At 32.6% G+C, this 274,142-nt stretch overlaps 7 protein-coding genes and 1 long non-coding RNA gene across 15 annotated transcripts; 4 read left to right on the top strand and 4 right to left on the bottom strand.

Moving 5' to 3' along the window:
* Nucleotides 1-13,021: 13,021 nt before the first annotated feature.
* Nucleotides 13,022-46,639, top strand: LOC134725307 (ADP-ribosylarginine hydrolase Tri1-like). 2 transcript variants are annotated; one of them, XM_063589020.1, is made up of 8 exons: nucleotides 13,022-13,162; nucleotides 18,274-18,390; nucleotides 21,528-21,677; nucleotides 22,195-22,338; nucleotides 35,368-35,522; nucleotides 37,484-37,790; nucleotides 38,367-38,497; nucleotides 46,059-46,639. In XM_063589020.1, exons 1-8 carry the CDS (start codon nucleotides 13,130-13,132, stop codon nucleotides 46,108-46,110), a joined length of 1,089 nt encoding a protein of 362 aa, XP_063445090.1. In that variant the 5' UTR covers nucleotides 13,022-13,129; the 3' UTR covers nucleotides 46,111-46,639. The 2 variants fall into 2 exon arrangements, with proteins under 2 accessions (XP_063445090.1, XP_063445098.1); XM_063589028.1 differs by lacking the exon at nucleotides 18,274-18,390 and having other exon boundaries at nucleotides 13,030-13,162.
* A 20,575-nt stretch (nucleotides 46,640-67,214) lies between these two features.
* LOC134725295 (laminin subunit beta-1-like) lies at nucleotides 67,215-127,860 on the top strand. Of its 2 annotated transcripts, none has more exons than XM_063588998.1 (31): nucleotides 67,215-67,479; nucleotides 72,333-72,562; nucleotides 82,755-83,290; nucleotides 89,831-89,948; nucleotides 91,249-91,403; nucleotides 91,811-91,931; nucleotides 92,910-93,098; nucleotides 94,201-94,380; nucleotides 94,880-94,989; nucleotides 95,450-95,665; nucleotides 96,100-96,255; nucleotides 98,226-98,346; nucleotides 98,842-98,969; nucleotides 99,426-99,615; nucleotides 100,081-100,224; nucleotides 100,822-101,053; nucleotides 102,009-102,172; nucleotides 103,155-103,379; nucleotides 104,014-104,213; nucleotides 107,122-107,218; nucleotides 107,404-107,595; nucleotides 112,778-112,958; nucleotides 113,875-114,059; nucleotides 114,369-114,604; nucleotides 114,995-115,177; nucleotides 115,802-115,978; nucleotides 116,695-116,870; nucleotides 118,398-118,539; nucleotides 122,668-122,844; nucleotides 123,696-123,852; nucleotides 124,715-127,860. In XM_063588998.1, the coding sequence occupies exons 2-31, from the start codon at nucleotides 72,505-72,507 to the stop codon at nucleotides 124,852-124,854; spliced, it is 5,286 nt and encodes a 1,761-aa protein (XP_063445068.1). In that variant the 5' UTR covers nucleotides 67,215-67,479; nucleotides 72,333-72,504; the 3' UTR covers nucleotides 124,855-127,860. The 2 variants fall into 2 exon arrangements, with proteins under 2 accessions (XP_063445068.1, XP_063445075.1); XM_063589005.1 differs by lacking the exon at nucleotides 67,215-67,479 and adding an exon at nucleotides 67,497-67,515.
* A 5,007-nt stretch (nucleotides 127,861-132,867) lies between these two features.
* LOC134725269 (stathmin-like) lies at nucleotides 132,868-162,555 on the bottom strand. 5 transcript variants are annotated; one of them, XM_063588957.1, is made up of 8 exons: nucleotides 162,445-162,555; nucleotides 147,444-147,486; nucleotides 145,131-145,253; nucleotides 142,384-142,541; nucleotides 141,182-141,373; nucleotides 135,272-135,418; nucleotides 134,812-134,952; nucleotides 132,868-133,703 (listed from the first exon to the last, which is right to left on the bottom strand). In XM_063588957.1, the coding sequence occupies exons 2-8, from the start codon at nucleotides 147,451-147,453 to the stop codon at nucleotides 133,641-133,643; spliced, it is 834 nt and encodes a 277-aa protein (XP_063445027.1). In that variant the 5' UTR covers nucleotides 147,454-147,486; nucleotides 162,445-162,555; the 3' UTR covers nucleotides 132,868-133,640. The 5 variants fall into 5 exon arrangements, with proteins under 5 accessions (XP_063445027.1, XP_063445019.1, XP_063445045.1 ...); XM_063588949.1 differs by lacking the exon at nucleotides 162,445-162,555 and adding an exon at nucleotides 150,941-151,059; XM_063588975.1 differs by lacking the exon at nucleotides 145,131-145,253.
* Nucleotides 162,556-168,466: 5,911 nt separating this feature from the next.
* On the top strand, nucleotides 168,467-189,729 carry LOC134725236 (microtubule-associated protein RP/EB family member 1-like). 2 transcript variants are annotated; one of them, XM_063588890.1, is made up of 8 exons: nucleotides 168,467-168,631; nucleotides 175,130-175,263; nucleotides 178,291-178,329; nucleotides 178,943-179,049; nucleotides 179,497-179,704; nucleotides 186,313-186,434; nucleotides 188,288-188,440; nucleotides 189,207-189,729. In XM_063588890.1, exons 2-8 carry the CDS (start codon nucleotides 175,143-175,145, stop codon nucleotides 189,267-189,269), a joined length of 813 nt encoding a protein of 270 aa, XP_063444960.1. In that variant the 5' UTR covers nucleotides 168,467-168,631; nucleotides 175,130-175,142; the 3' UTR covers nucleotides 189,270-189,729. The 2 variants fall into 2 exon arrangements, with proteins under 2 accessions (XP_063444960.1, XP_063444970.1); XM_063588900.1 differs by lacking the exon at nucleotides 168,467-168,631 and adding an exon at nucleotides 168,677-168,695.
* Nucleotides 189,730-193,014: 3,285 nt separating this feature from the next.
* On the top strand, nucleotides 193,015-193,990 carry LOC134725229 (uncharacterized). Its single transcript, XR_010108534.1, has 2 exons — nucleotides 193,015-193,114; nucleotides 193,173-193,990. It is a non-coding gene; the product is annotated as an uncharacterized LOC134725229 (long non-coding RNA).
* An 11,867-nt stretch (nucleotides 193,991-205,857) lies between these two features.
* LOC134725221 (ADP-ribosylation factor 4) lies at nucleotides 205,858-214,825 on the bottom strand. The gene is made up of 6 exons (XM_063588870.1): nucleotides 214,558-214,825; nucleotides 212,444-212,524; nucleotides 211,514-211,623; nucleotides 208,143-208,214; nucleotides 206,746-206,871; nucleotides 205,858-206,134 (listed from the first exon to the last, which is right to left on the bottom strand). Exons 1-6 carry the CDS (start codon nucleotides 214,622-214,624, stop codon nucleotides 206,048-206,050), a joined length of 543 nt encoding a protein of 180 aa, XP_063444940.1. The 5' UTR covers nucleotides 214,625-214,825; the 3' UTR covers nucleotides 205,858-206,047.
* Nucleotides 214,826-217,802: 2,977 nt separating this feature from the next.
* On the bottom strand, nucleotides 217,803-224,185 carry LOC134725212 (uncharacterized). Its single transcript, XM_063588858.1, has 5 exons — nucleotides 223,906-224,185; nucleotides 221,584-221,662; nucleotides 220,479-220,524; nucleotides 219,729-219,863; nucleotides 217,803-218,086 (listed from the first exon to the last, which is right to left on the bottom strand). Exons 1-5 carry the CDS (start codon nucleotides 223,935-223,937, stop codon nucleotides 218,022-218,024), a joined length of 357 nt encoding a protein of 118 aa, XP_063444928.1. The 5' UTR covers nucleotides 223,938-224,185; the 3' UTR covers nucleotides 217,803-218,021.
* A 35,377-nt stretch (nucleotides 224,186-259,562) lies between these two features.
* On the bottom strand, nucleotides 259,563-267,253 carry LOC134725203 (ubiquitin-conjugating enzyme E2 N-like). The gene is made up of 5 exons (XM_063588846.1): nucleotides 267,111-267,253; nucleotides 264,769-264,870; nucleotides 263,001-263,145; nucleotides 261,965-262,105; nucleotides 259,563-260,467 (listed from the first exon to the last, which is right to left on the bottom strand). Exons 1-5 carry the CDS (start codon nucleotides 267,150-267,152, stop codon nucleotides 260,424-260,426), a joined length of 474 nt encoding a protein of 157 aa, XP_063444916.1. The 5' UTR covers nucleotides 267,153-267,253; the 3' UTR covers nucleotides 259,563-260,423.
* Nucleotides 267,254-274,142: the final 6,889 nt, after the last annotated feature.

Below are 274,142 nucleotides of genomic sequence, written 5' to 3'. Positions count from 1 at the left end.
ATTGACCTCATACAAAGGCTATATTTGTTATATTATTAATTTCCGACCATAATTGTATCAAAATCGTCATTTAGGTTTGTTGGAATTTTATAGATATTACATTGTTTCCTTGACAATAACAACATATTAGTTGTTATTTCATTTACTTTTTTTTTTTTACATCTTATGTATTTGAAGATTTTTGTTCGTCAAATAATCAATCACAGATATCATGTGTTTCAAAACGTTAAACAATATCCTGAAATTCGATCATTTCATGACGTCACAAAGTATATCGGTTTTTAGATATTCTAAATATAACCGTGCGATATGCTTTTTGCCGGTCAATATGCTTTTTGCTATCCGCCGTTTCTCTCTACCTTCGAAAATATAGTTTAACATGTGACTATCCCTTAACGAATCAAATTTGTTAAAATATACGAATTAATAATATTCTTAAATACAGAAAAATGATCAGCAAGACAAGAATTACAATTAAGACGATATGTAGAAAACTGTTCAACAATTCCTTATTTGAGTTATTGTTCTTTAATGGCAATTTTTATACGACCGCAAAAATTGAAAATTTTTGGTATGTATATTGGTATGACGTTGGCGTTGTCGTCTGTGTCGTCTTCTGAAGACATTTGGTTTTCGCACTCTAAATTTAGTAAAAGTAAATAGAAATCTATGAAATTTGAACACAAGGTTTATGACCACAAAAGGAAGGTTGGGATTGATTTTGGATGTTTTGGTCGCAACAGTTTAGAAATTAGGGGCCAAAAAGGGCCCAAATAAGCATTTTTCTTGGTTTTCGCACAATAACTTAAGTATAAGTAAACAGAAATCTATGAAATTTTAACATAAGGTGTATGACCACAAAAGAAAGGTTGGGATTGATTTTGGGAGTTTAAGTCCCAACAGTTTAGGAATTAAGGGCCAAAAACAGGTCCCAAAATAAGCAATTTTCTTGGTTTTTGCACAATAACTATCTATGAAATTTTAACACAAGGTTTATGACCACAAAAAGGAAGGTTTGGATTGATTTTGGGAGTTTTAGTCCCAACGAATTAGGGGCCAAAAGGGGCCAAAATTAAAATTTGTTTGATTTCATCAAAAATTGAACTATTGGGGCTCTTTGATATACCAAATCTATTAAACCATGTATTTAGATTCTTAATTTTTGGTCCCGTTTTCAAATTGGTCTACATTAAGGTCCAAAGGGTCCAAAATTAAACTTAGTTTGATTTTAACAAAAATTGAATTCTTGGGGTTTTTGATATGCTGAATCTAAACATGTACTTAGTTTTTTTATTATGGGCCCAGTTTTCAAGTTGGTCTAAATCGTGGTCCAAAATTAAACTTTGTTTGATTTCAACAAAAATTCAATATATGGGATCTTCAATATGCTGATTAATTTTAACCATGACTGTATGACATTTTATATTTTATGATGTATTTAAATGAGTAGTTATTGTTGCAAACTCAATTAGAAATTTGAATTGAGATCATTTTTGGAATAAGGGAAAGGGGGAAGTGAACAAAAAAATTGGGGTGGGGGTCAATTTTTTTTTCTCTTCAGATTTCAGAATTTAAAAAGAAATTTCTTCAAATATTTTTTCTTTGAGAGGATTAATATTAGTAAATTGCACAAAAGCAAAAAAATAATTTTAAGTTCATTAGACCACATTCATTCTGTGTCAGAAACCTATGCTGTGTCAACTATTTAATCACAATCCAAATTTAAGGGGCTGTATCCAGTTTGAATGTTGTGTCCATACTAGTCCCAACCTTTCAGGGTTCGACCTCTGATGTCGTATAAAGCTGCGCCCTGTGGAGTATCTGGTTTTCATTTGCTTTGCATTTAGCCTTACATGATAAAAATTCGAAAAGATATCGGTGAATAGACACTTTAAATCACAGAAATCATCAGCAAATGAAGATCTACTAACAAGTCAACTTTTGCCGATGTAGTTGGAAGACTTTCAATCTTAATTGGAACAATTGCCTTAAATGAGGATTTTTTATCCCCTTCTCAAATATGCCCCCGCAACTGAAAGTTAGGGGGAATATTGTTTTACCCCTGTTTGTCTGGCTGTCCTTCCGTCGTCCCAATATGGGTACATTGTTATTCAGCTCAACTCCTCCAACAGTTTGAATTCTAGGAAGTTTTCAATTTGCTAGCCGTTTGTACATATATTGAAGGTGTGCATGTGGTCAGGGTTTTGATTTTTGTTAATACTTGCCTTTTTGTGAGATAGTTGAGCTTTGTTATTTTTTGGAGTTTTTATTTGCATATATAACAGGAGCTTTTCTAGAAAACTCTTAGTTACAGTTTGAAAGCTAGGAAGTTTCACTTTGCCTGCGGTTTGTACATATACTGAAGTTATGCATTTGGTCAGTGTTTTAAATTTTTATACGACCGCAAAAAATAAAAAAAATTTGGTCGTATATTGGTATCACGTCGTCAGCGTCATCAGAAGACAGATGGTTTCCGAATAATAACTTTAGTATAAGTTAATAGAAATCAATTAAATTTTAACTAAAGGAAGGTTGGGATTTTTTGGGGGTAATGGTCCCAAAGGTGTAGGGATTAGGGGCCCAAAGGGGTCCAATACAAGCATTCATCTAGTTTCAGGACAATAAGTTGTGTATAAGTATTTCAATTGCTCTGAAATTGTACCACAATGTTTAATATCATAAGTAGAAGGTTGGGATTTATTTTAAGGGTTATGGGGCAAACCGTCTAGGATTAAAGGACCAAAAAAATGCAAAAAAAAGCATTTTTCTAGTTTACAGACAATAACTTGTGTTTAAGTGATGGATCTCTCTGAAATTATACTACAAAGTTTCTTACTACAAGTTTTGGGTTCTTGCTCCATGTGGGGTTTCAATAAGTTTGGGGGTGGGGCCAAAAAGGGGCCCAGATTAGCATTTTTATAGTTTCCTGTCAATAACTTGTGGTTAAGCGTATAAATCTCTCTGAAATTTTACCACAAGTTTCCATACTACAAAGGGATGGTTATTGCGGGGTGGGGTGGGGGTTGGTTTGGCTCAATAATAGTTTTTTATTCCGAAAGCAATACAGCTTATAGGATACATTTACACAATTTTACACCAATATAAGAATTTCACAAAATATATATAATATATATAAATATAAGGTGTGCATGAAAGAACATATAATACATAATACAAAATACGAGCGGAGAATGATATAATACTCAAATAAAGTGAGAACAAAAACTTTATTTACTGCAATTAAATTCTAAGTTTTTCTGCAGATTTTAGAAATATACCTAAGTTATTCAATTCTTAAATATTTCTGACAGATAACAACTGGATAAGTTTGAATGTAGAAGGATTTCTCCAATAATACTTTTTTATATACTTTTCTCGAATTTGACTATATTTTTTACATTCAAGTATAAAATGGTATTCATCTTCAATAGTGCTTGTATTACAATTTGTACATAGTCTTTTATTTTTATCAACATTATAATATCTACCTGTTTCTATACTTAATATATGAGCTGATATACGATATTTACAAATGTATGGTTTGTATATATATAATTTACAGGTCTATCTAAATAAAATTGCAATGTGTGTGTACTATACATGTATCTATACAAATGACATTTATTTGAATTCTCAAAAAACATAGTTACTTCACTAATGAATGCACCAAGCATTCTTTCTTTTAATTGCGATAGAAAAATATCTTTACAAACTACACTTTGGTTTAACTAAACATAATTAAATCCATATCTAAACGATATATCCTTAAATTTACAACAACAGTTGTGTTTATCATTTAACAAATAGGGGCAAAAAAGGGTGAAAACAAGGGTTTTTCTGGTTAAATGCAATTTAGACATTGTAAGGGAGGTAATCCAATTCCATTTAAAGAATACTGTTATATATATGTGTGATTACCTCCCTTATACTGCTTGCAAATTTTGTATTAAGAAACTGTATGTCATTTTATATTTAAATATTTTATGATGTATTTAAATGAGTAGTTATTGTTGCAAACTCAATTATAAATTTGAATTGAGATTTGTTTTGCAATAAGGGAAAGGGGGATGTGAACAAAACCTCTTCGGTCGTATAAAGCTTGGCCATGCGGAGCATCTGGTTATAAATATGTGCTCTTATGGGCGATAGTTGAACTTTGTCATTTTTTGGAGTATTAACTTGCATAAGAGGGGTGTTCCAGATAACTCCTCCTACAGTTTAAATGCTAGGAAAATTTTACTTTGCTGGGTGTTTGTACATATATTGAAAATGTGCATGTGGTGAGGGTTTTGATTTTTATGCCCCACCTACAATAGTAAAGGGGCATTATGTTTTCTAGTTTAGGGTCCATTCGTCTATCTGTCCCGCTTCAGGTTAATGATTTTGGTCAAGATTTCCGATGAAGTTGAAGTCCATTTAGCTTGAAACTTAGTACACATGTTCCCTATGATATGAACTTTCTAATTTTAATGCCAAGTTAAAGTTCTGACCCCAATTTCACGGTTCACTGAACATAGAAAATGCATCTGTGTACTTTGGACACATTCTTGTTATTAATATTTGCTCCTTTGTGAGATAGTTGAACTTTGTCGTTTTTTGGGGTATAAGTGGTTAAATGTTTTAGTTATCCACGTTAGTATTTATCTCCCAGACACAATAATATCTCAAAGAAAGTCCTTCATTGACTTTGTTATAATACAGTAACTTCAAAGTGGAATTTTGGGCATCATTTTGTCTAGTTAAAAGCATTACTTCAGTTAAAATTTTATGATTGTTTAATAGAGGCATGAGTAGAAATTACATAACTTGTTTTCCCTCTTTTGTGTTTTGACGATAACTAAAAAAGATAAAGAGAAAGTGAACATCGATAAAAGATCAACAAAACAGAGTTTTAGTCATGAATTCTATTCTCGTCCTAAATGTTGGAGAGTGGCCTCCATAAGTGGGGTGGGGTGGGGGGTGGGGGGTTTGGCTCAATAATAGTTTTTTATTCCGAAAGCAATACAGCTTATAGGATACATTTACACAATTTTACACCAATATAAGAATTTCACAAGATATATATAATATATATAAATATAAGGTGTGCATGAAAGAACATATAATACATAATACAAAATACGAGCGGAGAATGATATAATACTCAAATAAAGTGAGAACAAAAACTTTATTTACTGCAATTAAATTCTAAGTTTTTCTGCAGATTTTAGAAATATACCTAAGTTATTCAATTCTTAAATATTTCTGACAGATAACAACTGGATAAGTTTGAATGTAGAAGGATTTCTCCAATAATACTTTTTTATATACTTTTCTCGAATTTGACTATATTTTTTACATTCAAGTTTAAATGGTATTCATCTTCAATAGTGCTTGTATTACAATTTGTACATAGTCTTTTATTTTTATCAACATTATAATATCTACCTGTTTCTATACTTAATATATGAGCTGATATACGATATTTACAAATGTATGGTTTGTATATATATAATTTACAGGTCTATCTAAATAAAATTGCAGTGTGTGTGTACTATAAATGTATCTATACAAATGACATTTATTTGAATTCTCAAAAAACATAGTTACTTCACTAATGAATGCACCAAGCATTTTTTCTTTTAATTGCGATAGAAAAAATATCTTTACAAACTACACTTTGGTTTAACTAAACATAATTAAATCCATATCTAAACGATATATCCTTAAATTTACAACAACAGTTGTGTTTATCATTTAACAAATAGAGGCAAAAAAGGGTGAAAACAAGGGTTTTTCTGGTTAAATGCAATTTAGACATTGTAAGGGAGGTAATCCAATTCCATTTAAAGAATACTGTTATATATATGTTTGATTACCTCCCTTATACTGCTTGAAAATTTTGTATTAAGAAACTGTATGTCATTTTATATTTAAATATTTTATGATGTATTTAAATGAGTAGTTATTGTTGCAAACTCAATTATAAATTTGAATTGAGATTTGTTTTGCAATAAGGGAAAGGGGGATGTGAACAAAACCTCTTCGGTCGTATAAAGCTTGGCCATGCGGAGCATCTGGTTATAAATATGTGCTCTTATGGGCGATAGTTGAACTTTGTCATTTTTTGGAGTATTAACTTGCATAAGAGGGGTGTTCCAGATAACTCCTCCTACAGTTTAAATGCTAGGAAAATTTTACTTTGCTGGGTGTTTGTACATATATTGAAAATGTGCATGTGGTGAGGGTTTTGATTTTTATGCCCCACCTACGATAGTAAAGGGGCATTATGTTTTCTAGTTTAGGGTCCGTTCGTCTATCTGTCCCGCTTCAGGTTAATGATTTTGGTCAAGATTTCCGATGAAGTTGAAGTCCATTTAGCTTGAAACTTAGTACACGTGTTCCCTATGATATGAACTTTCTAATTTTAATGCCAAGTTAAAGTTCTGACCCCAATTTCACGGTTCACTGAACATAGAAAATGCATCTGTGTACTTTGGACACATTCTTGTTATTAATATTTGCTCCTTTGTGAGATAGTTGAACTTTGTCGTTTTTTGGGGTATAAGTGGTTAAATGTTTTAGTTATCCACGTTAGTATTTATCTCCCAGACACAATAATATCTCAAAGAAAGTCCTTCATTGACTTTGTTATAATACAGTAACTTCAAAGTGGAATTTGGGGCATCATTTTGTCTAGTTAAAAGCATTACTTCAGTTAAAATTTTATGATTGTTTAATAGAGGCATGAGTAGAAATTACATAACTTGTTTTCCCTCTTTTGTGTTTTGACGATAACTAAAAAAGATAAAGAGAAAGTGAACATCGATAAAAGATCAACAAAACAGAGATTTTAGTCATGAATTCTATTCTCGTCCTAAATGTTGGAGAGTGGCCTCTGTTGAATATTCACATGGATCAAGTGAGCTATCGACACATGCTCTTTAGAGCCTTTATAGTTGATTTATGTATCATTGTCATTTTGCCTAGTTTTTTCTGTTACCTATTTTACTGTGCTGCTTTTTTTGCCTGTCCTAGGTCAAGAGCTGCTTGCCTTTGTAAGTCTTGCATAGGTTTTATACAACCGCAAATAAATATTGCGGTCGTTTATTGATATCACGTCGTCTTCGTCGTCGTCAGCTTCATTGTCCGAAGCCACTTAGTTTCCAGACAATAACTTCAGTTTAAGTCAATGGATCTCTATTAAATTTAAACACAAGATTTGAAACCACAAAGAAAGGTTGGATTGATTTTTGGGGTTATGGTCACAGCAGTTTAAAAATTAAGGGCCTAAAAAGTGGTCTAAATAAGCATTTTCCTAGTTGGAAGTGTATGGATCTTTCTGAAATTGTACCTCAAGGTGCCATACCAAAAAAGAAAGGTTGGGATTGGTTTTGGGGGTTATGGCCCCAACTGTTCATGAATTAGGGGCCAAAAACAATACTTTTCTTATAGTTTGTTTTTGAGGGTTATGGCTCTAACTGTTCAGGAATTAGGGACCAAAAACAATACTTTTCTAATACTTTGTATAAATTGCTTATTTCTTGACCAATTCAACGGTGTTTTATTCTTGAATTCTTGTGGTTCTTTAATATGCTGAATCTAACTGTGTATTATGTTTAGTTTCGATTTTGGGACCCCATTTTTAAATTGGTCTAAAGGGTACAAAATTTAAATTAGTTTGATTTGATCAAAAATTGAGTTATTGGGGTTCTTTGATATGCCGAAGCTAACCATGTATTAAGACTTTTAATTTTTGGTACCGTTTTCAAATTGGTCTACATTAAGGTCCAAAATTAAACTTTGTTTGATTTCAATTAAAAAATTAATAAATGGGGTTCTTTGATATTTTGAATCTTACCATGTATTTAGATTTTTTTTGATTTTAGGGTCCCTTTATCAAATTGGTCCACATTGAGGTCAAAGGGGTTTAAAAGTAAAGTTGTTGGGGTTCTTTGATATGTTGGAAACATGTATTTAGATTTTGGACATTAGGCATGTACCATAACAGGTAAATGTCCAATTTAAATTTTTAGTTCTTATACCACATTCCTTCTTTTTCAGAAACCTATGCTGTGTCAAATATTTAATCACAATCAAAATTCAGAGCTGTATATCAAGCTTGAATGATGTGTCCATACTTGCCAAAAACTGTGCAGGGTTCGACTTCTGCGGTCATATCAAGCTGTGACCTGCGGAGCATTTTATTTTATAATTTTAAGTGCATTTATAATGTTAGTTCATTTATAATGTTAGTTCATTTATAATTTTAGTTCATTTATAATGTTAGTTCATTTATAATGTTAGTTCATTTATAATTTTAGTTCATTTATAATGTTAGTTCATTCATAATGTTAGTTCATTTATAATTTTAGTTCATTTATATGTTTTAGAGTTTAGTGTGATGTACATTATAACTGAACTAGTACACATTTGTGTTTAGATGTTAGCTGAAGTCGCCTCTGGTTGCTGGATTTTCTCGTTGTGTTGAAGTGCATTTGTGGTCTTGGGCAATTTTTTGCTCTTTGGTCGGGTGGTTGTCTCTTCGAAACATTCCCCATATCCATTCTTGATTTTATTATACAGTTTCTATTTAATTTTTAAGTTGGTATGTAGAATCTTGTTTGCACAAAGCGTTTGTATGTCTCTGTACATCTCTCTTCCTACGGAACTGTTCATTTTTATAGCTTCTATCTTCTTTGATTTATGTGACCAACCTACAATGTGGGGACGTAGGGTTTTCTGTACACATTTAGGGAAAACAGGCTTCTTGACAATGTCAGCCCTCGTGTTCCATTCACTGCCCTTGTCCAAATTGACGTGCTGTTGTGGCTTTGTTGCATGACCAGTATCTCCCTCTAACGAATCTGATCTACTTTGCCTCTGTTGTTGGTGGTATCTTCTTCTTTCTCTCAACATCAATTGCAAGGATCTCTGCCAGATTTTTTAGGACCTTGTCATGTCGCCATTGATATTGCCATAGAGTCATTTTGGACCTCATTTTATATTTTTCTGAAAATTTTGTTTTCAGCACAAAGGAATAAGTTTAAGACGTTTTATTTATTTGAAGTCCCAAGCTGGAATATTGATTAAACGTATTTTTGTTTTATATCGGTTCATTATAGTTGAAGAAAATCATTTTTATATTCTCGATATGTTTAAGATAAGAATTTCAAGATTAATCAACCCAATTTTTAAGGTAAAAAGCAGGGTTAGAATTTGCGAGTTTAAAATACCTCAGACTTTGTCGTTTTGAAGGCGTCGTGAGGTTATCCTCAGCCTTAGCAATGTGTAAATATTAATTTGAATTTCAAAATGACTGAGTGATGGTTTTTTTCGAGGTACTGGTCAACTCCACGGTAGCGAATCACGGGATTTGGACATACTCAATAAGATATTACACGTAAATACAAGCAGTTAATAAAAAATCGTATTACTTTTCTCTCAACAAAGACAAAAACAAAAACAAAACAAAAACAAGATTTACTAGTATCTCAATTGTTTGTAAAATTGTAAAACAATTGAAAGGTCTTTCCTGTAAAATTGATGTTCTTGTAATGTACTCTGTACGACCTTTCGTTTGATATACGACAAGCATATCTTTTGAATCTTTTTTACAACTTAAGACCTCATGCACTTAAATTTTTTGAGATTCAAAGTATGATATTTGTTATGTAGACTTGATTACCGTTTATTATACCCCCGCTTTAAAAAAAGGGGGTAAACTGTTTTACCTCTGTCTGTCCTTCCGTCCTTCCGTCAGTCCGTCAGTCCGTCAGTCCGTCCGTCCCATGAATATTTTTCGTCGCATTTTTCTCAGAAACTACAATACAAGGATTTCTGAAATTTAGTTTCAGGGTTTATCTAAGTCAGCTATACCCTGTGATGCGTTTTAAGATTGATCACTTGACAACTTCCTGTTTACCGAACACTTGTATGATTTTACACATGATAGCCAAGTTAAAAATTTTCGTCACATTTTTCTCAGGAACTACAATACAAGGATTTCTGAAATTTGGTTTCAGGATTTATATAAGTCAGCTACAGTATACCGTGTGATGCGTTTTCAGATTCATCACTCGACAACTTCCTGTTTACCGAACACTTGCATATTTTTACACTATTTATATTATCCACTTGCGGCGGGGGTATCATCAGTGAGCAGTAGCTCGCAGTTTCACTTGTTTAGTATGGGACAACGCCATATTCTAAAAATTAAATTTTTGTACTTAATAACCCCATCCAACTAAGGGGACGACCATTTGATTTTCTGGGGGATGGGCGGCAGGAGGATTTGTTTTTGATCGGTTATTTATGTTTGTACTCTAAGGGGACAGATTATTCATTTTCTGCGATATTGAAGCAAGATTTTTCATTTTCATTAAAGCAAGGGACTGACTATTCATTTTCACGACTATATTTATGACATTCGAAAACAAACAATTTTTAAATGATTTGTTTATCATAAATAATACATGTATAGTCATTATGTACCATTTAATCAGAATTAATCATCATCCTCTTCCTAAACAAATCGTTTATATTCCCAACTGCATATACATGTATTGCATACATACACAGTATTAAAGTTTGGTTGTAACTACTAGTAGGCTATTTTAAAAGTATTGACAAATGTATTTCGCCGAGCGGAGCGAGTCATTCTTTTAAGGGTTTTGGAGCCACTGAAGGCTCAAGAAGCTATAGAACAAATGATGCAAAATCATGCTTTCTGGGTGTTCCGAAGACTCTTTCATAATCTGCAAATGCAAATTTGTTTTAATAATTTTTTGAAACTATATTTTGGTCTCAAAGCAAAATGTATAAATTTAGTGTAAGACTTAAGTTTCTAGAGACAACATCAAAATACCAATGAGCATGATAAAGCAAAAATGGAATTCACAAAGTTAAGTCTGTGGCTGCAGGTTTTTTTTTAAAACTCATGATCAAGTTCATAACAAGATTACTAGATTACAAAAGAAATGCAACACCAACAGAATACAGAAGGGCAATCAATGAACAAAAGACAAATAAATAAGAAACATTGATCCAAAAAAATCAGGGCTACGTCTGAGGGAAAACAGAACTTATTTCTTGCAAGGCACTCGCTGTGAACACAATTTGATATGGAGACAATCGTTGGGTTTTGAAATTTCCTAGAAGAGGCATTTGCCTCAATGTAGTGCATCCCTGTTAAAATAAAAGTGAGGTAAGGTTTCCTGAGACAATATACCTCAAGTTAAATGAAACCAATTTTCAGACATTTCAAGTTTATCTAAATGATATTTATACTTTTATTATTAAAAAAATTGGGAAGTATTTCCCGATTTTTTTGGGGAAAAAAGATGAATTTATGAAGAATCTGGTGCCACCTCATACTTTCGATTAGACCTGCTGAGTTATTTATTTTCAATACATTGCAAGTCAAGTAATTTATTTTCAAACTACCACAGAACACACCATTTATGTTTGTGATTATCAAGGCTGAGTTATTTATTTTCAAAATCATCCTGCCCTCCCCCTCTTGCAGGACAAAAATTTGATATCAAATGTACTCGTTAAGACATTTCATTTGTGCCAAAAATGATGCAATATCAATTGTATAAATAGAACTTATGAAACTTACAAAGTAAATTGATTTTTTGGGTGTTTTTTTTTTCATTGAATGTTTTTGGTATTTGGTCAAACATATAATCATGTTTAACTCATCAATTCAGTCATAAAATTTCAAGTGAAAACCTGTTTTTGGTTCAAATATACATGCCTCCGCTTGCAAAACTTCAAACTAAATTATCTCTGAAACTACATCAGATATCTCAAATCTGCTAAGTGATAAAAGGACAACATTGTAGAAAAAAATTTGGGATAATTCCAAAGTTCAACAAGGTCACAATGGATCTTCAAATATATGATGCAATACCAAATTTGAGAACCGTAAGTCGTAGAGACATGGGAATACCACCATTCAACTCAGAACCACTTTACCTTTCAAATATCACAAGGTCAAGGTCATAGTATACTGTGAAAGTCAAGGTGAAATTTCATCATGACCTGTCTTTGACCTCAAATTGAAGGTCATCTTTGCAGTTTATAGTAGGTTGATATCTGTTACCTTCAAAAAGATATACACACAATACTATACTTTTAAGAATCATCCCGTTGTAACTTTTGAACAGGCAGTCGGACATTTTTGGGCTCATAATATAAAATGTAGGGCTCGTCGAGAGGAACATTTTATACGCTGTATGTATGCAGCAAAGTGTTATCGTTTTCTTAATATGCAGGCTTGAAATTGCAGCGTAATTTATTTTTGCACTCGGTGACCTTTGACCTTGGGTGCAAATTGAAGGTCACATGAACTTAAGATTATTGGTGTAGGTCCCAAGTCTCTACGACTTCCCGTTTTCGTATATTTTTTCAAGGGAAAACAATCCTTATAAGGGTTAACAACAAAATAAGTGTAAATGTTTATTAACATTAACATGTTGCCGTTTTCAAATCGATTTTATCTCTAATACTCAAGTTTTGAGAAAGATGAAAGGAAAACAATGTCTTCAAGGGGATATAACTCTCATAAGGGACGATGAAATCCTATGCAGCCTTATATGGTAATATGATGAGATCTACCTGTTGTTCAAATAAAGGCATGATATCTTAAAATACAACGAGGGGGGGGGGGGGGGGGCATGTTGAAAAAAAACAAATAAAAGGGAGATAACTTCTAAAGGGAATGATGAAATCCTACAAAATTTCACCTGGTAAAACTTCATGATGAGGTCTATCGATGGTTTAAATTTGGTATTAATAACACCAATAGAAGCGAAAGGAGATCATAGCCCTGAGGGCGTGCCAAAAAAAATGCTGGAAGAAAAAAAAACACCAAATACTGGAAGAAAAAAAAACAAATGCTGGAAGAAAAAAAAACAGAAGAAAAACAATAAGGTCTTCACGTAGAAAGACCTTAAAAACAAAAAGAAAAGGAACAATTACGAATGAATTTTTGATATGTGGACTACCCATCAAGTCCCCCATTTCCGAATATGAATATAAATAGAACGCGTCAGATTCTATTTAAAGATATTGCTTATTCCCTATATAAATGAAATGATGTAAACACGTCACTTTTAATCAAAATTCGTTGTACGATCTGACAATGGCGAGTAGTGGAGATGGAGAAGCAGCTTCTGTAAGTATTACGAATTAACAGTATGGTAAAAATGGGTTTTTTGATTGTAAACACATGTTCACAAATAATTTTACTGTAAATACTGAACATAATCGATGACTTCCGGAATTTTGTGATATATACATGTTATTATTACACATGTTACATTTAAGCTTTCTTGTGGAAACATTTGTATACTGATACATTTGCATGCAGTCGAACATTTTTATGTTCCCAATCAAACTGAAATATATGAGTAGAAAATTGCTATAGACATCGATACTGCCTACTCGTCATAACGTCAAAAATGTGTGAGGTTCTAAGAGGATATCTTTCAGATAATAATACTTTAGTAAAATAATAATGCATGTTTTCCCGGACTTCATATAAATAAAGTAAACTGCATTTAATAATATGTAGTGAATTCTAAAAATCATAATAATAAGTAGTCATGCACAGTGGCGGATCCAGAATTTTTTCATAAGTGGGGGCCCACTGACTGCCCTAAGAGGGGGCCCGCTCCAGTCACGCTTCAGTGATTCCCTATATAAGCAACCAATTTTTTTCCCAAAAAGGGGGGGGGCCGGGCCCCCTGCCCCCCCCCCCCCCTAAATCCGCCTCTGAATTGCAATCATGTGTTGATCCATCTATGCGTAAACAAATGTTACACAATTATGTAGATCTCGATCGAGGGTCTACCTCACAGCCCGCTACTCTCCTTCTATCCTATCTTAGATGAGGGTACGGAATCGGCCAAGTTGAGATGAATGCCTGTGGTCTATCTCGACGATGTTTTACCTACGTAGGCATCCAATTGTTATGAAATACACATGCATGAAAAATATACAGGATCAGGTTGAATATGAATGAATACAAAAATCAGTGAATATTTCGGATAACAATTATTTTCTTCTGCAATATCATTCGTGAAATAGCGACTACATTATACTAATCATTTGTTGAAATATCGAACTTCATATATGAAAAAACATTGTTGGGCGGAAACACTTTTCTGTATAAATGAGAGTCCTGAAATTTAACTTCAGCAACAAGTCAGTGGAGCAATATTTTAACTTTAAAATGGAAACAACCAATATCACACAATAGTTGCAATAATTCGAAGTTCCCTTTTCGATATCTGAAATTGAAATCCAACTAAGGGTCTCTAATCGACGTCCTTAAACATTTTTTTAATAGACCATTGTAGACATCATATCGCTTCGTGTACCGTACCAGGGGCGGATTCAGCCATTTTAAAAAAGGTGGGCCGGGGTGGGGTTGTCCTAACCCAGGACAAAGGGGAGGGGTTCCAACTACATGTTCCCATTCAAATGCAATGGTCGTCATAAAGGGGGTTCTAACCCCGGACCCCCCCCCCCCCCCCCCTTTGGATCCGCCACTGCGTACCAGCTCAAGCGAGAAAATCAATCTCGTTATCTCCTAGGGTGACCAACGATAATCTATTAAGTATCGCCTAAATATAAGAGTTTTGGGGAGAACAGGCGGACGAAAATAACCGAGTCAAGAAAAAAATGACAATGCAATGGTGAATTAAAAGAAACAGAAGACGACGAAAAGATGAAGAAGTCCACAGAACCAGATACAGAAAATTAAAGATTGAACTTGACAACACGAATCCATAAAAAACGAGGATTTTAATGAAGGCTCCCAAGTCCTACCTATTTAGTACGTCATACACACATACATAAATATGCACACATATCTATGGAACGCCGTAACTGCCTTATGGTATTTCATTCTTTATCATGATGAGGTTTTTCTCTATTATGATGAGCTTTTTCTCTATTATGATGAGCTTTTTCTTTATTATGATGAGCTTTTTCTTTATTATGATGAGCTTTTTCTTTATTATGATGAGCTTTTTCTCTATTATGATGAGCTTTTTCTCTATTATGATGAGCTTTTTCTTTATTATGATGAGCTTTTTCTTTATTATGATGAGCTTTTTCTTTATTATGATGAGCTTTTTCTCTATTATGATGAGCCTTTTCTCTATTATGATGAGCTTTTTCTTTATTTTGATGAGCTTTTTCTCTATTATGATGAGCTTTTTCTCTATTATGATGAGGTTTTTCTTTATGATAGTTTTTCTCTATTATGATGAGCTGTTAAAAGGGAATCATGGGAAATTAAGAGAATCGTGGGAAATTTAGAGATTTAAGATCAAACTCAAATAAAAATGACGGAATCAGAAAAGTTGAAAGTTCTTCGGAATGTTGGCTTGCTCCATGTGCGTGAAATGTTTGATAAAGAAAAAAATAACACCAAATATTGTCAGCACGCTTTCAAACATGAACTGGAATATATGATGACACTGCTTCTCACTTCTGCCATCAGCTATGCTTCTAAGACTATGCATAAGTTAGGGATTTCGTTACCACAAATACTTAAAACCTTTACTGAATTCTTCCATATATAGATATAAAGATTAGGTTTTAAAGTTGGATTGTTACAGTACCTTTAAACTTATTTCAAATGGAATACATGTAGCACATACTTTTTTTTTTAAAGAAATGTTGTTTATCGCACGGAAATTTTCAAACGATCCTGGTAAACTTATTAATCATTTAGATAAACTCATTCTAAAAGGTTACCAATTCAGAACTGTAATTAGATCTTTGAATATTGTTTCATTGATATTGATATTCATTTTGTTATCAGTCAAATTTAGAGCAAACTTAATACTAGCTTTATGAGGGTGGTAAAGGGTTATTTTCTTTTATATACATATACACATTCATCGATCTACAATATGTCGAATCTTGTATCTTAGCAAAGCACAAGGTCAGGTTTTTCTCCGACTTTTTATTGACGTCTTTGCACTAAATCCATTGGATGTTTGATGTGTACTGATTGATAATTTAGTCTTAAATGCATGACTTTATTTATTCGGTTTTTTTTGTCTTTTTTTGTTGTTAGGATGTACAAGTATCCGACCATGTCCGCTTGTATCTTTGTACTATTTGTATTTTTATCCATCTGATGAGTTCAGCCTTTTCAACTGCTTTCGTTATAGTTCGTTATTATGTAGTACCCGTGAGTGTTCCAGGTTAGGGGAGGGTTGGGATCCCGCTAACATGTTTAACAGCGCCACATTCTGCATTTATGTGTCTGTCCCAAATCAGGAGCGCGTAATTCAGTGGTTGTCGTTTGTTTATGTGTTACATATTTGTTTTTTTTTCTTTTCATTTTTTTGTACATAAATTAGGCCGTTAGTTTTCTCGTCTGAATTGTTTTACATTGTCATTTTGGGGCCTTTTATAGCGGAGTATGCGGTATTGGATTTGCTTATTGTTGAAGACCGTAAGGTGGCCTATACTTGTTAATTTTATGTATCATTTGGTCTCTTGTGGAGAGTTGTCCAATTGGCAATCATACAACATTATCTTATTATATAGGTGTGCCAGATGAGTTCTATGATGAATATAACAAAGACAAGACTAAAACTGGGGGAAGGGGGAGAGGCCAAGAAATAAATAATGATCATTTATAACATTGTTATTGTACGCCAAAAAATACTGAAATAGGGCTTGTGCAGAAAGGGTTTTGACAAAATTCACAAAGTCATCAATGCCAAAGTTGGTACCTCTCCTATTGAAATATGCTTTCATTATTCGTTGGTCATTAATTGCAATGTTCATGGGCTCAACAATTGGCATTTCTTAGTCATTAAGATGAGCCGCATCAATGTTTCCCTGTAATCCATAATAAACTAAATCTTGTTCACTGAGTTGTGTACCAAGAGGATTCTGTATTTGACCGGCGATCCAAATATTGACAGGAGATGCTTTTGTAGTTCTCAGTCTATGGCTTGCCCAGGCTTGAGTTCAAATATCAAGTATTCTGTTAATTTCGTCCCTGTAAATGTAGTGCAGGGCTATCAGATGCAGTTCATTTAGTGGAACAGGGATTCCCTGGTCTCCTTAAGGATAGAATAAGTTGTAGTTATAGCACAAAACACCCTCGTTAACGTCCCTCTACAATCTCTCTGTTCTCTGACTGTGCGTGCTTGGGCCTGTAATCATACTGCCGTCACCATGTTTTTTCAATATGAAATCCGGTAAAGAGACATGTTTTAGTCCCTTATCTGACAAGAGACGAATTTAGAGGGGGACCCGCCCCCCTTTTTCTTAGAAACATTTGGTTGATTATATAGGTAATCACTGAAGCATTACCGGAGCTTGCCTCTCTTAGGCAGTCAGTGGGACACACTTAAATGGTGACTTTGAAATTTCTGGACTCACCACTGCTGACAGAACCTATACAAAAACTCTATTGTTTTACAGTTTCTCATAATTCTTAATAGAATGGTACTTGTATGGTATATTTGTGTATTGTCTGTTTTATAATGTGTATATACTCTGTTGTACTGTATATTTATGTAGTGCAAGTAGTGAGACTTTAATAAAATATTGAAAATCTGAATCTGAATCCTCTCCAGAGAGGAAGCTACCCAGTACGCTTACTGACCGAAAGAGGGGGGGGGGGGGGGGGGGGCTCTCCAGGCATGACAAAATTTGATGTTATTTTTCTTAATCAAACATTTCCCGCACACAGAGCAAGCCAACATTCCGAAGAACTTTCAACATTTTAGATTCTGCCATTTTTCTTTGAGTTTGATCTTAAATCTCTAAATTTCCCATGACTTCTCTGAATTTTCCATAATTCCCTTTTAACAGCTCACCATAATAGAGAAAAACTATCATAAAGAAAAACCTCATCAAAATAGAAAAAAAGCTCATCATAGTAAAGAAAAAGCTCATCATAATAAAGAAAAAGCTCATCATAATAGAGAAAAAGCTGATCATAATAGAGAAAAAGCTCATCATAATAAAGAAAAAGCTCATCACAAAGAGAAAAAGCTCATCATAATAAAGAAAAAGCTCATCATAATAGAGAAAAAGCTCATCATAATAAAGAAAAAGCTCATCATAATAGAGAAAAAGCTCATCATAATAAAGAAAAAGCTCATCATAATAGAGAAAAACCTCATCATAATAGAGAAAAACCTCATCATGATAAAGAATGAAATACCATAAGGCAGTTACGGCGTTCCATACATATCCACGATGACAACATTTATAAAAATGTTATCGCTGTTGTTTTTTAAGCATAACCAACCATCACCAGAAACGATCGACAGAATCATAGCTACTATATACGGACAATGTATTGGGGATGCAATTGGACTACTTACGGAATTCTTGTCAAAGAGAGAAGCAAAACTGGTGAATATTTTTGTTTGGCTTTTTATTTATTTTAATATATAAGTCACGCTAAAAAGAAATCAATTATTACAATTTAAATATAGAACATGTTCGCATCGATAGATCAGTACATTCTCTCAGAATTTTTAAGTTTTATCTTGCCCGCCTGTACGTCCGTACATCTCAAAATTGGTTTCCGTTCTCTTACTTAAAATTGGCTCAAGTAAATGTTATGAATCTTACACAAGGCTAATTACCACAAACCATGGATCAAGTTTGAATTTTGGTGGCGTCACTTTTCCCGTTTTGGGGTAATTAACTCTGCTCATTTACAAATGGAATTTTCATTTTGGTTCTTTTACTTAAGTTTGTCTCAACCAGATGTTATGGGAATTATACACAATGCTTATTATCACAAAACTCAGATGAAGTACGAATTCATGTAACGTCACTTTTAAATGTTCTTGAGGTTTAGCCCTTTATAACGTTATATGCAAACGAGGGCATTATCTGTTTACCATAAACGCATTTCCCATTTGTTTAATTTGGATTGTATGAAATCTTTGACAAAGGACACATTTTTATATGACCGCGTATATTGGTATCACGTCGTCGTCAGCGTCGTCCGAAGACGGATGGTTTCCGGATAATAACTTTAGTATAAGTTAATAGGAATCAATAAAATATTTTAACACAATGTTTATAACCACAAACGGAAGCTTTTGATTGATTTTGGGGGTTATGGCCCCTAAAGTTTAGGAATTAGGGACCCAAAGGGCCCAAAAAAAGCATTTATCTAGTGTCTAAGTTGTGTATAAGTATTTCAATTATTCTGAAATTGTACCACAATGTTTAATACCATAAGTAGAAGGTTGAAATATATTTAAAGTGTTATGGGGCAAACAGTCTAGGAATTAAGGGCTAAACACAAGCACTTTTGTTGTTTCAAGTCAATAAATTGGAGTTATCTTTCTTTGTCCAGAATGGTTGTTGAATCACCTAAAACCAATGCTTTATATAATCTTCTTTGAAAATTGGAGTTATCTTTCTTTGTCCAGAATATAAGTTGAATCAACTTAAATCAATGCTATATACAAAATTCCATGCAATATTCACTTTACTAGCAATCTTTTACCATTCAGAGATTACAAGCTCTTTGATTACCATTCTAGGGTTATACCCCTTTACAAGTGGAAAACTTGAAAAATGTTTTAGTTTCTGTTCTCTTAATAAACCTAAGTTTGTCTCAACTAAATCTAAAGAAATGTGTATATAGTGCTTATTACCTCTAAACAGCTTCACTTTTTACAGTTCTTGAGTTATGTCCCTTTATAACGTTATATGCTAGCAGGGGCATCATCTATGTCATTTTGGACACATTCCTCATTTATTTTTTTTGAAGTTCCTATTAATAAATATTAATTTTAACCATGACTTTATGACATTTTATATTTTAAAATTTTATGATGTATTTAAATGAGTAGTTATTGTTGCAAACTCAATTAGAAATTTGAATTGAGATCATTTTTGGAATAAGGGAAAGGGGGAAGTGAACAAAAAATTGGGGTGGGGGTCAATTTTTTTTTCTCATTTCAGATTTCAGAATTTAAAAAGAAATTTCTTCAAATATTTTTTCTTTGAGAGGATTAATATAAGTAAATTGCTCAAAAGCAAAAAAAATAATTTTAAGTTCATTAGACCACATTCATTCTGTGTCAGAAACCTATGCTGTGTCAACTATTTAATCACAATTCAAATTCCGAGCTGTATCCAGCTTGAATGTTGTGTCTGTACTTGCCCTAACCGTTCAGGGTTCGACCTATGCGGTCGTATAAAGCTGTGCCCTGCGGAGCATCTGGTTCTACTGTTATATACAATAGTTCTAAATATTATAGTCATTGATAAATTTAATAAAATAACTTATCAGTAAATTTAAACTAATTTATCAGTAAATTCATTTTTTATGAGTAATGCCATCAATACCAGCCAACCATTTCTGGAAAAGTCTACTTAACGTTCTAATATAAACATGTTCATTCAGCTTGTTTCTGACAACATTTTCTAAATTGTCATTGATGTAGATATAATCTTTTTGGAGGAAGTCCTAAAAAATAAATGGATTTTGATGCGATAGAGTATGCGTTATACTTATGCATACCTTCTGTAACTTAAAGTCTCCCTTTCGACAGTAACTCTAACTTAAAACTATTTTAACGTACTTTCGCTTTAGATATATGTCTTTAAACACACGAGCCTTCTTTTTAAAAAAAATGCTACAACGTGGTTAACATAAACACGATAGTAATTCGCTACACCAGATGTGCATATTTGCTAAACAGGATTCAGAAGTGCTGCTCGAATCAGTAAGAAGACCAAATAAAAATAAACGTGGTTACGAGCAACATTTAAAACAAATTTGAACAATTATTAATATTGTATAAATTTATAGAAAAGAACTGCATCCAATCAGTATCCTCTTTACTCGGCTGGTGATACCATCGACTCGAGATGTAATTATCGTATAACAACTCACAATTCTCATAGAGAGGCAATATGTTTACGAAAAGGGACATCCAAACTCGAAAGTCGAAAATAAAAAGCAAAACACGAACAGAAAAACCATAGTACATAAAACACAACTTAAAAAACTAAAGAATGAGCAACTCGAATCCCACCGAGAACTGGAAGCGCCCCAGCAGTAAAAGCAGACCATGCAGCGCTCCACAAGTTGCACCCGTCACGTTGATTATGTATTCCCCATGAACAGGGACGTACTAAGGTCAAGAATCAGTCAATGAACAGTTATATCGGTGCTGAAATGATGATGATTGCATTGTTAGGAATGATGGCATAAAGAGCAGTGTTTTTTATTTCAAATTATAACTTAGAAGTCAACGCCAAATATTCCGTGCGATATTTTATATATCATCTTATTAGAGAATCCGAAATATGAATAAAACGTTAACGTGAAACCGCAACATTAGCTAATAAAAACACAACTATTGGTTGATACAATAATGTCTTCAACAAACGACTGCAATTTGATCTGAGGCAATAAGAACGTATCTTTGTTGCGAAGAATACAGGAACTTGAAAGTGGTAAATTAATTTGTTTACTTAATTTCCTTATTTAGTTATTACTAATTCTTTTTCTTCAGTATTATGGGAAAGTGGCCAAAGAATTAGAATATTTACATAAGCAGATCGTTTGTGATGGACACAGGTCAAGGTGGAAAGAAGGCGACTGGACAGATGACAGTGACCAAATGATACTAATCATGAGATCTTTAGTTGACTGTGGCGGTAAGGTATGTTTCAGACGGTTTAGTTTTGAAAATTTGGGTTTTTTAAAAGTTTTTTGATTTTCAAATATTTTGGTCTCATAATGAATAGAGAGCCATTTATTGTTAAAACGTGCATTTGATTCAGAAAAGACGATATCGTTCGTATTAATATTTTGTAGTGCTTAATGCGGCAGGCTTTCCCATGTACATTAAAATGAAATCCAACTTAGCCAAAACGAACTCTAGAGTTTACACACATCACTTGATTCCTGATCAGCAGACGTCTGAATATATCACCTTGATATCAGAGCGTCACGGATAAAGGGCTTTACAGAATAGAGAATAAGGTACAAAAAGTGCAGAGTAAGGAGTCCAAAACATAAAAATAGAGAAACATATGGTTAAAAAAGAACAGAGAATAATGAGGTGCTAAATTAAAGAATAGAGAATAACAGGCAAAATTTATAGACATATGTTTTAACAGAAATGTAGGACACCATATATACAGAGCCTCATTATGAAAAAAGTTATCTATTTTCAGGTAGATCCTGTTGACTTTGCTAAAAAATTAAGAACCTGGATACGGAGGGGTTTTAGTGAGTTGGGTGATTTTGCTGGATTGGGTTTAGGTGCTACAACTAGCAAAGTGACGTCCCATCCTGATTACTTGAAGGACCCACACGAAGTAAGACTCATATCACGTGGTATTTAATCCTGGCTAAATACCAAACCAATTAAGAGTAAAAGGGAACTCATACATTTTCTGCTCTTTTTTTTTGTTTTTATACGACCGCAAAAATTAAAAAAAATATGGTCGTCTATTGTTATCACGTCGTCGTCGTCATCAGCGTCGTCCGAAGACGGATGATTTCCGGATAATAACCTTAGTATAAGTAAATAGAAATCAACATGGTTTATAAGATTTTATAACTTGGGATTGATGTGTGGGGTTATGGCCCAAACTGTTTAGGAATTAGGGGCCAAAAAGGGGCCAATAACAATACTTTTCTAATACTTTCTACAAATTGCTTATTTTATACCAATTTCAATGGGGTTTTATTTTTGAATTCTTGGGGTTCTTAAATGAGCTGATATGTGTTGTATTAAACTTTTATACGACCGCAAAAATTAAAATAGTTTTGGTCGTATATTGGTATCACGTCGTCGTCGTCGTCAGCGTCGTCCGATGACGGATTGTTTTCGGATAATGACTTTTGAATAGGTATAAAGAAATCAATAATATTTTAACACAATTTTTATGCCACAAAAAGAAGCTTGGGATTGATTTTGGGGGTTATGGTCTGAAAGGTTTAGGAATTAGGGGCCCAAAGGGGCAAAAAACAGCATGTATTTAGTTTCAGGACAAAAAGTTGTGTATTAGTATTTCAATTGTTCTGAAATTGTACCACAATGTTCAATACCATAAGTAGAAGGTTGGGATTTTTTTAAGGGGTTATTTGGACAAACAGTCTAGGAATTAAGGGCCAAAAAGGGGCCATAAACAAGCATTTGTCTATTTTCAAGACAATAACTTGTTTGTAACTGTGTGGATCTCTCTTACATTGTACCACAAGTTTCCATATAACACAGGGAAGGCTGGGATTCAGATTGGGGTTAATTTTTCCTGAATATGAAGGAATAAAAGGCCAAAAAGAAGCATTTTTCTTGTTAACAAACAATAACTTGTGTTTAAGTGTATGGATCTATAGTCCATATAGTTTAGGAATAAGGGGCCAAAAAGGGGGCCAAAAATGATAATTTTTGTAGCTTTCATACAATTACTTTTAAGTTTAAGTGTATGAATCTCTCTGAAATTTAACCTCAAGTTTCCATACCATGAAGGGATGGTCAGTATTGAGTTTGGGGGTGATGGCCCAAAATGATTAGTAATTAGGGTCAAAAAAGGGGAAAAACTAGGTATTTCTGGACAATGGACAATTAAGACAATTTAAAAGCAGTGTAAGGGAGGTAATCCCAAAACATTTAACATTCAATGTTAGGTATGTTTGGATTAAACTCTCCCAAACTACTTGTATATTATGTATAAAGAAATGTCAGGTTTTGGACTAATTGTCAAAAAGGGTGGTGGTAGTTGTTCTCATTTTTTTCTTCAAATTTCTCAAATTCCAAATTTTTGAAAAGTTAAAAGAAGAAATCTTTAATTGCACAATATTGCGCAATAGATTTGTAAGATCTGTTTTGTGTCAGAAACTCATATTATGTCAAAAATTTGATTGCAATCCAAATTCAGAGCTGTACCAAGCTTGAATGTTGTGTCCATACTTGCCCCAACTGTTCAGGGTTTCGACTAACGGACTTCTGCGGTCGTAAAAAGCTGCGCCCTGCGGAGCACCTGGTTGGAATTTGGTCACCGTTTTCAAATTGGTCCACATGAGGCCCAAAGGGTTCAAAATTAAACTTTGTTTGATTCCATAAAGAATTGAATTATTAAGATCTTGTGATAAGTTGAATTTTACTGTGTATTAAGATTTTTATACGACCGCAAAATTTGAAAAAATTTTCGTCGTATTTTGCTATCACGTTGGCGTCGTCGTCTGCATCGTCGTCATCGTCTGCGTCGTCGTCTTTGTCTGCGTCGTCGTCGTCGTCGTCGTCGTCCGAATACTTTTAGTTTTCGCACTCTTACTTAAGTTAAAGTGAATAGAAATCTATGAAATTTTAACACAAGGTTTATGACCACAAAAGACAGGTTGGTATTGATTTTGGAAGTTTTGGTCCCAACATTTTAGGAATTAAGGGCCAAAAAAGGCCCAAATAAGCATTTTCTTGGTTTTCGCACTATAACTTTATATAGAAATCTATGAAATTTTGACACAAGGTTTATGACCTCAAAAGAAAGGTTGGGATTGATTTTGGGAGTTTTGGTTTCAACAGTTTAGGAATTAGGGGCCAAAAAGGGCCCAAATAAGCATTATTCTTGGTTTTCGCAAAATAACTTTAGTTTAAGTAAATAGAAATCAATGAAATTTAAACACAATGTTTATGACCACAAAAGGAAGGTTGGTATTGATTTTGGGAGTTTAGGTCCCAACAGTTTAGGAATTAGGGGCCAAAAAGAGACCCAAGTAAGCATTTTTCTTGGTTTTCGCACCATAACGTTAGTATAAGTAAAAAGAAATCTATGAAATTTAAACACAAGGTTTATGACCATAAAAGAAAGGTTGGTATTGATTTTGGGAGTTTTAGTCCCAACAGTTTAGGAATAGGGGGCCCAAAGGGTCCAAAATTAAACTTTGTTTGATTTCATCAAAATTGAAAAATTGGGGTTCTTTGATATGCCGCATCTAACTGTGTATGTAGATTCTTAACTTTTGGTCCCGTTTTCAAATTGGTCTACATTAAGGTCCAAAGGGTCCAAAGTTAAACTTCGTTTGATTTTGACAAAAAATGAATCGGTTGGGTTCTTTGTTATGCTGAATCTAAAAATGTACTGAGATTCTTGATTATTGGCCCAGTTTTCAAGTTGGTCCAAATCGGGGTCCAAAATTAAACTTTGTTTGATTTCATCAAAAATTGAATAAATGGGGTACTTTGATATGCCAAATCTAACTGTGTATGTAGATTCTTCATTTTTGGTCCTGTTATTATATTGGTCTACATTAAAGTCCAAAGGGTCCAAAATTAAAGTTAGTTTGATTTTAACAAAAATTAAAATCTTGGGGTTCTTTGATATGCTGAATTCAAACATGTACTTAGATTTTTGATTATGGGCCCAGTTTTCAAGTTGGTCCAAATCAGGATCTAAAATTATTATATTAAGTATTGTGCAATAGCAAGTCTTTTCAATTGCACAGTATTGCGCAATGGCAAGAAATAACTAATTGCACAATATTGTGAAATAGCAAATTTTTTTTTAATTAGAGTTATCTTTCTTTGTCCAGAATAGTAAGCAAGAAATATCTAATTGCACAATATTGTGCAATAGCAAGATTTGTTTTTAATTGGAGTTATCTTTCTTTGTCCAGAATCAACTTAAATCTTTGTTATATATAATATACAATGTATATTCACTTTTTACTACCAACTGATAAATTAAAATAATCTTTACCATTCAGTGATAACAAGCAGTTTTTTTACATCTTAATATTTTATGATGTATTTTAATGAGTAGTTATTGTTGCAAACTCCATTAGAAATTTTAATTGAGATTAGTTTTGGAATAAGGGAAAGGGGGATGTGATTAAAAAAATTGGGTTAAATTTTTCTCATTTGAAATTTCATAGATAAAAAGAAAATTTCTGCAAACATTTTTTTGAGAGGATTAATATTCAACAGCATAGTGAATTGCTCTAAGAGAAAATAAAAAAATTAAGTTCATTAGAACACATTCATTTCTGTGTCAGAAACCTATGCTGTGTCAACTATTTAATCACAATCCAAATTTAGAGCTGAATCCAGCTTGAATGTTGTGTCCATACTTGCCCAAACTATTCAGGGTTCAACCTCTGCGGTCGTATAAAGCTACGCCCTGCGGAGCATCTGGTTAATTTTTGGTCCCGTTTTTAAATTGGTCCCGTGAGGTTCGAAGGGTCCAAAATTAAACTTTTATTGATTTCTTCAAAAATTGAATTATTGAGGTTCTTTGATATACCCAATCTAACCGTGTATTTAGATGTTTAAATTTGGGTACCGTTTTCAAATTGGTCTACATTATGGTCCAAAATAAAACTTAGTTTGATTTTGATAAAGTTGAATTCTTGGGGTTCATTGATATGCTGAATCTAAACATGTATTTGGATTTTTGATTATGGGCCCAGTTTTTAAACTGTTCCAAATGTAGGTCCAAAATCAAACTTTGTTTGATTTCAACAAAAAAATAAATATATGAGGTTCTTAGATATGCTTAATCTGACTGTGTATTTAGATCTTTAATTTTGGGTCCCGTTTTTATATTGGTCCACATGAGGTCCAAAGGGTCCAAAATTAAACTTTGTTTGATTTCAATAAAAATCGAATTTTTGGTGTTCTTTGATATTCCAGATCTAACTGTGTTTTTAGATTTTAAGTTTTTATTCCTGTTTTCAAATTGGTCTACATTAAGGTCGTAAGGGTCCAAAACTTTATGTTGTTTGATTTAAAGAACAAATGAATTCTTAGGGTTCTTTGATATGATGAATCTAAGCAAATATTTAGATTTTTGATTATGGGCCCAGTTTTCAAGTAGGTCCAAACTGGGGTCCAAAATTTAACTTTGTTTGATTTCAACAAAAAATGAATGTATGGGGTTCTTTGATTTGCTTAATCTAACCATGTATTGAGATTTTTGATTTTTGGGCCTTGTTATCAAATTGGTCTACATGAGGTCCAAAGTGTCCAAAATTAAACTTTGTTTGATTTCATCAACAATTAAATTCTTGGGATTTTTTTATATGTTGAATAAATCCATGGCCATGTATATAGATTTTAGATATTGGACCATAATAGGTAAATTAAATTTTTGTAAGTTCAATAGGCCACATTCAGTCTGTATCAGAAACATATGCTGTGCCAATTATTAAATTTAATATTTGCCCCAACTGTTCAGGGTTCGACCTCTGTGGTCGTATAAATCTGCGCCTCTGCGGAGCATCTGGTTCCAAATTACTCATATCATATTTTCGTACCTTAAACATAAGAAGCAAATACTTAAGTGGCCTTTAGAACAGTTAAATATACCATGAAAGAGTTCAAAACAGTTGAAAACATGCATATTTTTTGTACTGTCATATATAAGTAGCCAACATAATAAACTAATATAGATAAAAACGGTAAACACTAGCACAATACAAAGATTTTTTAACTTCCAATTTCCAACTTTTAAAATGCTGCTACTTTCCTAAGACTGCATATAAATTAAAAAAAGAGGTATCTATAGATAGATAAAAGATTAATCTTTTAAATGAATGCAATATTTTTATAATGCAGTCATTATGTAATCAATTATTATGCAATTAATGGCAACATCTTGGTCAGTTCACTTGAATGAATTTAGCTCTATCATCTCTTTAACTATACATGACATTTTAACGAAATCTTAATCAACACAGCAGGAGCTACAAAAATGTATCTCAAACTAGTATCTCAATTGTTTGTAAAACAATTGAAAGGTCTTTCCTATAAAAGTGATGTTTTCGTAATGTACTTTGTACGACCTTTCCTTTGATATACGTCAAGCATACCTTCTGAAATTTTTCGCTTTTAACACTTAATGAATTCATCCGCCTACATTTTTGAGATCGAAAGTATGATAAATGTAACATAGAGCAGATGAGATTTCATTTGATATCCGACAACGCCATGTTCTAGAAAGTTTGACGTTTGTACTTAATAACCCTATCCAACTAATTTTCATACGACCGCAAATTTTGAAAAAAATTTCGTCGTATATTGCCATCATGTTGGCGTCGTCGTCTGCGTCGTCGTCGTCGTCGTCGTCGTTGTCGTCGTCGTCGTCGTCCGAATACTTTTAGTTTTCGCACTCTAACTTTAGTAAAAGTGAATAGAAATCTATGAAATTTTAACACAAGGTTTATGACCATAAAAGGAAGGTTGGTATTGATTTTGGGAGTTTTGGTCCCAACATTGTAGGAATTAGGGGCCAAAAAGGGCCCAAATAAGGATTTTCTTGGTTTTCGCACTATAACTTTAGTTTAAGTTAATAGAAATCTATGAAATTTTGACACAAGGTTTATGACCACAAAAGAAAGGTTGGGATTAATTGTGGGAGTTTTGGTTTCAACAGTTTAGGAAATAGGGGCCAAAAAAGGGCCCAAATAAGCATTATTCTTGGTTTTCGCACAATAACTTTAGTTTAAGTTAATAGAAATCAATGAAATTTAAACACAATGTTTATGACCACAAAAGGAAGATTGGTATTGATTTTGGGAGTTTAGGTCCCAACAGTTTAGGAATAAGGGGCCAAAAAGGGACCCAAATAAGCATTTTTCTTGGTTTTCGCACCATAATGTTAGTATAGGTAAATAGAAATCTATGAAATTTAAACACAAGGTTTATGACCATAAAAGGAAGGTTGGTAGTGATTTTGGGAGTTTTGGTCCCAACATTGTAGGAATTAGGGGCCAAAAAGGGCCCAAATAAGCATTTTCTTGGTTTTCGCACTATAACTTTAGTTTAAGTTAATAGAAATCTATGAAATTTTGACACAAGGTTTATGACCACAAAAGAAAGGTTGGGATTAATTGTGGGAGTTTTGGTTTCAACAGTTTAGGAATTAGGGGCCAAAAAAGGGCCCAAATAAGCATTATTCTTGGTTTTCGCACAATAACTTTAGTTTAAGTTAATAGAAATCAATGAAATTTAAACACAATGTTTATGACCACAAAAGAAAGATTGGTATTGATTTTGGGAGTTTAGGTCCCAACAGTTTAGGAATAAGGGGCCAAAAAGGGACCCAAATAAGCATTTTTCTTGGTTTTCGCACCATAATGTTAGTATAGGTAAATAGAAATCTATGAAATTTAAACACAAGGTTTATGACCATAAAAGGAAGGTTGGTAGTGATTTTGGGAGTTTTGGTCCCAACAGTTTAGGAAAAAGGGGCCCAAAGGGTCCAAAATTAAACTTTGTTTGATTTCATCAAAATTGAATAATTGGGGTTCTTTGATATGCCGAATCTCACTGTGTATGTAGATTATTAACTTTTAGTCCCTTTTTCAAATTAGTCTACATTAAGGTCCAAAGGGTCCAAAATTAAACTTAGTTTGATTTTGACAAAAAATGAATCGGTTGGGTTCTTTGATATGTTGAATCTAAAAATGTACTTAGATTCTTGATTATTGGTCCAGTTTTCAAGTTGGTTTAAATCTGGGTCCAAAATTAACCTTTAATTGATTTCATCAAAAATTGAATAAATGGGGTTCTTTGATATGCCAAATCTAACTGTGCATGTCGATTCTTCCATTTGTGGTCCCGTTTTCAAATTGGTCTACATTAAGGTCCAAAGGGTCCAAAATTAAACTAAGTTTGATTTTAACAAAAATTAAATTCTTGTGCCTCTTTAATATGCTGAATCTGAACATGTACTTAGTTTTTTGTTGATGGGCCCAGTTTTCAAGTTGGTCCAAATCAGGATCTAAAATTATTATATTAAGTATTGTGCAATAGCAAGTCTTTTCAATTGCACAGTATTGTGCAATGGCAAGAAATATCTAATTTCACAATATTGTGAAATAGCAATTTTTTTTTTAATTAGAGTTATCTTTCTTTGTTCAGAATAGTAAGCAAGAAATATCTTATTGCAAGAATTTTTTAATTGGAGTTATCTTTCTTTGTCCAGAATCAACTTAAATCTTTGTTATATACAATGCAATATACAATGTATATTTACTTTTTACTACCAACTGATAAATTTAAATAATCTTTTCCATTCAGTGATAACAAGCAGTTTTTTACATCTTAATATTTTATGATGTATTTAAATGAGTAGTTATTGTTGCAAACTCCATTAGAATATTTTAATTGAGATTAGTTTTGGAATAAGGGAAAGGGGGATGTGATTAAAAAATTAGGTTAAATTTTTCTCATTTGAAATTTCATAAATAAAAAGAAAATTTCTTCAAACACTTTTTTGAGAGGATTAATATTCAACAGCATAGTGAATTGCTCTTAGAGAAAACAAAAATTTTAAGTTCATTAGAACACATTCATTCTGTGTCAGAAACCTATGCTGTGTCAACTATTTAATCACAATCCAAATTTAGAGCTGAATCCAGCTTGAATGTTGTGTCCATACTTGCCCCAACCGTTCAGGGTTCAACCTCTGCGGTCGTATAAAGCTACGCCCTGCGGATCATCTGGTTTGAGGTTGGGAATTTGATGTTTCAAATGTACACATCATGACCTTTCATTTGATATACAACAACCCTAACTTTAAAAGTAGATTTTTTTTTTTGCACTCAATAACCCCATCCAACCCATTTTTATACGACCGCAAATTTTGAAAAAATTTTCGTCGTATATTGCTATCACGTTGGCGTCGTCGTCGTCGTCGTCGTCGTCCGAATACTTTTAGTTTTCGCACTCTAACTTTAGTAAAAGTGAATAGAAATCTATGAAATTTTAACACAAGGTTTATGACCATAATAGGAAGGCTGGTATTGATTTTGGGAGTTTTGGTCCCAACATTTTAGGAATTAGGGGCCAAAAAGGGCCCAAATAAGCATTTTCTTGGTTTTCGCACTATAACTTTAGTTTAAGTTAATAGAAATCTATGAAATTTTGACACAAGGTTTATGACCACAAAAGAAAGGTTGGGATTGATTTTGGGAGTTTTGGTTTCAACAGTTTAGGAATTAGGGGCCAAAAAAGGGCCCAAATAAGCATTATTCTTGGTTTTCGCACAATAACTTTAGTTAAAGGAAATAGAAATCAATGAAATTTAAACACAATGTTTATGACCACAAAAGGAAGGTTGGTATTGATTTTGGGAGTTTCGGTCCCAACAGTTTAGGAATTAGGGGCCAAAAAGGGACCCAAATAAGCATTTTTCTTGGTTTTCGCACCATAGCGTTAGTATAAGTAAATAGAAATCTATGAAATTTAAACACAAGGTTTATGACTATAAAAGGAAGGTTGGTATTGATTTTGGGAGTTTTGGTCCCAACAGTTAAGGAAAAAGGGGCCCAAAGGGTCCAAAATTAAACTTTGTTTGATTTCATCAAAATTGAATAATTGGGGTTCTTTAATATGCCGAATCTAACTGTGTATGTAGATTCTTAATTTTTGGTCCCGTTTTCAAATTGGTCTACATTAAGGTCCAAAGGGTCCAAAATTAAACTTAGTTTGATTTTAACAAAAATTGAAACCTTGGGGTTCTTTGATATGCTGAATCTAAAAATGTACTTAGATTTTTGATTATGGGCCCAGTTTTCAAGTTGGTCCAAATCAGGATCTAAAATTATTATATTAAGTATTGTGCAATAGCAAGTCTTTTCAATTGCACAGTATTGTGCAATGGCAAGAAATATCTAATTTCACAATATTGTGAAATAGCAAATTTTTTTTTAATTAAGAGTTATCTTTCTTTGTCCAGTATAGTAAGCAAGAAATATCTAATTTCACAATATTGTGCAATAGCAAGAATTTTTTAATTGGAGTTATCTTTCTTTGTCCAGAATCAACTTAAATCTTTGTTATATACAATATACAATGTATATTCACTTTTTCTACCAACTGATAAATTTAAATAATCTTTACCATTCAGTGATAACAAGCAGTTTTTTACATCTTAATATTTTATGATGTATTTAAATGAGTAGTAATTGTTGCAAACTTCATTAGAATATTTTAATTGAAATTAGTTTTGGAATAAGGGGGGATGTGAATAAAAAATTGGGTCCAATTTTTCTCATTTGAAATTTCATAAATAAAAAGAAAATTTCTTCAAACATTTTTTTGAGAGGATTAATATTCAACAGCATAGTGAATTGCTCTAAGAGAAAACAAAAATTTTAAGTTCATTAGAATACATTCATTCTGTGTCAGAAACCTATGCTGTGTCAACTATTTAATCACAATCCAAATTTTAGAGCGGAATCCAGCTTGAATGTTGTGTCCATACTTGCCCCAACCGTTCAGGGTTCAACCTCTGCGGTCGTATAAAGCTACGCCCTGCGGAGCATCTGGTTGAGATTTGAAATTTGAAATTTAAAATGTATGCTTTATGTTCTTTCATTTGATATGCGACAACCTTACCATCTGATAAATTTGAATGTTTGCACTAAATGACCCCACCCTGCCCACTGGAATGAAAAGGGGGTTTAAAATTTTCATTTTTAAGTAGAGTTTATTGAGACCTTCAATTTGATATATCAGATGACCCAATTGACAAAGTGCAAAAAATGATGCAATATCAATTATATAAATAGAAGTTATGAAACTTACAAAGTCAATGCAAAACTTGAAAATTTCAAATTGAATTTTTGGCGTTTTTTTTCATGGAATGTTTTTGGTATTTGGTCAAACATATAACTATGTTAACCTCTTCAATTTCTAAAACATTTTAAGAGGTAAGCTCTTGTTGATTCAGAAATACATGCCTCCGCTCGAAAAACTTCAAACTGCATTATCTCTACAACGACAATAGATATCTCAAATCTGTTAAATGATAAATGATCTACAATTGAAGGACAACATTATAGAAAAAGAATTAAGACAATTTCAAAGTTCACCAAGGTCACAATTTATCATCAAATATATGATGCAATACCAAACTTGAAAACCGGATGTCGTGGAGACATGGGACTACCACCATTCAACTCAGGACCACGTGGCCTTTCAAATATCACAAGGTCAAGGTCATAGTATTCTGTGAAGGTCAAGGTGAAATTTCATCATGACCTGACATTGACCTCAAATTGAAGGTCTTGAATTACTGATCATTTTTGCAGTTTATAGTAAGTTGATATCTGTTACCTTTAAAAAGATAAACACACAATACAATTCTTTTAAGAATCATTCCGTTGTAACTTTTGAACAGACGGTCGGATATTTTTGGGCTTATTGTATGAAATGTAGAGCTCGTCGAGAGGAACATTTTATACGTATTTCATATGTATGCAGCAAAGTCTTATCGTTTTCTTAATATGAAAGTTTGAAATTGCAGCGTAATTTTTTTTTGCACTCGGTGACCTTTGACATTGGATGCAAATTATAGGGTACATACATTAAAGATTATTGTTGAAGGTCCCAAGTCTCTAGGACTACCGGTTCTCAAAATAAAAAAATTAAAAAAATTGTGTATAATCTTTCAAGAGAAACAACTCCTAATAAGGGTTAATAACAAAATAATTGTTTATGTTCATTAACATTGTTATCTGTTCTCGTACATGTTGCCGTTTTCAATTCGATTCTAACTCTAATACTTTTTAAGAAAAATGCAAATACAAGAAATAGCTTCAAGGGGATATAACTCTCAAAGGGGATGATGAAATCCTTAGCAGCCTCATATGGTTATACACCATGCTGAGATGTACCTGTTGTCCATATAAGGTCATGATATCTTTTAAAACATTTAGGGGGGGGGGGTCATGTTGAAAAAAATCAATAAAAGAGAGATAGCTTCTAAAGGCGATGATGAAATCCTACAAAAGTTCATCTGGTGAAAGATCATGATGAGGTCTATAGATGGTTTAAATTTGGTATTGATAACTCCAATAGAAGCGGTAGGAGGGCGTTCCAAAAAATGCTGGAAGGAAAGAAAAAAAGAAAAAAAAACCATTAGAAAAACAATAAAGTCTTTCCTCGCCTAGAGGAAAGACCTTTAAAACATTAGAAAAACAATAAGATCTTTCCTCGCGTAGAAGAAAGACCTTAATTATCGCTATCGTATTCCATTCACTCATGAATCGGTAATTAGTGTAAACCTCCTTACCACATAAACGTATTTGTAAAACTTGATCTATGTATTCTATCCGAAATCTGAGACACAATTTTGTAGATAATGGCTCTAGGAACAACATATAATAAATTCAACCCTCGTGGGGTATCCATAAGGAATCTAATTTCCTTAAAAGGTGGAAATTTCTTGTAAAATTTGGTGGACACAATTAACATTATGATTGATTACATAATTGTTGTATAATACTAACATTGCTTTAATCTGAAAGAGTATCTGTTAGCTATCCATGAATACCACTTTTATAAATTTTCAAGCATTATAAAGAAAGTTGCAGCATTTTCAAACTAGATCTTTGTATTGTGCTACCTTAATATAATTTATTTGTTCTTCAACTGCCTTACTTTAATCATGGAAGTATTGTATGTCAATATAATACTTCCATGATTTAGCAGATTAAAAACAAATTGGAAGATAAAGTAATTTCTAGTCTATATCTACTATCAGAACTTATTTTTATTTATAAATAATCTTAAAATAAAGACGAATTTTACTTCAACCTTAATAGTTATCAAAAGTACCAGGATAATAATTTAGTACCCCAGACGCGCGTTTCGTCTACATAAGACTCATCAGTGACACTCATATAAAAATATTTATAAAGCCAAAGAAGTTCAAAATTGAAGAGCATTGTGGATCCAAGATTCCAAAAAGTTGTGCCAAATACGACTAAGGTAATCTATGCCTGGGGGTAAGAAAATCCTTAGTTTTTAGAAAAATTCAAAGTTTTGTAAACAGGTAATTATAAAAATGACCACGTTATTGATATTCATGTCAACACCGAGGTGTTGACTACTGGACTGGTGATACCCTCGGGGACGAACCGTCCACCAGCAGTGGCATCGACTCAGTGGTGTAAATAGTTATCAAAAGTACAAGGATTATAATTTAGTACGCCAGACGCGCGTTTCGTATACATAAGACTCATCAGTGACGCTCATATAAGAATACATGTATTTATAAAGCCAAAGACGTTCAAAATTGAAGAGCATTGGGGATCCAAAATTCCAAAAAGTTGTGCGAAATACGGCTAAGGTAATCTATGCCTGGGGTAAGAAAATCCTTAGTTTTTCGAAAAATTCCTTAAAGCTTTGCAAATTTGTTCACGATTCAAATACTTTTAAACTTAATGCTTAATTCAATGCCCTTTTATTTCGTACTTCATTTCAATGCACTACATCTTCATACTTGATTATAGTCCTTGAATGCTTACTACCTGTAAAAACAACACTGTAAGGTATGAAATACTTGGTTCTGAGTCTATCAAACCACAGGTATAACACTTAACTTGCATTTTAGGTAGCTCGGTATGTTTGGGATGAAAATAACCGAAATATTGCTCCCAATGGTGCTGTAATGAGGACCTCCATTGTTGGTATTCACATGTACTGGAGTTTAGACGATGTAACAAAAAATGCAAGGGACTTTGCAAAAACAACACATCACGATCCAAGGTACTAAGTAAATGTGTTTATGATAAGTATGCAGAATGATTTATTGCCGACGAAACTCAATATATGTACATATCTATCAAGAGCCTTTAATTATATTTTAAAACTTCTAACTATAGTTGTTTATTAGACATTGCAGGCTTTGGTTGGGAGTTTTCAACTAATTTTTATACGACTTGTATGACGTTGGCGTCGTCGTCGTCCGAAGAAGGGCCCAAATAAGCATTATTCTTTGTTTTCGCACTATAACTTTAGTTTAAATAAATAGAAATCTATGAAAATTTAACACAAGGTTTATGGCCACAAAAGGAAGGTTGGGATTGATTTTGGGAGTTTTGGTGTCAACAATTTAGGAATTAAGGGCCAATAAGGGGCCCAAATAAGCTTTTTTCTTGGTTTTCGCACCATTACTTTAGTATAAGTAAAAAGAAATCTATGAAATTTAAACACAAGGTTTATTTATGACCCTAAAAAGAAGGTTGGGATTGATTTTGGGTGTTTTTGTCCAAACAGTTTAGGAATTAGGGGCCCAAAGGGTCCAAAATTAAACTTTGTTTGATATCATTTCATAAAAAAATGAATATTTGGGGTTCTTTGATATGCTGAATCTAACTGTGTGTACATTAAAGGTTCAAAGGGTCCAAAATTAAACTTAGTTAACAAAAAATGAATTCTTATGGTTCCTTGATATGCTGAATCTAAACATGTACTTAGATTTTTGATTATGGGCCCAGTTTTCAAGTTAGTCCAATTCGGGGTTCAAAATTAAACTTGTTTGATTTCAACAAAAATTGAATTCTTGGGGTTTTTTGATTTGTTGAATCTAAACATGTACTTAGATTTTTGATTATGAGCCCAGTTTTCGAGTTGGTCCAAATCGGGGTCCAAAATTAAACTTTGTTTGATTTCAACAAAAATTGAATCCTTGGGATTCTTTGATATGCAGAATCTTAACATGTATTTCGATTTTTGATTATAGGCCCAGTTTTCAAGTTGGTTCAAATCACGGTCCAAAATAAAGCTTTGTTTGATTTCAATAAAAAAAAAAGGAATATATGGGTTCTTTGATATATGCTCTAACCATGTATTTAGATTTTTGATATTTGGGCCCGGTTATCAAATTGGTCCACATTGAGGTCTAAAGGGTCCAAAATTGAACTTTATTTGATTTCATCAAAAATTGAATTATTGGGGTTCTTTGCTGAATCTAACCATGTATTTATATTTTGAATATTGGACTATAATAGGTTAATATCCAATTTAAAAATTTTAAGTTTAAGTTTAAGTTCTTAGACCACATTCATGAGGGAGGGTAGGAGGGGTCCTGATCCCGAATTCCCGGGCTTAAAAACACGAAATCACGAGGTCCTGAAATTCAAAAACAAGAATTCTGGGATCCCGAAAGGGTCAATCCCGAAATCCCGAGCTTAAAAAACACCCGATCCCAGAGTCCCGATAAAGGTCCTATCCCCCCTCATTCATTCTGTGTCAAAAAACTATGTTGTGTCAACTATTTTTAAAATCACAATCCAAATTCAGTCCTGTATCAAGCTTGAATGTTGTGTCCATACTTGCCCCAACTGTTCAGGGTTCGAACTCTGCGATCGTATAAAGCTGCACCATGCGGAGCATCTGGTTACTATATATCATTCTAGCTTCATTATGCTGGAACCAATCTGAACCGATATTTGTTCAGTAATAGTTTCACAAAGATGTATATCGAATCAAACAAATAAATTCTCATCGTGTTGTGATGCTGAAGCAAAATAAAGATATAAAAGTAACTATTTTAACAAAAGTTTGGATGAAACCACAAAAACAAACTATTATTTAATAGTAATTTTCAATATAACTTTCATGAACTTTTAAGATGTTTTGTGATATATAATTTGAAACAATTGAAGACTATGGAAAAGAAGTGTGGTCATAACTGGTTTATACCCATTTTGTTTTTCGTCTTCTAGATGTCAGGCTTCAACAGTAGCAGTGTCTGTTGTCATAGCGACCATGTTACAAGGAAAGCACAAGGACAAAAAAGGCAAATTCAGAGTGAAAGATATGATACAAGATGCTTACGAATATGCATCAACGTGTTTAGAAACGGATAAAGAAAAGAAAGACCTAATGTTTTATTTGAAATGTGATAATATAAAAGATTTGAAATTAGATGAAGCCGATAAAATTGGCTACACATATAAATCCATGGGTACAGGCTTTTGGGCATTGAAGCAAGATGATTTCCGGAAGACAATCACCAAGATTATGATGCAGGTACAAGTTCAGATATATTTGCGTTTACTAACACAGTTGAAATTATACAATATTAAGGCCCACTGAGGAGATGACCTTGAAATTAATTTTGTAAGTCGTAACTTACCTGTCTTAAAATTAGAAGACATTAAAAAGAATGGTATATTGATACGCTAATGGTAAATGTCCCATTTAGGTCTAACAAAAATAAAGATATGGAGCAAATTCAAACACAAACTAGTTTTTTATATGTAAACCTGTAAAATCTGTTAAAATCCTTCACTGTCTTTGTGTATTCTTACTAAGAAATTGAAAGATTGCAGTATATTGTAGGGGTTTTAGCATCTAAGATAACCCATGGCATAGTGATTTTTAAGTATCTAAGTCCTTGGCTGTTTCGATTTTGCTATAGCTGTGGATTTTCACAATTGAAGACCTTCATAATGCTCTTTAGGCTCATCTTTGATTTTCTATAGTATTAAAATGATAGTTTGTTTTTGCTCTTTTTATTGGTTGTCTTTTTATCCCGTGTTTTCAAATAAGGTAATATATGCACAATTCTGGTTTATGTGTCTACTTTTTTATTCTTCTAATTAGGGAGGAGATGCCGATTCGAATGCCTGTGTCGGAGGTGCTTTACTGGGATGTAAACTTGGTATGTCTGCTTTACCAGAACCATGGTTGACGAAGCTTTTACACAAGGACTGGTTGGATAATGAGATTAAAAAGTAAATACACCGTGTCATCAATTTATATACATTTTATAAATCTTATTTGAAAATTGTCAATCAAATTTGTAATACTAAACCTGTTTAAAATGTTTGTAATGTTACAAGTATTTTTGTAAAATCCGTTGGTTGAAATGAACAAAAAGTTATAGTCCATTTTTTTATACGACCCCAAAAAAGATTTTGGATCGTATAATGGTATGATGTCGTCTTCGTCGTCGTCCGAAGACACATTACTTTCCAGATAATAACTTAAGTTTAAGGGAATAGATCTTTATGAATTTTTTTTCAGAAATACCACAGAAGGAAGGTTGGGATCAATTTTGGAGATGATGGTCCCAACCGTTCAGGAATTTGGGGCCGAAAAGGGGCCCAAAACAAGCATTTTTCTAGTTTCAGAATAATAACATGTGTACAAGTATTTCAATTGCTCTAAAGTTATACCGCAATGTTTAAAATCACAAGTAGAAGGTTTTGATTCATTTTCGGGGTTATAGGGTCAAAGTTTAGGAATTAAGGGTCAAAAAAGGGGCCAAAACAAGCATTTTCTGGTTTCCACACAATAACTAGTGTGTAATTGTATGGATCTCTCTGAAATTGTACCACAACGTACCATATAACAAAGGGGAGGCTGGGATTAAGTTTTGGGTTGATTGTCCAAATATGAAGGAATAAGGGGCCGAAAAAGGGCCAAAAAGAAGCATGTTTCTAGTTTCCAAACAATAATGACAATAACTTGTGTTTAAGTGTATGTATATCTCTGAAATTGTACTACAAGGTTCAATACTACAATAGGAAAGCATGGGATTGAGTTTAAGGGTTATTGCTACAAGGGGGGTTTCAAAAAGATGGTTGGGGGATTTTTTGTTTACCATATTTCTAAGGGTTCCTTTTTTTCAAAATTTTCGTCGTATATTGCTATCACGTTTGCGTCGTCGTCTGCGTCGTCGTCGTCGTCCGAATACTTTTAGTTTTCGCACTCTAACTTAAGTAAAAGTGAATAGAAATCTATGAAATTTTAACACAAGGTTTATGACCACAAAAGGAAGGTTGGGATTGATTTTAGGAGTTTTGATCCCTATATTATAGGAATCGGGGGCCAAACATGTACTTAGATTTTTGACTATGGGCCCAGTTTTCAAGTTGGTCCAAATCAGGATCTAAAAGTATTATAGTATATTGTGCAATAGCAATAGCAAGAAATTTTCCATTGCACAGTATTGCGCAATAGCAAGAAATCTTCAATTGCACAGTATTGTGCAATAGCAAGTCTTTTCAATTGCACAGTATTGCACAATAGCAAGAAATATCTAATTGCACAATATTGTGCAATAGCAAGACATTTTTTAATTGGAGTTATCTTTCTTTGTCCAGAATAGAAGTTGAATCAACTTAAATCTTTGTTATATACAATATACAATGTATATTCACTTTTTACTACAAACTGATAAATTAAAACAATCTTTATCATTCAGTGATAACAAGAAGTTTTTTACATTTCAATATTTTATGATGTATTTAAATGAGCAGTTATTGTTGCAAAATCCATTAGAAATTTGAATTGAGATCAGTTTTGGTATAAGGGAAAGCGGGATGTGAAAAAAAAATTGTGTGTGTGTGTGTGGGGGGGGGGGGGGGGGGGGGGGGTCATTAGAACACATTCATTCTATGTCAGCATGGTCAGAAACCTATGCTGTATCAACTATTTAATCACAATCCTAATTTAGAGCTGGATTCAGCTTGAATGTTGTGTCCATACTTGCCCCAACTGTTCAGGGTTTGACCTCTGCGGTCGTATAAAGCTGCGCCCTGCGGAGCATCTGGTTCAAACTTCAAATATCGAAAAGTTTCAAAAAGAAATCGTCAATTGCACAGTATTGGTCAATAGATTTGTTAGATCTTTGATCACATTAATTTTGTGACAAAAACATATATTATTTAAAAAATTTGATCACAATCCAAATTCAGACAGTATCTAGCTTGAATATTGTTACCAAATTTGCCCCAACTGTTCAAGGTTCGACCACTGGGGTCGTATAAAGCTGCGCTCTGTGGAGCACCTGGTTTTAGTAATATTTTTTTCACCATTTTAACAGCATACCTTCTGCATAATAAGCATCAGTGGTGTTTGAATCCAACTATTGCCGCTAAATCGATTACAAAGTGTTAACACAAAAATTTAATCTGAAATCCTAAAGTAAGTGCAAAATAAAGACCAGGCTATATAGGATAGGGATAGACAAATTTTAGTATTTCAAATGAATTTACATTTAATTACATGGTAATATTTTAGGAACAAAATTTACAGAAAAAAAGACCATAACAATGAAATTTCCGATAAGCATTTGTACGCGGACTATAAGGTTGGTGACTCACTATGAGACGATGTGTCAACAGCACTAAATTAGCAGTGATATCGATCTAGCTAATCAAGATACCAAGCTTTAAAGTTCGAACCGTCCACGAGCAGCGATTTCGTCGCAGTGGTTGTAAAACTCGCCAATTATACCAAGCATACGCCATTCTTGCGTTTTGTCTTCATACGACTATTTAGTGGCGCTTGTATACCTAAGATGAAGCAAAATCGGAGGAGTTGAAGAGATTGAAAACGAAAACTTTCCAAAAATTTTATCAAATCTTGCTGAGGACCATCAACATAAATGTTTGTTTATTGGTACAGAATTTTTAAAATATCGAAATGACTTTAACAATTTATGAGCAGTAAATTTACGAAATCGTTCGTCTTAATGATCTTTAATGTCTATATAAGGGAAATCGGTAATGGGTTGGTGGGACCATCATGAACGATATATCTCGATCAGCGATTTGTTAAACCTTGTGGTTTTGAAAACTTCTTTCAGTTGCATCAATCTAGTGAATGTAAAATTGTTAAAACTTATGATATCGAGCTTTAATTGGTATACGTCATACGCATATTTCGTCTTATAAGACCCGTATTAATACATTTTAGTTCAAATTGTTCCCCATTAGTCGCATTGTCGAAGTGGTTACTTACTCCATTCGCGTGTTTGGTCTTCTGAGAAAAATTAAGTTGGAATTGAATATATAAAATATCTAAAATAAAGCGAAATCGAAGGAGTTGGATAGCATTGAAAACAAAAACCTCCCCAAAAGATTATGAACAGTAACTTTACAGACACTGATTGCATAAAAGATCTTTACTGATTATAAAGGGCAAAGTTGATGAGTTTACGAGCTTCGTGCTTGCTTGGAAGTATTCATTTTTATACGACCGCAAATTTGAACAAATTTTCGTCGTATATTGCTATCACGTTGGCGTGGTCGTCTGCGTCGTCGTCCGAATACTTTTAGTTTTCGCACTCTAACTTTAGTAAAAGTGAATATAAATCTATAAAATTTTATCACAAGGTTTATGACCACAAAAGGAAGGTTGGTATTGATTTTGGGAGTTTTGGTCCCAACATTTTAGGAATTAGGGGCCAAAAAGGGCCCAAATAAGCATTTTCTTGGTTTTCGCACTATAACTTTAGTTTAAGTTAATAGAAATCTATGAAATTTTGACACAAGGTTTATGACCACAAAAGAAAGGTTGGATTGATTTTGGGAGTTTTGGTTTCAACAGTGTAGGAATTAGGGGCCAAAAAAGGGCCCAAATAAGCATTATTCTTGGTTTTCGCACAATATCTTTAGTTTAAGTAAATAGAAAATAATGATATTTAAACACAATGTTTATGACCACAAAAGGAAGGTTGGTATTGATTTTGGGAGTTTAGGTCCCAACAGTTTAGGAATTAGGGGCCAAAAAGGGACCCAAATAAACATTTTCTTGGTTTTCGCACCATAACTTTAGTATAAGTAAATAGAAATCTATGAAATTTAAACACAAGGTTTATGACCATAAAAGGAAGGTTGGTAATGATTTTGGGAGTTTTGGTCCCAACAGTTTAGGAATAAGGGGCCCAAAAGGTCCAAAATTAAACTTTGTTTGATTTCATCAAAATTGAATAATTGGGGTTCTTTGATATGCCGAATCTAACTGTGTATGTAGATTTTTATACGACCGCAAATTTTGAAAAAATTTTCGTCGTATATTGCTATCACGTTAGCGTCGTCGTCGTCGTCGTCGTCGTCGTCGTCGTCGTCGTCGTCGTCGTCGTCTTCGTCCGAATACTTTTAGTTTTCGCACTCTAACTTTAGTAAAAGTGAATAGAAATCTATGAAATTTTAACACAAGGTTTATGACCATAAAAGGAAGGCTGGTATTGATTTTGGGAGTTTTGGTCCCAACATTTTAGGAATTAGGGGCCAAAAAGGGCCCAAATAAGCATTTTCTTGGTTTTCGATTTATAACTTTAGTTTAAGTTAATAGAAATCTATGAAATTTTGACACAAGGTTTATGACCACAAAAGAAAGGTTGGGATTGATTTTGGGAGTTTTGGTTTCAACAGTTTAGGAATTAGGGGCCAAAAAAGGGCCTAAATAAGCATTATTCTTGGTTTTCGCACAATAACTTTAGTTAAAATAAATAGAAATCAAAGAAATTTAAACACAATGTTTATGACCACAAAAGGAAGGTTGGTATTGATTTTGGGAGTTTCGATCCCAACAGTTTAGGAATTAGGGGCCAAAAAGGGACCCAAATAAGCATTTTTCTTGGTTTTCGCACCATAGCGTTAGTATAAGTAAATAGAAATCTATGTAATATAAACACAAGGTTTATGACTATAAAAGGAAGGTTGGTATTGATTTTGGGAGTTTTGGTCCCAACAGTTAAGGAAAAAGGGGCCCAAAGGGTCCAAAATTAAACTTTGTTTGATTTCATCAAAATTGAATAATTGGGGTTCTTTAATATGCCGAATCTAACTGAGTATGTAGATTCTTAATTTTTGGTCCCGTTTTCAAATTGGTCTACATTAAGGTCCAAAGGGTCCAAAATTAAACTTAGTTTGATTTTAACAAAAATTGAAACCTTGGGTTTCTTTGATATGCTGAATCTAAAAATGTACTTAGATTTTTTATTATTGGCCCAGTTTTTAAGTTGGCCCAAATCGAGGGTCCAAAATTAAACATTGTTTGATTTCATCAAAAATTGAATAATTGGGGTTCTTTGATATGCCAAATCTAACTGTGTATGTAGATTCTTAATTTTTGGTCCAGTTTTAAAATTGGTCTAAATTAAAGTGCAAAGGGTCCAAAATTAAACTAAGTTTGATTTTAACAAAAATTAAATTATTGGGCCTCTTTGATATGCTGAATCTAAACATGTACTTAGATTTTTTATTATGGGCCCAGTTTTCAAGTTGGTCCAAATCAGGATCTAAAATTATTATATTAAGTATTGTGCAATAGCAAGTCTTTTCAATTGCATAGTATTGTGCAATGGCAAGAAATATCTAATTTCACAATATTGTGAAATAGCAATTTTTTTTTTAATTAAGAGTTATCTTTCTTTGTCCAGTATAGTAAGCAAGAAATATCTGCAAGATTTTTTTTTAATTGGAGTTATCTTTCTTGGTCCAGAATCAACTTAAATCTTTGTTATATACAATATACAATGTATATTCACTTTTTACTACCAACTGATAAATTTAAATAATCTTTACCATTCAGTGATAACAAGCAGTTTTTTTACATCTTAATATTTTATGATGTATTTAAATGAGTAGTAATTGTAGCAAACTCCATTAGAATATTTTAATTGAAATTAGTTTTGGAATAAGGGAAAGGGGGATTTTATTTAAAAATTGGGTTCAATTTTTCTCATTTGAAATTTCATAAATAAAAAGAAAATTTCTTCAAACATATTTTTGAGAGGATTAATATTCAACAGCATAGTGAATTGCTCTAAGAGAAAACAAAAATTTTCAGTTCATTTGAATACATTCATTCTGTGTCAGAAACCTATGCTGTGTCAACTATTTAATCACAATCCAAATTTAGAGCGGAATCCAGCTTGAATGTTGTGTCCATACTTGCCCCAACCGTTCAGGGTTCAACCTCTGCGGTCGTATAAAGCTACGCCCTGCGGAGCATCTGGTTGATTATGGGCCCAGTTTTCAAGTTGGTCCAAATCAGGATCTAAAATTATTATATTAAGTTTTGTGCAATAGCAAGTCTTTTCAATTGCACAGTATTGCGCAATGGCATGAAATATCTTATTGCAAAATATTGTGAAATAGCAATTTTGTTTTTAATTAGAGTTATCTTTCTTTGTCCAGAATAGTAAGCAAGAAATATCTAATTGTAAGAATTTTTTTTTATTTGGAGTTATCTTTCTTTGTCCAGAATCAACTTAAATCTTTGTTATATATACAATATACAATGTATATTCACTTTTTACTACCAACTGATAAATTAAAATAATCTTTACCATTCAGTGATAACAAGCAGTTTTTTTACATTTTAATATTTTATGATGTATTTAAATGAGTAGTAATTGTTGCAAATTCCATTAGAAATTTTAATTGAGATTAGTTTTGGAATAAGGGAAAGGGGGATGTGATTAAAAAAAATGGGTTCAATTTTCTCATTTGAAATTTCATAAATAAAAAGAAAATTTCTTCAAACATTTTTTTGAGAGGAATAATATTCAACAGCATAGTGAATTGCTCTAAGAGAAAACAAAAATTTTAATTTCATTAGAACACATTCATTCTGTGTCAGAAACCTATGCTGTGTCAACTATTTAATCACAATCCAAATTTAGAGCTGAATCCAGCTTGAATGTTATGTCCATACTTGCCCCAACCGTTCAGGGTTCTACCTCTGCGGTCGTATAAAGCTACGCCCTGCGGAGCATCTGGTTATTTACATTGTTGATGCGTGATTGGTTGCTGAAACTTGAACATTCCATTATGTATTTATGAACCTAGACTGTAAGTGTAAGACTTTGTTCTTTATGTACACGTAATTGTACTATAACTGTAATTTTATGCACCCATACTAGAGCCATGTAGTTCATCCTGATTTTGCATTTGACTTTACGAACTACTTTACTTACCCTGCATACTTTGTATTAAGATAAGTTTTAGTTTAGTTTTGAGTGTGTACCGAACCTTCCTCTGGTTTTATTATACATAACATGATTTCAAATATATCTATACTTTAGACGAATGCATTTCTACCGTACAACATTGGTGTTTATAATGAGTTTATTTACAACCGCTGTGTTGATGCGACTGCTTTGGATGTTTCCTCCCCAATGGTTTCACGAGGCCATTACTCTGCACTTCGGTTTGACAATACTTATCATTGATGTGATCATAGTTATAAATCAACTTTGAACTTTTCGACAAATTCCAGGAATAATTCATCTGAACTGTTTTTGGCATATTTTCTGAATTTCGGTTAAATGCTCTTCAATTCGGCTCTTTATTTGGCCTTTATAATTGTTTTGATTTAAGCGGCGCTGATGAGTCTTCTTAAGGCATAACGCTGGTCTGACGTTCTAAATTTCCATCCTGGGTATCTATGATGTGTTATGTATAATCTAAATACAATTATTAAAATGTAACCTTGAACTTCAAATATTTTTTACACCAGACTGGTTCTTTATGATTTTTTTTTGTTTTATTTCAGATATTTTGAAATGATGAAATGGGAACAGAATGAAAAATCAGACGAAAAATGAAAAATAATCTACAAGAGAAAAGAAGATGAATTGTGTTGATATGATTCCAATCTAGCATTTTAAAAAAGGACTTCTCTTGTTGTAAAGGAGATACTTAAAAGTATCACACATGTGCAAGCCTGGACTTATTATTCTTATTAAGTCTTCAGAACATTAGATTAAAGCGTACCGGAAAGGACAATGTCATTTGAAGCAAATTAATCGTTTCTTCTTCACGATGTTTGTTTGAGACACAAAACGTATACAAATTATCTACATCGAGGTATTTTAAATATTTTTACATAATCAAAGGTTGCAGAGCATTGCCATTTCTTTGTATGTTGATATGGGTAATATATGATATTTTCCTTATGATATCTTTTTTGTACAATATTTGACTGTCAAACGGGTATTAAAAAATGAAATTGATGGTATTATGATAGTAAAAGAAAGCAACAAAAACCAAAAGACATCTGAGGTTGATACATCATCAAAGACTTGGTCCAATGTTTATAAACGTTTTGTGTGGTAATAAAGTATTCTTGGTTCAGCCTTTTTTTTTATAGCTAAACAGCGAATACCTGTATTGTTATAGATATATTTGTGCAATATCTGAATAATTTCAATTGTATGGAATTTAAAATAATATTATATGTGCAGTATATTGGTACATTGGCCATATTTATTGTTATGCCCCAGCTACGATATAGGGGGGGGGGGGGGGGCATTATGTTTTCGATCTATGTGTTTGTTCGTTCCTTCGTCTGTCCCGCTTCAGGTTTAATGTTTATGTCAATGTAGTTTTTATACGACCTCAAAATTTGAAAAAAATTTCATCGTATATTGCTATTCACATCACGTTGGCGTCGTCGTCTGCGTTGTCGTCGTGGTCTGCGTTGTCGTCGTCGTCGTCGTCGTCCGAATACTTTTAGTTTTCGCACTCTAACTTTACTAAAAGTGAATAGAAATCTATGAAATTTTAACACAAGGTTTATGACCACAAAAGGAAGGTTGGGACTGATTTTAGGAATAAGGGGCCAAAAAGGGCCCAAATAAGCATTTTCGTGGTTTTCGCACAGTAACTTTAGTTTTTAAGTAAATAGAAATCTATGAAATTTTGACACAAGGTTTATGACCACAAAAGGAAGGTTGGGATTGATTTTGGAAGTTTTGGTTTCAACACTTTAGGAATTAGGGGCCAAAAAAGGGCCAAAATAAGCATTAGTCTTGGTTTTTGCACAATAACTTCAGTTTAAGTAAATAGAAATCTATGAAATTAAAACACCAGGTTTATGACCACAAAAGGAAGGTTGGTATTGATTTGGGGAGTTGAGATCCCAACAGTTTAGGAATTTGGGGCCAAAAAGGGGCCCAAATAAATATTTCTCTTGGTCTTCACATTATAACTTTAGTATAAGTGAATAGAAATCTAAGAAATTTAAACACAAGGTTTATGACCATAAAAGGAAGGTTGGTATTGATTTTGGGAGTTTTGGTCACAACAGTTTAGGAATTTGGGGCCCAAAGGGTCCAAAATTAAACTTTGTTTGATTTCATCAAAAATTGAATAATTTGATATGCCGAATCTAACTGTGTATGTAGATTCTTAATTTTTGGTCCCGTTTTCAAATTGGTTTACATTAAGGTCCAAAGGGCCCAAACTTAAACTTTGTTTGATTTTGACAAAAATTGAATCCTTGGGGTTCTTTGATATGCTGGTTCTCAAAATGTACTTAGATTTTTAATTATTGACCCAGTTTTCAAGTTGGTCCAAATCGGGGTCCAAAATTAAACTTTGTTTGATTTCATCAAAAATTGAATAAATGGAGTTCTTTGATATTCCAAATCTAACTGTGTATGTAGATTCTAAATTTTTGGTCCAGTTTTCAAATTGGTCTACATTAAGGTCCAAAGGGTCCAAATCATAATGTGACATAAACCTATGTTGTGTCAACTATTTAATCACAATCCACATTTCAAGCTGTATCAAAATTAAAAGTTGTGTCCATACTTGTCCCATCGGCATCTGTTCATGGTTCTACATCTGCGGTCGTATAATGCTGCGCCCTGCGAAGCAACTGGTTGATGAAGTTGAAGTCAAATCAACTTGAAACTTAGTACACATGTTCCCTATGATATGATCTTTCCAGTATTAATGCCAAATTTGATTCCAATTTCACGTTCCACATAACAAGGAAAATAATAGTGCGAGTGGCACATCTGTGTACTATGGACACATTCTTATGCATGGCTATACATTTTTCTGTAAAAGAGGGACGAAAGATACCAAAGGGACAGTCAAACTCATAAATCTAAAATTAACTGACAACGCCATGGCTAAAAATGAAAAAGACAAACGGACAAACAATAGTAATAGTAAATTGTCAGTACATTCAGAGCATTTGAATTTTTTTTTATATATTTTCCCTTTCCGTAGCAACGGCAGCCATTTTAGAATTTGAAAGTCAAAAGTCTTGTTTTGACTTGCCTGTGAAAAATAATAACTAGTTTCTTTAAGTTCAAAGTATTTTGAAATTTTTTGACATTTTTGCAGTTTCCATCGCAACGGTGGCCATTTTTGAAATTCCAAAGTCAAAAGTCTCATCCAGACTTGGCAGTTATCAATCATATTAAGTTATATCAATTTTGTAGCATTTTGATTTTTTTGAAATTTTTGATGCTTGTGATGTTTCCTATGGTAACAGAAACGGTTTCAAAAATGAAATGGCAGGTACCACATTGGTACAAGGGAGGGAACATACAATCAAAGTTTTGATCTATTTGCCCTACCATTTTTAGATAGTAAATGCTACTTTTAGGCTTTTGGAGAATTTGACCTGTTTTGTATCGTTTCCATGGTAACGGCTGCCAATTTGGAAATTACTACGCAGAGTGCAACATCTACAAAATTGGATCTTTAGTCACCTTTATATGTACCGATTATTAGGTCATCTGCATGTTGATATTGTAAAATATCAGCAGCGAGTTACAATATGAAACATTTGTCGGTTGAGAATAAAGTCAGCCGAACTCTGTCATAAATACTTGTTACCTTACAATTATTCCAGGCATTAAACTATGATGCAGTTGACCTATTGCATATCGTAAAAAAATAGGTCAATGTCAGATGAAACCTGTCAGACAGATATATACAAATTTCAGTATTAAAAACTTTTTTTTAATTTACCTGTATAGAGATGAAATCAAGTTGTCCTCTTTGTCATTTATTGTATCGAACACAATTGTTTACAAAAGGTCGCATTAAAAAATTGAAAAAAGTTACACGAAATTCAATAAATAAAATGATAGAGAACGAGCTATTGGGATGTTCAAGTGGCAGCAGGAATGACTCACGTGCAGGTTGCAAATCATGTTAATGTCTCTAGAATGACTATTGCAAGGCTGAAGACTTGTCTCAGAGATACCGGTAGTACTTCATTTGCCACAGCGGCTTAGCCCGGCTTAGCCCGGTTGACGCTTCCGGTATAGGCACAGTCGTTTCATTTGCTGTAAAATCAGCCTCCGGCGCAAATAGGCATACGCCGCTCTCGCCGGTGTACAATAACCGGCAAGCAATCAGCCGGTCATAAAAGTATGGCGGAAAGTGCAATTTTAGATAAATTATCGGAATTTAAAAGGTGAATATTGATTTTTGTCAATCAGACTAGTATGATACATGATACTAAATTAGTCCACTACGACGATATTAAATTGCCATGCTATATTTTATTTTCAAATTCATAAAATTATCTCGGAGAAACGTTTTTATGATGAATAAGGCCTCAGTAAAAAAAGTCTGCATCTTAAAAATATATATTTATTGTTAATATGTTCATCTTTTATATTCCCTAGCTTAGAAAGCAAAAAAGTATAAATTTGAACATCTGTCGCCATCTTTAAATCAGCCGGTTCCACTCGTTTTATTTTCAGCCATATTTAACCCGGTCACGTGATAGGGCGAACCGGGCATAGCCCGACCTAGAACAAATGAAGCAGCCCCACCGGCACAACAAATAATCGCCCCCGTATTGACAGGCCACGTTAAATGACGTTACACCAAGACAGGCAAATCCCCATCATTCCTTTCCGGAATCGATTTGTAAACGCGTCATAAACTGCACAACAAACCCACAGAATATATGATCAAACAGTTCGTAACCGATTCATGGTATAGGGACGGAATTCTGGCTCTACTTGAATTCTGTTCTCGTCCTGTTTGTTTCTCCGAAGATTTAACCACGTTTTTCAGCAGGAGTTTTTTCAGCAGGACAACGCCTGTTGTCACGTGACACACATTTCGATGACCTTTTTTGAGAATAACCATATTCGTGTGTTGCCTTGGCCAGCAATGTGTCGAGATTTATCGCCAATTGAACATCTTTGGGACGAACTTAGACGAGGTATCAGAAATAGCCAAAATCCCCCGCAAACGCTCGCCCAGCTCCGAAGAGCACTTTTTATACGACCGCAAAAATGGATGGTTTCCGGATAATAACTTTAGTATGAGTAAATAGAAATCAATAAAAATTTAAGGCAGCCACCATTTCTGGGGGTGGGGGGGGGGGGGGGGGGGGGAGGCTATGGTTTTTTTTTCTGGACCAACTTTTTGTTTCGCCTTTAGCGAAAGGCATTTTTGTTTTTTGCGACAAGTCGAAAACAATTTTTTTCTTTCAATTTTAGCGTTACAGGTAGTGGCAGCTGAGGGTGAGGTAGCACTCCACAGTTAGAAAATAAAATTAAAAATGAGCCACAAAATGTTTTATCATCTCCTATTCCTGGATTTCTAATACATTAACCTAACTGTTTGTGTTGTACATGTGCATATGTATGTAATCAGTATCTTTCATAGATTTGATTTTCAAAAGTGAAAAGGGTGAAAATTAATTCCTTTTATGTGTATCCATGGCAACATTCTGCATTTATTTCCCATAAAATATTGCAAAAAGGGGGGTGAACATGTCACATTTCACCCAAAAATTTGGACCAAACTAGAATTTCAATGCCTTTGAGTGATACCTTTTCAGAAACTGTTTCCCTAAATCTTCCTAATGATCAAATAAAAAATGGGTGTCTTTCGCTTCATTTTTTCGTAAAATCCAATCACAAAGTTCGTGCGATAAAAAGTTGGAAAAAAACATTGCAATAATTGCCGGACCAGTGTATGGTAGGGACATGCAAATACGGACTGTCATACAGAAAACAGCCTATATTACATACATTACATAACCTTGATGTTCATATAAACCCAATACAAAGGTTATTTTAATACTCAGCTATCCTAAAACGAATTTTATTGCACACTAGCTCTCATATTTGAAAAATTCACAGGGGCCAAAATGCGAAACTACACATCTAACTGTGGAGTGCTACCTGAAACAAACACTTTTTTTTTCTCAGGATCAAAAACAAATTATTTTTTTCTCCAAAAACTGGAAACAAACTTTTTTTTTCCAAAACAATCCGTTACCCCCCCCCCCCCCCCCCCCCCCCCCCCAGAAAATCAAATGGTTGCTGCCTAACACAATATTTATAATCACAAAAAAAAGAAGTTTGGAATTGATTTTTGGGGTTATGGTCCCTAAGGTTTAGGAAAAAAGGGGCACAAAACAACCATTTATCTAGTGTCAGGACAATAAGATGTGTATCAGCAAAGTAAGATCTACAAATAATTCAACTTGACCAAAATGGTCAGTTGACCCCTTCAGTGTTATTGCCCTTTATCATGTTTATAGTCAATTTTTAACAATTTTCATTAATTTGGTAAATTTTGGTAAAATATTTTCCTCTCAGACTGTTACTTAAAGGCCAGGTATACTACTATAGATAGAGAAAATTGTAAGTAGAAAGAATGTTCAGTAAAGTAAGATCTACAAACACATCACCATCATCAAAACACAATTTTGTCATGAATCCATCTGTGTCCTTTGTTTAGTACATGTATGCACATAGACCAAGGTGAACCACTTAAGGAGTTATATCCCTTTATAGTCAATTTTTAATAATTTTGTAAATTTTAACAAAATATTTTCTTCTGTAACTAATTGGCCAAGTTCATTATAAATTGAGATAATTGTAAGAAGCAAGAATGTTCAGTAAAGTAAGATCTACAAACACATCACCATCACAAAAACACAATTTTTTCATGAATCATCTGTGTCCTTTGTTTGATATGCACATAGACCAAGGTGAGCGACACAGGCTCTTAAGAGCCTCTAGTTTAGCTCACCTGGTCCGAATGGCCAAGTGAGCTGTTCTCATCACTTGGCGTCCGACGTCCGTCGTTAGCTTTTACAAAAATCCTGGGCCAAATTAAACCACAATCATCATAGGGATATCTAGTTTATAAAAATGTGTGGCGTGACGCTGCTAACCAACCAAGATGGCCGACATGGCTAAAAATAGAACACTGACTCAGACGTACTTATAAATATAATTATTTTCTGTGACTGTATCTTACATTAATTTGTAGGATCCTTTACTATGGATAATTTAGCTGATATGTAACAATAACATCTCCATGCCTTATATATCATGTACTGTAGTACGACGCTAGATTAAAACTGACGAGGAAAGGTAACACACGGCCACCGAAAGCTTTCTTATTGTAGAGCCCAGGTGGTCGTGTGGTCTAGCGGGACGGCTGCAGTGTAGGCGATTTGGTGTCACGATATCACAGTAGCATGGGTTCGAATCCCGGCGAGGGAATAACAAAAATTTGCAAAAGCAAATTTACAGATCTAACATTGTTGGGTGGATGTTTAGACGAGTTATACATATATATCTATAATACTAAAATTACGAGGTCCAATTTGTCAGCCGTCATCACGTAATAACGACGAATCAAAGAATTCAACTTTATATATAACTAATATAGTACAAAGGTGTAGATTAAAAATTACACCACTCCAGGCCCTTTTGTTTTCCACGTAATTAATATTGCCAATAATTAAGAAGTTCCGGGTCGAGTCCTATACCGATACCAATAGTATATTCATCTGTTACCTATTACCTTATCTGTACGTTCCGCATTTGACAGGCGCACCACCAAACGTTGTATTCGGGATATGCTATATACACAGGTCATACACAGGGTTGGCACTACTAAATTGTCAAATTGTTACCTATTGTAGTATTTTAAACAGTAAGACTTTATAAGATAACAATACGAATACTAAAAAAAGGCGTATAGGTTCAGTTTTCAATTTGTAAGCGGGCATGACGTAAAACAACGAATCAAAGAATTCAACTTTATTTATAACTAAATATAGGACAACGCTGTTAAAAAAAAAATACTCTATTCCAGGACCTCAGTTTGTTTTCCAAATAATTAATATTACCAATAATTGATAAGTTCCAGTTAGACGGGTTCAAACAGAAAGATTTGAAAGCAGAGAAAACTGTGATAACTATCTTATAATCGGCATGACTTTATCAGATGACAATACTAATACAAAAATAAGGCTTGCGCATAGTTATATACTTTAATTAAGTCACGGACCCGCGATATCACGGGTGTGTTCTACTATATATTATATATACGAGTTTTAATTGAAAACTACGTTCAAACCTATGATTGCGTTGAATAAAAACCGCAATTCTAATATGATGTGCTTCTTTCGCTTTGTAAACAACACTGTGATAAAATTCTCGATATATCTATACTTAGCGCAGACTCCGTGGTGTACATAATAATGGCTGTTACAATATACTTCCCACGTAAATCCACATGTATTGAAACCTATTTGCAAACCCTTTGTCGATTTAATTGTTTTAAAAATTGCAATTCAGAAAAGACAAAATCATTTTTATTCTTATTCGGATGCATAATAAAAAGAAGTAATGCATAACAGCTCGGAGAAACCAACAAAATAAAATTCCGCGAAAGTCTATTAATGTTTATGGCGCATTTTTAAAAGTCATTTCAAAACATGACGTCATACAAATGAAAACTCTAGAGTTGAACGTTTTCTGTTACGTTAACTATTGACATGTCGTTTACAATTGTATTAAAATTGATTATCAAGGTAGGTTATGTTTGATTTTCTATTCTATTGCATTATTCGCATATGTACTGATTTCAGCAAGTCAACATGGCGGCTCATTGGTTACGAAATGTCAACTTTGGATTTGACGGTAGCTCACGGGAAAAAACATATAAATCAACATGGTTTTGAGAATGAAACATTTTTTTTTCAGCGGTTGTTCACGAAATAATCCGTGCAAGCTACGGATCTATTAAAATGATGAGCTTTATCTAACAGGGAGTAAAAAAGAACAGCCATACACACAGATTTACCCACCCTCGCTTCAGTTTTTTTAATGATCGTATTTGTCCTATTAGAATCGAAATAACTCATGGAAGCCATAGATTATTGGAAATTAACACATGGCCTGGGCCGTGATATTCGTTGATTTTATCCCTCGCTAACGCTCAGGATAAATTCGAATATCACGGCCCAGGCCATGTGTAAATTTCCAATAATCTATGGCTTCCATGAATTATTTCTTAATTTTTATACGTGTGCATGTTAAACAAATTTCGTTGTAGAAGGGTCTAAAAACAGCACAAACAACATTTTTCAAAAGACCAAAAAGTGAAAAAGTATATTTAAACAAAACGCATTTGACTAACAGGTCGAACAACTGATGTTCTTTAACCTTTTCTCTGCCATAGGGCCTATCCGGCCTATTCAAAAACACTACCGTTGAGTGCCACGCTGAGGCCCAAAGGCCAACGGAATTTCGACGTTACGTAATAATAAGCATTACGTCATAGTGCCAGAGTGCTTGATTTGGAAAATGGACGGCGTCAACGCCGTGGATTCGGGTTTTGCCTGTCAGAAGAAGATGAAGAACCAGAGTTTAACGTTACCAAACGGGGAACAATTAGAAAGCCAGATAAAACTGAATTTTTACAAATGTTCATCATCAAAACTATTTTATCCGTACTATAAGAAATAATCTAACGAAAAAAGAAGATTTTCCTTCTTTGAAGTCATAAAAAAATTTTTTAAAAAGAATTTCTCAGTTTATTCAACGTGAGCAAGCGAGGGCACCTGATAGCTTGGTATATACATGTTTGAAATTCTTTATATTCGGAAAATAAAATGATGTCGCATTGTTGTTTTGTTTAGGGAAGTTGTATTTTTTGTTTATTCTAACTATAAAAAAAAAACATCAGTCAGAACCTTTAAATTGCCCTGTATCAACTATTCAAATTATCTTCTGTTGTGGTTGTCGGTGTTTCTGTTTCCATGTACTATATGATCACTGAATGAATTTGAATTTATATAAAAAGTGTCATCAGCTAAACAAAACAAACTTATAAAAGGACAAACTAGCACACAAAATTTCGAAGCACACACGTGCACATGTTTTGATAACGTTTACAGGGTACATGTTTCTGGAGAAAAGTAAAAACATTAGATGACTCAATTATCTGCAAATATTCTTCAAACAATTCTATTTCTTTCTAATCAAAAGTAAAATCCAACATAATGTGCCTTCAAAATATATATTTTAAATGTGTTAAATATTTGAAACCAATAGCATTCCCTCAAGGTGATATGTCGTTCCCTCAAGATATCATGTCGTTCCCTTAAGATAGTTATCTCGTTCCCTCAACATAGCAATAAAATTATATTAATATGAGGAACAACATGTATCTTGAGGTAACATCATATATTTTTTTCATGGCCGCATTCTGCCATCGTACAAATCAGCACCTGCTTGTGGATGACATGAGAACAACAAGTGCAGAAGATATAAAGGGTAACACAAAACCGGTCCTCCTAAAAAGCACCCGAGACAGCCCGGGAAGAGAAAAAGAGCCCGAAGAAATAAATGGCACCCGGGGAAGAAAATATAGGGCCCGGGAGAAGAAAATAAGATATTTTATAACAATAATTTTTTTCCTGATTAAAAAACAATAAAAATCATTGCTTGTGTTGTCTAAAGTGTGAAGAAAGTGTTGTTGCACTTTTACATTTTAAATTTTAAAATTGTATATAAGTAAGTAAGACGTAAATATAAACAAGAGGAAAACAAAAAAATGAATGATATTGTCCTCGATCAAAACGTAAATTCCGTTATATAAAAAAATCAGTTCCCGAGTTCATATATTCGCAACTGCATGGTGACAACTATTCAAATGGTGACAACTCTTCAAAGTTTTGTATTTTATTGTACACATTTGAATAGTCATTGGACGGTCGTGGAAGGGTTTCAACATGCCTGTCACTAAGAAAAGTTAACCCCACAGCTAAAGCAAATATGATTTTCTGACCTTGTGGAATGTGCAGTTATAAAATTTATTAATTTTTGTTTTTATAAAACCAAACCTGTTCGGTCCGTGTAACACTTATCAATTCAAAGTTTTAAAAAGTTTTGAAATTTTAGATTTTTTGAATTTTGATCAAAGTTTTAAAATATCAAAATTTCAAATTGTGTTAAAGTTTTGAAATTTTGAAATTTTAACCAAATTATTAAAATATCAAAATTCTAAATATCGTTTATAAATTTGATATTTTAGAAACTTGATCAAACTTTTAAAATACTAAACCTAATGTGCAATTTTGATTATTTCACTTTTTAAAAGTTTAATTTTTTAAATGTTTGCTTAAAATATCAAAAGTATAAAGGGGCGACAAGATGTAACAAAATGGATCTTAAAATAAATTCAATACTAAACAGAAAAACTTTTTAAACTTGTGGCCGCGATGTTATGCCACAAACATACGGTGTCAATATAAAAAAATATAAACGAGTCTAAATATATATATCTATATATATATAATTGTAGAGTTGTCACTGACTCAGACGTACTTATGAATATAATTATTTTCTGTGACTGTATCTTACATTAATTTGTAGGATCCTTTACTATAGATAATTTAGCTGATCTGTAACAATAACATCTTCATGCCTTATATATATTGTACTGTAGAACGCGGCTAGATTAAAACTGAGGAGGAAAGGTAACACATGGCCAGCGAAAGCTCTATTATAGAGCCCAGGTGGTCGTGTGGTCTAGCGGGACGGCTGCAGTGCAGGCGATTTGGTGTCACGATATCACAGTAGCATGGGTTCGAATCCCGGCGAGGGGAGAACCAAAAATTTGCGAAAGCAAATTTACAGATCTAACATCTATGTTGGGTTGATGTTTAGACAGTTATATATATAATTCACATATGAAATCTCTGACTCTAAGATCACATTTCTTGACACTACAACGCAATTGAGGGATGGAAACATATTAACAGATCTGTATTGCAAGCCCACAGACAAACATCAATATCTATCTCCTTTGAGTTGTCATCCCAAACACTGCACCAAGAGCATTCCCTACAGCCAGGCCATACGAATAAAAAGGATTTGCTCCACCAACGATATTGCAAAAAAACGTCTACAAGAACTTCGCGGTCACCTTAAACATCGGGGCTACAAAAGAAAAGACATTGATAAAGGTTTTTCTCGTGCTAACAACATCAGCCGAGATGAGCTTTTACAATATAAAGAAAAAAAGGTCAACAAGAGGGTGCCTTTTGTGTTGAATTACCATCCAAAATTTGACAACTTATCTCACCTTATCCGCGAAAATTGGAAAGAGATCGAAAAACATTCAAAACTATCCAAGATCTTTCCCGAACCACCTGTACTGGCATTCCGTAGGCCCAAAAGCCTTAAAGACTTGCTGGTGAGAGCTGATTTATCCTCTCAAGCAGGCTTATCATCTATGGGATCTTGCAAGGGTTGCGGAAACAAACGATGTCTGACTTGCAAACACATACTGGATACCCAGACTTTTAACAGTCACTCCACTGGCACAGAATACACCATATTTTGCAATGTTAACTGCAAGACTTCAAATGTTGTGTATCTCTTACAGTGTAAATGTGGTAAACAGTATGTTGGCGAGTCAGAACAGCCGTTTCACAAACGAATGAACGGCCATCGTAGCGACTACCAATGCAAGCCAGACCTCCCTCTCAGTCGACATTTGATATCCCCTGGCCACACTAAGGCAGATCTCAATCGACTGACCATTAAAATCATTGACCACAACTCTGCTTGGTCTAAGGAGGATAGACTCGCTCGGGAAAGATTTTGGATACAAAAATTAACAACTTTGGCACCAAATGGGATAAATGAAAAGATGTAGTTCGACTCCGTGTAGTGCTTCACATTCAGGTTATATTACTTATTATTACAGTCTCTGTTTCTTTTTCTTAACCTTTTTCATTTGTTAAATACATTTGTTGAAGATACCAATTTAAATTGCTTAATTTTTTGAGGGATGTATAAGTACCTAGCCACGTTCTTCTAGTTATACTTAGTAAAAAAATATTATTACATTTTTACGGCCGTTTGTTCACGATGTTTAAATATTCAGACTCTGTGGTAACTACTTTACTCTCAATTTCAAATATTTAGATCGTTCAGTGCTGTCTATTTGGTAATTTTACAGACGTTATCATGCGTATACATGTTATACCATCATAATTGTCGTTCCCGCACCGATACAGTTTTAGAATTGTGCTAGTTCAAATCGCACATTATTATTTGTATTTAAAGCATATATATGAGCTCTCTGTTGTAATAAACCATATAACCTATGTCATATTAACATTTTTTTAGAATGGTGCAAGCGTCTTTACTGATGTTCGGTTTGACTTTTTTTATTGTATATAATTCAAGATTTAGTAAAAGTTTAATCTAACGAGACTCAAAGATGATTCATTTCACATCAGAATCTGACTGACGAAGGATATCTGTTATCCGAAATATTTATAAATAATTACATTTATAGTTACCTTTTTTTGTATTTGGAGTTGTTGTGTACACTTTTTTAGGCGTTTATATATATATATATATATAAACGAGTCTAAATTGAAAACTACGTAACCTATGACTGCGTTGGATAAAAACCGCAATTTTTATACGTGTGCATGTCAAACAAATTTCGTTGTAGAAGGGTCTAAAAACAGCACAAACAACATTTTCCAAAAGACCAAAAGAGTGAAAAAGTATATTTAAACAAAACGCATTTGACTAACAGGTCGAACAACTGATGTTCTTTAACCCTGCTGACTGCCATTGGCGATTGCCAAATAAAATTGATCACAGGTTGTAACAAAATGGATCTTATTATAAATTTAATACGTCACAGAAAAAAAAATTGTTAACTTGTGGACAGGATGTTGTGCCACAAACATTCGGTGTCAATATTTCTTTAGTACACCATATCCGGATTTCGACAATAAATGTCTCTTCAGTGATGTTAGGGATCGAAACGGTATTTGGAAGGCCATATAAAAAGCACCCTCATTTTTAGAGAAAGTACCCTCATTTTTAGATTAACTCTTGAATTTTAAGAGTCAATATATAGGATGAACGGATCATATAAATCGGAGGGAAAATATGATACATGCCCAAACAAAAAATATAAACGAGTCTAAATTGAAAACTACGTTCAAACCTATGACTGCGTTGGATAAAAACCGCAATGTTTATACGTGTGCATGTCAAACAAATTTCGTTGTAGAAGGGTCTAAAAACAGCACAAACAACATTTTCCAAAAGACCAAAAGAGTGAAAAAGTATATTTAAACAAAACGCATTTGACTAACAGGTCGAACAACTGATGTTCTTTAACCCTGCTGACTGCCATTGGCGATTGCCAAATAAAATTGATCACAGGTTGTAACAAAATGGATCTTATTATAAATTTAATACGTCACAGAAAAAAAAATTGTTAACTTGTGGACAGGATGTTGTGCCACAAACATTCGGTGTCAATATTTCTTTAGTACACCATATCCGGATTTCGACAATAAATGTCTCTTCAGTGATGTTAGGGATCGAAACGGTATTTGGAAGGCCATATAAAAAGCACCCTCATTTTTAGAGAAAGTACCCTCATTTTTAGATTAACTCTTGAATTTTAAGAGTCAATATATAGGATGAACGGATCATATAAATCGGAGGGAAAATATGATACATGCCCAAACAAAAAATATAAACGAGTCTAAATTGAAAACTACGTAACCTATGACTGCGTTGGATAAAAACCGCAATTTTTATACGTGTGCATGTCAAACAAATTTCGTTGTAGAAGGGTCTAAAAACAGCACAAACAACATTTTCCAAAAGACCAAAAGAGTGAAAAAGTATATTTAAACAAAACGCATTTGACTAACAGGTCGAACAACTGATGTTCTTTAACCCTGCTGACTGCCATTGGCGATTGCCAAATAAAATTGATCACAGGTTGTAACAAAATGGATCTTATTATAAATTTAATACGTCACAGAAAAAAAAATTGTTAACTTGTGGACAGGATGTTGTGCCACAAACATTCGGTGTCAATATTTCTTTAGTACACCATATCCGGATTTCGACAATAAATGTCTCTTCAGTGATGTTAGGGATCGAAACGGTATTTGGAAGGCCATATAAAAAGCACCCTCATTTTTAGAGAAAGTACCCTCATTTTTAGATTAACTCTTGAATTTTAAGAGTCAATATATAGGATGAACGGATCATATAAATCGGAGGGAAAATATGATACATGCCCAAACAAAAAATATAAACGAGTCTAAATTGAAAACTACGTTCAAACCTATGACTGCGTTGGATAAAAACCGCAATGTTTATACGTGTGCATGTCAAACAAATTTCGTTGTAGAAGGGTCTAAAAACAGCACAAACAACATTTTCCAAAAGACCAAAAGAGTGAAAAAGTATATTTAAACAAAACGCATTTGACTAACAGGTCGAACAACTGATGTTCTTTAACCCTGCTGACTGCCATTGGCGATTGCCAAATAAAATTGATCACAGGTTGTAACAAAATGGATCTTATTATAAATTTAATACGTCACAGAAAAAAAATTGTTAACTTGTGGACAGGATGTTGTGCCACAAACATTCGGTGTCAATATTTCTTTAGTACACCATATCCGGATTTCGACAATAAATGTCTCTTCAGTGATGTTAGGGATCGAAACGGTATTTGGAAGGCCATATAAAAAGCACCCTCATTTTTAGAGAAAGTACCCTCATTTTTAGATTAACTCTTGAATTTTAAGAGTCAATATATAGGATGAACGGATCATATAAACCGGAGGGAAAATATGATACATGCCCAAACAAAAAATATAAACGAGTCTAAATTGAAAACTACGTTCAAACCTATGACTGCGTTGGATAAAAACCGCAATTTTTATACGTGTGCATGTCAAACAAATTTCGTTGTAGAAGGGTCTAAAAACAGCACAAACAACATTTTCCAAAAGACCAAAAGAGTGAAAAAGTATATTTAAACAAAACGCATTTGACTAACAGGTCGAACAACTGATGTTCTTTAACCCTGCTGACTGCCATTGGCGATTGCCAAATAAAATTGATCACAGGTTGTAACAAAATGGATCTTATTATAAATTTAATACGTCACAGAAAAAAAAATTGTTAACTTGTGGACAGGATGTTGTGCCACAAACATTCGGTGTCAATATTTCTTTAGTACACCATATCCGGATTTCGACAATAAATGTCTCTTCAGTGATGTTAGGGATCGAAACGGTATTTGGAAGGCCATATAAAAAGCACCCTCATTTTTAGAGAAAGTACCCTCATTTTTAGATTAACTCTTGAATTTTAAGAGTCAATATATAGGATGAACGGATCATATAAACCGGAGGGAAAATATGATACATGCCCAAACAAAAAATATAAACGAGTCTAAATTGAAAACTACGTTCAAATAGTTATCAAAAGTACCAGGATTATAATTTTATACGCTATGACTGCGTTGGATAAAAACCGCAATTTTTATACGTGTGCATGTCAAACAAATTTCGTTGTAGAAGGGTCTAAAAACAGCACAAACAACATTTTCCAAAAGACCAAAAGAGTGAAAAAGTATATTTAAACAAAACGCATTTGACTAACAGGTCGAACAACTGATGTTCTTTAACCCTGCTGACTGCCATTGGCGATTGCCAAATAAAATTGATCACAGGTTGTAACAAAATGGATCTTATTATAAATTTAATACGTCACAGAAAAAAAATTGTTAACTTGTGGACAGGATGTTGTGCCACAAACATTCGGTGTCAATATTTCTTTAGTACACCATATCCGGATTTCGACAATAAATGTCTCTTCAGTGATGTTAGGGATCGAAACGGTATTTGGAAGGCCATATAAAAAGCACCCTCATTTTTAGAGAAAGTACCCTCATTTTTAGATTAACTCTTGAATTTTAAGAGTCAATATATAGGATGAACGGATCATATAAACCGGAGGGAAAATATGATACATGCCCAAACAAAAAATATAAACGAGTCTAAATTGAAAACTACGTTCAAACCTATGACTGCGTTGGATAAAAACCGCAATTTTTATACGTGTGCATGTCAAACAAATTTCGTTGTAGAAGGGTCTAAAAACAGCACAAACAACATTTTCCAAAAGACCAAAAGAGTGAAAAAGTATATTTAAACAAAACGCATTTGACTAACAGGTCGAACAACTGATGTTCTTTAACCCTGCTGACTGCCATTGGCGATTGCCAAATAAAATTGATCACAGGTTGTAACAAAATGGATCTTATTATAAATTTAATACGTCACAGAAAAAAAAATTGTTAACTTGTGGACAGGATGTTGTGCCACAAACATTCGGTGTCAATATTTCTTTAGTACACCATATCCGGATTTCGACAATAAATGTCTCTTCAGTGATGTTAGGGATCGAAACGGTATTTGGAAGGCCATATAAAAAGCACCCTCATTTTTAGAGAAAGTACCCTCATTTTTAGATTAACTCTTGAATTTTAAGAGTCAATATATAGGATGAACGGATCATATAAACCGGAGGGAAAATATGATACATGCCCAAACAAAAAATATAAACGAGTCTAAATTGAAAACTACGTTCAAATAGTTATCAAAAGTACCAGGATTATAATTTTATACGCTATGACTGCGTTGGATAAAAACCGCAATTTTTATACGTGTGCATGTCAAACAAATTTCGTTGTAGAAGGGTCTAAAAACAGCACAAACAACAGTTTCCAAAAGACCAAAAGAGTGAAAAAGTATATTTAAACAAAACGCATTTGACTAACAGGTCGAACAACTGATGTTCTTTAACCCTGCTGACTGCCATTGGCGATTGCCAAATAAAATTGATCACAGGTTGTAACAAAATGGATCTTATTATAAATTTAATACGTCACAGAAAAAAAAATTGTTAACTTGTGGACAGGATGTTGTGCCACAAACATTCGGTGTCAATATTTCTTTAGTACACCATATCCGGATTTCGACAATAAATGTCTCTTCAGTGATGTTAGGGATCGAAACGGTATTTGGAAGGCCATATAAAAAGCACCCTCATTTTTAGAGAAAGTACCCTCATTTTTAGATTAACTCTTGAATTTTAAGAGTCAATATATAGGATGAACGGATCATATAAACCGGAGGGAAAATATGATACATGCCCAAACAAAAAATATAAACGAGTCTAAATTGAAAACTACGTTCAAACCTATGACTGCGTTGGATAAAAACCGCAATTTTTATACGTGTGCATGTCAAACAAATTTCGTTGTAGAAGGGTCTAAAAACAGCACAAACAACATTTTCCAAAAGACCAAAAGAGTGAAAAAGTATATTTAAACAAAACGCATTTGACTAACAGGTCGAACAACTGATGTTCTTTAACCCTGCTGACTGCCATTGGCGATTGCCAAATAAAATTGATCACAGGTTGTAACAAAATGGATCTTATTATAAATTTAATACGTCACAGAAAAAAAAATTGTTAACTTGTGGACAGGATGTTGTGCCACAAACATTCGGTGTCAATATTTCTTTAGTACACCATATCCGGATTTCGACAATAAATGTCTCTTCAGTGATGTTAGGGATCGAAACGGTATTTGGAAGGCCATATAAAAAGCACCCTCATTTTTAGAGAAAGTACCCTCATTTTTAGATTAACTCTTGAATTTTAAGAGTCAATATATAGGATGAACGGATCATATAAACCGGAGGGAAAATATGATACATGCCCAAACAAAAAATATAAACGAGTCTAAATTGAAAACTACGTTCAAACCTATGACTGCGTTGGATAAAAACCGCAATTTTTATACGTGTGCATGTCAAACAAATTTCGTTGTAGAAGGGTCTAAAAACAGCACAAACAACATTTTCCAAAAGACCAAAAGAGTGAAAAAGTATATTTAAACAAAACGCATTTGACTAACAGGTCGAACAACTGATGTTCTTTAACCCTGCTGACTGCCATTGGCGATTGCCAAATAAAATTGATCACAGGTTGTAACAAAATGGATCTTATTATAAATTTAATACGTCACAGAAAAAAAATTGTTAACTTGTGGACAGGATGTTGTGCCACAAACATTCGGTGTCAATATTTCTTTAGTACACCATATCCGGATTTCGACAATAAATGTCTCTTCAGTGATGTTAGGGATCGAAACGGTATTTGGAAGGCCATATAAAAAGCACCCTCATTTTTAGAGAAAGTACCCTCATTTTTAGATTAACTCTTGAATTTTAAGAGTCAATATATAGGATGAACGGATCATATAAACCGGAGGGAAAATATGATACATGCCCAAACAAAAAATATAAACGAGTCTAAATTATATATATACGAGTCTAAATTGAAAACTACGTTCAAACCTATGATTGCGTTGGATAAAAACCGCAATTTTTATACGTGTGCATGTCAAACAAATTTCGTTGTAGAAGGATCTAAAAACAGCACCAACAACATTTTCCAAAAGACCAAAAACGTGAAAAAGTATATTTAAACAAAACGCATATATATATATTGTTTAATCCAGAGAAAAATATTGTTTTGAGGATCACCTTTGTACATTCGTGATAAATTTCCAAACAAAAAATATCTTGTGTAAATGGTTTGCATAAATAATACCATTCTGAAGAAACTACATTTCAGTTTGCTCAATAAATTGTTGTTCATAATAACAGTCCCAAAGTATGATATGTTCAAGCGATTCCAGTTCAGTCTTACAAAAAGTACAATATGGGTTTTGCACGACCCCAATTTATTTTAAAAACTTATTTGTTGCCAGAATTTTATGAAAGAGGGACGAAAGATACCAAAGGGACAGTCAAACTCATAAATCTAAAACAAACTGACAACGCCATGGCTAAAAATGAAAAAGACAAACAGAAAAACAATAGACGTACACATGACACAACATAGAAAACTAAAGAATAAACAACACGAACCCCACCAAAAACTAAGGGTGATCTCAGGTGCTCCGGAAGGGTAAGCAGATCCTGCTCCACATGCGGCACCCGTGGTGTTGCTTATGTGATTACAAATCCGGTAAATAGTCTAAATCGGTAGGTCAAATTCATGAAAGGGAAGGGGATTGTAGTTACGACGTAAAGAACATATCCGATATCATTTGTGAAATGGTTATTCCATAACGGTCAACCAACTCGTGATGGCGTCCGTAAAATTTACGTAGGGATGATTTCAACTTCACCATTTGGAACTCTTGATTTAATAGCTTCCTTGTGAGCAGTAACCCTCTATCAAGAAAATCATGATAGGAAATGCAAGCACGGGAATATCGTATCAATTGAGAGATATATACCCCGTATGTAGGTGCTGCTGGAATGTTGCTACTTAGAAATGGAAAGTTCACAATTGGAAAGCTGATATCATCTCTTTTGTCGTAAAGTTTTGTCTTCAACCGACCCTCGTTGTCAATTTCTAGATGTAAGTCAAGATATGAAGCTGACTTAACTGTCAAAAACATCAAAAATATTTTTACCAAAAATTCGAAATAGAAGGTTCATAATACATTAATTGATTAAAAATGGAGCAATTTTAGAAAAATTTAATAATGGTTTTGGAGGTGTTGGAAAAACCTGATGGGTGCCCCCATATAATGCAATGTTCAAGTCCGTATCTTATATAAAGAAACCCCATAAAAGATTTTTAATAAAATTCGAAATACATTCCTTTTTTTTATATAAATAAGGCCGTTAATTTTCTCGTTTGAATTGTTTTACATTGTCATTTCGGGGCATTTTATAGCTGACTTTGTGGTATTGGCTTTGCTCATTGTTGAAGGCCGTACGGTGACCTATATCTGTTAATGTCTGTGGCATTTTGCTATATTGTGGACGGTTGTCTCATTGGCAATCATACCGCATTTTCTTTTTTTATATTAATTGTGATTTATGATACGGAATCCGAGAAAAATTGATTAATAGTTATACCAGTGATGGATCCAAAAAAAATGGGATCCGGCGGTTTGAAACCCTTTTTCAACTATCAATGCATTTGTATGGGAACATATATTTGGAATCCTCTTTTCTCCTGGATTGGACACCCTCTCATTTTAAAAATGTCTGGAAACCGCAATGTATATTACGTGGCTTATACGGAGATGCGCTTACAAAACCGGCGAATCATGTTTCTCAATATTAAAAAAAAATTATCGGAGGAAGGTTCTGAAAAAAAAATTATGAACAAAATAAAAATCCCGGCCCCCCAGATAAGAAAATGGTTGTTGCCTTTGACCATACTCGCAAATGGTCAAGGTCTTTTAATCAATTTTTAAAGTATTTTTCAAAGTATTTTTCAACAAAGGAAATGTACTTTTTCAATGTAAATACTATAAAGTAATATCAGAGACATATATATGTCTCTGGTAATATCATTACTCAAAACACTGCATTTTTTTATTTCGATTAGTAAAGAGGTATTGTCATAATGTGCGTTGAAATAAACAGTGGTATAGCAAACATCGAATTCCCTGACACAATCTTGTTAGCTAGGTACTCACATGATAATATCCATACCCGGGCGGGTCACCGGGCTAAGAAAATCAAGAATGATAGTTTTAAATCACTCGTGCACACGATAGTGATATGTATATAGATTGATAGATATGTAGTATAAATAGAGATATTTGACTGATATTTAATCAACAATAAAAAATATGTAGTAACTAAATAATAAGCCAGCTAGGAACCTTTGATAACTAATTGAACCAGTATCACAGTACTTTGATTCAGTTATTTATGCTGTTCCATCAAAGGGACAAACCCTTTTTGTGACCTTGTAGTTTGTGATTGTTGAATACATATATTCACATATTTGTATGGCGATATATCATTTCAATTAAACTAGTCATCCATCTTACAATCGTACATAGTCTAAATATTTTAATACCCTTATGCATGTTTACGATATCCGGAATTTTGAGTGTCATTTCCGGCATGTGTAATTTGATACTGATAGTACACAGATTTTGCAAACTTTTGCAACTTTTGCCCAGTCAGGGAGAGACCCATTTTGGCTGTGGTAAGTGGCACGAATTAACATAACATTTAAATGCAGGTCAGTTTAAAGCTGCATTATTGTACATTTAGGTGTTTGAGTACTTTTGAAAACTATTTATTGATTAAATTTTCTAAAAGTCGGTAAAGTCTAAAGACCGAAAAAGGCACTTAGTCTTTACGAGGGGTACATTTTGTACTTTTATTTTTACTTCGTTTTAATAAAACCAAGTTCCTTGAACATGAAACCAAGTTACATGCATATGGAAGTTGATCACCTTCCAATGCGATGTATTATGGCGGATTCCACCTTTTTGTGTTGTTCTCTTCTATTTATTATTGAACATGTTGAACTGTTGTTTACCCAATTGGAATTGTATAACTTTGTGAAAAAGTAAAACAGCAGTTTTTATATAATTATCAGGTTATGACCACTTGCTGAGGGAAGCAAGTCAACTGATACCATTGTCAACATGTACCACTATAAGTCAACTCTTTCCACTGTCAATGACTGTAAACTTGTAAAACTGTAAAAATATATATGCATGTTTTTTTTTGTTTTTTTTTCTAGATAATTAAGGAATGACTGTAATATTTTTTCTGTCTATAAAGAAATAACATAAATAATGTGGTGCACACTGAATAACGCAGGTAGCAGGTTAATTAACAGAGAGCACCACATTTTTTATGTTATTTCGAATAGACTGACTAGATACATTTCTTTTAGTTTAATTCTTAAATCCATTTTAAAGTCATATGAAACGAGTTTGTGGTGAAAAATAATGTTTATCCAATTCTTGAACCAATGCATGTATATATCATAAACTTAGCACTCTGTGAACGATTTTCTCATTTTTTACGCAAATATATTGTAAATTCTCTCAGTCTATTATGATTTAACAAATATGGCTGCTCATTAAATGCCGTGTTTTGAAGCTGAAGTTAACCAATTGTCACCTTTTAGTAAACAAATAACCAAAAGCATAGGTATAACTATTGAGCATGTGTTTAACATGCACAATCAGATACTTGTTTATTTTAATGACAGATTCATGCGTATTGTGATCACCATATTTTTTCAAGGAAGGTTACGCTCAGGTCACTATGCATACGAAAAATATGTTGGGGAAATTGCTTCCTGGAAGCAATTAAAAAAAGTAAACATCTTCTAAATATGGTAAATTAAAGAATTTTCCTCAGAAAAAATAAAATGACGTGCATAAGTTGTATAATGAAAGCTATCCATTTAGTTATAAAAAACATATGCATATTTTTTTTAAATTTGAGGTATCTTATGACTTTAAACCAGGATAAATGATATACTCATGAAAAAATGTTGAAAAATTGTGTCTATGATATGATGTCAGCCAATTGCAATCAAAACATGTGTTACATCCAAAATTTAATTATACATGTATCTACAATGTATACTATTAGACCATTTGTTTTCCCGTTTGAATGGTTTATATTAACACTAGTAATTTTGTGCCCTTTATAGCTTGTTGTTCGGTGTGAGCCAAGGCTCCGTGTTGAAGGCCGTTCTTTAACCTATAATGGTATACTTTTTAAATTGTTATTTGGATGAAGAGTTGTCTCATTGGCACTCACACCACATCTTCCTATATTTATTAAACGAGAGAAGACCTCATTTTGTGTCTTCTCAATACACACCTAATCGCTATTTATTTCATTCCGGATAAGTGAAAAAATTACACAACTTTTTATCCAGTTGAGGCGACCTGGGACCCTATTTAAACAATGCACCATGTATGATACTTTTTAATGAGACCTGTTTAAACTACTGTAAATACTTCAAACAAAATATTTTTTTACTTCAATTTTAATCTCGAAAAAGTGGATCATACTCTATCAAAGTTTCTTAATGGTTGCTTTCTAAAGTTTTCTCCCTCAGTTCACTACTGATAACCTTGATTTTCGGCGGCATGTCCAAACAGGAAGTTGTGTAAAATGACCCAATTTTTCCCGGATTGGACTAAATAGCAATAAGGTGTATACATGTATGTGTCATTCCACCATACAGTTCCAGTGTTCTCCCCAGGTCGTTTTAGCGCTGTGCTCTTCAGCGCTATCACAATTTCCTGCTGTTCTATTGTACTGACCACAGCACTATCCAACCAAGCATGTCACTATATTTTTTTTGTAATTTTTTCAAATTTCCTGCATATTTTTCACTCCAGATCATGAGATCGACTGGTTTTCTATTTCTAAATAAATTATATCCCTTGTATTCAGTAGCCAAGCGGGACCAGTCTAATAAATTTTACAAAGTAGTGACTTTGAAAGATCAAAATAAACAAAGATTTCAACATTGACATCTATTTTTTAATTAAAAGAATATATAGAGGCATATATGAATGAAATGAGATAAAATAAATTGACCGCATTTCCCAATGACACTCACAAACTTGTTTTAGGAACTTTGAACAAAGGATAATTTTAGAATAAAAACATAATAATAAGACCAAATACAGGGGTTTTGTAACAATTTGCCCTGGTTTACTATCCATACTAACCCTGAAAATGAGCAAGTCTTTGAAATTGAAGTATTAATTATCACCTAATCGACTAATAATTGTTAAATCAGCAATTCTACAGTAATGAATTTTACTATTTGAAAACAGTTGAGCTATAGGATAACCTAAAGCTAATCCTAGACTTTAGAAATTCACTTTCTCAAGGCAGACGATGTACAGCTTGGATGCTGAAGCCATTTGAGTATTACAAAACGTTTAGGTAGAAAAAAATGAGAAATCATTATGCTAAAAAATGTCGTCAATTCCTGTCAAAAGGTTGTAAGGTTAACAGTACACTGCTACAGTGGGTTACAAAACCAAACTCAGAAGCTGACAATGACTATTGACATGTTGGTCCTACATGTTCTGCAACATCACCATTTAGTGCTGAGAAATCTTCAAATACATGTAGGCAGTCTGGTAAAAACCCATCATGGTAAAAGACTTCTCCTTGGGTTTTATACACAGATACATGTAATGAGGATTATCATGATTTTATGAATATACAACGGAGAAAAAAAACTCTTTCTTCTATATCCAGACATGCAATTACATTAACAAACAAAATGGTAACTTCCATGAGCATGACGAGGACATTATTACAAGAGAAAATATCAATAGCATAATTTAAGAAAAACACATAACAAATCAATTGCAAACAAACCTTTGCGCCGAAACAAAGTTACTGAGAATTGTCGAAAATTACGGCCTCACCACAGCACTATCCAAAAATCCTGTGGAGAACACTGTTACAGTTTGCTCCTCCTCAATATCATGTGGGAGTCCATTCACCAAAATACATTTATTTCGTAATATTTTAATTAAATTCATGATGTCAGATGAGTTTCAAGGTAAAACCAATTTCAGGGTTTTATGCATGTTCTCATTCAATGTAAAATCAATTATAAGTAAGCAAGTAAATTATTTATTATTATTATCAAGACAATTGATAAAAATTTATATATGAAAATTATTTATGAAAAAAGTAAACCCCTGAAATGTATTGTAATGTTAGGTTAAGTGTTAAATATTTATTTTTGCTGTCCAGAAAAATGTGCAAGCTGTATTCTTGGTCCATCCTGACATGTCCTAGGTATACATATACATTGTACATGTAAGTTTACATAAACTGGAAAAATCAGAAGAATATTTTTTAGAATACATATACATGTATGTGCAATCTAAAATTTTAACATATGATAACCATGATAGTAATGGAATTGGTCAGAGTTTTCAGATCAAGCACATGTATCGATCACTGTCAGAGTTAGAATTGACTGATGGTGGGTACAAAGATGTTATTTTGTTCTCTTGGGTCTCATCCTGATTTATAACTCCCTGTACATAAATGTATGTTTGAATGTATATGTGTGCAAATTAGATAGTGTTCTCCCCAGGGCCTTAAACCACTGTGGTACCCTGGTGCTAGCTTTTCTACTATGGTGCATTTTGGATTATTTTATGATAAAAAAATAATCAAGGGGCCTTGGTGCTATATAAATTTGTTTTTCAAAGTTAATTATCAGTGTGCCTGTACATGTGCTATTAACAAAATCTGAGGAGAACACTTTACGGTCAAAGCTGTCAAGTCCTGTTAACATTATCAAGCTCAAATGTATTTTGGAATTTATATCAGAATAAACTGTAAATGCATTATTTATGGATGTGACCATAACCATAGATAAATGTACATGTATATATGTACATGTATATATCTTATTTTCGTTATCTGAATCAAAACAATGTAATATGTTAAATAATGATTGTACCTCAATTGGTACAATGTAAATATAGCTGTGCTGGCATTTGGAAATTACATAATTATAATACAAACATGACAAATGTACATGCATGTAACTGTTTGTCTAATTTGATGTAAGTTTTTGTTTTGATATCTGAAAAGGAACAGGCCTCAAAGATAATCTATTCTAAATCTTATGGTAGTATAATTTATTAGTATACAGACTTTATAGACACATTCCCCATTTCCAGTCTCAACTTTATTTAATCCATTGAATACTGACATATATACAATGTACATGTCATAATTACTTGTCATTTCACTTTCATGGCTTGAAATATGTGCCTGTGATGAGGAAATTTGTTTTTGGAAGTCCAGGATATCTGTCCAGAAAATTATTTTCTATCAGTACAAATGTTTAAAAAAAAAAGCGCCTTGTCCTGACAATAGATTCCTTTTAGAAACCCTGCTATAAGTGCCTTCAAATTTTTGGTACATGTATATATATTTCAGCATGTCCACTTACAAGATATGTTTTTTAACTAATTTTATCAATATTAATTATTCTATCAACATTGCACTGTAAACAATTTCTTTTGTCAGGTTATTGTACACAGTAGATACACATGAAGCACTGAAACAACAAGAGAACCGTAAACAGTAGTTATATGTGGCAGTATACTTTTCAATATTGAGTATTATTAAAAATACAGTCACCTGCAGATTTACTCTGAATTTGGGGTATATATGGAATTGATAGAAATTTGAAAAACAGATGTCAGCGATGGTGCCGAAATTATTACAGATTATTGTGATTTCATTAGTATTTCAAGGTAAGTTTTGTTGTTAACACATAAAAGTTATATAATATGCTGTACAGTTAATATTCTTGTTAATCATGATAATACTTATCTGGTGGATAACTTCCTGGACTGATGCCTGTGTCTTCACATCAGAGTTGACAGCTCTTGATTACAGCTGCAGAGATGAAAGGTTGAGGATAAGGATAAATCTGAAAAAATTGCATGAATTTTTTGAATGCATGCATGGATATGTATATTTTGAAGGGCTTACCTTTTCTAGGATGTAATTAATTACAAGGAGCTAGAAGGATGACTTGAATTTGTTTTGGGGGTTTACCTTAGCCTTTGCCATGCCATTGCCTAAGGTTGGGACAGGGAAAGGTGGGTTGTATCATTATTTGAACTTTGGTAATTACAGTTGAATTATTTGTTGACAGATGCATATATATTTCAAAATTGATGACCTACTGACCCTATTTTTCAGCAGCAGATAGTATCTGGCATATTTTTTTTGGATTCAGGCCAATGTCAAAATAAAGCTAATACGCAAAGTCCATATCATCCAGTCTTTAGAAACCAAATGATACAAATAAAAAAAAGAAATGGTATTTTGTAAACAGAAACTAATACATATATGTTATGATTTGTACACAAATTTTCATTTCAAAATCTTACATTTCTTTACTTTTCCTTCTCATGTTTATCACTGAAACTGCTAAAGAATATAATCTTGATTATCTTGGCTATAGGGACATTTGTGAAGACAATTGGTTTATGAAACAGCACATTTGTACAAATAGTTAAGCATCATAATACATGTACATATGTATGATCGTACACGTCTGTAAATGTGGAAATATGGTATGAATGCCAATGAGACAACTAACCAGCAAATATTAGATAATGTGGATGTACATGTACCCATTTATAGGGTACACAATTTTTTTTATATTTTCTTTAAGAATGAGAAAACCCCATTCTTTATAATTGGCTATATGAAAGGTCCAAATGAAATATGAAACAATTCAATTGAAAATGATTGAGAACACTGACAGCCTAATTAATAACAACACAATTTATGAAAAAAAACCCCTGATCTACAGGCTCTGGACTTTGGACAGGCACTAACAGAATGTAACAGGTTACATTACATTTGTACAACATAAACTTTCGATTGACTGGAGAAGAAAACTAATCTGTACTGCTTAGTACATGTACTCTACATTTATTTCTTATTTATTAAAGCTGAAAGGACAACGGAAATGTATAATTGATCAGTAAATACAAATCTCATATTTCTGGAGCTAATGTCCTTACTGTTTGGACACCATTCATACATCATAAAATATTAAATTTCTGAACATGAGAAAGCTTCACCTCCCTGAATAAAGAACTGTGTGACATATTCTTAATCTTTATACTGTTGCTCGCTGACATAGTTGTTGAGCAAGTATAAGTAATTTGAGAGAAAAGTATAGAATTAGACTGTTTAATTGTATGTATACCAAATTTATTAACGAGGGATTTTTTTTTTTAAACTTATCTTTAAGACTTTTTTCTGCATTTACAAATCAAATGGATATTTTTTTTCTAGTTTTAATAGCAATTAAACATTACCCCCAAAAATCTCTCCAAGTTAACAATTCAGCTTAAAAATTAAAACATAGTTATTAAGTAGTACATTTTGTACATGCATGTATAGTATGTTCCCTGGTAACATCTACATAGTTTATTTGACCTCTGAATTTAAACAACAGATGGTGGTCAGAGGTCATTGCCTTTAACAACCCTTCATCAATGATGCACTGACTGATCTCTTTTACAGACATGAGGCAACTTATACACTAACACAATTAAGGCATTTATCTAATTGAATTTAAGACATATTGAGAAAAAAACCAGCTTAAGAAAATATAAATGATATAGGTTCCTGCTTTGAATCATGCATGGATGTAATTTGATGAGTAGTCTAGAGGTTAAATATTATGAGCAAATGAACAGAGAAGTTGTGCAAGGCTCTCACTTCTTCAAAATCAAATGAAGTGACTCTCTTTGAAAATTGAACAGAAGAAGAGAGGAAATTACCCTTTGCTTGGTGCACTTTAATGTTTGCATTGGTTTTTACAATGACATACTTGTAACATGTAATTGCCATATTTAATTTGTATTCCAACTTATTAAATTTTTTATTTTATAATGAACGAATCAAATTTCATTAAACGCCTTTATTTGTGTAACAAGTCAACATTAAAAATTTAAGAGGAATTTGAAAAATTTCTATAACAACTATTATAAACTCTATAGAAAACCTTACCAATTAACTTGCAATACTTTTTATAGGACCGCAAAAATTGAAAATTTTTTGGTCGTATATTTGTGTCATGTTGGCGTCGTAGTTGTCCAAAGACATTTGGTTTTTGCACTCTAACTTTAGTATAAGTTAATAGAAATCTATGAAATTTAAACACAAGGTTTATGATCACCATAAAACAAAGGTTGGGATTGATTTTGGAAGTTTTTGGTCCCAACAGTTTAGGAATTAGGGGCCAAAAAGGGCCCAAATAATCATTTTTCTTGGTTTTCGCAAGATTACTTTAGTTTAAGTAAAAAGAAATCTATGAAATTTTGATACACAGTTTATGACCACAAAAGGAAGGCTAGGATTGATTTTGGGAGTTTGGTCCCAACACGGCAATAGCTTAGTAGTTACCGACCAAAAAGGGCCCAAATAAGTATTATTAGCTCACCTGGCCCGAAGGGCCAAGTGAGCTTTTCCCATCACTTTGCGTCCGGCGTCGTCCGTCGTCCGGCGTCCGTCGTCCGTCGTCGTTAACTTTTACAAAAATCTTCTCCTCTGAAACTACTGGGCCAGTTTTTGGCTTATAACTCAAAAACCAAAGCATTTAGAGGAAATCTGACACGGGGTAAAAATGTTTATCAGGTCAAGATCTATCTGCCCTGAAATTTTCAGACGAATCAGACAATTCGTTGTTGGGTTGCTGCCCCTGAATTTGTAATTTTGAGAAAATTTTGCTGTTTTTGGTTATTATCTTGAATATTATTATAGATAGAGATAAACTGTAAACAGCAATTATGTTCAGCAAAGTAAGATTTACAAATAAGTCAACATGACCGAAATGGTCAGTTGACCCCTTTAGGAGTTATTGCCCTTTATAGTCAATTTTTAACCATTTTTCGTAAATCTTAGTTATCTTTTACAAAAATCTTCTCCTCTGAAACTACTTGGCCAAATTAATCCAATCTTGGCCACAATCATCTTTGGGGTATCTAGTTTAAAAAATGTGTGGCGTGACCCGGTCAACCAACCAAGATGGCCGCCACGGCTAAAAATAGAACATAGGGGTAAAATGCAATTTTTGGCTTATAACTCAAAAACCAAAGCATTTAGTGGAAATCTTACATGGGGTAAAAATGTTTATCAGGTCAAGATCTATCTGCCCTGAAATTTTCAGACGAATCTAACAACCCGTTGTTGGGTTGCTGCCCCTGAATTAGTAATTTTGAGGAAATTTTGCTGTTTTTGGTTATTATCTTGAATATTATTATAGATAGAGATAAACTGTAAACAGCAATTATGTTCAGCAAAGTAAGATTTACAAATAAGTCAACATGAACGAAATGGTCAGTTGACCCCTTTAGGAGTTATTGCCCTTTATAGTCAATTTTTAACCATTTTTCGTAAATCTTAGTTATCTTTTACAAAAATCTTCTCCCCTGAAACTACTTGGCCAAATGAATCCAAACTTGGCCACAATCATCTTTTGGGTATCTAGTTTAAAAAATGTGTGGCGTGACCCGGTCAACCAACCAATATGGCTGCCACGGCTAAAAATAGAATATGGGGGTAAAATGCAGTTTTTGGCTTATAACTCAAAAAACAAAGCAATTAGAGCAAATCTGAAAATGGTCAATTGACCCACTAAGGAGTAATTGTCCTTTATAGTCAATTTTTAACAATTTTCATAAAATTTGTAAATTTTTATTAACATTTTCCACTGAAACTACTGGGCCAAGTTCATTATAGATAGAGATAATTGTAAGCAGCAAGACTGTTTAGTAAAGTAAGATTTACAAACACATCACCATCACCAAAACACAATTTTGTCATGAATCCATCTGCTTCCTTTGTTTAATATTCACATAGACCAAGGTGAGCGACACAGGCTCTTTAGAGCCTCTAGTTCTTGGTTTTTCGCACAATAACTTTAGTATAAGTCAATAGAAATCAATGAAATTTTAGAACAAGGTTAATGAACACAAAAGGAAGCTTGGGGTTGAATTTGGGAGTTGAGGTCCCAACAGTTTAGGAAAAAGGGTCAAAAAGGGGCCCAAATAAGCATTTTTCTTGGTTTTCGCACCATAACTTTAGTATAAGTAAATAGAAATATATGAAATTTAAACACAAGGTTTATGACAATAAAAGGAAGGTTGGGATTGATTTTGGGAGTTTTGGTCCCAACAGTTTAGGAAAAAGGGGCCCAAAGGGTCCAAAATTAAACTTAGTTTGATTTTAACAAAAATTGAATCCTTGGGGGTTTTTGATAGGCTGAATCTTAAAAATGTATTTAGATTTTAATACGCCCTCCAAAATTTTGACGGGACGTTTTATGGTATACACATGTCCGGTGTCCGTCCGTCTGTCTGTCTGTCTCTCTGTCCTGCGTAAACATGTCGCACCGTAACTTGACAATGACTTATCCAAATTTCATGAAACTTAATATAGTTGTTTGTTATGATGGTCAAATGATCTGTAATCTTTTTGGTGAAAATTAGATTTTAACTTTTTGATTTACGGCACTTTGTAACTAAAACAGGGGTGTGTTTTTAGCTCACCTGGTGAGCTTTTTCCACCACTTGGCGTCCAGCAACGTCGTTAGCTTTTAGAAAAATTTTCTCCTCTGAAACTACTGGGCCAAATTAAACCAAACTTGGCCACAATCATCATTGGGGTATCTTGTTTGAAAAATGTGTGGCGTGACCTGGTCAACCATCCAAGATGGCCGCCATGGCTAAAAATAGAACATAGGGGTAAAATGCAGTTTTTGGCTTATAACTCAAAAACCAAAGCATTTAGAGCAAATCTGACATGTGGTAAAATTGTTTATAAGGTCACGATTTATCTGCCCTGATATTTTCAGACGAATCGAACAACCCGTTGTTGGGTTGCTGCCCCTGAATTTGTAATTTTAAGGAAATTTTGATGTTTTTGGTTATTATCTTGAATATTATTATAGATAGAGATAAACTGTAAACAGCAATAATGTTCAGCAAAGTAAGATTTACAAATAAGTCAACATGTCCAAAATGGTCAGTTGACCCCTTCAGGAGTTATTGCCCTTAATAGTCAATTTTTAACCATTTTTCGTAAATCTTAGTTATCTTTTACAAAAATCTTCTCCTCTGAAACTACTGGGCCAAATTAAACCAAACTTGGCCACAATCATTATTGGGGTATCTAGTTCAAAAAATGTGTGGCGTGACCCGGTCAGCCAACCAAGATGGCCGCCATGGCTAAAAATAGAACATAGGGGTAAAATGTAGTTTTTGGCTTATAACTCAAAAACCAAAGCATTTAGAGCAAATCTGTCAAAGGTTTAATTTGTTCATAAGGTGAAGATCTATTTTCCTGAAATTTTCAGACGAATCAAACAACCCGTTGTTGGGTTGCTGCCCCTGAATTTGTTATTTTAAGGAAATTTTGATGTTTTTGGTTATTATCTTGAATATTATTATAGATAGAGATAAACTGTAAACAGCAATAATGTTCAGCAAAGTTAGATTTACAAATAAGTAGACATGACCGAAATGGTCAGTTGCCTCCTTCAGGAGTTATTGCCCTTTATAGTCAATTTTTAACCATTTTTCGTAAATCTTAGTTATCTTTTACAAAAAATCTTCTTCTCTGAAACTACTTGGCCAAATTAATCTAAACTTGGCAACAATCATCTTTGGGGTATCTAGTTTAAAAAATGTGTTGATGACCCAGTCAACCAACCAAGATGGCCGCCATGGCTAAAAATAGAACTTAGGGGTAAAATGCAGTTTTTGGCTTATAACTCAAAAACCAAAGCATTTAGAGCAAATCTGACATGGTAAAAAATTGTTAATCAGATCAAGATCTATCTGCCCTGTAATTTTCAGACAAATCGGACAATCTGTTGTTGGTCTGCTGCCCCTGAATTGGTAATTTTAAGGAAATTTTGCTGTTTTTGGTTATTTTGAATATTATTATAGATAAAGATAAACATAAACAGCAAAAATGTTCAGCAAAGTAAGATTTACAAATAAGTCAACATGACCGAAATGGTCAATTGACCCCCTAAAGAGTTATTGTCCTTTATAGTCAATTTTTAACAATTTTCATAAAATTTGTAAATTTTTATTAACATATATTCCACTGAAACTACTGGGCCAAGTTCATTATAGATAGAGATAATTGTAAGCAGCAAGACTGTTTAGTAAAGTAAGATGTACAAACACATCACCATCACTGAAACACAATTTTGTCATGAATCCAACTGCTTCCTTTGTTTAATATTCACAAAGACCAAGGTGAGCGACACAGGCTCTTTAGAGTCTCTAGTTTTCACATGTTGCACTGTATCTCAAAAACGATTCTTGATTATGGCTTAAAGCTTTAAACACTTCTTAGTTATAAGTTATATTAATCTTAATATCTGTATACTTTTTGGTGATGATTCAAAGTTTCATTTTTGAGTTATTGATTGAGTATTTTGTTAAACAGAGGAGTTTTTTATACGAACGCAAATTTTGATAAATTTTCGTCGTATATTGCTATCATGTTGGCGTCGTCGTCTGCGTCTCCATCATCGTTGTCGTCGTCGTCCGAATACTTTTAGTTTTTGCACTCTAACTTTAGTAAAAGTGAATAGAAATCTATGAAATTTTAACTCAAGGTTTATGACCATAAAAGTAAGGTTGGTATTGATTTTGGGAGTTTTGGTCCCAACATTTTAGGAATTAGGGGCCAAAAAGGGCCCAATTAAGCATTTTCTTGGTTTTCGCACTATAACTTTAGTTTAAGTTAATAGAAATCTATGAAATTTTGACACAAGGTTTATGACCACAAAAGAAAGGTTGGGATTGATTTTGGGAGTTTTGGTTTCAACAGTTTAGGAATTAGGGGCCAAAAAAAGGTCCAAATAAGCATTATTCTTGGTTTTCGCACAATAACTTAAGTTTAAGTAAATAGAAATCAATGAAATTTAAACACAATGTTTATGACCACCACAGGAAGATTGGTATTGATTTTGGGAGTTTAGGTCCCAACAGTTTAGGAATTAGGGGCCAAAAAGGGACCCAAATAAGCATTTTTCTTGGTTTTCGCACCATAACTTTAGTATAAGTAAATAGAAATCTATGAAATTTAAACACAAGGTTTATGACCATAAAAGGAAGGTTGGTCCCAACAGTTTAGGAAAAAGGGGCCCAAAGGGTCCAAAATTAAACTTTGTTTGATTTCATCAAAATTGAATAATTGGGGTTCTTTGATATGCCGAATCTAACTGTGTATGTAGATTCTTAACTTTTGGTCATGTTTTCAAATTGGTCTACATTAAGGTCCAAAGGGTCCAAAATTAAACTAAGTTTGATTTTAACAAAAATTAAATTCTTGGGCCTCTTTGATATGCTGAATCTAAACATGTACTTACATTTTTGATTATGGGCCCAGTTTTCAAGTTGGTCCAAATCAGAATCTAAAATTATTATATTAAGTATTGTGCAATGGCAAGAAATATCTAATTTCACAATATTGTGAAATAGCAAATTTTTTTTTTAATTAGAGTTATCTTTCTTTGTCCAGAATAGTAAGCAAGAAATATCTTTTTGCAAGAATTTTTTTTAATTGGAGTTATCTTTCTTTGTCTAGAATCAACTTAAATCTTTGTGTTATACAATATACAATGTATATTCACTTTTTACTACCAACTGATAAATTTAAATAATCTTTACCATTCAGTGATAACAAGCAGTTTTTTTACATCTTAATATTTTATGATGTATTTAAATGAGTAGTTATTGTTGCAAACTCCATTAGAATATTTTGATTGAGATTAGTTTTGGAATAAGGGAAAGGGGGATGTGATTAAAAAATTGGGTTCAATTTTTCTCATTTGAAATTTCATGAATAAAAAGAAAATTTCTTCAAACATTTTTTTGATAGGATTAATATTCAACAGCATAGTGAATTGCTCTAAGAGAAAACAAAAAAATTAAGTTCATTAGAACACATTCATTATGTGTCAGAAACCTATGCTGTGTCAACTATTTAATCACAATCCAAATTTAGAGCTGAATCCAGCTTGAATGTTGTGTCCATACTTGCCCCAACCGTTCAGTGTTCAACCTCTGCGGTCGTATAAAGCTACACCCTGCGGAGCATCTGGTTTTTACATGTCGCGCTGTATCTCAAAAATAATTTATGATTATTGCTTCAAACTTTACACACTTCTTTGTTATATTAATCTAAAGATCTGTATACTTTTTGGTTTTGATTCAAAATTTTATTTTAGTGATATTTATTTTTTTGTAAAAAAAAAAAACAGGGTGGGGGGTTTCCTGCCATTTCTCAAAAACTATATATGGTTATTGCTTAAAACTTTCTCAGAAACTATTTATGATTATTGCATATAACTTCCACATAAGACGTCGGGCGTATCATGCGCTCATGGCGCAGCTGTTTATTGATTATTGGCCCAGTTTTCAAGTTGGTCCAAATCAAGGTCCAAAATTAAACTTTGTTTGATTTCATAAAATATTGAATAATTGGGGTTCTTAGATATGCCAAATCTAACTGTGGATGTAGATTCTTAATTAAAGGTCCTGTTTTCAAATTGGTTTACATTAAAGTTCAAAAATCCAAAGTTAGATTTTAACAAAAATTGAATTCTTGGGCTTCTTTGATATGCTGAATCTAAACATGTACTTAGATTTTTGACTATGGGCCCAGTTTTCAGGTTGGTCCAAATCAGGATCCAAAATTATTATATTAAGTATTGTGCAATAGCAAGAATTTTTCAATTGCACAGTATTCAGCAATAGCAAGAAATTTTCAATTGCACAATTTGAACAGTATTGTGCAATAGCAAGAAATTTTCAATTGCACAGTATTGTGCAATAGCAAGAAATCTTCAATTGCACAGTTTTGTGCAATAGCAAATATTTCAATTGCACAGTATTGCGTAATAGCAAGAAATATCTAATTGCACAATATTGTGCAATGGCAAGAAATTTTCAATTGGAGTTATCTTTCTTTATCCAGAATGTTGAATCAACTTAAATCATTGTTTTATAATAATAATAATAATAATAATGAAAATTTATACAATATATAATGTATATTCTTTTTAACTACCAACTGATAAATTAAAACAATCTTTACCATTCAGTGATAACAAGCACTTTTTTTTACATTTTAATATTTTATGATGTATTTAAATGAGTTAAATAAATTAGTTATTGTTGCAAACTCCATTAGAATTTTTTATTGAGATCAGTTTTGGAAAAAGGGAAAGGGGGATGTGAAAAAAAATGGGGTGGGGGGGGGGGGGGGGGGGGGGTCAAATTTTATCATTTCAAATTTCATGTATAAAAAGAAAATTTCTTCAAACATTTTTTGAGAGGATTAATATTCAACAGCATAGTGAATTGCACAAAGGCAAAACATTTTTCTCCTTCTTTAGACCACATTCATTCTGTGTCAGAAACCTATGCTGTGTCAACTATTTAATGACAATCCAAATTTAGAGCTGAATCCAGCTTGAATGTTGTTTCCATACTTGCCTTAACTGTTCAGGGTTCAATCTCTGCGGTCGTATAAAGCTGCACCCTGTTGAGCATCTGGTTATAAAATTAGAATGGAAAATTTCAAATGATGAAAGCCACTTGAATTGTTTGAAAGCATGAGCAACTTCACATTCTGAATATTGCTTTTGAAAGTCTGGAAAAGTGAGATGTTTAATGGTTAAAGAGACTTCTGACTTGTCCAGTAGCATGAGCCATGTAATATCTTAAGTGCAGTTCATTCCAGATCAGTGGATGAATGGAAGATAGTATAATTATATAGTAGTCAAAAATTGCATTTAGGAACAAATTTTAAATTTCATTAACCTGACTGGTTGGTGACTAAAACATTTCTTTATATGACTTGTTATTCTCTTTGTTAATTTGTTTTTTTCAGGTATTGTTTTGCAGAGTATACGTCAGCCTCGATGTGAACAAGGCAGTTGTTATCCTGCAACAGGAGATTTGTTAATAGGTCGTGAGGACTCTCTGTCTTCCACATCAACATGTGGATTAAACAGTCCCGAACGTTATTGCATAGTTAGTCATTTAGAAGAAGATGCTAAGTGTTTTGTGTGTGATTCTAGATATGAAAGAGAGAGTCATAATATAACAAACATTGTATGGTCTTATGGAAATAGGTATACACGCTGGTGGCAAGCAGAAGCTGGAAAGCAGCAAGTCTCTATACAGCTTGATTTAGAAGCAGAGTTTCATTTTACCCATTTGATCATGACATTTAAAACCTTTAGACCAAAAGCTATGTTAATAGAAAGATCATATGATAGAGGAAACACTTGGAGAGTCTATAGGTATTTTGCTGAAGATTGTGTGGCATCATTTCCAGGAGTTAAAAGATGGCCTCCTAGAACACTGGAAGATATAATTTGTGATGATTCTTATTCAGATGTTGCCCCATCTACAGAAGGAGAGGTAAAACTTCTTCCATATTTTCTTATTGATAGCTACATTTGAAAAAAGATGAAAAATTGGATTTCACATATTTTAACTATGAGAATATTTTCAGACTGAAAAAATTGCCATGACATTAATCAACTTTAGTGTAGGGATTGGAAGTTCAGTCTTAAGCTTTTCCCCAGATATTTCATTTAGCATTTTGGTAAACAGTGGAAATTAAAATCTAGTTTCTAAAAATTATAGCATCACATTCATAACATAATTTATAAGAAAACCACTTCAGAAAGCATCACATTTAAGGTTATAGCATCACATTACCCAGATGCTACATGTAAAAAGCCCTTGGGAGAACACTGGAGGTCACTTGGTTTAAATGGATGTCCCCTGGTGTCATATGAGAAGTGGTTGGATGAAATGAGTCATTATCTTTATCCTGGACAGATAAAAATATTGCTTATTGGAAGGTTATATAATTAAATCTTCTGGGTGAAAAGTTGCTTAAACACTTTGGACTATTCCCTGTCAAAAGTTTAAGAGTTAAATATCAACATTCCCTAACAAGGTGTACATGGTGTATGGACAAAAGTCATTGAAGGTAAAACTTGATCACATGAATTGGTAATAATTTGTTAAAGATCTTAGATGGTGACACTCCAGGTTTCTGAGTTTTATTGGCTGACAAACATGGATTGAGAATGGAAATTTCTGTTTAAATGTTTTAAAGTACCAGGGTAAGTTCCTGAGTGATTTGGCCACTCAGAAGCCTTAAGATACTTCTAACAAGATGCTGTACAGTAGATATATGCATGCCTTCCTCTTTCTGGTTTCCAGTACTTTTCTGTAATATTTGTTTTCTAAAAGACTAGTACTTGACTGCTTTGTTTTAACTCACAGTAAATGCAATGATTTCCATATTAAATTTTTCCTTTTTTTCCAAAGTAATATATATATATATATATGTTTATTACAAACAATTCTAGGGCGGTTCCAAATTGTTTTCATCTGTGCAATAATTTCTGTTGATTTGTGGAAGTGCCAGGGAATTATTGTTTGTATTCAAGATCCTCATTATTATTACTTCATTCAGACAGCACAGTATTCCTTCCTCAGCATGTACTCATGTTGTCTTACAGGTGTTGACTATCTTAATTTCTTTGATAAATGTAAAGCATGAAATATTGTGCAGTATCAGTTCAGTTTTATTTTAAAATTATATTTTCCCTATAAATGATTGTGACATTAATATGTGTTTATAGCTATATGCCACTGGACATAGATATGATTTAGCATTTTGAGATTTAATTCATTCTTAGAAAAATGTAGAATTAGCAATGATATCTGCAGTAATTTATAAGATTATCTATTTATCCTTTATTGCCCAATGGACATCTATTCTGTACAAGAGTTCATTTTCAATGCTTTAAACACTATTGATTCAAAATGGGTCAGATCTATTTTTAAAGCTGACACAATATTCAGACACTAAATTAGCAGAAGATAATATTGATATTATGTTTGACAGCAGTCATGTAAAGCCATTTCTAATTGGTCTACATTAAGGTCAAAAGGGTCCAAAATAATACTTAGTTTGATTTTCTCAAAAATTTAATTCTTGGTGTTCTTTGATATTCTGAATCTAAAGTTGTACTTAAATTTTATACCACCGCAACAATTGAACATTTTTATACGAACGCAAAATTTGAACATTTTTTTCGTCGTATATTGCTATCACGTTGGCGTCGTCGTTGTCCTAATACTTTTAGTTTTCGCACTCTAACTTTAGTAAAAGTGAATAGAAATCTATGAAATTTTAATACAAGGTTTATGACCACAAAAGGAAGGTTGGGATTGATTTTGGGAGTTTTGATTCCATCATTTTAGGAATTAGGGGCCAAAAAGGGCCCAAATAAGCATTTTCTTGGTTTTCGCACAGTAACTTTTAATTTAGTTTAAGTAAATAGAAATCTATGAAATTTTGACACAAGGTTTATGATCACAAAAGGAAGGTTGGGATTGATTTTGGGAGTTTTGGTTCTAACAGTTTAGGAATTAGGGGCCAAAGAAGGGCCAAAATAAGCATTATTCTTGGTTTTTGCACAATAACTTTAGTTTAAGTAAATAGAAATCTATGAAATTTAAACACAAGGTTTATGACCACAAAAGGAAGGTTGGTATTGATTTGGGGAGTTGAGATCCCAACAGTTTAGGAATTTGGGGCCAAAAAGGGGCCCAAATAAACATTTTTCTTGGTCTTCACATTATAACTTTAGTATAAGTGAATAGAAATCTATGAAATTTAAACACAAGGTTAATGACCATAAAAGGAAGGTTGGTATTGATTTTGGGAGTTTTGGTCCCAACAGTTTAGGAATTTGGGGCCCAAAGGGTCCAAAATTAAACTTTGTTTGATTTCATCAAAAAATGAATAATTGGCCTGGGGTTCTTTGATATGCCAAATCTAACTGTGTATGTAGATTCTTAATTTTTGGTCCCGTTTTCAAATTGGTTTACATTAAGGTCCAAAGGGTCCAAACTTAAACTTTGTTTGATTTTGACAAAAATTGAATCCATTGGTTTCTTAAATATGCTGAATCTAAAAATGTACTTAAATTTTTAATTATTGGCCCAGTTTTCAAGTTGGTCCAAATCGAGGTCCAAAATTAAACTTTGTTTGATTTCATCAAAAATTGAATAAATGGGGTTCTTTGATATTCCAAATCTAACTGTGTATGTAGATTCTTAATTTTTGGTCCAGTTTTCAAATTGGTCTACATTAAGGTCCAAAGGGTCCAAATCATAATGTGACATAAACCTATGTTGTGTCAACTATTTAATCACAATCCACATTTAAAGCTGTATCAAACTTAAAAGTTGTGTCCATACTTGTCCCATCTGTTCAGGGTGCTACATCTGCGGTCGTATAATGCTGCGCCCTGCAAAGCAACTGGTTTGGTCATATATTGGTATCACCTTGGGGTTATCATCGTTGTCCAAAGACATTTGGTTTTCACACTCTAACTTAAGTAAAAGTTAATAGAAATCTATGAAATATTTAAACACAAGGTTTATGACCATAAAAAGAAGGTTGGGACTGTTTTGGTCCCAACAGTTTAGGAATAAGGGGCCAAAAAGGGCCCAAATAAGCATTTTTGTCGAGCCTTCGACTTTTGTCAAAAAAGCAAGACTAAGCGATCCTACATTCCGTCGTCGTCGGCTGCAGCGTCAACAAATATTCACTCTGTGGTTAAAGTTTTTGAAATTTTAATAACTTTCTTAAACCATACTGGATTACTTCCAAACGTGGACAAAAGCTTGTTTATGATCACAAGATAGTATCCAGAAGTTAATTTTGTAAAAATAAAATTCCATTTTTTCCGTATTTTACTTAAAAATGGACTTAGTCTTTTTGCAGTGAAACTTACATTCACTCTGTGGTTAAAGTTTTTAGCATTTTAATAACTTTCTTAAACTATCCTGGGTTTGTACCAAACATGGACAGAAGCTTGTTTATGATCAAAAGATAATATACAGAAGTAAATTTTGTAAAATAATAAATTGTTTTTTTCTGTATTTTACTTTTAAATGGACTTTGATTTTCTGCCAAGAAACAACACATTCACTCTATGGTTAAATTTTTAAAAACGTTAATAACTTTCTTATACTACTTTTAATTTGTACCAAACATAGATAGAAGCTTGTTTATGATCAAAAGCTAGTATTTAGAAGGAAATTTTGTTAATATTTTGTTCCTGTGTATCTGTATTTTACTTATAAATGGACAAAGTTTTTCTTCCAGTTGACATTACATACAATCTGCAGTTAAAGTTTTTAAAATTTTATTAGATTCTTAAACTATCCTAGATTTTTACCAAACTTGGACAGAAGCTCCTTTCAATCAAAAGATAGTATCAAGAAGAGTATTTTTATTTTTTTCCCCTCAATTTAGTTGAGCAAAACTTTTTCAGCAAAAGTAGGCGAGACACTGGGTTCCGCGGAACCCTTACAAATTTTTCTTGGTTTAACCTTTTTCTCACAATAACTTACATGAAAGTATAAGTGAACAGAAATCTATGAAATTTTAACATAAGGTCTGTGACCATAAAAGGAAGGTTAGGATTGATTTTTGGAGTTTTAGTCCCAACAGTTCAGGAATAAGGGGCCAAAAACAGGTCCCAAATAAGCATTTTTCTTGGTTTTTGCACAATAACTTTAGTATTATAAGTTAATAGAAATCTAAGAAATTTTAAAACAAGGTTTATGACCACAAAAGGAAGGTTTGGATTGATTTGGGAGTTTTGGTCCAAACAAATTAGGGTCCAAAAGGGTCCAAAATTAAACTTTGTTTGATTTCATTAAAAAATGAAATAAAGGGGTTCTGTGATATGCCAAATCTAACCGTGTATTCAGATTCTTAATTTTTGGTCCTGTTTTCAAATGGGTCTACATTAAGGTTCAAAGGGTCAAAAATTAAACTTTTTTGTTTCATTTCAATAAAAATTGAATTCTTAGGGTTCTTTGATCAGTGTTCTCCCAGGGCTGTTTTAGCATCGCGGCACTGGGACGCTATATTTTCCTCCTGTGATGCTATAATGATTTCCACAACGCTTTAATTATTTTTAGGATGTTATTTTTCTTGTTTCTATATTGCAAATCCAATGAAATCTATGTCCTTTATTTTGACTTTATTTTCTGTACGTCTTGTAAATAGAGATCGAAAATTTTGATTTTGAGCTTAAAAAGCTTGAACTTTTTTCAGAAAATGATCACAATAGGTTTTAGTCGATGTTTCATCCATTTAATGCATTAAAAACGTCATAGCTATATAGGCATTCCCAATCTCTTGTCAAACATTGTTTATTTTCGTATTTTTCATAACCTTCAGCTGCACAAATGGCACAGAGAAAAAATATTACCTAAAGAGAAATCTATGCATTAACAGACTTTGATAAAATATATATCATTTTGATAAAAAGAAACAACTGGGACTAATTCATTGAGTACCATATTTCAAAGACATGATAAAGAAAAAGTTTTTGAATTTGAATTTTATTGCTACAAAATGTATATGATACTTTCTCTTCCTTTTTTTGTTCTTTTGATAAGAACGAGTTTTTTCCTAGATATATATTGTAATTGTATCTATACAGGTAGCACTATGATAAGGGATGCATGCATTTAGTTGGGTAGGGAATGTAAATGGAACAACACATATATTTTTATTTGGCCCAAGAAGTGAAAAATAACTGAATATAGAAAACATGAAATGAAAATACTGTTATCATGGTTATAGTTTAAATTGTATTCTCAGTAAAGAACTCAATAATATAAACACACAGAATAGGATGGAATAGAATAGTTTATTCAGCAAATGAGGGCCTATACAGTGTTCTCCTGAGATATTTAATTGAGCATCCTGGAAACCTAGGTTGTGTCAACTATTTACATGTGTAATCTCAATCCAAATTTAGAGCTGTATCAAGATTGAATGTTGTGTCCATACTTGCCCCAACTGTTCAGGGTTCCATCTCTGCGGTCTTATAAAGCTGCGCCCTGCTAAGCATCTGGTAATGTCTGAATTCAGTTGTGCTGGTTTATAACTGTATGTTATGTCTATACTTTATTACACATGTCAGAACTATTTACTTGGAAAAAGTGGCAAACAGTATCACCTGCAATACAAATCCTTATGCACCTCAAATTCAGGAACACAACTATTTATAGAAAAAATTTGAAAGGGTTCCGCAGAACCCAGTGTCTCGCCTACTTTTGCTGTAAATCACAGGCGCAACAAAAATGAGGTAAAAATCAATAAAAATATTCCTCTTGATAATATCTTATGATTGTACTGTAAGAAGCTTCTGTCCAAGTTTGGTAAAAATCTAGGGTAGTTAATGAATCTAATAAATATTTTGAAAACTTTAACTGCAGACTGTATGTAATGTTAACTGGAAGAAAATCTTAAGTCCATTTAAAAGTAAAATACAGAAAAAATGGAGTTATCTTTTTGCAAAATTTACTTCTGGATACTAACTTATGATCATAAAAAAGCTTCTGTCCAAGTTTGGTACAAACCCAGTATAGTTTAAGAAAGTTATTTAAATTCTAAAAACTTTAACCACAGAGTGAATATAATGTTTCCCTGCAGAAAAAACTAAGTCCATTTAAAAGTAAAATACGGAAAAAATGGAATTTTATTTTTACAAAATTTACTTTGGGATACTATCATATGATCATAAACAAGCTTCTGTCCAAATTTGGTAGAAATCCAGTATAGTTTAAGAAAGTTATTAAAATTTCAAAAACTTTAACCACAGAGTGAATATTTGTGGACGCCGCAGCCGACAACGGAATGTAGGATCACTTAGTCTCGCTTTTTCAACTAAAGTCGAAAGGCTCAACAAAAATAAAATAATAAACATCATGCTTTTTATTAATTGACCGTTTTTGAAGAACTGAAGATCTTAATTGTTTGACTCCATTAATACCTCTTATTGGGAAATACATTAGAATGTTTGCTTTCATATGCCTTAATTTGTTTTTTTAAATGTTTTTCAGGTTATATTCAGGGTACTCCCACCATTCATTCCAATAGAAGATCCATACAACCCAAAAGTTCAAGACTTGCTTAAACTAACCAATTTGAGAGTTAATTTTACGGATTTGCACACATTAGGTAATTATATTTATCACTGCTGGTGATCCGATGGATAAATCTGTTGTAGAGTTGTCACTGGCTCAGACATACTTATAAATATAATTATTTTCTGTGACTGTATATACATATCTTACATAAATTTGTAGAATCCTTTACTATAGATAATTTAGCTGATCTGTAAGAATAACATCTTCATGCCTTATACATGTTATATATATCATGTACTGTAGTATGAGGCTAGGTTAAAACTGACGTGGAAAGGCAACACACTGCCACCGAAAATTTCATTTTAATGGAGCCCAGGTGGTCGTGTGGTCTAGTAGGACAGCTACAGTGCAGGCAATTTGGTGTCACAATATCTCAGTAGCATGGGTTCAAATCCCTGAGAGGAAAGAACAAAAATTTGCAAAAGCAAATTTACAGATCTAACATTGTTGAGTTGATGTTTAGACGAGTAGTATATATACATATAAAAGTGGCCAAATAAAGGTATCAATATAGGGTGTGCTTATACATGTACAAGCAACACAAAAAGTTGGTTTTGACCTTATTTTCTTTAATCCTTATATTGGTCAAATTTGTGTGCCTTTGTTCGTTCAGTTTCTTAGATACTTTTGGCAAACTATATATGGTGTATGGAATGTGATGTGATACTTGTAATAAAATATCTAACTTTAAAAAGAAGATCAACAAAAATTCAATCAAGATTATAAAAAGAAAAAAGTAAAATCACAAAAATACTGAACTCCAAGGTAAATTCAATACGAAAGAAACTAATCACATGGCAAAATCAAATCATAAAACACATCAAACGAATGGACAACAACTGTCATAATTCCTGAAAAACTAGTACAACACATCAGCCTGTGGCCCTTTCTAGTTTCTAGTTTAAACGCAAGTAGAACTTTATCAATGTGGTCACAATGTCTGAGGAGAAGTTATCAGCAATGTCTGAGGAGAAGTTATCAGCAATGTCACATTGTGTGTGGAGAAGTTTTTTTTAGCTTACTGTGCTTCAGCCATTAAAACTGTTTAATTGAGGTAAAATAGACTAGAATTAAAGCTTAAAACAAATCAGTGGGGTTTCTGTGTATGAACAATGGTAAAGTATAAGCTGCTCAACACAATGTGAAGCTTGTTTGCTGAGCTCACACATTTAGAAGGATAAAAGTTGGGGGTCACGTCTGATAATTTATTATACTAATGTACAGAAAACCTTACAATCTTTACAATATAAGACAGATAGATGTACAAGATATATACAATGCAGCAATATTGGCAGCCGTTCTAGAAGCTTAAGATTGTTTTTATATTGTAGGTGACACTTTGGTTGACAATAGACTAGAAATTAAAGAAAAGTATTACTATGCAATGTATGAAATGATTGTCAGAGGAAGTTGTAGCTGTTATGGTCATGCGTCACAATGTGTACCTGTTGATAAGTACAAGGGCAAAGAAAATCAAGGCAATATGGTATTTATCTTAGAGTATATATGACTTTAAATTGTATTGTTTTCTGTTGTCACAAATTACAGTCCCTGCAGCAGCACCATTTTGATATGGTTGCAATCTGTTAACATAGATAAGAAATTCAATCCTGTTGTAAGAGCCAAAATAGGTCTTATTTCAAGGGAATGATAAAGCTGTTATATTCCTTAAAGAATTATGGTTTAAGTCATGTAAGTTAGTAAAATTGATCCTAACTACTATAAAATATGGCTGTAATAAACGTAATCTGAATCATTACTAAGGAGCTGGTTCAGTATCATAAACTTGCAGCCTACAGCTGTAATTTGATTAAAATTCAACATTTGTTGTGATGCAATGCACATAAAATTAGTTTCATCAGACACAAAGAACAATATTATTGATTATTTCAGGTGCATGGTAAATGTGTGTGTACACATAATACACAAGGAGATAATTGTGAACGGTGTCTAGATTTTTACAGTGACCTTCCATGGAAACCAGCACAACAGAATACACCAAATGCCTGTCAGAGTGAGTTTTTATTGTGTCACCTGCATTGCAGAGTTAGTACTTAGTCTAGTAGATAACTTGAAATTGTCCAAAGCCTATGTCATTGGAATTGTCACATTTTTAACAGAAATCAAAGAAACCTCATAATTTTCCACATAGAGTGCAGTATTTCAAAAAAGGTCTGAAACTGTCATATTTTTTAGGTCTTGACTGATTTCAAATGCAAGTAACAGAATTAAGATTATGTTGTTAGCTGGACATTAGTTACATAGACAAAGCTCAAATCCCTATGTGGAATTTACTGACCCCATATATACCATATTACATCACTAGCACACTATGTAACAAATTTATCTTACCGACTAGCTTAACGTGTAAAATTTAGACCAGTGACCTATCAAAATGAGCAAGTCTACATTAAAGTAAGAATTAACATGATTAAGAAACTACTCCATTGATCCTACAAAACCAGATGCCAACAATGACAACTTGTTAGACTTTTAATGTTTTATGAATTTATTTCAATCTTAATCATCAATTTCTTCATCTGTTGAAACCTTTTTTTTTTCTCAGTATTGTTTTTCTAAAGGGACATAACACCACTACTTACCCTTTTTAAAATAAGCCCTGACTCCCTACTTCCTTATATGGAATATAAAGGGACATAACTCCACTACTAACCGTTTATGAAATAAGCCCTGCCTCCCTACTAACCTAATATCAAATATACACGGTTTCCACAAGAACGCTTTTAACCAATCATATTCCTAGAAATGTATAGGAGGTAAGATAATGCATTTACATGTTTTAATTGTTATGTAACATATATTTGCAAGTGTCCCCTCTTTTATGATTGAAGAACATAGTATTTCATTGCTAGTAGTCATATTAAGTAATCTCTTTATAGAAATGCAACATATCTTTACAACAAAAGACTTACTAAGTTTTTGATATGACATTGAATTATAGAAATATATGTATCATTTATTTTCTTTTTAGAATGTAACTGTAACAATCATGCAACAGAATGTCATTTTGACCCTTCAGTGTTTGTATTTTCTGGTGAGATCAGTGGTGGTGTATGTGATGATTGCCAACATAACACAACAGGCAGGAATTGTCAGGAATGCAAAGAATACTTTTTTCAAGATCCCAATAGAGATATAAGAGACCCTGAGATATGTCAAGGTATCTTGATTTTTGTTTCGTTTAAAGATCAAGTTTCTTTATGTTTGTTTGTCTCTTTCTTTATTGATAGTTTTTAGTATAACATATTCACTTTAGCACTCTGTTTAAATAACTTTGTAGCAAAAAAGGATTTTAAATAGATATAGGAAGATGTTGTATGAGAAGACAACTCTCCATTCAAGTAACAATTTAAAAATGTAAACCATTATAGGTCAAGGTACTGCCTTCAACACAGAGCCTTGGCTCATGCGGAACAGCAAGCTATAAAAGGCCCCAAAAATAATTAGCGTAAAACCATTCAAATAGGAAAACCAATCTTTATAAAAACTAAAAACACATATGAACTACATAAACAGACAACAACCACTGTACATAAGATTCTAGACAGGTGCAAGCATCGGATATATTTTATACAGAACTCAAAATATTTTAGTTTACAACTTTCATGTCAAAATTTAAAAAAAAGTAACAATCCTTTAGGAAGTTGGAACTCATTATTTTGATACGATAATAAACTGTAATGCCATATTGTTATATTGGTTATATAGGTGCAGTCCTTGCTTTTTTTTTCACCAACAAAAAAAAATAATGAATTAAACACACTAAAACTAACATCTAGTATATTGGATGTTTTTCCCAATTTCATTGAAAACCGTGTTAAAAAATTCACAAAAAATGGCCAGGGTCCTTTTTCTCAAAACACCTAGATAAACCCCTGCATATAATGCATAGGTAAATGAAAATAATTTATTACTGTTTTGTAATACATATTCCTTGTTAAAGTGTCATAGGTTGTAAATTCATGTTCACTTATTTGACTCAAATTCACATATTTGATTAGATCTTGAAAAAAATCAGATAATGATATATTTAGGCATTTATGTAAGCGTATCAAAATTATCACTTACTTTTTGATGCGAGATACAAAAATACATTTGTTATTTCAGTTATATTCATGTTAAATTTCTTGTGCATTACATTTTTCAAACTAATAATGTGTCAATAATCAGATCTGTTATTCACCCATATTAAACAGTTCAATTGTATTTTGAATCAAGTTACTGTTATCTCCCCTGATATTATATCATCCATGTTCTTTCAGCTTGTGATTGTGATCCAGCAGGATCTGAGAGAGATGGACGATGTGATGATCATACAGATCCCTATTTTGGTTTGGAGGCTGGAAGATGTCGTTGTAAAGCTAAAGTAGAGGGAAAACGTTGTGATTCTTGTGTTGATGGTTATTGGATGCTCAGTGAAGATAATCCTGATGGTTGTCAAAGTAAGTGTATCAAATTGACCCTTAAACTTACGGCTTAATGTCTCATGGTTGTTTATTTGAAATCACAGAATTTGATCATTCAGACATCTTGACACTGTTATATATATGTATCTACTGGATGGTTGGAAACTTTATAATGATTTACTTATTTGATCTTGCTTGAATTCTTTGTACTAAATATACAGTCAAAATCATTTAGACAATGTTGTTTAAATTTGATTATGATGAATGTTGTTCAGGTTTCAAGGTAATTACAAATTGGTGGATAGTCAAGATCAGATGAGCAGTTTAAATAGTCTTATAGATGAACTTTTATCATTTTATTATGAAAAGTAACAAAAAAAATATTCTATGTTAACATTTTATTAACATTATGTTCTATTACATATGTTTAAATTACCACTATTTCAGATTTAACTCAACAACTTTACAGTTAATTTCATGATATGCTATTCAAGTTTTGCTGGAATAATTGATATTATTTATATCTGTATTTCAGTATGTGATTGTAATCTGTTAGGCACTATAGATAATATGGGCTGTGATAAACAAAATGGTGCTTGTTTCTGTAAAAGATTTGTCACAGGACAGAGATGTGATGAATGTTATGTGAGTATTTGGATTCAACATTTCATTAGATTTTAAAGCATTTTGAGTTATATTTAGTAAAATCATACACCAAATTATTTTGATTTGTAAACAATACCCTAAACAATTGATATTTGACCAATGACATAACTTAATTTTCATTTTGGTTTACAGACAATGATATTACTCTTACTTCAGAATTTAAAGTAGTGAAATTGGATTTTTAAATACTGGATATAACTGACATTTCTTATGTATTGTTCATATTTTTTAATCAATTAGATACAAATTGGTCTGACATGATAATGTGGTTGTAGAATTTCCATCTTCAATGATTTCCTTGATTGTAAAAAATAAAATGATTATACTTTACCTAATTAACTAACATCTTCCTACTATTAGTTTTATACTGCAGGGTAGAAATACAAAACAAAGCAGTTATCAGATTTGTACAAATATAGTTATTGTTTTACTATTGTAGCCTGGATATTGGGGATTAAGTTCTGATGTCAGTGGATGTCGACCATGTGATTGTGATGTAGGTGGTGCAACATCTGAAGAGTGTGACTCTATTAGTGGACAGTGCACCTGTAAACCAAACATAATTGGTAGGAAGTGTGATCAACCACGTTCTGAATATTTCTTTGGCAAATTGGACTACTTCTTGTATGAAGCAGAGGAAGCTTTGGGTATTGGAGTAAGTAACTACACTAAGCAGATGATCAAAACCCTACTAAAGTGATTGACCCATATTCGCCACATAATTCATTCATTTCCACTTTTATTCGACCTGCATTCGAATATTTGAAACTTTTTATTTTAAGTTTTTGAAATTTTACTGTATGAAAAAAATATTTAATGAAGGACTTGTTGATTTATTCCTGATCATTTATCAGTTTAAAAGTCAAATTATTTTGAAGTTATGTAATTTTACAAATTTTTACAGAAATATATATTTTTTTTTGCATCTCAGTGATAAATGGCCACGGTAACATTTTTACACTTGTCAGAAACAGTGCAAATTTTAAGATATGTTAAGTATATCTTAGCAAATAATTATATATATATATTGATTTCTTTCAACATTTGAGCAAGACGAGAGTTACATTAACTATATTTTTTTCTTTACAGAATACACGGCCATATATAAGAGAGCCTAGACCAGGGCTTCAGAGTTGGACAGGCAATGGATTTATGCAGATAATGGAAGGAGACATCATTGAATTCACTGTGAATGATATTGTGTTCCCCATGTATTATGATATTGTTATTAGATTTGACCCAAGGGTATGTATTTGTAGAGTATTTTGTCATATTTTATTATTGCTTCACAGGTACTGTGGTATTCATGGGATATCAATTTTCGTGGATTTCGTTGGTAAAGGTGAACCACAAATTCAAATGTTCTATAGGCTTGTATGCAGACTTTGTCAACCAAGCAATTAAAAATATCCACCAAAATCAATGTTTACTGAATCCACAGTATTTTTGTTTCAAGTGCAACACATTGTGTGGGGACTCGGATATACTGGGTGCATGTCAACTACTTTTTTAAAGGAAAATCACTTTTGTAAGTGCTATCATTAACAATTCTGTAAGTGGAATGTTGGATGCCAAAATAATGCAAATCAATGTAGATAATTGTAACGATCATGCAACGACCATAAGTTAAATATATGATCCTCTTTTCAACATGTAGTTGGTATCTAAACAAAGGCTTTTTTGTTCATGAAAATAGAAAATTTCCCCTTAAGTTTGTTGAAAAATAATTTTAAATCATAAATGTCAAATGAATTACAAGAAGTTACCTAATGTTGGTCAAATGATATGATTGAGATCCTCTAATGATTTCAACCACACAAATTTCAATAAAATAATTTTTAAAAACTTATGTGAAGGAGTGGTTAACTTTGTTAGGTGAATTATGTAAGGGCATTTTTCATAGGCTATATATGATTCAGCAATACTCCCACAGTATAATAACTCATCATAGATACCAGGATTAAAATTTTATATTTACGCCAGACACACGTTTCGTCTACAAAAGACTCATACGTGACGCTCGAATCAGTATGTTATTTTTATTGTCAAGCCTGCAACTTTTGTTGCAGAAAGCTCGACATAGGGATAGTGATCTGGCGGCGGCATCTACGGTGGCGACAGCGTTAGCTAACTTCTTTAAAGCTTTATATTTTAGAAGGTGGAAGACCTGGATGCTTCATACTTTGTATATAGATGCCTCATGTTACGAAGTTTCTGTCAGTCACATGTCCAATGTCATTGACCTCATTTCATGGTTCAGTGACCACTTGAAAAAAAAGTTCAAATTTCTCGAAATTGGTTCAGTGACCACTTGAAAAAAAGTTCAAATTTTTCGAAATGTTAATTCTCTCTTATTATAAGTAATAGGATAACTATATTTGGTATGTGCCTACCTTGCAAGGTCCTCATGCCCGTCAGACAGTTTTCACTTGACCTCGACCTCATTTCATAGATCAGTGAACAAGGTTAAGTTTTGGTGGTCAAGTCCATATCTGAGATACTATGAGCAATAGGTCTAGTATATTCGGTGTATGGAAGGACTGTAAGGTGTACATGTCCAACTGGCAGGTGTCATCTGACCTTGACCTCATTTTCATGGTTCAGTGGTTATAGTTAGATTTTTGTGTTTTGGTGTGTTTTTCTCATAATTTATGCAAAAGGTCTACTATAATTGTTGTATGGAATGATTGTAAGGTGAACATGTCTAGTGGGGAGATGTCATCTGACCTTGACCTCATTTTCATGGTTCAGTGGTCAAAGTAAAGTTATTGAGATTTGGTGTTTTTATTTAATACTATATGCCATAAATCAGCTATATTTGGTGAAATATTATATGATCCATATGTCACGAGTGCAGGTTTTATTTGACCTTGACCTCACTTTCACTGTTCATTGCTCAGTGTTGACTTTTTGTGTTTTGGTTTGTTTTTCTTAAACTATGAGCAATATGTCAACTATATTTGTTGTATGGAAGAATTGTTAGCTGTAGTTCATCTGACCTTGACCTCATTTTCATGGTTCATTGGTCAATGTTTAGTTATCTTGGTTCATGTTAAGTTTATGTGACAGTTTTTATAAAGTTTTATATTTAGGACTATCAACATAATATCAATGATTAATAAAGAAGGTGAGACATTTCAGCGTGTGCACTCTTGTATTGTCATATTTTGAATCTTTGTTTTCTGATATTGACATGATATTTATATTAATTGCAGATGCCAGAATTGTGGGAAGACATTAACGTTGATGTTATACGCTCACAGACAGTTGACCAGACAGGACCATGTGCCAATCACAGACCTGCAGATGACAAAAAAACTACAGTGTTACAACCTGGTAAATACTATCTTTGAGTATGAAAACAAGGCTATGTTGTATGATGGATAATGAGACAATGTTTGGTCTTAAACCTTATTGCATTCCTACAAATTTCAAAGAATATTACTATGTTAATTATATAAGACATAAAAAGAAAATAGGAAATACAAAATCAGAGTTTTTTTTCTGAATTTTATTCATATTGGTGATATAAACTTTTTGGCTATTAAAAAAAGGATCACTGACATTAAATCAGTTAAATTATTTTTAACATTATTGGCATGCTGATTGAAAAACAGATAAGGTCAAGAAGATGAACATTGAAAAGTAACCTATTATAAATTTGCAATTCAAATTTAATTCCTATAGGAAAATTCATTCATACATATTGTTGATCTAACTAAAGATTAAATATTAAATCATTAAACTTGAATTTTATGGTTTCAAAATTTTCTTTCTTAGTTATGATGTGTAGAATTTTTTTTTTCTTGACCTTTATGCATATATTTTCAGGTAGTAGATACTCAGTGGTCAGTCCAGCAGCTTGCTTAGAACCAGAGAGAGAATATAAGATAAGAATTAAATTCAATAGTTACAAGACTAACCAGGCTACCCCTGATGCAACTACACTGATCGATTCTGTAAGTTTCTGGCTTTTTGGAGTTCAAATTATTTTGAATTCAACATATGAAATATATTATCAAAATCACATGCATACAGGAATCTGGTATCGCAATAGTTCATAAAATTATATGTCTACAAAAACTTGTTTGTCATCATCAATTTTGTTATTTGATGTCCAGATAGCAGTGAAAACACATTATTCCAGATAGACCTTTACACATTTTATTGTCCCCACTAGACAAATAATCACAGAAAATTTTGGGTCAAATTATGTCTTCAAACCAGAATATAAGTAAGGGAAAATTAAGTCATAATTCCATCACTCCAACTTTAGAAAAATGGTTTATCAGTTAAAAAAAAATTCATGAAATTATTTCCAGATTTCCTCTTTAACATATTTGTTTGTTTTTGTTTACTGAAAACTAAGTGCTATTGTTATAATTGTTAATAAATTCATTGTTTTGTGATTGCAGATTGTTTTGACTCCAAACATAGATAGTATTCCAATATTTCATGGTATTGGTTATCCAGAATACATGAAAAATGAATTTATTCGTTACCGATGTCGTGAATCTCAATTGTCAGTCTACCAACCAGAACTCCAGGACTTCTGTAGACAGCTTACTTTCAGTATTTCTTCCATTATTCACCAGAAAGCTCTTGGTATATAAATATTATATCTGTCTTAAAATCTGAAAAAAACATCTTCTCTGGAAACAACTTATATTACCTTTTTAAATGAATTTTGCCAAAATCATACTGATACACCATACAACATTGAAGTTTGTAAATAATTTCATGGAACCCTTACAATAAAACAATATTTTTTATTGATTATTAGGTGAGAAATATCTCCTTCTTTTATATAGGTATTATTTTCACATGGACTCAAATTTTATGGTTTATAAAAGATGAGAAGAACCAGTAGTGTAAAAGTAATATGAGGTCCCAGAAAAAGTTAAATATTGACCATTTTTCAAATGTGTTAAAAGGAAGATTGTATTTCAACAAAGGAATTATTATATTTTACAAAATCCTACTTTCAATCAATGCAATATTGTGATAATCAAATGTATAACATGAGAAATCAATTCTAATCTGTTTAAATATTGTTTATTTTGATTATAGAGTGTCAATGTGATCCAATGGGATCTTTAAGTAGTGAATGTGAATATGCTGGTGGTCAGTGTAGATGTAAACCTAATGTTGTTGGTCGCAGATGTAACAAGTGTGCTCCTGGTACATATGATTTTGGACCAGATGGATGCAAACGTAAGTAATCAAAGTATAAGCAACTTCAAAACTACAGATCTTCCAACATTAATGGAAGTAGAAGTGCAATGCTTTCACTTTAAAAGTTGACAGTAGGATAGTAATTTTACTTGCAAGGAAACAACCATTAAAATGTCTGGGTAGGTTAAGGGTGACTTATCTTGTAATCTGATACCTGGTGAACTAGCAAGTTAAAAAAAACAGGCAAGCAAGGTCCATATTGATATCATATTAGCATGTTCTCCTGATATACATGTACATATTATATTTTCTACTGGATGTTAACAACATTTTGCCCTCATTATAAGATGCTATAAGTAAACGGTTAACTGTATTTGGTGTGTAGAATGATTGTAAGACATGGATCACCATTACCTTGACTATTTCCATGGAGCATTGATAAAGACTATTCTTCATTATACATGTACATGTAGTAAAACCTTGATCTTAAAGACTTTCGCCATGGAATACTAATCAGTGAAGTAGGCCAAACATTTAAGTGTATCCTTTGATTAATTGTTCAAAAACAATTTATTGAACATAAGTTGGAATACTTTCATCAATGAAACTTTTCTGAAATATTTTTTCTTATTATAGCTTGCAACTGTCATGAATATGGTGCTGTAGATAAATTCTGTGATGCCAGGACTGGACAGTGTAATTGTATAAGTTATGTTGGAAACAAGATATGTGACCAATGTCAGGCTGGATATTGGGGATTCCCTCGCTGTAGACCATGCCAATGTAATGGGAATGCAGATACGTGTGATGATTTAACTGGCCGATGTGATAATTGTAATGACTTCACTGCTGGTGACCAGTGTGATAAGTAAGATTTGATAAACATTCATATATAATAGTTCACCTTTATTTCCTTTTTAAAATTAAGTTTTACACCATGACAAGTTAAAGATAAAGTAATACAAGAACTGCAAGTTCAAAGACATTGAAACCTTTTCAAAAAATGAATAAGACGAATCGTAATCTGCTTACTTCTGTTTTTCATTTGAACTGTAAAAACTCACTGTTTAACCATGTCATTTTCACTTTAAAACATTTTGGATGCATCATGGAAATTTACATCTGTGTGTTTATACATTTTATTTTAACTGTGAAAAAACAAAAATGATCACTTTAAAAAATTTATTGACAAACTAAATCTTACATGTCTTATCAAATTTTGCTCAAATTAATTGCAACCAACTTAAACAGGTTAACAACGAAAAATGTTTGATTGAAGCCCAGTATTCACTTTGAAACAGTGTGCCTGTACATTCTTAGGAAAATAGGTATTCAGTGTTCTACAATCTAATTAACTATTACCATACTCTAATAACATAGTATCAAGGGTTTGTAGTCACTGCAAAGGTCTTTATTATTTAAATCTATAGCTAAAGTATGTTATTAAACAAGTTAACTGTGGAAAGGATTACATAATGGTGTGCACGTAAGGACATCTAACATATTACTTCTACTGCATGGGGTGTGTAACCAAGTATCTTATCAATGTATGGTATTATTGGTCCCTAAACAATTTTTCACTTATTTTTATGCCACACTTACTTTTGTTTGGCATATCAGTTTGGTTATTGCTTTGAACAGAAAGAAGAGATTGAGTTAGGAAAATTAGCCATTCCTTTAGTAGGTGAAAATGCAGCTTGATTTTATCAGTATGATTCTATGCAGTTTTTATTTACACAATCAATAATTTGAAGATTCCAAACAATAAGATTTTTTTAGGGGTTGCAACGTGTATATATTTAAATGTAAAATACTTTTTATAGGTGTTTGGATGGATACTATGGTGATCCTCGTATAAATTACCGCATACCCTGCAGACCTTGTTTATGTCCTGGAGGACCAACTAATGATGTACAGCATGCTGATTCCTGTTATGAAGATCCAAGACAGCAGTCAGTAGTCTGTAACTGTTATCCAGGTTTCAAAGGTATAATACATTTTGCTATCTTACTACAAAACAATTTGAAATTATTTGAATCTAATACTCATGAACCAAAACTAAAGAATTATGCTATGTACCAGATTACTTTATGGCAATCGTTTTACAAACCAATGCGTTCACAGTTAATACATTTTCCTATAATTTCTTCTTGATGATACAATTACTGTAAACCAACTTATTTTCGCGGATACTTTATTTCGCGTTTAGCCCTTTCTTGACAACTTCGCGGCTATTTAATTTCGCGATTATCTGATTTACTTGATGAAGTTTATTAAGGAAAGATCATAGATTGACATATTCGCGACGATTTATATTCACGTTATTTTTCTACTCGCGAAAGTGGCGAAAATAAATCGCTCGCGAAAATAAGTTGGTTTACAGTATTCTAGTTCTAGTAAACAGTTTACAATTCTCAAAAATTTTAACAGTAAAAAAAGGCTAAGGGGAGTCAAAATTTGAATACTGCTAAGTCTGACAACAATTTGTATATTTTCGTACAATTTCATGGCTGTCAATATTAAAAGAAGATTTGGTGATTGCCAGTGAGACAACTCTTCACAAGAGACCAAATGACACGGAAATTAACTAACTATAGTTCACTGTACCACCTTCAACAATGAGCATAGCCCATACCGCATAGTCAGCTATAAAAGGCCCAAAATGAGAAGTGTAAAACAATTCATATGAGAAAATTAACAGCCTAATTCATGTTAAAAAAAATGAATGAAAAACAAATCTAACACACACACATCCACAACCACTGTTTACAGTACAGATCTGAAGACAAAACTGGGGTAACAGATTAATAGCACAGACTAGGCCTTTGACATGTAACTGACAAAAATCCTCACTCATAACAGTATATTTAGAGTACTTTGCAACTTATCCAAATATTTGTAGGAAATGTTAAGGCCGTACTGTAGTGATGATAGATTAAATGACTGCATTGATTTCATGTTATTTTTAGGACCAAACTGTGATACTTGTACAGACAACTACTTTGGAAATCCAAAGGATGTGAATGGTACATGTGAACCGTGTATCTGTAATAATAATATAGATCCAAACATTGGTGGAAGTTGTGACACCTCATCAGGGGAATGTCTCAAGTGCATGTTTAATACTGAAGGATTCAACTGTGAGCAGTGTAGTCCTGGTTACTATGGTGATGCAACAACCCAGAATTGTAAACGTAAGCATATGATTTTACCCTTGTTACATTATTTATTTAAACTGAAGTATTATTTTTAAGACACAAATAATATCTTCCCATGATTTACTCCAAAACAGACATTAAAGGAGTTAAAATGGCATTTAAGCCCACATTTAATACCACAAAATATTAAAAAGTGAGTCAATAACACATTTCTGTCACATTTTTCTGAACTACTACATATTAAAACTTCTTGATATATTAGTACCAATATTCATATTGTTAGGTTTTACTATGTGACCCTTTTCTTCCTATTTGCATAATTACCACGCTTTCCACATTTGATTCTCACAAAAGAAATTTTATCATTTCTTTTCTTAGCCACTACAAATAAGGATATAAGAGGATCCATCATATTGTGTTGTTTTTATTTCCCTTCAAGACAGATGCATTTCTTTATCAGTATTTGTATTTTGATTTATAGAATGTATTTGTGATCCCTATGGAACATTTATTTCTTTGTCAGTATTTATATTTTGATTTATAGAATGTATTTGAGATCCCTATGGAACATTTATTTCTTTGTCAGTATTTATATTTTGATTTATAGAATGTATTTGAGATCCATATGGAACATTTATTTCTTTGTCAGTATTTATATTTTGATTTTCAGAATGTATTTGTGATCCCTATGGAACAGACCCAACTGGTGGAGACTGTGATAGAGTCACAGGACAATGTCCCTGTCTTCCAAATGTTATTGGACAACAATGTGACTCCTGTGCTGCTGGTTTCTGGAATATAACAAGTCAAGTGGGTTGCTCTTCATGTGGCTGTGATATGCCTGGATCTACTAGAGTAGAATGCAATCAGGTAAAATAATTTCAAAACGATTTATCCAAGCTTTTATTTTAAAGAGGGTCACAGTCCTTTGAAAGTCTACAGTATATATTTATTAAATGTTTTAATCCTTTTTTATAGAAATAAAGTGGACCAATGTCTGACTCAGATACCTATTTAACTTGTGAAATGCTGATTGATTAATTACTCAGATACCTATTTAACTGACTCAGATACCTATTTAACTTGTGAAATGCTGATTGATTAATTGCTTACTTTTCTTTGTAGTTAGATGGTCAATATGATTGTGTACATGGCAGAGGAGGAAGAGATTGTGCCTCTTGTGGTCTTGAGATATTGATTACTTATTTGCTTACTTTTCTTTATAGTTTGATGGTCAATTTAATTGTGTACAGGGAAGAGGTGGAAGAGATTGTGCCTCTTGTGGTCTTGAGATATTGATTAATTAATTGCTTACTTTTCTTTATAGTTTGATGGTCAATTTAATTGTGTACATGGCAGAGGAGGAAGAGATTGTGCCTCTTGTGGTCTTGAGATGTTGATTAATTAATTGCTTACTTTTCTTTATAGTTTGATGGTCAATTTAATTGTGTACAGGGAAGAGGTGGAAGAGATTGTGCCTCTTATGTCTTGAGATGTTGATTAATTAATTGCTTACTTTTCTTTGTAGTTTGATGGTCAATTTAATTGTGTACAGGGAAGAGGTGGAAGAGATTGTGCCTCTTGTGGTCTTGAGATATTGATTAATTAATTGCTTACTTTTCTTTATAGTTTGATGGTCAATTTAATTGTGTACATGGCAGAGGAGGAAGAGATTGTGCCTCTTGTGGTCTTGAGATGTTGATTAATTAATTCCTTACTTTTCTTTGTAGTTAGATGGTCAATTTAATTGTGTACAGGAAAGAGGTGGAAGAGATTGCGCCTCTTGTGGTCTTGAGATGTTGATTAATTTATTGCTTATTTTTAGTGTTGTCAACGGTTAACCGATTAACCGGTTAATCGGTCGAACGACCGAATACCGAATATCAAAACCGTTAACCGGTTAACCGGACTTTTTTCAATTTTGACAGATTTTATATAAATTTGTATTGAAATCATTAAATAGTTAGGTTTTATTTAAAAATTGTTGTCTTGGTAATTAATTTAACAGATCAATTGTCCAGTAAATTGATTGCTATTGTTAATCCTATACACATAAAATTAATTAATTAACTAGAACTTGTCTCTCAGCTCGGGGCAGGATCTTAAAGAAATATAATTAGTATATATGTTTTTTTAACAGTAACTCTAAATCAGTAATGCTATTAAATTTTACGATTTACTTCACTATTTCGTTTCTGATCTAATAGTGTGTAAACCTTCACCTAAATGTACAACCTCCGTCTCGCAAAGCTTAGTCTTACTTTAAACGAATTGCTAACTAAATTTTTTTATAGTGCAAACCAATTTGTATGTACTCATTGTATATGTGATAGAACGAGTAACATGCAAACAATGTAAAGAAACGATGACCTATAGTTGTGAATTCCTGTGTCATTTTAATCTCTTTGTGGAGAATTGTCTCATTGGCAATCATCTTCTTTTTTATAATTAATCATTTTAATTGAAACACTCCACCTCATTCTCGGAGTCATGAAGTGCAAAGGAAAGAGTAATCAGTTTCAGACATATTCAATTATACGAGATCAAGAAGGTTTTTCTATTTTTCTGAAGTTGGTACAAACGGCGCTATAGTTGATACGGTGTATTTGATTATTAAAAGTCAAACTTCGACAGGAATCCTCACACACAAGCCTTATAACAAAGAGGACAAACTTCAATTCTAAAAGCGTAAATTTATGCCTTGGATGAAAGGTTGTCAAATTGACACTCATACCACATGTGGTATTGATAAGGCTTTCAAGCACCAACTCAAACTACCGGTTAACCGGTTAATCGGTCGAACGATTATCCGAGTAACCAGTTAGGCAAAAGTGTACGAGTTGACAACACTACTTATTTTTCTTTGTAGTTTGATGGTCAATTTAATTGTGTACAGGGAAGAGGAGGAAGAGATTGTGCCTCTTGTGGTCTTGATATATTGATTAATTAATTGCTTACTTTTCTTTATAGTTAAATGGTCAATGTGATTGTGTACAGGGAAGAGGTGTAAGAGATTGTGCCTCTTGTGGTCTTGAGATATTGATTAATTAATTGCTTACTTTTCTTTATAGTTTGATGGTCAATTTAATTGTGTACAGGGAAGAGGTGGAAGAGAGTGTGCCTCTTGTGGTCTTGAGATATTGATTAATTAATTGCTTACTTTTCTTTATAGTTTGATGGTCAATGTGATTGTGTACAGGGAAGAGGAGGAAGAGATTGTGCCTCTTGTGGTCTTGAGATATTGATTAATTAATTGCTTACTTTTCTTTATAGTTTGATGGTCAATTTAATTGTGTACAGGGAAGAGGTGGAAGAGATTGTGCCTCTTGTGGTCTTGAGATATTGATTAATTAATTGCTTACTTTTCTTTATAGTTTGATGGTCAATGTGATTGTGTACAGGGAAGAGGAGGAAGAGATTGTGCCTCTTGTGGTCTTGAGATATTGATTAATTAATTGCTTACTTTTCTTTATAGTTTGATGGTCAATTTAATTGTGTACAGGGAAGAGGTGTAAGAGATTGTGCCTCTTGTGGTCTTGAGATGTTGATTACTTATTTGCTTACTTTTCTTTGTAGTTAGATGGTCAATGTGATTGTGTACATGGAAGAGGAGGAAGAGAGTGTGCCTCTTGTGGTCTTGAGATATTGATTAATTAATTGCTTACTTTTCTTTGTAGTTTGATGGTCAATGTGATTGTGTACAGGGAAGAGGAGGAAGAGATTGTGCCTCTTGTGGTCTTGAGATGTTGATTAATTAATTGCTTACTTTTCTTTATAGTTTGATGGTCAATGTGATTGTGTACAGGGAAGAGGAGGAAGAGATTGTGCCTCTTGTGAAGATAATTACTGGGGAGATCCTACTGTGCAGTGTTATCGTAAGCTGATGTTTTCATTATTCCTAATAAAAAATCCAGTTTGTTAGGCTTTTTATCTTTGAAATTGAGTAAGGAGTAATGAAAGTTTAAAGATAGAATGTTTGTGTTTCAATTTGAAAGGTATTTTTTTTATTTAAATCTTTCTCAATTGAATATTTTAATTCCCTTTGTTTTTTAATTTTTAGCATGTGACTGTAACTACCAAGGCTCTGCTCAGACTCAGTGTGACAGAAGGTCAGGTCAATGTGTATGTCTGACAGGAATCAGTGGTTACAAATGTGATCGTTGTGATAGAGGTACCACAGGAGTACTCCCCAACTGTAAGCCTTGTGGAGATTGTTTCAACAACTGGGACAGAGTGATCAGAGACTTGTCAGGTAACTTTTTAGAATGGTTAAGTAGTTTAATTTGAACATACACTTAAGAGATTTAAGTGATAACCTTTTACTCAGATCATCTTAAAGTACGATTATCAAATGAATATTCTCAAGTTTGAAATATTATTACATACTGTGAAAGTACTTTTATTCGTGGGGTACCAATTTTCATGGTTTTCATGGATGACATTATCCACTAATTTAAATGTCCAACGAAATAAAACAACCATTGTCTAAATCAAGACATGGTAGGTTTGACTACTTATGATCTAAAGAATATATTGAACAACGCCAAATCTGAGAATACTTTAATAGCAGTCACAGAACTACAATCGCATTCATCTATTTAATCTTTAATAACCTAAACTGTACACTTTTTGATCTTTTAATTCTCATGAAAAATATTTTTGATCGATGAAAGTCAAATTTTCGGTATTGATATGCTAGTATGATAAAGTGTACATGTTATATCCTCATAGTTCTCGTACATATGGGAAATAATAATTTCATGCTGTGCTTGATTTTGATCAGAATTATTTCACAATTCAAGATATGTTTATAGCATTTGTTTATGTTACTGTTTTCTTTATGCGACGTGTTTATAGCCTAATTTTAAACACCTTTGATAGTCTTTTATCTGTTGATCACTTTATCATGGGTTAATTAGTGTTATCACCATGATTTACATGGGTCAATGTTTACTTTGCAATTTCCTTCAATCTAGACTATTTGTAACCTTTGTTTTTAAAGGCTTTAATTTTTAGCTCACCTGGCCCAAAGGGCCAAGTGAGCTTTTCTCATCACTTGGCGTCCGGCGTCGTCGTCGTCCGTCGTCACGTCCGGCGTTAACTTTTACAAAAATCTTCTCCTCTGAAACTACTAGGCCAAATTTAACCAAACTTGGCCACAATCATCATTGGGGTATCTAGTTTAAAAATTGTGTCCGGTGACCCCGCCAACTAACCAAGATGGCCGCCACGGCTAAAAATAGAACATAGGGGTAAAATGCAGTTTTTGGCTTATAACTCAAAAACCAAAGCATTTAGGGCAAATCTGACATGGGGTAATATTGTTAATCAGGTTAAGGTCTATCTGCCCTGAAATTTTCAGATGAATCTGACATTCCGTTGTTAGGTTGCTGCCCCTGAATTGGTAATTTTAAGGAAATTTTGTTGTTTTTGGTTATTATCTTGAATATTATTTTAGATAGAGATAAACTGTAAAAATAACAATAATGTTCAGCAAAGTAAGATCTACAAAAAAATCAACATGACCAAAATGATCAGTTGACCACTTTAGGAGTTATTGCCCTTTATAGTCAATTTTTAACCATTTTTCGTAAATCTTAGTAATCTTTTAGAAAAATCTTCTCCCCTGAAACTGCTGGGCCAAATTATTTGAAACTTGGCCACAATCATCATTGGGGTATCTAGTTTAAAAATTGTGTCCGGTGACCTGGCCATCAAACCAAGATGGCCGCCACGGCTAAAAATAGAACATAGGGGTAAAATGCAGTTTTTGGCTTCTAACTCAAAAACCAAATAATTTAGAGAAAATCTGACATGAAGTAAAATTGTTAATCAGGTCAAGATCTATCTGCTCTGAAATTTTCAGATGAATTGGACAACCTGTTTTTGGGTTGCGGCCCCTGAATTGGTAATTTTAAGGAAATTTTGCTGTTTTTATACGACCGCAAATTTTGAAAAAATTTTCGTCGTATATTGCTATCACGTTGGCGTCGTCGTCGTCGTCGTCGTCGTCGTCGTCGTCGTCGTCGTCGTCGTCGTCGTCGTCGTCGTCGTCGTCGTCGTCGTCCGAATACTTTTAGTTTTCGCACTCTAACTTTAGTAAAAGTGAATAGAAATCTATGAAATTTTAACACAAGGTTTATGACCATAAAAGGAAGGCTGGTATTGATTTTGGGAGTTTTGGTCCCAACATTTTAGGAATTAGGGGCCAAAAAGGGCCAAAATAAGCATTTTCTTGGTTTTCGCACTATAACTTAAGTTTAAGTTAATAGAAATCTATGAAATTTTGACACAAGGTTTATGACCACAAAAGAAAGGTTGGGATTGATTTTGGGATTTTTGGTTTCAACAGTTTAGGAATTAGGGGCCAAAAAAGGGCCCAAATAAGCATTATTCTTGGTTTTCGCACAGTAACTTTAGTTAAAGTGAATAGAAATCAATGAAATTTAAACACAATGTTTATGACCACAAAAGGAAGGTTGGTATTGATTTTGGGAGTTTCAATCCCAACAGTTTAGGAATTAGGGCCCAAAAAGGGACCCAAATAAGCATTTTTCTTGGTTTTCGAACCATAGCGTTAGTATAAGTAAATAGAAATCTATGAAATTTAAACATAAGGTTTATGACTATAAAAGGAAGGTTGGTATTGATTTTGGGAGTTTTGGTCCCTACAGTTAAGGAAAAAGGGGCCCAAAGGGTCCAAAATTAAACTTTGTTTGATTTCATCAAAATTGAATAATTGGGGTTCTTTAATATGCCGAATCTAACTGTGTATGTAGATTCTTAATTTTTGGTCCCATTTTCAAATTGGTCTACATTAAGGTCCAAAGGGTCCAAAATTAAACTTAGTTTGATTTTAACAAAAATTGAAACCTTGGGGTTCTTTGATATGCTGAATCTAAAAATGTACTTAGATTTTTGATTATTGGCCCAGTTTTCAAGTTGGCCCAAATCGAGGTCCAAAATTAAACATTGTTTGATTTCATCAAAAATTGAATAATTGGGGTTCTTTGATATGCCAAATCTAACTGTGTATGTAGATTCTTAATTTTTGGCCCAGTTTTAAAATTGGTCTAAATTAAAGTGCAAAGGGTCCAAAATTAAACTAAGTTTGATTTTTACAAAAATTAAATTCTTGGGCCTCTTTGATATGCTGAATCTAAACATGTACTTAGATTTTTGATTATGGGCCCAGTTTTCAAGTTGGTCCAAATCAGGATCTAAAATTATTATATTAAGTATTGTGCAATAGCAAGTCATTTCAATTGCACAGTATTGTGCAATGGCAAGAAATATCTAATTTCACAATGTTGTGAAATAGCAAATTTTTTTTTAATTAAGAGTTATCTTTCTTTGTCCAGTATAGTAAGAAAGAAATATCTGCAAGAATTTTTTTTAATTGGAGTTATCTTTCTTTGTCCAGAATCAACTTAAATCTTTGTTATATACAATATACAATGTATATTCACTTTTTACTACCAACTGGTAAATTTAAATAATCTTTACCATTCAGTGATAACAAGCAGTTTTTTTTACATCTTAATATTTTATGATGTATTTAAATGAGTAGTAATTGTTGCAAACTCCATTAGAATATTTTAATTGAAATTAGTTTTGGAATAAGGGAAAGGGGGATGTGAATAAAAAATTGGGTTCAATTTTTCTCATTTGAAATTTCATAAATAAAAAGAAAATTTCTTCAAACATTTTTTTGAGAGGATTAATATTCAACAGCATAGTGAATTGCTCTAAGAGAAAACAAAAATTTTAAGTTCATTTGAATACATTCATTCTGTGTCAGAAACCTATGCTGTGTCAACTATTTAATCACAATCCAAATTTAGAGTGGAATCCAGCTTGAATGTTGTGTCCATACTTGCCCCAACTGTTCAGGGTTCAACCTCTGCGGTCGTATAAAGCTACGCCCTGCGGAGCATCTGGTTGGTTATTATATTGAATAATATTATAGATATAGGTAAACTGTAAACAGCAATAATGTTCAGCAAAGTAAGATCTACAAATAAGTCAACATGAACGAAATGGTCAATTGACCCCTGTAGGAGTTATTGACCTTTGTAGTCAATTTTCAATCTGCTTCCTTTGTTTAATATTCACATAGACCAAGGTGAGCGACACCGGCTCTTTAGAGCCTCTAGTTAATTTTTAAAAATCCACAAATTTAAAAACCCACGAAGATGTAAATATTGCTCAAACCATGAAAATTGATAGCCACGAATTGAAGTACTTTCACAGTATCTTCATAATTATGTCCCTCAGAATTTTTGCCAACTATAAGTTTGGATGGTGAATGTAAAATTAGAAAAATGTAACTGGAAAAGACAGAAATCACCATCAATTTTCATACTTGCTGAAAGAGATTATTCCTCACTCTTGATTACACTTATACTAGTATTTACTGTCAGATGGATTTCCCTTGCTTCAGCAACACTTCTTACACAAGTTAGAGTTTTTGCAGTGTTATTAACTACCTCAAATAGTGTTCATCTATCATATATTTTGATTTCATCAATTAGTTTAAACATATTTATTTATAGTGGATTGGGAAACAAGTTTTGCAACTTATATTAATCCCTTTCCACTTTGCGGGTGAGTGCTGCCTTGAAACCGCATTAGCTTTCTCTTTTTCAAAATCTACAAGGGTGCCTTTAACGTGCAAGAGATATGGCTCTCTCTTAACACGGGCCAGCCATTTATCGTCCCCGTCCGACGGACTATCATTGTTTCCTTAAGACCATACTCGCAAATGGTGTCAAGGGAGAGCCGAAAATTGAGTTCCTGAAATGTTCATCCCGAACAGGAATCGAACCAGAAACCTTTGTGTTAGTTGTCCGATGCACTAACCACTACACCACGGCTCTTTCATCAATTGTTTGTTGTGTTTGAAGCAAACATGGATTTTTCTGTTGTGTATTAATCTGCTACATGATCTGTAACTACTCTAACACATACGAATGGATTTCAGTGAACCTTTTACCAAATCTTCATTTCTTTTTATTCCAACTGAAATATTCTGAATATATTTCATTTTTTGTTCAGAATGACATTCTATTTGTAAAAGAATAAACACCATCTTCATTCTGTTTGATAAACACAATTGAATAAAATGTTATTTCCACATGCAAACTTTTTTACCAAGCAATATCCCTTATTTGACAACGCATCTTTTCATATGTGTGATAAGATATATGATGAAGACTTAGATATTTTTTACATTTCGTTTACTGGAACCTAAAAGTTTCTGAAAATAAAGTACAAAAAATTTAGTAGCTGAAAAGAAGTCACCAAAATTTAGTATTAACCTGAAAACTAGACATCCAAAATTATGTTACTAACAAGTAGGAAATGGAATACAACATGTTATCTAAGGAAAACTCAAATCTTTAATAAAATTCATGTATCACACATTTTTTCAGCCCAAACAACAGACTTGATCAAAAGAGCAGTAGACATTAAAGCAACAGGTGTAGAAAGTGCCTTTAATAAAGAATTTCAGCAAATGGAGGAAAATTTGGATGAAATAAGACAGATTGTCAGAAATGCCAACATTTCTTCAGAAGATATCAGAGATTTAGATAGTATGCTAAAATCTCTCAGGTAGGCTTTTATTTTGGAAACATTGGGAATTGAATAACAGAAATACATACAAAAGAATTTTTCACCCTTTTATTATTGACTTCAAAAAGTACAAAAGTTGAAAATCTGAAATATTAATAAATTGGAATCATTTGATATTTGAATTTTAGTACTCAAATATGAATGCAAAGATTTATAGAACAAAAATTAAGTTACAATGGCAAGATGATTAATTGATGCATGCTGAAACCCATCAGAAGAAATGTCCTTCATATATCAGGAAAAGACATTTAACCTGTTGCAGGTCCCCATAGAAAGCCTTGCACTTAGCGTAATAAAGGCTTCAGATTATTGTCCTGCTTCCAACTGTAAACACTGCTTTGGTGATCTCATGTTTGAATGTTTGACTGGAATGCAGGAGATTTGAACCCCAGCCAGGTCAAACTGAAATTGAAAACTGAAATAAGTACTTGCTGCTTCTCTGCTAACTGGCGGTATTTAGTAGTAAGCACAAAACTTATCAGCTCTGAGTCAAAATAGTATGTCTTGGTAGAGTGACATGAAATACCACATCAGAAAAAACCTGCTCTGCGTTTTGTTCTAATACAAAGCAGGGTTTATTCTTATATTGCATCATCATGTTCTCATCCTAAATATGCATTTAATTTGTCAGTGGACAAAAAAACAGCCGTCATTCCATTCTGACATGACAACATAATTATGCATATGCTTTAAGAAGGTGCAGGTAGAACCATTGTTTTATACCCTAGTCGACCCTTGGTGTACAATGGAAAAAATAATGTGTCTGAATATAAAATGAATTCAAAGTTTTGAGAGAAAGGTTAAATCCCAATGTTCAATCATTCAGAAATACAATCATAACTTGTATGCTTTCTTTTTTATTATTTTTTTCATTCTTTATATCTTATTTACATAGGCAGCTTTTATCAGATGAGTTTAGAAGATTGAATAATACAGAAAGTCAGTTCAATGCAAGAATGGATGATATAAGAAAAGGAAATAATGATATTTTATCACTCAAACAAAGAGTGGAGGAATTAAAAAAAAAGGCTGATGATTTGAGAAGAAATGCAACAGACATTCAGGCCAGAGATGTAGAAGGTAATGTTCAATAGTACAGTGACCAATTAATGAACTCGTCGCCATAATAAACCTTTTAAAAATCTATCAAGCAACAGAATTAAACATACAGAAATCAATAGAAATTCATGATTTGACAGTATAGTATAATGGGGACTTGGAAATTCTCTGTTTTGCAGATATTTACTGAACTTGGAAAAGGCCTTGTGAGCTATTGCTATTACTCAGTGTCTGTCGTCCATCAATTTCTCACATTTTGATTTCAAGTTATACCCTTGTCTGTCCGAAATCAGTTTCCATTAATAATATAACTTCTTACTTTTACATTAGGTGCCTTCAACATAACAAAGGAGGCACAGCAAAAGTCGAGAATGGCCCAATCTAAAGTTGATGGAACCCAGGGAATGCTGAATGAGTCTATGAAAACAAGAGCTGAAGTGGAAAAAATGCTGGAAGAAAAACGTAATGCATTTAATCAGAAAATACAGGAAAACGAAGCTGAATTAAATGAAATAGATGACAAAGTTTCAAGTCTTGGTAGTAGAATAGCTGATCTAAATGAAATGGTAAAGTTTATTCTTTTTTTTTCATGAGCAACACTGTTTGAAACATAAGCAAAGGATAACGTACAGTTTTTTCAGAATTGAATGTTCAATGTGTGTATATAAATAAGATGTACTTAAATTAAACCATGCTTTTCAGTTGAAAATATACCCTTTTCTTAATGTTTCAAATTTAGATCAACTGTCTAGACCTTTATGATATTTAGAATAATAAATATTTGATAATCATGAAACCTTTGATTTTATTTCATACTTTGTTGACGATGGATTGTTTTTTAGCAATTTGTAAACTATGGAAAAATTCATATATATGTCCAGGTGCTAACATTTTAATGTATATATCTTGAAAGACGAGCATCTGTATATAAATAAAATTTGACTTGTACATTACAGGTTTGTGATGGAAGAGGAGATCCTTGTGATAGTGTCTGTGGAGGTGGGGGATGTGGCAAGTGTGGAGGAATCAGTTGTGATGGAGGGGCTCTTACCAAAGCTGACAATGCCATTGATCGGGCCAACCAAGCTAAACTGTTATTAGACATTAAAGAAGTAGATGCCAATACAATGCTTACAGAGGTATAAAGAAATAATATCAATGATTTTGTCTCATCCTATTTGGCCCTATGAAAGCTTATATGGTTATAAGCAATATTTTCTTGGAAGGAAAATTTAGCTCAGCTTTGAAAACAACTGAAGTGTCAGTCATACTGATTATAATTTTGAAACTGAAGCTGACATCAACCAATGAATAATCTGTATACTTAGGTGACATGAACCAAAAAATCAAATAGTTATTTCTTGAATAAATGTCTTGAACAATTTCAAAAATCAGATCCAGTCAACAATATTCAAAAAAATTATACACATTGGAGATAAGCCTACATCTCTCTTAGATATTTAAAAAAAAAAAGGGTTTGGAGGACCCCAAAAGTTTTATTTGTGTTAATGAAATGAAATATGTCCAATGCAGTGGACATACAAATTCTGTTCTTTTGTCACTTGTAAGTTACATTTTACAACCTAAACAACATAAAATTCTCCTTGAACATATCTACTCTCTTACATAATTATATCGAACTATATTATACAGTGTAATAAACTGGCCATTACTTTTTTGGCCTTGGTCTTATTAACGTGTTTACTCAAGCAACATAATTCTATTAAATTGTTTCATATTTACATAGTGTATTGAAATTTCAGATACAGCAAGCACAACAAGAAGCAGAAGAAGCTAAAGATCAAGCCCAGATGGCTTACAATGAAGCTATGAAAGCTAAAAATCAAACTGAAAAAGCTAAACTCATGTTGCAGAATGTTCTTTCTGATGTACAAGACTTCTTGGGATTAGGTAGAGCAACACCAGATGATGTTAAAGAGGTAAGTATCATAGTTTAATTTATGTTGTTTTCAGATTTATTTCAGACTCTTAGGGAATGAATTTAAACTTATTTGATGAGCTAAATATGAAATGGTACAAAATAAAACAGATATTCTTGCATTTAAAGCATTCATCTATTTTAACATTTGGTAGACAGTTGTCTCTTTATATGCTATGTATTGGGGTAGCTTCCCCTGAGTAGAATTTTATTCTAGAGAACTTCTTATTCATTTTATCAAAAATTTAACAATTATTTCACACTTTTGCTTTATTTGTTACTATATTGTCTTGTCAGAATGATGATGGTTTAATTCTTTGTTGTTGAAATCTTGTAAAATTTACTGACTCAAATAACAAGTTACTTACATCATAAAAAAGGTATACAGATTGTACCAAAAATGAGTTGACATTAACTCTAGATTGGCAAGATGCATTTGTATTTCATATGTTTCATCCTATCATATCTACTTAGACCCTTACAAATTTATATGGTGACATCAATGGAGGTCTTGTTAAATAGGCACAGAATCATCACAAAATCTTGATATTACAGCTAATAAACATTGTTGTTACCTGACCTATTAATGACTTCACAGTTCAGCTAGAAAGCAAACTAACCAAAGATATTACCTTTGCCTACACACTCAATACAATTGGCAGTAATATACGTTTCATTATTTTTGCTAAGTCATTAACATTAAAAACTTTTTTGTAGATAACTGAAGAGGTACTTGGTATGAGTATATCACTGACTCCAGACCAAATCATTGAGTTGGCACAGAAAATAAATGAAACCATTTGGGGTTTACAGAATATTGATTCCATTCTCAATGCCACAAGAGATGATTTAGATAAGGCACAGAAGCTGAAGGAGAGGGCAGAAAATGCAAAGTAAAAACTTAATTCAGACCATTACTGTTAAGGGTTATCACAACCACCGTGGGCTTCAGTAATTTAAATAATCAAAGACACTGGGATGATATTATGTTTGTCAATTGTAAAAAAAAAACTATCTTTATTATTGTGATGTTACAGCTTAAACTGCATCATCATTTTTCTATGTCGCAAGTTTTAATTTAAAATACCATCCTCGGGTATCAATGAATATGTCTGGCTTAAGAACACAAGGTTTATGAATACAAAAGGAAGGTTGGGATAGATTTTGGGAGTTGAGGTCCCAACAGTTTAGGATCAGGGGCCATAAAGGGGCCCTAATAAGCATTTTTCTTGGTTTTCGCACCATAACTTTAGTATAAGTAAATAGAAATCAATAAAATTTAAACACAAGGTTTATGACCATAAAATGAAGGTTGGGATTGATTTTGGGAGGTTTTATCCCAACAGTTTAGGAATAAGGGGCCCAAAGGGTCCAAAATTAAACTTTGTTTGATTTGATCAAAAATTGAATAATTGGGGTTCTTTGGTATGCTGAATCTAACTGTGTATGTAGATTCTTTATTTTTGGTCCCGTTTTCAAATTGGTTTACATTAAGTTCCAAAGGGTCCATAATAAAACTATGTTTGAATTTAACAAAAATTGAATTCTTGGGGTTCTTTGATATGCTGTCAGAATCTAAACATGTACTTAGATTTTTGATTATTGGCCCAGTTTTCAAGTAGTTCCAAATTGGGGTCCAAAATTCAACTTTGTTTGATTTCAACAAAAATTGAATTCTTGGGGTTCTTTGATATGCTGAATCTAAACATGTACTTAGATTTTTGATTATGGGCCCAGTTTTCAAGTTGGTCCAAAATTAAACTTTGTTTGATATCATCAAAAATTGGGGTTCTTTGATATGCTGAATCTAAACATGTATTTAGATTTTTGATTATATGCCCAGTTTTCACGTTGGTCCAAATTGGGGTCCAAAATTAAACTTTGTTTGATTTCAACAAAAATTGTATATATGGGGTTCTTTGATATATGCTTAATCTAACCATGTATTTAGATTTTTGATGTTTGGGACCGGTTATCAGATTGGTCCACATTAAGGTCTAAAGGGTCCAAAATTTAACTTTATTTGATTTCATCAAAAATTGAATTCTTGGGGTTCTTTGATATGCTGAATCTAACCATGTATTTATATTTTGGATATTGGACCATAATAGTGGTAATGTCCAATTTAAAATTAAAAGTTACCACATTCATTATGTGTCAGAAACTGGTGTTGTGTCAACTATTTAATCACAATCCAAATTCAGAGCTGTATCAAGCTTGAATGTTGTGTCCATACTTGCCCCAATGTTCAGGGTTTGACCTCTGCAATCGTATAAATTGCACCCTGTGGAGCATCTGGTTTCATTTGCAATTATTCCACATCTCCTTATTTTTATATTATAAAAAAAAGATAATCTTTTTGGTAATATCTAAACAAATTATTGCTTGGTTATATTTGAAAAAAAACTTAATTATTGTAGGGGTGATGCAAATACTATCCTAGGAAAAGCCCAGGATGTTCTTGACAACTTGAAGGGAGCTACATCTGCCCAGGAGTTAGCTACAGTTGCCATTAATAAGGCTGACGCAGACATAACCAATGCTGAAGCAGACCTCACACAGGTAAATAGAGAAAACAGGTTCAGAAGGAAATACTTCTTCTCTGGATAATAGAAATGCAGTCACTTTACAAAGTTGTGCACATAGATTATGGTCAACATCATTTTATTTGTTTTAATTGTTGAGAGAAGACTGCATAACTGACTGCAATGTCTGTGTATATGAACAAAACTCTACAATATTAACATGGCCTGGAGTCATTGTTGTACCATCTTCCATTGTTAAAATTGTACTGATTATCCAGCATTATTTGTACATGTATCGAAAATATCTACAAACTGTGTTATGGAAAATTCATATAATCCTATAAGGGTTTAGAACTATTTGACATGAGAAAGATTTTTAAACCTTCATAGATTGTAATGAAACTTAAGACAGAAGCTAGCCTTCAAGATCAAGAATTAGTATCTGAAAAAAAACTTTATTTTAAAAAACCTCGTTAACTTTTACAAAAATCTTCTCCTCTGAAACTACTGGGCCAAATTTAACCAAACTTGGCCACAATCATCATTGGGGTATTTAGTTTCAAAAATGTGTCTGGTGACCCGGCCAACCATCCAAGATGGCTGCCATGGCTAAAAATAGAACATAGGGGTAAAATGCAGTTTTTGGCTTATAACTCGAAAACCAAAGCATTTAGAGGAAATTTGACATGGGGTGAAAGTGTTAATTAGGTCAAGATCTATCTGCCCTGAAAATCGGTCAACCCGTTGTTGGGTTGCTGCCCCTTAATTGGTAATTTTGAGGAAATTTTGCTGTTTTTGGGTTATTATCTTGAATATTATTATAGATAGAGATAAACTGTAAACAGCAATAATGTTTAGCAAAGTAGGATTTATAAATAAGTCAACATGAGCGAAATGGTCAGTTGACCCCTTTAGGAGTTATTGCCCTTTACAGTCAATTTTAAACAATTTTCATTAATTTGGTAAATTTATGTAAATTTTTACCAAATAATTTTCTCTGTTACTAATTGGCAAAGTTCATTATAGATATAATTGTAAGAAGCAAGAATGTTCAGTAAAGTAAGAACTTCAAATACATCACCATCACCAAAATACAATTTTGTCATGAATCCATTTGTGTCCTTTGATTAATATGCACATACACCAAGGTGAGCGACACAGGCTCCTTAGAGCCTCTAGTTAACCATTTTTCGTAGATCTTAGTTATTTTTAAAAAAAATCTTCTTCTCTGAAACTACTGGGTCAAATTTAACCAAACTTGGCCACAATCATCATTGGGGTATCTAGTTTAAAAATTGTGTCCAGTGTCCTGTCCAACCATCCAAGATGGCCGTCATGGCTAAAAATAGAACATAGGGGTAAAATGCAGTTTTGGGTTATAACTCAAAAACCAAAGCATTTAGAGCAAATCTGACATGGGGTTAAATTGTTATTCAGGTCAAGATCTATCTGCTCTAAATTTTTCAGATGAATCGGACAACCCGTTGTTAGGTTGCTGCCCTTGAATTGGTAATTTAAATGAAATTTTGCTGTTTTTGGTTAATATCTTGAATATTATTATAGATAGAGATACTGTAAACAGCATCAATGTTCAGCTGAGTAAGATTTACAAATAAGTCAATATGACCAAAATGGTAAATTGACCTCCTAAGGAGTTATTGCCCTTTATAGTCAATTTTTAACAATTTTCATAAATTTGTAAATTTTCACTATCATTTTCCACTGAAACTAACTTGACCAAGTTCATTATAGATACAGATAATTGTAAGCAGCAGGAATGTTTAGTAAAGTAAGATCTACAAACACATCACTATCACCAAAACGCAATTTTATCATGAATCCATCTGTGCCCTTTGTTTAATATTCACATAGACCAAGGTGAGCGACACAGGCTCTTTAGAGCCTCTAGTTTACAGTCAACATTTCCACTTTTACACTGCCAGCAGCAATGCCAGGCGTGACACAGAATTCTGCCAAAAGTTTATGAATAATTAAAACAACTGTGTAACCATATTTTTACAATTTAAGCCAGGAATGCACTAGTTTGTCTTGTTCAAGTACGAAGAAATTTAGTGATATAATTGTTGAGCCTTCGACTTTTGTCGAAAAAGCAAGACTAAGCGATCATACATTCCGTCGGCGGCGGCGTCCACAAATATTCACTCTGTGGTTAAAGTTTTTGAAATTTTAATAACTTACTTAAACCATACTGGATTTCTACCAAACTTAGACAGAAGCTTGTTTATGATCATAAGATAGTATCCAGAAGTAAATTTTGTGAAAATAAAATTCCATTTTATCCGTATTTTGCTTATAAATGGACATAGTTTTTCTGCAGGAAAACATTACATTCACTCTGTGGTTAAAGTTTTTAAAATTTTAACAACTTTCTTAAACTATCCTGGATTTCTACCAAACTTGGACAGAAGCTTGTTTATGATAATTCGATAGTATTCAGAAGTAAATTTTATAAAAATAAAATTCCATTTTTTTCGTATTTTACTGATAAATGGACTTAGTTTTTCTGCGGGAAAACATTACATTCACTCTGGTTAAAGTTTTAAAATTTTAATAACTTTCTTAAACTATCCTTGGTTTGTACCACACTTGTACAGAAGCTTGTTTATGATCATAAGATAGTATCCAGAAGTAAATTTTGTAAAATGATAAATTCATTTTTTCCTTATTCTGCTTTAAATGGACTTAGATTTTCTGCCAGCAACACATTCACTCTGTGGTTAAATTTTTAAGAACTTTGATAACTTTCTTTTACTATTTTTAATTTGTACCAAACTTTGACAGAAGCTTGTTTATGATCAAAAGCTAGTATCTAGAAGGAAATTTTGTTAATATTTTGTACCTGTGTATCTGTATTTTACTTATAAATGGACTTAGTTTTACTTCCAGTTAACATTACATCCAGTCTGCAGTTAAAGTTTTAAAAACATTTATAAGATTCATAAACATACCTGCCAACTTTCACGATTTAGGTGTGTACTACACGATTTTGACCCTTTGTCAGGATTGCACGATCGTGTTCCTGAAAAACCCTCTAAAACACGATTTGGTGAAAATCTACACGAAAAATATTGTTGTTCCCGATTTTGAACTGTGATCAGTGGAGGAAAATCGTGTTCAGCCAATCAAATTGTGTGTTTCTCGTGATCAATTAATCAGCCAATCAAAAACGTTTTCTCTCAAGATGATTTTAACATGCTAGATATTGAACTTGTGTTGTATTGTTGGTCAGAATTGTAAAAACGTTAACATGGCAAATGATTTTTCAACAGCAAGAAGGTTCTTACACAGAATAAGAATAAAAGCATGGCTGATTGACAAACTTCAATGATGCAGTACTGCCATGAAGATAATAAATAGTAGTTTATTCAATAATTTATTGACATTACATGTACACTTGTAACATTATTTTATGTATGTATTCAATCATTTAAAGTATATAATAATGTACTATTCATTATTTTTCACATGGACCATATAATACCAGATAGATCATAAGATGTATAGTTCTTTGGGAAAAGTTTCTTCAAATAATATGAATGTGTGCTCATTTGTACTTAAAAAGTGTTTTTTAATGTCCTAACATTGAGGGGGGGTCTCTAGGTGTCGTTCCCAACCTGATAAAAGGTCCTTTTTTGTGTATAATTTTAAATTAGAATTATCAACAACTATTTAGAATCCTAACTCATTAAAATAATTCCTGGTTTTACAGCTACATGTTCATATTTTCTGCTGATATAATAACTAGAATCATGCAAATAAACTTAAGAAAAAGGTCATGTAAGCTCATCTTACAAAAATGACACTTTTTCTAGTCTACAAAACAGCACGCCCAAAATAGTCATTGCAAAGAATTGTAACCTTTGAAATTGTTATCGCGCGCTAAAACCCCCATGGGCATTTTCAAAAGTTGGCAGGTATGCATAAACTATCCTGGATTTTTACCAAACTTGGACAAAAGCTTCTTACAATCAAAAGATAGTATCAAGCGGAATATTTTTATTGATTTTTTCCCTCAATTTTGTTGAGCCTGCAATTTACAGCAAAAGTAGGCGAGACACTGGGTTCTGCTGAACCCTTACAAATTTTATTTATATTATTGAATGCAGATTTGTATGAGTAATAGTAATTCTCTTTCATTTATTAGATTGAATCAGAGACATCTGCTGCAAGTGAAAAATCCGATACGTCACTGAAAGCAATAGAACTGTTGAAAATAAGACTGGAAGCTTTACGAAAAAAATACATTGAAAATGACATCAAAGTAAAACAAGCTGAAGACGCTGCACAACGAGCTAGTGAGACTGCTATGATAGCTGAAACGGTTTGTAATCAATTTGAATTCTTAAAAGAAATGTATGACAAGTATAGAAATCTTTTAAATCATTTTCTTACACAGATAATGAAATTCTGTGCTTTTCAGTTTTAGATAATAAAAAAAAAATTAATAAGTCTGGTATACTTATCCTAGACATCCTCTTTTCATTGTTAATCATTTGAATTTCCTTAAATTTTGGATATTACCAAATAAGATAAATATTTTTTATGCTCTTGCTTCTTTGAAAGGAAAAAGATTTATTTTCTTTATAAAAAAAAAAGTCGATTGATGCAGCATTTCATAAATAATGTATATATGTATATAAGATATTTTAATCATATGATATGAAAAATGCCATGTTATAATCTATACATATACTTTGTTAATTAGTACTTGTTAATTGAGGACTCTTAGTATGAGTAACGACATGGTGTGAAATGTAATCTGGAAAGGCTGGAAGTTGCTTTATTCAAAATTACTAGATATATGGCCAAAATGTGAACCTTTAATATCAGATTTTTTATTATATGACAAATTTACCATATTCTGTCTCCTTATCAACATTATTAGATTATCTTGTTTTTACAACAACAAAAAACAAATTAAAAAATTGTTTTGCTATAGCACGATCCTATACTTTAAGGCATCGGGTGCTTTGCTGTTTTCATGATACATGAGTTACATGCAACCTTTGGTTATTACACTACAGTTATACAGATATTCTTATTATAGAGAATGATGTGTTCAATGCTTTGGAAATGATCCATGCATAGGATATGTGATCTTCTTAATGCAAGTAACAGATTTGTAAGACATTAAATTCAAGATTTTTGTTTAATTGATGTTTATGTTTACAGAGAGCTACTGAACTTGAAATGGACTACAGTCCAACTGCATCACAGCTAGATTCTCGTTATAATCTTACCAAGGCAGCCAGAGCTAAGGCACAAGATCTAAAGGATAGAGCTGACAGATTAGCAGGGGAGACAACAAATAAATTAGACAAACTCAGAAGTATGTAAATTGTTTCATGCATGAGAACAAAAATAATGCCACTTTTTAGGCCACTTGAATTCTAGTATGATAAAGATATTTTAAAGAAGTTTCAAATAACCCCTTTTGATTTCACATTATAGTAGTTCGTTAGATATCATTATTTGTATTGTTATCGGTTCGCACCGACAACAGCAGGTATAGTAACTTCTTAACACTCTCTGTCTTGTCATCTAAAAGAACTTGGGTAGACAATTTCTTTCCAAGTTTTCTTGACTTCCTTGAAGTGGGTCTCATTGTGGTCTAAGCATGACACGGGATTGCCGATTTTTTTGTAAGTGTGACACGAGAAAGTCAAATTATTGTGTCGTGAAATGGGAAATGACAAAAAAAATGAGAATTGCTTACGTACATAGTGTAAGCGGGATCCAGGATCTGAACCCCCCAATGAGACCCCCTTTGAAAGGACTGATTTTATATTTGGTCTGCAGCTTGATTATTTTGTATTGTATCATGTTAGCAATTTTGATACACCTATATTATGATATACCACTGTCTATTCTTCCCATCATACTAAATATGATTAATAATTACCTTTTGAAAATCCCTCAGGCAACGTTGACCTTTGGTGGATTTTAGCAGTCTCTTAAGGTCTCATTTATTGAAATAGTCGTTAAGTCGTAAGTTTCCTGAAAATATACATCTGTGGATTTGAAAATCAGGATAAAGGTAAATCCTTTGAAAGCTAATCAGATGCACCAAATATATTTGAGTGATATTTTCATTGTTTACCTAAGCATAAATGTACTGTGATTGCACAAGCTATTATTGTATGTACGGGAATATGTTTCAAAATGTATATTTTTTTTGTATTTATTTTCAGAAATGCAAGAAGATTTCAACAAAAATGAAATGACTTTAAATCAATTAGCAGATAACATAGATGAATTAAACAGAAATATGACAATTTATCTGCAAGTTATAACAAAGAAATCCAGGGAGTATTATAAATGTAAAACATAGTTGCCATACATATTTAGTGGTAATAAAGTTTTAAAAGGGCTGTAACCAATTGACAGATCTGCATATTTGTTTTACAATTATGATAACTTATTGCATGTACCATTGTATTTAAAGCTTTCCTGATATTATATACAAATGTAGGTTAGATATACATGTGAATTAGATTTATATCTATCCAGGTTGTATTTCATGGTTATTAATCTCGTGTATATTAGATTCATATACTCATTATTATACAAATGTGCCAATATTTTCTCAAACTGTGTTACATGATTATATTTCAGTAAAATCATTGAACAATATTTATAATATGGTGCTGACATTATTGTTTTTGTTTTCATTTTTCAGAGTTTTAGACTCTGATATTTTTGTGATAATATTTGTTTTACGTCCACAAAACCCCATAAAACTATTCCTGGTCACAGTGCAAAGAATAGAAATACTGCTTTTGTTTACTTTTAATGAAAAGGACTGAAAAGAGATCACAAAATAACTAGAAATTAAATTAGATCTTGACATTATTCCTCTGAAAATTAAAGAAGGTCACAAATAATCAGTGAAAATTCTGTCATGGTATTGTAACACCTTTTTAGCAGATTTATTTTTGAAAAAGCTTATTCAAAACTGACAAAATTTCATAAGTTTCTTTATTAATGATGTTATAATAATGTCATACATATGCACTCCCACACTGAAGAGAATGTATTTTGTAATCACTATGGAGCTTTCCCTCAATTGTAACTGTGACCAAAATGTTTTTTTGGTGAGAATTCGTACCCTTACCTATATACACCAATACAGTACACATTTGGTATGGTTAGAAAGTGTGACTTATGTTCCCAGATTCTTACAGTTTTTCCCGCCTTGTGCTTTTATAGAAAACCTTAGTCTTGTGTGTTGCCTCATCAATAATGTATATAATTTAAGGGAGCCCTATTGGGACAACTACCAGAATCAAAACTTTTGTTTTAATTTTGGTCATAAATTTTATGCCCTTTCTGTTTTATTTTGAATTCCATTTACAGTGCCATTGTCAATTATTGATCTATTACTTGGCGTCCATTATTTTTTTTAAACTATGACAACAAGAAAAAAATTGCAGGATTGATGTTTTGATGATATTTCTTTGGTAACCAAATTTCTTAATCTGTTACTGAACCAAACTTGGCCACAGTCAAAGAAAACATAATTTCCAACTACACATTTTGTTGTTACACAACCTATTAGTATCAAATGTTGGATGTTTTTTATTCTTTTGTAGTCCTCATTATTGAATTATCATAAAAGCCTGAATGTAACACATATGCTGTATGAATGTTTATGGTTCCTTGAGACCTCTAGTTGTGATTTTATTGTATTTCTTTATTAATGACCATTTAGGTATATATATACATGTAAATATTTTTATGTAGAGATGCTTTTATTAAAGTCATATGTATTTACATTTATGTGGATTTGTAATAGTTCTGTGTTGTTTTTATATGTCCGTTGGAATTTTAGATTTTTGTTGTAAAAGTTTCTGTCTTCATGTGTATTTCGGTCAAAAAAATTTCGGTCAAAAATTTATAATTCATATCAATCAATCCTAACAGTATAATATAGAAGAGTTTCATTAAATTTTTTTAACAAAGGTTGTAAAAAATTTATCTTATTTGAATACTATTGCTTATTTAGTTTATTTTTAAAGGTTGCAATTTTATTTAAGCATACAATATTTTTGATATTTATACTACAATTAATGTAATTTATAATCATTTTATATTATAATCAACAAGTTAAAACTAAGAAATCCAGATAACTTAAATTCAAATCTAAATAACAATATTTTATGTTCACTTTTGGTGGGAAATACAAATTTCCAGACTAGATTGAAAGTTGTCAATTATGATTGTTATCTCGTTGAGTTGTTACTATGGTGATGACCCTCTCAAGTGCAGATGATTATTTTAGGCAGATTTTATAACAAATTATTTTTAGAACTGACATAAAAAATAGATAGCCAAAAAAACAAACTGTGTCAAGTCTATATATTTTCTATTTTTGTCCTGTTTTGCTATTAAATTTTATTCTCTCAATTTGAAAAAGCCTCAAACTACAATGCACAAATAATATGTATTGTGTGATTTTAACAATCAGTCCAGTAATCACATCAAAATGCAGTTTTATCATAGCATTAAATCCTTCCTTGTTCCATTTCCTGATCTTGCAACTGGAAAAGATATGAAATTTGGGTTTTATCTGCAAAAAAAAATGCAACTCATGTTTTTCCATTGGTGAATCTAAACCAGATGCAGTTTTACTGTCAGATTCTAATTGACAGTTCCATTTTTTAATAAAAATTTACCTAGTTGTTTTTTTTACACATTAAATTGATTTTTATACCAAGACTACACATGCATTTTTATATGAACCGTTTTTTAAATAAAAAGAGCTTCAATCAAAATACCCCCCTCCTTGACTTATTAAAATTAACTTGTATAAACAAGATTTGAATACTTTTAAATTCTGTTTGTCGATTAATATGGTACTGCTTCTTGACAATCATGTGTGTTATTTAATTTAATAAATGCCTTCTACCAGAATAACAAAGCTACAAACCTAATATTAGTCAATGCTTGCTCATTTGGAGTATAAATATATTGCATGATCTTGGAAGTTTAATGTTTTGAAATATTTTGAAATATTTTTGAATCTTTGAATTCACTGAGTGTATATTAAATTAAGCTAGACTAAAGAGAGAATAAAACGAATACCATATGTGCCTTTGTAATTTGCTATTGTTAAATTTTAATAAGATTCATTGTTGTTTTTTTGTATACCATTTTAAAAAATTAGTTATAAAACCAAAGATTGTTATGTAAGTGTTTTATTGACTTTGATATATTTACAAGAAAAATTTTAGTAAGTGAACAAAGTAAATAGCGAGTTTTATGTAATTTTATAGCAGTTTTTGAAGTAGAAATCAAATCTTTCATTTTAAGAAATAATAAACCCTATGCAAATTCCTATTTCTTTTTTATGTATCTGGCCCTACCCAAAGATTCTGTGTGAGATGTTACTATCACTAAGCATCTGTTGTCCATTTGCCTCTGAGAGTCTTTTTCTGAAGGAACTATAAATCAATGCCGCTTAATATTTAGTACAAATCTGAATACATTCATATCGTTCAAAACTTTTATATAGATTTGATATTTTTTTCATCAACAATTTACTTATATAAAATATGAAGATTTGGTATGATTGCAAATGAGACAACTATGCATCAGAGTTCAAATGACATGGATATATGCAGCTAAAAGTAATGTTACGGCCTTTAAAAATGAGCAAAACCTAAACTGTATAGCCAGCAATAAAATACCCTGTCATGACAATTCAAAACAATTCAAATTAAAAACCCAAAGATCTGATTGATGAAATTATGACAGCAACAAATAACAATCACTGAATCACAGGCTATTGATTTGGGACAGGAGCATATATATTATTCAGGTCAAGCCTTTCTGTGAGTGCTTAACCCTTCCCAACAAATGACAGCTAACACAAGAACAAACAAAAAAAAACAGTTGGAAATGACCCGACTCCTTGGATCTGCAAAAACCACTGAAAACAACAAAAAGTACTCTCAGTTACAGAAAACTAGTTTATAGACATATGTGATTTCGTCAACAACATACAAAACATTCACACTTTTTCCTGATAATCTCATTTTAGATTGTAAAAAGTCTTTAAAAAAGGACATACGACATCATACCGGAATGTGCAAAAGACTAGATCAATGATTTGCAGAATGTTTAATTTAGCGAGTATTGACCATAAGAGAAAAATGTTTAACAACTTGTGAGAATTGGATATCTTTTGATATCAAGTCTGGTTATTTAATTTAAATAGTGATCAAGTGATTTCTCATTTTCACTCATTATGAAACCTATAAATATGTCATTTCACTCAACAAATCTTTAAAAAACGTTTCCCCACACACGAAAATAACCCAGGAAAAAGCAGGTATGAAGGGCACTATTCTTATCAACAAGAGTGCACACATGTCTCTCCTCCTTTATTTACCATTGATATTATGTTGATAGTCCTAAATATAAAGCTTAACTACAACTATCACATTTAACTTAACATGAGCAAAGACAATGAGGTCAAGGTCATATAAACCAATGAGAAATACATGCACACCTTACAATTATTCAATACACTAAATAGCTTAACAAAGAGAACTAAACATTGCCAATGAACCATAAAAATGAGGTCAAGGTCGGATGAACCATGCCAGGCAGACATGTACAGCATACAATCCATCGATACAACAAACATAGTTGACCTATTGCTTGCAACAAATTTGTAAGGGTTCCGCGGAACGCAGTGTCTTGCCTACTACTGCTGTTTATCGCAGGCTCAACAAATATGTGGAAAAAAATTTTATTAAAAAAAATTTCCTCTGAATCCTTTTTTTAACTGGATTTTTGTGACAAAAATGTCGGTTATTGATTTGGGCATGTACATTTACTTATGAACTGTTCAACCAAAGCTTTAAAAATTTGAATATTTTGTTACTAATGACGAAATGGAGGTCAAGTTCAATAATGACGATTTTGACTTACTGTTCAGGAGTTATGGTTCTAGAAAGATTGAAAAATGGTGTTTCCAGTCGTGTCCATGTATTTACTCATGAACTGTTCAACCAATGCTTTTCAAAGGTGTAGATTCAGTAAGACCCCTTTTTGGCCCCAAAATATAGCAGTTTAACAAAATTGTGAAAATGTAATCTTTTAGCTATTTATTGGAAAGTAGAATGCTTCTGCTACATAAATATGGGCTGTTTTTGACAATACAATGTACATATATCGGTTACTAGCATCATTAAGGGACAACATCAAAAGTTCAATGTAGGATAATAAACTTAATTCACATAGTTTTTTCACTGACCCCCCCCCCCCCCCCCCCCCCTTTGTGATTTACCTATATGTTTATATGTAAAATCGATTTTGGATTAACAAAACTTGCAGCAATGTTGACCCCCCCAAACTATTTGATTTAAGTTTTTTATCCTACATCGATCTTTTGATGTCGTCCCTAAGTCATGCTATATTACTGAAATCTTCACAATTTTAGCATTTTAGTTAAATTTGAGATGGTTTCCGTCTTTAATGAAAGTGGTCGCATTCGTGTTCATTCATAATATTGAAATGTAAGTTGTATTTGATGATAATACATAACATATATAAAGGTTGAGGATGAACACGGATGCGGCCACTTTCATTTTTGACACAAACCATCTGAAAAGTGACATTTTTTGGCATATTTGATAGATTTTCTTATTTCAGCTTGAATCAGAGCGTTTAAATGACTAAATCAGTTAAAAAATTTCACATAAACTAATCCAATCAATTGAAATAGACACTTAAGTGTTTAAAAAGTGTCCCAAAATCTTTCGTTAGATGAACCCGAGGCCAAAATCGGCCCTTACCGGACCTACTCCTTTAAATATGTTGTTACTGATGACAAAATTGAGGTCAAGTTAAATAATGGCGATTTTCACTTTTTCTGTTCAGGAGTTCTTGAAAGATAACCCAGGTTAGTTTAAGAAAGTTGTTAAAATTATAAAAACTCTAACCACAGAGTGAATGTAATGTTTCCTGGCAGAAAAACTAATAGGTATAGGAAGATGTGGTATGAGTGCCAATGAGACAACTCTCCATCCAAATAACAATTTATAAAAGTAAACCATTATAGGTCAAGGTACGGCCTTCAACACTGAGCCTTGGCTCACACCGAACAACAAGCTATAAAGGGCCCCAAAATTACAAGTGTAAAACTGAAAAAAAGTCCATTTATAAGTAAAATACGGAAAAACAGTAATTTTTTTTTTCAAAATTTACTTCTGGATATAATCTTATGAAACAAGTATCTGTCCAAGTTTGATAGAAATCCAGGATAGTTTCAGAAAGGAGTTAAAATTTCAAAACCTTTAACCACAGAGTGAATATTTGTGGACGACGTCGACAGAAGTACGATGGCTATGTCTTGCTATTTCGACAAAAGTTGAAGGCTCGACAAAAAAAAACCAAACTTAACAATGAGCAATGGACTGTGAAAATGTGGTCAAGGTCAAATTTAACCTGCGAGAATGACATGTACATCATAAAATAGTTCCATACACCAATATAGTTGACCTATTGCATACATAGTATTAGAAAAAAAACTAAAAAACTCTATTTTGACCACTGAACATTGAAAATGAAGTCAAGTGACACCTGCCAGTTGGACATGTACACCTTGCAATCATTCCATACACCAAATATAGTAGACCTAATAGGATATAGCATACAGTATAAGAAAAATTCGTAAGAGTTCCATGGAACCCAGTGTCTCGCCTACTTTTGCTGTTAATCACAGCATAACAAAAATGAGGAAAAAAATCAATAAAAATATTCCTCTGGATACTAGCTTTTGATCATAAACAAGCTTCTGTCTAAGTTTGGTACAAATCCAAAATAGTATAAGAAAGTTATTAAAAGTTTAAAAACTTTAACCACAGAGTGAAAGTGTTGTTTCCTGGCAGAAAATCTAAGTCCATTTGAAAGTAAAATACGGAAAAACGGATTTATTTTTTACAAAATTTACTCCTGGATACTATCTTATGATCATAAACAAACTTCTGTCCAAGTTTGGTATAAACCGAGGATAGTTTAAGAAAGTTATTAAAAAACCACAGAGTGAATATTTGTGGACGCCGCAGCCGATGATGCCGACAGAATGTAGGATCCCTTAGTCTCGCTTTTTCGACTTAAGTCGAAGGCTCCACAAAAACAGACTAAAACACAAAAACTATAATCAATGAACCATGAAAATTAGGTCAAGGTCAGATGACACCTGCCAGTTGACAATACTTCCATATACCAAATATACTAGAGCTATTCCTTATAGTATCTGAGATATGGACTTGACCACCAAAACTTAAACCTTGTTCACTGATCGATGAAAGGAGGTTGAGGTCAAGTGAAAACTGTCTGCCAGGCATGATGACCTTGCAAGGTACGCACATACCAAATATAGATATCCTATTACTCATAATAAGAGAGAAATTAACATTACAAAAAATCTTAACTTTTTTTCAAGTGGTCACTAAACCATGAAAATGAGGTCAAGGACAATGAACATATGACAGACAGAAACTTCGAAACATAAGGCATCTATAAACAAAGAATAAAGCAATCAGGTCTTCCACCTACTAAAATTTGAGCTTTTTATAAATAAGTTAACTCCTCTGCTGGATCACTATCCCTATGTCGAGTTTGCAGGCTCGACAAAAACCATTAACAGATTTTTCCATAGAAATTTAATTTTCCCACAATAATAGTTTTTGTTTGGCATCTTGGTACATTCTCACGTAATCACTATAGTTGAATAACTGATCACTGAACCATGAAATGAAATCAAGATCAGGTGAACCCTGTCCAATTGTCAAAAAGTATGATTGACAAGCGCACTGTAAGAAACATAACACCATTTTGGACAATTACACCTATCTGAAAATTGCTACTCCACTAAGCATGTTGCATTTAGGAGTAAGAGAAAAGGCTGATTAGCTTGCTATCTTGATAACAAGTCTACTACAAACAGTTACTGTGTGAACTAGCCCCCAACAAAACCCTCAGCCTGATGGTTTAGTATAAAGCAGGGTCCATATTCTCATGAATATCGTATCAACATGTTCTTGTCCTGATGAGCCTTTCTTTTCTTAGTCATTTCAGTCTTTTATAGCTGACTAAGCAGTAGGTATGGGTTTTGCTCATTGTTATAGGTCATACAGTGATCTATAGTTGTAAATATCTATGTCATTAGGTGGAGGGTTGTCTCATTGGCAATCATACCACATATTATTTTTCTGTAACATTTGCCACTTGACGAATATCAACAATCCATCCATTCATCCTTACTCCTTCTCATTGTTGTCAACTCAAGAACTTGAGAAAATCAAATTAAAATCTAAAGAAGATAAACAAGGAGGATTCATTCATTTTAATTGATACAAATTTTCATTGTTATACAAAAAACACATTTTGTGAGTTCACAATTATGATGGATTCTTATTTCCTTGTTCTTGTTAAGGAATTTGCATTTGTTGAATACTTGAATTAGTAGTTTACATGTTCTTATGAACTCCACAAAAATTAGTTTATTCATACAATATAAAAATAGTGAATCCACTGTTCCAATAATCAAGAATACCTTTTATTACAAAAATCGTAAGAATCCGTATGTGTTTGTAATTGTGCAATATATTTGTTATAGGCATTTGTCTGACTACTGCTGTTTGAAAACAGTTTCAATAATACACAAATCAGCATACTTCTGAAGATTTAACTTTGCCTATCCAAAGAAATACATGTACATGTAATTGGTTGAGTTTCCATATGACTTTGTTTCTTTTTATTTAGCTGAAAGATTAGATTTTAGTATCATTTCCTTGTAAAATCAAGAGTATTTTAGATCTGGCTTTTGGTATGAAACTTTGGGTGATGTAAAAGAATTCCCTTCAGATGTTATCGAAAACTGTCTTGTGCACATTTACTGAACAATTCTTACTTTAATTCAACGTGTACTCACATTGTGCAAATACATAGCAATATCTATTCAAATAATGCAATGCTACTCATTACAACAAATATATCAAAATTTTAGCAAATAAAAATGGCAAACTGCAAATAAGAATTTGGTCAAAAATTGATGTTATGAAATGTTCCGTGTAAACGTCAAGAAGTCAAATGAGCAGTGGTTTACTGGACTGAACCTGTTGAAATTGACATCTTATTCCGACGAACTTCCTCTATCTTCTTTTCCTGAAAAAAATCAATAATTCATTTGTCCTTTCTTTGTTATATTACATAATTTTATTACTTTATAAAATCACCTGATCTAGAGTTTAGACTGGAGTGGTCTAGACTTCTATTGTACAGATAAATCTATTAGCAAGTCGATTATTTTGCTGTTTCAATGAACTAGTGTTCATGTCGGTTTAATGCATGCATTTAACTAAAAGTGCACCACATTAATATTGTTGTTTCATACAAATTATTCACATTGGGGATATTGTTAAAGCATTTTACATGAAAATTAAATAAGCAAAAATAACTCCTGCGACTAATTTTCTCCTTTTACAATATGAATCTGATTGATGTTCAATTCATAACATGGTTAGTCTTTAAATTCTCACATGATAGCTTTATTCTGGGCATATTTTGTTGTTTCTTATTAATAATAAAATCTCTTTGAAGTCAGTGTGTTTTTGTCGGGATATTGATTGTCTTTTCTTAAAAAAAAGAAACGAACAGTTTCAATATATTACAAATTATATTATCCAAAAGGCCCACCAAATTAATACCCCAGGGAGATAGTGGCTTTTGGTTACTAATACAAAAATTTAAACTGTGTTCATTTCTGACACAGTCTTTGCATTCAACCACAGCTAAGTCCAAGCATGTAAAATGTGGTTGGGCCTGTAAAAATCACCTCTACAGGCCTACAATCGAACTAAAATTTTCGTAACATTCAGCTTCGGCCTGTAGATTCCAAAAAGTTTATTGTAAAGTCTTCAGTTATTATCAAATGACTTTGATGTAAAGGCTATCAACAATGGTTTCAGATTTCAGACTATCAAACTAATCCAGGGGTTTGATGATTTGAAACCGCCATTATAAAGGGGGATCAGACCAAAAATGAAGGGGCTTTCCTGACAACAACCAAGTAATTAGAAAGAAAAGGGTAAAAAAAAATAACCTATGCAACTTTGTTGTGTGGGGTATAGAAAAGAACTAAATACTAACAGTTGGTTAAAACACAAAATGTTATGTGCTACCACTCTTCTTATACTATAAAATTCTAACATTTAATGGTTCCAGCTTCTTATGTAAAATACAAATGTCTAACACTTTTTAAAATCATTCTTACATGTTCCTTCAAGCGATCTTGTAGGGCTCTGTAATATTCCTCACGATTTTTCAGGGCATTTTCCATTTTTAGAATGATTTTCTCCTCTGATATTTTGCCTATATTTTCACTAGCCTTGCACACATCTTCAATATGTTTTGCCTGCAAATTTCATTGACAAATAAAATGACATGTTTTGGAATTGTATATAAAATTGTAATTTTAACAGATTTTGCTCAAAAAAGATTTGAAAACAAGCAATGAACAACATAAAATATAACTGTTAAAACAGTTTACAAGAAAAAGCTTTTAAAAAAATGCATTTCCAATGAGGTCCTTTTTGTTCCACTCTGGGATACGCCAACTTGTTTGTTTCAGAAAATAAATTTGTAGCATACAGACAACAGGCCAATAACCTAAAATGGTCCTACTGGTTTTGGTGGGCTTGATTAAAACCTAAAAGAATTTATCAATATCTTACATGATTTCTAAGGCGGGTAAGCTGGGCTTGGATCTTAGCATTTCTGTTCTCTTCTGATGCTTCTAATTTCTGGGTAATTTTTTCCTCTAGTCGCAAGTCTTTAGCCATGGTATCACTTTTTTTATACACTTCTTCTACTTTTGTCAACTGTATGGATTGTAAATGGGAAAATGAGTGTTACTTTAAATAAAGGAACAAAACCTCTCCACCAAATCATTGGCAATATAAAACTTAACTACAAATTATTTTGTGAAGTGGAGATTTCTCCTTTTGAGTAATTGAAAATTGACACCTTAGACAGTTTAGTGACAGCTGAGTATGAGCTCCCCACAGCATCTTAAGTGTTTTTGAAAGAGTTAAACCTGTCAGATAGCTTTGGTTACCCCACTCTTATAATATGAAGAAACCGATATCTACACTGAATATGAACATGCATGTATGAATATCATTAAAGCTTAAAAATTCCCATACAAATGTAATGTTAAAATCAATTAAAAATAATAGTTGTGTGCAAGGCTACAAGCAGATAGCTTTCAATTTGATTAATGTGGTGGTTTTTTTATGGCAAATTAAATTTAGATTTAATAAGTTACTTTTGACTGTAAGCTTGATTATGGTAGCAACTAAAATGCTTTAATCACAGTCCTAAAAAAACTACCTTAAACAAATGATTCTGAAGTAGACACAGAATTGCTTAAGGGTAATAAATGAAACTTTAAAACCTGTAACAAAACATTTGGATTCATTCTTTTTTGGTCATTTTTGTCAATTTTAAGAGCATTCCAGAAATGACTGTATCAAGGTATCATGGGAACACTGCATATAATATAAAAAAAAATTCTTGATATTCATAGGAGTAAGTCAGACAAACCAAGAAACCAACAACCATAATTTCATCAAATACAATAGACTTCAGCAAATCAGATACTCAAAATGTTAGCCAAAAATAAAATCACATTTCCCTATATCTGATTAGACCATAAACATATATTCATTATGTAAGCCTCTGCAATTTATGAGCTTGACCTTATCCTGGAATGTTACAAGCCCTGTCTACTGCTATATAGGGACAGGGAGATTTCTTCTGAACATAACCACAATGTATGTATCAAAAATGATCAGCTTATATTTTTTACTGCTTTTGAGTCCTGTGTTTATTAAATAAATCAAATAGTCTATTATATGTTTATGAATAAATATCTACCATCCCTAGTTTGTGTCTCTATTTGTTCCATAAACGAAGTTGTATCCATATATATGTGGTATACTATATGACATGTGGTATACTATATGACATGTGGTCCATATGTATGTGGTATACTATGACATGTGGTATACTATATGACATGTGGTATACTATATGACATGTGGTCCATATGTATGTGGTATACTATGACATGTGGTATACTATATGACATGTGGTATACTATATGACATGTGGTCCATATGTATGTGGTATACTATGACATGTGGTATACTATATGACATGTGGTATACTATATGACATGTGGTATACTATATGACATGTGGTATACTATATGACATGTGGTCCATATGTATGTGGTATACTATGACATGTGGTATACTATATGACATGTGGTATACTATATGACATGTGGTATACTATATGACATGTGGTATACTATATGACATGTGGTCCATATGTATGTGGTATACTATGACATGTGGTATACTATATGACATGTGGTCCACCTGCACATGTTACATAATTATATCTAACAAATGTCAGAATGCTCGGATTCTTTCAACACAGAATCTAATCAAAATTTCTCCAAGGTACTGACTACACTTTTATTAATTTATTTTAAATAAAAGCAAACTATTCAAAATTCAATCCACGTTACAAAGGAAGACAATGAATAAATTTTTTTTTTTATTTAGAAATAGTTTCTTTTTATTAAGTTAAAAAATAATATTCTTATCTGCAAGATTATACATAATTACTACTGGGTTCATTTGCTGTTGTAAAAACATTAGAATATCTGATTGTGCATGGTTTTATCAGGATTTTCATTAATATTCCTATTCTATTAGCTGATATACTCTTATATCTGATAATTGTACAGTATCATGTATGTAACTCAAATGTAAGATAACATTTTTTTTTAAATTTCCTTTTATAAGGGAAATAAAACGAAAGGGTTTGGGGTTTTGAAAGAATATTACTATAGCTCATTTATTTCCTTAGTCAATAACAAATCAGCATCCTATCATTTGTGGAAAAGAAAAAATTAGTCCATATAATAATAAATATGCACATCATAAGTATATGTACAGCACAGAAATTGGTATACTATCAAAGTTCTGCAATCTGTAGGAGTAATTAGCCAACAAACTATTGACAGATTTCACACCCCAAAAAACATGAAAATTTCAACATCCTTTCATTTTATAAGGGGTTACTGTGGATTCATTTATTTTCGTGGGTACCAATTTTCGTGGATTAAGGAAAACTTAAATGGTCGTGGATATTTAATATCATGGTTTTGCAAAAGTTTTCATGCAAGCCTATAGAAAGTTTGTCATTTGTTGAATATTTAATTTTGTGGTTCACTTGCATCCACGAAAATAGGTATCCTACGAATAATAATGAATCCACACTAATTGATTTCTTTTCTTACCTGTTGACACATTTGTAGAGACTAAATCTTATTATTTGAACATTTTTCTGATCTACCTACTAATATTTAACTGCCCATTTACATTTAAGTCACAGACATCTTGTTGTAGGACAATTGCATTTAAATTAAAAATTAACCAAATTTTCTTCATTCTTGCCTTTTGTCTTGAAAATTATAATAAACAGATATGTAGATAGACAATTTGAAAAAAAAAAAAAAGATCAGCAAGACAAAATCTACAGAGAAGTCCATTACGTCCATTGTCGTTTTTGTAGATTTTACTTTGATGAACATTTTAAAAGGCAATTGGACTCCTATAAAGAGACAATGTAGATCTTATTATGCTGAAAAAGTTTTCTTCTATAATATCCCTCTATTTATGATAGTATCAACAAAAAAGAGAAGAAAAAAAGTTTTTTTCTCAGGCAATAACTTCTATAAGGGGTTAATTTAATTGATGATTTCGTCTTTGTTAACATATTTGTAGATCTTACTGTTAAGGACATTTTTACTGATTAAAATTACCAATCACCAAAAAATGTGAAATGTGCAAAAAAATCCAAAAAAAATCAGGGGCAATACTCTATGATGGTTGTCAAATGTTATTTTTATAAGACAGATCATTTACAGTCTAACTGCTTTAGTTTTTGAGAAATATAGGCCAAGAACTTCATTTTACCCAAAAGTCTTTTTATAGCAAAAGTTTGTTGATAGATTGAATTCCTATAAACACTTTTAAACCTGATATCATCAGGAACATTCAGGCAAAGTTTAGCAACATTCCAGTAGTTTCTGAGATTTTTTTTTAATTTTTTTTTACAACGATGAACAAGGAGACAATTGATGGCAATAGCTGACAAGGTCATGTTATAAAATTGGGAAAAAGTCTTTGTGTTATAAAACCTATAATGTAAAATTAATAAGAAACAACTGTTGTTATGGATGATGCAAACCTTTAAAGGTCCCAAAATGTAATTGTTCCTAAAGCTCTAAAGACCCAGATTGAAACAAATATAGCACTGTCCTTTTAAAAGGAGTAGGTCCGGTAAGAGTCCTTTTTGGCCCCAAAATATAGCAGTTTTACAAAATTGTTAAAATGTAAACTTTTAGTTATTTATTTGATAGTAGAATGGTTCTGCTACATAAATATTGGCTGTTTTTGGCAAACCAATGCACATATATTGAGTACTAGCACCATTAAGTCATGCTTAATTCCTGAAATCATCAAAATTCAAGCATTTTAGTTAAATAGTAGACGGTTTCCGTGTAAAACGAAAGTGGCCGCATTCGTGTTCATCAAAAATATTAAAATGGAAGTTGTATTTGATGATAATACATAACATATATAAAGATTGTGGATGAACACGGATGCGGCCACTTTCATTTTTGACAAAAAACATCTAAAAAGTGACATTTTTTCGCATATTTGGTAGATTTTTCATATTTTAGCTTAAATCGGATCGTTTTTTAAGACTAAATGAGTTAAAATCTTTAACAAAAAATAATTGAAACAAATGAAATAGACACTTAAGTGTTTAAAAAGTGGTCATTATCTTTCGTCAGATGAAACTGAAATTTGAGGCCAAAATCGGTCCTTACCGGACCTTCTCCTTTGACTGAAATTATCAAATTGCCAACCTTTTGTCTGGAAAAGATAAATTTTCCTTTAAAAAATATCAAATATATTTATGTAATCAATCAGTAAATATTCAGGGATCTGGGTTGAAAACTGTAACAGGATTACACAAAATATGTACTGTCATTTAAATTTAGTTGAACAGCTAAGGAAGGAATGACGGACAGAAGGGGTCAAACAAATGAAAAATTCTCCCCACTTAGTTACAGTGCAAAAATATCTAATTATTGCCTTTCAAAAAGGATAAGATATTTGTTTTATTAAAAAAATTATTGTGTGCAAATATTAAAATCAATTTTAAAAATAAAAATAATAAGAATTAAAGAACCTTAGTTAGCGCACTCACATACCCCACGTCCCCACATTGTCATTGGAGAAATGAAATAAGTGTAAGAAAAGAAAATTGTTTAAGAAAAAAAAATTGAATCATAATTTTCTGTCAATATGCACATCTACATAGTATGTCCTTATTATCTACAAAGTTTCATGAATTCTGTTGTGTGGTTTCAGAGGAGTTGCAATGACAAAACTGTTGCAGTAGTACATTGAAGCAAATAAGTTCAAAGGAGCATAACTCCTAGAAAAAAAAATCGTAATTTCCTGTCATTATGCACATCTATGAGTATGTCCTTATTTTCTACAAAGTTTCATAAAAAAATTCTGTTGTGTGATTTCAGAGGAGTTGCGATGACAAACTGTTGCAGTAGTACATTAAAGTAAATAAGTTCAAAGGAGGACAACTCCTACAAAAAAAATTGAATCGTAATTTTCCTGTGGATATTCACATCTACATATTATGTCCTTATTATCTAAAAAGGTTTCGTGAAATTCTGTTGTGTGGTTTCAGAGGAGTTGCGATGACAAACTGTTGCAGTAGTAAATTAAAGCAAATAAGTTCAAAGGGGCGTAACTCCTAGAAAAAATTTTGAATAGTAATTTCCTATGGATATGCACATCTACATTTTATGTCCTTATTATCTAAAAAGGTTTCGTGAAATTCTGTTGTGTGGTTTGAGAGGAGTTGCGATGACAAGAAACAGGACTGACGGACGGACGGACTAATGGACGGACAGGACAAAAACATTATACCCTCCGCAACTTTGTTGCGTGGGGTATAATAATTGTGTGTACTAGCTTCCACTTAAATCTGCAACTAAACCTTCCACAGGATCACCAGATGGGTGCATAAAACAATACGTTATATCCATTTTTGTAACCGGATAGTTGGTGAATTTGGAGAATAAAAATAGAATAAAATATCGGCAGGACATGTTAGACCAAAGTTATTTAACTCCATTCACAGTCATATGATACATAAACTATATGAGAAGCTTCTTTGGGATCCATCATAAGGATGACTATGTAAATAATATTGGAATGAGTCTCATCATTCCAGTGAATGTTCAAAGTCTTGACCTATTTGATGAATTTTCTAAAAGTTAAACTACATAAGCTATTATCTAAATGGACAAACAGACAGAGTGATTCTTAAAAACAAATTACACATGGTTTGCTAATTTACTTATTTCTATAAAAAAAAACACAAAAAAAACCCAACGTTTTATAATGATATTAATTAAAAAATGACTATAAAAACAATAGCTTGTCATTCATGTTTAAAAAGACTCTTACATGGTCTCTCAACTTTTCCTGCAGTGCTTGTATCTGCATATTTCTATTTTCTTTGGTAACTTCCAAAGATCGTCTCAACTTAGCTTTAACCTCTCTGGCAAATTTTTCTTCTTCTTCCATTGATTTGGCTAATACTTCTTGTACTCTGTTTTTCTCCTTGGCAGCAAACTGTACTTTTTGTTGTTCTAATGACTAAAAACAAAAGTTTGATCAACTAAACTGATAAGTCATTTAGGAACTAATTTTTCGTGAGACACAGAAATAATGAATTAGATATAATATTGGAGTTATGTTTTGTCATTATATTATTTTGCTAGTAATGGAAATATTGAGAAAAAAAGTGGCAATATCTATCCTGTAATCTATGTAAAACATTCAAAGTCAATGAACCATGACCAAAGGCACAGGGTAAAAAAAACTCAATGGAAATGAGAAATTTTTATGTCAAAGCTTATAAATCTGAATACCAATTACCATTGACTTATAAAAAATGTACTAACACTAACCTTATTTGAACTTATTTGACATATAAAACTATGCAAAACTATACAAAACACATTCAAGTTCAATAGATCCAGTCTGAGGGGTGGTGCCAAATATTCCACATGGAAATAAGGTTTGGCAATGTTAATGCATCTTCATACCAAATATAATTGACCTACAACTATTGGTTGCCTTATCACTGACCTAATCACAACCTAACAAAAAGATTCAAGGTTTATGCTATTAATGATCAATGTAAATGAGGTCAAGGTCAGATGAACCTTGCAAGGAAGACATGCACTCCTCAAAATCATACCATACACCAATTACAGTTAACCCATTGCTTATGGGATTATGGTATCAGAGAAACAGGCTTAATTACAAAATAGAACATTGACCAATGAACCATGAAATGATATCCAGGTCATGTGAACCCTATCTGATAGACCTTGCAAGGAACCCATATACCAGATATAGTTGTCCTATTATCCATAATAAGTGAGAAATTCACATGACAAAAAAGTTGCTGAACTATTAAAATGAGGCGAAGGACAATGATCATATGCCAGATGGAAACTTCATGACATATGATAAGCCTGCAATCAAATGTTGTCATATTTTAATTTCCTAACTAACTATGAACATTTCAGTTTGGAAAATGGTATCTTAAAATGTGTTAAGTGAGTGACATAAAGTATCAACACAATATGTCTACCTACCTGTCTTCTTTCTTCTGCTGCCTTCAACTTTCTAAAGATTTCCTCTTGGGTAATAGGCTTCTCTTTAGGGGGTGATATTGGTCTAGGAAGGGCATTGTCTGTGGCTGGCTTAAGAATGTAATCATAAGCAACTCCTCCAGTACTACGTTTGGCTCCTTCTGTAAAAGAAATTCTGAAGTCAAATCATTTCCCAAACCATGCAATGACATTCCTAAGTATCCTTTTCATGTCAGTTACAAAAACACACACTTGGCAATCCTATGGTCTTGTCAAATTGTAAAATATCAGTTATGGTTAAAATGTATTTCACTAAGATATAAATAAAATATTAGGGTCATTATTAATGTCAACAAAATTAGAGATGAGATTCAGTGCATAAATATATAAAGAGCTACACAAAAAAAATCATGTTTAAGCCAGATTCAATTGAAAAAGAAAACTCTGGTTTTGCAACAAAAAAAAGGAATATCATTTGAAAAAAATTGTAAAGGTTCTGAAGGAACCCAGTGTCTTGCCTCCCTTATCTGTAAGTCACAAGCTCAACAAAAATTTGGAAAATCATTAATGATTTTCTACTACAGTAGATACTATCTTTTAATTGTAAGAAGCTTCTGTCCAAGTTTGGTAAAAATCCAAGATGGCTTGTTTTAAAAACTTTAACTGCAGACTGTATGTAATGTTCACTAGCTGAAAAACTAAGTCCATTTATAAGTCAAATACAGATAACATAGTTCTCAAAAAGTAGTGGTCCAAAGGTTTTGACCACCAAAGACATAAAACTACCTGTATAAATGATGGAAAATTTTCAAGTTCCAGAATCATGAATCCAAGGACATAGAGTGGCCCAGACACTTCCAAAACTCGGCCTCAGGGGGTTCACGCAAAAAGTTCTATCCAGAAAAAAATGGGGGGAAAAATGCCTGATCTCAACATACAAAATTGAAATTAAGTCATGTGAATAACCATGAAGGCATGATACAGGCACATTTAACATAATCAAAACTTCGTAGATTTTTACATGTTTTTTTTTTTTTTAATTTCTATTTGAGATATATGTGTGCTTGCTTTGAAAAGAGCTACAGTGGCTTCAAATAAGTTTTCAATTGTCACGGTAAAAAAAGGGGGATGTTTACAGGGTTTTCTCCCCTTAAGGATGTTCGCTACTCTATTAAAAAATAACAAGCTTTTTAAAAGACTATTATGAATTGATAGTATATGAATAAAGAAACTAATAAAGTCCAAAAAAATGGAGGGTCTGTGTGCTCGTTGTCGAGATATAAGCCATTGAAAATTTAGTGGGAAATTATTCTCTCTAGATTTTTCATACATTTAACATTGGCACCTTATTTGTTTCAAACACTATAAAAAAATAACAAGAATTTTATAAAATTTTGAAATAAATAACTTTACACATACTTGTTATCCATCTCAAGCGAAGGGGTTAAATTGAAGTTCACATGCATACAGATTCAATGAGGTCAAATTATTCACTTGCAAGTGAATAATTCATAATCAATGTTTTTAGCCTATTTTGACAAAATTGAACCATACTGGCTGCTAAAAGCGAATTATTATTTCACTATTTGCCTTTCATTAATGATTGAGAAAAACAAATATCATATTAGATTTTTTATATATCTTGTAGCTAGTGCCCCTTTAAAACTTTACTCAGAACTAATTAACAGTACAATATTTGTGCCCAAAATAAACAGAGTGAAAGATATTGCTAACATGTTAATAGGCACCTTACTGAAGTGCCTCATGTCTGGTTTCTCATTTGCGAAAAACTATGTAAAAAGATTTCTCCCTCTAAGATTAATGTAAGAACCGTTTGAATACCTATATCAATTAATGATACAATTTCAAATACGGTAGAATAATTTTACATGATATTTTGTTCTCTTTAACGGAGGTGAAAGTTATTAGTCACCATTTGTAGAAGTTTCCAGGAAATAAAAAGAGTGCACTATAGAATGCATTGAGATAACTTTTGTTCAAATCTTGTTTATTGCACAGAATTTGCAGACTAATACAGATATGATGTAACATAAAATCAATGTCTCTCTACCAAGTCTACTGTAAAAATCAATACAGAGGAAAGATAGGAGTGAACAATTGCATTGGTTTTACAAAATTTTACAAATTTATTTTTGGCTTAATACTTCTGTATATTTTATTAGAAAAATTGCTGTTACACAACAAAATATTATTATCAAGTAATGCATAAATACATATATTCAAAATTTGATTTGTAAGTAAAATATTTTAAAGAATATATGAATTACCAATTTGATATTTATTTTAAAGAATATATGAATTACCAATTTGATATTTCTTAATTTTTTTTACATGCAGTAAAAAAATCACAACTGGTAGACACAGAAGATAGACACAAAGTGATGACAAAGCTCACATGGCATTTATGCCAGGTGATCTAATAACCACAAACTGAACCTAAATGTTGACATTGCTGATGACGGAATTTTCATTAGTTACACTTCATTGAACGTATGATTGTGGGTTGGACAACAAAAAGATAAAGTATAAAAACCTCATGATATTTACATAAATATTCTGCAAAATAAAATTTAAAAAATCTAGCTAAAAAATACAATGTTAAGGAGACAGATGAGCTAAAATGAAAATTCAGTGTACACTCAATAAATGAACTGATATGTATGCATATTATGTTTATTAATCACATGAAATAAAATGAATATACAATAAAGTTACAACACCATTTTCACCTTTGCCTTTCCAAACAATTATAGCATCAAAGGCAGATCTGTTTGGTTTCTGTAGGTCCAATGACTTTATTTTGCGAGGATTTTGTCGCATACAAGAAAATATAGTCATCCAATAACTGCAGGCTGGCAGCATTAAAGAAACACATATTTATGGTTAGCATTGAAACAGTTTGAAATGAAGAAAAAAACATATGTTTCAGAAATAATAAGATTTAATTGATCTCATAACGAATCGATGAAGATGACAACATATATAAAATATAAATATAAAATTATCAACTTCATTTGGAAACAAATCTTGTAATTTTGTTTGGTGTATAGATATGAACTTCTCTAAAAATATAGACTGAAGTTAAATCAAAATATAGACTGAAGTTAAATCAAAGTTCAAATATCAATCAGGCCAAAAAGAAAATATGTTGTCTTCTAATTTCAAACCTGAAAATATCTAGAAGTGTTCTATCAAATTAACTAGAGGCTCTTAAGAGCCTGTGTCGCTCACCTTGGTCTATGTGCATATCAAACAAAAGACACAGATGGATTAATGACAAAATTGTGTTTTGGTGATGGTGATGTGTTTGCAGATCTTACTTTACTGAACATTCTTGCTACTTACAATTATCTTCATCTATAATGAACTTGGCCAATTAGTTACAGAGGAAAATATTTTATTAAAAATTTACAAAAATTTACAAAATTAATGAAAATTGTTAAAAATTTAATGTAAAGGGCAATAACTCCTTAAGGGGTCAACTGACCATTTTGGTCATGTATACTTATTTGTAGATCTTACTTTGCTGAACATTATTGCTGTTTACAGTTTATATTTATCTACAATAATATTCAAGATTATAACCAAAAACGGCAAAATTCCCTTAAAAATTACCAATTCAGGGGCAGCAACCCAACAACCGGTTGTCCGAATTGTCTGAAAATTTCAGGTTTTACAGTTTATCTCTATCTATAATAATATTCAAGATATTAACCAAAAACGGCAAAATTTCCTTAAAATTGCCAATTCAGGGACAGCAACCAAACAACCAATTGTCCGATTTGTCTGAAAATTTCAGGTCAGATAGATCTTAACTTAATAAACAATTTAACCCCCATGTCCAATTTGCTCTCAATGCTTTGGTTTCAGAGTTATAAGCCAAAACCTACATTTTACCCCTATGTTCTATTTTTAGCCATGGCCACCATCTTGGTTGGTTGGATGGGACATCGGACACATTTTTTTAACTAGATACCCCAATGATGATTGTGGCCAAGTTTGGTTAAATTTGGCCCAGTAGTTTCAGAGGAGAAGACTTTTGTAAAAGTTAACGACGACAGACGGACGACGACGACGGACGCCAAGTGATGAGAAAAGCTCACTTGGCCTTTTAGGCCAGGTGAGCTAAAAATGACTTTTTAAAATAAAGTGAAGCATTAAATTAGTGTAGAAAATCTTGAAACTTCATGTAGATTGTCAGACATAAAAAAATAAAATAGTATCTCAATAAAATGTAAACTAGGACAGTGGCCTACTATTGGGGTTGTTATAATCATAATTCAATTCAAAACTTTTTTGACAAATAAATCAATTGATTTGATTTGTGCTAAAATAAAAAAGATATGGTATAAAAATCAGTAAACTATGAAATGTCACCCTTATAAAATGGCACATTCATGTACAACTACCCAATATCTGTGCAACTATGTCAATTACACATTTACTTTCTATAAATTCCAAGATGGAAAGCAAAAATGCCCCATTCAGTAACCATTAACTTTTATAATGTACTTGGATGCTGTTTTCCCCAATAAGACTATTCTACTACTTGTAGTATGCACCTGAGATATGAAGTTTGAAATCATTTCCTCATGATTCAGGAGAGTCCCTAAAGCAGGAACAATATATCAATTATCAGGCTTTTGATTTACATATACACATTTGTACAACTTTTTCCAAAGATTTTATGGTTACCGGTACCCAATATGGTGTTTTATTTCTAGAGTTATGGGACAAGTCATTATACTGCATGACCTGATGTTTAACATTGGTGTGAACTGATAAACATATCCTTTTAACCACTTCAATGTGAAGACCTAATTGAGCATGTCATGGTTTCAGCTTTTCATTTCAAATACAAAATAATTTTAAACTGAGATTGACCAGAAGTATCATCAAAATGTGTAAAACCTAGCACTGAAATTTTAAAACTGAGCTGAGTGAAGTTAACATAGATATAAGAAGATGTGGTATGAGTGCCAATGAGACAACTCTTAAAGTCACAATTAGTAAAAGTAAACCATGTATGTATGTACACTAACCTGTTGACATTGTTCTGTAAAAGGCACTCTACTTTTTAGGTCCCTGCAAGGAGAAATAATTCATTTATCATTATCTATTTTCAAATATAAAAAAATATTTAAATTTATTATTTTGTTTGTGTTCATATACATGAAGACAAGATAGCTATAGACTAGCAAAAGATAGGTCTAAAATACTGTTTATATATTTTGATGAATTTTTGTTGGTGATATATAACAACCCCCCTCCTCTTTATAAAGTTTACTAATCATGAAAGTCTATTCTTCCAACCCTGAGAACTCTCGTGAGATTTATTTAGCTTTCGAGTGAATTAAATACAACAAAAAAGTATGGCTGATCATGCTGATAGGCACTTACAATTCCATAATATAATTGAGCTATATAAATAATGAATTAAGTTTTCCTAAAATGTAAATAAAATATATGGAGTAACCTCTAATGCCAGTAATGTAAACTGTAAGTTATAATGGTGCATAACACCTAAAACATTTCATCTTCAGACTAGATTTATTATAGCAAAGCTTATGTAATAAGCTAACTGCAAAGTGAAGCATACCCTCCTACTGAAAGAAATCTCATATATAACATGTACATTTATATATTTATAACAGCTGTTTTTCAAGTGCTATCAGATTACATTGGGTTTTTACATTGCAATCAAAAATGAATGTAACCTTTCACCTGACATAGTACAGGTTATACCATCTCCTAATTATAATAGGATATGAACACTCAAATTGTAAGGTCAGTCAACTCACTTATCAAATAATTTGTGAGGAGCATATATTCATCCACATGTAATTTATTCACAAGAAGAATTTATCTTTAACTTCTAAGCTTCATACTTAATAACAAACTTTACTGGTCACTGGAAAAGTCTTGAGGACACACATGACACATACTCCTACCAAATAATCCTTATACTAGTAACAAACATTGCTGATATAGTATAAAGATAGAAAAAAAATCTACATGCAATGCAGTCAGGGGTAATACTAGTACAACTGTCTTTAATAATATATATATATATATATACTTGAAGATGTAAGTAATATCTACTTGAAATTGAATGTGTAACTAAATATCAGATTTGAATTATCTCCCTTCATTGTATGATTCATCACAAATTTGCAGCTAGTTAACAACATAAAGAAATAAACAGCTGCGCCATGAGAGCATGATACGCCCCCATCGAGATCTTTGGATGAACATGATTAAGAAGTGTGTAAATTCTTAAGCAATTATCATAAATTGTTTTTGAAATAAGACCCGACATGTGAACCCCCTCCTTTTCTTTTTTTTTTTACAAAAAAACTCAATATCTCTAAAATGAAATTTTGAATCAAAACCAAAAAGTATACAGATCTTTAGATTACTACAACTAAGAAGTGTGTTAAGTTTTAGGCAGTAATCATAAATCGTTTTTGAGATACGTCGAAAAAAAACACCCCCCCTGTTTTAGTAACAAAGTCCTGCAACTCAAATAGTTTTAATCTTATTTTCACCAAAAAGTATACAGATCATTTGACCATCATAAGAAACATCTATAGTAAGTTTCATAAAATTTGGATAAGTCGTTCTCAAGTCACAGTGCAACATGTTTACGCCACACAGACAGACAGACAGACGACATTTGTATACCATAATACGTCCCGTCAAAATTTTGACAGGCTTATAAAAACATCATCTAAAAATCTTCATCTGACCTCTGGAAATTGAAACAGATGTCAAGGCCAAATGATTTATGCTAGATGAACATATATATCTTTCAACCAATCTATTTAAAATTATTTATTTGGTCTATCAGGATTAGACTTCATTCAAAATAAACAGCTGCGCCATGAGCGCATGATATGCCCGTCGTCTTTGTGTGCAATAATCATAAATAGTTTCTGAGATACAGCATGACATGTGAAAACCCACCTTTAACAAAAAACTCAATATTTCTAAAATAAAATTTTGAATCATCACCAAAAAGTATACAGATCTTAAGATAAATATAACTAAGAAGTGTATGAAGTTTTAAGCAATAATCATAAATTGTTTCTGAGATACAGTGTGACATGTGAAAGCCCACCCCCCTTTTTTTTTACAAAAAGCTCAATATTTCCAAAATAAAATTTTGAATCAAAACCAAAAAGTATACAGATCTTTAGATTAATATAACTAATAAGTGTGTTAGGTTTTAAGCAATAATCATAAATCGTTTTTGAGATATGGCACGACATGTAAAAACCCAGTCCCCCTTTTTTAAAATACTCAATAACTCAAAAAATTATTTTTGAATCATCACCAAAAATAATACAGATCTTTAGATTAATATAACTAAGAAGTGTGTAAAGTTTTAAGCAATTATCATAAATCGTTTCTGAGATACAGTGCGACATGTGAAGAAAAAAAACACCCCCCTGTTTTAGTTACGAAGTCCTGTTACTCAAAAGGTTTTAATCTTATTTTCACCAAAAAGTATACAGATCGTTTGACCATTTAAAGGAACAACTGTATTAAGTTTCATGAAATTTGGACGAGAAGTTCTCAAGTTACAGGGCGACATGTTTACGCCGGACAGACGGCCGGACAGACGGACATTTGTATACCATAATATGTCCCGTCAAAATTTTGACGGGCGTATAAAAACTGTTGCTCATATCAAGATGGTACCAAACACCTTGACTAAAATAAATTTGTGGTTTGTCTAATTTCGTCAACCATTTTTATAATGACAACCTGGAGAAATTCTAGGACGGACTGGAAGTTTAACATGGGCATTATATAAAGTAGGGAAATGTGAGCGAATTTTCTGATCTACTTCTACCTAATGCCTTGAAAGTTAATTTATGCTTGAAGAAACTTCTTTGAAAATTAATTCACTTATTTGGTTTATCAAGTAGGCTGTATGTTTGCAGATCAATCTTGTAGAAAGTCATTAAGATATAATTAGGTTGTGAATTTTTTGTAGAAATTAATCCTTTTGTTGTTATTCATAATATTTTACTAAAAATCCCCATGGTAGTTTATGCAAATGTCATTTCATAGTTTATACTCTAATGAATTGAAAATAACAGAAACCAATACAGTTTTGTTCCATTACTGTCTGGATTTACAGACAGATAGACTAAGAGTCTCCGCATATCAAATGAGAAATGCTACAATTTGCAATACATATAAAAACTGAACTGAAAATATTTTTGTAAATTTACAGGCTCATTGAATTTGCTTTTCTAATTAAAACCATTCTATATCAAAATGAAAATATATAAAAACACTGTACCACTATCAGCTGCCAAAAACGAAGCTAATATTTCATAAGACCTTAAAAAAGCAGCATTTAATACTATATATGTATATTTTCAAATCCTTAGTTTTCTATTAAGCAGCATTTAAAAAATGCATTTTCAAAAAAAGTAATTTCCAAAAAATAAATGAAATGATAACAGCTTCTTCACTTTACTGAATTTCTTCAAATAAATAAGAGAAAATGAATAAAGAACAGTACCAAATTGTGCCTTCATCCAATTTCTTCCAAAGCTGGTTATCCTACAGCAGAATATAGATTAGGATGAGTCATACAAGCTGTCTATGACTACATTACTGAATCACCAGTTGCATACTATCCGACCAATGTAGCTGAAAGCTAGTTAAATGTTCAATACATAATCATTATGCAAAGATTTCCAATACTGGGAAGAAAACATATAATGCACTATTGATTAAATTGCATGTAGGAGTCTTTTTCCACAAAACAGAGGAAATATATTTTATATTAATCATGAGATTAATGCAGTCCAGATATATTGATTGCAATACATATTTGAACTCTAAAATAAACACTGCTTCCAACAAGTCAGAAATTTTTCACCTTTGTGCATCTGCATAAATAATTAACGGAAAATTTCACAATGTGGAATCAAGTCCAAATTTACATTTTTTTTTAAAATACTTGTATATATCTACAACTGTATAAAGGGACATAAGGAATGTCTTATCATTCACCTAACATTATGTCAAGATTCATCATTCTTAAACCTTAAATGATAGATATATATAAAAGAAGATGTGGTATGAGTGCCAATGAGACAAATCTCCACAACAGACCAAACGACACCGAAAATTAACAACTATAGGTCACCTTACGGCCTTCAACAATGAGCAAAGCCCATACCCCATAGTCAGCTATGAAAGGCCCCTAAATGACAATGTAAAAATAGCCTGTATAGGCCATAAGTACAATAATAACTGAATTTCTACTGATTTGTTCAGATTTTCATTCATGTTAAATAATATTCAAAATGCAAAACAGTAGACTTTGTCAACAAAAAGATGTCAAGCATTAAGAAAATGTAGACAATGGTTTAAGATACATGTACATTATAATACAAAAAAGCATCAATTTCTACTCCAATTCAATTCTAAGAATTGTTTAGAATGAACTTATTACTCCTTAAAAGAGTAAGATCTCAAAGGTCATAAAAAAGAAAATTGAGAAAAATTTAACTGTTGTAAGTTATTTATTAGCTTATAAATTAGTGATGTCTTTGTCTTAATGATATCAGAATCATATATTCTTCTTCACTCAGAATAATTATTATGTAACAATTAGGTGTTATTTCTGAATAGTTTGGTTTTTTTTAAATTTCAGAAACAATAGCTGCATTCTGCATGTAATGATGTATGTCAGACCAAAAGTGTTTTTTTGGTGAAAATATGCATCTTGCATTTGAACAGTTTTAAATTTCAAACAAATTGTGCATCGATGTACATGTACTTACTATCAGTGTTTTCTGAATGGATTTTTATTAGTTAAATTGCACATCAATGCATAAATAAGGCCAAAAGTGTCTACTGTCATACTATGTAATACATACCCTTACAAAAATTTGTAAAATGGCCTAAAGGATCAATTGGAAAATGTTGTCAACCGTTAACCAGTTAACCATCGGAAGCACCGAATATCGAATACCAAAAACGCTAACTGGTTAACCAGACTTTTTTTTAATTTTAACAATGGTGTTGATTAAAAATTACACCACTCCAGACCCTTTTGTTTTCCATATAATTAATATTGCCAATAATTAACAAGTTCCGGGTCGAATCGATACCGATACCAATAGTATATTCACCTGTTACCTATAACCTTATTTGTACGTTCTGCATCTGACAGGCGCACCACCAAACGGTGTATTTAGGATTTGCTATATACACGGGTCATAAACACAGGGTTGACACTACTAAATTCAATTATTGTCACATTGTTCCCTATTGTAGTATTTTAATCAGTATGACTTTCTAAGATGACAATTTGAATACTAAAAATCCTGACTTAAAATAAGGCTTATAGGTACAGTTTTCAATTTGTTAGCCCGCATGACGTAAAACAGTGAATCAAAAAATTAAACTTTATTTAACACTAATATAGAACAATGCTGTTGATTCAAAAAATACTCCATTCCAGGCCCTTTGTTTTCCAAATAATTACAGTGACTTGACTGTAGTGTTGCTATCCACCAATTGCAATTCATTCAAAATTTTGACCAAATTGCAATTTGTTTTATTAAACCAAATTGTTCAACTGGTCAGAAATTTGAACCAACTGCTGTAGAAAACCACAGTCAAGTGTGAAAGTGAAAGGTGATAAAATGAAACATACTTACAATCCTATAAGACTTTAACTCCACTTTAATGATGTTATTACTAAATCTGTCTATCAATCTGTATAGTTATATTATAGCCATTACCATACTAAAGTTCAACTGTTTTATTATGAATTGCTATAAAAATGTCCAAACTCTATCAATTCGACGAGATCTGAAGGTATTACAAACGCCGTAGTAGATACAGTATATAGGATTATTAAAAGTCAAACAACCTAGCCGCCAGGAATCCTCACAGACAAGCCTGATAATGCCAAAAGACAAACTTCAATTCATTTTATTATAAAACGTACATTAGTAGGGTACTATGGATAAGACATTCAAACATAAGGATTTTTTTTTGTGTATTAATAATGGCATCAATCACATGGCAAAACAATGTGCACCTGATATAACATCTTAAGGAGGAGTCAACAATACACACTATACTCTAGATCTTGTCTTCAGTCAGCAATGTGCAATTGGTGATCTAACATATATCTTCTGAGTCACCAATAGGCAGTGTAGATCTTATTTTCAGTAAGATTCAGTAATATGCACTGTAGATTTTATCCAAGTACGAGTCAAAAATGTGCCCCTTAGAACTTATCTTCAGTAAGCGCCAGAAAAGTGCACTGCTGATCTTTTCTTCAGTAGGTGCTAGCAAAGTGTACTGTAGATCTTATCTTCAGGAAGAATCAGCAAAGTGTACTATAGATCTCATCTTCAATGATAGTTGGTTATGTGCAATGGAAAACTTATCTTCAATAAGAGCCAGAAAAGTGCACTGCAGATCTTTTCTTCAGTAAGAGTCAGCAAAGTGCACTGTAGATCTTATCTTCAGTATGAGGCAGCAAAGTGTACTGTAGATCTTATCTTCAATAAAAGTAGGTTATGTGCACTGGAAATCAAATCTTAAGTAAGAGTCAGCAATGTGTAATAGTACTGTAGTGTATTATATCTTATCTTCATTCAGTAAGAGTCGACAAAGTGCACTGTAGATCTTTTCTTCAGTAAGAGTCAGCAATTTGCACTGGAGATCTTATCTTCAATAAGAATCAGCAATGTGTATAGTAGATCTTGTCTTCAGTAAGAGTCAGCAATGTGTATTGTAGATCTTATCTTCAAAAAGATTTAGCAAATTGCACTGTAGATCTCATCTTCAATGATAGTTGGTTATGTGCAATGGAAATCTTATCTTCAGTACGTAAGAGTTGCCAAAATATGCACTGTAGACCTCAGTATTTAATAAGAGTCAGCAATATTCACTGTAAATCTTAACTTTAGTAAGAGTCAGCAATGTGTATTGTAGATCTTATCTTCAGTTCAGTTTCAAGCTTAACAACAGGTCAACTAGCCCAGGCTTGTTAAATTGTTCTCTACAGGCCAACTGAATCAAATCAATATTTTTTGTAAAGTTGAGCTTCAAGTCTGTTGATTGATAAGTTTATCTTGCAGTAAGAGTCAGCAATGTGCACTGTACGTCTGTAGATCTAGTAAGACATAGTAAATGAGTAATGTGCAATGGAGATCTAATCTTCAGTAAGAGTCAGCAATGTGCACTGTAGATCTAGTAAGACATAGTAAATGAGTAATGTGCAATGGAGATCTAATCTTCAGTAAGGGTCAGCAATGTGCACTGTACATGTATATCTAGTAAGACATAGTAAATGAGTAATGTGCAATGGAAATCTAATCTTCAGTAAGAGTCACTGCAGATATGACATTTGTTCATAAATATCATCAGTCAGACTCAGCAATGTGCACTATAAGTAAGATCGATTCAGTTAAGTTCAATGGAGATCAAATCTTAGTAGGAATCAACCAGGCATAGGGTAATGCTAATTCATAATAGTAATGCCCTGCAATGCCAGGAGTCAACGATGTGCACTTCAGTTTTTATCTTCAGTATTAAGACTGTCACTCAGTTATGTGCACTTGAGATCTTATCTTCAGTAAGATTCAGTAATGTGCACTTGAGATCTTATCAAGATTCAGTAAGATTCAGTAATGTGCACTAGAGATCTTATCTTCAGTAAGATTCAGAAATGTGCACTAGACTTCTTATCTTCAGTAAGGTTCAGTAATGTGCACTTGAGATCTTATCTTCAGTAAGATTCAGAAATGTGCACTAGACTTCGTAAGATTCAGTAATGTGCACTAGAGATCTTATCTTCAGAAAGATTCAGTAATGTGCACTAGAGATCTTATTATCAGTAAGATTCAGTAAAGCGCACTTGAGATCTTATCTTCAGTAAAATTCAGTAATGTGCACTTGTCAGAGATCTTATCTTCAGTAAGATTCAGTACATTTGTAATGTGCACTAGAGATCTTATCTTCAGTAAGATTCAGTAATGTGCACTAGAGATCTTATCTTCAGTAAGATTCAGTAATGTGCACTAGAGATCTTATCTTCAGTAAGATTCAGTAATTGCACTGGAGATCTTGTTTCAAGTAGGAAACATCAATTTCACTGAAGGTTTATCTTCAGTAAGTGTCTGCAGTCCCACTCAGTTACAAAATGTATCCTAAAAAAGTTCATCCGAAGGTACCAAGACCATTTTGATAAATATTCTGTATCAACTTCACAAATACAATGTAACACATGGTCTTGATGTATAGATTCTGTGTACTGACGTTGTTAACCATCTTAACAACGTGTTATATTGTTCTTTGATTTGTCTTTGTTCTATTGTTAATATTACTTTTATAGTTTGGATTGTTTTCTGTGATATCCTTTTGACGTGGCTCGGTAATTATACATCCTGTAATGTGTAATGTGTTTGTATCATCTTTCATTTTTGCTGGTGTGTTTTGTATGCGACTTTTTGTGTTTATTTGGTTCTTATAACCTGACTCTGTACTTTAAAAGATCCCGTCATAATGTTATTCTTCTATTAAATGTCATTATGTTATAGTTCTATTAGAAATTAGAAAATATGTTGAGCAACAAACGACAAAATTATTTTAATCGAGTAGTGGTACATTGTATTAACCATTTTTGGATTCCTAGAAATTCTACAGTACTTCTTGACAATTTTAAATCTCGGTCTATTTCTGAAATTAATTCTAACATACTTTTGATTTCTTAACCCTGTATGCCAACATTTCCCATGTGAAATTATAAAATTGTTTTGTGTTAACATTGAACGACAAAATTTCTTCTATAGTGACATATAAATTTTCTGACGTCAGACACACGAAGCAATGAATGTGTTTTGAATTTGATAGATGCTTGTGTGTTTTTTAGTAAAATTGTTTGTTTTAAGATTGTAACACAGTAATGACTGTTGTACCTATATTTTGACTATTTCATTAATTATGTCTGTTTTGTTCACACATCGTTGTAAATATAACGGAATTTGATGAGACTGTTGTAAAAGTAAGAGGTTTAGCGCTATAAAACCAGGTTCAATCCACCATTTTCTACATTTGAAAATGCCTGTACCAAGTCAGGAATATGACAGTTGTTGTCCATTCATTTGATGTGTTTTGTCATTTCATTTTGCCATGTGATTAGGGACTTTCCGATTGAATTTTCCTCCGAGTTCAGTATTTTTGTGATTTTACTTTTTATATAACTGTTCAAAAACTAAACACATTTGCTTGTGCAGATATCCATGGCTCTTTGACCATATATCATCAATACAATTGTTACATTTATATGTGGGAGGGGGCACAACTAATGTTTAACTCAAATTATAAAAAAGAAGATGTGGTATGATTGCCGATATGACAATGTAAAACAATTCAAACGAGAAAACAAACGGCCTTATTTAAATAAAAAAATGAACGAAAAACAAATATGTAACACAAAAACAAACGACAACCACTGAATTACAGGCTCTTGACTTGGGACAGGCACATACATAAATAATGTGGCGGGGTTAAACATGTTAGCGGGATCCTAACCCTCCCCCTAACCTGGGACAGTGGTATAACAGTACAACATAAGAACAAACTATAAAAATCAGTTGAAAAAGGCTTAACTCATCAGATGGACAAAAATACAAGTGGACGTGGACGGGTACTTGTACATCCTGACAACAAAAAGTTTTAAATTAGTTTATTTTTTACACATTCTGCCGGGGAAAACCCCTTAAAATCTATATTTTATTCATGTTTCTGAAACAAAAAATACATTTTACTTTTTTTTATTATACATGATATAGTGGATAAAAGGCCTGAAAAGAAACGTTTTCCAACTGTGCATGTTTGTCTGAAATGGGACAATAAATTTGTAGATATTCACTGTTTTAGTACCAGTCTTTACTGAAGAGTTATTTTCAAAGTGTAATGGTTTTGTCCAAATGAACAAAATATTGTCAAATACAAATCATTAACAATTTAAAATCTCCATTGAAATCATGGCAGAACCGTCTCCTAAGAGAAGAAAAACTATGCAAGGTAATTCGATGTTGTCAAAATGGCTGACCAAACCAAGTTGTACACTTACGCAAGATTTAGTTGCCGAAGAGATGAACATCAATTGTGACCCGGGATTGGAGATTGAAATACTAGAGAATCCTACTACTCAAACCAAAAAGACACCTGCTAAAGTCAGAATATCTGGTGTTGACCCAACATGGAAGAGATCCTTTCCTTGGTTGATCATAATGCAAGACAAGTCTGATACGACAACACTATGAAATATTTCCTTATTAAATAAAATTTATTCCCAGTCCCATATTTAGTCTCAATAGCATACAGGATTATATAATATATTAAATTCAATATTAATTATAAGAAATTTATTTAACTAACTGTTCTTTGAAAAATATAAATGAATGAAAATAATAATAAATCTTTTTATTTTATTAATATAGGTATAGTATATTTGTTTAGGGGCCAGCTGAAGGACGCCTCCGGGTGCGGGAATTTCTCGCTACATTGAAGACCTGTTGGTGACCTTCTGCTGTTGTTTTTTATTTGGTCGGGTTGTTGTCTCTTTGACACATTCCCCATTTCCATTCTCAATTTTATGTTGTGTACTTACTGCACTAAGCATGGCAAGAAAGCAAAATATGGTACTGACACATGGATCGGGACACCCTGTACTACACTTGTTAAAGAGAGCTTGAACAGACACCAAAAGTCCAAAACCCACCAAGAAGCTGCACAACTAGAGGCTCAATCTATACTTGCTGGCAAAGGTCAAGGTATCCAGGACTCACTCACTCAGCACTGTACTCTGGAAAGGACAGCACTCATCAGAGCTTTCAGATGTCTGTACTGGTTGGCAAATGAAGAGATCCCACACACTACCCACTTCAAATCCTTACTGGAACTTGCAAAGACCTTGGGATGTGACTGTCTTGACCTGTTACACAAAGGAGACAACGTCAACTACACAAGTCATTATTGAACACACTATGCAGGACATGCTTCAGACCATCACCCAACAGATCCAACAACCAATCATGCAGGATTTGAACAGCAGCACCTACTATTCCATACTAAACTACTTCAGACCATCACCCAACAGATCCAACAACCAATCATGCAGGATTTGAACAGCAGCACCTACTATTCCATACTAAACTACAGATATTTCTATTGTTAAGCAGATGACACTTATAATGGCAAGATACCTTACACCCAACATGGAACTGTAGACAACATTTCTAGAACTAATTGATCTACCAGATGGCAAAGCTGATACAATCATGACTTCACTTAAGAACTTCTTTACCACTCACCAACTGGATACAAACAGACTCATTGGTTTTGGTTCTGACGGGGCGTCAGTTATGGTTGGGAGGAAAACAGGGGTAATATATTTTTTTATTAATAAATAATAATCAATTGGCTCATAAATCTGAAAATGAATATATCTGTAGTTTTATCTGAATACAAAGACAATTAACTGTTATTTAACATGTTTTCTAATTTTTATTTATAAATATTTTCCAGGTTGCTACCCAGTTGAAGGCCATCAACCCAGAGATGTTAAATGTACACTGCATAGCCCATAGACTTGCTCTTGCCTCTGGTCAGGCCAGTTCAAACATCCCATAATTGAAGATTAAGGACATCATGAGACAGCTATTCTACTTCTACCAGAACTCAGCTGTCTGAATGCATGGGTTAAAAGAGATAGAGGTATATATCTTTAACTTTCTTATAATTTTTATTTACAAATAATCATATGAATTTGGACAATTATAGATATCAAAATAATATACAGATTTAATAATAAATATTTCTCACATTCATTTGTCAAATAAAGTAATTTCGTCACAAAATGAATCAATCATAAATATGAAATTAATATTCTTTTTTTTATTTTACAGAACATCCTTGGTGACCCAGTTGAGTTGTCAAACTCAAGGACATTTGTGACACCAGATGGCTCTCCCACCTGAACTCAGTTGAAGCAGTCAAGCGTTGCCACCCAGCCACCCAGCACTCATTGCCAGTCTTGAGAGGGAAGCCTCTGAGCGTACAGATGCTACAGCAGCTGGACAAGACATGTTTGTGAAGTCTCCATTCTTCCTGTGTGCCATTGCCATGTTACTGGATACCCTACCACACCTGAACCGCCTGTCCAAACTCTTTTAGAAAACATCTATAGACTTCTGTATGGTAGACACGATAGGTTTCATCAACTCAGCTAGTACTCACCAACCTACACGACAACTCAGGACCCAACACAAAAGACATTGCAACCTACTCATGCTACTTCTACAGCATAGAGCAGTATGGAGTAAAGTACAAGCAGACAGAAGTCGACAGATTCCAGGAGCAAGTCTACCAACCCTTCATCAACAATGTTATCAGTTACCTTCATGACAGATTCCCAGACACCAGTGTATTAGACTCCTTCTCAGTATTTGACCCAGACTTGCTTGACCAGAAAGATCCATCCACCAATGAGTACTTGCAGTTTCAGAAGTTGAAGGTATTATTTTTTCTTATATAATATTGAAAATTGGTGCAACATATTAATTTCATTCAAATGATCAATACAAATGCAGATGCTATAAATTATTAAATACAGTTACTTAGAGGTCCATAATGACAAGTATGACACATTATTTATTTTTATTTTATATGTAACAAGCAATAACTTTTTAATGTCTTTGTGATATTTATTAATTAATTTTGATATTTATGTTTCAAAAACTAGCTAAGCAATTCCCATCTATTGGAACTTCTGATGCTGCTGAAGAAGAATTTACCTCACTCAGATACATCATTGCCTTCAAGATGAAAGACCAGACATTCAGACAGGTTTTAGAAAAGACAGCAAAGATGACAGACCTCTACCCAATACTCAGTAAATACTACCAGATAGCCTTAGTAGTGCCAGTCTCCACTGCAGACTGTGAGAGAACCTTCAGTACCCTGAACAGAGTAAAGAGTATCTTGAGAAACAGACTCAGCCAACACATTCTGAACTGCCTGATGACAATCTCCACAGAGGGACCTTCTATACAGAACTTTGATTTCCAAGCTTGTGTTACAGCATTTGCACAAAAGAAGAAAAGAAAACTGAACCTTTAGTTATTGACAATAGTGCTTTTGACATCTTCTGCTTTTGAAATCTTGTGCTTGTAACTTGAGTATTGTGTATTTTGATGCTTGTTTTTGTTAATATATATTATATATATTCTAGACATATGTGGATATCTATTTTTCTTTTTTTCTTTTTGGGCTACTTGTTTGTTATCTATATCAACCACACTTGCAATAAAATTCATTAGTATTAAAAAAAAACATACTATCGATTCTTTATCTACGTATTCTTTAAGAACTTAAATAGTTCTCGTTTAACTTTTTTTTTTTTTTTATCTCATTGTTTGTATTGTATTATGAAAAAAATTATTGATGTTGTAATGTTTATGCCCTTTGGGGCCCATAATTGGAAAATAAAATATCTTATCTTATCTTATCTTAGTATTAAAGTATATAGAACTTACAAATTGTTACTTTATTCTTTATATAGACATATAGACACATCTGCAACCATATAACATAGATAACATAGATACAAGTACATTACAAGAGGGAAAAAAAACATTGTCGCGCCGCAGCGAATGACCATTAAAAAAAACTTATATTTTTTTTTACGTCAAATGTGATGCTATCCAAAATTTCTGGGGAGAACACTGAACTAAAGAATGAATGAATGAATGGATTTTACATAAAAAGGGAAGAGAAAGTATCATATAGCAATAAAATTTCTTTCTAAGTCATGTCTATGAAATTAATTGTTTCGTGGTACTCAATGAATTAGTCCCAGTTGTTTCTTTATATCAGAGACATATAATACATTAATTATAATGTATTACAATGTATATAGGTCTCTGCTTATATCAAAATGATACAATGTATATATTTTTAACAAAAGTTAAGCTACTTTAATCAGAATATTGAAACAATGTATTTTCAAAAAGAATACATTTAGTAAGAAGATCTAACAATTCAGTTAATGCGTTTGGACTTTGGAACGCCTAGTTTTCTCTTTTGAGATAATTTTTTTCTGTCTACTGTGCAATTTGTGCTTCTGTAGATATGATTGTAAAAATGCGGATTTTTTTTTGTATCTGGCCCGGTTCTGATCCGTAGTTTACACAATTTGACAATATTTCAATGTCGGCCCAAGGAAAATTCACGGAAATAAACAATGTTTGGCAAGTGATTTGGAATGCATATGACGCTTTTAATGCATTAAAGGGATGAAACATTAACTAAAATTAACTTTAGTACCGGGATTTTTGTTATATATTTTTAAACATAGATTACTCACTTGTTTTTCTATGATGTGCTAGCAATATTTTTTAGAAAAAGTCCTGAACAACCTTTAAATTAAAGAAAAACTTTTGCCAAATTACTAAAGTCAAGTGCACCCTGGAAGATGTACTTGAATTGGTCCATATTTTTATTTGTTTTAACATCTAAATTTATAAACTTGTTTTAATGAAATCATTGCTAGCACTGCATGCAATAATCCTCTATCTATCAAGCACCAAATTGCCAAATATCAAATTACAAGGGGAAAGGCTATGGATTTTCTATGAAAATTCCGTTTGTTTATGAATCAACACAAGGGTACATACGTAGAATATCCTTAAATCAAAAGTATAACATTACGATAAAATACATAATAATATCCATATTTTCTTGTTAAATGCACTTTTTTTATATAAAAATCGTTCAACTTTTCAATAAGCATGATGGGACTTTTGTGTTGGACCTGTAAATATTTTTATTGGAAAAATATTTACTGATTCGACTATATCGTCAGTCTCTACAGTCTAAAACACTCAACATTAAACACGATTAACTACGTTCGTATGTAGAAAATAGTTTTTGGGTTGTTTAAATGCTTAAGCATTCGTACAAATTTAATATCAGGTAAATTACCTCGGTGTTCTGTTTACAGTTTTCCCACTGTTTTGCCGAATTCTTTGTACTACGCGCCTTCAGATTCACAGGAAATGACGACGGAAATGTCTGAAACCCAAAGTCGAAAATACGTTTTAAACAGAACGCTGTTAACCTCTAAATTATGGATTCATTTTTGGGCATTATAAATCGAGTTAAATCGGTTTCCTTAAACTTTTATGAAATTTTCTCTTTTTAACCCTTATTCTCTTTTTAAACCCCTTATTCCTTATTCTTTATATTTAAGGGCATACAGTTTTGATCCCGTATTTACAGACAGTTTGATGAAAATTTCCATATAGGCTATTTTTTGCCTGATTAAATCAAATATGTATTCTCATATGACGTCCTTATTACGCTTTGTAAACAAAGCCGTGTTCTAATGAGCACAAAATATGTTTGACACATGCGCACGAACTTACTGTTTATATTAACTTTATTTCCATCGTTATCCTTTTAAATATATACATTTAAGCAGCTAACATAAACTTTTATTATATATTTTTATGAAACAACATATGTTTACCCTGCTCGTAGCTTTTAAACTTATCAAATATTATCTGCAATGCACTGACTCCTTGAGGAGAAAACGGGAACAGCCAAACGTTTTTACGGTAATTTCACACGCTTCGACCTATAAAAATACTGTATTTGTCCTATTAGAATCGAAATAATTCCTTCATGTCATGCTCTATGCTCATTTTAACATGGTTAGGCATTATATTTGACCACATTTTACACCTCGCTAACGCTCAGTGTAAAATATCGACAAATATAATGCATACCCATGTTAAAATGAGCATAGAGCATGACATGAAGGAATTATTTCTTAAATAAAAAATATACCTTCATGTACTACTTTTTGAGTTAAATGAGGTCGAAATTTTGTATATTTGCTCAAAATTCGGATTTAATGCCGTATTTTTTCTTTCTAAAGAACAAAGACATAACTTTTTTGTTTTAAAAGATGAACTCAAATTGTTTTTTGTTAAAGTCATAAGAAACCTCAAATTAAAAAAAAATAATGCATATGTTTTTTTATAACTCAATGCCGATGATTGTTTTCATTATAAAACTTATGTACATCTGAAGAAAATTCTTTAATTTGTTCATATTCAGAAGAAGTTCACTTTATTTTTTCCAGGAAGCAATTCCCCGACATATTTTCCGTATGCAAAGTGAACTCAGTGTGACCCATCTCGTAAAAATCCGGTGATCACAATACCCATGGATGTCCTTAAAATAAACTATTATCTGATTGTACATGTTAAACACGTGCTCAATATACATGCTTTTTCGTTGGTTGTTGACAAGTGACAATCGTTAAACTTCGGCTTCAAAACACGAACTTTAATCACCTGCCATATTTTCACAACAAGACTGACCGATTGACAAAAAAATGACGATTATACGAAATTTATGCGAAAAAAATTATAAAATCATGCACACGGAAGACTAAGTTTATGATGTTTGTATGCATTGGTTCAAGAATTGGAATAACATTATTTTTCACCGGTCACTCGTTTATTATGACTTTAAATAATTTGTAATTTCTGTATTTTATAAGTATCCTAAAAATTTATGCATTTTTTATTCAGAAATATCTCATATACCTCCTAACTAAGTCTACCTAAGTGTATCCAAACGCAGGAGATCAGCTTGCTCCTCTATATTTGGCTCTATTTCACTGTCACTATCACTGTTGATTACTGTGCTACCTCCGATCGTGAAGTTGTAATCTACTGTGTAGTCATAAATCATAGGATGTTCTTTCCAATATTTATCTAGTCTTCGTTCGAATGTTTTAACGTTTTTGGCAGTTACAATTGTCTCAGGAAAACGGTTCCAGACTTCCACTACTCTGTTGGTAAAATAATACTTTCTAACATCCAGCCTACTCCTGTTATTGACTTACTTCAAAGAATGCCCTCTTGTTGTTGAACCACTACTTAATGTGAAAATACCACTTGATGCCCTTTCATCATAGATGTTATTGAGAATCTTGTACGTCTCGATCATGTCGCCTCGTAGTCTACGATATCTAAGTGTTGGCAATTTCAGGAGTTTTAATCTGTCTTCGTATGATAGATCTTTCAAGTTTGGCAGCATTTTTGTAGCCGTCTTTGTACGATTTCAACTGAGTCAATATCCTTTTTCTTATAAGGACTCCAAACACTGCTGGCATACTTAAGATGGGGTCTAGCTAGTGCTTTGAATAGTAAACAGAAACTCTTGTAGTCTAAGTACTTAAATGACATTCGGATTAGTCCTACTAGTTGGTTGGCTTTGTTAACCTGCGTTTGTATATGCTTGTCAAATTTAAGCTTAGAATCTATGTTTACACCTACATCTTTCTCACATTCCACAGTTTCTAGAGTTGATTCTGTTCCATCATATGTTGGCATCTTGTATCTCCCATCTTGGTTCTTCGTTTGTTTCATGGATATTGGCAGCACTAAAATTTGCATTTATCGGGGTGGAACCTTAACAGTAATTTCTCACTCCATCTGAACAACTTGTCTATGTCTTGTTGAACTATGTCTATATCATTTGGGGTTTGGGGTTTGTATATCTCTATATAATTTTGTATCGTCTGCGAACATATATACCTCAGAGTCCACTCATAAGGGTAAATCGTTTAAAACAAACAGTATTGGTCCGAGAACTGACCCTTGTGGTATGCCACTAGTTTCATTATGCCAATGTGAGTAATTGCCATTAACTTGTACTCTTTGCTTTCTACCATTTAAGAAGCTCTGGACCCAGTTACATGTTTATGCGAATCACTTCATATTTATCAAATGGTGACATGAATTGAATAAAAAAAAGTAATTTTTTGCTGTATATTTATCAAAATTAAAAAAAATTGCACTATTTACAGTTTTATAAAATTAGGTCCACATTATCTCCCTGCATAATGAAATAAAATATCGTTTTAAAAAATAGGGGTCCATGCACTTGTTTTCAAATTAAATCAGTTTGAATGATAAAAAGCAGTCGAAAATGCATCTTTTCCCCGATATGTCACAGTTTGACGTCGCGAAAATAACATTTTACGTTAGCAACGTATTAGTATATATATCATCGTATATGGTACAAATAAGTGATGATCAGTGATATATATCGAAAAATCTGAGATTTATGATAATAAGGGGAGGGACTATATGGGGTTCATAACAGGATCCTGTGGTTATATTCGTTTTTACAAAACTAGGATTATACTGTCTACACATATTTTGAAGAATATCATGGGTTTAGGAATAAAACGTTATTAACCATGTTGAAGGTTACCTTTTACCTGCATGACAGCGTCGGCGAAGTCGAAAGCAGGGTTAGTAACCGCTCAACTCTGATCGTCCGTCCGTCCGTCCAAAAACTTTTGTCAAAGTTTCCTTGTATTTCACGAAAAGGAATGATAAAGTATTTGTTCCAGGGGCGGATCCAGCCAGCCTTTTTAAAAAGGGGGGGGGGGGGGGGGGGGTCCCAACCCAGGACAAAGGAGGGGGGGTTCCAACTATATGTCCCCATTCAAATGCACTGATGGGCCAAAAAAGGGGGTTCCAACCCCCGGACCCCCCCCCCCCCCCGGATCCGCCAATGTGTCCACATCGTGCATTGTTAATGCTGAGTTGTAGCAAGAAAGCAACGTTTACATCTGCCGTGTAACCACTTCCCGTGTTTGTCGATCTTTGAAATTTTACAAAACTAATTGTGCAAAAGTATTTGTTAAGGTAAAACTTTACATGGCTACTATTGAAGAGATTATAATTGGTCTGTAGCTTGATAATGTATGTTAGATTACGAAAATGTTTGTAACACGATACATAGAAGCGCGATAACAATTTTGAAATCCGCTGTTTTTCAAATTCCTGTTCAGTGATAAATGGAAACTTTGCAATACTTATTGTACAAAGAAAATTTGCGTCGAAGCTTTCTGTGTCTTATGGAGGGGAGCTAGCTAGTGGTTTAATATTTGGTCTGCAGCTAAATAAACAGTTAAATTTAATTGTCATTTAAACCCAAACATAATTTTGATTACATTGTTACAACCCATCATTCTCCATTTGTGGCAACACAATGTTATGTACAGACAATTAAATGCATACGTATAAGAAAACTATTCTAAACATCCACCGTAAGGACAAAATAAAAACATAAATCAACAGATCTGTCTTTAGTGTTATTGCACAACTGATTAAACTGCATGACTAAAATCTATATCTGCTTTATCTCTATACGCGTTATTTATCGACTTTGAAAATATACTGTTTCATATAAGCAGATCGAACTTTGCTTTGTCTGTTCTATGAGCAGGAAAAGGATATATAATACTGGTCTAGCACTTTAGAACCATTTATAAATATTACTTTAGATTTCGAAGAACGAATCTTCAAATACTGTGATTTGCTATTCAAAATTTTATAGTTAGATTTTTGTTCTCCATCTGCGAAAAGTCACAAAACGCCGGTGTACACAAAGGATTTTTTTTTATAAAAAACAATTTGCATTTTTTCTGGGTTATTGATTAACTAGAAATGTAACAAATGACGAAACAAAAATGATTTCACGCTCTTTAAACGATACTGTTTCTTACTTATCAACAGTATCAGTTTAAACGAATTTCCAAATTTCATTGAACCCAAGCTCCCTTTCAAGGATTTATATACTAAGTTAGTGTGTTACTAATGGTTTTCTAAGACGTTTAAGATCATAGAACCTTTAGAGATTAAGCCCATATACGCCTAGCCCCCAATATCAAGGGTGAAATTTTATAGTGATCTATCTATAAGACTCAATTCTTTGGTTAACATAGTTTTTTTTACTATAGGGGTTATATATTTTCTTTTTATGATTTCAGACAAGATCTTGTCTTGTATATAGTTTGAAATTAATCATAGTAGCCAGAGACATATATACACATATATGTCTCTGTAGTAGCCTAGAAAATCCTAATTGCTCGAGTTCGCTATCTATATATCTACATTTATGTTTATATGACCGTCGGCAGTCTTCGGCGGTCAACTATCTAGTTAATTAGATGCCGTCTAGACTGAAATACACACAAAACGATGATATACGTATTGCCCATGTCTTGCATATTGTTTATTTTAAACTTTTTATAATTTGGATACGTTTTAGTATATCGAGAGAACTTTTGTTTCATTTCGTTTCGCTTCATTTCTATGCAGTGGCGGATCCAGTGTAGGTCTGGGTTGGAAGATTACTCCATTTGAATGGGGAAATATTGTTGAAACCCTCCCCCTTTTTTATCCGCTAGTGTTGGTTCGGACCCTTTTGAAAATAGTTGGATCCGCCCCTGCTTTATATAGACTCACTATATGTCTGCCAGAAACGATGAAAAATACTGAATAAAATTCTTACATATATCATAGATATTAAAGCCATTTGTTTTTATAATTTTAGATACGACTAAAAAATAGCCAGTTGCTAATTTGCCGGCACAGATTAAAATGGTTATAACGGCAATATATAACTGCAGTTGTTGCAAGCGCTGGAAAATAGAAAACATTTTTGATTTTCGTATGTGACTGATTGACTTTGGTATATATTGTATATGATGTTTTATCAAATTTATGATGCAATGAGATTTTAAACATACAGTTAAAAAGAGAGTTTATTATTACATGATGATGTAACATTAGACTGACTGCATGATTTTAGAAATAATTTTCAATATTTTTATTTTGTTTTTTTCTTGTTATAAATTTTTTATTTACACTTTGTGTCTCAAATATTGTTAGCCGTTTGCTTATTTAACTACTGTTATATCAGTAATTGCCTGATTCTTTTATATATTAATGATCTTTTATGTTGACACAAGGACTTTCTATACTAACTTAGTACTGTATAGGAAGTCCCTGGTTGACAGTGCACAATTTCATAATTATTTTGAAAATATTAAAATTTCACTCTTTACAAAAATATCACTAAATTGCTGGTAGCCATTTCTATAGACCGGCTTAATTTTATTCAGAGCCTGGCCGGCAAAATATCATATTTTCTAATTTGCCGGTGCCGACTAAAAAGCCACTACCTAAAAAAATACATTTACGGTGTAGTGTGGTATTATGTAGTGTGGTAAGAAGACATATCCCGGACACACAGACAGAAAATATACGAAAACATCGTAAAGAAGCATTAGACGGTAAAAGTTAAACCATGTTTTCTAAGCATTGGATAAATTTGAAACATATTCAAAATTGAGTGAAGTATCTATTTGATTTCTAAGATGCCTTAATGATTTTCTTTCGAATATCATTCTGATTTTAGAATAAACGTCAAGGATTTGAATATTTTCAGTTCTCAGTAGTCTTGCATGTCTGGAAAAGACATGAATCATCCAAATGAAAAAAATAGGTGCAGTTGCAGTAGCTGCGCAAATGTAGCGCTAATTGTCCTTGTGATATTTTTAAGCGTATTTGGACCTGAGGAAAACGACACAGAACAGTTGTGGCTTAACAGATAATTATTTAAAAATGAATGTATTTTACACTTTATAAGTTGCTATTTTTTTAATCCTTTTTTAGGATTCAGAGGCTGGAGTAGTTTTCAGTACAAATAATTTTGCGGTTTTGGAAGGCTTTTTAAATTTTTTTCTGCATCCCATGAAATCTTAAAAGAAATCTACGACTGTTAGAAATTTTTGCATATTCATAGATACAAAGTCATACAGTAGTCGATAGATTTTCATATCTGTACAAACTATCTTAAATATTAATCGCACTGTTGACATACATGTGAACTTCCAGACGGAAGTATAATACTCCCGTTCAGAGGTCCCGTCCTCCCCTTGAAGAGAAGAAAAAATCCTGGTATCAATAAATTCATATTATAAGGCCAAAAAAAAAATATGTCTGTTTACAGTTACCCAACCGACCCTATGTTGAGCGCCAACCCTAAGCCATTTCATGTCCGTTGTAAAGTGAAAAATAAACAGAATTTGTGTTAAAAGTGAAGATAGTGTTGCCTGATACATCCCAATGTTCATAATCATCAATATGATAGCTGTTATAAGGAAATTCGCGTCTCGTGTGATGAAATAAGCATTTTGCCGCCATTTTTTTCCTATCAATAACAAAGGGAAGTAATCCAATCATTAAAATTACGTGGAAACTCCTCCCATGATCAAATTGGACCACGACAAGATGAAACCGCACACTCAAAATCATGTCACACAAAAAAATTAAAATAAAAAAATAAAATGAAAATACTGACCTACCTACCCTGCCTAGTATGTAACCTTAAACAGACATATATTTTTTGTGGCTTAAAATGAAAATTTGCTGGCGCAATTTTACTTTGATGTTAACAAATGTTAACCATTAATATTGGTATTAAAGACTTAAAAAAACAACTTGTATTGAGCATACATTTGTACATGTAGTTGTGTAACTGACATTATCTGAGTAGATTTTGACCTGGCCAGTGGCTAATTATGATTAACCAGTAATAATATTAATAGTTTGATTGAACAATAGTCAATGGGTTATTCCAGTTAATTTTTGACAGGTGGGTATGGATGGGGAGAATTTTTTTTATAGGTATCAGAAAAATCATCATGAAAAATTACCCATCAGATCTAAATATTAAGACCTAAGAGATGTAGTTTCTGTTCTATTGGGTGGATGTAATTAAACTATTTACTGCTGCAAGACCCTTGGAAGTTTTTATACAACCACCAAAAATTTTTTTGGATCGTTTAATGGTATGAAGTCGTCGTCTTCGTCATCGTCCAAAGACACATTGGTTTCCGGACAATAACTTTAGTTTAAGCTAATAGATCTTTATGAATTTTTTTCAGAAGGTTCTATACCACAAAAGGAAGGTTGGGATCGATTTAGGGGATGATGGTCCCAACCATTTAGGAATTAGGGGCCCAAAACAGGCATTTTTCTAGTTTAAGGATAATAACATGTGTATAAGTATTTCAATTGCTCTGAAATTGTACCACAATGCTTAAAACCACAAGTAGAAGGTTTGGATTCATTAATGGGGTAATAAGTCCAATGTTTAGGAATTAAGGTCCAAAAAGGGGCAAAAAACAAGCATTTTTCTAGTTTCAAGACAATAATTTTTGTGTAAATGTATGGATCTCTCTAAAATTGTACCACAATATTCCATATAACAAAGTGGAGGCTGGGATTAATTTTTGGATTAATTGCCCAAAATATGTAGAAATTAGGGGCCAAAAAAGGGCCAAAAAGAAGCATGTTTCTAGTTTCCAAACAATAACTTGTGTTTAAGTGTATCGATCTCTCTGAAATTGTACTACAAGGTTCCATGCTACAAAGGAAAGGATGGGATAGAGTTTAAGGGTTATTGCTTAAAGGGGGGTTTCAATAAGTTGGGAGGGGGGATTTTTGTTTACAATTTTTTTAAGGGATTCCTTTTTAGCTCACCTGGCCCGAAGGGCCAAGTGAGCTTTTCTCATCACTTGGCGTTCGTCGTCCGTCGTCGTCGTCTTTGTCCGTCGTCGTTAACTTTTACAAAAATCTTCTCCTCTGAAACTACTGGGCCAAATCAAACCAAACATGGCCACAATCATCATTGGGGTATCTAGTTTAAAAAATGTGTGGCGTGACCCGGTCAACCAACCAAGATGGCCGCCACGGCTAAAAATAGAACATAGGGGTAAAATGCAGTTTTTGGCTTATAACTCAAAAACCAAAGCATTTAGAGCAAATCTGACACGGGGTAAAAATGTTTATCAGGTCAAGATCTATCTGCCCTGAAATTTTCAGATGAATCGGTCAATCGGTTGTTGGGTTGCTGCCCCTGAATTGGTAATTTTGAGGAAATTTGGCTGTTTTTGGTTATTATCTTGAATATTATTATAGATAGAGATAAACTGTAAACAGCAATAATGTTCAACAAAGTAAGATCTACAAATAAGTCAACATGACCAAAATGGTCAGTTGACCCGTTTAGGAGTTATTGCCCTTTATAGTCAATTTTTAACCATTTTTCGTAAATTAAAGTAATCTTTTACAAAAATCTTCTCCTCTGAAACTACTGGGCCAAATCAAACCAAACTTGGCCACAATCATCATTGGGGTATCTAGTTTAAAAAATGTGTGGCATGACCCGGTCAACCAACCAAGATGGCCGCCAGGGCTAAAAATAGAACATAGGGGTAAAATGCAGTTTTTGGCTTATAACTCAAAAACCAAAGCATTTAGAGCAAATCTGACATGGGGTAAATATGTTTATCAGGTCAAGATCTATCTGCCCTGAAATTTTCAGATGCATCGGTCAATCGGTTGTTGGGTTGCTGCCCCTGAATTGGTAATTTTAAGGAAATTTTGCTGTTTTTGGTTTTTATCTTGAATATTATTATAGATAGAGATAAACTGTAAACAGCAATAATGTTCAGCAAAGTAAGATCTACAAATAAGTCAACATGACCAAAATGGTCAGTTGACCCGTTTAGGAGTTATTGCCCTTTATAGTAAATTTTTAACCATTTTTCGTAAATTAAAGTAATCTTTTACAAAAATCTTCTTCTCTGAAACTACTGGGCCAAGTTAATCCAAACTTGGCCACAATCATCTTTGGGGTATCTAGTTTAAAAAATGTGTGGCGTGACCTGGTCAACCAACCAAGATGGCCGCCACGGCTAAAAATAGAACATAGGGGTAAAATGCATTTTTTGGCATACAATGTATAACTCAAAAACCAAAACCTTTTGAGGAAATTTGACATGAGATAAAAATGTTTATCTGGTCAAGATCTATCTGCCCTGAAATTTTCAGATGAATCAGTCAATTGGTTGTTGGGTTGCTGCTCCTGAATTGGTAATTTTAAGGAAATTTTGCTGTTTTTGGTTTTTATCTTGAATATTATTATAGATAGAGATAAACTGTAAACAGCAATAATGTTCAACAAAGTATTATCTACAAACAAGTCAACATGACCGAAATGGTCAGTTGACCTGTTTAGGAGTTATTGCCCTTTATAGTCAATTTTTAACCATTTTTTCGTAAATCTTAGTTATCTTTACAAAAATCTTCTCCTCTGAAACTACTGGGCCAAATTAATCCAAACTTGGCAACAATCATCTTTGGGGTATCTAGTTTAAAAAATGTGTGGCGTGACCAGGTCAACCAACCAAGATGGCCACAAAGGCTAAAAATAGAACATAGGGGTGAAATGCAGTTTTTGGCTTATAACTCAAAACCAAAGCATTTAAAGCAATCTGACTTGGGGTGAAAATGTTTATCAGATCAATATCTATCTGCCCTGTAATTGGAAGATGAATCTGACAACCTGTTGTTGGGTTGCTGCCCGTGAATCTGTAATTTTAAGGAAATTTTGCTGTTTTTGGTTATTATCTTGAATATTATTATAGATAAAGATAAACTGTAAACAGCAATAATGTTCAGCAAAGTAGGATCTATAAATAAGTCAACATGACCGAAATGGTCAATTGACCCCCTAAGGAGTTATTGTCCTTTATAGTCAATTTTTAACAATTTTCATAAAATTTTAAATTTTTAATTAACATTTCCACTGATACTACTGGGCCAATTTCAATATAGATAGAGATAATTGTAAGCAGCAAGACTGTTTAGTAAAGTAAGATTTAAAAACACATCACCATCAACAAAACACAATTTTGTCATGAATTCATCTGCTTCCTTTGTTTAATATTCACATATACCAAGGTGAGCGACACAGGCTCTTTAGAGCCTCTAGTTGGTTATTATCTTGAATATTATTATAGATAGAGATAAATTGTAAACAGCAATAATGTTCAGCAAAGTAAGATCTACAAATAAGTCAACATGACCAAAATGGTCAGTTGACCCCTTTAGGAGTTATTGCCCTTTATAGTCAATCTTTAACCATTTTTCATAAATCTAAGTAATCTTTTACAAAATCTCCACCTAAACTACTAGGCCACAATCATCTTTGGGGTATCTAGTTTGAAAAATGTGTCCGATGACCTGGCCATTCAACCAAGATGGCCGCCACGGCTAAAAATAGAACATAGGGGTAAAATGCAGTTTTTTGCTTATAACTATGAAACCAAAGCATCTAGAGCAAATCTGACAAGAAGTAAAATTGTTAATCAAGTCAATATCTATCTGCCCTGAATTGTTCAGATGAATTGGACAACTGGTTGTTGGGTTGCTGCCCTCCAATTGGTAATTTTAAAAAAATTTTGCCGTTTTTGGTTATCTTGAATACTATTATAGATAGCGATAAACTGTAAACAGCAATAATGTTCAGCAAAGTAAGATCTACAAATAAGTCAACATGACCTAAATGGTCAATTGACCCCTTAAGGAGTTATTGCCCTTTATAGTCAATTTTTAACAATTTTCATTAATTTGGTAAATTTATGTAAATTTTTACCAAATATAGTTCTCTGTTACTAATGGGCAAAGTTCATGATAGATATAATTGTAAGAAGCAAAATCGTTCAGTAAAGTAAGAACTTCAAACACATCACCATCACCAAAATACAATTTTGTCATGAATCCATTTGTGTCCTTTGTTTAATATGCACATAGACCAAGGTGAGCAACACAGGCTCTTTAGAGCCTCTAGTTTTCAAAAATTTTTGAATTTTGAAAAGTTTCAAGAAGAAATCTTCAATTCCACAGTATTTTGCAATAGATTTGTTAGATCTTTGACCACATTAATTTTGTGACAAAACCCTTATTATGTCAAAAATTTGATTACAATCCAAATTCAGACAGTATCAAGCTTGAATATTGTGACCAAATTTGCCCCAACCATTCAGGTTTCGACCACTGCGGTCGTTTAAAGCTGCGCCCTGCAGAGCACCTGGTTTGCATACAAATGAACGTGTCAGATGGAAAAAAACAAAAAATACACCCCTAAGATGTATAAATTTTACACCCCTCAGAAAGGTCCATCCATCCTCCTTTATCTGACAGACATTAACTGAAATGGCCCAATACACAGGTGATACAGGGTATGAAATTAGCAGGGGCCCACAGGCCAATGGCCCCTAAAATTTGGTGTGGGCTACTTATATTTCTGCTTTTCTTGTATATGACTATATATGAGGGCTACAAAATTAAAGCTGTGGGGCTACCATTGCCAAAGTCTTAAGTTCTTTCCCTGTGATAGGGTACATGTATCAATTACTCAATCTGTCTTCTGTATATATGCCAAACACCAAGGATAATTAAAAGTAAATACCAGCAATGATAGAAAAGTGAAATGTTGTTTTCAAAACTAAATTGTCAAAAGACAAAATATCTAACTGAAGGATTTTCATGCTGAACAAAACCCAAAAAACTTAGAACTCATTCAGAAAAGATAAAGTAGCTATATTTCAAAATCCAATGTGGGCATTAAAGGATCTTCAGCATACTATAGAAAATCCAAACTGACAGCAGCAAAACAATTTAGTCTTCTCAGTGTTAAGATTAACAACTACATGTACATGTACACAAACTGGTATAACTTCAGTGTAGAGTCAATTGTATTAATAGCAGCCACGTCAGCTTGTTCTTATTACATGACCCAGTGTTTCAAGAGTAGTGCATCATTTATCAAATAACATTTGTCAATGTGATATAGACTTCTTTTAATAGCTCTATATATTGTGTTTTAAAACAATGAGTCTCAAATGCAAGTTTTCTAATAAATTTTCTTTTTGTTTCAGCTATTAGATAAGCATGGCAGTGAATGTATACAGTACAAATCAGACTTCAGATAATCTCAGTAGACATGATATTTTAGCTTGGTTAAATGATAGTATACAGACAAATTACAGTAAAATAGAAGAATTATGTACAGGTACATGTACATTTTTAGCTCACCTGACCTGAAAGGTCAAGTGAGCTTTTCTCATCACTTGGCGTCCGTCGTCCTGCGTCCGTCGTCCGTAAACTTTTACAAAAATCTTCTCCTCTGAAACTACTGGGCCAAATTTTACCAAACTTGGCCACAATCATCCTTGGGGTATCTAGTTTAAAAAATGTGTCCTGGCCATCCAACCAAGATGGCCGCCATGGCTAAAAATAGAACACAGGGGTAAAATGTATATTTTGGCTTATATCTTTGAAACCAAAACATTTAGAGCAAATCTGACATGGGGTAAAATTGTTAATCAGGTCAAGATCTATCTGCTCTAGAATATTCAGATGAATCGGACAACCCGTTGTTAGGTTGCTGCCCCTGAATTGGTTATTTTAAGGAAATTTTGCAGTTTTTGGTTATTATCTTGAATACTATTATAGATAGAGATAAACTGTAAACAGCAATAATGTTCAGCAAAGTAAAACCTACAAATAAGTCAACATGACCAAATTTGTCAGTCAACCCCTTAAGGAGTTATTGCCCTTTATAGTCAATTTTTAACAAATTTTCGTCAGTTTTTGTAACTTGTACAAAAATCTTCTTCTCTGAAACTACATGGCCAAATTAAACCAAACTTGGCGATAATTATCTTTGTGGTATATAGTTTGAAAAATGTGTCCGATGACACCGCCTACCAAACAAAATGGCCGACATGGCTAAAATTAGAACATAGTGGTAAAATGCAGTTTTTGATTTATATCTTTAAAAGTAAGACATTTAGGGCAAATCTTTCAAGATTTAAATGTCCATCAGAATAAGATCTATCCCCTCGCAAATTTTCAGATGAATCTGACAACTGGTTATTGGGTTGCTGCCCTAAAATTGGTAATTTTAAGGAAATTTTGCAGTTTTTGGTTATTATCTTGAATACTATTATAGATAGAGATAAACTGTAAACAGCAATTTTGTTCAGCTAAGTAGGATCTACAAATAAGTCAAACATGATAAAAATTGTAAGAGTACCCCTTAAGGAGTGATTGCCCTTTATAGTCAATTTTGAACAAATTTTCGTCATTTTTGTAACTTGTTCAAAAATCTTCTTTTCTAAAACTATGGGCCATATTAAACTAAACGTGGCCACAATCATCACTATGGTATCTATTTAAAAAAAGTGTCTAATGACCCCACCTACCAACCAAGATGACCGACATCAGTAAATACAGTAACAGGTGAGCGACACAGGCTCTTGAGAGCCTCTAGTTATTATGCATTACCAGTTTGGGCAGTACTGGCATATCCCCCCTTTTTTTCATCCTTTCTGAGCACCCATCATGCCCATTGCTTTGTTGGTCCTTCTGACCTGTACTTATACTGAATCAGGATAGATATTTGGTTTAAAGGTAGTTTCCCATGAAATTTGGTCACATCAACTTGAAAATAGTAAACATGTTCAAATTCATTTTAAAAAATATATTCGATTAGATTTTATAAGTTCTTTGACTATAGAAATGTTTGGTTAAAGTTTTGGATTAAGAAAGTTTACTAAGTTGTAGTCATATCAATTTGAAACTTTTTTCATGTTCATTTTTATACATCATTTTGTACATGTTGTACATTGTAATGATGACAACTTTTAAAAATAAATGCCAAATTTGGGGTTTTGATCAAGAATTCGGGTTAAGTGTTAGCAGGACATGGTGTCCTACATATTGTCACACATTCTTGATTATTGCTAAGGGGAAAGTTGGGGGACTTACTCTGCATGCTTGGTCCCTGCTTGAAATATGTTGAATGATTTGAAAATTTCTTACCCTCTGTAGTTTTGATGTATCAGACCCATTACCATAGTCAATTGCCTTATTTGTTTATGAATTTGAATCCCAAGTGTTATATAGAAGTATTATATTTCAAAAGAATAAATCTGATGTGTTAGCAACATATTTGTTACAGCATCAATCAATTAAGGAGTTAAAAAAATAAGTTTATTTATATATGAATAAAAGAGATCTGTGTTAACATCAATCATTGACAATGAACCACCAGCTAGAAAATCAAAATACATCCAATATCAATAGGTGATCAATATACATGTATGGTCTTCAACATTGATAAAAATGTGTTTTTATACGACCGCAAACAAAATTTGCGTCGTATAATGCTATCATGTTGTCGTCGTCTGCGTTGTACTGTGTCGTCTTCCGAAGACACATTTAGTTTCTGAACAATAACTTTAGTTTTAGGATATGGATCTGTATAAATTTTTACCAGAAGGTTCAATATCACTAAAAGAAGGTTGGGATTGATTTTGGGGGTTATGGTCCCAATAGTTAATTAATTAAGGGCCAAAAAGGGACCCAAAATGAGCATTTTTGCAGTTTTCAAACAATAACTTGTGTTTATGTGTTTGAATATCTCTGAAATTATTACACAAGTTTCCATACCATGAAGTGATTGTTAGTATTGACCTCAAGGGGTTATGGCTCAAAATGTAAAGGAAGTAGGGGCAAAAAAGGGGGAAAACTAGGTTTTTTAAACGCAGAGTAACTTCTGAGTAAGGGAGGTAATTCAAAAACATTTAACATACAATGTTGGGTATGTTCAGACATACCTCCCTTACACTTCTTGTAAATTAGGTATAAAGGAAATTCAGGTTTTGGATTAATTGCAAAAAAAGGGGGGTGGTAACAGTTTTCAATTTTTTTTACCCAAATTTCTCAAATTCCAAACTTTGAAAAGTTTGAAGAAGAAAACTTTAATTGCACAATATTGCGCAATAGATTTGTAAGATCTTGACATTTGTTTTGTGTCAGAAACTCATATTATGACAAAAATTTGATCACAATCCAAATTCAGAGCTGTATCAAGCTTGAATGTTGTGTCCATATATACTTGCCCCTATTGTTCAGGGGATCGACATCTGCGGTCGTATATAGCTGTGCCCTGCGGAGCACCTGGTTAAAATATCTCAAGCTTGGAAGACTTTCTATTAGTTCATATATGATTTCTTTCATCTGTATATTTTAGGTGCTGCATATTGCCAGTTCATGGATATATTATTTCCAGGTATGTTTATATCAATTGTACAGCCATTCATGTTTAATCTCATCCCCCAAATGACCTTTTACAATAAATATGTATCTATAGAAATAATAATATGATTAATTTCTTCTTGACAAACTGTCAATTTCAAATATATTTAATACCCAACTATGTATACACCATGAGCCAAAATTATGAAGTCTGCAAAGGCAGTCAAATTTTTTTTTATATTCCCCTGCTAGACATAGTCAGGGTTGTATATATAACAATCCTGAAGTCTGTCCATTCACCTCTATTTCCAAAAAAATGAAATTTTAATGGATTTGTTTTGATCCTCTGAAGACTTGTATTAAAGCTATAAATTCCGGAGTTAGGGTCACTTGATTGTTGGGTAAATTCATCATTTTGTGTTTTTAGGAAAATAAAAGGAGAGCCCCTATATATTTAGAATTGTTTGTTTGATTTAACATTGGCATTTAGGCTAGCACAGGACTAAACTTAATCAAAAGAAACAACACCATTCAAGTAAGCATAGCATTCCACATTTCCATAATACTTAAACAGAATTGCACCAAACAGTGTTACTGGACAATATATGCATATTTTGTTATAATACATGTATTTTGGGTCCTTTCAGGTACTGTTCAATTGAAAAAAGTTAAATTCAACACCAAATTAGAACATGAGTACATACAGAATTTCAAATTGCTACAAAATGCTTTCAAGAAGTCACAAACAGACAAGGTAAGACAAACTCTATAGTCGCAATAATTCAAGATGAAGGGGACTGTATTTATATAAAGGTCAATTTTGAACACTTTGAAGCTCTCTGAATTCCAAAACCAAAAATAATTGTAAGCTGTCAAATATACTTGTTATGTTATCAGAATATTTCCTGAAAACTATTATAGATAAAGAGAAATGCAAAATATTAAAATACCAAAACAAAAAGAACTACAAGAAGTCACCATGGGAAAAATTGTCTATCAAGTTTCTCAGCACTGTGTTATGTTCGACTCTAACAGCAACAGAAAAGCTTTGCATGTAATTTACAAGTTCAAAACAGCTATTTTGAATAAAACAGATGACCTGTTTGATTACTTATATATAATTTTCAACTTAATTCCTGTTGTAATTTAATTGATATGAATATTCCAGCTGATTTTAATACATGAATATATTTTTGAACAGGTAATACCAGTTGACAGATTAGTAAAAGGGCGATTTCAAGATAATTTTGAATTTGTCCAATGGTTTAAACGGTTTTTTGATGCCAACTATCAAGGAAATGAGTATGATGCTGTAGCAGCTCGTGATGGACAGCAAGTAGGAGCAACAACCAAACCAACAAATAGAGTGTCACCCGCAGTCAAGAAACCACCACCTCAAAGACAGCCAGGTATTCATGTCCTACTGTTTAAATGTATACATAAAATTTATTGCATCTATCTTCTATACCTCTTTAATTTAACATTTCATCTATAAGTATCTTTGATACAATCTTCAATTATGTTTCAATTTGATGGAAGCTTGTTGATGATTGACCTGACAATTAATGGCTTTGAGCTTACATAAGAGAATGGGATTTAAAATACCAAATAGTTCTCCTTTCAAAACCAACTGGTCTGAATTGTGCTATAAATAGATTATTGCTGGACTAATAGCCAGTGATTGTCATTTAAGCTCTTACCTCACAGCCAATTTCGAAGAAAAAAAAATCTTTACATTAATATTGCTTTTTATTTATACTGAAATGTTCATAATCCTCAAGCATTTTTATACGACCGCAAATTTTGAAAAAATTTTCGTCGTATATTGCTATCACGTTGGCGTCGTCGTCGTCGTCGTCCGAATACTTTTAGTTTTCGCACTCTAACTTTAGTAAAAGTGAATAGAAATCTATGAAATTTTAACACAAGGTTTATGACCACAAAAGGAAGGTTGGTATTGATTTTGGGAGTTTAGGTCCCAACAGTTTAGGAATTAGGGGCCAAAAAGGGCCCAAATAAGCATTTTCTTGGTTTTCGCGCTATAACTTTAGTTTAAGTTAATAGAAATCTATGAAATTTTGACACAAGGTTTATGACCACAAAAGAAAGGTTGGGATTGATTTTGGGAGTTTTGGTTTCAACAGTTTAGGAATTAGGGGCCAAAAAAGGGCCCAAATAAGCATTATTCTTGGTTTTTGAACTATTACTTTAGTTTAAGTTAATAGAAATCAATGAAATTTATACACAATGTTTATGACCACAAAAGGAAGGTTGGTATTGATTTTGGGAGTTAAGGTCCCAACAGTTTAGGAATAAGGGGCCAAAAAGGGACCCAAATAAGCATTTTTCTTGGTTTTCGCACTATAACTTTAGTACAAGTAAATAGAAGTCTATGAAATTTAAACACAAGGTTTATGACCATAAAAGGAAGGTTGGTATTGATTTTGGGAGTTTTGGTCCTAACAGTTTAGGAAAAAGGGGCCCAAAGGGTCCAAAATTAAACTTTGTTTGATTTCATCAAGAATTGAATGATTGGGGTTCTTTGATATGCGGAATCTTACTGAGTATGTAGATTCTTAATTTTTGGTCCATTTTCAAATTGGTCTACATTAAGGTCCAAAGGGTCCAAAATTAAACTTAGTTTGATTTTGACAAAAAATTAATCGGTTGGGTTCTTTGATATGCTGAATCTAAAAATGTATTAAGATTCTTGATTATTGGCCCAGTTTTCAAGTTGGTCCAAATTGGGGTCCAAAATTAAACTTTGTTTGATTTCATTAAAAATTGAATAAATGGGGTTCTTTGATATGCCAAATCTAACTGTGTATGTAGATTCTTCATTTTTGGTCCTGTTTTCAAATTGGTCTACATTAAAGTCCAAAGGGTCCAAAATTTAACTTAGTTTGATTTTAACAAAAATTGAAATCTTGGGGTTCTTTGATATGCTGAATCCAAACATTTACTTAGAATTTTGATTATGGGCCCAGTTTTCAAGTTGGTCCAAATCAGGATCTAAAATATTATATTAAGTATTGTGCAATAGCAAGTCTTTTCAATTGCACAGTATTGCACAATGGCAAGAAATATCTAATTGCACAATATTGTGAAATAGCAATATTTTTTTTTAATTAGAGTTATCTTTCTTTGTCCAGAATAGTAAGCAAGAAATATCTAATTGCACAATATTGTGAAATAGCAATTATTTTTATACGACCGCAAATTTTGAAAAAATTTTCGTCGTATATTGCTATCACGTTGTCGTCGTCGTCGTCGTCGTCGTCGTCGTCGTCCGAATACTTATAGTTTTCGCACTCTAACTTTAGTAAAAGTGAATAGAAATCTATGAAATTTTAACACAAGGTTTATGACCATAAAAGGAAGGTTGGTATTGATTTTGGGAGTTTTGGTCCCAACATTTAAGGAATTAGGGGCCAAAAAGGGCCCAAATAAGCATTTTCTTGGTTTTCGCACTATAACTTTAGTTTAAATTAATAGAAATCTATGAAATTTTGACACAAGGTTTATGACCACAAAAGAAAGGTTGGGATTGATTTTGGGAGTTTTGGTTTCAACAGTTTAGGAATTAGGGGCCAAAAAAGGGCAAAATTCAGCATTATTCTTGGTTTTTGCACAATAACTTTAGGTTAAGTAAATAGAAATCAATGAAATTTAAACACAATGTTTATGACCACAAAAGGAAGATTGGTATGGATTTTGGGAGTTTAGGTCCCAACTGTTTAGGAATTAGGGGCCAAAAAGGGACCCAAATAAGCATTTTTCTTGGTTTTCGCACCATAACGTTAGTATAAGTAAATAGAAATCTATGAAATTTAAACACAAGGTTTGTGACCATAAAAGGAAGGTTGGTATTGATTTTGGGAGTTTTGGTCCCAACAGTTTAGGAAAAAGGGGCCCAAAGGGTCCAAAATTAAACTTTGTTTGATTTCATCAAAATTGAATAATTGGGGTTCTTTGATATTATGAATCTAACTGTGTATGAAGATTCTTAACTTTTGGCCATGTTTTCAAATTGGTCTACATTAAGGTCCAAAGGGTCCAAAATTAAACTTTGTTTGATTTTGACAAAAAATGAATCGGTTGGGTTCTTTGATATGTTGAATCTAAAAATGTACTTAGATTCTTGATTATTGGCCCAGTTTTCAAGTTGGTCCAAATCTGGGTCCAAAATTAAACTTTATTTGATTTCATCAAAAATTGAATAAATGAGGTTCTTTGATATGCCAAATCTAACTGTGTATGTAGATTCTTCATTTTTGGTCCCGTTTTCAAATTGGCCTACATTAAGGTCCAAAGGGTCCAAAATTAAACTAAGTTTGATTTTAACAAAAATTAAATTCTTGGGCCTCTTTGATATGCTGAATCTAAACATGTACTTAGATTTTTGATTATGGGCCCAGTTTTCAAGTTGGTCCAAATCAGGATCTAAAATTATTATATTATTATAAGTATTGTGCAATAGCAAGTCTTTTCAATTGCACAGTATTGTGCAATGGCAAGAAATATATAATTTCACAATATTGTGAAATAGCAATTAGTTTTTTAAATTAGAGTTATCTTTCTTTGTCCAGAATAGTAAGCAAGAAATATCTTATTGCAAGAATTTTTTTTAATTGGAGTTATCTTTCTTTGTCCAGAATCAACTTAAATCTTTGTTATATACAATATACAATGTATATTCACTTTTTACTACCAACTGATAAATTTAAATAATCTTTACCATTCAGTGATAACAAGCAGTTTTTTTACATCTTAATATTTTATGATGTATTTAAATGAGTAGTTATTGTTGCAAACTCCATTAGAATATTTTAATTGAGATTAGTTTTGGAATAAGGGAAAGGGGGATGTGATTAAAAAATTGGGTTCAATTTTTATACGACCGCAAATTTTGAAAAAAATTTCGTCGTATATTGCTATCACGTTGGCGTCGTCGTCGTCGTCGTCGTCGTCCGAATACTTTTAGTTTTCGCACTCTAACTTTAGTAAAAGTGAATAGAAATCTATGAAATTTTAACACAAGGTTTATGACCATAAAAGGAAGGCTGGTATTGATTTTGGTAGTTTTGGTCCCAACATTTTAGGAATTAGGGGCCAAAAAGGGCCCAAATAAGCATTTTCTTGGTTTTCGCACTATAACTTTAGTTTAAGTTAATAGAAATCTATGAAATTTTGACACAAGGTTTATGACCACAAAAGAAAGGTTGGGATTGATTTTGGGAGTTTTGGTTTCAACAGTTTAGGAATTAGGGGCCAAAAAAGGGCCCAAATAAGCATTATTCTTGGTTTTCGCACAATAACTTTAGTTAAAGTAAATAGAAATCAATGAAATTTAAACACAATGTTTATGACCACAAAAGGAAGGTTGGTATTGATTTTGGGAGTTTCCGTCCCAACAGTTTAGGAATTAGGGGCCAAAAAGGGACCCAAATAAGCATTTTTCTTGGTTTTCGCACCATAGCGTTAGTATAAGTAAATAGAAATCTATGAAATTTAAACACAAGGTTTATGACTATAAAAGGAAGGTTGGTATTGATTTTGGGAGTTTTGGTCCCACCAGTTAAGGAAAAAGGGGCCCAAAGGGTCCAAAATTAAACTTTGTTTGATTTCATCAAAATTGAATAATTGGGGTTCTTTAATATGCCCAATCTAACTGTGTATGTAGATTCTTAATTTTTGGTCCCGTTTTCAAATTGGTCTACATTAAGGTCCAAAGGGTCCAAAATTAAACTTAGTTTGATTTTAACAAAAATTGAAACCTTGGGGTTCTTTGATATGCTGAATCTAAAAATGTACTTAGATTTTTAATTATTGGCCCAGTTTTCAAGTTGGCCCAAATCGAGGTCCAATTAAACATTGTTTGATTTCATCAAAAATTGAATAATTGGGGTTCTTTGATATGCCAAATCTAACTGTGTATGTAGATTCTTAATTTTTGGTCCAGTTTTAAAATTAGTCTAAATTAAAGTGCAAAGGGTCCAAAATTAAACTAAGTTTGATTTTAACAAAAAATAAATTCTTGGGCCTCTTTGATATGCTGAATCTAAACATATACTTAGATTTTTGATTATGGGCCCAGTTTTCAAGTTGGTCCAAATCAGGAACTAAAATTATTATATTAAATATTGTGCAATAGCAAGTCTTTTCAATTGCACAGTATTGTGCAATGGCAAGAAATACCTAATTTCACAATATTGTGAAATAGTAATTTTTTTTTTAATTAAGAGTTATCTTTCTTTGTCCAGTATAGTAAGCAAGAAATATCTGCAAAATTTTTTTTTAATTGGAGTTATCTTTCTTTGTCCAGAACTTAAATCTTTGTTATATACCATATACAATGTATATTCACTTTTTACTACCAACTGATACATTTAAATAATCTTTACCATTCAGTGATAACAGGCAGTTTTTTTACATCTTAATATTTTATGATGTATTTAAATGAGTAGTAATTGTTGCAAAGTCCATTAGAATATTTTAATTGAAATTAGTTTTGGAATAAGGGAAAGGGGGATGTGATTAAAAAATTGGGTTCAATTTTTCTCATTTGAAAGTTCATGAATAAAAAGAAAATTTCTTCAAACATTTTTTTGAGAGGATTAATATTCAACAGCATAGTGAATTGCTCTAAGAGAAAACAAAAATTTTAAGTTCATTTGAATACATTCATTCTGAGTCAGAAACCTATGCTGTGTCAACTATTTAATCACAATCCAAATTTAGAGCGGAATCCAGCTTGAATGTTGTGTCCATACTTGCCCCAACCGTTCAGGGTTCAACCTCTGCGGTCGTATAAAGCTACGCCCTGCGGAGCATCTGGTTCACATTTGAAATTTCATAAATAAAAAGAAAATTTCTTCAAACATTTTTTTGAGAGGATTAATATTCAACAGCATAGTGAATTGCTCTAAGAGAAAACAAAAAAAAATAAGTTCATTAGAACACATTCATTCTGTGTCAGAAACCTATGCTGTGTCAACTATTAAATCACAATCCAAATTAAGAGCTGAATCCAGCTTGAATGTTGTGTCCATACTTGCCCCAACTGTTCAGGGTTCAACCTCTGCGGTCGTATAAAGCTTCGCCCTGCGGAGCATCTGGTTTTTAATTGGAGTTATCTTTCTTTGTCCAGAATCAACTCAAATCTTTGTTATATACAATGTATATTCACTTTTTACTACCAACTGATAAATTAAAATAATCTTTACCATTCAGTGATAACAAGCAGTTTTTTTACATCTTAATATTTGATGATGTATTTAAATGAGTAGTTATTGTTGCAAACTTCATTAGAAATTTAATTGAGATTAATTTGGAATAAGGGAAAGGGGATGTGATTAAAAAAAATGGGTTCAATTTTCTCATTTGAAATGAAATTTCATAAATAAAAAAATAAAATGAAAATTTCTTCAAACATTTTTTTGAGAGGATTAATATTCAACAGCATAGTGAATTGCTCTAAGAGAAAACAAAAATTTTAAGTTCATTAGAACACATTCATTCTGTGTCAGAAACCTATGCTGTGTCAACTATTTAATCACAATCCAAATTTAGAGCTGAATCCAGCTTGAATGTTGTGTCCATACTTGCCCCAACCGTTCAGGGTTCAACCTGTGCGGTCGTATAAAGCTACGCCCTGCGGAGCATCTGGTTACCTGTTAAAATTTTTTTGAAAAAGAGAAACATGTCTTTTATTGACCCTTTTGTAAACTGCTATAAAGACTGAAAAACTTTTATACTGTTCTACAGAAAATATATGACCAGCAATTAATTTAAAGTGATATATGACTTAGGAAATGTAAAGGCATATTTACTATGGTGGTTCAGTTAAGTTTTTTCTGAATTTCTGTTATGGAAATAGGATGTAGGGATGTCAACGAAACAGTAACCCAACATTAAAATAACCAAAAGACAAAGGGCAACACACAGTTTTTAATATTACAATATAATAAAAGACAAATTTGTTTTCAGATATGATGTATCTTTTTATTTTTTATAGTTCGTGTAGCATCTAACACAAAAAGTCCATCACAGCTTAAACCAACAACACAAAGAACTGTAAACAATAATTCAGTTGGAGGTGCTGGAGATAGTGGAAAAGTAGAAGAATTAAAACAACAGGTAAAAAAATTAGTAAAAAATCATTACATCAGTAAGGGAGTTAAGAAACAAATTTAAACAAGAATGTGCCCATAGGACACGGATGCCCCACTCACACTATCATTTTCTATGTTAAGTGGACCTTGAAATTAGGGTAAAAACTCTAATTTGGCATTAAAATTAGAAAGATCATATCATAGGGAAAATAAAATTGAGAATGGAAATGGGGAATGTGTCATAGAGACAACAACCCGACCATAGAAAAACAACAGCAGAAGGTCACCAACAGGTCTTCAATGTAGTGAGAAATTCCCGCACCCGGAGGCGTCCTTCAGCTGGCCCCTAAACAAATATATACTAGTTCAGTGATAATGAACGCCATACAAATTGTACACAAGAAACTAAAATTAAAATAATACAAGACTAACAAAGGCCAGAGGCTCCTGACTTGGGACACGCGCAAAAAAGCAGCGGGGTTAAACATGTTTGTGATATCTCAACCCTCCCCTATACCTCTAGCCAACGCAGAAAAGTAAACGCATAACAATACGCACATTAAAATTCAGTTCAAGAGAAGTCCGAGTCTGATGTCAGAAGATGTAACCAAAGAAAATAAACAAAATGACAATAATACATAAATAACAACAGACTACTAGCAGTTAACTGACATGCCTGCTCCAGACTTCAAATAAACTGACTGAAAGATTATGATTTCATCATATGAACATCAGGCGCAATCCTTCCCGTTAGGGGTTTAGTATCATACCATCATAACATATATGAAAAGAACATAACCCGTGTCATGCCAACAACTGGTTCTTTAATAAATTTGTTTAGTTCCGATGCAAAGACCCTATAAGTGAATCAATATTAATGCCAAAGTATACTAAGTTTCAAGTTAATTGGACTTCAACTTCATCAAAAACTACTTTGACCAAAAACTTTAACCTGAAACTGGCACTATCATTTTCTATGTTCAGTGGACCATGAAATGGGTAAAAAACTTAATTTGGCATTTAAATTAGAAAGATCATATCAAAGGGAACAAGTATACTAAGTTTCAAGTTGATTGGACTTCAACTTCATCAAAAACTACCCTCGACCAAAAACTTTAACCTGAAGCGGAACAGACGAATGAACAGACGAAGCGACGCAGAGACCAGAAAACATAATGCCCCTCTACTATCGAAGGTGGGGCATACAAATGAAAGTGCAGTGTGAATGTGACCTTTAATTGTAGTTTAAGAAGTTATACTACAAGAAATATAGTATTGTAGATAAGTAAACATTGGTCACAAACATTGCAACCCAGTCCCATTTGAGACACTACCACTTTTTTTCTGAACTTTTTAAAAAGAAATAGTAATTTAAAAATGGTAAATAGCAAATTGATATCATTATCCCTCAAAAATACAAGATGTAATTAAAGATTAAACAACAATTGTATAACTGTTAATTGTGCCAACAAGAATGTTTATGCAATCAATTGGAAGATCCAAAGGACAAATGTTTTCTTTATAAACTAGTGTTTATCATTAAATTCTTAAAAGTATTGTCATGGTTCCTCATGATCAGTTAGACCCATTATATTAGTTATCAATATTTTGACCAATTTTTGATAACAGAATCCTTATTTCAAAAATATTCAAGGAACTTTAATGCCATGTTGACACAACACAATTGATTTTTCAGAAGATTGCAGTTGCTTTGAAATCGTCTGTAATATTTCGACTCTTGTCATTGATAACTTAGAAAAGAAGTATCATTTATATTATTAAAAAAAATTACTTGATGATTGGTAGCATATTATTTATCAGAATGTGTTCTGAATCTTTTATCTATGTATACATTAAGTGTTTCTTTTTTTTCTTTAGTTGAATGAAATGAGATTAACAATAGAAGGATTGGAGAAAGAAAGAGACTTTTACTTTGGAAAGTTACGTGATATTGAAATTACTTGCCAAGAATACGAACAAGAAAATTTGCCTGCTCTGAAAAGTGTCTGTGACATTCTTTATCAAACTGAAGTAAGTTTTTTAAACTCAACTTAAATATACCTCAATTCAGAAAAAGGTGGATATCTTTGCAAATGACGACTAAAACATGTCTTATCAAATACTGAAAGTTTTATTAAAAGTGACATATATAAAAGGGAAGGTATAATAAAGAAACTGTTGTTTTAAATAATCAGTAATGGAGAAACTAATTCCATTTCCATGCATCTCAGTACTTTCCTTTGTTTTAATTGTCTGTATTTTAATCTGTATTTTGATTTGCTTACTATTTAGATAAGTCATCAAATTCCATACATCATTTAAAAAAAAAAGGTCACCTTAATAACCCTTTCCTCCATGGAAAGATTTTTCTAACATACTTGATTCGCATAGGATTTTTTCAATAATAAAAAAATCATCAGGTTTAAAGTATTAATGCATTGTGAAAACGAATATTTCATCAATGAAATTCAAGTCAGATATTCTTATGAATGTCCTTCTGATATTGGATACAATTTTTTTAAGTCTGATGCAGACATTTTGTAGTCAAAGTGTTTCAACTGAGGTACTACACAGGCGTCAAAAGGCGTCATTATGGAGGAAAGGGGGTGGCGTCAAAAAGCGTCATTATGGAGGAAAGGGTTAAGGAGATCAATTATAATAAATAAATGTAACACTAAACAGAGGGAAAATATTGAATTGAATTGATAGTTTTAGCCTTGGTTATCATGTTCTATTGACTAGGTTTAAGTTAGGGGAAAGAGTAAATTACAGTGCCAGTTTTGTTTTTTGTTTACAGGATGGATTTGCGCCACCAGAAGATGAAGTGTTAGTGGATAATGGAGAAGAGGAAGAGTATTAAAACAATATAAACTTTAATGCAATTATTATAACTTTCCTGTCATTAAGTTCTCATGTTCACTAACTTTGTTATCCTACAATGGTATTATGTATTTATTCAGCAGTTAAATTTAATATCGTTTCAACTGTTAACTGTCAAGCTATTCTATATGTCACAGGGTACAGTGTTAGAAGTCCCTAAGAATAGGTATTCAAATTATTTATAGATCTGCATAATTATATATATTGGCTGTATTATCCTACAATTTAGAGTTTCGTATCTGTAGTAAACAGAATAAGCTTGAATTCATCTTCAAGTATATCTAAAGAATCCTCATTCTCATGTGTTCTTTCTACAGCATTATATGCAATGCATTGATTAGAAAAACTGTAGAAAGGATAAAATAAAAGCATAATTGGAAATTGCTTGAAACTACATATGATGTCCCTGAAAATAATCAAATAAATAATTTTAAAATACATTATGGGTGTAATTAAATAATGCCTCTAGTCCAAAATGTGAATGCATGATGTATCGCCTAAGAAATCATACAGTAGACATCATCACCCCCTCTGGCTTTTTAGTGAGATATTTGTTTTGTTTCAATAAACTTAATTCGTGTGCTTGTTATGCAATGATAATAAGGTGGAAGCGATGAAGAAATGACAAAATTTAGTGTAAACTTAGTAGCTTTATTTGTTATACTATCTTTTTACAAAATAAATGACATTTTATGTAAAGAATACATGAAGAAATCCACTGTCTTCTTAAATGCAACACATTGCAGAAAAATTCATGGATATTTATACCTAACACTCTCAAAATATCCAAGTTAACTGGAAAGAAAATGCTAAGGGTTTCATGAATTTTATTAAAAAACGGCCTAATTTTATCTGATGAGAAATGTTGATCTAGATATAGTGAGTATGTTCAGATGATGGAATAAACTACTTATTTTGAAGTCATGACCTACAGAATTCTTTTGCTTATTAATAATGATATATATCCATAAAGGAGAAGATATATATTAAAAAGTATTATTAAGCTTCAAAATGACATCCTTCAGATGTTTATATTAACGAGGTTTGTCTCTCAGATATCAGTATTTATATTTATGAACTTTGTCTTACATATTTAAATTGAGGCTTCAAACTTCTTGTATTCATTGCAAATAATGCCAAAATAGCTTAAATTTGAGATACATGTATTGTCATTAACAATTGAGAATTGAATGCTTCTTTTTGTTATAATGGTTTTAAAGCAAAGATGGTGGCATATTTCGCATGAAATAGTTAAATTGTGTGCACATTCAATGCTTTTACAACCCTATAAATTTTTTTAAAAAGAAGCAATCTATTCTTATAATTATATTTTTATGCTGCAACTATGAAATATCAGTTAAATCAAGCCTTTTTCTTTTATTCTATGCATTGTTTTGACATCACTGATACCAAGTGTAGTCCTTGATGTTGCATTTTATGCAATTAATATTTTTGAATGCCTCTTCCAATTAAAATTACAGAATTATGTAACTTCTTTTAAATTTTTAAATTTCAAAACCAAGGATTTTACCTTCAAGTTATTTTACAACAAGATGTATACAACAAGATGGAAAAATGTGTGTAAAATATTTTTGGATGATTCCTTGGCCTGTATTTATTTAGTCCCAAAACGTTAACAGGTCTATTTAGTCAATATTGTAATGTTAATGAAATCACAAATGACCTTTCTGCAATTAATTGTCAAGATTATATTAATCTGTTGATTTATCTATGAAATTAAAATAATTTTGAAAGGCTTTTAAACAGTTTTTATACGACCGCAAATTTTGAAAAAAATTTCGTCGTATATTGCTATCACGTTGGCGTCGTCGTCGTCCGAATACTTTTAGTTTTCGCACTCTAACTTTAGTAAAAGTGAATAGAAATCTATGAAATTTTAACACAAGGTTTATGACCATAAAAGGAAGGCTGGTATTGATTTTGGGAGTTTTGGTCCCAACATTTTAGGAATTAGGGGCCAAAAAGGGCCCAAATAAGCATTTTCTTGGTTTTCGCACTATAACTTTAGTTTAAATTAATAGAAATTTATGAAATTTTGACACAAAGTTTATGACCACAAAAGAAAGGTTGGGATTGATTTTGGGAGTTTTGGTTTCAACAGTTTAGGAATTCGGGGCCAAAAAAGGGCCCAAATAAGCATTATTCTTGGTTTCCGCACAATAACTTTAGTTAAAGTAAATAGAAATCAATAAAATTTAAACACAATGTTTATGACCACAAAAGGAAGGTTGGTATTGATTTTGGGAGTTTCGGTCCTAACAGTTTAGGAATTAGGGGCCAAAAAGGGACCCAAATAAGCATTTTTCTTGGTTTTCGCACCATAGCGTTAGTATAAGTAAATAGAAATCTATGAAATTTAAACACAAGGTTTTTGACTATGAAAGGAAGGTTGGTATTAATTTTGGGAGTTTTGGTCCCAACAGTTAAGGAAAAAGGGGCCCAAAGGGTCCAAAATTAAACTTTGTTTGATTTCATCAAAATTGAATAATTGGGGTTCTTTAATATGCCGAATCTAACTGTGTAAGTAGATTCTTAATGTTTGGTCTCGTTTTCAAATTGGTCTACATTAAGGTCCAAAGGGTCCAAATTTAAACTTAGTTTGATTTTAACAAAAATTGAAACCTTGGGGTTCTTTGATATGCTGAATCTAAAAATGTACTTAGATTTTTGATTATTGGCCCAGTTTTCAAGTTGGCCCAAATCGAGGTCCAAAATTAAACATTGTTTGATTTCATCAAAAATTGAATAATTGGGGTTCTTTGATATGCCAAATCTAACTGTGTATGTAGATTCTTAATTTTTGGTCCAGTTTTAAAATTGGTCTAAATTAAAGTGCAAAGGGTCCAAAATTAAACTAAGTTTGATTTTAACAAAAATTAAATTCTTGGGCCTCTTTGATATGCTGAATCTAAACATGTACTTAGATTTTTGATTATGGGCCCAGTTTTAAGTTGGTCCAAATCAGGATCTAAAATTATTATATTAAGTATTGTGCAATAGCAAGTCTTTTCAATTGCACAGTATTGTGCAATGGCAAGAAATATCTAATTTCACAATATTGTGAAATAGCATTTTTTTTTTTAATTAAGAGTTATCTTTCTTTGTCCAGTATAGTAAGCAAGAAATATCTGCAAGAATTTTTTTTTAATTGGAGTTATCTTTCTTTGTCCAGAATCAACTTAAATCTTTGTTATATACAATATACAATGTATATTCACTTTTTACTACCAACTGATAAATTTAAATAATCTTTACCATTCAGTGATAACAAGCAGTTTTTTTACATCTTAATATTTTATGATGTATTTAAATGAGTAGTAATTGTTGCAAACTCCATTAGAATATTTTAATTGAAAATAGTTTTGGAATAAGGGAAAGGGGGATGTGATTAAAAAATTGGGTTCAATTTTTCTCATTTGAAATTTCATAAATAAAAAGAAAATTTCTTCAAACATTTTTTTGAGAGGATTAATATTCAACAGCATAGTGAATTGCTCTAAGAGTCTTAGTAAGAGAAAACAAAAATTTTAAGTTCATTTGAATATATTCATTCTGTGTCAGAAACCTATGCTGTGTCAACTATTAAATCACAATCCAAATTTAGAGCGGAATCCAGCTTGAATGTTGTGTCCATACTTGCCCCAACCGTTCAGGGTTCAACCTCTGCGGTCGTATAAAGCTACGCCCTGCGGAGCATCTGGTTGTCATTGGTTGCAGTCTGTGGTATTTGTTTATGATTAAAACAGGCTGTTTGTTTCACAATATGTCATGTACATGTATTGGCCTTTAATTGCTGACTATAAGGTATGGATATTGTTCAATATTGATGTACATGTATTGGCCTTTAATTGCTGACTATAAGGTATGGATATTGTTCAATATTGATGTCCATACCATGACCTATAGTTATTTACTCCCACCTCATTTGGACTCTTGTGTATAGTTGTTGCATATGCAATCATACCACATCTCCTTATTTTTAAATTGAATAATTTTACTCTTTTTGTCATTTCAGGGGCAAAATAATAGCTCTTATTATACTTTCCTTTTAAAGGTTTTGTAAACTTTAAAACCTAATGTGCATTTTGATTTAGGAAAAAAAAATTAAGACCCATTCAATTTCACCTCAACCTCCAAAAAGTACATATTTTGACTTGTGACGAATATAATGTGAATTCATTTATTTTGTGAGTACCAATTTATCACGGATTGAGGGAAGATTGAATGTTTGTTGATCCCTAAATTTTTGGTTTGCCATAAATTGAATACCAGCCTATAATGAAGCTGTACATTGTTGAACACTTAATTCACAGTTCACCTCATTAAAATGTTAACTCACAAACATTAATGAACCCACAATGTATGTTTTGATATAGGACTACAGTAAGTTTGGGATCATTCAAAATTTTTAGTCCGTTCAATACAGATCTAGTAATATCAAATGAAATAGGATAATTTCCAATTTATTCAGTGTACATATAAAAATGACTACTAACACAAATTTAAAGTACTTTCCTTTACCATGCCTATTTATCATATTAAATCATACAAAAATAAATCATCATTTAATATTTATAAATGTACTGAACCAGAGTTTGGAAATTTTTTCTCAATCTTTCTTTATACTATTTCATGACTCGTAGATTTTATTTCAAACTTAACCCCCTCCCTCCCCCCAACCCCCCAACAAAAAAAGAGAAAAAGACTTCAAATGTGTTTATGGAACATTTAAATTGACATACATATAAAAGTACATGCAGGCAACTTAAGGAAAGTCGATACAGTTTTATTGTATTGTTATTTTTGTCTTCTTTTTTTTTTTAAGATATGTTGTAGGGCAAGTTAATTTCTTTGAAAAAAAATCAATATCTATAACTTATGTTAAATGTGTTTAGTGTTATTTTAAAGCATTCATAAATATTAACTAACAGATCTGAAGTATTGTTTTGATTGAAATATAACATGATAAAAATGCTAAAATTTGACAACCTTCGTTGAGCAGTTTACAATGTTCTTGTATTGTTATATTTTTAGTATTTTTATATGAGTTGGCTTTCGTTGTGCATTTTGAAATAAATACATCAAATGTTTCCATTACCATGCTTTAATTTTCAGAAATTTTAAAATGTTCCTGTTACTTCATATCTTGTCTCACACCAAATTAGAAATGCAGTGCGACTGTCACAAAATTTAAAAATTAGTCTTCAGTTTTATTTAAAAATGACAAAGCATAAAGAAAACCAATGCATTAAATGTTCATAATTGATCTACTCTGAGACTGTATTGACTCCCCTTAATTTCACACATCAAGATAAACCTTTCTTTTTGAAATTTTTATAAGAAATTGATGAAGCCATCTTCTCAACATCATCTATAACTTCTCTACAAGGTTAGTAATCCAAATGCCCAAAATATTGTGAGCCTAAATTGATCAAATTTAAACACAAAAACAAAAAGATGCTGATGGATTTAGAAGAGGATTATGCCTGGTAATAGGCTCAACACGAATAAAAAAAAGACCTAAATACTCTTTCTGCATGTGTTATGGCTATGAGGTTGTTGAAAAAAAACTTGAGGGGTATATCAATACACATGCTACATCTATATTTAAAGTCCCAAATGTTACTAATCACATGTCTTAGTTTCATGACAACTGTGGTGTCCCACAGACAAAGCCCCCAACAACTTCATGTATGTATGTATGTATGTATGTATGTGTAAATCACATTGCATTAACTGCTTGTTAAAAGAAATTAAGTATTTACAATTCACTCAGAAGTCAACTCAAAGAGAAACCTGAATCATAGGTCAGTTCTTCGTTCCTTTGAATTTCAACAAAAGATGAAGAACTAGATCTTCCTTAATTGGAGTTGGATATATTAATTACATAATTGTCTTAACAAAGAACGTGATATTGAAAATTGTGCAGTTAAGCCTGCATCATTTCTAAACTTAAATCTAGAAATTGACATTGAGGATTGGTTGAGAACAAAACTTCATGACGAAAGAAATGATTTCAGCTTCCTAATTTTTAACTCCACATATAAGAAGGGCTTGCATATGGAGTATACATCTCGCAGTTTTAAAGATACTCAAGAGCTTGCAATGTCAAATCTGCTTACAATGAAGCTATTTAACCAATTGGTGAAGTTTAAGTCATTCCTTATTTTAACATACACTGTCACGTCTTGGTCTCCCGTGTTGGAATGTTATAAGATGATCTTTTTTCCCCACTGATTTCGGCCTACCAAATAAGGCCTTGCCACTGATTTTTACACAACAGTTTTCCATATCACCTGATATCCCCGTTTTCGTGATGATCCTGTTGCTTTAGTCTTTAGTGTTGTGTTTTGTAGTCTGTTATTCTCGTTTCTTTGCATGGCACTGTAAAATAGTTTGACTTTAGACTTTGAAGATCTTCGAATATCCTTTGGCATCTTCTGCCTCTCTCTTATACTCCAAAGATGATCAGTTAAAATAGTAGTATCAACAATCCGGCCAATACTGTGAACTATTGCCATTTTTCTGCCCATGTCTTCCCGCAGACTGTTACCTTGAAATGAGCTTCAACACCAAAAAAATCTCAATCATTTGTCAGTTTTTGTATAACCATATATCATTAACGTGTATGAATTTAAATTTGCCTCTAAGTTTATCAGCAACCGTGGTGGATCCAAAAATTTTCATAACTTACATAAGGGAGGGGGCCACTGACTACCTAAGAGGGGACCGCCCCCGTCATGCCCAAGTTATTCCCTATATAATCAAACAAACTTTTCCCAGAAAAAGGGGTCCCGGGCCCCCTGAAAACCCCTCTTAATCCGCATCTGAGCAATTAATCCTTTCAATGAAACACGAGATACTCTTGTTGATACGATACATGTTTTTTATTGTCACATCGTGTCATCTAATATTATATAATGCGGGAAGATCATAATTATTTTTGTCGAGCCTTCGACTTTAGTCGTAAAAGTGAGGCTAAGCGATCCTTTATTCCGTCGTCGTCGTTGGCGGCCGGGTGTACACAAATATTCTCTCTGTGGTTAATGTTTTTGAAATTTTAATAACTTTCTTAAAACTATCCTGGATTTCTACCAAACTTTGACAGAAGCTTGTTTATGATCAAAAGATAGTATCCAGAAGTAAATTGTATAAATAAAATTCCATTTTTTTCCGTATTTTACTTAAAAATGGACTTAGTTATTCTGCCAGGAAATATAACATTCACTCTGTGGTTAAAGTTTTTAAAATTTTAATAACTTTCTTAAACTATCCTGGGTTGGTACCAAACTTGGACAGAAGTAGTTTATGATCAAAAGCTAGTTTCTAGAAAGGAAATTTTGTAAAACTAGATGTTTTAAAAATAAATCTATTTTTTCGTATTTTACTTTTAAATGGATTTAAATATTCTGCCAGGAAATAACACATTCACTCTGGTTAAACTTTTTAAAATTTAAATAACTTTCTTATACTATTTTGGATTTGTACCAAACTTAGACAGAAGCTTGTTTATGATCAAAAGCTAGTATCTAGAACGAAATTTTGTACAAAATAAATCTATTTTTTCGTATTTTAGTTTTAAATGGACTTAGATATCTGCCAGGAAACAACACATTCACTCTAAACTTTTCAAAATTTTAATAACTTTCTTATACTATTTTGGATTTGTACCAAACTTGGACAGAAGCTTGTTGATGATCAAAAGCTAGACAGTAGTATCTAGAAGGAAATTTTGTTTTCTTCCAGTTAACATTACATTCAGTCTGCAGTTAAAGTTTTTTAACATTTATTAGATTCATAAACTATCCTGGATTTTTAGCAAACTTGGACAGAAGCTTCGTACACTTAAAAGATCATGAGTATCAACTGTAATATCTTATTGATTAATTTCCTCAATTTTGTTGAGCCTGCGATTAACAGCAAGAGTAGGCGAGACACTGGGTTCTGCGGAACCCTTACGAATTTTTCTTGTGAGTTATCTACCAGATATCTGTTAACCAGCTGACTATAAAATTAAATTACAAAAATACTAAATAGATTATTTACCTGACGACATGTCAATTAACCTTTGTACTGAAATGTTAAAGTAAAAGCTTCATTTGCTTTCTGCCGAATAAAACTTCAATGTCTCTATGCCGAATAAAACTGCAGAATAAAACGCAACACTACAAGATGCATTGTGCTAATACCGAATAAAGCACCATACTAAAATATTTATTGTACTCATGCCGACTAAGAGATTCATTGTACTCATGCCGAATAAAAAAACACCTACCACAAACTTCATTGTCATCATGCCGAATAAAGTTCCAAAGTAAAAAGTTGCATTGTCGTCATGTCGAATAAATCACCATACTAAAACACCTCGATTAAAGCTTCATTTTCGGCATGTTGATAAAGGCAGCACGTAATAAGTTTCAGTGTCTGTATGTCCACTTAAGCACCATGTTACAAGTTTCGTTGGCTGACAATAGTACAAGACAGACGTAAGATACCCAAGGAACATTCAAACTCGTAAATCGAAAATAAACTGACAACCTCATGGCTAAATAAAAATCAAAGTGATGGATATCACTCATGGAAAGATTAGAACAGTAGTTTGAATTATTTCATATTAAGGTATGGTGGGGGAAAATAAACATTTATAAAGCACTATTGCTGAAAATTGCATTTACAGAAGATCTTTAGAAGGAAACTTGCTTTTCCAGTATGAGGATAAAATGAGCTCAAATTAAAAAAATATGGGTCTCTTAATTTGCACAATTTATTCAATTATTCAAACTGCAGTTTATATCTAATCAAAATTATGTTGCCGGTTCTGAACATGTTTCAAAAAAACAAAAAAATCTTCTAGTAAATGTTACCAAATATCCTTGTAAGACATAAATTTAGACCACAGCTAAAAGCTTTTAAAGTGCCAACAAAAATAATATAAAAATGTTGTTTTGGTGCATTTTGTAAGTTGAAACAGAGGTTATATGGCATTGAAAATTAAAAGTTTTAGAGTGCCTTTTGATCAAATTTTAATGTATTTTTCAACACAGGGCATTTTCAATTTTATTTTTCAACGTAAACTAATTAAAAAACTAATGTTATTGAAATGTGGATTCTTTCTTGATTGCAAAAATATATATTTACTTCTAATAAAAATTCAAATGACTAAAATAAACATAATGATTGATGGGAAATAAACTAATAAACAATGTTTTTTTATAATTAAAAGTTTATAAATTTTAAAACTGTTTCAAACCAATTCCTGATAAAAAAGTGAACTAATCTAAATGTTGATTAATTACAGATGATTATTGGAAATTTATCAAGTAAATTATAGGCCATACTTGAACACCTTTTATATATTCATATTTATATTCATATTTCATTTTTTTAAGATCTTGCTAATCCATTAATCATTTATCTTTCAGATATAATTTACAGAATTACTTTATGTAATGTAGATCAAAAGTAATTGGCAATAAATAAATCTATCATCCTTATGAATTTCAAACAAATAATACACACATTTGTGTAATCAATTATGAGGTCAAATATATATACTTGTGTATTAAGAATTAGATGCATACTGGAGTGGTCTGTACAATTATGTAAGACTGATGTAGATAGGTAATCAAATGTGGTCAATTTGATTGGCAGTTTAGGAGGTGGGGCATTGTAATTAAAAGTCCACCTTGTCTCTGATTGTTTAGTGATAATGACAGTTGTCAATCATACTAGTTGAATCAATACCCACTTACCTAATCAAAATGTTTTTAAAAAAGCCTGCAAATCAACACACATTAATGACATACATTCTTGAATGAACTGCCCCAATAATATACCCAGTTTTTTTCAGTTTATTTGTGTATTAAGTGCACATATATGAGAACTATAGGGAACTATATTTTAGTGTGAATACATTTAGTAACAGTAGCTAACCTGTCCTGTTGTTAGGGAGGGTGGTGCCTAAGTAAAGATCTAGAACAAGTTCTAATCTTTCCAAAAAGGCAAAAAGACAAACAACAGTACGCAAAACACAACATAGAAATCTAAAGACCTCAAGCTCACAAACCCTACCAAAAAGTGTCTGGAAAAAATAAGCAAATCCTACTCCTGAAACTTCATTGTATGTCGAATAAAACACCATTTTACAATCTTTAATGTCTGCATGTTGAGTAAATCACAATAGTCCAAGCTTCATTGTCGACATTCCGACTTTTAAAACACCAAAGAACAAGCTTTATTTAGGCAGCAACCATTTGATTTTCTGGGGGGGGCTATGAATTTTTTTTTTTGTGCAAACTTTTTTTTTAAAGAACAATCTATTTTTTTAGCGACAAACCGTAAACAAATTTTTTCTTTCACTTTAAGCATTACATATAGTGGCGGCTGAGGGTGAAACAAACAATTTTTTTTTCTCAGGGTCCAAAACAAATTATTTTTTTCACTTAAAACTGGAAACAAACTTTTTTTCCAAAAAAAACCATAGCCCCCAACCCCCCCCCCCCCCCACCCCAGAAAATCAAATGGTTGCTGCTTTACTGTATGTCGACTAAAACACACTAGTGCAAGCTTCATTGACTGTATGTCGACTAAAACACATTAGTACAAGCTTCATTTACTGTATGTCGACTAAAACACACTAGTACAAGCTTCATTTACTGTATGTCGACTAAAACACCAAAGAACAAACTTCATTAACTGTATGTCGACTACAAAAACACTTGTACAAGCTTCATTGACTGTATGTCGACTAAAGCACCAAAGAACAAGCTTCATTTACTGTATGTCGACTAAAACACACTAGTACAAGCTTTTTTTACTGCATGCCGACTACAGCACTTGATTCAAATCTTCATTGCCTGCATGCTGACCAAACACCATAGCGTAAGCTTGATTGTCTGCATGGTGATTAAAGATCCATAGTTCAAGATTCAATGTTTGCATTTTGACAAAAGCTTTATTGTCTGCATGTTGACTAATGCTCGATGGTTCAAGATTCAATATTTACATGTTGACTAAAACTCTATAGCTCAAGATTGAATCATTCAATGTTTGCATGTTGACTTTGCTCCATAGTTCAAGCTTCAACGTTTCCATGGTGATTTAATAAGCTCCATAGTTCAAGATTCAATGGTTTCATGTTGACTTAGCTCCATAGATCAAGTTTTTACGTTTGCATTTTGACAAACGCTTCAATGTCTGCATGTTGACTAAATGTCCATAGTTCAAGTTTAAATTTTTCGTTGACTTGCTCCATATGTCAAGTTTCAATTTTTTCGTTGACTTGCTCCATAGTTCAAGTTTCATTTTTTTCGTTGACTTGCTCCATAGTTCAAGTTTCAATTTTTTCGTTGACTTGCTCCATAGTTCAAGTTTCAATTTTTTCGTTGACTTGATCCATATGTCAAGTTTCAATTTTTTCGTTGACTTGCTCCATATTTTAAGTTTCAATTTTTTCGTTGACTTGCTCCATATTTCAAGTTTCAACGTTTGCAAGACGATTAAATCTCCACTGTTCATGATTCTATGCTTGCATGTTGACTTAAGCTCCATATCTTAAGCTTCAATGTTTGCGTATTGACTAAAGCTCCATAGTTCAAGATTCAATGTTTGCATGTTGACAAAACACCGGAGTACACGATTTGTTTTCTGAGTGCCAAATAAAACACCATTGTACAGACTCATTGGTCTACAAAACGACCATTTAGACTTCACAAAAGTCAAATTAAACTCTTTGCAAAAAAAACAACATGTTACATATTTTTTGTCCTTTCCTACATTTTTTTAGGTTGCTAAAATCGTTTCCATATCAAAATTGATCCGTATTCCATTAATTTGATTTAATTGATGGACTGTATACTTTACTGTTAGTTTAATTAACTAGAAAACTGGCTCGTCTTGCAGGAGCCCTGCTTGCACATTTTTGTGCGAGTCAAACATACAACATTTGCATACAAATAAACTCATCATAGATACCAGGATCAAAATTTTATATAAATAACCTTATTTTTGTGGAACATTTTCGTAAATGTTGGGCACCCAATAAATAATTTTCAAGACAAAAAATTTGGAAAACCAAATTATACCTACATATAATTCCAAAACATTTAGTTTTTACCACTATTATAACTTCAGGGAACAAACTGGAATGCACAGTTTACCTATTACTAAATTTCTGTTTAAATCCCAATACCTCTATTGTGATCAACATTTGTGATCATTATTCACAAAAATTGATCTGTGTTAAGTAGGTTATAAGCATTGTGTATCAGGTTCATAACATTATGTTGAGGCAAAAAAAAGTTAAGAGTATGCATTTTTCCTACATTACAAAAAGACATAATGTAGGTAATGTGATGCCATCAAATTTGAACTCCATCTGTGTTTGGTGGTAGTTACCAATGAGCTTAAGTTTCACAAAATTTGGTAGAGGAAAAGAAAAGTTAGAGAGACAAAACAGCAAACTGTGCAATTTTTCCATTTAAAGAGGGACTCAACTCAAGCAAGGTGAAGCCATCAAAATTTTGAATTGATCTGTGTTTGATGGTAACAGCAAGTTCAGCATTTTTTTAATTTATCAAGTGACATAAATGAGGGACGAAAGATACCAGAGGGACAGTCAACATAACTTGAGAACAGTGAAAGTAATGGCATGTTAATTTGATCCTGATCTGTGTTTAGTGGAAATAAGCATGGTGTTTAAACAACATAACATTTGGTCATGGCAAACTTCAGAGATGGAAACCAATTTCTGGACATATGTACGAGGATAAAACTTTATGCCCCCCCCCCCCCCCCCCCCCCCCACTCCACAGGAGCTATTTACTTCAGTCAATTTATAACTGCAGTGAATCTCTTTTATCTTGATCATTGCAATTTGTTAATAGCTATCATTTTCTTTGTTTTTAATGAATCAACAATCAATAAGACATCATGAGTGATAACAAATTAGTTTTTGTTTAATGTGTTCATCCTCTAGTAGCAAGGATTTTAAAACAACTGATGCCACAATCCAGTTTTATGTAACTCATTGGATTAAATTTACTTTTTCTTCAATCGTCAATTGCTGCACAAAACTACAGAATATCATTATAATTTTCATACTATTTATTGAAGATATTCAAAATTCATAGTATGTTGCTGTTTTGATGATTGTTTACATATTGGGGAAGGGATCTCAAAACATTGTACCACAATACTCGTAAACTTAATGAACTTTGAAAGAATGGATAAGTAGGGAAATAAATTTAAATCATGCAAGGGAATTCAATTACTTAAGCATTAACAAACAATTGTTACAATAGCTTAAAATGTATCAGTAAGCACCACGAAGCTTCATCTTTCACATATTGATACAAATAATGACAACAACTACACGAAAAAAAATGTGCAAGTCTTCAAACTAAGACATTTGTTGCCTGTTACCTCCATTTTATATAAACAGGAAAAAAGTCCCCATTTTGGTTTGAAAAAAAAACCAAAATCACTCAAATCAAAAATTAAAATAGCAGTTTTAAAAAACTTCATGACTTGAATTTGAGCAAGTCTAGTGGAATTCTGTAAAGGAATTTAAAATGAGTTGTGAAGTTATAAACTGCTATAAGCAGCAATGACTTTTTCCATGTTTTGTTTTGAAAAAATAGATAATCAACTGATCAAAAATTAAAACAAAACATCAATCTGATTAAAATGGAGATCCTGTGTCAATGCTTTGCTTACAAGAATCTGTTGTGGTAATTATACATCAGCTAATGAAATTCCTGCCTGAAATTTTTTGACATAGCTTTAGGATCTAAAAAGGTTTAAAATACAGAGAGTAGAACAGCTCATACTCAGATGCTTGTTAGCTAAGTGTTGACACTATATCTGCATCATAATCAGATTAAACAAGAGTGCACACACTGAAATGTCTTGCCTTCTTTAATTATCATTGATATTATGTTGATAGTCCTAAACATAAAGCTTAATTACAACTGTCAAATAAACTTAACATTAACCAAGAAAACTAAACATTGACCAATGAACGATGAAATTGAGGTCAAGGTCAGATGAACCATTTCCGACAGACATGTACAGCTAACAATTCTTTGAATTCCATACAACAAATAAAGTTGACCTATTGCTTATGGTTTAAGAAAAAGAGACCAAAGCACAAAAGTTAACGCTGAGCATGGATCAGTGAAAATGAGGTCAAGGTCAAATAAAAACTGTGCAACTGACATATAAATCATAAAATATTTCCATATAACAAATATAGATGATCTATAGCATATAGTATCAGAAAAAAAGACCATAACTAAAAAAACTTAACTTTGACCACTGAACCATGAAAATGAGGTCAAGGTCAGATGACACTTGCCAGCTAGACATGTACACCTTACAATCATTCCATACACCAAATATAGTAGACATATTGCATACAGTATAAGAATAACAGACCAAAACACAAAAACTTAACTTTGACCACTGAACCATGAAAATGAGGTCAAGGTCCGATGACACCTGCCTGTTAGACATATACACCTTACAATCATTCAATAAACCAAATATAGTAGACCTATCGCATACAGTATAAGAAAAACTGACCAAAATACAAAAACTTAACTATAACCACTGAACCATGAAAAAGAGGTCGAGGTCAAGTGAAAACTGTCTGACGGGCATGAGGACCTTGCAAGTATGCACATACTATATATAGTTATCCTATTACTTATAATAAGAGAGAATTTAACATTACAAAAAATCCTTTTTTTTCAAGTAGTCACTGAACCATGAAAATGGGGTCAAGGACATGTGACTGACGGAAACTTTGTAACATGAGGCATCTATATACAAAGTATGAAAGCATCCAGGTCTTCCACCTTCTAAAATATATAGCTTTTAAGAAGTTTGCTAACACGGTCGCTGCCGCCGGATCACTATCCCTATGTCTAGCTCTTTGCGACAAAAGTCGCAGGCTCGACAAAAAGCATGTACATAACTTCATGTCATTTAAACCAATCTAAGCATCTATGATTGAATTATGACCTGCTGTTTTCAAGCAGTTGTGGATTATCAAAGTTCAGGATAGGAGATGTACAATGACAGCATTGATATCTGTGTTACTACAGCTCATTTCTCTAGCAATACAATAAAGATCATTATTGGACACAATAAATGCTCTTTTGCTCCTTAATAACCCCTGATGAAAGAAGAAATGCCAATGCTAATACAACTGCATATCAAATACCATTGACTTATCAAACTATTAAAGTGTGTGCAAATAAGCTAACATTAACACAATATTTTTATCTCCATGAAATGAAAATGGTTCATCTTAAACTGGCCTAATTACAAACTTGTAAACTTTGCAAAATTTTCAAAGTCAATAAATCATGACTAAGGGGGTAGTGCCAAATAATTTCTGTAAAAATGAGATGTATCAATTATACATATTCAAACTAATATCATTGACCTCTCAGTAGGTGTTTCCCCTAAAAACTAAGTATAAGTTTCAGATGCAATAGACCATAAATTATGGGGCAATGTCTAATAATCTCCATACAAGTATGATGTGAATATTTTAATACAATTGCACACCAAATATCATTGACCTGCCACTAATGGTTCCCTTTAACTGATTGTTATATCACAAACTAATAAATTGTTGACTTCCATTATTAATCAAAACGGTGTAAGATTTTCAAACAATAATACCACATAACTAAAGCTCTTGTCAAGACAAAGTAAAGAAAAAAAAAATCCTTTAAAATTCAATAAAAATCCCATGTTCTATGAAATGAGTAAAGCTGTGTAGCCTTACCTCTAAGATTCCTTACTGTTATGTTATGTAGAGGCAGAACCACAAAATCAAACTATAAAAATGATAAAAGCATGTCAAGAAGAACTTAAAGGCAAATACATGTACCCCATATAAACTGAACAAAAAATGAAACGTTTAAACTAAATAAAAGTGCAAGTTCTGACCCCTTCAGCCATACAAATTTTGACAAGAGATATTCATACTAAGAAATCTATAAATCAAAACTGGACCACAATTAGTCTCTCCAACCAAAAATGCTACTCAATTCTATCATAAAATACAAAGAAAACAGAATCATCAATATATAATGAAAAATAAAATTTTTGATCTATACTGGACTTTTTGGTCTAGAATCTCAATAAACAAACAGTTCATTAATAAATGCCGAAAATCTTTAACGTTACAAAAACTTGCAGTCTATTTATTCACCTACAATAACATCATTGGCAGCCCTGTACCATTATACTATTGCAAAAGTGTGTGGTCTTTAAAAGTTGGCAATGGTTAACTATTGTGAAACCATCCAGTCACTTGTAACTGCAATATGACAGGACTATGACAATGACTATGACAAGACATCTCTAGATCTTTATAAGGGGTGTAAGATCAGAAATAGTATTTTTTTAGACTTTTTTCATATATGACCTACTACCAATAAATAGGATTGATTTACCCAAACAATATTTGTTTTTATGAGTGCTATCGTAACTGTATAATAATCATTTTGTTTTAAAAGAAGAATGAAAGATTTGGCTTGACAAGTTATATTTTGTTTCCGTTGACCTTCTAGGCCAGACAAGCTAAAAAAGGCTGTTATTAACAATAGGAACAAAATTTATAATGTTATTTTTCATTACTGTTAAATTAGATTTCAACCAGTCATCATGGACCCAACATTCACATAAATATGTACAGATAAAAAAAAAAAATTGTCTTATTCATCTTTTTGATAGTTCGGCTGATAGCCAATCTAGTCCTTCATAAAGCCCTGTTCCTTGTGTTGCACATGTTCCCTGGATATACCACTGAAAAGAAATGTTATAATAGATGAGCATTTTATAATGATTCAGCAAACCTTAAATCCTGCGGATTCATTATTTTTCAGGGATTTAGTTGGTATCTTATTGATTTCTGATTGTTTAGCATCCAATGGCAAATATTTCATGAATGTTCAGGATGAAAGTTGGTATAGGTAATTGAGGAAATTAAATGAATCCACATCAGTAAAAATATTTGGTATGATTTTTAATTATCTAACTCTAACATAACAAGTAAAACATGTGAAAACACTGACAAAGAACAAAAAACAATACATCTGAGAAAGACAGATGATGTAACTGAACGACATTTATTGTATTGAGCAGCAGCTAACTTGCTAAAGAGAACATTAAACTTTTTTTATAGACTTAGGAAGTAAAGGGATTTATCTTAATTGTGAATAAAATGTGAAAAATGAAAGGTTGAGACTTCAATTTGACTTAATTTATATGTATTGTTAAACACTATTTTAAGGCCACAAGAGTGTTGATAGAACTGCAAGATCAAGTACATCTCAAAATGTCTTTGTATCCTAGGTCAATGTCACATTGGTGATGTCACCTTAGGAACAACTTAAATGTATAAGGTAGTCTCTTACTGTTCTGCCTCTAAATGTGTTTAACTTTAATTTGTCTGTAATTTCAGCTGCTGTCATAGCATTTGGTAAATCCTGTTTATTAGCAAATACCAGTAATACTGCTTCTCTTAAATCATCTTCTTGCAACTACAAAAAAAATATGTATTCAACCATTATAATTTTAATTAAGTTAATTAATAAAATCAAAGTGTGAAGTGCTGTCTTTGGTAGTCAATGATTTTGCAAGTTCTTGTTTTCCGTTTTATGTTAAAGAATTACACCTTACATGAGACTATACTTATAAAATTCATCATAATCTATTGAACAAATGTTTGCTTTGAATTTATTATATAATAAACAAGAATGTGTCCCCAGTACACGGATGCCCCACTCGCACTATCATTTTCTATGTTCAGTGGACAGTGAAATTGGGATCAAAACTCTTATTTGGCATTAAAAATAAGAAAGATCATATCATAAGGAACATGTGTACTAAATTTCAAGTTGATTGGACTTCTACTTCATCAAAAACTACCTTGACCAAAAACTTTAACCTGAAGCGGGACGAAGGGACGTACGAACAGACAGACGGACGAACGGACATACAGACCAGAAAACATAATGCCCCTCTACTATCGTAGGTGGGGCATAAAAGTAAATAGGTAATGTGTTCATGGGACACATATGATGCCCCTGCTTGCATATAGTGTAACCTGTGTTAACCGACACACTGGAGGACCAGAAAATATTGTCAGATTAAGCAGGGTGTCAGAATACCCAGGTTTTTTTCTGCAAGGATAGGCATATTCTTGGACCATGAAAATGTGTTGCTTAGAGCAGGATGTTGGAATACTCGGGTGTCGGATTAGGCAGGTTACATTGTAATGTAATAAAGAAACTTAAATCAAGAACTGTGTAAGTGATACTACCCAAATTTGTACTTGTTCTAGGTTTTGTGGTAATAAGCATTGTAGCATTATGTATACGTTTTATAACAATTTAGTTGAGGCAATCTTAACTTGGAGAACAAAAACTAAAAATTCAGCTATATTTCCATTTGTGGAGGGACAACATAACTCTAGAACAGTAAAAGTGATTCAATTCAAACCTGATCTGTCTTTTGTGGATATAAGTATTGTGAAAAAGAGTGGCTCCTCTTTTCTGATGTGTCACGTGGGCTAAATATCAGAAAATAGGAGCGCTGAGAGGTTTGATTTTAATCAGACTGGGGCAGGACTTAGACAGAATTCAAACTCGTATGTACTGATAGTAATGCAATTTTGAGCAAGTTTATCGAAAATATCATTGAGGAACCACAAGTGGTTCCTATCAAATTGATTTATGCAGAAAACTTAACAATGACTTTTGTCACAGGTGACTCAAAAACTGTTCCCAAAGACACTATAAGAATTAATTACCATTTTACAAAGTTCTTCCTGTGCTTCTTCAGCTCTTTCTCTATCATTACTATCCACTACAAATATAAGACCCTAGAAAAGAATTAGCAATAAGATTATGTCATGTCACTTGAATTATAGATAAACATTTGTACAGGTACAGTACGCACAAGGAGTTTGTAATCCCAAACTCCATACTCCGATATTTTTGCTGGTGTAACACCAGGAAACTCCGACATCCCTCCCAAAATTCTCGGAGAAATTTGGGAGTATTCCCTCCGACTTCCGCGTAAATCCGCTACCTTTTGTTTATTGTATTAGCGACATCTCTCCCAGTCTGGTGTGACGCGGTGTGACACCAGGTAATTAATTGCCCTAATCCGTCTGATCTATGCCGGCACGCGACAGTCAAGGTATGTGAGATTTCTAATGTAATTAAACAATTGTATTTCCTGTCTATTGATTATCAGGTTATATCTGATTGCTTGAAACAAATGAAAGATTAAAATAAAAAGCAAAATGTTGTTGTTAATTCTTTCAATTACACTGTACATTTTAATCAAGTTTTTAAACAACTATATTTGATTTTGACTTCCGTTTTTTTATCAGTAAATAAATATTTAATTTACTTAAAGAGATATAATTGTGCAACAATAAACGGAGACTAACGCTGAATAAATGAGGGCAGTATAAAGAAAAATTACACGTCTCAAAGTTTTTTATACTACAAGTAAAAAATAAAATATTATTCACTATATGTTATGCTAATAATTCTACGCCATTTCCATTTTAGATTACAAAATAAAAGTTTTAAAATCCAAAACGTTGTTGTTAATGCTTTCAATTGCAATAAAGTTTTATAAAAAAAATCTATACTTGATTATGACCTCGTTTTTTATTTATCGGTAATTGATATAACTTACGAAAAGAGACATGCTTGCGTGAAAATAAACGGAAACTAAAGCTGAAGGTATAAAATGTGAGCAGTGAGTTAAAAGAAAATTACGTGTCTTAAAACTTGTATATGCAAGTAAAAAAGAAAATACTATTCACCATTCGTTATGCTTAATAAGTCAACGGCATTTTCTCTTCACGATTAGCATTACTTTTATTTAGGATATATAATACATTTCGGCTACAACAGGAATACTTCTATAGCTGCATCAACTCGTCGTTGCATAATATTCATTAACGCACAATGAATGTAAACTTTTGTGTTGTATTTAGAACCGTTACAGTGATCTTTAAATATTTTTAAAACAATTAATTGCCGTGGGAAGACGACACGCATCTCAGTGATCAACAGTGCGTGGTTGAACTTGAACTTGACTTCGCTCACAATATTGAATGCTAAAAATAGTGACATCAATTTTGTCCACGAGATTTTTATTTGGCGGGAAATAGTATCATGTAACAGTAAACTCAGGTGACCTTTCTGGATAACCGTGGGAAAATTCATTGAAGGTTTAAACTTGCTTTGTAATGATTGACATTTGTGTGCGTTAAGATTGAGGCTCTAGAAGGTCCTTTTACAATTGATTAACCGGATTCTAAATTTTATTCCTTTTCTGAATAAACTAAAATCAGCCATTTATTTATACATTTCTCAGTCAACAGAGGACATAAACCTGGACATTATTCATACTTCCATAGTCAACACTATACATTAATGGTAGATGCAAACATGATGCATGTCGTTCAGTTCCTGATGGGCGTTGGTAGAGATCCTCTGTGAAAATGTGTCGATCGTAAAAATCCGATCCACATTTTTTTTTACATATTTCTTTCTTGTACGATATAATTTCATTTTAGTATTCTACAGTATAAATTGTTGAAATACTTCTTTTTATATTTCGCCGAGGACTTTTAACGAGCAGTAAAATACGGATTGCGCCAATCCAATTTTATTTTAAATAATAAAAGATCAATAACAGATCATAACAGATAAAAGAACACATGATTTTATTTCTTCATATAATTAAATAAGGTTGTGATTATTGTGTTGTGTCTCGGCGGGGAATTATCTCAGTATTTATGAATATAGAACTGCCACATTGCATACAAAACTATTTGTCACTTTACAGTTTCTTTTTTAAATTCAAATATTTCAAGTCGGTAATCTACCGAGGAAGTGAAACATAATATTTTCAAAATAAATTGAAAGTAACAGAGTTCACTTGTTGGTCCGATAAATTAACTCTAGGGTTTGATTTAGATTGGACAAATCATGGGAAACATCATTTTGTTTTAAGCCAGTTGATATTAATTATATAATATTGAACTATTAATGAACCGGATATTGCTCACTGAGTAGGTCATAAAAGGTTCTAATTGTGGTAAAATCATCTTTGTTGAAACTTTGTTGAAAAAACAAAAATTATGAACTGATCGGACTATAATGAAAATACTAAATTTTTAAAGTGTTTTATTCGTATTTTTTTTACGTTTTTACTTTTTATTTCATATGACAATGACATGGGCATATACATACAAGAATAATTATCTTATTTTAAATAAAAATGTCACACTTTTATCTGACAATGAATGGACATTTAAATAACGTATTTTAAAGCACACAGGTGCATTCAAGATCGATTTAATGTACAAAGGTAATAAATCTGGCTAATCCGATTATGTTGTCACGCGTCATTAATTTTCAGTTCATCCGATGGGCAATAAACCAATTAACAGCCACGCGGTGTTGGGAGAGAATCTTTGGAGGAAATTGGGAGTAGAATCCGTGATTCGCGGTGTCACACCGCTACACTCGGAAATCGGTGATAAAAGTTCGCGATTACAAACTCTCTGGGCGTACTGTACTTACATTGTCAATATTGGTTCCCCCTACTTTAAGAACCTTTTTACTGAAATTATTTTAGAATTGAACACATTTGTAATTTTGTTACATCAGGGCTACATGTATTCTTCAGTAGAATGGTCAACAAAATATGGTTAGTTTTCTATCAGCTTTGTTACTATTAGAGGGATTATGCATTATAATGCAAAATTGTCCGAAATAAGAAATATCGAAGAGTATAAAAATAAAACTATTATAATCATTTTTTCTCTCATTTCGTTTTAAAAAAATCAATTGAGACATTTTATTATAATTGGTAATGAAAAATATACTCATTAAAATAGTGAATATACACTTGTGTATTTCTGTTAAAACTTTCACTGGTGACAGGACCTTTTTTTTATATACCAGTACCATGAACACTGTCTGATGTAATTTTCATTATTAGAAAAAAACACCTGAACTGTAAGCAGTTTATTCAACATCTTCTTAAACTATTTCATGAAAAAGTTGTAAGCAATTGTATATTTAAGGACAAGCATTCATCAAAAAGGAAAATCTCTTCAAACTGTAGAAGTCAATTCCATTACTATACCTGTGTGTTTTGGAAATAATGTCTCCACAAAGGTCTAATTTTATCCTGACCCCCAACATCCCACACAGTGAAACTTATGTTTTTGTACTCTACTGTTTCAACATTGAATCCTAAAAAAATACATTATTAAAAAATGATAATAGAATAAACATTTTAATATATTAAAAATAAAGCTGATTGTAGAAAGGCATTAATCATAATATAATAATAAATATTTTATCAAAATAACAGACCAGGATGCAAACCAAATGAGTGTAGACTAATAGGCTTACCAGACAGTGACTGTGAGTTGTTGCATGAAAACCAACCTTAAAATTTATTACAAGAACCCCAAATTGAATATAGTTATATACATGTAATATACCAGTACCAAAGTCACGCTCTAGAGTTGGTTAATGAACTCAAAACATAACATTTTCACATGATCTGGTCAAGGTTGACTTATTAATTACATGTTTAAAAATATCACCATGATTACAGAGAAACCTGAAACTTGGATATTACTGGTAACTGCTTGATCAGGGAGCAAAGCATGAACAAAAGAAAGATTCTCTATAAAATTGTACATTTACCTTTTACACATGTAGAGCAGGGTATGTTTATCATTCTCAAGCAAAGGCAATCACCCCCAGTTTTTGGTGGGGGGTTCATGTTGCTCAATCATTAACTTTCCACATTATGGGTTGTTGTCTTTTATCTATTTTCATTTATTGCCATGGTTTTATTGGTTTCTTGTAAGCTTAAGAATTTTGATAGTCCCTTTGGTATCTTCAACCTCTTTTTAAGTTACATTAATATATTTCACATGTGAATTTATATGACTTCTGATTGTCAAATGCATTTGCCTTGCATATAGGAATAGGGAAATGTGGATTCACAGAATAAAATGAATCAAAAATAAATTACAAATGAACATTAAAATTTCCCTACCTATAGTTGGAATTGTTGTCACAATTTCTCCAAGCTTCAATTTATACAAGATTGTTGTTTTTCCTGCAGCATCTAACCCAACTAAAATAAAAATTAAAGTAATTAATTAACAACAATTGCTATTTTGCATAAACAAATAAAAGATTAATAGAAAATGTCATAAATAACATAAAAGAATACATGTATGTAAAATAAAGTTAAAATAACTCTTCAGAAGATTTTTGTCCCTTAGACAAATACATGTACAAGCATAATGTACAACTTCAAAATGCTCTAATGAATTGTTAAACATGGTAAACTTGTCTTCACAGCCGAACACAGACTGGCATACATAGTACATCACAGATATACCACAAAACTGCAAAAAAATATAATCAACTTATATCAGAGCTCCAGATAAGAATTCACCAATTTGGGTTTTTACCCACCATTTTTTTATGTAATGGAGTGAAGTAGTTTTTTTCATTTGCATTATTAATTATTTTCTCACAACTTGTATAAACTCTGGGTATAAACTGGTGTCACTAGGGGGATAATAAATTAGTTACCTTACAAGAGCACATACAATCACCCTTCAGTTCATTTGTGGTAAGTGTGGCTTAGTTTTTAGATTTTTATGTTAAATTTGTGTTAAAGATAAGACCACCGAGTGATTACATGACTGAGACCACATTCAATTTACAAATAACCCTGCAACATCAAATAAATAAATGTCAATTGCTGTACTGCAATTGCTAACAAGACAACTATCTTAATTAGTTATGACACAAATTAAACTAAAAACAAAGATAGCGGCAAACTGTATGTACATTTGTACACTTATGTCAAAAAGAATATGTGTGATTACATAAATCTTGGTTTAGTTGTCCCCTAATAGAACTTTTGGTTTCTGATGCTTTTCAACTACATAAAAGATTTTTCCTATCCTGTTCCAACTGATTTAATTTACAGGGCCGTAATTTGCCTGCCCTGTAAAAAAATTTGGACCCATTTTATGCAGAAAAGGATATTTTTTCAGACCTTTTCCTTGTATGCAATTTACCTCCCCAGAATACACGACTTGTTAAAGATTTGTTTTCGCTTTATCCTGCTTCTTTACAAGCTATTTTTACTTAAGTTTAGGGGGAAATTTTGCAAAGACTTAAAATGAAAGCCCCCTGAAGTTGGTCATTTTTTGTGGTTTATCCGGCTAATTTGGCTGTCGGAATCGAACTAATTTTGACTTCGTTTCAAAGACATAATTTTCAAACCTTAAATGGAAATGCATACTTAATAACTCATAATTTTATCTAACAAGTTTAAATTATTAAAACGTAACAATGTTTGTATACACTAAAAGTTTTATTCTGGCTTTGTCAAATGCTATAAAGGTGATTTTTTCTGACTGGACGAATCCCATCTTTTTAGCACTTCTATGCATTCAATATTGCCAACATTGTCACTTCTATGTATGCAGATGCAATAGTATTTGGTGGGAATACTTTTATGTGTGCAAAGGAGTTGAGATGGTTACCGACTGTTCAGATCTAAATATTGAACACACCTGCCATTATGATTAACCACCTTGTTGTTTTAACTAACAACCAGTGCTGTAAAAATAATGCATGATTTTAACCAATTTTTTCTTTTCAGTGTTTTTTCTCCATTTTTTTTTTTTTTGTCAGCCCGGAATAGGAGGCAACTGCCTACATGTCTCTATGTAATTTACGGCCCTGGTTTAGACGAAACCTGTGTTTGTCGTACTTAAATGTATTCGTTTAGACACGTAAAACACTCCCTGTGCGTTCGAGTGACGCTTCCTGATAACATTAGCTGAGTCTTGTTATCATTATACCTTTCTCTCAGAGATACAGGCTCAGGTAACACTTGTTTCATATAATACAATCTAAAAGGAGGGGTCAGTAGAAGCTATTGGCTTATTAAAGGACCTGAAGATAAAGTATTTTTAAGGTATAAAGCCGGCGAATTAATAAAGGTATAATTATTATGGACTTGGAAGACGTAAATTGCATTGGCATTAAATATGTATCGCAGTAAAGCTTGTCTATGAAATCAACAAAGCTTCTATCCCGTAAAGTTAATAAAAATAAAGATGTTTAAAAGGTGCATCTTACCCATCAATATTCTCATTTGTTTTTTACCGAAGAGACGATTGAATGCATTTGAAATCGTCAATCCCATGATTCAATAAGCTTTGAAAATAATCAAGGGAGTGTAGCTAATCACAAGTTTGGCGGTGTCGTGTTCCCTTTCCTTTTTTTACGTTCTTTGTTTGAAATCAAACGTTTTTTAGCTGTCTGCCACGTCAATTTCAGCCAGATTTCAGATTTTCTCTTGACTTGGTGACGTATCCCAATTTCCGGTGTAAAACAGAACTAAATCCGGTATTCCAAATCCGATTCTTCCTACAAAGTGATGTGCCTAAAAACCAGAAGTTAATTTACTAGTGATGAACTTCTGCTAACATAATTCTTTCCCTAAAACAATACGTTCCCAATACTGTTAAAGGAATCATTCGTTTTGACAAACACATCTGATATTTCAGGCCCCAATCAAGTAGCATTACTTATGATTCCCCAGAGACATATGTGTATATGTTCCGGACCATATGAGTATTTGGACCATACGCGTATGGTCATGACCGTGTGGAAGTAAATGTCACGTCCCCTACGCATAAATGCAAGAATGCAACTTAGCCATGAAAACTAACTTTAGCATCGATATTTAATGTTATCTGAATTGTAAATAATACAATTGCATGTAGTAATCATTGTTTTTTTTATAAAGTTTTCTAATGCATATTATTGAAAAAAATACCTGTATGGTCCAAATACTCATATGGTCCGGCCCGAGAATTGAGAATTTCAGAAAAGGTATCAAAAGTCATAGGTAATTTGGGACAGGATAATTGTTTTTCTAGCCCGGCTCCTCCTATTTCCACAAAAAAAATCCTTTTTTTTTGTTTGTTCTCTATTAATTTTAATGACACATGAATAATTTTAGCGCTCATCTGTACATTATGAACATTCATTAAAAGGGGGGGTCGGGGCAGAGGCGGATTATTGGGGCCTGCCCCCCCCCCCTTTTCTGGAAAATAATTGGTTGCTTATATAGGGAATCACTGAAGCATGACCGGAGATGGGCCCCTCTTAGGCAGTCAACGGGCCCCTGAGTATGAAACTTTCTGGATCCGCCACTGCGGAGGGGCCCTGATCCCAATATCCCGGGCTTAAAAACATGAAATCCCGAGGTTCTGAATTTATTATACAAATTAAATATCTCGACATCCCAAAATTCAAAAAATGAAATACCGGATCCCGAAATGGTCAATCCTGAAATTTCGATCTTAAAATCACCCGTTCCAGACGTCCCGAAAGTGTATTTTCTTTTTACAGTCAATTCTCAGTTTAATAATTGATCCACAGCGGTCATTGATATATTATTCAGACCCTCTCTATTAAATAAACCCTGTGACTGCCGTGGATAGTAAACTTGAAAATGATATCAGACAGAAAATACACTTTATTCGTAGTACATGTATTTGTTTCAAAGTAAAAAGAAAAACGCAAACCGGAGGTCTAATCTGACTTAAATTTCGTCCAATGACGGATATAAGACAGAAAATACACTGTATTCGTAGTATTAATGTATGTTCAAAGTATAGAGAAAAACGCAAACCGGAAGTCTAATCTGACTTAAAATTTCGCCCAATGACGGAAACATATCCGGACGTCTTTTTTTCTCGTTTTTCACCCAATAACTCAATCTGAATAATCATAAGAATGGATGACAAATGCGATTATGCACAGTACCCATAGGACACAGAGGCATGATGATTAATTTATTGTGGAAAGAAGAGAAGCGACACCCAAAATGAGGTCTTCTCGTTTAATAGTATAGATGACATGGATGAAGAATTGTCTCATTGGTACTCATACCACATCTTATTTATATGAAAAACAGAAGGACTATAATCGATGCAGTTAAGGTAAAACAATGCAACAATGTTTCATAGATTGATTCGTAAGAAAAGGAAAAAGATAATGATGCGATCATGGTATATTAAAAGTCAAAGTGTGAAACCATATTTAGAGCGAAAATACCATCAATGGATTCCTACAACATTTTAGCTTGTAACATTCAACCAGAAAACACGTTTAGACAGCACATACCATAACTTGACCGAAGATGATATTCATACATGCAATAAACAAGCTTGTTCAACATATTAATAAAATTGACAATGTAAAACCTCTGAAAAAATAACAAACACTGCCCGTTTTATAAACAACGGAACATCAGCAGACTAACATGGTCTAACATACCGCATATCACCTATGTATATATATGCATGATCTGCTACTGAGAAACTATACTCATTCCACTGTCAGATGCATATATTTTAAACATGTAATGGTGCATATAAGAGTCACACAAGGTTTTTAAAAATATAAAACAAGGGAAGAAGACAGCAAGCGTGTATCAACTACAGAGGAAAACTGTCATGCCAGTTCAAGTATTACAAGATTTTAGAAACAATCATCAAATTTATAACTAAAACAAGAGATAAAAGCATAAGTTCTCCGTATGCAAATATGGTTCCTTTAAAAATGGATTTAAACTATATACTCTCAAGTCTGTACCTTGTGTCTTATTTAATTATGGGATTGTATAAATACCCTGCCACGTCCGGTCTGTTTTGTTAGATGTTCTTCTGCTTGTATCGATCTGAAGAGTTAAGCACTTTTCAACTGATTTTTATGAAGTTTGAACTATTTCTATACTGGTACACTACTGTCACAGGATATGGGGAGGGTTGAAGCGCTTAACTAACACTAGTTTAACCCCGCCACATTCTGTTTGTGTCTGTCCTAAACAGGAGCCTATAAAGCGGGGGTTGTCGTATGTAGCTGTATATCATATTTGTTTTTCGTTCATTATTTTGTACATAAACCAGGCCGTTATTTTACTCGTTTGAATTGTTTTACATTTGACATTTCGGGACCTATTGTAGCTATCAATGCGCTATGGGTTTTTGCTCATTGTTGAAGGCCGTACGATGACCTATATTTGTATTCTTCTGTGTCATTTGGTCTCTTGAGGAGAGTTGCATCATTGTCAATCATACCACATCTTCATATTTTTATAGTTCTAAATTTTGTCAAATTTTAGTACTGACAACGCCACAGTAAAAATATTGTAACTGTTCTGTAACTTGCTATATTTGTGTGGAAATGAAAATACATAATACTTTATAAAGTTGGTGCGTCTGAATAAATTTTTGGTGACATCTTTTTGACACGAGCTTTCAGTCTTTACCACACACTTGGAATTTATAATATGTCTTCAATAAATCAAACACATTTTATTTTTTTATTTTTTCATGATTTTTTTTTACAATAAATATGGAATTGATAACAAATATAAAAAAAAAATAACGACTCTATTTGTCTATTTCAACAACACATATTGTATTCTAATACTGCTTTGGTATGAATGATTGACACATAAGATCGTCATGGTATAAAATGACAAAGAGTGACACAAAGAACGAAAGACAACGTCAATTTTCGAACGATTATGTTCTTGGTGCATTTCCTATTCCCAGTACGGTCTTGTATGAACCAATACCGTACTTTCCAACTGAAATATAAAATTATTTTTATAAACTATGAGACAAAGATAATCAATTATGAGATAGCTATAAAAAAAAACATTTTCTGGAATTTTAAAGTTGTATATCAGGTTCAGATTCTGGTAATTTAAAAGGACCGTAATTCCATAAAAAAAAAAGTATTATATATAGTACATTCATGAAGGCGATTCTAACTGGTTTTTTTTTTTGAAGATTTTATGCTTAATAAATATTTTCTCAATAAGAAGGGTTAGCGTATGCTCTCTACGTCCCATGAATCCGAGACAAAATGTAAGCAATTCTCAAAGTAAAATGTAAATTTTTATCAACAGGTTGTATCTAGAACTATAAAACAGGCATGTGTGTTGCGAAAATAAGGTCTTTGGAATAAACAAAGTAAGTATAATTTCAATAAATGAACTTATAAATTAAAAAGAGTGCACATCCTGAGTTTGATTAGTTCTATAATATAAGACTTCGTAGGCTTTCAAAGATGATATCGGATATGTTCCTTAAGTTGTAACTACAATCCCGTTCCCTTTTCACGAATGTGACCTACCGAATAAGATTATTAACCAGGTTTGTAATAACATGAGCAACACGACGGGTGCCAGATGTGGAGTATGATCAGCTTACCCTTCCGGAGCACCTGATATCACCCCCAATTTTTGGTGCTTAGTCTTAAGTTTTTCTATGTTGTGTCTTGTGTACTATTATTTGTGTTTGTCTTTTTCTTCTTAGCCATGTCGTTGTCAGTTTATTTTCGATCTATGAGTTCGAATGTCTTCACTCTGATATCTTTCGCCCCTCTTTCATATCGTTTGCATTCAAGGTTTTTCATCGGATGTATTTTTTTACTGTCAATGCTGAATGCTGAACCACGCATCGATAGTAAAAAAAACATCCAATGAAAAAACATTGAATGCAAACGATATGAACCTACGAAGTCTCATATTATAGGACTAGGGTTTGATCAACGTTCTATAACTAGATGTACTTGGATGACCAAACCATTCACATATCATCAGTCTATCTTAAAATTTACAATACATAACTATCTTGAAACAAGAATACTAGATCTACATGTATCAACTTAAGTTATTTAAATGTCACAGGGATTTTTTTAAAAGAAATGCAGACAATTCTATTTTTCAACGGTTTAATTTTGGTAAAATATGCCTGTGATTGTTTACTTTTTATACATTTTGACTTGGACGAAGAGTTGTTTGTTAGTTTTGGTGGTTCTATCAACTACATCTTCATTTATCATACCACATCTTCTTTTTATAGTTATTTCATTGGAACTCACACCACATTTTCGTATTTATACTGTAACCAAAAAGACCACTTTGGTCACCATTCCTCCTTTGTTTCATACTGAATAACGTTCACAAAAATCGATGAAATTTGAAAAAGCCGTTGTAAGTTTTGAAGGATGTTTAACTTGGGCTTAAGAACTCGGCTTAAATTTAAACCAAAATATGGATATGCAATTAACAATTAAATAAATGTTCAGCGATTAACACATATTTCCAAGAATAGTCATTGATTAACGCTTATATATCCACGTCTTTTGTATTCTGGTGGATATGTGTCTCTCTGGCAACAATACTACATCTCGTTATATCCATATCTAGATCTAAAACTTACAATTTGTTGGTTTTGGTGGTTCTATCAACCAGTATCTGAATCCTTCCTTTGCTCTTTCGCTGTAAGAATTTCGGAGGAAATTTTTATTAATACCTCTTTTTGGTTTCATCTGCATGAAATCTGCTCCTCCAAGACCTACAAATACAAAGCAAATATTCATGAAAAACAAATATTTGTAGATAAGTTTGTAATAACATGAAAATAAAGTCCTTTCAAACTAATTTTGCAATACCGCTCATGAGCCATGTCGTTATTAGTAAAAATACAGGTCCATTTTACGAGATTTACCATGTGATTGATCTATGATGAAAAGTTTCAACAACTTGTTGAATATAAAGTTAACTAACCGCTAAAGATGCAATCGGATTCAAAACATACGGCCAAAGGCAATATTGGATATTTCAAAATGCGAAAGCCTTTTCAAAAACAAACTTTATGTAATGTGTAAGTAAACAAGTTAAAATTTCACGTTTACAGGCGTTTATTTTTCGATATTCATAATAGGTATCTAGTTCTCTAGTAGCTATATTTACTGTACAATTTAGAATTTAGGAGTTGTAATTAAGCGATTTCAATGCAGAAAATATTTTGCCAACGACCTCAACTCCCTTTTAAATGCATCCAAAGCGCCGTTCCGTACACCCGAAGCAGTTAGAAATTGAATCGAAGAGTGATCAGCCTTTCAGAATCCGTTTCAATAATGAAAATACATTGTTTCGCTATGTTTAGGAATATAACTTAGGTACTTACTCATTAAATCTTGAGCTCTAACATTTGGTCCCATTGAAAGACTAGTCTGCAATGTAGAAATTAGTACAATCACTTGATTAATACAATACAACATACCGGTACAATACATTTTTTTTTAAATATAGAACTACTTTAACTACCGATGAAGTTGCCTCGTCTGAATTTTAGGCCACAAAAAAATAACAGTTAAAAAAGAAAATGAAAAAAGTAAGGCATGCAGGGGAGAAAATCATCCTTTTCATTTTGATATCATTCAACAATTAAGTAATTGGCTTATGATTGTTGGTATAAGATTTTTCTACTTTTATGAATACTGTCGTAAAATTGGCCTCCCTCCAGTAGTTACTGATACTTTGAACCAGCCAGATAGCATAGTGAAATTTCATCAGATACTTCTTTATAAAAAAAAGTGTAGTGCTATTGGTTTCAGTTTTTTTTTGTAATTTGGATATTCCTTCTGGAATATTATTGATTTGCTTCATTTCAAATTTGTGTTTTTGGATTTTAACGATTTCAATTCACAATTGTTTGATGATTCTAAAGGTTTATGTGTGACCACTGAGTGAAACTGGTTGTAAAGTGCCATAGCTCATCTTGATGGTCTGTTAATTAAAAACCATTTATCGTGCATCTATATTGTTACCCAAAATACTATGCAACCCCGCAACCTATTTTAAATGCCTGTCCAAATGAAGCTCTGTTCAATATCAAGCCCCTTGTATGTTCTAGTTGAGATGGTGGTCGGTGGTGTTTTCATTTTTTCTCAAAGTCGTTTTTAGGATGAAAATAATAGTTAGGTCTTATTTTAAGTCTTTAATTTTTTCACAACCTGTGTAGACCCCCTTTTTCAAACTTGAGTCATTGATGTAACAGAACCTCACAAGAAAGAAAAAAACGCGGAAATTTTCATTTGAAAAAAAAAATCAGATCAGCTTTAATCATACAAAACAAATCCTTATAAAAGACAATAAACACATGCATGATGGTGCTAATCTGTAAAGAGTACTCACAGTGACTGAAAGTCATCTTTTTTGTACATAGTAAATTGGCCTATATGGGCAAACAGATCTTTACAATAAAGTTTATAACTAATAATATCACTTACTCGTTGTCTGAACTTTGACCAGTGATCTGTGTTTCCTTTAGGTTGTCGAACTGGGTCATATCTCGACCAAAACGTCATGCTGTGGACAGACATAGTATACGACTGTTAAAATTTAAATCACACTAAAACATTAAATCAACAAACAAAAAACAAAACAAAACAGCCATTGGCTTCTCTTATATATCTGAACCTCGTACTATGTATGACTTTAGCATAGTTGCCAACGGCAATGGTGTTCACAACGTCACAGACGTGCAATTTTCAAAATGATTGTTAGATAATACGAATGTTTTGTACATTCTAAAGTCACTTTTAATCATAAACTCTGATACCCATGTATTTGTTCATCATTGTCAGACTCAGATGTTTCGGTTTGAGCGTTCCCAAAAATGGCCAATCTAGAAATGCGCTCTGTGTCACTTTTCAACAGAACTAATCACGCTGGGTAGATCATCGGTATGTAGCAGTTTTACAAAATTGTGAAAATGTAATCTTTTAGCTATTTACTGGAGAGTAGAATGCTTCTGCTACATAAATATGGGCTGTTTTTGACAATACAATGCACATATATCGGATACTAGCATCATTAAGTCATGCTAAATCACTGAAATCTTCACAATTTTAGCATTTTAGTTAAATTTTATACGGTTTCCGTCTTAAATGAAAGTGGCCGCATTCGCGTTCATTCATAATATTGAAATGTAAGTTGTATTTGATGATATAACATAACATATATGAAGGTTGAGGATGAACACGGGTGCGGCCACTTTCAATTTTGACAAAAACCATCTGAAAAGTGACGTTTTTTGGCATATTTGATAGACTTTTCATATTTAAGCTTGAGTAGGAGCGTTTTTAATGACTCAATCAGTTAAAATCTTTCATATAAACTAATTGAATCAATTGAAATAGACACTTAAGTGGTTAAAAAATATCCAAAATCTTTCGTTAGATGAACCTGAAATTTTAGGCCAAAATCAGCCCTTACCGGACCAACTCCTTTATTGGTTAGACTGTTTATTTGTATGAAGAAATCTTGCTGATTATCCAAAATATACAATCCAAGATGGCGGTATGCCATGAATCTACCTAATGCTATCAAAATGATTGAAAAATATAGAATTGGTAGTAATTTGAGGAATGCTGGTTTTACCAGAATGATTTGATAAATCAAAACTTTAAGGTAAGTGTACACCAGCATTTTGAAGTGATCAACAACTGATTTTAGCATTTTCTTTAGCATTTGATAACCCTGCTATAACAAATACTCTATGAATGACTTGCAGTTTTAGTCGACAGAACACCAATTGGGATTTATTCATGATATTGTTTCATGTTAAAGTATATCGAAAATGCATATGAAAGCAGGTTTTAGTAAATAAATCAACATGACGTCCGAATTTTTATCTCTTTCAATTTGTGACCAACCTACATTAAATCTTGTGCCATTAGCCTTATATTATACGTGTAATATTGCGCAATTAGCTAGAAACGAACAAAATACTAAGGATTAAGACAAGAAATGGGACGTTAAAGTGTAATATAGACAATGACAATGAAATGAAAATAGAAAACATTCTATAATTTGACACCAGAAATCAATGGAAAATTATGACTGTCACGAAAACGCGTTTCACTCGACCTATAAAGTTATTTTTTTATCCATTTGTTAGAAAAAAAAAGTACTATTGTCAGTTTAATAACATATGTTACATGCAAATTAAAAGTGCAATCTGAAATTGTGGATTTCGATATATTTACTCCGATTTTAATCCTTACAACTTAAATAACAGGCATACGAGGTATTTTGGGTCAGTGTCACCAATTGGTATGGCTAGTACCAGTTCAAGAAATAAATAAATATATATGTTAGAAAGCAGATTATCGATTTAAGAATAGAAATTTCTGTTTTCATACAATTCTGGAGAAAAAAATGCTTCGTCTTTCATGATTTACTTATCATTATTTCCAATCAAATTTTCTTAGATTCAAAAATTTTGCAGCTAGAATGCACCCAATTCAATTACTCAGTAATGCATTTAATTTTTATAAAGTGATAAATTTCTATCCCCTGAACAAATATGTGTACTTCGTTTTGCAATATGGATAGGTGTTATGTGCGCTAGTATATCTACCATTTAGATTTTCTTTGCAAAACAAACATTTTAGGTAACCTACTGTATTTATAAGATATATAGTATTCAGATCAACTGAGCTATGCATTCCGAAATACATTGACTTTTTGTTCAATTTTTTTCTCAACTGTGTTAAATGCAATTTTAAGTGACAAATGTTAATTTTCCACAGTTTAAAATAACTTACTCAGTGGTCCTTGGTCGCTGTGTTAACTCCATGTCGTATAAATGGTCCTATCACAATATAAATATTCCACTAAAACACCTCTACATTCGTTTTAGCTTCCGGTGTTCATGTGTGCACAGACTGGATTAAAGGGCTCGACAGTTGCTATGCGACTTGCGAGAGCTAATACATGTATATTACAATAAAAACATAATCAATAGTTTGAATAATTCACTTAAGCCAACACTTAGACTTAACATGTAAAAAATAAATAACATTTTGCCATGCTTCATAATTGCTTTATATTAAAATTACTTTATTAATGCTATTTTTTTTGGTAATGGTGTGAAACATTGACACGTATACTTGTATATTTGCCAGTTCAATAACTGTATGTGATTAATTTCAATTAAAAGAAATTATCTGAACAACAAACATTGTCTTGAATAAAGCATAACACCTATTCAAATACTTGGTTAAATGCCATTCAGTTAAAATTAAATGTTCAAATATTCAATACACATTTGATGTATATCATTGTAGTTTAATTATTGATTTTTCTGTCGACAATCATATTATCAAGGGGTAAAACTAATATGATAAAGATGACTGAATTTCTTTCTTAATGTTGTTGAAACTCGTTTAATGACTTCTTGTAAAATGTGCATCTATTTCGTAATCAAAACGTATTTACTAATTTTTATGAAAAGAGACGCAGAGCATGAGTCAATGAGACAACTATACGCTATCAAATAGTCCCCACTCTAAGCAAATCTATGTGGATTAAAGTGTTCCAAGTACTCGATCCTCATTCAAGAGGCTTTTTTTATAAGATATCTTATATACTATATATGGTAGTTTATAAAATTTATTTTATACTTTATAAGATATCTGATATAGTTTATAAGATATCTTATACATGTTTTTTTTTAATGAGATCTTGTTATTTGATTATCGTACATCGGCAAATATTTCATGCATACTCAGCACGAGTCGGACGAGATGGATGAGAAGGATATTTTCTGAACATAGCTTAATATAAATGTTAAAGAATTTTCTCATCGCGAAACTGTATATGTTCACTAAGGATTACTGGTAAAATGATTGATTATTTGTTATGTAGGTGGAGAAAATTTGGTATTATTATACCTATTAGAATTCAATAAATTGCATTAAATCGATTTTCAATGACACAATTTTTATTGAATTGCAACATAATCTATATATAATAACAATCACAAAACAAAGTTTTATTTTATAAGATCTTTTAAACTTCTATGTCATTTTGGTCTCTGGTGTCCCATTGGCAACCACAGCACGGTTTTTTTTTGTCATGGCTATATCAAACTTAGACTGATCTACATCTATTCACAAACATGTATTATACAACTGAAAAGCGCTTCAATTTTACATACGATTCAGACGTTTAAGCAATCCGATTTATCAGTAGATTGACGTTTGTTATCTTGGCTGAAACTGTAGGTCTTAGAGGCACATGCAAAATACAAAGTTTCTTAAAAAGAATATGTCTAGAAACAAGAATTTCATATTATTTTGAGATAATGTGATTGCCAATGAGACAACTATCCAAATGTCGTGGGCGTAAGCAACTTCATATCACCGCAAACAACCTTCATGAGTGAGTAAAATTCGCAACGTGTAAATAAACATGCCCCGCCCCGACATTACAAAATGTGAAACAATGCAAACAATAAAACCATCAATCTAATTAACAACAGACAAGTAACTAAAAACAAATAAAGCAGATAGCAACCATCGACAAGAGAATTCATATTAACTGCTCCCCCCGCCCCCGCCCCCCCCCCCCCCACACACACAAAAACAACCCATTAATAAATTAAGAGTGCACATGCTGACATGTTTTGCATTCTTTACTAACCAATGATGTTATGGTTGATAGTCCTATATATAAAGCTTTACAAAAACTATCACATCAATTGAACATGTTCAAACAAAATGAGGTCAAGGTCCGATAAACCAAACTGGAAGTACAAGTACACCTTACACCAAACATGCTTTAAATATAGTTGACCTTTTGTAGATCGAAGACACAAACCTAACCAGGAAAACTTAACATTGATCAAGGAACCATGAAAATGAGGCCAATGTAAGATGACCCCTGCCAAACAGACACGTTCACTTTACAATCAGTACATATACTTTAAATATAGTAGACCTTTTGCATATAGTATCTTAATAACAAACTTAACCAGAAAAAACTCAAGATTGACCAATGAACCATGAAAATGAGGTCATGGTCAGGTGATAATTATCAGACAGACATACACACCATACAATCATTTCATACACAAATATAATCGACCTATTGCTATTTAAAAGTATAAGAAAAACAGACCAAAAAACAAAGATTTAACATTGAGCAATAAACCGTAAGAAAGAGGTCAAGGTCAAATAAAATATGTCAGACTTGTACATCATTGAATTTTTCAAACATCAAATATTGTTGACTTATTGCATACAGTATGAGAACAACAGTTCAAAACACAAAAACTCATCTTTAACCACTGAACCATGACACTTGCCAGATGGACATGTACACCTTACAATCATTCCATACACCAAATATAGTAGAGGACAGTAGACCTATTGCGTACAGTATTAGATAAAAAGACCAAAACACAACAACTTAACTATACCTTGACATTTTACCTTCAATATTTCATGTCTTTTTATGTTGTTATATTATACTACTGTCTTAGGTTATGGTGAATGTTGACGCCTGTATGTTAATACGTTTATACCAGCTACATTTTTATTCACCCGTCCTTAGTCTGTTTTTCAGTGGTTGTCGGTTTTTTTTTTTTGGGGGGGGGGGGATTCTTTGGTTTTGCTATTTTTCTTGGTTTTTTTTAATAAAGATTATAGACCTTTGATTTTCCTGTTAAATAGTTTTACACTAGTCCTTTTGGGACCCTTTATAGCTTGCTGTTCGGTGTGAGCTGAGGCTCTTTGTTGAAGGCCATACTTTTACCTGTAATTGTTATCTTTTTTTAAACATTGTGACTAGGATGGAGAGTTGTCTCATTGAAACTCATACCTTCACCAATTTCATTGTTGAGACAAAACGGTAAGAATATCAAACGATATGCACGTTCCCCGTGTGTAATCAGTGGGTGACCAAAAAGGGGGGGGGGGGGGGTTCCGGGATTGGAACTCCCTTTTTTAACGGTCAGTGCATTTGAAAGGGGACATATATTTGGACCCCCTCTTTCTCCTGGGTTGGAACCCCTCCCTTTTAAAGAAATGCTTGGATCTGCGTCTGGTTATTAAGCCCAAAAGGCATTATTCACAAACTACCAATACTAAAAATCGTCACCTTTACCAAGAGTGGTTTCAACCTTAAGTATTAGTTATTCATTAGAATACGGTATATAAGTATACATTAGAATACGGTATATAAGTATACATTAGAATACGGTATATAAGTATACATTAGAATACGGTATATAAGTATACATTAGAATACGGTATATAAGTATACATTAGAATACGGTATATAAGTATACATTAGAATACGGTATATAAGTATACATTATAATACGGTATATACGTATACATTAGAATACGGTATATAAGTATACATTAAAATACGGTATATAAGTCAGTATACATTAGAACTAACTTTACTAGATAAATGATACTCTAGGGAACTATATTTAATTTGAATCTCTTATATATATATATATATATATATTGATTTAAAAAAAAAAAAAGACAAATTATAGTTCAAAGTGTGTCCATTGTTTATTTTCATTGTTTTATGTAAACTGTATATTATGTATAATGTTTTAAGCCATTGGTCCATATGGGCGTAAAGTGCTTTTCAAATAAAGAATATATTAAACCTATGTGTTAATAACGTCGCGACAACCTGATTCTACGATCAATGTAATGTCTTTTACAGCTGCCTGATATTATACAATTATGGCCTTCATTAAAATTTTATATCCAAAATTATGCAATCACTCGCTGTCGTATTTCAACTTATTCTCTCACGAATTAGAGTCAATCAAGCTATCGCGACTCAAAATGAAAACTACACTTTATAAATAATTGCATGCTTCCGACGTGCTTTTATGGAGTTACCTTCATCAAGAACTTGCAAAGCTAAATATTTGAATTCATGGATATATTTGAGAACCGAAATAGTTCAGGGATATGTGACCAAAAAGGACCCAAAGTTATAGTCAAATTCAATTGAAATCTCAATTTCTTACTATCTAATTAAAATTAAATCCTTGAATTGCTTCCGATCTGATATGTCGCCTTGATGCGTGATATATCAAGAATAGGTGCACTTTAAGGATTCCAATCTAATTAAAATATTGATCTCTGATTACGTCATATGACTCATATGTAGTATTGTAATATATATAGGGGGTTGAATCCGCGTTTCCGGAAATACTGTTCAGTCCGTATATGATTTTGTTATATACATGTATGTAATTGTAATCACATGTACTGTCTCTTTTTCATTTTGGAAGTGCCATTAAAGGACGTAATTTTATTAGCTGTTAATGTTTTGCCTCTCGCACCCCCATACAGGATCATTACATGGCGGAGGACCCGAAATATAACTTCATTCAAAGGACTTTATTTGTGTAAACCTGAACTGAAATGATCTGAAATGAATTGAAAATTGTTTTCCCCATAATTTTCACTGAAGTGGGAAAACCACGTGGGTGGTCAAATTTTTGTATGTGTGTCCATGCAGATTAAAATTTTCTTCAAGTTGCCTTATGAATCCCAGTTTTCTGTACGTGAGATTCATCTCATTACAGGCGTATTATTGAACATGCACATTTAATTTTTTTATCTGTACGTGAGATTTATCTCATTACAGTGTTGGGTTTTTTTTCTGCGTTGATGTCGGCGCCGAAGTATAGCAATTTAAATGATATGAGCGATGGTGAGTCTACTTTAAGTTTACACTCATTAGTTGAAACGGACGACGAATTTACCGACGATTCACTTTTAAGTTCATATTTATTGGCACCGACTAGGCCTTCTCAAAACCAAGAATTAGATCAAAGTTTACATTTATTAGCCCCGAACAGGCCCTCTCAAACCAACATATTAGATCGTTCTATGCCAATTTTAACACCACAAATAAGTTTGGTTAACAGATTGCATCAAAATAATTTGACTTATAACACAAGTGCATGTTACACTACAAGTACGCCTAGATTAGAACATACAAGTATACCTAGAATAGTACATACAGCTGTCATGGAAAAATTAGCTCCGTGTAGGAAATTCGGGGGATATCCCCATGAAAATGGACTTGTTTTCTTGCGCGAATTTGACTCTTTCGCTACACTACATAATATCATGCCTTATGAATACCAAAGGCGAATAGCAGCTTTTCACCTCCAGTTAACGGGCCCGGCCCTCACGTGGTTTAACTCGTTAACATTCAATGACAAAAGCTCCTGGGAAAAACTTATTGAACTGTTTAAGAGAAAATATGTTAATCTCGATTGGCAAAGTCCAACAATCATGCTAGAAAATGAGGTTTTTGAACACATAAAGTTGTCACCGGGTCAAGCACTCGAAGATTTTTACTGCCAGCTTGTAGAAAAAGCTCAATTATTACACAAAGCTGATCATGAAATTCTCACCAAATTCATCAAGGGTCTTCCCGAAAAGTTAGCTTTCTTTGTAAGGGCAGGTAACCACAAAGACAGTAATGGTGCACTATCATCTGCCAAAATGGGCGAAGCATACGGGTACAGGTTACATGATGAGATATCTGTTTCTGCCATCAAACAACAAATTACACCTAAAGCTGTTGCCGAACAAAACCCGTCAGTCGTACATGAACTGAAATCTCAAATTCAAGATTTGACAAGTGCAATACAAAAACTTTCAGCTCAATCAGAACAGCCCAGACAGCAATCTCAAAATCGCAGGCAAAATCATCAAAATTTCCGTCAGTCTGATTACCCTAAAGAACAGCGGGATTACAATTTGAACAGGCGGTCCGAAGATCGTCCACCCTTTTATTGTCACGCTTGTAAAGGGCCACAACATTTTAAGCGCGATTGTATGTGGGATGGTGAAGGTCAGGCTAACCCAAGCTCACAATGTCAGCTCTGTAGTCAGTATGGGCATTCAGCATCACACTGTTTACGTTTTTCAAGACAACAGGGAAACTGTCCGAACCCGGGGGACACTGGGCACGTTCCCTCGGGCGACCACCGATAAGTGCCAGAAGGCGTAGTCGCTCTCCTATTAGACAACATAACGTACATGTACAATCTTGTAATTATACTTGTGACAATAATGAATCTGACTCATATGATAGTACTTGTTCTGAAGTGGAAGGAGAGGAGTCATCTCGCCCTAAATTTTTATATATGCCAGTTACTATAGACAATATAGAGATAGCCGCACTCATAGATAGTGGCAGTTCCATAAATGTAATATCACAACAACTTTTTAATTCGTTGCCAGAACATTACCGTAATTCTTTTAAAAGTGCAAACGAAAAGATACTTTTGGCAAATAATGCGTCAATAAACATTGTTGGTACAGCACGTATAAAGATCAAAGTTCCGACTGGCAAACATTGGTTACATGTGTACATACTATCTCAAACCTCGAATCCGTTGATATTAGGTACCAATTATTTATTTACTAACAAGATAGTGCTTGATTTTGGTAAATTGTATATAAATACTAAGACTGTGAAGGTTAAGTGTCAAAAACGAATTTCTGTCCCTGCAAATTCAGAATTTTTTATGTGGAGTAAACTCGGAAAGAATGTATTATACGGTACGCAGGGCATATGTACTAGTAGTGACTATATGAACAAAATAGGTTTATTAACAGCTAAGGCTGTAGTGTCGGTTGATCAGAAAAACTCAGTGCCGGTAAAACTAATGAACGTTACTAATGAACCTATCACAATTCAAAGAGGGAAAGTTTTAGCAATTTTTAAGGTATTAGATACTGATTATTCAATCACTTCATTAGAACAGGACAATGGTAAAATGCAAAGTGTGCAAAATGTACAGCTATGTCATAAAACGGAGAATGAAAGTGATGATAGCAAATTTTTATCTTACTTTGATATACCTAGTCACTTGTCCGATACTGAAAAATCAAAACTTAGTCAGTGTTTGCAGTCAAATAAATGTTTGTTTGTAACGGATGAAAATCCAGATTTAGGATACACAGACATTGTTCATCATAAAATATGCATGAAATCCGACTTTAAACCTAAAAACCAAAGACCTTATAGACTTCCGCCTGATAAAAAAGAGGCCTTACGTGAACACCTTGATGAACTCCTTCGTCAAAATATAATAGCGCCAGTCAGTGAAACTGAGGATGTTCCAATAATCAGTCCTATTGTTTTGGTTTCAAAACAAGATCGAAACAAGAAACAACAAGAAAATTCACAAAAGAGCAGTGCTAAGTACAGATTTTGTTGCGACTTTCGCTATTTAAACTCCCAAGTTCAAGATTTTTCGTATTTTATTCCTGATCTGACCGAACTAACTGAATCATTTTCTGGGAAAAGTCCAAATTATCTGGCTTCAATCGACTTAAGCTCAGGATTTTTCCAAATGCCTGTAGATAAAGACAGCCAAAAGTACACTGCGTTCAATACATGTTTTGGAACTTTCAAATTTCGTAGACTTCCAATGGGGTTAAGTTCTGCGCCTTCATCATTTCAGTTATTGATGGATAAAATTCTTCAGGGATTGACATTTAAAGTGTGCTTATGTTACTTGGATGATATTCTTATAGCATCAGAAACTTTTGAACAACATATCGATGACTTGAACACTGTTTTCGGCCGCTTGAAAGAAGCCGGTCTTAAACTAGGACCCAAGAAATGTAGCTTTGCACAGCAGTCTTGCGTTTTTCTGGGGCATTTAATTTCCAGCAAAGGCATTCAGCCCCCACCGGACAGGTTGCAAGCGATCAAGGATTATCCTTCTCCAAAATCTGTTAAAGAACTACGCCGTGTCGTCGGTCTACTAAATTGGTTTAGAAAATACATTCCAAATTTTAGCTCAGAAATAGAACCAATGACAAAATTACTTAGGAAAAATATGAAATTTCGGTGGTCTGCGGAGCAAGAAAATGCCTTTCAAAAACTGAAAAATTTGCTTTTAAATTCACCAGTTCTTGCATTTCCAAATTACAATATACCATTTCATTTGGCGGTTGATACATCCAGTAAGGGCATAGGATACGTCCTTTACCAGATTCATACTGATGAACATGAGGAGGACATGATCAGAGTGGTCCGTTTTGGTTCAAAATCATTAAGTCGTTGGCAAAGATCTTATGGCCCCACCAAACTTGAATTACTTGGAATGGTGACTGCAATTCTTGATTGTTCAGTATACTTGCGTGGGCGTAGATTTATCGTTGAATGCGATCACCAGGCTTTAAAGCCTTTGTTTCAAAAACAGCTGAAGGGAGCAATTTATGAGCGCTGGATCGCCATACTCCAACAATATAATTTTGATCTTCGCTATAAACCAGCAAGGGATATGCAGGTTGCCGATGCCCTATCGCGTATTCCGCGGCAGGAGATTTCCGATGGATTTATTAGTCCTGATATTGAAGACCCATACTTCCCGTATAAGGAGGAAATAGTAGGTGATATAAACATTGAAGGTGGATACAAATTTCCATCATTTAGACATTCGGATTCTAGTGAAAACGACCAGATAAACAATATTCGAGTTGATCAAAATTTAACATCAAATTTCAATTCATTAAATCCGGATCATCAACACAAACCCGACTTACAAACGACAGCAGAATATGATGCCGATACGGAAGATGATGTTCCTTGCAAACAAAACAAACTAAAACGCAAAATTATTTCAAAGAGAAAATTACTTTCCATTCCGACTTTGAGAATAAATCCGTCCGAAAATAACACAGTTTCAGTAAACAACACGGATATAGAGAGTGTTTCCGACAATGATATGAAACAAAATAGTGAAATACAAAATCCGACAACTACCGTAGATACCGATATAAGCGTACCATCAACAGATCGTAGTAGTGATGATCAATCAACTGTTTTAAATGAACATGATTCGGATATTTTCAATCTTACAACGGATGTGAATACGGATCAGGATAACCAAATGAGACGTCAAGTTGAAATGATAGATCTGTTCGAGAAATCTGACTTTAGTGTAGAAAGTTTAAGCAATCTACAACGGAAAGATTCAGACTACGGAAAATTTGTTTCGTACTTTGATAAGGGAGAACTGCCGAAATCACAAAAAGAGGCCCGAAAACTACTTTTGCAATCGCCTGATTTTATGTTGATAAACGGATTACTTTTTCATTCTCGAATTGCAAAATCAAAGCGCGCTAAAAATCTAAAAAATTACCAACTAGTTTTACCAGCAGTTGTAGTGAAAACCGTTATTTCTATGTATCATGACTCATCTCTTGGCGGACACGGCGGAATCCAACATACAATTGACTTAATAAAGGAAAAATATTTCTTTTTAAAATTGGCGCAGAAAATTTCTGACTATATAAAAAGTTGTCCGGCATGTCAAAGAAGGAAATTGACAAAAATCAACACTAAGGCCGGAATTGTCGCATACCGAACGCCAGATTCGCCGTTTCAAGTGTGGCAAATTGACATTTTTGGACCAATAAACCCAATATCTCCAACAGGAAATCAATATGTTTGCACGGCGATTGACCTTTTTAGTAAGTTTGTATTTGCCGAGGCTATTCCTACCGCCGATACTATTACAGTGTCTGAAGTTTTATTCAGGATGGTTTCGCAGTTTGGTGTATTTGATACTATAATCAGCGATCAAGGCTCCGAATTCATCAGTAAATGTTTTAAAGAAGTTTGCCGGTTACTAGACATAAATCATGAGTACACCCCGAGTTTTGCGCATCACTGTCTGGGTGCGTGCGAACGTTCGCATAGAACTTTAGCCGAACGCATGACTCCATACATTGCAGATGGTAAGAACTGGCAAGATGTATTACCTTGTATTCTTTTCTCAATGAACAATACCGTTAACGCCAGTCTAGGATATTCTCCATTTGAGATAGTTTACGGCAGGAGGCCTAATTTTCCATTAACCGGACATTTTAGACAGGATATAAACACGCTTCCAAACGATTGTCATGAATATGTTCAAAATTTATGCGCAAGATTAGAAATAATTCGATCAGAAGTGAAAGAACATGCATTAACTTCTCAAATAAAAATGGTAGAACGTGTAAATGACAGTTTGAACCCTCTACAGTACGCCGAACATGATTATGTTTATCTCAGCAAAAATCCTACAGGACAGGGACAAAAACTGAAATACCGTTATGCTGGTCCATATATAATTCATAAAATTCACAGTCCTCATATGGTAGTTTTGAAGGACCCAGATTCACAAAAATGCCTTCCGAATCCTATTCACATTAATCGGATAAAACCGGCGTACGTGCGTCAACCAAATGCTGCACAATACTTCATGGATCAAGTTAAAACAAAAATACATGTAAATACAACCACGGACAAAAATACTGCATCGGACTTCTCTGAAACAAGTGAACTATCGAATACGACAGTGTCACATTCTGAAATAAATGACAATGATTCAAATGATACAGAGAACGACACGGGAAAAATTTTGATGAATAACAATTCAAACAATGCGACAGACGAACAAATAAAAAAGTGCAAAGGGAAAAGTATTCAGTCCCCAATCCGGAAATCAACCCGATTAAACAAGAAACCAGCTCGTTTTGAAGATGAAAGTTTTACCGATCCAGGAGACAAAACTGTTTCGAGTGATGAAAATCGTTTTTACAAAGTTAAACGAATACTTGCTAGGAAAATTGTGGACGGAACAATGAGTTATTTAGTTCATTTTATTGGAGAACCGGCTCAAAATGCCCGTTGGCTAAAGGAGTCCGATTTTGACAAGAAAACCCGTGATTTAATAAACAACCGACCACCTCCACAAATTCTTTAAGTCGTTTTGTGTCCGTGAGGTTTACCTCATGATACACCGTTTTTTAATGTTTTATTCAGACGTGAGCGTTTAATTTTATAGAATGCTCATATTGTACATATTTGTTGTAAAATTCAAGACAATTGCCAATGCTTGACGAGGATGTTTATTTTGAACCTTTTTGTCCGTGAGATTTATCTCATGACAATTTATTAATCTGTGTACAGCGATGTTTTTCTTGAACTTATTGTCCGTGAGATTTATCTCATGACAATGCCCTTTGATGATGGTACAACGACTTTTTCTGGCGAACTTTTCATGTTTTTGTCCGTGGGATTTATCTCATGACAAATCGTTACTATGATGTCAGATGAAATTCAGTACAGAGCGGAGCCCTATTTCAATGTTATTCAATAAGAACTTTTTTTTTAAATATACGGACATTCGTTTGTTTGCATATATAATATACATGTACATGGAAACTGATTATTAACTGCTTAAGATTTTTTTTGCATATGTTGATATTACTTATCTTTTTGAAATACTTGAACAATTCGTATTATGTATGTTTAATTTGCTTGATTTTTTCTATTATTCTGAGGAAAATAATGAACGATTGTTGATATTGCGTATACATGACATTATGCTAAACACATTTTTATACATGTAGATTTTTATTTCAATTTCATTCACATGAGTATCAAGTTTGAATTATCTAGTCATTAATATTTGATTTATTTAATTTTGTAACATAATAGCAGAAAGTTGGTACTGCGTTTTCAGATATGTAATTCAATAATTATTTTCTACGAGAAATGCCGATTTTTGTATGTTTATATTGAACATCGATCTTTACTATTTTGGAAATATGTTGATGAGATCGTATGAATATGGTTCATTTTGTATTTAGTGGATTTTTAAGGAAACACGATAGTGATATACAGTTTCATTAGCAAACAAATTGAGGAAAATGTAGAGAGAATGTTTTTTTTTTTTTTTTTTTGCATTGTATAAAGACGGAAATCTGTAGTTAACGTCCTTTTGGAACTTTTAGGAGGAGTGTATTATCTAGGATCTATGTTAGTGATATCGAGATAATTTCATAAATAAACCCCGTGAATTGTATCTTTCTGATATGTTTTATCTGTTAGCAATTTTATATTTTTTATGAAAGTGTGTGTGCGTAAATGGGTTCAATTCTGTGAGAGATAGTTGATATATTTTTTTGAAACTTGCAACTTATGAAATGTGATCATTATAGGACATTTTCACAATATTGTAAGAGTTAGGGGCTCTGTTGAATTTATTACTCAATGATACATGTATCACGAAACAATTTCGGATCTGTAAAAATATATTTAACTACTAACTTTCAAAAGTTGAGATTTCGCAACGTCAGATAATTGTAATTTTTCATGCTGTGTTTTGAGATGGTATATGAGTTGGTGCATATATATTGTAAAGCGAATTCAACCCTGAGCAAAATTTACATTTTTCTTTTGTCGGGGGGATGTAATATATATAGGGGGTTGAATCCGCGTTTCCGGAAATACTGTTCAGTCCGTATATGATTTTGTTATATACATGTATGTAATTGTAATCACATGTACTGTCTCTTTTTCATTTTGGAAGTGCCATTAAAGGACGTAATTTTATTAGCTGTTAATGTTTTGCCTCTCGCACCCCCATACAGGATCATTACAGTATAACGTAATCAGAGAATAAAATATTGATCTCTGATTACGTTATACTACATATGACTGATTACGTTATACTACATATGACTCATATGTAGTATAACGTAATCAGAGATCAATATTTTAATGTAGTATAACGTTTAATTAGATTGCAAGGATTCAATTTTAATTAGATTGAATTTCATCATTTTTGTCGAGCCATCGACTTAAGTCGAAAAAGCGAGACATAGCGATCCTAGATTCCGTCGGCGGCGTCGGCGGCGTCCACAAATATTCACTCTGTGGTTAAAAGGGAAATTTTAAATACTTTCTTAGACTATCCTGGATTTGTACCAAACTTGGACAGAAGCTTGTTAATGATCATAATTTAAAGATAGTATACAGAAGTATTTTACATATAAATGGACTTAGTTTTTCTCCCAGGAAACATAACATTCACTCTGTGGTTAAAGTTTTTGAAATTGTAATTATTATTTTGATATGAGCGTCACTGATGAGTCTTATGTAGACGAAACGCGCGTCTGGCGTACTAAATTATAATCCTGGTACTTTTGATAACTGTATAATAACTTTCTTAAACTAATCTGGATTTGTACCAAACTCTGACAGAAGCTTGTTTATGATCAAAAGCTATAATTTTGTACCTGTTTATCTGTACTTATAAATGAACTTAGTTTTTCTTCCAGGTAACAAAATTTTGTACAGTCTGCAGTTACAGTTTTTAAAACATTTATTAGATTCATTAACTATCCTGGCTTTTTACAAAACTTGCACAGAAGCTTCTTACAATCATAAGATAGTATCAAGAGGAATATTTTTATTGATTTTTCCCTCGTTTTTGTTGAGCCTGCGATTAACAGCAAAAGTAGGCGAGCAATTTTTTTAATCACATCCCCCTTTCCCTTATTCCAAAACTAATCTCAATTAAAATTTCTAATGGAGTTTGCAACAATTACTACTCATTTAAATACATCATAAAATATTAAGATGTAAAAAAACTGCTTGTTATCACTGAATGGTAAAGATTATTTTAATTTATCAGTTGGTAGTAAAAAGTGAATATACATTGTATATTGTATATATAACAAAGATTTAAGTTGATTCTGGACAGAGAAAGATAACTCCAAATAAAAATAATTCTTACAATTAGATATTTCTTGCTTACTATTCTGGACAAAGAAAGATAACTCTAATTAAAAACAAAATTGCTATTTCACAATATTTTGCAATAAGATATTTCTTGCCATTGCGCAATACTGTGCAATTGAAAAGACTTGCTATTGCACAAAACTTAATATAATAATTTTAGATCCTGATTTGGACCAACTTGAAAACTGGGCCCAGAATCAAAAATCTAAGTACATGTTTGGATTCAGCATATCAAAGAACCCTAAGATTTCAATTTTTGTTAAAATCAAACTAAGTTTAATTTTGGACCCTTTGGACTTTAATGTAGACCAATTTGAAAACAAGACCAAAAATGAGGAATCTACATACACAGTTAGATTTGGCATATCAAAGAACCCCATTTATTCAATTTTTGATGAAATCAAACAAAGTTTAATTTTGGACCCCGATTTGGACCAACTTGAAAACTGGGCCGATAATCAAGAATCTAAGTACCTTTTTAGATTCAGCATATCAAAGAACCCAACCGATTATTTTTTTGTCAAAATCAAACGAAGTTTAATTTTGGACCCTTTGGACCTTAATGTAGACCAATTTGAAAACGGGACCAAAAGTTAAAAATCTACATACACAGTTAGATTCGGCATATCAAAGAACCCCAATTATTCAATTTTGATGAAATCAAACAAAGTTTAATTTTGGACCCTTTGGGCCCCTTTTTCCTAAACTGTTGGGACCAAAACTCCCAGAATCATTACCAACCTTCCTTTTATGGTCATAAACCTTGTGTTTAAATTTCATAGATTTCTATTTACTTATACTAAAGTTATGGTGCGAAAACCAAGAAAAACGCTTATTTGGGTCCCCTTTTGGCCCCTAATTCCTAAACTGTTGGGACCTAAACTCCCAAAATCAATACCAACCTTCCTTTTGTGGTCATAAACATTGTGTTTAAATTTCATTATTTTCTATTTACTTAAACTAAAGTTATTGTGCGAAAACCAAGAATAATGCTTATTTGGGCCCTTTTTTGGCCCCTAATTCCTACACTATTGAAACCAAAACTCCCAAAATCAATCCCAACCTTTCTTTTGTGGTCATAAACCTTGTGTCAAAATTTCATAGATTTCTATTAACTTAAGCTAAAGTTATAGTGCGAAAACCAAGAAAATGCCTATTTGGGCCCTTTTTGGCCCCTAATTCCTAAAATGTTGGGACCAAAACTCCCAAAATCAATACCAACCTTCCTTTTGTGGTCATAAACCTTGTGATATTTTATAGATTTATATTCACTTTTACTAAAGTTAGAGTGCGAAAAGTAAAAGTATTCGGACGACGACGACGACAACGACGACGACGACGACAACGAGGACGACGACGACGACGACGACGACGACGACGACGACGCCAACGTGATAGCAATATACGACGAAAATTTTTTCAAAATTTGCGGTCGTATAAAAACAGCAAAATTTCCTTAAAATTACCAATTCAGGGGCAGCAACACAACAACGGGTTGTTCAATTCATCTGAAATTTTCAGGGCAGATACATCTTGACCTGATAAACAATTTAACCAGTGTCAGATTTGCTCTAAATGCTTTGGTTTTTGAGTTATAAGCCAAAAACTGCATTTTACCCCTATGTTCTATTTTTGGCCATGGCGGCCATCTTGAATGGTTGACCGGGTCACCGGACACAATTTTTTAACTAGATACCCAAGTGATGATTGTGGCCAACTTTTGTTTAATTTGGCCCAGTAGTTTCAGAGAAGAAGATTTTTGTAAAAGTTAACGACGACGACGGACGACGACGGACGACGACGGACGCCGGACGCAAAGTGATGAGAAAAGCTCACTTGGCCCTTCGGGCCAGGTGAGCTAAAAAAGTCAAGCTGATAAAAATATTCTACGACAAGTATGAATGTAGTTTATTACACAATGAACAGCTTTATTTCTCTTCTTAATAGTTGTTGACTGGTGTATGAGATCAACCTTAGGAAATGGAAACACTGGGATAAGATGGACACTCGACTCCTTTCTTGAAGATTTGGACTTTGCAGATGACATTTGCCTACTATCCAGCAACAGAACACAAATGCAAAAGAAAACTTCAAGACTGAATGATATGTCAAACAAACTTGAGCTCAAAATAAACATAGAGAAAACAAAAGTCATGTCAATCAACGACCAATCAAATAAAATTCCAATAAAGATTGGATCCTTGAACATCGAGGAAATAGAAGACTTTACATACCTAGGCAGTGTAATAAGCAGTGATAATGGGACCACCAAAGACAAGACTGAGTAAAGCTAGAACATCCTTCTGTCAACCAGGACCAATCTGAAAATCATCATCTATCTATCTATCTTCATATTTACGTGCCGTTGCATGCGTGGCTTATTTACAATTTAAAAGAAATAAATTGTCAGTAATATTACGTTACATTGCATTGGTGCATAGAAAAATAAAGTAAAATATAACAGTGATTTATGGCAAGCCGTTTTGCTATTTATTCTTACTTCAAGATATCTCATAAACTTTATAAGATATCTTATATAGTTTATAAGATATCTCATATAGTTTATAAGATATCTTATATAGTTTATAAGATATCCCATATAATTTATCAGATATCTTATATAATTGTCTTTATAAGATATCTCATAAACTATATAAGATATCTTATAAACTATATAAGATATCTTATATAAAAATTCTTTATAAGATATCTCATATACTTAGACAATATACGTATAGTGTCTTGAAATATGAAATTTATTTGTATGAGGCTTAGAAACGGGAAAATGCGAGGTTCTACCGAGCATTTTTTCCGTTTCGTGCCGAATACAAATAAATTTCATATTTCAAGACACTATACGTATATTGTCTTTATACTGAAATCGAAAAAAAAAATGAAAAATGAAAAAAAACATGTAACAAAAATTGTTAAAAAAAGTGTTTGGAATTTCCCTCTTGGGGTACCATTTTGGGGTATTTCCCTATGAGCGTAGTCCAGGTGGTAAGACATTGGCGTATTAAGGAATTAGAAAGGGAAAATGAACTTAATTAATAGCATTTGATAAACATGATATATAAATAACCAGTTTGAAGACATAAAAGTTTAAATTCAAAAAAGTTTGACCATTGTTACTTTACGTTGTCATGGTCGTGACGTGATGTTGTTGATGAAATACAATAAGGAGGCGGGGCTTATAGGTCAATTGGGGTCATTGACGTATAAAGCTAACGTTTATACGTATAGCTTTATCTGTACAGTAAAATAGCTGATTGCAGTATAATTTATAAGATATCTTATAAACTTTAGAAGATATCTTATAAAGTATATAAGCTATCTTATAAAGTATATAAGATATCTTATAAAGTATATAAGATATCTTATAAAGTATATAAGATATCTTATAAATTTTAGGAGATATCTTATATAATATATATATAAGATATCTACGGAAGCCTGGAGCTGCCTTGTATTATTGTTTATAACTAAACCATATATGATAATCATCGCGATAATGTTTTGAATATTGCAATACGACGCCTTATTTATCGCAATATTTCGCTATATCTAACAACAAGGCACTTTATTTAGCGCAATGATTTTTTGTATTTAACAGTAAGAAGACTTAATTATCGCAAGAATTTGCTTTATGTAATAAGACGACTTATTTATCGCAATAGTTTCGCTATATCTAACAACAAGGCACCATATTTAGAGCAATGCATTGCTATATTTGAAAAGAAGAAGCCTTACTTATCGTTATTATTTGCTATAAATAACAAGACGCCTTATTTATCGCAATATTTCGCTATATCTAACAACAAGACAACTTAGTTATCGCAATGATTTGATCTAGACACCTTATATATCGCCATACTAACAAGACGACTTAGTTATCGCAAGATTTTGATTTTAATATATATTCCCACACTTCAGACTGTCTATCAACTCCTGTGTACATTAACCTCAATTTCAAATATAGAGATATAGTCTTCTATGACATGCGATGTTCAGTACTTCAATACTTTGAATAAAATCTTTCATTGTATATCATGGATCTATATGCAAGTATACAACGTATACCAGACATTTCTTAGATTGATTTTTTTTCTCCCTCTCTCTCTCTCTCTCTCTCTCTCTCTCTTTTTATAAATCCCTTGTATCATGTATCTGTATGTATTGGCACAAGCCAGGAACCTGTAGTTTAGTGGTTGTCGGTGGTTCATGTCTCGACCCACAGTTAATATTTTGTAAATGTTTGTTTTATGTTTAATTTGGCCAGTTGTTTGTGTGTAAATTGTTTCCCACTTTTCATGTCAAGCCTTTTATAGACGACTAGTCACTTTACTGTATCCTGTTTTGCCATTGTGAAAGTTTCCTTTTATTGTTTGAATCCACTCTATATTTAAATTAACATATATCACATCTCTTTGTTTTTAAATTATAAATCTGACTTTTAAAGTCTTGTTTTCCTGAACAAGCATGACATACTTTTGACTGGGGGTTAAATTTTGAAACAAACAGTCAATCAAATTACACTTTTGTTAATAAAGAGGAAAACCATTTTAAATTTATTCATTTGTTAGGTTGGAAGATAGGAGATTTCATATATGGTTGCCTTGTAAGAGCTGAAAAATAGACATAATAAACTAGAGGCTCTCAAGAGCCTGTGTCGCTCACCTTGGTCTATGTGCATATTAAACAATGGACACAGATAAATGCATGACACAATTGTTGGTTTGGTGATGGTGATGTGTTTGTAGATCTTACTTTACTGAACATTTGTGTGCTACAATTATCTCTATCTATAATGAACTTGGCCCAGTAATAACATTGGAAGATATTTTGTAAAAATTTACAAAAAAATATGAAAATTGATAAAAATTTACAAAAAAATATGAAAATTGATAAAAATTTACAAAAAATATGAAAATTGATAAAAATTGACTATAAAGAGCAGAAAGATCTTCACCTGATAAACAATTTAACTCTCTGGTTTCAGAGATATAAGCCAAAATATACATTTTACCCCTGTTCTATTTTTATCCATGGCGGCCATCTTGGTTGTTTGGCTGGGTCATTGGACACATTTTTTAAACAAGATAGCCTTATGAAATTTGTGACCTAGTTTGGTTAAATTTGGCCTAGTAGTTTCTGAGGAGAAGATTTTTGTAAAAGTTTTCGGACGACGGACGACGCCAAGTGATAAGAAAAGCTCACTTGGCCCTGTGGGCCAGGTGAGCTAAAAAGGAAGAGGCGGAAGACATTTGTCTCCCAAGAACTGCTTGCAGCGAAAAGAACTAAAGAACGAAAAAAATATCAAGAATTCAAGAATTAAATTATTGGTTCCGCATGAATGCACACGGGTTTAAAGGGGATTATGAGAGGTGACATTAGGTGACACCCTTCGCTCAAAAACAAGATAAAAGTCTATGGGGGCGCTAGAAGTACATGTTTGCCTAAACCACCAGGCTATTCTACTAACACATTTATGCAGTCTGTATATATGGTATCTGTGGTTATAAGATGTTGTCTGTGGTTGTTAGATGTAGTCTATATATGCATGTTGACTGTGGTTGTAATATGTAGTCTAACTCTTCATATATATAATGATGTCTGTGACAGTTAGTTAAAGTCTGTATATATATGACGTCTGCGGTTGTTAGATTTAGTCTTTACATGGTATCTGTTGTTGTTAGATGTAGTCTTTACATTTGTATATGGTTTCTGCGGTTAGATTTAGTTTTTATATGATGTCTGTGGTTGTTAGATGTAGTTTTTACATGGTATACATCTATTGTTGTTAGATGTAGTCTATAAATGGTGTCTGTGGTAGTTTGATAAAGTCTGTATTGATATGGTGTCTGTGGTATGTAGATAAAGTCTGTATATATATATTGTGTATGTAGATATAGGAAGATTTGGTGTGAGTGCCAATGAGACAACTCTCCATCCAACTGTGGTTGTTAAATGTAGTCTAATTATGGTATCTGTTGTTGTTAGATGTGGTCTATATATGGTGTCTGTGGTAGTTGGATACAGTTTTTATATGGTGTCTGTGGTTGTTAAATGTAGTCTTTATATGGTGTCTGTGGTAGGTAGATGTAGTCTTTATATGGTATCTGTGGTAGTTAAATTTAGTCTTTATATGATGTCTGTGGTTGTTAAATGTAGTCTTTATATGGTATCCGTGGTAGTTAGATGTAGTCATTATAAGGTGTCTGTGGTAGGTAGATGTAGTCTTTATATGGTGTCTGTGGTAGTTAAATGTAGTATTTATATATGGTGTCTGTGGTTGTTAAATGTAGTCTTTATATGGTGTCTGTGGTAGGTAGATGTAGTCTTTATATGGTGTCTGTGGTAGTAAGATAAAGTCTGTATATATAAGGTGTCTCTATTTGTTAGTTACAGTCTGTATATGGTGTTTTTGGTTATTAGATGAAGTCTGTATATGGTGTCTGTGGTGTTAGATACGGTCTGTATAGGATGTATGTGGTTGTTAGGCACAGTCTCACTCTGTATTTGGTGTCTTGGGTTGCAAGATGCATTCGGTAAATGATGTATGTGGTTGTTAGATAATGTCTACGTATAACAAAAACAAGTAGAACATGTGGTATGATTGCCAATGACACAGTCAAACTCTCAAGGGGGACCAAAACAATGAAGTGTTACAACTTTGAAATCGTATAAGGGGAAAAGAGGAGGGTAAACGTAATAGTAAATGTATGTTTTCAATTATTTAGTGACAAGGATTGAGTTTTAAAGGTATGCAAAGGAAAGTTATTGCTTTTCATATGTTTATTATTTACAATCAAGCCTATACGATATGGCAGCGAACACAATTATGATCATGATGTGATGTGATTTAAACCCGCTTTGAAACTAAGCAACACTGATCTTTATTGTAACTTGATACTCCGAAAGGTTTTCGTGCAGAAGGACACAGGTCACCATACCAAGTCCCATTAACTAGTACGATTGGGCTGACCAGTATTTTTCCTATTGAACAATTACTTGCTGTGAATCGAATGTTTATCCCTAGTACGAACATATAATATGACAATTGCATGTCTTTTGCTGGACTTCTGATGCACGTAGTTTTACATTTATGTCAAGGTAGCACTGTACAGTTAAAAAAAAAACATTAATTAAAATTGAACTACAAAATGTTTCATCATCCTCTATTCCTATTTTTCAAATACATCAACCTAACTGTTTGTGTTATACGCGTTCAAATGTATCTTTCATAGATTTTATTTTCAAAAGTTAAAAGAGTGAAATATAATTCCTGTTTTGTGTATCCATGGGAACATTTTGCATTAATTTTACGTATTAAATTGCAAAAAGAAGGGTGAAAATGTCACACATTCCCCCAAAATTTGAATCAAACTAGAAGTTTAATGCCTTTGAGTGAAACCTTTTCAGAAACGATTGACAATAATCTACCCAATGATCAAATAAAAAATGAGTGTCTCTCGCCCCAATTTTGTCGCAAAATTAATCACAAAGTTCGTGCAACAAAAAGTTGTAAAAAATATTACATTAATTGACAAACCATTGCCTGGTTTGGATATGCAAAGACAGACTTTCATACAGAAAACAGCCATATTTCATACATTAAATACTCTTGATGCTCTCTATGAAGGCCTTTTTAATCATCTTAATCATCAGCTATCCAAAAAAGAATCTTATTGAACACTACCTCTTATATTTGAAAAGTGACCAAAATGCGAATCTACACACCGAACTGTGGAGTGCTACCTAAATCATAGTTGTGGTTTAAATAGGAAGAACTAATGTACATGAATGTCGTGTATTTTCAGTACTTAGTATATCACTGTATTGATCATGAGTTCTTTCTGTAAATGTATTAGTAAAGTGCGTTGCTTTAAGCTTATAATTAGTCCATTATTATGCAAATGTATTTTTTTTAAAACAAAATTTGACAAACTCAGTGGCAGATCCAGAAATTTTCATAAATGGGGGCCAATTGAATGCCTAAGTGGGGCCCCGCTCCGGTCATAATTCATTCATTTCCTGTATAAGCAAATAAAATTTCTCCCAAAAATAGTTCATGCATGTAGGTTCTCAGATACTATCAGATACCATCTGGAAAGCACCTAATGTGTTACTCTCCTCCTTTTTTTTGTTTTAACTGACATTTAATTTCAGGTATTTTATAAGAATCATTTGGTAATGCATGCCATTAGCGTCTCCTACGTGACAGTCTTTAACAGTATAACTTACTATTAGAAACAAAAACACACTAATACATTTTAGGGTTTGGTACAGGTAAAATTGAGAAAGGAATGGGGAATGTGTCAAAGCGTTAACAACCCGACCATAGAGCAGACACCAGCCGAAGGCCATCAATTGGTCTTCAATGTAGCGAGAAACTCCCACACCTGTAGGCGTCCTTCAGCTGACCCCTTAAAAAATATGTATACTACATACAGTGATAATGGACGTCATACTAAACTCCAAATTATACACAAGAAACTAAAATTTAAAATCATACAAGACTAACAAAGGCCAAAGGTAGAGTGTCGCTTTGCTACAGTTGAACATAGAACAGTTTAATGCTGAATAAAGGAGAGAACTCTTTTTCTCAGAAAACATAGGTAAACATTCAAACAATCTATCCACTCTGAACTGTGTCCACACTTGTTTCCCTAGTAAAACTTGACATGTTTTCTTTAATAAGTCTATAGACGGCTGCTTGAAGACGTAATATGCAGGTTGAAAAAACATAAATAGTTAAAACGGCTTAAACAGACAAATCTATGTAACATTAAAGCAACATTAGGTAATATGACTCTAGGCATTTCATTTGCTAGGTTATTTCTATACAGGCCCTAGATACCTTGGAATCGAAAGTGGATAATGGCAAAATCTAACGAGTTGTTAGACTACATACAACCAAAGTATGTTTTACTGTGCAGTAGCATAAAAGAATTGACACGAATATTCACCATTCCAATGTTAAGGAAACATTTCAATAATTGGTCTTGCACTGATCTACCAACAGACATAAAACAACATTGATTCAAAGACGTTGAAATAACGAGGGATAAATCGTACTTAAGAAAAAATGAAAACCCACTCAAATCACAAATGAACATTATATATCTTAAATTGATGCTATAAAGGTTTCTTAATTTTTGTTACGTTCGAAAGATGTGTTTTTCAATACTGCAGTAACCAATCGGCATTGTAATGAGAAACAAACGTGTTTCTCTTCTTCTCGACTTGTTCATGCATTTACCTGTTTACATTAGCTTCTAAAGACGAATGAAAAGCAGCTATACAGATATTTGTATCTCACTTAATAAGTCAAAGTTTGGTAACTATGTTACGTTGAACGCATTGATCCCATCGATCAGGAAATAAATGGAAAAAACATATATACAATTAAGTATGTCTTATACCATAACTTACATCTTTAATTGACAATGAGGGTCGGTTAAAAACAAATCTGTTGATTTTTACTGGTTTTTATATGTTCAGCAATGTTAAATGACGTGTATAGTATCAAATCATATAAATACCCCGAATAATACCAAGGGTCCAGTTAGGCTCAAAGAAAACAAGTAAGATTTCCCCAGTATTTTTGTTGAATACTAGTAGGTGTAATTTTGGTACTCGGTGCAATTTGGGTACTGTGACGTTATATACCTTCCAAATATCGTGGTTTATGTGAAACCATGCCCCCTTTTATACTCAGTGACGTGAGCGACAGACATACTATATCATACATTGTGTTTCTCGATGACTCGGGCATAGGAAAGACTTGTTAAAAGAAACAGTAAGCATTTATTCTTTACTATTTATATAATACTAAATACAACAGAACATTTTTATTCAATATTTACATCGATTCTGACAAAAAAGAAGCATGATCAACGAAAAACAAGAAAATTAGTATGTACACATTATGCCCTTCAATGTTGTTCTTTGCATCAACAGTCAAATAGCTTATGCGCATATATATTCGGGTCCATATATTCGACAATATGGTGACATAACAGATAACTATCATGAATAATAAATGTTAAATCTGTAAATGTCTATCGATTTAACAAATGTTGTGATATTACGCTTGATAATAAGTTGAACAATTCTTTGGCCTGTGTTGGAGTTTCAATGACATCGAATTCTCCGATATCTAAAAACGTGAGAGTATTTATTAATTGTCTAAATTCTTCTTTAGTGCCTCTAGGTAGAACAGCATCCGTGTATATATCAGTTAAGTAATCCAATGCAACTATGTCGCACGGCAATTCATAAGAGCAGTCATATTTATCGTAAATAAAAGGTTGGTAGTACATAACGTCAGGTATACCATGTGGACATTCAACATTTCTTTGAGATCTTATTCTGTGTGAATTCCATGATTGTAGAAACATGTCTAAATGTCTCTGAATAAGTGGTAGGAAACAAAACCGTATGCATTCAAGATGCACAGGGTCGGCATTGTTAAGTATACCTTCATCTACCATATCTTTAAACAAATTCCTCCAAAATGTTGTGAAATTTCGCATCAGAAAACTCCATAGCATTTCGATCTTTTGGTTGGCCGTTGATCTTCCTATTGAAACACTTCTATGTCCTGCCATGCTATCAGTATGAAATGATCTCAAAGCTATTTGAATACGTTCAACTATAACATTTTCAGTTCCTGCATCCATGCGTACTACCCTTGGAAACCTTTTGCTTGTCTTCAAATACTCAAGAAAATGTCCTGCAACTATACGGGGATTTTTATTTGAACTTGTAGCTTTCAGCCAAAGTATCTTTCTTGAAAAACCGTCGATTCCACCATGGACAGATATTCCAAACGGCTTTAACTTATCATATCCATCGACGTGGATGCAAAAGCTCGGTCCGTTACTTGTGTATCGTCTTCTTGTAAGCCTATGTCTTTGTCTCCTTAAAACGCCGTCTCCGTCAATAGCTTTCAAAACTAGCCTTACCGTGTGTTGTGAAGCTCTTACGCCTAGGCAGCGAAGTACATTCCATAAAGATCGATAACCTATATTGGTATATCCTGCATTTCTTAACTGTAAAATGTTTGTAACAATATCAGCAATAGCACTTTCAACTCCTCTTTTTTGCAATCTCAAACGTTTTTTAATTCTATAAAATGATCTTTCGCTCAGCATTATATGATGTATGTTTAGTAAAAACCCGAGTACTTCTTTTGTTGTAAATGAAAAACTTGTATAGTATACAACTAGTTCGTCTAATGATGCATCTATGTCTGGATATGGAATAGCACTGGCCTTGCAGAACAGGAGAAGAGCAAGTACCATCTGAAACATAAAAGTGTACAACTTAGAACATTAGACTGTTATTTTATTGCATTTGTTCCACTGAAATGGTCTTATCCGATGTATAATAAACTTGGGGAAGATGTTCAGATAGCTTTAAAGATATTTATCAGTAGATAACTGTATTATATTTTAAGCTGCGACGGCAGCAATTCGCGATTGGTTGGTCGCAAATTAATTTGACTGGTAACGCGTTGGCAGAGCCAGTAAACGGGTATTTGCGATCTTCAAATCACCAATTGATGCCGTGGAGCTTAAAATAAATATTGTTATCTTCATTCTTATGAAACTGAGAGAAAGCTCAAATCATAAATTTAAAATCTGCCATGCATCGTATGCGCTTGTGTGTACATTATCATAACATCAATTGTCAATTGATGCCATGAAAATTAATGACGTTATCCTATCAAATGGAACTAAAATACTGAACTCCGATGAAAATTCAAGACGAAAAGTCCCTTATCAAATGGCAAAATCAAATGACAAAACACATCAAACGGATGGACAACGACTGCCATATTCCTGACTTGGTACAGGCATTTTCAAATGAAGAAAATGTAGGATTGAACCTGGTTTTATAGCGCTAAACCTCTCACTTGTATGACAGTCGTATCAAATTCCATTATATATAAAACGATGTACATGTATGAACAAAACAGACATAATAGGTCAAATAGTCACAATATGGGTATAGCAGTCATACTTACGGGGCGCCGAATGGGACTCTTGTGGTTTTGTACAAAATTCAATTCTGTCATAACAAAATCATTTTTGTCTTACAAAACTATGTGCTACAGACTTGTTTTGTGATGACAAAATTCATTTGTGTAGACAAAATTGACTTTTGTCATGACAAAATTATTTTTTGTAGACAAAATTCATATTTGTCATGACAAAAGTCAATTTTGTCTAAAAGGTATGCAAATATGTTTATATTTGCATACACAATTGACTTTTGTTACCTGATATGGAAATTAAATCACAAAAGTCAATTGTGTGAGGTAAGATTCAATTTTGTGAGACAAAATTTACTTTTGTGAGACAAAATTTACTTTTGTGAGACAAAATTTACTTTTGTGAGACAAAATTTACTTTTGTGAGACAAAATTCAATTCTGTCAATTTTGTTGAGACAAAAGTCAATTTTGTCAATTTTGTTGAGACAAAAATCAATTTTGTCAATTTTGTTGAGACAAAAGTCAATTTTGTTAATTTTGTTTAGACAAAAGTCAATTTTGTCAATTTTGTTGAGACAAAAGTCAATTTTGTCAATTTTGTTGAGACAAAAGTCAATTTTGTGACGACAAAATTCATTTTTGTGACGACAAAATTCAATTTTGTAACAACAAAATTGACTTTTCTGAGACAAAATTGACTTTCGTGAGACAAAATTGATTTTTGTGACGACAAAATTGACTTTCGTGAGACAAAATTGATTTTCGTGAGACAAAATTCAATTTTGTTGAGACAAAATTCAATTTTGTCAATTTTGTTGAGACAAAATTCAATTTTGTCAATTTTGTTGAGACAAAATTGAATTTTGTCTCACATTGGTCAATTTTGTCTCACAAAAGTCAATTTTGTCAATTTTGTTGAGACAAAAGTCAATTTTGTGTAACAAAAGTCGATTTTGTATGCAAATTAGTTCACAGAAACCAAACTAAACTAATTTGAATACAAAATTCACTTTTGTCGCCCAATTTTCAAATTAGGTATAAACAAAAGTCAAGTCTGTGTAACAAAAATGAATTTTGTCATGACGAAAGTGACTTTTGTCCGCTGATAAATAATTTTGTATGACAAAATTTTAAATTAGTAGTATGATACAAATTTTGTTAAACTGAACTCATTTTTGTTGAACAAAAGTCACTTTTGTCCGTACAAAATTGAATTTTGAGTACAAAACCACAAGAGTCCCATTCGGCGCCCCGTTATATTTGTGTCACAATCTCAAAACAAACAAATATTTAACAAAAAGTCACCTATCAAATTAAAAACCCGCAAAGGGTTGCTAGCGAACTCGTACGAGCTTTCTAAAAACTGTTTTTTTCTTCAATGCCAATTTTATAGGTCTTATTTTGAGGTTAATGTTGGAGTATGTGTATGAATGTTGAAATATTCAAATGACTTAAGGTTAATTTTGTTCGACCAAACAGATCATATTGAAATTCTATCACGATGTTAATGTTGATTAAAGAAAGGTTTGTGTGCAAAATTTGGATTGTACTTTCAACCATTTCTTAATCACAGTTACCTTGTTGACCAGACTAACATCCGCCCCTTTTTATTTTTGCTTATTTCTAACTTCCTCTGTGGTAGGTTTTTTGACATAAAAGTAATAATTAAAAACATTTTAAATTAAACCACGGAGAGTCATGAGCAATACAAATCTATTTCAAATAATTCATGCTCTTAGTAGTTCAAATGTAAAGAAACTGTATTTTTGCTCATTTTGATATGCATGCAAGGTGTAAAAACTAAAGTTGATTATTTTCCTTTCTTCCTTTCAGGCTGAATCGGAACCAAACAATTTATTTAATCTATTTCCCTTTGGATCAGAAAGCACTACTCAAAATTATTTTTTGATGCCACATGTAAAATTGTATATGATTTGATATGGTTAACCATATATGCCAGTTATAAACAGGTCGGGAACTCTAGATTTTCTGACGTGAAAATATTTTGCATAGTAAAATGTAGTAACTTCCAAAAACAGAAGGCTGATATGGCCTTAAATACTGACCAATCGACTCAATGAACTACAATGCATTGTAGGCTACTTCGAGTTTACTATGACTCGGAAACACGTGGAATAAGTAGGAAAACTGTCCACTATTATAGTTTCTCGGACTCTCATAATAGATGGTGTTGTTCTGTGAATATGTCTAATGTAAAATACATAACATACTAGTAATATTCAATTTGCATGTTCAGATTAAAATAAGAATTGTTTACTGGCTTCACGATTCTATTTTCCTTTTCGCCTTGTAAAAGAAGTTAAACTGTTTTTTATACGCCTGTCAAAATTTTGACGGACCTATTATGGTATATAATTGTCGTCTGTCCGTCCGTTTTGTTCAGTGGTTTAGGTTGATCTTGCAGTTGCGAATAAGAAATGAATACCCGTTGATAAGGGATGACAAAGTCCATGTTTTGCTATGGCAAACCCCAAAAAATATATATTTCAATCAATTTATGAAATAAAAGGTGCACAGAGGCATTATACTAGTATTATAAAGAATTTGTGAAAGTTTTATTAAGTTTTGTTCAATGGACAAGGATGATCTCGGAGTTGCAGATAAAAGATTGGTACCTCCTGCATGGCTACCATAACGGACGGAAAGACGGACGGGGGTAACGATTACTATATCATGACCCCCACGTTTCAAGTGGGTGGTATAAAAAGAACAAACAGTAGCTATTATGTTGATACCATGAAATATTTACTTACCAAAAGCATTGTTCAGAATGAGGGGTAGCTTCCTTTGAGTGTAGGTCCACTTAGTCTTCTCTAGTAAAATGAAGAAATTGTTAAACAAATGATTCATACGGGAGAAAATAGTCTGGTTGATCGGGTGTTGATCATAACGAAAATGGCCGCTGAATGGCTGCTCACGCTACATATGTAAATTGAAATGTGCTATCGCAATAATTATGATGACTTAGCTTTAACTTCCGAAATTTAAAGCGAAAAAAAATGTAAATCGCGTTAAATAAGTGGTACTGTTTTTACACAATAAAATCATCGCAATAACAAAGACGTCTTGTTGTTAGATATAACAAAAAAATGCCATAAATAAGGCGACTTGTGGTATATATATAGCAAATATTGCGATAATTAAGTCTTCTTAGTGTTAAAATTAACAAATCATTGCGCTAAATAAAGTGCCTTGTTGTTAGATACAGCGAATTATTGCGATAAATAAGGCGTCATTTTGCAATATACAAAACATTATCGCAATAATTATCAAATATGGTTTAGTTATAAACAATTACACAAGGCAGCTCAAGGCTTCCGTAGATATCTCATAAAAATGAAATTATATACGATATCTTATATATTATAGGAGATATCTTGTATATTATACGAGATATCTTATATAGTTTATAAGATATCTCATAAAGTTTATAAGATATCTCCTAAAGTTTATAAGATATCTCCTAAAGTTTATAAGATATCTTATATAGTTTAAAAGATATCTTATATAGTTTATAAGATATCTTAAATAGTTTATCAGATATCTTATATAATTGTCTTTATAAGATATCTCATAAACTATATAAGATATTTTATAAACTATATAAGATATCTTATAAACTATATAAGATATCTTATAAACTATATAAGATATCTTATATAAAAGTTGTTTATAAGATATCTCATATACTTTATAAGATATCTTGAGAAGTCCATAGAAGTTAGTAATAACTGGTCTTTGGAGGATAGTTAACTTATTGAAAAGCATACATTGAAAATCATACCCCTTATGGAAATATAAGCCCTCTGGAACATAGTTGCGGCAGCAGTATGGCTATGCTGCGGCTTTGTTGCTGCAAACTGTTGCGGCTTCGATGCAGCGATAGCATATTTCGTATGCAAATTAGTTTTCTGGCACCATAATTGCGGCTTTATTCTGGCACCGTTGCAGCAATATTCTGGCATCATGTTGCGGCACTGATGCGGCTATAGCGTATTTCGTATGCAAATTAGTTTTCTGGCATTATGATTGTGGCGCTGTTGCGGCGCTAATACGGCTATATTCTTGCATCATTTTAGTGACAAAACATGCGAATAGGCCGTGCTTTGTATAAAATGTATTGTGCCAGCAAAAACAAGTTGTCAATGCATATATATGACATGCATTCATGCATTATAAATTTTTATGCACAGGCACATAAAATAAATGTCAGCGGTATCTGCATAAAAAATAATGAAAATTTTTAATGTGCCCTAAGTTTAGCATATAATATTGTGTTATTTACCAAACTACAAGTATGCAATTGAACTGCTGCAAAAAAAAAAACCCCACAAACTTCACCGATACATGTATAGTGAACTCAGATGAGGCCATGTTATTGAAATACACAATGCAAGATTGATCTTTTCTATACATGCAATTACTTGATATGTGTTTACTTACAAGTCTTCAAATCTTCCAAAAAAAAACCCAACTAGAACACAAAATTCTTCAATACAGTTATAATCACAAGCAACATGGTGGATTTCTAACACACTAGTACAGGGAATAGCTAAAAACGCAGGAAATGACATCATCAAATTTTCTGGCTATATTGTGGTGCTCATTAATTTTGAAAAAATTAGTGTCGCAATGATGCCAGAACAATGCCGCTAGCAGCATCATCCGGCACTACTCCGGCAACAATCCTCTGGCAACCTGATTAGGAAGCAGCTATAAAGCCGCAACGCTACGGCAATGCTGCAGCAACATTTTCAATTTCATAAGGGACATCTTAATAAACAGATAAATACATTACTATTTTGACATTGGTCCATTTTAACGCAAGCAACCGCATGTATCTAGAGACACCATAAGAGCCGGGAAATTCCGAATAATTTACCTATAAATTCCCATAAAAAAAAACGTGGTAAAATCTTTGATATTGAAAAACACAATCACTGAAGATACAAGAATTGTCGAAATTCTCAACTGGTGACCGTGTGGAAACATACTATTGTTAATATTATTGATACAGTAAAAAAAAATAACAGAACCTTAGGATTTTTAAAAATAAAAAAAATGAATCAATATTAAATAGAAGAAAGACATGCATTTGGTGGAATGATGAGCTTGAGTGCTCTAATGATAATATGCGGGTCTTGCTCTAGCAAAGAAAATCGGAAATCTCAAATCGAAGATGATAAAATCAATAGGGTGTGTCCTAACTTTCCATCTAAAGATAATATGTCACACCTTTTTGATATTTTGATAGTAAAATGCAAGATGAAATAAAAATAGCAACACTTAACTGCATGGAAATAATGCAGAACAATCAGTAAATGAAACATGACTGAGAGTACAGAGCCAAACAATCTCAATGACAAGAGGCTGTCACAACGACAGCAAACCGGATTTATTTGTGTCCTGGCAATATCACAAGAACCATTACTGATGAATGGTGAAAGTGAAAATCGTCAATATCAAATTTGACCTCCATTTTGTAATCAGTATCAACATATTAAAATTTGAAAAGCTTAGATTGAATGGTTCATGAGTAAATGCAACAACGTGAATGGAAACGCCATTTTACGATCTTTCAAGAACCATAACTCCTGAACGGTAAAAGACAAAATCGTCATTATTGAACTTGACCTCTATTTTGTCATTAGTAACAACATATTAAAATTTCAAAAGCTTTGGTTGAATGGTTCACGAGAAAATGCACGGACACGACGGAAACACCATTTTTCAATCTTTCAAGAACCATAACTCCTGAACGGTAAAAGTCAAAATCGTCATTATTGAACTTGACCTCCATTTTGTCATCAGTAACAGCATATTAAAATTTCGAAGGCAGTGTCTGCGCGTACCCGCATGCGGGTACGAATAGTCAAATTGCCGTTCTAGGCTGCACGTACCCACATCCGGTTTTCTATTTAAATGCCATGGAATCGGGAATGAAACTTGAAATACATACGGAAATTATAAATAATTTGGGGATTTCGTTTAGAACGAGTGAAGAGTATGAACAAAAAGTAATATTTTCAAATTGCATTTATTAAATAATGATACATAATAAACATTGCAGTCCCTGTAAAAGAAAAACATGATAGAAATTAATACTATTATAAAATTTAATTGAAAATTTAAAGATTTTTTTTTAATAATTTAAAAATATACCCATTTGATATTTTAAAATAATATTTTAGTAAAATGTAAAAAAAGAAACTGAAATTTTTAAAGTATATAAAACTACTAAAATTAAAGCTTGAGTTTATAGAATTAAAAAAGCAAGTAATAATATCAATTTAAACCAATTATAAAAGATGCATGTAACTAATTAAGATTTGGAACAAATTTTACATCCAATATGATTGTTTTGGCACAGATTTCAACTCTGCACATTTCAAATGTTGCCAGTCTGAACAGCAATTACATGCCAACGGCTGCTATAGACTCGATCCGAATTTCTTTTAAACAATTATATGAAATTTTACGCCTGATAGTTCTGTACAAATTTCTAAAAAAAAACCTCAGTAGTTTGAATCAATTTATTCACTAATTGCAATAAATTCAAATATTTACGTTTAATTCCCGATTGGACAGCATTAAATTATAAAATCGGATGTGGGTACGCGCAGCCTAGAACGGCAATTTGACTATTCGTACCCGCATGCGGGTACGCGCAGACACTGCCAATTTCGAAAGCTTTGGTAGAACAGTTCATGCATAAATGCACGGACACGACTGGAAAATCCATTTTTCAATCTTTCAAGAACCATAACTCCAGAACGGTAAAAGTCAAAATCGTCATTATTGAACTTGAACTCCATTCTGTCATCAGTAACAACATATTAAAATTTGGGAAGCTTTGGTAGAACAGTTCATGCGTAAGTGCACGGACACGACTGGAAACTCCATTTTTCAATCTTTCAAGAACCATAACTCCTGAACGGTAAAAGTCAAAATCGCCATTATTGAACTTGACCTTCGTATAGTTGTCAGTAATAACATATTTAAATTTTATAAGGTTTGGTTGAACGGTTCATGAGTTAATGCACGGACAACATTTGATTGCCGCCCGCCCGCCGTACATCCCCAAATCAATAACCGACATTTCACAAAAATGTCGTTAAAAATGAGATGTACCAATGCTAATAAACTGCAAACCAAATATTATTGACCTACCATTAGCTGTACTGCAAAAACTAACATAATCACAAACTAATACATGTAAACAAAGCTAAAGTTTCAAAGTCAATAGACCGTGAGAAGATGGGGCAAAATTATCTCCATGGAAATGAGATGTACCAATGATATTACAACTGCACACCAAATATCATTGACTTTCCACTGGTGGTTCACAATAAACATACCTACTAAAAAACGTATGCATGTAAAATTGGAATATGGTTGAAAGATGATTGACTGAGGGGCAGGGCTAAATAATCTCCATGGAAATGAGAAGCACCAATGATATTACAACTGCATACCAAATATCATTGACTATCCACAAGTGGTTTTCCATTAAATGACCTAATCACAAACTAATACATGTAAACTAACTTAATCACATACTAATGCATATAAACTGACCTAGTTTCTACGTCAATAGATCATGACCATGACTGATGAGGTGGTTTCTTAATAATCTCCATGGAAATGAATTGTATGTCAATGCTAAAACAACTGCATATCAAATATTATTGACCTACCACTAGTTGTTTCAACATAATTTAACCTTATCACAAACTAATAAGATATTTCCATACACCAAATAAAGTAGACCTATTGCATATAATTTTAGAAAAAAAAGACCAAACTTAAAACTTTGTACACTGCAGAGGCGGATTTAGGAGGGGGGGCCCAGGGGGCCCGGGCCCCCCTTTTTGGGAAAAAAATTGGTTGCTTATATAGGGAATCACTGAAGCGTGACTGGAGCGGGCCCCCTCTTATGTCAGTCAGTGGGACCCCACTTATAAAAATTTCTGCCACTGCACTGAACAATGAAAATGTGACCAAAGTCAGATGACATCTTCCAGTTGGACATGTACACCTTAGCATCATTCCATACACCAAATATAGAAGACCTATTGCTTATAGAATTTCAATTTGATATATTGACATGACCACAAAACCTAATCTTGTTCACTGATCCATGAAGTAAGGTCAAGGTCAAACTGTCTGACGGACATGAAGACCTTGCAAGGTATGCACATACTAAATATGGTTTTCTTATGACTCATAACAAGAAAGAAATTAACATTAATATTTTTTTCAACTTTTTTATAAAGTTGTCACTGAACAATGTAAATGAGGTCAAAGACAATGGACATATATGACAGACAGATTCTTACATAAGTAATGATAAATCTATATAGAAAGAATGAAGTTCCAGGTCTGCCACCTTCTAAAATATAAGGCTTTTAAGAAGTAAGCTAACGCTGCCGCCAGATCACTTTCCCTATATCGAGTTTCCTGCGACAGAAGTGCATAAATTAAACAAGTTTTAAGTCAACAATTTCTAGTGGATAGTACACTACCCTTCTTTTGTCATTGGTTGATTGTGTGGGTCACATTGGTTTCTTTCATAGATTCTAAATTACTGATTATTTTTGTTGCTAACAGTTTTTATATATCAGTAATAGTCCATTATGATAAGTCAAGACTAGATGAGAAGGTGTAGACAAAACAGGCAAAACAAACTTTAACAAAGCCTCAATCTATGTGGTTTTGGAATGGTGTTACAACAATGCAAGGTAAAACATATGTCTATAAACGGTTAGTTCATTTAGTCTGAAAAAACATTCTTGACCTGTAGCATTGATCTCAATTCAGTGGTTAAATGTATATGACCATTAATGATTTAATATCAAACTTTATCTTCTTTTCATTCGTATCTTTAAACAATTTTTACATTTCAATCAACTGTCTTTTGAGCGATTAACGTTGATTATTGAATTGAAATAGTTAGATTTTAGAACATGGGTATATTTTTTATACTAAATTACTTGACATGGGCATGGATATATTCTAAAGAATGATCATTTCACAAGTATAGCTGATGGTAAAAATACAACTGACAAAGCCAGTGACAATGGAACTGGATTTTTACCTTATAATCATAAAATTGTTCAAAGTTAATAAAATGAGTATTTTTATGAATAATGTTGAAATGTCTGAACTGTCTTTTTCTTCTCCAGATGTAAATGCCTTTTCGATAGAAACACAAAGTTGATCATTCAGGAAAAACATATGATCCATGATGGATTTTATTTTTGTTTATTTGCCAAGGAAACTAATTTTATATATAGTACATTGTATATCTAAAATTAAGTAAAAGTATAGAACATGTGAGGTACGAGTATGAAAATATTCAAATTTATTGTGACATGTCATTCAAAACGATAAGAATACTGTTGTTTTTATATAGAGTGGTGCAAAGTATAAATTGCTATTGATTAAACTGATACTTAATAAATTGGTAGGGCACTTTGTTCATTTGATTTGGCATGACCCTTTTAGTGACCTTTATATCTAAGGAACCATAATTCTGTCGACATTCCCTAGACAAGAGATACAGTATAGAAATCAAAAAAGAAAAATAATAATGAATGCAACATTCAAACTAGTGAAAACACTGTTTTGAGACCCTTTTTGTCCCCTTTCAGGAATAGCAGGGTCCCAATTCTCCAAAAAAGCAATATCATAATCAATATAAAAATAAGAAGATGGTATGTTTGCCAATGGATCATCTTTCCACCAGAGACCAAATGGGCCTCTCTTTTGTACAAGGAGAACATACCAATATCTCAAGAGGATCAACTATAAGCAAATTTATTGTAAAAACATAGTGTCTACAGACGTAATACAACAAGCAAGACGACAAAAATGAGGACACAACCATACCATACTATGACCAGAGCTTATTGCAGTTTTGTTCCATAATAATCATCTTACCACTATAGATGTATGATTGGTATCAGAGTAATATCTATTTTCTGATGGCAATATAAACCTTAAGGTGATTCAGATATTAGAAAGACTAAATTTGTTCTAACAGTTCAGGCAAATCGAAAAACTTATTTTGGTTGTAATGGCAAAATACATTGTTGAAATAGAACAAAAAAGAACACTTGGTTACCACCAAAATTAATATATATGCATTCGATTTCAATCATCACTTTGTGAATAGTTTTTTGTGTTCTGCATTTACAATTTGGTACACAAAAAAACACATAGCATTGTTCAATAGTCTAACATTTATGACCTTACTCACAATTTCGAAAGAAGCAAATAAAGGGCTCTAAAAATCACCATCAGAAATTCAAACTGTAACTTTGGGTAAAAATTCCACAAAGTTGGGTAAACAACAAAACTTAAATTTATCTTACATAAACAAATGGGTCTTGGGAAGACAGCTTTAGGAGAAGTGAAAAATATTATATCTGCTTCATTTAAAATGTTTATGTAATAAGGCTGCAATGCAATGAATTACACATGTGGAATTACACCACTGTTAAAATATCTACAAATACACACATTCTTATTCTTAAGTGAATGTAATCTTGAGATGATCGTTATAAATATTTCCACAGATATAAAGTGACAATGGTAAGTGATGACACTGTTTTTATCACATATGTAGCACTTAATTCTAGTCTTTCTTTCTTTTAGATTTATACTATTTGTCTGAACTACTGGCATAGGTTCTTGTCCATGCTCTAGCTGGAAAAAAAAGAGAGAAAACTACATTGAAAGGCTAGTCATGGCACAAAAATAAAGTAAAATCAGACATTAACAATTACAAACCATTGTAGTCATAGAGGCAAATTGCAAGTTCTTAAGGTAACAGCTTGCAGGAAGACTACCCAAGTTGCAGACCCATTTATTCTGTGCTTGAGAAAGAATAAGCAAATGTTTAACGTTTGACCTAGCCAGGGTTTTAAACTAACAACCTCCATGACTCATGGTAAGCACACTTCTTTGAAACCACTGAGGTTTTTAAATGGAAACCATTGATATAGTGGTAACAATGGTATCAACCCCACCCCCAAGAAAAATCAAGGTTGTTAGAGGAAGTATAAACATACTGCAGACATATAATTTCAATAGTTTTGCATCAAAGGGATTGTTTCACACAATTAAGAAGGGGGACATTTAAAGGGATTATGTCCCACATCTGATTTCATTGTACATGAAATTACTAAGATTACCGAAACATGCAAGTGCATTTGAATCGATGATCTACACTCATTACAATTGTTATTCTAGCATTAGCTTCATCTTAATAATGCCCTAAATCAGACTGAATTCACTTGCTTTTTATATTAAATATGTGCCAAAACCATGCACTTAAAATATTTTTTTCTTCTTCAGAAACTGACATCTGATACACATAAGATGTCAAAATAATTCTAAGAATGATACAGTGTATCCCTTAGTTTGAGTTAAGGAAGTACAAAGGTTATTGTTGTTTTTCTGAAATTGTTCAACATATCACAGGGGTATACATGTACTACTATTGCATTTTTTTTATTCACCCCTTATTTTATTGATTTTGTATTTACATTATATCATAGGTTCACTTTTGTTAATATTTCAATGATTCAGTTAAGTCATTTCGATTGATTATTTTATAGTGTGTCTTTCTATGTTGTGATTTACACTTTTGTTTCAGATAAGGGTGAAGGTTGGTACCTATTAAAATCTAAACCCTCTGCACCTGTCCTAAGTCAGAAAGCTGATGTTCATTAACTGTCAATTGTTGATGTGGTTCATAAGAGTTTCTTGTTTTTAGATTAGACCTTTGGTTTTCTGGTATAAATGGTTTTACACTAGTCATTTTTGGGCCCCTTTGTAGCTTGCTGTTCTTTGCGAGCCAAAGCTCTGTGTTGAAGACCGTACTTTGACCTGTAATGGATTACTCTTATAAATTGTGACTTGGATGAAAAGTTGTCTCATTGGCACTCATACCACATCTTCTTATATCTATCATGTGCCAATCCCAAGCTAGGAGCCTGTTATTCAGTAATTGTCGTTTGCAGCTGTTTATCAAATTTGTTTTTTTACATACATCGTTTTTGTTTGAATTGTTTAAACTTTGTCATTTAAGAGCCTTTTATAGCTTGCTACACTTATAGGTTTTGCACATTATTGAAGGCCCTTCAGTGACTTATACATGTAGTCGTAAATGTGTTTTTACACAGTACAATAAATCCTTACCTCTCTCTATAGCCTGTGCTTCATTTGTTTTCCATTCTTCTGCTACATCATTTGCTAAGGGATCATCTGGATTAGGTGCACTTAATAAAGCTTGTATTGATAATAGAACAGTTCTTATCTGTAATGCAGGACTCCATTTATCTGAAAATTAAGTGGACAAACATATATAACTACATTGAAGCCACATGTCCCTTGCCACCTTGTGCTGTTAAATGTCTTATTCCTTTTCTTGCAGCCAATCAATACAGCATAATTGGCCAAGTTGTTTAAATCTGGTCATTTGGTATCTGATGTATAGCTGTCTTTTTTTTATATTATCAGTGAACAATACATGTACATCTATGTATGAGGCAAATAGGAATTAGATCTGAAAATGAGTCACAGTATGGTTAAAACTTTTAAATTTTGAAGCTCAATACATGTAGTATATACTACTTCAGACCCTGCATGGATATATATGTATACAAGAGACTATTACAACACATTGCAATATTTAACTACATTCATAGTTCAAGAGGAATGAATACATGTATGGAAATTTCACAAAATTTGAGATAGAGTACTCTTGAAGACCCTTAATGTCCTGCTGATGGTCTCTAATCAAGGATTAGATAGCATGGACTTTCACTACCAATAAACAGCTACACTCTGGAACAATATAAGATCAAGACCAAAGTGAACTGAACTACAGAGACAAGTGTATTGATTTACACATATTGATCTGATCTGACCATTTTTATGCATTATGCAAATTTTTGTGCCTGTCCCAAGTCAGCCTTGTTAGTCTTGTATGTTTTTAAATTTCACTTCATTTATATGTTTTTGAATTTAGTTTGACTTTCATTTTCACTGAACTAGTACAGATTTTTGTTTATGGGCCAGCCAGCCTCCAGGGGCAGGATTTTCACAGTGATTTGAAAACCCATTGGTGGACTGCTGATTTCTGACCTCTGTTTTCCAATCCTATACAAATTGTAAATTTCAAAATACATGTAGTAAAAGCAATGCAAAAATTGCAGAATATTTAGAAACATACCTTTTAATATATCTAGACATATTCTGCCAAGTTTATCTATATTAGGATGATATATTTTAGTCATAAATCTAACTTTCGGTGCAGACATTGGATATTCTTCTGGTAAAAACAATTCTAATTGAAATGTACCATTTTCATAGGGAGACTGTAAATATAAAAATAAAGTATATTTATCAAATACATGTGTGTGGCCAAACTCAAATCTCAATCAGTCATAATATTTCATTTTTCAAAGAAATGAATGCAGTCATAATCAGTTTAAATTAAAAGGCTAAGTACATGTATAGATAAATGAACATTAGAGGTATAGGGGGAGGGTTGAGATCTCACAAACATGTTTAACCCCGCCGCATTTTTGCGCCTGTCCCAAGTCAGGAGCCTCTGGCCTTTGTTAGTCTTGTATTATTTAAATTTTAGTTTCTTGTGTACAATTTGGAAATTAGTATGGCGTTCATTATCACTGAACTAGTATATATTTGTTTAGGGGCCAGCTGAAGGACGCCTCCGGGTGCGGGAATTTCTCGCTACATTGAAGACCTGTTGGTGACCTTCTGCTGTTGTGTTTTTTTTTATTTTGGTCGGGTTGTTGTCTCTTTGACACATTCCCCATTTCCATTCTCAATTTTATCATGAACATTATACTAATTATCTAATAGTTGTCATCTTGCATGCATTACTTGAATACTTTATTAGTATACTATTTTTAAATAATTATAAACACCTTGACAAATATGAAAGTTTTATAAATGTTTTCTTGTAAAAATAAATATATATTTTTTTTTATAATGAATCAAATAATCTGTGATTTGAAGAAACAAGTTTCCAGCTCCCTCAGGCAAAGTTGACCAATTTGTTCATATACATGTAGCTCCCACATATATGTAGTTATACATGTACATCTTTAGCTTGCAAATTTTGGGTTTGATCTTCCCTTATAAAGATAAATTTGTGTTATTCAAGAAAACTCAAAAGTACTTTTGATGCACCAAATTTATAAAGTATTATCTACACTGAATATGACATCAATTTTGTGTGTTTGTATTTTGTAAATTATCACCAAAACAAATCAGTTTGCCATATTCCCTTTCATTTCCTAATAGTAAAAGATAATCTAGATAATAATCAACCTCCTTCCTGTTACATGTATCAATTTCTATCTACCATTTAAATAAAATATAAGAATTTAGAACTTCCTATGTTATAAAATACAATGTAGAAAAGCAGTCAGAATGGTATACTTTGTCATATAAAATTACCAGTAAAAGTGATTAATTTGATGTACAGTAAAGTGCTTTATATTGGTTTGTGAAATTCACGGTTACTGAGGATACCATCATCACCATTATTTTATAACTGGTTTGCATTCTTTACCCTTCTGTGATGAGATGAATGTGATTATTACAGATTTGAAGCAACAGAAATCATGTTCAATACACTGGCCTCACTCATTACATAGTTTGAATGGCATTTATTGATATTATTAGAAATCATTTAGATAATAACAACTGAGTATTATTTACATGTTCGTTTCCATATCGTGTAATTTATTTACTTTGACCTGAAGATGAATTCCACTATTATTAGGTAGTGTCAAGTCCTGTCAATACATGTTTATATGTTCCTGCTCCATACTAGTTGGACAAATGTCAAAATGTGTTAAAAGTTAAAACTATTATAGGTCTAAGTACAGGCTTCAACACAGAGCCTTGTCTCACACCAAACAGCAAGAAACAAAATTAATTTATATCATATTCTGTCATTAAAGTACCTCTTTTGGACCATCAACTACTACTTTAAAATATCTTGCATTACATTCATCTGGAATTGCCTTAATACCCTGTACTGGCTCTGTCATTAATCTCTGTGTCTCCTACAAAATATAACTGGATAAATTACTCTAAGCATTGTTTATAAGTTTCATAACACTCAGTTGAGGAAAACTTAAGTAAGAGAACATAAACCAAATTTGGGATGTACTGTGGAACAAAGGATTAAATTTAATACCCCCCAGCTACGACACGTGCATAAAAAGTGTGAAACTTAATTTGACCAAAATCAATTAGAAGTTCTGATAGATGACATGGATCGGGTCCTCTAAAAAAAAAATGAAAATTATGTGACATATATCCTATCAAACTTAAAATATGTTTTTGAAAAAAGGATACCACAGTATGAGATACAGTTAAAGTGTCATACCTTACATGACGATATTTAATTTTAGAGATTTAATTTATGATTTCACATTTTACCAAACTGTTCAAGGCTAACAATGGCATTTTCTGAAAATTCTTATGAGAATATTGCACAGAAATTACATTGTACGGTGTACTAACACCAACTAGAATTTATCAAACTTGACCTAAGTAACAAATCTGATTTTTGTTGTTGGTCTAAATGTTTTTTTTTTATAAATTTTGAATCTGCAACTCTTACAGGCTGTAATACACTACATAGTATATTATAATAATAATAATAATAATAATAAATTCTTTATTTAAAGAGGGTAAACTCAGTTAGTTACAATAAACTAATCTTCCCTGAGGCCCTCACATACAAATTACAATACAATCAAAACAGATATTTACACATAGTTAATTTACAGTCATGTAGTTCAATGTATTGTTATTAACATAAGATATAATGCTGTTTAAGAAGTATACATGTAGTCAAAAAAATCAAATGAAAATAAAAATAAAAAATATACATTACAAATGCATTGTCATGATTGTAGCAAATATTTCTTATCAGGATTGTGTTAGGTACTTCTTGATACTTTGCTTAAAAGTAAAAGTGTTTTGAGCCTTACGTATTTTGTGTGGTAGTCCATTCCATAATACTGATCCAGAATAAGCAAAGGATTTCTTAAATAGTTCAGCTTTTGGCTTAGGAACTATCAGATTACCTTGAGTGACACCTCTTAAGGAGTAAGGATTATTATCTGATTTCAGTTTAAACTTTTGAACTAGGTACATTGGTGCTTCCATACGCATACATTTATATAGAAGTAAATATTTGTGGTAATTTATTCTATTGTCAACTGTCATCCACCCAAGTTTTTTAAATAAGGGGGCTGAGGGGGATAAAGGATCTGCATCTAGAATTAATCTTGCTGCTCTTTTTTGGAGTTTTAAAATTCTTGTTTTCCCTTCATTTTTACATTCACCCCAAATAATACAGCAGTAGTCAATTAAGGGAAGAATATACCCATTGTAATATGTTTTCCTTGCATTTATATCTAAAAACTTCTTTATTTTAGAAAGAAGGTATATTCTGGATGATATATTAGCACAAACTTGGTCAATTTGGTCAATTATAAATTATATGCTCCTGATATACATGTATTAATTTTAAGGAAGGGAGAGTATAAATGGTAGATGGGTCAATTTTGGACTAAACACCACAAGTAACTTTGAACAACACAAGCATATGGTTTCACAAAATTTTGTTTATTTGTGTACCTAGAAATATGAGGAGTAAAATTAACATAATAAAAATATTTGACGAATTTTTCAACAAACTGTTACTGTAACATATTATGTTTCCAAAATAAATGTTATGCACCTAGACAACATTAAGAAAAAATATAAATAAAGGTGAATGAACCCTGGACTAACAGGTACAAATGTACCTAGGCAAACAAGTACTTGGGCGAACGTGCATCTAGACGAACGGACACGGATTCCTCTGACACCACAACCTAAAAGTGATTGTTGAATTACATCAACAGTTCAAGTGTCTCAACTTATGGGGTCTAGTGTTGAAAATAACAAATAAAGATAAGTTCTTTTATAGTCATACCGGCCTTTTATCCGGATTTTCAAATACACCGGCATGTCAGACCGATGTCGAAACCAACAGGGGACCAAACCCTTTAATAATTGACATCCAAATTCTTAATCATATTTTGGACTAATAACTTAAAACAATAATGTTATGGTATTTCTGTTCATCTCTGAAATAAAGCTACTGCCGCAAAACTCGCCATTCACAAAGAAATTGTACATGATGATGTTCAACTCTTCACTCAAAATCATGTTGTAGACACAAGTACATGAAGTATGATATCATTTATGAATCCTGACAAATTTATGAGAGAAATATAATTGGCACCTTTATGATTCGACGGGGTAAATTCCCAGGTACAGTGGCCATTCTTTACTTTTTCTTATAAAAAGTCTTGTTTATCTGTTTATGAGAGAACCAGAACGTTTTAAAATGGCGTTTCCCCGGAAGTTAAAAATGGATATTTCGCCCCAGTGCAACTCGTCCACTATTGTATCTGTTTCACTTTGTTTCAATTTATCACATTAAAAATTGGAATTCAGTAGGTATGATCTATCAGAATCCTCATGGTAAAAATCGGAATTATAATGTTATCAAGCCATAATAGAGATTTAATCAAGTACAAAATATAAATAATTCCCAATGAATATCTACTATTCAAGTGGCAGGTGCACTCGACTCCAATCGTAATTGACTAGGCCGGATTGTCAGTTTTCATATCGAAGGACTCATAGGCGGATCCAGGGGGGGGGGGGGGGGTAATGGTTGGACCCCTTTAGTGGAAATTTGTTTGATTATATAGGGAATCACTGAAGCATGACTTGAGCCCCCCTGTAAGAAAAGTTCTGGATCCGCCACTGAAGGTTTGTGGTTCTCTTCGGGCACTCCGGCTTCCTCAACTGAAATATAAAAAATTGACAGCTACGAAATGGCACAATATGACTGAAAGGGGTGAAAAACATCAACCAAGTTGAAACATGGAATATTTTCTCGAGTTTAACGAGTGACTTACCGAATCAGAGTTATTACTGGGTCTGAATTGTACTTGCATTATTACATTATACCGAATTCTTCTATCCCTATTATATAATGCATATATTTCTTAATTTTCATTTGCTTTTTATTGATTTTGCTATTTACTATCCCCCCGGCAATATAGAGACAGAAAGCAGTGTCCATACCCATTTCTTTTCTTGATTTGGATGTCAATAGGTTCTATTCATAGTCTTCAGTTTTAGCTCACCTGGACCAAAAGGGCCAAGTGGACTTTTCTCATCACTTTACGTCCGTCGTCCGTCGTCGTCCGTTAACTTCTAGAAAAATATACTCTCTGAAAGTACTGGGCCAAATGAAACCAAACTTGGGGTATCTAGTTTGGAAAATGTATCCGATGACCCCGCCCATCGAACAAGATGGCCGCCATGGCTAAAAATAGAGCAGGGGGTAAAAATGCAGTTTTTAGCTTATATCTCTGAAACTAATGCCGACCGTGCAAGGGCTGTATAGCCAGTCAAGGACGTTAAAATCTTTCATTTGTTGTTGAAACTAAAGCAATCAAAGCAAATCTGAACGGGGGTGAAAATGTTCATCAGGTCAAGACGTATCTGTCCTGAAATTTTCAGACGCATCAGACAAACTGTCTCAGAATTTGTAATTTTAAGAAAATTTTTCCTTTTTTGGTTATTATTTTGAGTATTATATTAAATAGATAGAGATAAACTGCAAACAGCTAAATTTTTCAGCAAAGTAAGATCTACAGATAAGCCAACATGACCAAAATGGTTAATTGACCCCTGTAGCAGTTATTGTCCTTCGTAGTCAATTTTGGATTTTTTTTTTGTAATTTATTGTAGTCTTTTACAAAAATCTTCTCCTCTGAACCTACTGAGACAAATTTAACCAAACTTTGCCACAACCATCATTAAGGTTAGTATCTAGCTAAAATATGTCAGATAACCCTGTCTACCAACCAACAGGACTGACTTGGTAAAAGTAGAACATAGGGGTAAAAAGCAAGTTTTATCTATTATTTTTGAACCGTTATATTTAATAGAGAAAATCTGAAATGAAAAAATAAGTTCAGAATAATGAGCTCTACCAATTGTCCATATATACGACTAAACTGCTAGACAAACTTTTATAGGAGTTATTGCCCATAAATGACAAGTTTTATGATATTTTATTTTCATTTTTGCCGTTTATCATGAAAACTATGATATTTAGAGAGAAATATTTTTTTTTGTGATATGCTTCATTATATTAGATAATAAAATGCTTCGAAGGACGCAGCTTGATACGACTGCAGAGGTCGAACCCTGTCGGAACAGTTGGGGCTAGTACGGACACACCATTCAAGTTTTATACAGCTGTGAATTTGGGTTGTGATTAAAAAGTTGACACAAAATAGGTTTCTGACACAGAATGAATGTGGTCAAAGAACTTAATTTTTTTAAATTGGACTTTTACCTTTTATGGTCCAATATATAAAATCTAAATACATGGTTAGATTCAGCATAATATCAAAGAACCCCAGGAATTCAATTTTTGATGAAATCTAATAAAGTTCAATTTTGAACCCTTTAGACCTCAGTGTGGAACAATTTGATAAAGGGGCCCCAAGTATTAAAAATCTTAATGAATGGTTAGATTCAGCACATCAAAGAACCCCATATTTTCATTTTTGTTGAAATCAAACAAAGTTTAATTTTGGACCCCGATTTAGACCAACTTGTAAACTTGGCCCATAATAAAAAAATCTAAGTACATGTTCAGATTCAGCATATCAAAGAACCCCAAGAATTCAATTATTGTTAAAATCAAACTAAGATAAATTTTGGACCTTAATTTGAACCAATTTGAAAACGACAAAAAATTAAGAATCTAAATACACGTTAAGATTCGGCATATCAAAGAACCCCAATAATTCAATTTTTGATGAAATCAAACTAAGTTTACTTTTGGACCCTTTTGGTCCCTTATTCTACACTATTGGGACCAAAACTCCAAAACAATCCTAAACTTCCTTTTGTGGTCATTAACCTTGTGTTTAAATTTCACAGATTTCTATTTACTTAATAGTATACTAAAGTTATTGTGAGAAAAAAGAAAAAAAAATGCTTATTTGGGCCCTTTTTTTGGCCCTTATTCCTAAACTGTTGGGACCAAAACTCCCCAAATCAATCCAAACCTTTTCTTATGGTCATAGCCCTTGTGTTAAAATTTCATAGATTTCTTTTTACTTATACTAAAGTAATTGTGCGAAAACCAAATGTCTTCGGACGACGACGACATGATACCAATATACGATCGCAAAATTTTTTTTTGCGGTCGTATAGAAATCACTCTAAATCACAAAAATGATCAGCAAGGCAGAATCTATTAATAGAAAGTCAAAGAAACTTAACAGACTATAAAAGATCATTAAAACAAGATCAACAAAGCAGATATTTTTGTCATGGTCTATTCTCGTCTACAATGTTGGAAACTTGGAAAGTGTGCTTTGTTTGATATTCGTATAGACCAAGGTGAGCGACAAAGGTTCCTTAGAGCCTCTAGTTTACTTTGTCAAACCATCTGATGTTCATGATTCTCCTACGGAGGAAGTTGATGAATTTTTGGAGTCTACACACCATTGTTTTATATAGTTGTTCTCCATGTTTCTGATCCATACAAGATCACCGATTTTACGTTTGAATTGAAAATTTTAATTTTAACATCGCTATCGCCTAAATTTCCATTATGCAAATTAGCTTTGGGTTTTCAACCGATCTTTAAAAATTATAGATCCGCGGACATTATCTAGTGCAAAATAACATTCCTTATCGCTTGTTGTAAATTCATTTTTTCAATCACGGATACTCCTATAAATATTTTTTTTTAAACACAAATTTATAATATGAAAATGTTTTGTCGTTAGATATATATATATAAAAGTAAAAAAATCATGGATAATATCTATGCACACATACCGAAAAATTGTGTTAAAGCTTGCGGAAGAATATCTCAAGAACGTTTTGCGACACTCCCGACAAGGACCGGTAACTCTGTAATTGTTTTTGCGAGAAAATATGAATGGCTTCTCATATTCAATCTTTTAGAACCATCTTTTTTTTTACAGAAGAGTATCAACCATGCACTTGCACTGCACTATTATTAGAATAGTAGAATAGAATGATATTCTGACAAATGGATGAACATTATATATACATGTAACTGTTACTCTGGTACTATTATTATATTAGTATAATAGTCCCAGGTATACTGATTTGTATCACTACAATATAATAGTTATGACGTTACGGCTCTCACTCGCTCCAAGCATTAAAAAATGAGCGAGTGAGAGATTTAATTTTAATTAGATTGAACGTTGCGGTTAAATTTCCTGTCATTTATTTATCATCCACGCACGATCTTGTCTCAGTAAAAAATTATTAACCTCAGTTTCAGGTATAGAGATGTGATATTTTTCTGTGACATGTGCTTTTGACCATCCACAAGAACTTGCGGTCATCCAATGTTCAGTACTTCAGTACTTTGATTGTGCGTCTTGTGATGTTCCTGACAGTCCATACTATCCCTAGAATTTTAAAGGTGACTCTAGCTTTGATGATTCTTGATTTAACATGAGCATCTGTACCCCCTTCTATGTTGACGATGTTTCCTGCATGTCGATAAGTAAACTCCTCTGATTCTTCTATGTTGGTGTTAATTGTTCACCTTTATTGGTTGTTTACTTTTGGAATTGCACTTCATTACGTTTGTCTTTTCTTTCTTTTGGTTTGTGTCCGAGCTTTATAGATGTTGAAGAAATAAGGAATGTTTTTCTTACATTTGTTGTTGTGTACTGAATATAAAGGCTATATCATCCGCAAAATACAAGTCTTCTTCTTGTTGCCACATCGTCTATTGGATTCCATTTCTGTTCCCTTCGGTTGCTTGGTTCATGATGTGGTATATTGCCAACAGGAAAAGAAACGGCGATATTCCTTTTTTACTCCAACTTGGACATCAAATCTCTCGCTTCGCTTGCTTTCGTGTTTAACTCTGTATTTCATGTAGTTATAAGAGTTCCTGATGATGTTTATGAATGTTTGTGGTATTCCATAATGAGCCATGATGTTCCAACGGGACTCTCTGTCCAATCTTTCAAATGCCTTCTCAAAGTCTACAAAGTTAATCAGTAGGGTGGTGTTCCACTCTAATGACTGTTCTTTTATTATGCGTAGTGTGGCTATCTGGTCTATGCCAGTGCATGATTGGTCAATCCTAAATCCTGCTAGCTGCATTCGGCTTAGTTTTTCATCTACAGCACAGAGAGGTCATGTAAGGAGTAATCTGTTAACTAGTATTACTATTTCTACCACTGATAGTAATGAGATTCTTCTTCAATATTTGCATTTTTTAATATTGCCTTTCTTTGGTAGTTTGATTAGATGGCACTCGTTCAATTCTGTAATGATGAACAGGCTGATATATCTCGCCTGCTTTACTCAATATCATGATTGAATTCATGTGTGAAATGTGAAAGTTTTACTACAAGTATCACATAAACTAAACATTATAAGTAAAATAAACTGTTATCACAGAGATATGTGACGCTTTTTTGTAATTTGAAGAATGCAACTGTTGAAATTAAAATAGCAACACTTTAACATGTAAGTTTTGCAAATATTCAAAATCAATGAACCACGCCTGAAGGTACATGGCTAAACCATCTCCATGGAAATGAGATGTGCCAATGCTAATACAACTGCATATACTAAATAACCATTGACTTATCATAAGTGGTTCCACATAAAAAAAAACTAATAACACACTAATACATGAAAACTAAGCAAACGTTTTAAAGTCAACAGACTATGAATGAGGGGGGCGGGACCAACTTAATCGCCATGGAAATATGATATGCCAATTAATGCTTATTCAACTGCATATCAATTATCATTAACTTACCACTAGTAGCTCGCTCCCCATTAACTGACCTAATCACGAACAAAAACATGAAAATTACGCAAAAAAGTCAATAGACCATAACTGAGGGGACAGGGCCAAATAATCTCCATGGTAATGAGATGTGCCAATACTTAAACATCTGCTTACCAAATATCTTTGACTGGCTTACCACTAGTGGTTCACCATTAACTAGACCTAATCACAAACTCAATACATTGTTGACGCCGCCGAACACAGCATACCTATGTATCGCTTTTTGACTCCGTCAAGCGGGACAAAAGGTAAACAAGTCCAAGTCAGATGAACCCTGCCAGAGTTCATCATTTCATAAACTAAATGAAGTTTGCTTATTGCTTCTTAACAGACAGAACCAAATTTAGGACACTTAACATTGACTAATGAATCACATAAAGAGGTAAACTAAATATACTTGGCCTATTGCTTAAAGAATCTGATAAACAGACAGAACCAAGTAAGCACAACTCCAACTTTTTAAAAAAAATAAAGAAAAGCTATAACTTTGAACCATACCTACTTTCTCAAAACTTTGAATATAGACAACTAATTTCTAAATTTCGAATAAGTGACCACTGCTTATTAATAGAAACTGGAAGATACAGGAAAATTCCCAGAGATTTAAGACTATGTACACATTGTGATGTACTAGATGATGAGTTTCATTTCTTTTTTAAAGGTAAAATAAATTAACAATTAAGAAAAGAATTTTTAAACGAAAATAAATATAATAACTTAAATGATATAGATAAATTAAAACATATCCTCAATCCTGAAACAAAACCGGACACTTGCAAATTAGGCTCCTTTTTGAAAAAGTCACTAAGACTGAGGGTAGGGAGTCCTTGATATAATTTGAATCTCTTATATATATATTTACTATAGATAATTTAGCTGATCTGTAACAATAACATCTTCATGCCTTATATATCATGTACTGTAGTACGCCGCTAGATTAAAACTGACGTGGAAAGGTAACATATGGCCACCGAAAGCTCTTTTTTTGAGAGCCCAGGTGGTCGTGTGGTCTAGCGGGACGGCTGCAGTGCAGGCGATTTGGTGTCACGATATCACAGAAGCATGGGTTCGAATCCCGGCGAGGGAAGAACCAAAAATTTGCGAAAGCAAATTTACAGATCTAACATTGTTGGGTTGATGTTTAGACGAGTTGTATATATATATATATATATATTGATTTAAAAAAAGACAAGAATTATAGTTCAAAGTGTCTTCATTGTTTATTTTCATTGTTTTATGTAAACTGTATATTATGTATAATGTTTTAAGCCATTGGCCCATATGGGCGTAAAGTGCTTTTCAATAAAGAAAAAAATTAACTAACGAACCATATAAATGAGGTAAAGTTCGGTTAACCCTGTGTTTACTAGAACC

Source organism: Mytilus trossulus, chromosome 1 (genome assembly GCF_036588685.1).
Source record: "Mytilus trossulus isolate FHL-02 chromosome 1, PNRI_Mtr1.1.1.hap1, whole genome shotgun sequence".
In the NCBI taxonomy this organism is placed as follows: Eukaryota; Metazoa; Mollusca; class Bivalvia; order Mytilida; family Mytilidae; genus Mytilus; species Mytilus trossulus.
Note: the sequence above shows the minus strand (reverse complement) of the source record. Positions and strands in the feature narration are given on the sequence as shown.

Excerpts from the sequence above, each read along its gene's own strand:
- LOC134725307 (XM_063589020.1), top strand. The coding sequence starts at position 13,130 with ATGGCGAGTAGTGGAGATGGAGAAGCAGCTTCT. Across the intron at positions 18,391-21,527 it reads CAAAGAGAGAAGCAAAACTG|TATTATGGGAAAGTGGCCAA; the intron begins GTGAATATTTTT and ends CTTTTTCTTCAG. Across the intron at positions 35,523-37,483 it reads ACAACACATCACGATCCAAG|ATGTCAGGCTTCAACAGTAG; the intron begins GTACTAAGTAAA and ends TTCGTCTTCTAG.
- LOC134725295 (XM_063588998.1), top strand. The coding sequence starts at position 72,505 with ATGTCAGCGATGGTGCCGAAATTATTACAGATTATTGTGATTTCATTA. Across the intron at positions 99,616-100,080 it reads TATTCACCAGAAAGCTCTTG|AGTGTCAATGTGATCCAATG; the intron begins GTATATAAATAT and ends TTTTGATTATAG. Across the intron at positions 122,845-123,695 it reads CTGCTATGATAGCTGAAACG|AGAGCTACTGAACTTGAAAT; the intron begins GTTTGTAATCAA and ends TTATGTTTACAG.
- LOC134725269 (XM_063588957.1), bottom strand. Across the intron at positions 141,374-142,383 it reads CAGCAGAAGAAAGAAGACAG|TCATTAGAACAACAAAAAGT; the intron begins GTAGGTAGACAT and ends TTTTGTTTTTAG. Across the intron at positions 134,953-135,271 it reads TTACCCGCCTTAGAAATCAT|GCAAAACATATTGAAGATGT; the intron begins GTAAGATATTGA and ends TGAAATTTGCAG.
- LOC134725236 (XM_063588890.1), top strand. The coding sequence starts at position 175,143 with ATGGCAGTGAATGTATACAGTACAAATCAGACTTCAGATAATCTCAGT. Across the intron at positions 175,264-178,290 it reads AATAGAAGAATTATGTACAG|GTGCTGCATATTGCCAGTTC; the intron begins GTACATGTACAT and ends TGTATATTTTAG. Across the intron at positions 178,330-178,942 it reads CATGGATATATTATTTCCAG|GTACTGTTCAATTGAAAAAA; the intron begins GTATGTTTATAT and ends GGGTCCTTTCAG.
- LOC134725221 (XM_063588870.1), bottom strand. The coding sequence starts at position 214,624 with ATGGGATTGACGATTTCAAATGCATTCAATCGTCTCTTCGGTAAAAAA. Across the intron at positions 208,215-211,513 it reads ATTATTTCCAAAACACACAG|GGTCTTATATTTGTAGTGGA; the intron begins GTATAGTAATGG and ends ATTCTTTTCTAG. Across the intron at positions 206,872-208,142 it reads AGGAAGAACTTTGTAAAATG|TTGCAAGAAGATGATTTAAG; the intron begins GTAATTAATTCT and ends TTTTTTTTGTAG.
- LOC134725212 (XM_063588858.1), bottom strand. The coding sequence starts at position 223,937 with ATGGAGTTAACACAGCGACCAAGGACCACTGA. Across the intron at positions 221,663-223,905 it reads CAGCGACCAAGGACCACTGA|CATGACGTTTTGGTCGAGAT; the intron begins GTAAGTTATTTT and ends GTCTGTCCACAG. Across the intron at positions 219,864-220,478 it reads TAGAGCTCAAGATTTAATGA|GTCTTGGAGGAGCAGATTTC; the intron begins GTAAGTACCTAA and ends TTGTATTTGTAG.
- LOC134725203 (XM_063588846.1), bottom strand. The coding sequence starts at position 267,152 with ATGGCCACTGTACCTGGGAATTTACCCCGTCGAATCATAAAG. Across the intron at positions 263,146-264,768 it reads TAGTTGATGGTCCAAAAGAG|TCTCCCTATGAAAATGGTAC; the intron begins GTACTTTAATGA and ends TTATATTTACAG. Across the intron at positions 262,106-263,000 it reads ATGTCTAGATATATTAAAAG|ATAAATGGAGTCCTGCATTA; the intron begins GTATGTTTCTAA and ends CTTAATTTTCAG.